Consider the following 262,703-nt stretch of genomic DNA (forward strand, 5'->3'; position numbering starts at 1 on the left):
TCATGCCTATCAACTCTTGCAAACAGAGGCCTAGGAGACCCCAATTCTACTTCTCATCAGCCCTTCTCCTAAGTTGCTTCTATTTCACACATTTAATGTCTAATGCAATTCCATGACCCAAGAAGAAGTTACTGCATAGCTGCATTTTGCAAATCAAGGAAAAGGTATGCATTAGAGTCTTCACTAAATTGTGATGACCCCCTGACCCAATAACCTTCTACAAAAGGTTATTGGTTTTTATGCATCACAGTTTTGTATACTCCCAAATTAACCATTTTGAACACATCTGAGCATCTGTGTTCCTGCCAGGAATGTTCCATGTAAAATCAGTAGTGAATATAATATCTAGTCTAACACACAAGGTCTCCACGATCTGTCCCTTCTTCTTTTTCCAACTCTGGCTTTACCCCTGTATACCCACTCGCCAGTCATACAGAATGACTTTCAGTTTCCCAAACAAGTTTTCCTTTTTCCTGCCTATAACCCTTGCTGCCGATATAACACTTGCTCCCAAAATAACTCAACCTAAAACACGTTCCTCCTCATCTAGTCGCCTTTGAAAACCCAAGTCAAGCATCAGTGCATTAATGAAGACTTTTCTGTCTCCTACCTCCTCCCTCATTCCTCTGAAAGAATTGATCACTTACCCCCTCTGACCCAACACCACACTCCGTATAAAATTCTCCCACAGCACCACAATATTTTATTTTTCAAAACTTGCTAAACTTAAGGGCAGGGTTATTTTATCAACACCCACTCAATATCTAGTGCTCAGTAGAAGTTTGAGAATTAATTTCTTGGAAATAAAATAAAAGATATCAGTACATCTTTGCATATGTAAATAAGAATAAACAAACCATTCTTTTCCCCAAAATGCTTAATTTAACTATATCTAGACTTAGATAACTTTTTGTTTATAGGAAATTCTCCTAAAGAATAACAAAATGAATAATACTACTTGGAGGAAAAATGAGAAAAAAAGTACAGACAAATTTGTATCGTGGGCTCTAGCTCCTGGTGCCCACATCACATCACCTTGGCCCACCTCTGACTGCACTGCAGCTGGAGTGGACAGATGTTAGGTGAGCCTTTCTGTGTTCTTGCCCAGGGCCTTCTCTCATGCTATACAAGCTTTAGGCCTGCACAAGCAGAGCTGGAAGCAGAGGGGAGTTAATGCCCTAAACTAAGCCATGGAATCTTGTCCCGGACAACTAGCCCACTCGAACACATTAGTGCATGGAAAAATGTACCGGGCTAGGTTGAAAAAAACCTAGGAGATACAACAGTTAAAGACAATGTGTGGTTCTGGATTGGATCCTAGTATGGGCAAACCAGATATAAAAGATCTTTTTGAGACAATTATAAAAATGTGAATATGGCCTTGTACTTGATGAGATGAAGATAACACTGAAGTGGAAAAATAGATAGTTAACTAAGAATATGTGTGTGTGTGTATTCCAAAAGACAAAAAAATGATCCAGAAAGATATATACTAAGGTACTGACTGTTCAGTCTCTAGATATTTGCAGTATGATCCTTTTATTCCCTTAGTTTTGCTTACCTGTATTTTCTAATATCCTACCACACACACAAACTGCTCCTATATTTTAAGAAAATATTTTGAAAAAGCTAATGCTGTGTCCAACTTCCAACCTGTTATTTTGTTATTCCAGGACAGTTTCTATACAGTTCAGTGATAAATGAGTCTGAGAAACAAGGAAAAATGTAAATGGACTAAGGGGTGGGGGTCCCATAATGCATTGTGGCAGGATAAGAATATGCAGGCCATGACCCTGCCCCTGGACAGACAGGATCCCATAAATATCAGAGTCTGAGTCTATGTGAGTTATATTCACTCCTCCCTGTAAACTCATTCACATGCACGCATTAAAATACTCAGAGAACACAGACACATTCCTCAGCCCAGACAGAGGGAGATGCTTGTTTAACTAGCACTTCATAATTTATAATTGCAGGGATTAGGAGCCAGCCTTCCTGCTTACTAAATGCACCTGATGTGACTTGGCAGGAAACTTCCACCTCAACACACACATTCTCTGTAAGCTGGTGATCCTCCTATACACTTAATATTTTCCCAATCAATCCCCCCAAAAGAAAATAAATATTTGTAGATTAAAGGAGAACTGCCTTTTCATCCTTTAGAGCTGCTGGCATGCAAGCTGTTAAGTACAGAGTGCTTAATTAATGGAGAGGTACCATTAGAGAGACAGCTGGACCTGCATTCAGATGAGTTTGGATTCAAGGTGCCAGGAGATAAAGATCTGAAATTGGAAAACCTGGACTGCAATTGGGTTTGTTTATAAGAGGCTGTTAAAGGTCAACTGTGTCTTCTTGTGCTCGAGATAAAGAGATGCTATTAAAAACAATTGGAGGGCTTCCCTGGTGGCGCAGTGGTTGAGAGTCCGCCTGCCGATGCAGGGGACACGGGTTTGTGCCCTGGTCCGGGAAGATCCCACATGCCGTGGAGCGGCTGGGCCCGTGAGCCATGGCCGCTGAGCCTGCGTGTCCGGAGCCTGTGCTCCGCAAAGGGAGAGGCCACAGCAGTGAGAGGCCCGCGTACCGCAAAAAAAAAAAATTGGAAAGTAATTCATAAAGGAGCGCTAAGTCACTTAAGTTAATTTGTCTTTCTGATAGCATGGCACTCATGATGGGAAAGTAAATTTACCTAAAAGCAAGATCTTTGGAAAAAAACCATTGATCATGTCTTCCATGCAAAGTCATTGGAATACGCTCCAGGTGCCAGGACTACTTGTTCTGTCTGATCACAGCAGCCCCATAGTTCATTGCAGCCCCTTCCCAGTCTGAGAATTCACTGCTTTTCCCTAAGGATAGTAAGTGCAGTGGCATTTCTGGGGACACGCTGAGATGCCTGAGCCTGCTGACTTCACGTTGCCTTTTGATGAACTAATAGCCAAGCACCAGGACAACCCATCATGCACATGATCCCACTTTCCTGACATTCAGCAACATATTAGAAGAAACTAACCCACTGCACCTGACGTACAACCGCCCCTTCTTCCAATATACCACACATTCTAACGAATGAAGACTGGGATGAAAATTGTTAATTTGTCTGGAGAATATATCTACAATTATGACTGGCAGTTTATTTAACTCCCCATAGAGACAGGATACGTTTTCTTTGTGCATCTCCCCCTCAGGGTGAATCCCTTCATTCAACTACTACAAACTTCCCTTCTCCCCAGCACATCTCCTGACACCAGCCAGAGGTGTGACAAAGGGCAATTGCTCCCCATGCTCAGGAAGGCCAGCCCACTGAGGCTCACCTTCATCTTCCTCTGGGCAAGAAGGAGGTCGCGTCTATTTGCTGCTGGGCTTGGGGGTGAGAAGGGACAAATGAACTCCATCAGATTGTGACCTTGTGGAGTCAACCAGGATCCGATTTGCTTCTCCCCTTCACGTTGCCAGAGGAAAACTGCTTGTTGCTCTTCTTCCTTTCTTGGGCTTGGGAATTAATTGGGGTGTTTCTTTATTTCCTGAAAGCACAAGAATAATGAGCAATTTTCTGCAAAGGTCTATTTGTGAACATGCATTGCCAGGCACACGTTAATTCCAGCCCAGCACAGCAAGCTGCTCACCAGTTCCTGGCGTCAGTCAGGAGTGTCAGCCAAAGAGAGACAAAGAGGGTGAGAGGCAGTTAATATCACACATTTACCACTGCTGATCATTTGCAGGTTTTAATAACAGCTTTGCAATTCAGATTCTGCACACAAAAAAAGGATTTCTAGATCAGATATCACAAGGTTTCTTCTGAGTCCATCACCTTTGAAAAACTAGGGACGGGGACATGTTCATCATTAACTGCACTAGAATGAAGGCAGCTTGCTCACATTGAGACCTCATCATACACATGATCTTAATAGAATGTGCTTTAGGCTGCAGTCAGCAGAGAGAGCCCCAGAAATGAAGGGTCCCCTCCAATCACGGAGGCTAATGAGCAACAGCACGTCATGGAAGGAGCCACTTATGGAGTACCTGCTATATGTCACTTACTTTACCACTTGTTTTACATACATTATCTCCTTTAAGTCCTAAAACCAGGCTGGGGAATGGGAGTTATTCGAAGAACTTAAGTAGAGCTAAGTTAGTAATCCCTAAGATTAAATACCTAGTAAATAGAAGAGACAGCATACACTCGTGCCGCTTGCTCTGTGTAGGGTATCTGAAACCATCTCTTGTGATTCAGAGGTTGCCAATGAGACTGTGATTCTAGAAATAACTACAGTGTACTGGGTGTGTTTTTTCTGTTTTGTCTGTCCCACCTGCCTCCTGTCTTCATGTGAAATCAGCATCTGCATCCTCTGGAGGTTGCTCCTTCCACCACACCCACCGTCTCATTGAATGAGAGCTGCCTGCTTTCTTCTTACAGACCCTCAACCCCTCAGTCCACAGTGGTTGGCCCAGAGCTGGCACCTGCCCAAGCCAGACCAATCCCTAGGACTTCTCCCCACTCCCTGGCTACAATTGTTTGTGGATGAGCATGTGAAACAGTAACAATAATACAAAATATATTAGTGGTTTTTATGTGCCAGACATTTTATACTGTACTTTCTCTCACGACAACTCTACGATATAGATACCATTATTATCTCCATTTTTCAGAGGTGGAGAGTGAAATCCAGATGGTTAGGCATCTTTCCCAGGGCCACATATCTAGAAAGTTGCAAAGCTGAGGCTTGATTTGTATCAATTAACTATTGCCACAAAAATGCTGGGTAAACAACTTAGTGGCTTAAAACAATAATCATGTATTTTCCCTGAGCTGGCGGCCACACGAGTGTTGGCTGGCAGAGGCTGGGCTCAGCTGGGTGTGTCTGATGACCTTTGCTGAGCTGGTTCATACAGCTGGGTCTGCTAGGGTCAGCAGATGTAGCCTGTACCAGGCTGGTGGCTGTGTTCCGTGTGTCTCCAGGCACTTGAGGGCTGGCTTGGGCATGTCCTTCTTAGGGAATAGTCAAAGAGCAAGAGTCCAGACAGAATCAAAAGAGACTTTCTGAGGCCTGGACTAGGAATCAGCACACTGCTGTTTTCACCTCATCCAGATATAGTCAAGAAGTGGGATATGTGGTCTGTCTCTTGTGAGGAGAACTTCACAGTCAAAAGGATAGGATAGGGCTTCCCTGGTGGCTCAATGGTTAAGAATCCGCCTGTCAATGCAGGGGACACGTGTCCGATCCCTGGTCCGGGAAGATCCCACATGCCACAGAGCAACAAAGTCCGTGTGCCACACTACTGAGCACGTATGCCACAACTACTGAAGCCTGCATGCCTATAGCCCGTGCTCTGCAACAAGAGAAGCCACCGCAATGAGAAGCCCGTGCACCGCAACGAAGAGTAGCCCCCGCTCGCCGCAACTAGAGAAAGCCTGCTCGTAGCAATGAAGACCCAACGCAGCCAAAAATAAAATAAATAAATAAATAAATATTTTTTTAAAAAAAGGAAAGGATAAAGATTCAGGGAGAAGTGAAGAATCAGGACCAATGACACAATCCCATACACTTCTCTAGGAATGTTCTATCTCAAGCTGGGGAATTTCAGTTCTTTGTTGGTCAGTAGCATTATGAGACGGGGAGCTTTAGCTCCCACATACCCCAGTGGGAGGAAGAAGCTGGTCACGGTGGTATGTGGGAAGAGATGCAGAGACCAAGGACGGAGAGAAATCTCAAGGATGCCTGTGCCCTGGGACCAGTTGTCTTCAAGCCTCAGCTGTGTTCCTGCTCTTCCTGTCTTTTGGTTGTTCAAGTCTGCTTCTCAGGTCCTCACCCCAAACTCTTTTAATTTAGGTTTACTTTCTGTCAAATGTTACAGAAAAAGTTCTGAGCAATACAATACCCTGTAAGTAAAACATAAAACTGCAGTAATTCATGCTAACATACCTAACATTCAACATGTATTTTATGCATCTACTATTTGCAATGGAGTATGTGAAAAACTGGGCATCAGAAAGAATGGGTCAGGTTGAATCCCTGTCCTCAAAGAACTCAATCTAGAAGGAGACACAACACAAACACAGCTTGTGACCCTGCAAAATGAGTGCAATTTGCCCTGAAGGGAAATGCAGGAGAGGATGGGATTAAAGTCTGATTTGGACAAAAATGGGAATGCCTCACAGAGGAACTGATGTGTGCTGTCAATTTCTAGAAGATTAAGGAGGATTTCTACAGCCAGAGGAGAGAAAGGAGGTGGCTGGCAGTGAGGGGATTGATGTGGCGGAGGGTAGCAAGGGCAACGAGCAAAGTCATAGAACTATTTAAAACTACATGATATCGGATGGAGGAATCAGAATCAGAATCATTTGGTAGTTGATAAGACATTTTAAAGGGAAAATTTAGAAAAGTTTGCCAGTGTGCCTCTCAGAAATTATGCATAGCACCGGGGCCTTGTCCAGCTGGCAGAGTTGCTCTGCCCTACTTAACAGGCATTATGTCCCTAAAGTGCCGTGGGATATAGAAAGTGCCCCTTGAGATTGTTCTACTCCTTTTATCCTGACATTGCACTTACAAAGAAACCTTTGCATCATAATTTGGTTTCCCACATAGGCTGTCCTCTGGGGAAGAGAAGAAGCTAACCAGCCTACAGTAATATTCTAATCCGCTTGGCAGTTATATTTCTTAGCATGAATTTAAAAATTGAAAATCTAGTTTGTAAAACAAACTCTTGGGAGTCTGGTGTTTAGTCAGGACTCTATTTTACAGAAACCCAGCATAAGCTAAACAAAAGGGGTTTCCAGGAAAATTATCCATTTGAATCACAGAGTAGGAACTTCAGGAACCAGGGCTGCTTCAGGGCCTTCAGGATATGGAACTTGGAATTCCATGTTCTGCTCTCATCATTGTTTTGGGATTTTCTACATCTGGGAAGGTACCAGCAGCTCTGAAGTCATATCTTTATGCAGTTCACAAGCAAGAAAGAAGAAAAAAATTATTTTTCTAGTTTCATCAGAGAAAACCCTAAAATACGCCTCCTATTGTTCAGATGTATATTAGCTGCTCATTTGTGAGGGATGCCCCAGGGATGGAATAAGATGATTGATCCAGTTTGGGATTATGTGCTTGAAGATGGGTGAAAACACTGTCCCAGAGTCCGGGGAAGGTGTTTCCTTGGGCAGACAAAATCAGTGTCATCAACTTTGTTTACCATGAGTTATGCTTGATATCCAATGGTCCTCAGACTAATAGATCAAACAAAGTCTAAATCTATAAACTGAAGGACTAGACCTGGACCCACTCCCACTTTCAAGGATAGAGCAACCAAATAACTTTTACTCTGGCCCTGCATCTTTTTAAGTCATGATTTGAGGTGATGCAGATTGAATAAGATTTTGGACAGGTCATGGGTTAAGTCTGCATAGGTCAACCCTGTGGGTAAGATATTAAATTTATACTGAGATGGAAAAATGTGACTGAGCACCAAATGATAACAGAAAATGGGTGTCTTTCTCTCCTTTTCTCCCTTGGGGATACACTCATGTACCCTGGAATACAGACACAGAAGATTCGGAACCAGCAATGTTCCAGATGCTCAGGGGAAAGGTGGGAAGAGAGGAATAGCATGCCCAGAGTACCTGTAGCCATTCTCCAGATCTCAGCCCAGGCAACTGTTCTTCCCTTACCCCTAGCCCTACCCAAGAAGCTTGCCCTTGCATTCAAAATGGCGCAGGGCACTTCAGTCCTCACAGTTGCAAAGGTCAACAATTTTTCATGATTTCTTTCAGCCTTATTTAAACCAAGGACTGCTTAGGCAGATCAAACACAGCCCATTAATATACTTGCTAAATTGAGAGTGGGAAAAATCGTGGCCAATCATACAGTTTTGAAAGCAAGGCATAAAATGTAAAGAGAAAAGCAATGGCCCTCAGAAGACCAAATCTCTGTCACTCATTCTTGTGTGGACTCTTGAGCAAGGTACATCCTCTCTGATGCTGTTTCTTCATCTGTGAAAGGAGTTTGTTGGGCAAGTGAATCTCTAAGGATGTTTCCACACTGAAAAATCTACGGTTTCACTAGAATGCCCAGTTCCTAAACTTTTCCAGGATTGATGCCTTAATGTGTTCTCAGAGTGCTTTGTGATTAATGAGGATGATGAGAACACTAGCGTGGGAACAGCATCTATATACCAAACCATCCTGAGTAACTAACTTATACGACACAGAAAGGCGTTCGGAGCTCAGCATTTGAAATTGCACACATCTCTTCAAATCACACCTCCTGTATATTGCCTAGTGTGAAGGACACTGTGAACAAAGAATCACAAGGACTTGGCTCCTGCCTTTCAGATGTAGGACACTCAACAATGGCTCCTTGACCTTGAGTCTGGGAGGAATAGGAAGGGGAGCCTGCTGCATCTGGTTTTAGACATCCAAGAGAAAGTGCAGGAGGCAGAGAGAGAAGTGAGAAGGGAGGCCAAGAGCTACAGATTTTTTAATTGGAAAAAAATATTGGTATCCTTTTTGTCCTTTCAGCAATGAGAGGTAGAAGCTAAAAGCTTGGCTTTGACTTGTAGATTAATGACGGCCCCCAAATCGGTGTTTCATAAGGAATAGGAGAAGGAGGCCCTTGAAGTACAAATATAGCTCTACTTCTCCGTCGGCACACATAATATGTGGCAGACACTGAATGAGGGCACTGTGCCTTTCTCCTGCCACCTGCTGTGCTGAGGGCAGTTCCATCCTCAGTTTATTCTGGTCATCTGACTCTCCCTGTGTGCATTATGTTGTTGTCTTAGTGAATAAAAGAAAAAATTCTTCCAGAAAACAGTCCTCCTAAAGAAGGTGTGGCAGGGCCTGTGGTCTGCAGTCAAATAGGGCTGGGCTTTAATCCTAAACTGACACTGATTTATTTGAATTATATTATCTACCTTCAGGAAAATGGGTTGACAAGTGTCCATCAATAGATGACTGATGATCCAGTGGAATACTATGCAGCCCTAAAAAGTGCAGAGGTCATCAGGATATTTTGTTCTGTGAAAGAAGCAAGATGTAAGGCAGTTTAAATAGTATGCTACCTTTGGGCTAGGGAGGGAAGAAAAGAATATATTCACATATATTGTTTGTAAGCACTTTTTTAAAAAATTAATTTTATTGGAGTATAGTTGATTTTACAATGTTGTATAGTTTCAGGTGTACAGTAGAGTGATTCAGTTATACATGTACGTGTATTCATTGTTTTTCAGATTATTTTCTCATATAGGTTATCACAGAATATTGAGTAGAGTTCCCTATGCTATACAGTGGGTCCTTGTTGTTTATCTGTCTTATATATAGTAGTGTATGTTAATCCTAAGCTCCTAATTTATCCCTCCCCCACACGTTTCCCGTTTGGTAACCATAAGTTTGTTTTCAATATCTGTAAGTCTGTTTCTGTTTTGTAAATAAGTTCATTGTTATCAATTTTTGAAATTAGAGCCCACATATAAGTGATATCATATGACATTTGTCTTTCTCTGTCTTGCTTACTTCACTTAGAATGATAATATCTAGGTCCATCCATGTTGCTGCAAATGGCATTATTTCGTTCTCTTTTATGGCTGAGTAATATTTCATTGTATATATGTACCACATCTTCTTTATCCATTCCTGTGTTGATGGTCATTTAGGTTGCTTCCATGACCTGGCTATTGCAAATAGTGCTGCAAAGAACATTGGGGTGCATGTATTTTTTTGAATTATGGTTTTCTCCAGATATATGCCCAGTAGTGGGATTGCTGGGTCATATGGTAGTTCTATTTTTAGTTTTTTAAGGAACCTCCATACTGTTCTCCATAGTAGCTGTATCAATTTACGTTCCCACCAACAGTGTAGGAGGGTTCCCTTTTCTCCACACCCTCTCCAGAATTTATTGTTTGTAGATTTTTTGATGATGACCATTCTGACCTGTGTGAGGTGATATCTCATTGTAGTCTTGATTTGCATTCCTCTGATAATTAGTGATGTTGTGCATGTTTTCATGTGCTTTTTGGCCATCTGTATGTCTTCTTTTGAGAAATGTCTGTATTTTTTGTATATATGTATAAAGGAACACTGAAAATATATACAAGAAACTATTAAGGTAGTTTACTAGAGGGCAGAGGTGAGGGGGGCATGGAACAGCATGTACAGAAATGAGGTGGGAGTGAGATTGACGATGTGCACCTTTTATATTGTTTTGATTGTCAAACAGTGTGAATATATTGCCTATTTTTGAAAATTTAAATTCAAAAGAAATTTGGGATGTGTATTTGTTAAAGTAGTACTAGCTTACTAACTGCTATTGCAAATAAATCATAGAACTCAAAGGCTTACTACAGTATATGTTTACTTCTCACTCACAGTAAGTCCAAAAACTCATTCAGGGACCCTGGCTTCTTTCAAAATAGGTCTCCTTCCCTCCTGTGTATCTCAGAGTCCTCTGCGTCCAGCTGGTGGGGTTGGGGTGTGGAGAGGAGCCATGGGCCTGGAAGTGAGGCAGTCATCATTACCCTCATTGCTTTGACAGAATTCAGCCAGATGGCCACCCCCAATTGCAAAGGAAGCTGGGAACACAGCCTAGCTATGGGCCCTAGGGGAGGAGGAGAAGAGTTTGGTGAACAAAAAATGTATTATACCAGTGGAAAAACCTAGCAAAAGAAAAATTCTGATGAATTCTATTTATTTGTTGAGGGCTTAAAATTAGTTTTTACTAGAGCATTGTTTTGAAATTGTGTCATTACATAACTGTTCCTGCAAGACAGATTTGTTGATGTTGATGAGATCTGCGTGTTCACTAATCTCATCCATTTATCGAGTCTTAGGTTAAAAGGAGCTATTGAAAGATCTGTTATTAGGGCAAATATTGAGGGTCCACAGCACAGTAGGACTCTGTTCAGGACCCTCTATTTTGTTTACTTCAAGTAAGATTGAAGGCCACTGTTCTGTTTATGAATCCCAGGAAGTAAGATAAACAGCATCATATGCCTCAAAATGTTCCAAAGTTCAGTACTGCTAGTACCAGTGGGGTGTCCAGGATGGAGGTCATATTCACTTACCAGTGTAAGGAAATTCAGAATAAACAACTAAGATTACTAGGTGTCTCCAGTGGAAAACTGTGCATTATTTAGAGACATCTTTCCAGGGTTTATCTGATTCTAGCTTGTCATTGCCTTTGAGTTATTTCACAATTGATGGCAAAGCAAATCATATGTGTCTACAGACATGCAAGTGAGTTCTGTCTGTTGGAGGCACAGCCTTCCTCTTCATGGAAAAACCTTGTATGGGTTCATTTGAAAATTCATTTCAATATTCCTGATCTGTGAAAGTGTCTGTTCTCTGGATTCTCCTTCGAATCAATTGTAACATTATAATGTTATTCTCTTGCGAATTGTATCCTTTAACACTAGAAACTGTTGAGAACCGAGGGTTTGTGCTTCTGGCTCTTGTCAAGCTTTCTTTTCTTTTTTCTTTTTGGTTTATTTATTTGTTTTGCTTTCTCTTTATGTTACGCCTATCATCGTTGCCGGAGACGCTGTTATGTAGTATAGCATAAAAACCCGGCAATGAAACAATTTTACTATCTTTCTCTTGCACACCCACCCCAACTGCTAGGATGTTATGCCAGCATAACATCATCAGAAAGCCTGTTCTGCTGACATTTCATGCTCCCACAGAAAATGCTGTGAATCTTCTGAGAAGGCCTTATTTGCAAGATTTGTTCAACCAAGAGGTTGGATAAGCATCTTGGATTAAACCTTCAAAGCAGCAGACCCTTGGTTACTTTTCCTGATTAACCTGGGAACTCTTTGAAAGTCTCTTTCTTATCATAATATGTGTTTTGAAACCATCAGTTTTCATAATGAGAAACACTTTGGTAAACACACTTCTTTATGCCTTTTCTTTTAATTAGTAAAACCCTTACTTTCCATAAAATTTCCATATTTAAACTTTATCTGCAAAGAATATTTAGTGTGAAGTATTAAAAAATTAGATGGTAATGGAAAATACTTTTTTCCTACTGATAACATATCAAAATCCGTTAGTACCGTCATTAATTCCTAGCTGCTTTGCCTCTAGGAAGCTCAGAGCCAAATTTGTGACTCGACTTTAATAACTCAGTAGACCCTACCTGCCTGCATTCTACCGTCCTCCAGTCTTGACCTTGGTTCCTAATTTATATTTTTCCTGTTCTTGATTTTACTTATTTATGTTTATTTTCTTCTGTTTTACTGCATGCATTTTAGAAGCCATCTCTTTTTTTTAGGGAATAGGCCAGACATAGGGCAAGAAATTTATACACATAGATTATACATGTCTCTGTGTTTAATCTTGTAACAGAAATTCTCGGGAAAATTACCACTTGCTTTGTCATTGTTCTTTCCTGGTGTGTTTCATTCACAGACACAATGAAGCACTAAGGTGTCTTACTTAACCTGTTCATATGCTCTGTAACTATTAAACACACTTTAGGAACGGATAAGCAAAGTCAAACAAGGTCAAATTGCTATGTTTCAGTTCTGACAATGATTTACATCATGTGAGTGATAACTGTATTTTCAGTTTCTATAAATATTTCTCAGCCACATCATTATTTATTAGAAAAGTACTGTCCAAACACCAGCACCTCATCATTCTCTCTACAGACATTTCATGAGATAAAAAGTGGCCTGCCATCACGCTTACGAGTTCAGAATGCAACTTGAATAGCTTATATCTCTGGGATTTGAGTTGTGTCTAAATCATCCCGAGAGCCCAATGTTCCCAGGATCCCATTACAGAGGTGAAATTTTCATAAAGGAACTAAAGTCTTACCTTAAAGGTGGAAACAAAAGGGTCAGTAGGCTGCCTTCCCTCTGTAGTGAGGAAGACCCACTTAATGGTGTGGTATTAAAAGCACACTGAGGGCTTCCCTGGTGGCGCAGTGGTTGAGAGTCCGCCTGCCGATGCAGGGGGCATGGGTTCGTGCCCCGGTCCAGGAAGATCCCACATGCCGCGGAGCGGCTGGGCCCGTGAGCCATGGCGACTGAGCCCGCGCGTCCGGAGCCTGTGCTCCCCAACGGGAGAGGCTACAACAGTGAGAGGCCCGCGTACCGCAGCAAAAAAAAAAAAAAAGCACACTGAACTTTAGGCCCCAAATCTGGATTCAAGTCCTAGTTTTACAACTCACTAAAGTGTGGTTTCCTGCACCTGTGAAATACAGGTAATAATTCCCCTTACCTTCAAGTGGTTGTGAGGACTTAATGTGAAAATGTTTGGCATTGAACAGGGTTCCATCATTACCCACTCCCTCCTTGACTTGCACTAAGAATTGACTCTGTTTATGTGAAGCCCAGGGCTTTTTTTTTGTTTTTTTAACATGTTTATTGGAGTATAATTGCTTTACAATGTTGTGTTAGTTTCTGCTGTATAACAAAGTGAATCAGCTATACATATACATATGTTCCCATATCTCCTCCCTCTTGCATCTCCCTCCCACCCTCCTTCTCCCACCCCTCTAGGTGGTCACAAAGAACTGAGCTGATCTCCCTGGGCTATGCGGCTGCTTCCCACTATTTTACAATTCGTAGTGTATATATGCAACTCTCTCACTTCATCCCAGCTTACCCTTCCCCCTCCCCGTGTCCTCAAGTCCATTCTCTACATCTGTGTCTTTATTCCTGTCCTGCCCCTAGGTTCTTCAGAACCACTTTTTTTTTTTTTAGATTCCATATATATGTGTTAGCAAATGGTATTTGTTTTTCTCTTTCTGACTTATTTCACTCTGTATGACAGACTCTAGTCCATCCACCTCACTACAAATAACTCAATTTCGTTTCTTTTTATGGCTGAGTAATGTTTCATTGTATATATGTGCCACATCTTCTTTATCCATTCATCTGTCAATGGACACTTAGGTTTCTTCCATGTCCTGGCTATTGTAAATAGTGCTGCAATGAACATTGTGTACATGACACTTTTTGAATTATGGTTTTCTCAGGGTATATGCCCAGTAGTGGGATTGCTGGGTCATATGGTAGTTCTATTTTTAGTTCTTTAAGGAAACCCCATACTTTTCTCCATAGTGGCTATATCAATTTATATTCCCACCAACAGTGTAAGAGGGTTCCCTTTTCTCCATGCCCTTTCCAGCATTTATTGTTTGTAGATTTATTTATGATGGCCATTCTGACTGGTGTGAGGTGATACCTCATTATAGTTTTGATTTGCACTTCTCTAATGATTAGTGATGTTGAGCAGCCTTTCATGTGTTTGTTGGCAATCTGCATATCTTCTTTGGAGAAATGTCTATTTAGGTCTTCTGCCCATCTTTGGATTGGGTTCTTTGTTTTTTTGATATTGAGCTGCATGAGCTGCTTGTATATTTTGGAGATTAATTCTTTGTCAGTTGCTTCATTTGCAAATATTTTCTCCATTCTGAGAGTTGTCTTTTTGTCTTGTTTATGGTTTCCTTTGCTGTGCAAAAACTTTTAAGTTTCATTAGGTCCCATTTGTTTATCTTTGTTTTTATTTCCATTACTCTAGGAGGTGGGTCAAAAAGGATCTTGCTGTGATTTATGTTATAGAGTGCTCTGCCTATGTTTTCCTCTAAGAGTTTGATAGTGTCTGACCTTACATTTAGGTCTTTAATCCATTTTGAGTTTCTTTTTTTGTATGGTGTTCTAATTTCATTTTTTACATGTAGCTGTCCAGTTTTCCCAGCACCACTTATTGAAGAGACTTTCTTTTCTCCATTGTATATCCTTGCCTCCTTTGTCATAGATTAGTTGACCATAGGTGCATGGGTTTATCTCTGGGCTTTCTATCCTGTTCCATTGATCTATATTGCTGTTTTGTACCCATCCCATATTGTCTTGATTACTGTAGCTTTGTAGTATAGTCTGAAGTCAGGGAGCCTGATTCCTCCAGCTCCGTTTTTCTTTCTCAAGATTGCTTTGGCTATTCGGGGTCTTTTGTGTTTCCATACAAATTGTGTGATTTTTTGTTCTAGTTCTGTGAAAAATACCAGTGATAGTTTGATAGGGATTGCATTGAATCTGTAGATTGCTTTGGGTAGTATAGTCATTTTCACAATGTTGATTCTTCCAATCCAAGAACATGGTATATCTCTCCATCTCCATCTGTTTGTATCATCTTTAATTTCTTCCATCAGTGTCTTACAGTTTTCTGCATACAGGTCTTTTGTCTCCTTAGGTAGGTTTATTCCTAGGTATTTTATTCTTTTTGTTGCAATGGTAAATGGGAATGTTTCCTTAATTTCTCCTTCAGATTTTTCATCATTAGTGTGTAGGAATGCCAGAGATTTCTGTGCATTAATTTTGTATCCTGCTACTCTACCATATGCATTGAATGGCTCTAGTAGTTTTCTGGTAGCATCTTTAGGGTTCTCTATGTATAGTATTATGTCATCTGCGAACAGTCACAGTTTTACTTCTTCTTTTCTGATTTGTATTCCTTTTATTTCTTTTTCTTCTCTGATTGCTGTGGCTAGGACTTCCAAAACTATGTTGAACAATAGTGGTGAGAGTGGACAACCTTGCCTTCTTTCTGATCTTAGAGGAAATGGTTTCAGTTTTTCACCTTTGAGAATGATGTTGGCTGTGGGTTTGTCATATATGGCTTTTATTAGGTTGAGGTAGGTTCCCTCTATGACCATTTTCTGGACAGTTTTTATCATAAATAAGTGTTGAATTTTGTCAAAAGCTTCTTCTGTATCTATTGAGATGGTCAAGATGGGTTTTATCCTTCAATTTGTTAACATGGTGTATCCCGTTAATTGATTTGCGTACATTGAAGAATCCTTGCATTCCTGGGGTAAACCCCACTTGATCATGGTGTATGATCCTTTTAATGTGCTGTTGGATTCTGTTTGCTAGTATTTTGTTGAGGATTTTTGCATCTATGTTCATCAGTGATATTGGCCTGTAGTTTTCTTTCTTTGTGACATCTTTGTCTGGTTTTGGTATTCATGTCACTTCTTTTGTGAAGTGGAAAAGGGAAACTTAAAGACCCCTCCCCAGGAGTATTGTCTGGTAGGTGAGTTTGAGAAGAAGAATATAAAGAAGCAAGAGTCTGGAAATGGATTTCTTTAAAATTACCACATGCCAGTACTTATTGCAGGTCTTGATGTACCTCCAAGGAGATGTGTTCTCCAGCTTGTAGGCTATTGCTCTTTGCAGTGACTACTCTGTGGTGAAAACTAGTTTTATAAGATATTACTAGAAGTTAAAATATCAAAATGGGGGTGGGCTCCATAATGGGTAAAAAATAAGGTATCTCTGATTTAACGGTTTCCTCACTGTACTTCTCAGAAAGCACTGTGACCCTCTAAGGGGGTATAGGATATAGAATTCAACATTCCTCAAACTGATTTTCATGTGAAATCTTATTTTAAAATGAGAATAGTGTCCCACTAAACATACTTTGAAATCACTGATTGTATTAACTATCTATTGCTGTGTAACAAATTACCACAAATTTATCTTTGAACAACACACATTTATTATCTGACAGTTTCTGTGGTTCAAGAGTCTGGCTACACTTTTCCACAAGGCTGCAATTAAGGGTTATCCAGGAATGGGTCTCATCTGAATGTTTGACTGAGAAAGGGTTCATTCCAATCAAGTTGCTGGCAGAATTCATTTCCTTGTCCCTCCCAAGCCTGTACCTCCAGCCCAGCTCATCAAAGGGTAAATGTAATTCGTGGATCATGATGCACTAAACTAGAAGGAAAAAGACATTAAACAGGTGTTGAATAAGTACAGAGCAAGAGGGTTTTGTAGGTAGTGGTTTTCTGTTTTCTTTTTTAAGGGAAACTCACAGCTTCTTTTGTGTTTCATGATATAAACTATGGACACCAAGAGCTGAGATCTCTCTTTGACATTTCGTCTGTTCAGTGAACTGCAGAAAATGTAAACCTTTACAAGCCAGAGAACTATATCTTCCCTGTGTATGCTTAGAATACTTAAAGACAAATCTAACTTTTGTTCTCAAAGTTTTGGGAATGACATCCCACTTGATTTTATCCTTTTAAAAAATTAATTGGTTCCAATTCTGTAACAGTGTTTTAAATCAAGTTATTTCCCTAGTTTTGTATTATCTTTCATATTCCAAATTATGTCATTTCTGTCATCAGAATACCCATTATATAGTGTCCTTGAAAATATGACTCTTGGGAAAAGTAACATTATTCCAAAACCACAATAACTCTAAAATGAAATTAAATTCTATATAGATTTTTGCTTCCTCTTTTATATTTCATTTTTGCCCCCACCACCACCCAGAGATTTAGACCTACTTTCCAATTAAACTTTCTTCTCCTACGGACAGCCTCATTTATATTTTTAATCCATTAGTAGTTTGGTTCAGGAGACTTCGCTTTAACTGTGCTCTGGCCACGTTAAGAAGTTTCAGGTCTTGATCTGAGTGTTTGTCGACGAGTTGTAGATTCTGGCCTGGGACCTTGCACATCAACTACCTTCTCATTCAGGGCCTCTGTAGACAGTCATTTTCTTCCTGCTTTACGTTTTCAACACCATGTGTAGTTTCTCTGAGCCACTTTGACACTATAACTAGCATTCATTTTCTTTTCTTACTAGATTATAATACCCTTTAAGCTTATTTGGAAGTAAAATGTTTTAATGAAATTATAAAGGATGTGATAGAGAAGATAGTCCATAAATTTGGAACTATTTGAGGAAAAGAAGTTATTTAATATTTTTCATGACCAGAACACTGTCATGTCTATTACTACAGAACACTGTCATGTCTACTACTTATTTAATGTTCATGTGGTAGATAACTCTTAGTGACCCTGGTCTGGGAGAAATGACTCCTTCCAATGGTCCTAGCTGTTGCTATGTTTTTAGCCTACCACTCCCTGCCCTCAGCTGATTGGATATAGGAAAACATGTGACTCGAGAACTAAGCCAATCAGATCACCTCATTGGACAATTTAGACTTCGTTAGTAGAAATTCCTGGTGTTAGAAGATCAGGGGCCTGTTAAGGTTAATTTAGAACCTATGTTGATGAGTAATCAGAAAGAGTTTTTATATATAAGAGAGAAAAGGGAACCAATTTCAGGTAAGAAAAATAGGTAGAAGACTACAGAGAGGAATGCTGCCAATTGGCTACTCTGTTTCTTGAAGACTTTCCAGTTCCCTGTTCCAGAATGTCTGAGGTTTTCCAGCACTTGGATTCTGTGAGACATCCCTGTACTCCCACATAATATCTCCCTTTACATAAATAGTCTCGTGTGGATTTTTATTCTTTACAAACTATATCTAAGAAATTTCACAACCCTGTAAAAAATTATATTTAAAAATTAGAGCTTTTTTGATTCAAAAATAGTTGACTGAATCCATGTTTCTCTCTGCTGCCTCCCCAAGATCCAGTAAAAATGCAGTAAAGAAATAAAAGTATTTGAAATCATAGGGACAAGGAGAAAAATAAAGTCAAATTTAGAACAATGGAAAGAGCATGATGAATGACAACTGTCTTAGCTAGGCGGAAAAGGTGAGGCCCAGGTGCCTGTAAAGGGGGATGGGAATCAGTCCAGTATGTGTCTCAAACCCCATTAAAAACTCAAGAAATGGAACTACCAGGCGTAAATGGGAGGCTGGAGTGAAGAATGAAGCTGAAAAAAAAAACCCATGAATAAGGAACAGATGTCTGGGTGACTTCCCCAACCTGCATAGTCAGGTGATTGTTCCTCCAGCTAAAGTAAAACTAGAGACCCCAAAGTAAACCAGTGAGTCTCCAGATGGAGGGACAGCAGGTTCTCCTAAGGACAGAGGGAGGCTCCCTACTGACCTCAGGAGGTTGAGTGAGTATACATGTGGTGCCATGAGACTCTCTAGCCCCACGAGAGCCTTGGCTCCCTGACCCTGCACACTGTCTCAAGACATACAGTTCCAAGACGGAGGTGATAGCATTCTTCCCAGAGGAAATGGCCAGCCTCACAGAAAAGAATCAGAGGTGGTGACATTTGGAGGATTCTCTCATCAAAACCTCCTCGGGTGGAGCTCACCAGCCTACAATCTGCCCTATGTACATAGTGCCCACTTTTTAAGTATGTGCTTCAGTAAAGGATTTCTAGACATTTCAGGAAAGCCTTCAATATGAAAAGGGAGAAAAAGGATATTTGGGGTAACAGAGAGGGAAAAAAAGACAATGCACAACAACCTTGGCTAAATGCAGGTTGAGAGCTATGGGTATCAATGAGGAAGTCTGAATTATCCAGAGTAGGATGTAGAACAGAGGCAGCAACTTCATTAGATGAAGAGGGGAGTTCAGAGACATGAGGTTTGTGAGAGAAGGGCCTCAAATGAGGAAAGATAGGTGGCTGAATCTAACAAGAGGATACTACTAGTTCCTGAAAGCAGGACCTAGAAGGATATTTAATGATAGAAAAAGAAAATCTGATTATTGTAATGGAGGAACAACTGACTGCCTTAGTCATAGCTAGAGAAAGGCAATCAGGGACATTAAAAAATGACTTTGCAGACAACCCAATAGAAAAATGGGCCAAAGATTTAAACAGACACTTCAGCAGATTATAGACAGATGGCAAATAGGCACATGAAAAAATGTTCAACATCGTCAGTCATTAGGGAATTGCCAATTAAAACCACAATGAGATGCCCACTTGAATGGCTAATGCCAAATCAAAACAAAGCAAAAAATACCAAGTACTGATGAGAATGTGATGTGGAGCAATTGCAGCCATCACATACCGCTGGTGGGATTGTAAAATGTTACAGTTACTTTGACAAACACTCTGGTAGCACTTATAAAGTTAAATATACACTTACCACATGACCCAGCAATCCCACTCTTAGGCATTTACCCAAGAAAACTGAAAATCATGTCCTCACAAATATCTGTATAAAAATGTTTATAGCAACTTTATTCATAATCGTCAAAACGAAGAAACCACTCAGATATCTCCAACTAAGGAGTAGATAAGCAAACTGTGGTCCATCCCTACAAAGAACACTACTCAGCAATAAAAAGGAATGAAATGATGCATGAAGCCACACGGATGAACTATTTTTTTTAACGTTTTATTTATTTATTTATTTTATTATTTATTTTTGGCTGTGTTGGGTCTTCATTGCTGTGCGTGGGCTTTCCCTAATTGTGACAAGCGGTGGCTACTCTTCCTTGTGGTGCGTGGGCTTCTCATTGTGGTGGCTTCTCGTTGCGGAGCATGGGCTCTAGGCGCGCAGGCTTCATTAGTTGTGGCTTGCAGGCTCTAGAGCGTGGGCTCTAGATTGTTGGTTCAGTAGTTGTGGCACACAGGCTTAGTTGCTCCGCGGCATGTGGGATCTTCCCGGACCAGGGCTCGAACCCATGTCCCCTGCATTGGCAGGTGGATTCTTAACCACTGAGCCACCAGGGAAGTCCCGGATGAACTATTTGAAGTGAAAGAATCTCCACTCAGAAAGCTACATACTATATTATTTCATGTATATGATATACTGAAAAAGGCAAAACTAAAGGAACAGAAAGCAGAAGAGTGCCTGCCAGAGGCTGGATGTGGGGAGGAGACATTGACAGTTGGCTATGAAGGGGCACAAGGGACTTTTGGGCTGCGATGGAACTGTTCTCTGACTTAATTGTAGTGGTGGTTACACAAGTGTATGGTTTGTCAAAACACTCAGGACTGTACATTAAAAGTGTGAATTTTACTATATGTACATCATAACTCCTAAAAATGAAGGCAAAATGAAAGAGGTCTCTGGCTTGAGTGACAATCAGAGAGTGACATTGCTGAGGTTAATAGGAAAGCTTGGCTGGGCAGCAGACAAGCCCAAAAGGAACTAAGCGCAGATTCTGCCTTGGCCAATAGAGTTTGAGGCATCAGAAATACAGTTAATATGGTCAAGATGGTGGGGTTTTTTTTTTCCTTTTTAATTGCTAACTGGTATTCTGTTATATGAATATACCAGAGTTTACTTATCCATTTGCCAGTTGAGGGACATCTGAGTTGTTTCCAGGTTTGTTCATTTATGAATAAAGTCTCTATACACATGTATGTGGCTACTGAAAGATGTGAGCTAGGGATCTGTGTTCCTCAAATGCAAATCTGATCATGTTATTCCCCTGATTAAAATTCTTCACTGGTTTCTTATTGCCTACAGCAGTGATTCTGTACCGTACATTGGAATCACCTGGAGCACTTTTCAAGCTGCTGTATGCTTGGCCCACCCTGAGAGATTCTGATTTAATTGATCATTGGATAGGGCTCAAATGTCAATTTTCTTAAAAGCTCCTCATACGATTTTATTATTTTTTAGGCTTAACTCTTTTAAAAAAAGAAAGTATTATTGAGATATAATACACCTACCACAAAATTCATCTATTTAAACTGTACAATTCAATGGTTTTTGGTATATTCTATTATTAACTTTTTAAGTTGAGGCAAAAAAATATGTATATAACATAAAACTTGCCATTTTAAAGTGTGTAACTCAGTGGCATTAGTTACATTCACAATATTGTACAGCCATTACCACTAGTTCCTCATTACCATTTGATATTAATATATGTCCAATTCTATAGAGCTAAATCCAAGTGCCTTAGCAAAGACCCAAAGGCCTTCACAGGAAAACGTCATCCTATCTTCCCAGACTCAGCTCCTCTCACTTCCTGACCTGCATTCTCCTGGATCCAGACACTGAGTTGTCTTTAACGTTTGCAAACTCTGCACCTTTGCATACTGCTCTTTCACCTCTCTGAAACACTCTTCCCACTACTATTTCTGATAAAATCCCAGGTCTTCAAAGTCAAACTCAAGTATTATTTTTATGGAGTGCTCTTTCCACCTCTGGGCTTATTTAGCTGTGATCTATATCACCCTTTCTCAACCTCTATTGGAGCACTTAATCATGACAATTTTCTGTGTCCCTTTTTGTCTCCCCAACCAGAACCAGAATCTGTCTCTGTCTCTGTCTCTCTTCCCCCCTCACTCACAGTGAACACTGAAATGGAGACTTTGCAATGTCAACAGTAGAGAAGAACTGCCAAGAAGAGCCACCTAACTCATATCACATAGTGACGAGAGTGGGAAGTAAACTTTTGTTGATTTAAGGCATTGAGGTTTCAGGGATTGTTTGGTTCCACAGCATAGCCTAGCCTAGCCTAATAGGTTCACGAAGAATTCATTCACCATATTTGTCAGCTATTCTCTTGTGATATAACTAAATGGAGTATGTGGAACCCCATGGAAAATAGATCATGGATTGGAGGGGAGGCAGAAGGAGAGCTTGATTTCAGAGGAGTCTAGGAAAAATGTAAGTGTGAAGGAAAGGTCTTGAGCACAAGTTGTTCCTCAGGGAAGATAGACCTAGGCTGGGGTGAAGGAAGAAGGAACTCACAGATTGGGTATGTCTAAGGGCAATGAAGACAAACAGCCTACTAAAACCTTTTTCATAAGACTATTCCTGACTTAGAGAATTAGATACAATCAAGTGTAAAATTTCAAATCTCAAATCAATACTTGCCAAAAAGTCTTAAAAAAAAGAGAGAACCCTGAACCAATGTTCAATTGTTAATTTGATTTTTACTGACAAAATACATTTTTGAAGGCATTGCTGAATGTGCCAGTTTTGGCCCTTATTAGTATAATCAGAAAGATGTCTTGGTCCAGCAGTGCTCTGGAGGTTGAAACGTGTTCTCCTTTATGATTTGCAGCTCTGACTAGATCTATTTTTCTGCCTAAGGTGCAGAAACGCAAATGTGAACTGTGATGCTGTGTAATTCCTGCTTCTTAGACCATCACCATTATAAAAAATACAAAAACACAAAACAAAATTTTTTTGAATTTCACTAAAACTGTGGACTGACGTGCATGTGGCAAAATATGCTGTTGTCCAATCTTCCATTACCATATTAACCTATTGATTGTCTCACATTATTAAAAAACAAAACAAAATGTGCATCTGTCATAGAAAAGCATGTATAAATGAAATATACCTCAATCAGCAATGAATTGTTTAAAGGAGAGAAACATAAGCTAAAAAGTATTGCAGTCTGGGATCTGTTTTAAGACAATTTGGTGAGAGAGAGGAAAAAGTACATAGATAAAGCAGACATGGCAAAATCTTAATAATTGTTGAATCTCAGTTATGAGTACATGGGGATTCATTGTACTCTGCTCTCCACTCTCTTGCATATATATGAAATTGTTGATGATAATAAATGATACAGGGACCATAAGCTTACAGATAAAATACTTTCAAACATTCGCACAAATTTAAGAGTACAACTTAAATGATTAGTTTCCTTAATCATAGAATTTTATTGTATAATGTCAAAAAATAATGATATTTTGCAAATAGTAGGATTGATTCTTCAGAGCTCTTTCATACGTGTTATTTCATAATGGAACATAAAATGAAATATTTCTACAGTGGTTATTACCTCTTTCTGATACTGTTTAATAAGTTGCCTTTCTCATTGCCCTGAAATCTGAATATCCTGAAAGAGTTCATCTATCTTTAAAAGCAACAATAATCTTTTATCACATTTAGAATTAGACTCAGTGTTAAAAATGATAATGGTTGGAACTGCATGCATCAGGGCAGTCCACATTTTCTGCTCCTTATGTATCAAAAGTAAGGGTATCATATTCAGACTTACACACACAACATCTCATTCAATTATCTGTTGTTTCCTGGAAACCATATCTATTGACTGTGGCTTGAAACATGGATATGAAAATAGCAATTTTTTTACTCCATTGACAATATTGATAAATGTAGAGTATATCTTTTATTCTAGAGTGATATTTAGCATGCTATAGGTGTAAATGAAAGACATAGACTAAGAGACAAAAGTGAACCTTTCAAACGTTAATGTGATGTTGGCTGTGTTATGATGAGCCTAATGATATCAAGTACACAGAACATATAGGTGTCATGCTGAGAAACCAATGATCTAGCTCTCATCTTGACTGCAGGCAAAGAATATCTCATTAAAGCCATAAATTTCATGAGTGTTCCTAAATTTAAAACCCTTAAGGAAAATGGCTTTCATGGTTCAACAGTTTTAAATGGTTGTACTTAGTTGGCTTTGTAACAAGGAAATGAATCGTTTTTTTTAAACAAATCAGAATTATGCCATAGTTGCACGTGTTTCCATGCAGTTGCTGTTAGCACTTAACTTCCTCTCTAGATAACAAAACCCCAGACTCCACATTGAATTCACCATGGGGAGACAATTATTACTTGCTATGATTGTTCAGGATAGTCTGGGACAGGGATGAAATTTGCTCATTCATGGCTGTATAAAAACTGTTTTCTTGAGGTAATGTGAAAAGGAGGGGGTTTCTAATCAACCTTCAGTATTCAGAGTAAACATTATTTAGCCTACTCTTAGGAGGAGTAAGTTGCTCCAGTTCCATGTGGTGCTAGCACCCAACCAAAAGAAATGTGTGCAGGCCTCAGGGATCCAAGGCATTGGAAAATGTCATAGCAATGAACTGAACTTATTTCTTCTTTCTCAGTGGATTTTGGAATAAATCTTACATAGCCACGGGGGAGATGCACTTATAGGAAACATCTTCTGTTTTTTGTTTTATACACGTCCAACTTAAAGAGCAACAATTTGTTGCATCTGGGAAAAACAAGACAAATTCCAAGAGTACAGATATTTCAAATGCCTCCAAATGTTTAATCTTAGAGGAGAGTCTTAGTGATTGTTTTACAGAAAGAATATATCCATACAGAAGAATATAGACCTACACACAATAAGAATATAATTATTGCTTTCCAAAAAATATTAGAGAAGCAAATCTACCTAGACTCACTTCATTTCATCTGGATGATCAGAAAGTTACAAATGAGAAATATTAAACCTTGGAAAGAGCATGTCTTATTTGATGTGTGTGGAAATAAAACTCAAAGAAGTTCATAGACAGTTGAAACTCAAAGCAGTTTATAGTCATTTAAAGTTGGAGCAACTGGGCATACATCTTGCTTTCCCTCTCAGTTAAGCTTTCTAATCCCAATGGAAATGGATAGAATTATCCAGAAGATAAAGTTAAGGTTTAAACATTTTAAATTGTGTTTCAATGTATTTTCAAGTGCAAAGTCATTCAAAAAATCATTAAAACAGAACATGAAATCATTAAAAATCTTTAACTACATTAAATATTTTCAAGAAGGCATCACACTATTTTTTGAATGTTGAATTTTTACAATTTTTTGTATGTTGTTTAATTCCTTTTTAAACTTTCATTAGCATCTTTTGTAGATAGTTATTACTTTTAAAGTTTTGTTACAAACACTATTGCAGAACACCCTAACACCATACACAAAAATAAACTCAAAATGGATTAAAGACCTAAATGTAAGGCCAGACACTATCAAACTCTTAGAGGAAAACATAGGCAGAACACTCTATGACATAAATCACAGCAAGATCCTTTTTGACCCACCTCCTAGAGAAATGGAAATAAAAACAAAAATAAACAAATGGGACCTAACAAAACTTAAAAGCTTTTGCACAGCAAAGGAAACCATAAACAAGAACAAAAGACAACCCTCAGAATGGGAGAAAATATTTGCAAATGAAGCAACTGACAAAGGATTAATCTCCAAAATTTACAAGCAGCTCAATATCAAAAAAACAAACAACCCAATCCAAAAATGGGCAGAAGACCTAAATAGACATTTCTCCAAAGAAGATATAGATTGCTAACAAACACATGAAAGAATGCTCAACATCATTAATCATTAGAGAAATGCAAATCAAAACTACAATGAGATATCATCTCACACCGGTCAGAATGGCCATCATCAAAAAATCTAGAAATAATAAATGCTGGAGAGAGTGTGGAGAAAAGGGAACACTCTTGCACTGTTGGTGGAAATGTAAATTGATACAGCCACTATGGAGTATAGTATGGAGGTTCCTTAAAAAACTGAAAATAGAACTACCATATGACCTAGCAATCCCACTACTGGGCATATACTCTGAGAAGATCATAATTCAAAAAGAGTCATGTACCAAAATCCTCATTGCAGCTCTATTTACAATAGCCAGAATGTGGAAGCAACCGAATTGTCCATCAATAGATGAATGGATAAAGAAGTTGTGGCACATATGTACAATGGAATATTACTCAGCCATAAAAAGAAACGAAATTGAGTTATTTGTCGTGAGCTGGATGGACCTAGAGTCTGTCATACAGAGTGAAGTAAGTCAGAGGGAGAAGAACAAATACCATATGCTAACACATATATATGGAATCTAAGAAAAAAAAATAAAGGTCATTAAGAACCTAGGGGCAAGACGGGAATAAAGACACAGACCTACTAGAGAATGGACTTGAGGATATGGGGAGGGGGAAGGGTAAGCTGTGACAAAGTGAGGGAGTGGCATGGACATATATACACTACCAAACGTAAAATAGATAGCTAGTGGGAAGCAGCCGCATAGCACAGGGAGATCAGCTCGGTGCTTTGTGACCACCTAGCCTCCAGTTTTTGGCTATTAAGAATATTATGAATAAAGTTGTTTAAAATATTCATATATAAATCTTTTTGTGGGCATATCTTTTCATTGCTCATGTGCAAAAATCTATAGCAGAGTAACTGGGTCATATATTAAGGGCATGTTTAACTTCATGTGAAACTTCCAAACTCTTTTCCAAAGTGGTGCACCATTTTACACTTGGACCAGCAATCACGTGGACAAGATGACAATTCCCTTAGCTCTCAGTCTGCCTGTTTCCATCACTGCTTTCTTAATAGGCTCATGAATAAAATGGACATTCTGGAGGGATGAAGGCTGTGTATAGAAAATAATATGTGTTTACTCTTGATTTGGTTACCATTGCTGAATGCCTAACTTGCCAGCATTAGCAACCTATCCCTAACCTTTTATGTAATACCTCCATTAGAGTTCTACTGGTGCATAAAAATTATCACAAAATTTACAGCTTATAACAACACAATTATTATTTCTGCGTTTCTATAGGCATGAGCCTGATATGGCTTAGCTGAGTTCTTTGTAAGAATTCCAGTTGTGTTATAACCTCACCAACATTTCATTATCAGAGTTGAAAGGATCACCTATGACTGTCCAGTAGAAATACAATGGAATTTACAAATCCAAGTTTCCTAGGAACCACATTAAAAAAGTGAAAATAGTTGAAGTTTCTTTTAGTAATATATGTTATTTAACCAAATCTATCCAAATATTACCATTTAAGCATGTAATCAAAAGATATTTTACATTTTTTTTCATATTAACTCACCAAAATTGGTTATGTATTTTATTCTTACAGCACATCTCAATTCAGACTAGTTGTATTTCAAGTGCTTAATAGCTGTATGTGGCTAGTGGCTGCTGTATTGGACAACACAGACATTTCCATGGGTATACAGTAGTCACTCACTGTGGTTTTAACTTGTATTTTTTCCTGATAACTAAATGATGTCGAGCATGTTTTCATACACTTATTGGCCATTTGTAAATCTTCTTTTGTATAATGTCTGTTCAAATGTCCAGCAACAGGTGGTATATTCACACAATGGTGATTCACAAATTGTGGTATATTCATACAATGAAAAAGTACTCAGTTAATAAAAAGGAATAAACTATTGATTCATGAAATAACCTGGATGAATCTCAAAATATTATGTTGAGTGAAGAAAGCCAGGCACAAAAGAATACATATGAAATGATTCCATTTGCATGAAATTTTAAAACAGGCAAACTAATCAAGAAAAAAAAAAAAAGCAAATCCATTGCTATAGTAGGGGTGTGTGAATGATTGCAAAACTGCAAAAGAGAACTTTCTGGAGTGATGGAAATGCTTTATGTCTTGAAATGCTATAAATGTACCTATGTAGATATGTACATTTATCAAACTTTATTGAACTGCTAATTCAAAATAGGTGCATGTTGTTGTATGTAAATTATACTCCAATAAAACTGATTTAAAGAGTAAAAGCAACATATGTTAGTACCTGCTATGTAATTTGCAGGCCCAGTGCAATGTAAAACTGTGGCATCCCTTATTCAAAAAGTATTAAGAATTTTAAGACAGTGACAGCAGAGGGAGTTTGTTATGATTCCCCGGTGATAGACAGTGCATGGTATATAGTAGGTTCCAATACAATTTTGTTGGATGAATTTAAGAATGTGGACATTTTAGTGCACAGCAACTTCCTTTCAAGGACGGCATTAACACCTCTTCCTACTTCTGCTGTGTGCTCCACAGACCTGAGGAGAGAGTAGAATTTTGTATAGTTTTTTTTTTTAATGATGTATGTAAGCATGATAGAGACAAATACTGATTAAAAGTTGTTTTACTTTTAAATTCTTTGAAAATGTGAAGAAGTATAGCTCAATAACTAACATGAAGAAAATACAATTCAGTTGAGTGGGTGGAAATTATACAGGCATCATGAAGTATAAAGAAGTTTTGTCTTTCAGGTATTCTATATTGTTAGTTACAGGCTGACTTAGCTGTAACTAACTAAGCTAGTTACTTAGCTAACTTACCCAGTATGGGTCAGGAAACAAGCTAGGTAATGGGGATGTAGAGATAAAACACGTATATATAACTGTGTAGTGGTTTGTCTTCTTTAGAAATCAACTGTTAGATCATATTCTAATTGTTAATGTTTCTAAGGATCCTAAATATATATAATCCACATTGCCATAAACATTTCATTGGGAGTTCACTCGTTCCTTAACATAATTGGAATTGTTATAACAGAGGCATTTGGACTTATTTAAATAAGTTATGGACTGAATGTGCCCCTCCCCCCCCATCCCCACCTCTGCCAATTCTCACATGTTGAAGCTCTGGCCCCCAGTATGGCTGTATTTGGAGTAAGGAAGTACTTAAGGTTAAATGAGGTCATGAAGTTGGGAGTCCTGATCCGATAGGATTAGTGTCTTTATTAAAAGAGACCAGAGAGCTCACCTGCCCTCTGTGTGTACTCACCTAGGAAAGACCATGTGAGGATGAAGCAAGGCCACCATCTGCAAGCCAGGAAGAGAGTCCTCACCAGAACCCAGAACCTGCTGAATCCTGATCTGGGACTTCCAGCCTCCAGAACTGTGAAAAAATACATTTCTGCTTTTGAAGCCAACCATCCTGAGGTATTTTGTTATGGCAACCGGAGCTAATACAATATGTTATACTCTATAAAAAAAACTACATAATATGCAAAATTTGATTCAAATAAAGTGGCCAGCATAGTCATATAATGTGGGCAATCTTTTAGCATTATAACAAGATTTATGTGTATATACTTAGACATAAGTATATAAACCCTAAAAATTTGATAAATTCATACCGCAGATTTTCCCTAAAGGAAATTTACAGTGATTTACTTTATTACTCATTGTCCATAAGCCAAGGGATACATAAATATTTAAAAATATTTCTAAAAAGGAAAACTAGAGTTTTAAATGATTAAAGGTATCACAAATATAAATACTTAAAATGCCTGTTGGGTGGCTGAGTGTCCCTGTTCTTCTCATACTCAGCAATTTATTTTAGAAATGAAAGTATTAAGAGGTGAGATGACAGCACACTAGTAACTAAATCAACAGTCTACTGAAAAATATGGCCAAAAAGTTACTGAAAAATTGTAGAGAAGCAGTAAGATGCTTTTACACTTGTTCCATCATAACTCAACGTAGAAAAGATAAAGCAGTATTTTCATGCTTTAGGGGAGCTGGAATAGTAGTTAATTATTTCACTTAAGCCAAAGTTTTCAAATTAAGCATGGCTAAGAATTTAGGGAAGAAAAATAATTAAAGGGGAGGTAGCAGGTGGTAAATAAGGTGCTAACAAGAAAGACTATGTTTTTGGGGAAGATAGTGAATTGAAAGAGGTATGACATTAATAGGTAGTTCACAATAATTAAATGTGTTATTCTGGGGTGACACTGCTTGGGTTTGAAGTTTTGCTCTGCCAATTACACGCTACATAACCTTGGTTAATTTATTTTCCCTAAGTCTCAGATTGATCATTGGTAACGTGAAGAAAAGTAATAACTATCTTATATGTTAATAGGGATGATTAGTGGTATAAAGCATACTGTTTAGCACAGTACCTACAACATAGTATATGTAATAGATTTTAATGATGATATGAATCATGTATTATTGTTTCTTTTCAAATGTGACACCGCTAATGTAACTCCAATCTAAGTGAATATGGGTATTTTGAAATAGAGTAATATCTATTCCAAAAAATAGAAAAAAAAGGGGAAAAAGTCAGATTAATCTTTGTATTTGCTTATTGCACAGGCCCTCCTCAGACTCTGACATGCTACTCAGGCTTTTCTTTGGCTCAAACTCTGCTTCAAAATTCATCCAGGGAGTCTAATCTGTGGGATATAGCCGTCTTCCTGATATCCATAGTTACATTATTTGAGGCTATATACATCAATGAATTTTCTATCTTGCCTACTTGCAGTTTTCCCCATTTCAGCCTACTGTATCATAGCTACCAGCCTGTCCCACTGTCACACCTTTACTGAGCTCCTCAGATGCTTGTGATAAAACTATGGCTCCAGGCTAAGTATACAGATTTCATTCGCACAGGGAAGAAGTGTATGCTGGCATTCTCTTATAAGCCTTCCAAAGTTCTGTTTCTCATTTTAAGAAATTCTGCTTCTCATTTTAAGAAACTCTGCTTTAAATAACCAAAGACATCTGCCAAAAACATTGGCAGAAATCAGAAAATGGTATTTAATCTTGTGGCAGTAGTTGGTTTTCAGTGTTTTCACATGCAAGCATTTCCTGTTCATTTTTGAACTATGTTGGACTTTTATATTAATTGGAATTCTGTTAAGGTCCTTGAAGAAGACAACAGAGGCTTGTAAGGCGAAAAGACTTTCAGTTTTGTTTTTTTTTTAAGTCATCCACATGTGTTAACACTTGGGTAACAGATAAAATTCTGTCTCTTATTCTCAAATTTCAGTAAAGAATCTAAAAAAATATATTCTAACGGTCTAACTTTTATATAAAAGTTTAAATCACTCTTAAAAAATACAAATTCCAAACGCATGTTCCTATTTCATTTTCAATGACTTTATTGAGAACATTTTGCAAATTAGATTTTACAATTTAACATTTTACAATTAGAAATTTCATCTGCTACTACATAAGTTGCAAACTTTTCAAAACACTACAGAAAATCCTTTATTTCTTTGGATTTTTCTGTTCCATGTTGAGCTCCTGAGATGTATGTTTTCTTTCAGCTTCATTTTCATCTTCCTGTGAAATAAATTTTAGAAAACATTAAAATATAAACTTCAGGGCATTTTATCACCTATACTTAATACACTTTAACTTCATTTCTCTGAAGAATTAACTATCATGACTCCAGTAATCGTAGGGGAAAGGCTATAAACAAAATGGCACAATTATGCAACATTTAAACATTAATATTCACAGTGGGTGCTGTTTTATACTACACAGTGACTAAAAATTTCTGTATGTTTTTAAAAACAACTTATTTTATCAATGACCTAAGAATTACTTTTGAAAACACCTGCTACTAAAAAGTATCCTTTTTAGGGGGTCAATCAGATATTTTTACTTCACTATTTGATAAAAAACAGTAAATTTAACTTCTGAGACATTTTATGTATCCAGCATGGCATTTTGGTCTCATCCAGAATACTTTCTTGACAGGTCTGCCAATTTTCCAATTACTTGTGCCACCATGTTATCTGAAGACCAGTCAGTTCTAAAATAGGAAACTCTAAAATGGGCACGTGAGGCGACAAAATGCTTATATTCTTCTACAGTTTCGATTCTAAGTGGTGGCCTCATAATTCATAGCAGGTTCCTGTGGAACATGGTGAATAAATAAAGTGACATCATAATGTCTGCTTCCATAGGAATGAAGTGTATCTTGTGTTCAATATTAAATGGTGACCTCCAAAGTATAAATAATGAGAATCTGGAAAAATATTTCATCTTACATTTTATAACCCATCTCATCATATATGTTGCTTCAACAACACCTAAGTACAAAGCAGTCTTGCTTTCCTAATATTTCTGATAGGCCTTTCATTTTTATTAATGGAAGTAAAAAACACTGTCTAACTCTTTACTGAGTTAATTAAAGTATGAGTAAATTAATTTCTTAAGTATCTCTGGACAGCAGTAATAACATCAATATCACTACACATCACCCTGCATCTCTGTATAAAACCCAAATTCAATTAAATTATTATTAAGCTTTACTTAGTAAACTGACTTTATTAAGTAAATGCAAATCAAGGTATATATATATATAACAAATATATATTTGTTATATATATGTTAACATTATATATATAACATATATATATACTTATATATATTATGTTTATACATAATATATATATGTTAAATGTTATATATATATATATATATATATATAACAAATATATATATATTTGTTTTCCATGAAAAACCACACCCTTGCCCATAAACATTAAGGTGGAGGAAGCTTCCTTTATATACACTGTCTCTAAATTTCAACAGCACCTGTGATTTAGCCTTTGTCAACACCAGGAAAGCAGAGAAATTATCAATATTATCAATCAACCTGAATCATTACAGATATGTTGGCTGCAAGGAATGGGGTTTCTGACTATCAATTTTGGCAATGTAATTTTAATATATTTATCTAAGCATAATAGCCACTGTGTGCTGTTTAATTTTTTTTCCAATTTGTCTCTACTGAATAGAGATATTATGTTCAGTTGACTCTTGAAAATCTATTAATGAACAGGTAGTTTCCACTTTAAGAGTCTAAGATAAGAGTCTCTAGAGATTACACTTTAATTACAACCCAATAAAAAGCAAATCCTATTCCACACTTTCCACTGTCGTCTTCTGTCAGTGAAACACTGACAGAAGTGTTAAAACAGCAGGTAAAGGTGGCAAGAAATTTTTGTTAGGTAGCACTGAATTTGTTTATATGTTGTTCAAGGCAGGGCTTTATCTTCTTTATCTTATATTCCTACCACCTAACAGGGCACACTTAGTATATGGGGGGGGTCCAATAAATGTTTCCTGAACTATGCGAAACAGTGGAATAAAAAATGAGTAAAAGAGAGGTCTATATTTTGGAAAAGCATAATATCCTTCCTTATCCAGTAGTTACACTTCTGAATTTACTAAAACATTATTGAAAACAGAAATAAGCAAAAATATTTGAAACATCATAAGCCAAAATCACCCTTATCAAATTCATATTCTTTAATTTTTGAAAAAAAGTGGAGGCTTTATCATGTGGACAGTCTGCTAAGTTCCCACAGCAATATGACTTACTGGTTTAACAAGCTTGGTTACCCTGATGATCCTGAGGACTAGGAATTATCTATAATGTTTACTTTCATAATTAACTAACATTCTTCATATAATGTCAGTCTTTTTGTTGTTGAATTTTTTCTTAGTAATAAAGTATAGTTAATAAATGCATGTCTAATACTGCCTCCTGTTCAGGACAGGTACAAAAGTTTCTTTATGCAGAGAAAATGTCTTAAAATATCTTGCCTTTCTATGCCTTTAAACTATTTGTGTAAGTTAACAAGATACAATCTTTTTCTTCCTTTGTATAAGAATAGCTGTGATCTGGATACAGAAAAGGATTATGGAGGGGCAGAGAAGGCATTTAATCCACTGCTAGAGTTCAACACATCGTAATTGCTATGGTATAATATCATCAAAATAATAACAGCCAAAGACTTTAATCATTGTAAATAAAACACTGGAATTAGATATATTAAAGCTCCAGAAAGGATTTTAGAAGTTGCTTTGTTTTTTTCTTTTTGTTTTTTTGGAAGTGCTAATTTGTGTTTCTAAGTTTACTCATCAATTTTTTTTAACATCGTTATTGGAGTATAATTGCTTTACAATGGTGTGTTAGTTTCTGCTTTATAACAAAGTGAATCAGCTATACATATACATATATCCCCATATCCATTCCCTCTTGCGTCTCCCTCCCACCCCTCTAGGTGGTCACAAAGCACCGAGCTGATCTCCCTGTGCTATGCGGCTGCTTCCCACTAGCTATCTATATTACATTTGGTAGTGTATATATGTCCATGCCACTCTCTCACTTCGTCCCAGCTTACCCTTCCCCATCCCCGTGTCCTCAAGCCCATTCTCTATAGACATCAATTTTTTTTTTTTTTTTTTTTTTTTTTTGCGGTACGCGGGCCTCTCACTGTTGTGGCTTCTCCCGTTGCGGAGAACAGGCTCCAGACGCACAGGCTCAGTGTCCATGGCTCACGGGCCCAGCCGCTCCACGGCATGTGGGATCCTCCTGGACCGGGGCACGAACCCGTGTCCCCTGCACTGGCAGGCGGACTCTCAACCACTGCGCCACCAGGGAAGCCCTAGACATCAATTTTTATAAGAACTTTATAACAGTTCAAGATTAATAAAATCATTAAAATAGCTCAGGCAGCAAATCAAATACCATTCACAAGTGAATGCATAATGAATGAAACTGCAAAGAAAGGAAATTTTTTTACCAAAGTATTTCTTCACTACTGGATATTAAAGGCAGGCAAAATTTTCTTCTGATAGATGGTAGGTTTTTGTCACTCTTTGCTAAGATAAGACATCTGTTTTTTTCCCAGTGAAAGAAGACCCTTGCTACACGGATCATTTTCTTAGTGACAGCCCTGACAAGTTTGACATTTGTTTCATGAAGTGTTCTGAAGCAGCCAACAAGAAAATGTACCCTTTGGGGCTGCTGGAAAGCAGACAGGTTTACCTCTTAATGTTTAAGCTTGTTAATTTATACTCCAGAAAACATGTTGATTATAGCACCCTTGCAGATGCTCGTTACATGTGGAATTTCAGGAATACGCACATAACAATAACGCTCATAATGCCAAATAGTTAAATGTGGTTCCTTGGCCTTCCTGCTCTTTGTACACTGACAGCATTGTTGTAGTGAGGAGAATGAAAATTTCTAAGGACACATGGACCATGTAATTATGGGCTAATGCTCCAGGTGGCAACATGAGACTAAAAGAGTTATTATAACAGAGAAGTAAGTAAAAATACTGCCATTTTTATCTAAATTAGATTCCTTTTACCACCAAATAAAACCCACAAGAGTCTGTTTAAATACTACTCAGCTTGCAGCATCAATCTGTAAGAGAAGGCCCTCTATTTTTCCTTATTTACAAATTTGACTCATAACAGTTCAAAGAATTGATGTCAATTAATAAAACCTATCCACTCCTGCTTTCCCTTCTCTTGAGGTAACCAATTCCAAACAAAGAGCAATTATTTTAGCAGCTGGAATTTCTACTGCTCGGGTAATATTTGGACTCAAATTAGTCTATGAATACAGATGACTCTGTATTTACCCTACAGACTGTCAAGTTTTAAATTATTTCTTTTAAAGGTTGGATTATACAAAGGGACAAACTTTCCCCATTATTTCATTATATCTTTAAAGATGACTTTATGAGTACCTTTAGAGTGGAGAAATCTGTCAAACACTACCTTAACCAAACGATGAAGGTTAACATTACCAGTAATACATATTAACATTAACTCTTCAGTAAGATGCACTAAAAAGGGCACATTAATCCTGGTCTGTGGTATCCTTCCCAATAATGCATGAACCTAAATCTAGTAAGGAGAAAACATCAGATAAACACTCTATAAAATAATTGAACAGTAGAAGATAATAACACTACAGGAAGCTGGATGAAGGGCAAATGGGAATTATCTGTGCTATTTTTGTAGCTTTTTGTAAGTTTAAAATTATTTCAAAATAAGATTTAAAAAAACAAAATAGAAATGACTACTTAATGAAAGTTTTCTAAATTCAAAGTAAGTGTGATGTATGCACAAAGATTTTATGTGGAAGAAAATTCAAGGTAACTGTCGCCTCTACATTAAAAATACACAGCTAAAATAAACTGCTTTCCATTTTTCTATTTAAAATTCCTTAAGTACCTCAAATGTTTATAATGGTGATGCTATTAATTTTTATTTTCTTGTCTGTGCTTCCATGCATTTATCTTACATCTCTACTCTGAGCACAGATTACTTTCACAATTAGAAAACATAAGCTTTATTTCCAGAAATAAGTAAGCATAATGGGAGTCTGTTTTCAAAGAGAATGATGTCAGTTTTTACTTTACAGAATTTGCTATTCACAGCAGACAAACACACATGGTGGTACAAACAGTAAAATAAAGTAAGAAGGTACAACTAAGTACTAACTTAAAATATTTCTATTTTCTTATGATATTTTCTTTAGATTTTAAATATTCCTTTAATCAGAGAAAAGTTACTGTAATTGGATTCAAATTAATAGTTGAAATTATCTGTATGCTTTAATAATGGTCCTTTTAAAACTGTAGTATATACACAGCTTTTGGTGAAAAATATGAAGACACACTTAACCTGTTCTGTTAGTTGTAGACTAAGTATAGAAAAGCAATATATAATATATTGTTCTGATCTGAGGTCAAAAACTACTCTCTTTTATTCATTTAAAACATATATCAGAGGGACTTCCCTGGTGGCACAGCGGTTAGGAATCCACCTGCCAACGCAGGGGACACAGGTTCGAGCCCTGGTCCAGGAAGATCCCACATGCCACGAAGCAACTAAGCCCATCAGCCACAACTCCTGAGCCTGCGTGCTACAACTACTGAAGCCTGTGCGCCTAGAGCCCGTGCTCCACAACAAGAGAAGCCACCGCAATGAGAAGCACGCGTACCGCAACGAAGAGTAGCCCCCGTTCGCCGCAATTAGAGAAAGCCCACGCACAGCAACGAAGACCCAACGCAGCCAAAAATAAATAAATAAAATAAACTTTAAAAAAAAGTATACCAGATATAACTCTCAATAGCATTTAAGATTGTGCTTTTAATACAGAAAATATGCTAGTGCTGCAAAATAAGGAAAAATTTTTTCTTAGTAACTGAAAAAACACGATAATGAAAATGTTTTAGGCAAAGATGAGCATGTTGCATGCTTCAGACTAAAATTAATTAGAGTTTTTAACATTTTACAATTCCACTCTAATTCTTTAAATGGTGCATTTACTTCATAGTAATAAACACTTGGATCATTAAGTAAAGTGCAAAATGTGTGTGATGTGCTACATTTAACAACCTTTGGCCCTTTTTTCTGTACTTCTGTATTCAGTTTTCCAATGCACTGAATAAGCAATTGAAGACCACAATTAAATTTCCTGATGCTGCATATTTGAGATTCTTATCTCATTTACTACAAAAGGCAATTAATCTGCCATTTTACAACTGAATCTCAACTTCAGTGGGCCATGAGAGATGCTGAAATGAACTTACAAGAAATGCTTAATTAAATTCACAGTAAAAAGCATAAGAGGTTCTTTCCTTATGACAGAAGTTGCATATTTAATTAGAAAGTCTAGGACTTCCCTGGTGGTGCAGTGGTTAAGAATCCACTTGCCAATGCAGGGGACAAGAGTTCGAGGGTTGACCCCACAAGAGCAACTAAGCTCGTGTGCCACAACTACTGAGCCTGAGCTCTAGAACCTGCGAGCCACAGCTACTGAGCCCACGTGCCACAACTACTGAAGCCCGCGCTCCTAGAGCCTGTGCTCCACAACAAGAGAAGCCACTGCAATGAGAAGCCTGAGTACCTCAACGAATAGTAGTCCCCAATCGCTGCAACTAGAGAAAGCCCGTGCGCAGCAATGAAGACCCAACACAGCCAAAAATAAATAAATAAAAGATACATTTTTAAAAAAAGTCTAGGGCTACATTGTAAAATTAAAGTAACCTGGGATGTTCTTAGTAAACCTAGCTCAAACACATAAGTCATTAAACAAAATGGAGCTATTTTGTAAATTTCTACCTTTTTTCTCTACTTAGTGACTCAAACGATAGTTAATCAAAGAAATATCCCATTACCTAATATTACAGAATCATGGCCTTTTATTTTAATAGCAAGTAGATAGATAAAAGGACAGTAATATATTTCTAATTTCACGTATGAGTATATATGAATAATTCTATTTCATTTGTTGAGCAATCATCTCTCAATTTGTGATTCTGGAGCAGATCTAGTAAAGTAGGTTTGCTTTTCTAAGTCTTTAGTTCCTCCTGTTACTTTTTACTTCTTTGTGGTGGCTTTTGGTGGCATGGAAATGGGACAGTTAAAAATAAGACTTTGGATTTCCCATGTATGATTTCAGATCACAGAGAATCTCTATGACCTGGGAAGGAAGGCCCTAAGGATTGGTACAGTCATCTAGGGAGGGCATATTTATAGGAAAGGAAAGGAAGAACAGTGAGTGCAAGGTAAGAGTCTGGCAAAATAGGATTAGAAAAAAGAAAATGAATGATGGATGGTAAGTGTGAGTTAGGTTAGACACTTAATGAGCATAAACCTAATTCTGTAAGCTTATATCTTCTCATAAACATGAAGAAAAGCGTAACTTCCATAATATGAATTTTTAGGTATTTAAGATACATTTAAGATGGTGCTAACCTGCTGGGGCTAAGAATACCATCACACTCTTTTCTTCTCTGACAGCTGAGTTCCTGTATAAGGCTTATGTTTGATAACCCCTGCGGAACTTATGATCTTAAAGATAAAGATATTTTCCTTCTCTGGCAGACTATCTAATATCTAGGAAATAAGAATAGAGGTGTATGCTGGAAATGAACATTAGAGGCCCCTAACTTTCCTTCATCTGTAACACTTTGGTTTAAAAGATATTACCTGCTTTTGATGAAATGTACAGTGTGGGGAATATAGTCAATAACTATGTAATATCTTTGTATGCTAACATACGTAACCAGGCTTATCATGGTGATCACCTTGAAATATATAGAAATACTGAATGTTATGTAACAGGAACTAACAGTATTGGATGTCAATTAAATTTCAAAAACAAATAAACTCATAGAAAAAGAGATCAGATTTGGGTTAGGGGGTGGGATGAGGAGAAGTGAATGGGGAGGAAACTGGATGAAGGTAGTCAAAAGGTACAAACTTCCACTTATAAGATAAATAAGCACTAGGGATGTAATGTACAACATGATAACTATAATTAACACTGTATGTTATATATGCAAGCTGTTAAGAGAGTAAATCATAAGAGTTCTCATCACAAGAAAAAAATTTTTTCTCTATTTCTTTAATTTTGTGCGTATATGAGATGATAGACGTTCACTTAAACTTGTGATAATCACTTCACGATGTATATAAATCAAATCATTTTGCTGTATACCTTAAACATATAGAGTGCTGTATGTCAATTATATTTCAATTAAACTGGAAGAAAAAATGCTACCTGCTTTTGAAGTTGGTGGGTAGTCAGTACTGACTATAGAGAAAAATAAACAAAACCCCTCAAATTCTATAAGGGGGCAATATAAGTATATTTTCAAATGAGAATAGCACAAGTCCAACGTATATGAATTAAAAGATTATGGTATATTAAGAAATAACATTTAAAGAGGCTCTTTAGAAAATATTTTTGCATAAATCATCTATTGTTCACTAAATGTAACATTTCAAAAATCCTAAATGTACTAATATTTGAAGACAATACATATGAACCTCTACTTTTCCCACAGGTACTCAAGGAGAATAGACATTTCTAAATTTATGTTGTTTTATTTTTTGTTCTAAACATACACATACAGGTTTAAATTCCCAGGAGTTAAAAAAATTCCATCAAGGAAAAATGAGGCAAAAATAAACTCTAAAAATGTTTAAGATATGCAAGCTCACCAGTCAAATTATAGTTCCATAGCTAAGAAATTTCTAGGTTGTATAAAAATCAGTGATTGGCTCATTAAAATTTCCAGTCATACATGCACTGTTTTATGACTAGAAATTATTCAGCAATAACTGAGTTCATTATACAAGCTGGAAAATACTTATATGTAGCATATTTTATTTATTTATTAATATAAGCAATAGCCATTGATACTGGAACTGGCCATTGTGGAAGAAGTGCCTTCTTCAATAGGATGTGATAGCATTTTGTTTATCCTTCACAATACAATGAGGAGTTTAGTGCAACATAGATTTAAAAGGCATTTTATATATATTAAAAGAATTTGGGTGGAGGAGATCAAGATGGCGGAGTAGAGAGATGTGGAGCTCACCTCCTCTAACACATACATCAAAAATACACCTATATGTGGAATAATTCTCACAGAATACGTACTGCAAGCTTGCAGAAGATCTCATACAACCAGAGCTGCTGGAAAGATCCCTACATAACCAGTAAGATGGAGGGAAAAGGGAGAAGAGGAGGAATAGGGACAGGACCTGCACCCCTGGGAACCTCCTTCACCCGCTGGGAAATGTGCTGAAACACACAGGGAGCTTCAGAGGCTGGAGAGTGTGGGAACTGGCCTGCAGCCCCCCAGGGTAGAGAGACCAGCACAGCTGGAGACATGCACCTCCTGGTGTGTGCAGTGGCTAGGTGCTGAAACTTGGGCTTCAGCAGACAGACCTAGGGAGAGGAACCAGTGTGGCTGTGGGGAGACAGCCCGAAGGTCCTGGAGTGGGCCTGGGCCACAACAGGGGGCACGCACAGGATGGAGGGAAGATCTTTCATCGGAGTCACACTATCAACTCAGTAAGGGAGAGGTGTGGATCTACCATAACAGCCTCATTATCAGTGTGCTCACAGCAGGGCATAGCTTCTGCCACCATGGGTTTTGCAAATTTCGCAGGTGCTCACGTGGAGGCAGGGCTGAAATCTGGACTGATTAATTACTAGCGCTCCTGTAGTGGAGGTGGCCCCTGAGTGCAGCAGCAGCAACAGTGATTTCTGTGGACACACACACCAGGTGACAGGCAGCATCACAGAGTCACACATCCTGGCAGACAGCTCCTGGGGAAGAACACGCAGTGGCTCCTTTCCCAGAGGGAGCACTCCAGTCCCACCTATCTCACACCACAGCTCAGAATTGGATCTGGGGCCTCTACTCCAACAATGGGGGAGTAGACCCTAACCCCAACAGGGCTGTGAGAACCACAGGGCAAAGAGGAGGCCCTGCCCAACATCCAGCACAGGCTCTGGTCACCAAAACACCAAACACACCATCTATCAAGGAGACAAGGGCCAGCACACCCCAAGGAAAGACTTGGCAAGCATCCATACCAAAAACAACCTTGGCACCAACGATACTGGTCTCACATGGTCTACACAGGGTCACTCACACATAAAAACAGCCCTTTAAAACTACAGTAGATAACTGTTTCTCCTAAATTCATAGAGTCAGAGAAATATAAGTAAAATGAAAAAGTAGAGGAACTACTGCCAATTTAAAAAACAATAGAATCCCCCTAAATGAACAAACAATGATACAGACCTCACCAGTCTACCAGACCCTGATTTCAAAAAGGAGGTAATAAAAATGCTGAAGGAATTAAGAAAGACTATCAATAGAAATGTAGATCATTGTAACAAGGAACTAGAAACCATAAAGAGGAGCCAATCAAAATTAGACAACTCAATTTCTGAGGTGAAAACTGAGCTAAAGGCAATAAATAGCAAACTAAAGAATGTAGAAGAATGAAATAAGTGATCTGGAAGACAGAATAACAGAAATCACCCAATCAGAACAGCAGACAGACAAATTTAAAAAATAAAAGCAATATATGAGATCTATGGGATAATACAAAGCATGCCAATCTACACATAACAGGAATTCCAGAAGGAGAAGAAAGAGAAAAGGGGATCAAAAATATATTTGAAAAAATTATGGCTGACAACTTCCAAAACCTAAAGAAGGAAACACATATCCAGGTACAGGAAGCACAGAAGGTCCCAAACAAGATGAACCCAAACAGCCCTACTGTAAGACATATCATAATTAAAGTGGCAAAAGTTAAAGAGAGGATTATAAAGGCATCAAGAGAAAAAGAGTGAGTTACAGTGGAACTTCCATAAGGCAATCAGCTGATTTCTCTACAGAACTTTGCAGGCCCGGAGGGAGTGACGAGATATATTCAAAGTCCTGAAAGGGAAAAGCATGCAACCTAGGATACCAGGCAAGATTATCATTTAGAACAGAAGGAGAGAGAAAGAATTTCTCAGACAAGCAAAAACTAAAAGAATATAGCAATGGTAAACCAATCCTAAAAGAAATATTGAAAGGTCTTCTCTAAATAGAAAAGAAGTAAGAATCTACAGGAAAGGGAAAATCACAACAGGAAAGGCAAATATATAAAAGGACTGAAGATCCCTTAAATAAGCCAGTACATAGAATAAAAAACAATGAAAAAAATTCAGTGAAGGCGATTATAACTACAATGAACAGCAAAAGGATAAACATGAAGACGTAAAATAGGACATCGAAATCACAAAATGTCAGGGAGGGAAGTAAGAAAAGGTAGACTTTTAGAATGTGTTTGAGTTTATATGACTACCAGTCTAAAGCAAGTAGGTATAGTTATGGGTTAGCATACTTGAAAACCAGGATAACAAATCAAAAACATACAACAGCTTCACAAAAACCAAAAAGAAAGGAACTCTAGCATAATACAAAAGAAAACCATCAAACCACAAAAGGAAAATCAAAAGTAAAACAGGGACAAAGAAAAAATACAAAATCAACTGGAAAACAAGGTTTAAAATGACAAATACATAATCATCAATAAGCACTTTAAATGTCAACTGACTAAATGCTCCAATCAAGAGAGAGAGTGGCAGATTGGATAATAGAACAAGAACCTACAATATGCTGCCTGCAAGAGATATACTTTAGGGAAAAAGACACATATAGATTGAAAGTGAGGGGATGGAAAAAAGTATTTCATGCAAATGGAAATGACAAGAAAGCTAAGGTAGCAATAGTCATATCAGACAAAAGAGACTTTAAAATAAAGACCAGGGACTTCCCTGGTGGTGCAGTGGTTAAGAATCTGTCTGCCAATGCAGGGGACATGGGTTTGAGCCCTGGTCCAGGAAGATCCCACATGCCGTGGAGCAACTAAGTCTGTGAGCCACAACTACTGAGCCTGCGCTCTAGAGCCCGTGATCCACAACTACCGAGCCTGTGCACCACAACTACTGAAGCCCGCACACCCCAGAGCCCATGTGCCACAACTACTGAGCCCCACGCAACAACTACTGAAGCCCGCGTGCTCTAGGGCCTGCATGCCGCAACTACTGTGCCCGCGTGCCTAGACCCCGTGCTCTCCAACAAGAGAAGCCACCACAGAGAGAAGCCTGTGCACCACAAGAAAGAGTAGAACCCACTCAACATAGCTAGAGAAAGCCTGTGCACAGCAACAAAGACCCAATGCAGCCCAAAATAAATAAATTAAAAATAAATAAATAAAACAAAGGCCATAAAGAAAGACAAAGAATGACACTATATAATGATAAAAGATCAATACAAGAAGAGGATATCACACTTGTTAACATATATGCACCCAACAGAGAAGTACCTAAATACATAAAATAAATACTAACAGACATAAAGGGAGAAATTGATGGGAATACAATAATAGTAGGAGACTTTAACACTCTGCTGACATCAATGGACAGATCTTCCAGACAGAAAATCAATAAGGCAACAGAGATCCTAAATGACACAATAAAACAGTTAGACTTAGTTGATATCTACAGGACATTACATCCAAAAAAACCAGAATACACATTCTTTTCAAGTGCATATGGAACATTCTCTAGGATACACCACATACTAGGCCACAAAACAAACCTCCACAAATTTAAAAGGATAGAAATTATTTCAAGCATCTTTTCTGACCATAGTGGAATGAAAATAGAAATCAATCACAGAAAGAGAAATGAGAACAAAAAATGATTACATGGAGACCAAACAACACGCTGCTAAAAAACCAGTGGGCCAATGATGAAATTTAAAAAATACCTCAAGATAAATGACAATAAAAACACAACCGTACAAAATCAATGGGACACAGCAAAAGAAGTTCTAAGAGGGAAGTTCATAGAAATACAGGTCTTTCTCAGAAAATAAGAAAAATCCCAAATAAACAACCTAAACTACTACCTAAAAGAATTAGAAAAAGAAGAACAAACAAAATCTACAGTCAGCGGAAGGAAGGAAATAATAAAGATGAGAGGAAATAAATAAAATAGAGATTAAAAAAATAGAAATCAATAAAACCAAGAACTGGTTCTTTGAAAGGATAAATAAAATCAACAAACCTCTGGCTAGGCTCACCAAGAAGAAAAGAGAGAAGACCCAAATTAATAATTGAAGGAAGAGAAATAACAATAATGCATAAATATTGATAAAAGTCATAAGAAAATATTATAAACAGTTACATGCCAACAAAATGGACAACCCAGAAGGAATGGACAAGTTTCTAGAAACATACAGTCTTACAAAACTGAATCAAGGAGAAACATAATTTGAACAGACCAATCACTAGAAGTAAAATACAATCTGTAAATTTTTTTTGAAGTCCCTGCAAATAAAAGTCCAGGACTGGATGGCTTCACTGGGGAATTCTACCAAACATACAAAGAAGAACTTACACTTCTTAAACTTCTTTAACTCCTTCTTAAACTCTTCCAAAAGACTGAAGAGGAGGGAACACTCCCAAAGTCATTCTATGAAGCCACCATCAGCCTGATACCAAAAAGACAGACACTAAGTAAAGAAAATTACAGGCCAATATCTTTGATGAATATAGATGCAAAAATCCTCAACAAAATATTAGCAAACTGAATCCAACAATTCATAAAAAGAATCATACACCACGATCAAGTTGGATTCATTCTAGGGTCACAAAGATGGTTCAACATACACAAATCAGTCAATGTGATACACCACATCAACAAAAGACACAAACCACACGATCATCTCAATAGATGGCAGAAAAAGCATACGATAAAATTCAACATCCATTCATGATAAAAACTCTTGCCAAACTGGGTATAGAGGGAACATATCTCAACACAATAAAAGCCATTTGTGACAAACCCACAGCCAACATAATACTCAATGGTGAAAAGCTGAATGCCTTCCCACTAAATTCTGGGACAAGACAAGGACACCCACTCTCACCACTTCTATTCAACATAGTATTGGAAGTCCTAGCCACAACAATCAGACAAGAAAAAGAAATAAAAGGTATCTAGATCAAAAGGGAAGAGGTAAAATTGTCATTATATGCAGATGGTATGATACTCTATGTAGAAAACCCTAAAGACTCCACACAAAAACTATTAGAAGTGATAGATGAATTCAACAAGGTAGCAGGATACAAGATTAGTATACAGAAATCTGTTGCATTTCTTTGCATTAACAATGAAATATCAGAAAGAGAAAGTAAAAAAAAAAAAAAGTCCTGTTCAAAATTGCATTAAAAACAAACAAAGAAAACCTAGGGATAAACCTGACCAAGCTGGTGAAAGACTTATACTCTGAGAACTATAAAACATTGATAAAAGAAATCAAAGATGATTCAAGGAAATGGAAAGATATCCCATGCTCTTGGATTGGAAGAATTAATATAGTTAAAATGGCCATATTACCCAAAGCAATCTACAGGTTTAATGTTATCCCTATCAATTTACCCATGACATTTTTCACAGAACTAAACAAATAATTGTAATATTTATATGCAATCACTAAAGACCCAGAATTGCCAAAGCAATTCTGAGAGAAAAGAACAAAGCTGGAGGTATAACCCTTCCAGACTTCAGATAATACTATAGAGCTACGGTAATCAAAACAGCATGGTACTGGCACAAAAACAGACATGGATCAATGGAGCAAATTAGAGAGCCCAGAAATAAATGAATGGTCAATTAATCTTCAACAAAGGAGGCAAAATATATAATGGAAAAAAGACAATTTCTTCAGCAAGTGGTGTTGGGAAAGCTAGACAACCACATGTTAATCAATGAAGTTAGAACACTCCCTCACACCATGCACAAAATTAAACTCAAAGTGGCTTAAAGACTTAAATATAAGACATGATACCATAAAACTAGAAGAGAACAAAGGCAAAATATTCTCTGACATAAATGGTAGCAATAAATCAGTCTCCCAAGGCAAAATAAATAAAAGCAAAGATAAACAAATGGGCCCTAATCAAACTTATAAGCTTTTGCACAGCAAAGCAAACCATAAACAAAATGAAAAGACAACCTATGGACTGGGAGAAAATATTTGCAAAAGATGTGACCGACAAGGGCTTAATTTCCAAAATATACAAACAGCTCATACAACTCAATAAAAAAAAACAAACCACAAACAACCCAATCAAAAAATGGGCAGAAGACATAAACAGACATTTCTCCAAAGAAGATATACAGATGACCAACAGGCACATGAAAAGATGCTCAACATCGCTAATTATTAGAGAAATGCAAATCAAAACTACAATGAGGTATCATCTTACACTGCTCAGAATGGCCGTCATGAAAAAGTCTACAAATAACAAATGCTGTACAGAGTTTGGAGAAAAGGGAACACTCCTACGCTGTTGGTGGGAATATAAATTGGTGCAGCCACTAAGGAAAATGGTATGTGTCCCTTAAAAAACTAAAAATAGAGTTACTGTATGATCCAGCAATCCCACTCCTGTGCACATATCCAGAAAAGACAAAAACTCTAATTTGAAAAGATATATGCACCCCAGTGTTCACTGCAGCAGTATTTACAATAGCCAAGACACGGAAGCAACCTTAGTGTCCAACAGATGAATGCATAAAGAAGAAGTGTATATATATATATATATATATATATACACAATGAAATATTACTCATCCACAAAAAAAGAATAAATAATGCCCTTTGCAGCAACAGGGGTGGACCTAGAGATTATCATACTAAGTGAAGGCAGACTGAGAAAGACAAATACCATATGATATCACTTATATGTAGAATCTAAAAAATAAAACAAATGAACTTATTTACAAAACAGAAGCAGACTCTTAGAGAAAACAAACTTATGGTTACCAAAAGGGAAGGGGGCATGGGGAGGATAAATTAGGAGTATGGGATTAACAGATACACACTATCATATGTAAAATAAACAATAAGGATTTACTGTATACCATAGGGAACTATATTCAGTATCTTTTAATAACCTATAATGGAAAAGTTTTAAAAAAAGAATATATTGTATGTATGTGTGTGTGTGTGTGTGTGTGTATAAACAAATCACTTTGCTGTACACCTGAAACTAACACAATATTGTAAATCAATTATATTTCAATTAAACAAAAATTTTTTTTGGCTTAGTCAAGCCCTACAGTTAAATTTTACCCAAACTAACTTCTATATTGCCATTAGAAAAAGCATAATCTTTGGCCATTTTAATTAATGCCATAATAAAAAATATGAGAAAATGCGGAAATTTTATATTTCCTTTGCTGAGTTTTGACATTCTAAACAAAGGACAGTTATAGCTCATATGTATCAAATCACTGTCAAAGAAATAAACAGAATTTACATAAATGGTAATATCACAATCTTAGTGCTACTTTAGAGAAGAGGTAGAAGACATTCAAAACTTGAAAGGTAACACAAACTCCCTTAATGAAAATGATGTTATTTATGTAACTTGATGTTTAGGTTTGATAACTGTCCTATTACATAAGATGTTACTATAAGGAGAAGCTGGGTGCTTCATACTCTCCATACAATTTTTGCAATGCTTTTAAAATCAAAGTTATCTCAACACAAAAAGTAAAACCAGACAAGCAAACAATGAGCTTTGTTAGATGATTCAGAAATAAGTATACTTATGTTTTAAATACTATAAAGTTTCCCACCAAAATAGTATGCAGAGGTAATCAGAGATATGAATGGCAGAGTTTTGGCATTTCTGTGATATGGACAGCTCATTACAGATTCCACAATATAAATCAGTATTTACTGCTCACTAGTAAAATCACAGTCATTCAGTAATACTGAGTGATGTTTCACACATGAAACTCATTGCCGTGTTTTGTGGATTCATGAGGTTTAAGAACCATTAGAACCAGATTCAACTGTTATGGTAAATAATTTCCTCATTTTAGAAGAGTCTGGAATACATTTCATCCCTTGACTCATATTAAACATTTTATCTTTTTAAGATAATCTTAACTCTTGGAATAAATTCTATTCCTAGAATCTTTCCTTTCTTCCTCCTGCAAAAATTTATTGAACAATGATTGTGTGTCGGACACTGGGAAAGGTATTGGAAATAACAAAGATGAATGAAATGTCTTGCTGCCTAGAGGAGCCCGTGTTCCAATGTGGAAGACAGGGAGGCACAGAATTACAGTGCAATGGAGGAAGTATATTATAAAGTCTATCAGGCATAAAATGTTAAGAGAAAAAAACTAAACCATGACAATACATAAGGAGAGTTTTTTTTTTTTAATGATTGATATTCTAGAGTTCGGGTATGGCATCGACATAATATACCGTCCTTCATTCTCAAAGAGTGGTATTGTGAATCTTTAAAACAAATACCTCTCAATGTAACTTATACTGACTGCTCTTTTATTAAGATTAACTTAACATCAAAGGACTATATCTTTGAGAAGTAAACTTATGTTTAGAAAGTGAATTTTTAAAACTTTACTCACAAGTGAACAGATTAAGTTGCCTCAAATATCTCTATTTCAAGTTGAATGCTATTTTCCCTAGAGTGAATCCATTAATCTTCACAGTTTTATTGGAAATTAATAGCTCATTAGACATCCAAGTAACACACTTCTTATGGCACATTAATTTTTCATGGGTGACAAAAAGTAGATTTTGCTTCAAGAAAAATTAAAAATAGTATTTTAGAAAATTCCACACAAGAAAATTTCTCTAATAGTTGTATTTCATGATCAGTGTCAAACCTAACAGCACACATTTCCACATCTTGAATTCACAGATAACCATATAAACACTATTTTGCTTTTTAAAGAAAAACATTAAATGTTTTAAACTCCTTGTTTTAAACTGTTACCATAATGAAAACCATGAACTGCCATGTTCTTAAATGATTCCAAAAAGTAGACCATGTGGCAAGTACCAAATCACTTATAAAGCCTGCCTGAAAATGTACTTAGTTAACTAATGTTTTCTATGACCAGTGAGTTATTCTGTAAGTATAAAGTGTTTCTCAATAGTCCATGATCTAGGCTATACAACATTAGAAAAAATGTTTCATACAATGACATTTTAAAACCCTATTTGAAAAGAGCATTCAGAGAGCTACAGAAGCCATTTACATTCTTCCCTGACTATAAACTATGTGTCAGGTATTGTGATAGGTGCTAAACAGAAAAAAAGCTGATATATAAGAGACAGACTCCCAGCATTATGGAGCTTGTAATCTGTGTCCAAAACAATGGGTTACTCGAGCAGCTATGTAACTGCAATTATGATATGTTCAGTGAAAGTATAGTGCTATGAGGGTTTTACTAGAAGGACCTAAGAATTTCATAGAAGCTCCTCCCCCTCCAGAAAATGACAGATACATTGAGACCTGAAGAATAAGAAGGAGCGGCAAACCTAAAGTCAACACACAGATAACATCAGAAGACAAAGAAAATGTCCTTATTCACCTTATAACCATCTAATATTCTCAATTCTGAATCTACAAAGTATGAAATATTTAAAAAGTAGTTGTGCTTTCTATTACTTGCAGTTAAAGCATTCTTACCAATACAACATTGGCATCTTTCTTAATTTTCTTCTCCTAGTTCTCTGAATTTTCCCCGCATCTTTTATTTCTTTTAACTTCTTTTCATCCCTGTCTTTAGAACTCTGTTACTGTTATCTGGAGATGGCTCTAAAGGGCTTCAAATGCCTCTATTTTATGATGACTCTCCAATTTATATCTTCAGCCTGGTGTATATTCCATGCTTTAAACTCGTATGTCCACTGCTACTTGATGTCTTCACTGAACTTTAAATAGGCACCTCAAACATACCATGTACAAAGCCAAACTTGATTCCTCTTCCTAACCACTGCCAACCTCCCCAAACAGCCTTATACCTCTCTTGGTCTATAATTTACCCAACTGCTCAAATGCAAACTCTAGGAGTCATTCCTTGATTCTTTTCTTTCTCTCACACCCCACAGCCAACTCCTGTTGTCTCTATCACCACAGAGTATCTAAAATCTGTCTAGTGCTTTCCATCTCCATTGTTACCATCTTAGTCCATGCTATCATATTTCTTGCCTGGATCACTTTAGTAGCTTCCTAATCAGCCTTCTTGCTTCCATTTCATAGTTGTACAACCTATTGTCCATATAGTAGGCAGCAATTTTTGTAACACACAGAGAAAATCACATCCCACCTTTGCTTGGAACCCTCCAATAGCACTGTGTTTAAAGTAGAATCCAAACTCCTGCCATGGCCTATAAAGTCCTATTATCATCTGGCCCCTTCCACGTTTCTGGCTTCATCTTGGACAGTTCTCCAACTTGCTTAAGCAGCTCCAAACATGCTGGTCTTCCTTCTGATTCCTGAACAAATAGCACTAGCTCTTTCCTCTGCCTTTAATTTTATATGTCTAGGTTTTTTTTTTGTTTTTTGTTTTTGTTATACGGTCTTAATCAGTGAGTTCTCTGACTTCATGCATGGAACCTGCCCTTCCTCCACCAACCAGATCATTCCTCATAACATTTATCACAATGAAATGATCATTTACTTACTTATATATCATCTGTCTTCCTTCACTAGAGTGGAAGCTCCATGATAGCAGATTTTCTCTGTCTTGTGTATTCTTACCCAAAGTATGTATGTGAGCACAGTGGAGAGTGTATATACATTAGGCCTCAGACAAATCTATCTGAATCCTGTTTTGGCACTTACTATTGGTGTGACCTTGGGAAAGTCACATGACCTCTCAGTCTCAGTTTCCTTACCTGTAAAATGTAAAAAAAATTAAAAACTAACCTCAAAAAACAGCCTTTGGGGATTAGAAGTACGATTATGCATGCAAATTATACTAGCAAAATGTTTACATTTACTAGTAAAACGTGTTACACAGTAGGTGCTCAAAACAATGGTAGCTATTATAGAATTTAAAATACATTTCCAAAAACCAGGGTCGAAAGTTGAGCTCAGATGTACATGGTTGGAAAAAGTGCTTTTTCTTTTTACCAGGATAAAAATGATCAGTTTTGTTTCCTTTTCTAACTACAGTTTTAGTATTTCAATACAAATGGTAATTATAATGCTAAGAATTACTTAAACTTATAGGGAGACACAAGAGGGAAGAGATATGGGAACATATGTATAACTGATTCACTTTGTTATAAAGCAGAAATTAACACACCATTGTAAAGCAATTATACTCCAATAAAGATGTTAAAAAAAGAATTACTTAAACTTATAATATAGAAATGTTTTCTACTGTTTATTAACCTACAAATATGTGAATGTCTACTATGTGCCAGGTTCTGTTCTAGGAGACGGAGAAACAAGTGGTAAACAACAGCATGTCTTTGTCCTCAGAGATCTTAAACTTCAACAGGAAAGAGACAATAAACTGTTAACAGATCAATAATTTCATATTTTGATGTAGTAGAAAAAACAACGGAAAGGAATACAATGTGTGGGAGCACAGTTTTCCTTAGACAAGGTAGTGAGGGAAGTTCCTCTACTAGAGAGGTGACATTCAGGCTGAGACGTGAATGATTTGAAAGAGCCAGTCAGGTACTAATCTGTGAGAAGAGACTGTCCAGGCATAGGAAACAAGGGCAAAGGGCCCTATAGTACAAATGAGCTCAGTATGTATGACCACCAGTATATCTGGCAGGAGGCAATGTTAGGTTGCCTTTGTAAGCCACACTGATTATTCCACTTACAGTGAGGAGCCACTGAAGGGTTTAATACTACTAATATGATTTTGAGCTTTAAGCTTATTTTAGTTGCTATACAGAAAAGGAAGGGTAGAGGTTATAGGTAAGAATGAAAATAGGGAAATAAGGCAGAAGACAACTGCAACAGTATAAATCAGAAATGACAGTGGTGTGGAGCACTGCAGTAGTGGTGGGAATGGAAAGATGTATGACATGGTTCTGAGTCAGGACAGGCTGCGAGGTAGAAATTGGGGGATAAAAAAAAGAGTAATTAGGAATTATTCCTGTTTGGGGCACACAAAAATGGTAGTAGTGAGTTAGGAAAGACTAAGAGAGAAGCAAGTTGTGATGGGAGTGGGAGGGAGGAAGGATCAGGAAAAAAAATTCTAGTTCAGCAACATTAAGCTTGAGACAATCTTTAGCTATCCAATGGGAATGTCAGGCAAACATCAGGATACATGAATTTAGATATTGAGGGAAGAGTTCAGGGCTACTAATAGAAATCTGGAAGTCCCCAACTTATAGATGAGACTATATGCATTCATCTAGGGAATGGCATACAGAGAAGAAAAAGGTCCAAGGACTACGCCATGATAATAAAACTTGGGTACAGGTGGAGAATTCAGCTAAGAAGACTGAGAAAGAGTTCCCATTTATGTAGGAAGAATATTAGGGGACTCTGAGGGTCATAGAAACCAAGATAAGAAAATGTTTCAAGGAAGAGGGAGTGGTCAACATTGTCAAATGATGTTGAGAGGTCAGATGAGATTCAGGACAGGCATGACTACTGAGAAAGAGATAGCAAGTGATCTTAACAAGAGCTATTTTAATGGAGTAGTAGGGATCAAAGGCTGGCTGAAATAGTTAAAGAGGGAGATGCCATTTTGCACTTTGTTCTTCTTTAATTTCAAGAACAAAGATGTAATGACTGGGGCTATAGCAGCCATCTTTGAACTATGATGGAAAAACCAGAAGAATCATGATAAAATTACTCCTGGTAGCCTGGGCTGCTGACAGTACTATTTCTTTGGGCTTTCTATTATGTGTTATATTTTATATCTCTACATTAATCAAACCTTTCCTGCAGCATAAAAATATCCCTTCCCTAAAAATAATATATGATATGTTTTCTCTCCTGGTCTCTAAGACTTTCAGTCTGAATAAAAAACAAAAAACAACTGCAGCACTGATTTGCACTAACAGTGAGTCTACTGCATTTACTGTAAAAAGAATACCTTTTCAGTATCTCCTTTTAGGTTTGCATGTCCTAGTTATGCTGGAAATGAACATATGGAGCTGAATGTAGGTATGAAAGGAAAACTTTCACACGTAGCAGAGTTCTATAAATGCTTTTAAAAACAAGTGCAGATGTATTCCTTTATACCTTCAACCATAAACAGTCAAATCAGAATGATCTTTCCAACTTCAACTGAGTACTTTGAAAATTAACTACATGACTGTAATCAGGAGGTATATAATATTTTTGTACTCTTTCACTTATTTTTTAATAAACATTTCCAATTTTAGAGGAAAAAAGAGAAAATGGAGGTACTGAGTATAGACAACTATTTAGAGGCTTTGCTGTAGTACAGAAATGGGCAATAACTGGAGAAGGGACGAGGTGAAGTTCTCCAAAAGATTGGGAAATGTTAAAACATGTCAAAGGAAATTAAGAAATTCTTCTTGAAGGAACTAAGATATTTTCTATCTGATATTCCTCTGGTACTAGTTTCAAATATAAAGTCTTAGATCATACCAAAATTATTTGCTTTCAAAATATAATTCTGTAACATGTAAATAAATATTCTGTTATAGGAATTCTCATATTTTAATTGGTAAGTACTAGAAACTGTGTCATAAACATACTGTCATAAGCCTAGATTTTCCAATGAAACATTCTAAATTAACACTAGAATTGATTTAATATAGTTAATAATAATTCATAATAAAGAATTTAGTCTCAACACATGCAAGAGCCTATTTGCCATTGGTTTTTAAAAAAATTTTTCTTATGAAATATGCTTTTATATTTTCCCTAGTGGTACTATCACATATATCTATAACACATTAGTTTTCACTTTCATTAGACTATTTCATGATGATAAAACAAAGCACATGATTATTTGATTAGAAAAACAGTCCTTTAATTGTTTGATTAAATTAATTATATTAATACAAAATTTTCTTTACAAAATGCTACAAAACTGTGCTGCTTTAGGCAAATGGCAGTGTTAAAACTGGATAAAATACTTCCATAAATTATAACAAGTGAATCAGCAACTTTTTATAGTATTATATATTTCATATATAATACAAATTATAAGTTTATATATTTATATAAATATTTATAAAATATACTTATTATACTATGTTATTTTACAATATATATTATATACTATGTATATTTTATATATTTGTATCATAAAAATAATTTAGAAATGCTAAATTCTTTTCTGCTCATAGTGAAGTAATTGCCTTGTAGACATTTTGGAAGTTAGCTCATTTTCAGTTTATTTAAGTTTGTAGAAATGACAATGATGCACAGTGGTTTTAAAACAATATGCATTTTTCAGATATGAAGGTATATGCACATAAGAATTGTTTTTCCTTCTAGATCCTCACTGAAATGGCCAATGGAATTTTAAAAACATGAGACACAGAGAGAGAGGGAAGGAGGGAAGGAAGGAGGGAAAGAGGGAAGAAGGGGATGTAAGTAAGAACATACACCTATAATAGTAGTGGAACTGAGGGAAGATTCCTACCACTTTCTAAAAATTATCAAGAATATTTGCTGGGACCCATCAAACCAGGTTATTTCCACTGCTCCTGGTTTTAACAGTATCTTGAGTTCTTCCATAGTTTTCATCTCATTTGTCTATATTCTCTTTTAGACTATAAGCATCAAGAGGAAGGGGTTATGTCCTTTCATGGATACCACGGTACTCCCAACAACTATTACTGGGCCCTACACTTACAAGAGGCTCAGTAAATATTTGTAAAATGAAGGCAAGAAGAAACGCTAAAAAGAAATACATCAATATGCCAACAGTGGTAATCCCTGGGAAGTAGATTATGACTTTTGTTTTCTTTATCCATTTCTCTGCATTTTTCAAATTATCTATAATGAACATGTATTAGTTGCATAATGTGAACAAAATAATTAATACATTTAAAAACACAGTTCAAAGTAATTTTTCACTTAATTCCTTACACAATAGATAAGCAATATGAAAAAAGTAATTAAAATAAATTAATGCTACAGTTATTTATAGAAAACATTTATGCTAAATGAAGTTTATATATTTTATTTGTAAATTACTGTAACACACAGTCTTCAAAAAATTATCTAAGGATGTATTTTAGTATGTAGACCCTAGTTCAATAAAATTTTGTTCTTCATTAGGAAAAGGCAATACCAAGTCAAAGTCAGGAAATGTAATCTGAAGCCACAAAGGATGTGAAATATTTCTAATGTAACTAACACCTTTTAATGTCTAATTTTTAAGTAATGCAGATTAAGTGTTATATAGCTTCTTCCTATCCTAAACAAATATTTAACTACAAAAAAACAGATAAGCAGCAATAGATAAGCAGCTAGCAGTACTAAATTACAGGGCTACATCGTGTGTATGAGCAGAAAAGAAAATTCTAGATTTTTCAAACTGATAACTTTTTTGACATTAGCCCACTAGCCATTAAGTCATTAATGTCTTATCACTGTATATCTATGAAGAATAATAATTTGGTTTTGAGAACTTAAAAGTAGAAAACTATTAACATAAGAACTATTTCACTTTTTTGTAGTTTTTGCATTTTAGGAATTTTTTGATGATCTTGTATAGTGAACATGTGACTAAAACAAAACCTTACCATTATTTTTTCCCTATCAAACATAACAGGACCTTCTTTAAGCTAGGTTTGTGATGACAGGTTGAGCTTCTCATACTATTTTTAATAAAATACTGCTTCCTTACTTTAATATAGAGAAGATACATTTTCAAGAAGGAAAATGCTGATGTTATCTTGGTTATAAGCTTGCTGCTGAAATGATTTAGATAGTTTTCTCTTCCATACAATATCAGTATAAGGCCTTACTTTTCAAGAAATGAATTATAGCTGATACTTCAAATCTCTTTTATCTGTATCTCTTAGTTGAGAAAAATGAGAAAACATAAATATTTATTCTATATAAACAGAATAGATGCAAGATGTAGATAAAAATGATCCATTATGGAACAGTGAATAATTGCTATTTGTATCACCATTCGAAGAGAAAAGGGCATCAAGTATTTCTACCAGGTTTAAATCTGAGGATACCTAAAGTTACTGAGAAAATAAAAAATCTGTAATTTTACGTGTTTGGGATAATGTGTTTGTGGTTCATGATTTTGCATTGATAATAAATTTAACATTGTTCTCTATAGCATACTTCGGAGGAAACTCAATAAAACTTTGCTTTAATTGAGAAGCATCTGTAGCGGCAAACGACCCACAACCCGCAAGAAAAACAAGTTTAAGAAATCCTAATGTAAAAATAATAAACAGTGAAGCTATTTAAGTAAATTATTCCTTTACTTTGCCATTTCTGATATCTAGATATTCAAAAGGTAACCACCAAAAAATGTGCAGGCAAATTCTCATACTCTGATAATTTGAGGAAAATATGCTAGCATTTTTTTTCTTTCATGAAGCAGTAGTTTTACACATTTGGAGAGACTACATGGAAAGGAGAAGGCACTATTAAGTAGAAACAGCAATACCATTAATAAAGTGACATAAGCATAAAAACTTGTAGGTGCTAGAAATAATTTTAAACTAGGTTTTAAAGAATGAAACACAAAAATACCTATAATCAGAGATTCACATACTACACTGATGCAAAATGAAGCTGATAATTTCAAAGAATGAAATCTGTACCTTGATTAAACCTCCTGGAAAAACTGTGTATCAAATTATGCTCTTGATGAAATTCAGACTATTATATAACACAATGCATGGAAAATATTTTAAAAACTTATTTTATATCAAAGTGATAATATTTTTATTTTGTCTACATATGCCAAACATTATAAGCTCAATTAGATAATTATGGAAGGTACATAATACTTAAGAATTATATAGGCGCTGTAAGATATTTAACCACAAACGTACATAAACAAGCACTGGACATTAGTACTATATAGGAGAAAGACCAAAGGACTTGGAGACAGAAAGTCAAAGTCCTCATTGGTGGCCCTGCCACTTATCATGGGTCTTCGACAATTCATTCACAAACCTCTTGGAACTCTAGATTTTTTTTTTAACATGTTTATTGGAGTAAAATTGCTTTACAATGGTGTGTTAGTTTCTGCTTTATAACAAAGTGAATCAGTTATACATATACATATGTTCCCATATCTCTTCCGTCTTGCGTCTCCCTCCCTCGCACCGTCCTACCACCCATCAAGGTGGTCACAAAGCACCGCACTGATCTCCCTGTGCTATGCGGCTGCTTCCCATTAGCTATCTGTTTTACGTTTGGTAGTGTATATATGTCCATGCCACTCTCTCACTTTGTAACCGCTTACCCTTCCCCCTCCCCATATCCTCAATTCCATTCTCTAGTAAGTCTGTGTCTTTACTCCCATCTTATACCTAGGTTCTTCATGACCTTTTTTTTTTTCTCTTAGATTCCATATATATGTGTTAGCATACGGTATTTCTATTTCTCTTTCTGACTTACTTCACTCTGTATGACAGACTCTAGGTCCATCCATCACACTACAAATATCTCAATTTTGTTTCTTTTTATGGCTAATATCCCATTGTATATATGTGCCACATCTTCTTTATCCATTCCTCTGATGATGGACACTTTGGTTGCTTCCATGTCCTGGCTATTGTAAATAGAGCTGCAATGAACATTTTGGTACATGATTCTTTTTGAATTATGATTTTCTCAGAGTATATGCCAAGTAGTGGGATTGCTGGGTCGTATGGTAGTTCTATTTTTAGTTTTTTAAGGAAACACCATACTGTTCTCGATAGTGGCTGTATCAATTTACATTCCCACCAACAGTGCAAGGGTGTTCCCTTTTCTCCACACCCTCTCCAGCATTTATTGTTTCTAGATTTTTTGATGATGGCCATTCTGACCAGTGTGAGATGATATCTCATTGTAGTTTTGATTTGCATTTCTCTAATGACTAATGATGTTGAGCATTCTTTCATGTGTTTGTTGGCAATCTGTATATCTTCTTTGGAGAAATGTCTATTTAAGTCTTCTGCCCATTTTTGGACTGCGTTCTTTTGTTTTTTTGTTATTGAGCTGCATGAGCTGCTTTTAAGTCTTGGAGATTTTGTCAGCCTTTGTCAGTTGCTTCATTTACAAATATTTTCTCCCATTCTGAGGGCTGTCTTTTGGTCTTGTTTATGGTTTCCTTTGCTGTGCAAAAGCTTTTAAGTTTCATTAGGTCCCATTTATTTTTCATTTCCGTTTCTCTAGGAGATGGGTCAAAAAGGATCTTGCTGTGATTAATGTCATAGAGTGTTCTGCCTATGTTTTCCTCTAAGAGTTTGATAGTGTCTGGACTTACATTTAGGTCCTTAATCCAGTTTGGGTTTATTTTTTGTGTATGGTGTTACGGAGTGTTCTAATTCCATACTTTTACATGTAGCTGTCCAGTTTTCCCAGCACCACTTATTAAAGCGGCTGTCTTTTCTCCACTGTATATTCTTGCCTCCTTTATCAAAGATAAGGTGACCATATGTGCGTGGGTTTATCTCAGGGCTTTCTATCCTGTTCCATTGATCTATATTTCTGTTTTTGTGCCAGTACCATACTGTCTTGATTACTGTAGGTTTGTAGTATAGTCTGAAGTCAGGGAGCCTGATTCCTCCTGCTCCATTTTTCTTTCTCAAGATTACTTTGGCTATTCGGGGTCTGTTGTGTTTCCATACAAATTGTGAAATTTTTTGTTCTAGTTCTGTGAAAAATGCCAGTGGTAGTTTGACAGGGATTGCATTGAATCTGTAGATTGCTTTGGGTAGTAGAGTCATTTTCAGAATGTTGATTCTTCCAATCCAAGAACATGGTATATCTCTCCATCTATTTGTATCTTTTTTTTTTTTTTTTTTTGCGGTAGGCAGGCCTCTCACTGTTGGGGCCTCTCCTGTTGCGGAGCACAGGCTCCGGACGCGCAGGCTCCGCAGCATGTGGGATCTTCCCAGACCAGGGCACAAACCTCTGTCCCCTGCATCGGCATGTGGACTCTCAACCTCTGCACCACCAGGGAAGCCCTATTTGTGTCATCTTTAACTTCTTTCATCAGTGTCTTATAATTTTCTGCTTATAGCTCTTTTGTCTCCTTCGGTAGGTTTATTCCTAGATATTTTCTTCTTTTTGTTGCAATGGTAAATGGGAGTGTTTTCTTAATTTCACTTTCAGATTTTTCATCATTAGTGTATAGGAATGCCAGAGATTTCTGTGCATTAATTTTGTATCCTGCTACTTTACCGAATTCATTGATTAGCTCTAGTAGTTTTCTGGTAGCATCTTTAGGATTCTCTATGTATAGTATCATGTCATCTGCAAACAATGACAGCTTTACTTCTTCTTTTCCAATTTGGATTCCTTTTATTTCTTTTTCTTCTCTGATTGCTGTGGCTAAAACTTCCAAAACTATGTTGAATAATAGTGGTGAGAGTGGGCAACTTTGTCTTGTTCCTGATCTTAGTGGAAATGGTTTCAGTTTTTCACCATTGAGGACGATGTAGGCTGTGGGTTTGACATATATGGCCTTTATTATGTTGAGGAAAGTGCCCTCTATGCCTACTTTCTGCAGGGTTTTTATCATAAATGGGTGTTGAATTTTGTCGAAAGCTTTCTCTGCATCTATTGAGATGATCATATGGTTTTTCTCCTTCAATTTGTTAATACAGTGTATCATGTTGATTGATTTGCATATATTGAAGAATCCTTGCATTCCTGGAATAAACCCCACTTGATCATGGTGTATGATCCTTTTAATCTGCTGTTGGATTCTGTTTGCTAGTATTTTGTTGAGGATTTTTGCATCTATGTTCATCAGTGATATTGGCCTGTAGTTTTCTTTCTTTGTGACCTCTTTGTCTGGTTTTCGCATCAGGGTGATGGTGGCCTCGTAGAATGAGTTTGGGAGAGTTCCTCCCTCTGCTATATTTTGGAAGAGTTTGAGAAGGATAGGTGTTGGCTCTTCTCTAAATGTTTGATAGAATTCGCCTGTGAATCCGTCTGGTCCTGGGCTTTTGTTTGTTGGAAGATTTTTAATCACAGTTTCAATTTCAGTGCTTGTGACTGGTCTGTTCATATTTTCTATTTCTTCTTGGTTCAGTCTCGGCAGGTTGTGCATTTCTAAGAATTTGTCCATTTCTTCCAGGTTGTCCATTTTATTGGCATAGAGTTGCTTGTAGTAATCTCTCATGATCCTTTGTACTTCTGCAGTGTCAGTTGTTACTTCTCCTGTTTCATTTCTAATTCTATTGATTTGAATCTTCCACTTTTTCTTGATGAGTCTGGCTAATGGTTTATCAATTTTGTTTATCTTCTCAAAAAACCAGTCTAGTTTTATTGATCTTTGCTATCGTTTCCTTCATTTCATTTATTTCTGATCTGATCTTTATGATTTCTTTCCTTCTGCTAACTTTAGGGGATTTTTGTTCTTCTTTCTCTAATTGCTTTAGGTGCCAGGTTAGGTTGTTTATTTCAGATGTTTCCTGTTTCTTAAGGTAGGATTGTATTGCTACATACTTCCCTCTTAGAACTGCTTTTGTTGCATCCCATAGCTTTTGGGTTGTCGTGTCTCCACTGTCACTTGTTTCTAGGTATTTTTTGATTTCCTCTTTGATTTCTTCAGTGGTCACTTCGTTATTAAGTAGTGTATTGTTTAGCCTCCATGTGTTTGTATTTTTTACAAATCTTTTCCTGTAATTGATATCTAGTGTCATAGCGGTATGGTCAGAAAAGATACTTGGTACGATTTCAATTTTCTTAAATTTACCAAGGCTTGATTTGTGACCCAAGATATGATCCATCCTGGAGAATGTTCCATAAGCACTTGAGAAAAATGTGTATTCTGTTGTTTTTGGATGGAATGTCCTATAAATATCAATTAAATCCATCTTGTTTAATGTATCATTTAATGCTTGTGTTTCCTTATTTATTTTCATTTTAGATGATCTGTCCATTGGTGAAAGTGGGGTGTTAAAGTCCCCTACTATGATTGTGTTACTGTCAGTTTCCCCTTTTATGGCTTTAGCATTTGCCTTATGTATTGAGGTGCTGCTATGTTGGGTGCATAAATATCTACAATTGTTATATCTTCTTGGATTAATCCCTTGATCATCATGTAGTGTCCTTTCTGTCTATTGTAATAGTCTTTATTTTAAAGTCTATTTTGTCTGATATGAGAATTGCTACTCCAGCTTTCTTCTGATTTCCATTTGCATGGAATATCTTTTTCCATCCCCTCACTTTCAGTCTGTATGTGTCCCTAGGTCTGAAGTGGGTCTCTTGTAGACAGCATATATATGGGTCTTGTTTTTGTATCCATTCAGCCAATCTGTGTCTTTTGGTGGGAGCATTTAATCCATTTACATTTAAGTTAATTATCGATATGTATGTTCCTATTCCCATTTTCTTAATTGTTTAGGGTTTGTTATTGTAGGTCTTTTTCTTCTCTTGTGTTTCTTGCCTAGAGAAGTCCCTTTAGCATCTGTTGTAAAGCTGGTTTGGTGGCACTGAACTCTCTCAGCTTTTGCTTGTCTGTAAAGGTTTTAATTTCTCCATCAAATCTGAATGAGATCCTTGCTGGGTACAGTAATCTTGGTTGTAGGTTTTTCTCCTTCATCACTTTAAATATGTCCTGCCACTCCCTTCTGGCTTGCAGAGTTTCTGCTGAAAGATCAGCTGTTAACCTTATCGGGATTCCCTTGTGTGTTATTTGTTGGTTTTCCCTTGCTGGTTTTAATATGTTTTCTTTGTATTTAATTTTTGATAGTTTGATTAATATGTGTCTTGGCATGTTTCTCCTTGGATTTATCCTGTATGGGACACTCTGTGCTTCCTGGACTTGATTAACTATTTCCTTTCCCATATTAGGGAAGTTTTCAACTATAATCTCTTCAACTATTTTCTCAGTCCCTTTCTTTTTCTCTTCTTCTTGTGGGACCCCTATAATTCGAATGTTGGTGCGTTTAATGTTGTCCCAGAGGTCTCTGAGACTGTCCTTAGTTCTTTTCATTCTTTTTTCTTTATTCTGCTCTGCAGTAGTTACTTCCACTATTTTATCTTCCAGGTCACTTATCCGTTCTCCTGCCTCAGTTATTCTGCTATTGATCCCTTCTGGAGTATTTTTTTTTTTTTTTTTTTTTTTTTTTTTTTGTGGTACGCGGGCCTCTCACTGTTGTGGCCTCTCCCGTTGCGGAGCACAGGCTCCGGACGCACAGGCTCAGCAGCCATGGCTCACGGGCCCAGCCGCTCCGCGGCATATGGGATCCTCCCAGACCGGGGCACGAACCCGTATCCCCTGCATCGGCAGGCGGACTCTCAACCACTGCGCCACCAGGGAGGCCCTGGAGTATTTTTAATTTCATTTATTCTGTTGTTCATCGTTGCTTGTTTCCTCTGTAGTTCTTCTAGTTCCTTGTTAAATGTTTCTTGCATTTTCTCTATTCCATTTCCAAGATTTTGGATCATCTTTACTATCATTATTCTGAATTCTTTTTCAGGTAGGTTGCCTATTTCCTCTTCATTTGTTAGGTCTGGTGGGTTTTTACATTGCTCCTTCTCCTGCTGTGTGTTTTTCTCTCTTCTCATTTTGCTTATCTTACTGTGTTTGGGGTCTCCTTTTCGCAGGCTGCATGTTTGTAGTTCCTGTTGTTTTTTATGTCTGTCCTCAGTGGCTAATGTTGGTTCAGTGGGTTTTGTAGGTTTCCTGGTGGAGGGAACTACTGCCTGTGTTCTGGTGGATGAGGCTGGATCTTGTCTTTCTTGTAGGCAGGTCCACGTCAGGTGGTGTGTCTGGGGTGTCTGTGGCCTTATTATGATTTTAGGCAGCCTCTCTGCTAATGGGTGGCGTTGTGTTCCTGTCTTGCTAGTTGTTTGGCATAGGGTGTCCAGCACTGTAGCTTGCTGGTCATTGAGTGAGGCTGGGTGTTGGTGTTGTGATGGAGATCTCTGGGAGATTTTCGCCATTTGGTATTACGTGGACGTGAGAGGTCTCTTGTGGACTAGTGTCCTCGAGTTGGCTCTCCCACCTTAGTGGCACAGCCCTCATGCCTGGCTGGAGCACCAAGATCCTGTCCTCCACATGGCTCAGATTAAAAGGGAGAAAAGAAAGAAAAGAAAAGAAAAGAAAGAAGATAAAATAAAGATAAAATATAATAAAGTTATTAAAATAAAAAAAATATTATTAAGAAAAAAAATTTTTAAGTAAAAAAAAAAAAAAACGGACGGACAGAACCCTAGAACAAATGGTGAAAGCAAAGCTATACAGACAAAATCTCACACAGAGGCATACACATACACACTCACAAAAAGAAGAAAAGGGGAAAAAATAGTCTATCTTGTTCCCAAAGTCCACCTCCTCAATTTGGGATGATTTGTTGTCTATTCAAGTATTCCACAGATGCAGGGTACATCAAGTTGATTGCGGAGATTTAATCCGCTGCTCCTAAGGCTGCTGGGAGAAACTTCCCTTTCTCCTCTGTTTGCACAGCTCCTGGTGTTCAGCTTTGGATTTGGCCCTGCCTCTGCGTGTAGGTCGCCTGAGGGCGTCTGTTCTTCGCTCAGACAGGATGGGGTTAAAGGAGCAGCTGCTTTGGGGGCTGTGGCTCACTCAGGCTGGGGGGAGGGAGGGGTACGGATGCAGGGCGAGCCTGCAGTGGCAGAGGCCACCGTGACGTTGCACCAGCCTGAGGCGCGCCGTGCGTTCTCCCGGGGAAGTTGTCCCTGGATCAGGGGACCCTGGCAGTGTCGGGCTGCACAGGCTCGCAGGAGTGGAGGTGGGGATAGTGACCTGTGCTCGCACACAGGCTTCTTGGTGGCTGCAACAGCAGGCTTAGCATCTCATGCCCATCTCTGGGGTCCGCGCTGATAGACGCGGCTCACACCCGTCTCTGGAGCTCCTTTAAGCAGCGCTCTTAATCCCCTCTGCTTGTGCACCAGGAAACAAAGAGGGAAGAAAAAGTCTCTTGCCTCTTCGGCAAGTCCAGACTTCTTCCCGCGCTCCCTCCTGGCTAGCCGTGGTGCACTAACCCCTTCAGGCTGTGTTCACACTGCCAACCCCAGTCCTCTCCCTGCAATCCAACCGAAGCCCAAGCCTCAGCTCCCAGCCCCCGCCCACCCCGACGTGTGAGCAGACAAGCCTCTCGGGCTAGTGAGTGCAGGTCGGCACCGATCCTCTGTGCGGGAATGTCTCCGCTTTGCCCTCCGCACCCCTGTTGCTGCACTCTTCTCCGCAGCTCCGAAGCTTTCCCCCTCTGCCACCCGCAGTCTCTGCCCGCAAAGGGGCTTCCTAGTGTGTGGAAACCTTTCCTCCTTCACAGCTCCCTCCCACTGGTGCAGGTCCCATCCCTATTCTTTTGTCTCTGTTTTTTCTTTTGCCCTACCCAGGTACGTGGGGAGTTTCTTGCCTTTTGGGAGGTCTGAGGTCTCCTGCCAGCGTTCAGTAGGTGTTCTATAGGAGCAGTTCCACCTGTAGATGTATTTCTGATGTATCTGTGGGAAGGAAGCTGATCTCCACGTCTTACTCTTGAGCCATCTTCCTAAAACCTGTCTAGATTTCTTAAGTAGTGATAACCTTGAGGGAAAAAAGGTCTAAGGGAATTTGACCAGTTGAGCTGTAACTTTACAAAGTCACTTCTAGATTTAAATTCTAAGATTCCACTATTTTAAATGAATGAGAAGTAAACCATTATGAATAAGACTCAAGGTGAAACTCGTATTTTCCTCAAATAACCTTGGGGAACCAATTCTCTCCCTCGGTAAATGCTTTATAATTCTAACAAACTGAATTTTTAAGGCAGACGTTACTTTTTTAGGTAAGCCTGAGCACATCTGCAGTAATCTACTGACCTCTTTTATTAGCAATAATTTAATATCATATGAAATTCAACACTAAGAGCCTGAGTTAAAATTTGAGATGCTAGAAAATAAGTATTCACATAATCCTCTGTTGAAAAAACCATCAAATAGTACTATTTCCATATATGATTCCATCTTAATCTAGAAACCATAGGCTATAAGTCTATAATCAAATTTATACATGATCCTATTTTTCTCAATCTTTTTTGACAACTATTATATAAAGAGCTTCTCTAAGTTCTTAGGCATCTCTTATCCTTTGGGTTATGAAAAATCAAACACACATGCAACAAAATAGTTTGGTTTTGCTCACAAATCTGGATAAAAATAACAGGGGATTAATAACAATAGTAATGATTACAATAATAATAATCACGATGGTATTTGTGACAATTTATAGAGAATTTAATGGGCCAGTAATTATGCTAGGCATTCTACATATGCTATTCTCTGATGTTCAGAACTTGCCTACACAGTATTACCTTTACTTTACTGATGAGTAAATACAAACTCAGAAGGCTTAAGGAATTTGCCCCAGAGTGGCAAAGCTACTAAGTGGAGGAGCAGATATTCAAATCCGGGTCTATCTAATTATAAACCTGATGTTCCACAGGCATATTTTACTTAAGTTCAATTTTACAAAAACTGACATATAAAAAAAGAGGTTTAACTCACATAATAAACATAAAAGAAAACAATATTGGCTTCTTGACATTTATATGAGAAGACTGACTGTATACAAGAGATGTTTCCCAGGAATTGAACATTTCTCAGTGTCAGTAAGTACTTGGGAACAATTTCAGATAATGCCAAAATCTGCAGTGTACTGCCATTTTACCAGCACGAAGCCTTTCATTTTATCATAAAGTACAGAAATATCAATCCTATTATATGAAGCTCTTTCAAATCATATAATTTAAAGCTTTTTGCTTTAACTCTTAGTTTCTTTAAATACTTCTACGTAGAATATTCTTGTAGTTTGTCCACTGCATGGTTAAAAAAAAAAAGGAAATTTACTAATCTATAGCTCATCCTTGCTGAACAATGAAAGATCACAACATAAAAGCTTGAAAAATATCTACACAAAATTAAGAATGTAAGCAAAATATTACTTCCTCCTAGATTGTATTTTCTTCTGTATCTGTATTCATATACATAGACACCTAGCAAAAATATAGGCCTGTATATGTCAGGATCTACTGTAACAGCTCTAGTCTAGATGAAATGTGGGTTTAGTGAGTTTAGTGAGTTGTTTTAAAAGTGAAATTTAATTAAAAAGAATAAAATCAGGTACATCACACATAGTAAGGATAACAAGGTAAGTTTTGTTTTAGTGTAGAGTGTGTATATATATATACAGGGTGTGTGTATGATAGAGTCTTGTAAAGAGTAGGGGGTGTGTGAAGGGCTATGTGTAGAGCTGTACGTAGGAACATCTGTAGGAATGTGTGTGGGGGTGTGTACAGGGGTATGAGAAGGTTGATGTATGTGTATAATCATGTATATGAATGTGTGTAGGGTCCTCATAAGCCAGGTTATCCCCACACACAGACAGGTATCTAGAAGTCAATGTGTGGACTTGCTGATCACAATGATGCATTAGTATATTATTAGGAATAGTACATTAAGTTATATCCTATGGAAAATGTTACTCAATTCTCATCAATTCTCTTTTGATTTACTATACCTTTTGTACCTTAAAACGTTCAAAAAATTATTTGTCATATATTTCATTTTTTGTAATTCATTTTTCATTTCTTTTGGAAACAAAGCTAAATGCCTGGCATGCTCCAGACATTTGTGTTTTAACATTTTAAATTACCTATATTTAGGGTTAGTTTAAAATAGATACATTCTTCATTTAAATTTACTACAACCTTTTAAAATCCTTTAAATTTGATTTCAAGCCAAAGGCTGATGATTTCTCTTTGTCTTTAATTTCCTCTGAATGTGAAGTTCATAAGAGGGCGACAATTAGTTAACTTCATTAGGCTAAGTTGATCATGTTCTCCCCTAGGTCAATATGTAAAGTTACTCAAATACAGAGCAGAGCTTAAAAAATTAATCTTCCTATACAATGAAAATAATACTAAATCATTATTAAATACCTCAATATCAGAAGAAATAAGTGAGTATACATTGAAATAAATACAGTGACTAAAAGGTTAAATATGGGTAAATGCTCAATTTTTAATAACAGTAACAACACAAATTACTTAAACATTTTCTCTTAGTATGACTCATTAATAAATCTGTAATTTTAAAATAAATGAATTCTTTGCTAGGGACAAATTTTGCTTTAAATTACTCAAAACTAAAAAATACTTAGAAATGAATGACAACGAAAATATGATGACCCAAAACCTATGGGACAGAGCAAAAGCAGTTCAAAGAGGGAAGTTTAAGCAATTCAAACTCACCCCAAGAAACAAGAAAAATATCAAACAAACAATCTAACCTTTCACCTAAAGCAACTAGAGAAAGAAGAACAAAGAAAACCCAAAGTCAGTAGAAGGAAAGAAATCATAAATATCAGAGCAGAAATAAATGAAACAGAAATGAAGAAAACAATAGCAAAGATCAATAAAACTAAAAGTTGGTTATTTGAGAAGATAAACAAAATTGATAAACCCTTAGCCAGTCTCATCAAGAAAAAAAGGGAGAGGACGCAAATCAATAAAATTAGAAATGAAAAAGGAGAAATCACAACTGACACCACAGAAATACAAAGGATTATAAGAGACGACTACAAACAACTATATGCCAATAAAATGGACAAGCATGAAGAAATGGAAAAATTCTTGGAAAGGTACAATTTTCCAAGACAGAACCAGTGAGAATTAGAAAATATAAACAGACCTATCACAAGTAATGAAATTGAAACTGTAATTAAAAATCTTCCAACAAACAAAAGTCCAGGACCAGATGGCTTCACAGGTGAATTCTATCAAACATTTAGAGAAAAGCTAATACTGATCCTTCTCAAACTCTTCCAAAAATTGCAGAGGGAGGAACACTCCAAATTCGTTCTATGAAGCCACCATCACCCTGATGCCAAAACCAGAAAAAGATATCACAAGAAAAGAAAATTATAGACCAATATCACTGATGAACATAGATGCAAAAATCCTGAATAAAATACTAGCTAACAGAATCCAACAACATATTAAAAGGATCATACACCATGATCAAGTGGGATTTATCCCAGGAATGCAAGGATTCTTCAATATACGCAAATCAATCAATGTGATACACCATATTAACAAATTACAGAATGAAAACCACATGATTGGGCTTCCCTGGTGGTGCAGAGGTTGAGAGTCCGCCTGCCGATGCAGGAGACACGGGTTCGTGCCCTGGTCCGGGAAGATCCCACGTGCCACGGAGCGGCTGGGCCCGTGAGCCATGGCCACTGGACCTGCGCGTCCGGAGCCTGTGCTCTGCAGCGGGAGAGGCCACAACAGTGAGAGGCCCGCGTACCGCAAAAAAAAAAAAAAACCACATGATTATCTCAATAGATGCAGAAAAAGCTTTTGACAAAATTCAACAGCCATTTATGGTAAAAACTCTCCAAAAAATGGGCACAGAGGGAACCTACCTCAACATAATAAAGTCCATATAGGACAAACCTGCAGCAAACATCACAGTCAATGGTGAAAAACTGAAAGCATTTCCACTAAGATCAGGAATAAGACAGGGATGTCCACTCTCACCACTCCTATCCAACATAGTTTTGGAAGTCTTAGCCATGGCAAGCAGAGAAAAAAAGGAAATAAAAGGCGTACAAATTGGAAAAGAAGAAGTAAAACTGTGACTGTCTGCAGATGACATAATACTACACATAGAAAATCCTAAAGATGCCACCAGAAAACTACTAGAACTAATGAATGAATTTGGTAAGGTTGCAGGATACAAAATTAATGCACAGAAATCTCTGGCATTCCTATATACTAACAACGAAAAATCAGAAAGAGAAATTAAACAATCCCATTTACCACTGCAACAAAAAGAATGAAATACCTAGGAATAAACCTAACTACGGAGGTGAAAGACCTGTACCCAGAAAACTATAAAACACTGATGAAGGAAATCAAAGATGACATAAACAGATGGAGAGTATACCATGTTCTTGGATTGGAAGAATCAATATTGTGAAAATGACTATACTACCCAAAGCAATCTACAGATTCCATGCAATCCCTATCAAATTACTAATGGCATTCTTCACAGAATTAGAACCAAAAATTTTGCAATTTGTATGGAAACACAAAAGACCCTGAATAGCCAAAGCAATCTTGAGAAAGAAAAATGGAGCTAAAGGAATCAGGCTCCCTGACTTCAAACTATACTACAAAGCTACAGTAATCCAGACAGTATGGTCCTGGCACAAAAACAGAAATATAGATCAATGGAACAGGATAGAAAGCCCAGAGATAAACCCATGCACATATGGTCACATAATTTATGACAAAGGAGGCAAGAACATACAATGGAAAAGACAGCCTTTTGATAAGTGGTGCTGGGAAACTAGACAGTTATGTGTAAAGAATGAAATTAGAACACTACCTGACACCATACACAAAAATAAACTCCAAATGGATTAAAGACCTAAATGTAAGACCAGACACTATAAAACTTTTAGAGGAAAACACAGGAAGAACACTCTTTGACATAAACCACAGCAAGATCTTTTTTGATCCACCTCCTAGAGTAATGGAAATAAAAACAAAAATAAACAAATGGGACCTAATGAAACTTAAAAGCTTTTGCACAGCAAAGGAAACCATAAACAAGACGAAAAGACAACCCTCAGAATGGGAGAAAATATTTGCAAATGAAACAACTGACAAAGGATTAATCTCCAAAATATGCAAACAGCTCATGGAGCTCAATATCAAAAAACAAACAACCTAATTAAAAAATGGGTGGAAGACCTGAACAGACATTTCACCAAGGAAGACACACAGATGGCCAAGAGGAACATGAAAAGATGCTCAACATCATTAATTATCAGAGAAATGCAAATCAAGTACAATGAGATATCACTTCAGAGCAGTCAGAATGGCCATTATCAAAAAATCTAGAAACAATAAATGCTGGAAAGGGTGTGGTGAAAAGGTAACCCTCTTGCACTGTTGGTGTGAATGTAAATTGATACATCCACTATGGAAAACAGTATGGAGATTCCTTAAAAAACTAAAACTAAAAATAGAACTACCATATGATGCAGCAATCCCACTACTGGGCATATACCCTGAGAAAACCATAATTCAAAAAGAGATATGTACCACAATGTTCACTGCAGTACTATTTACAATAGCCAGGACGGGGAAGCAACCTAAATGTGCATCGACAGATGAACAGATTAAGAAGATGTGGCACATATATACAATGGAATATTACTCAGCCATAAAAAAACGAAATTGAGTTATTTGTAGTGAGGTGGATGGACCTAGAGTCTGTCATACAGAGTGAAGTCAGAAAGAGAAAAACAAATACCATATGCTAAAGGATACATATGGCATCTAAAATAAATGGTACTGATGAACGCAGTGGCAGGGCAGGAATAAAGACAGACATAGAGAAAGGAGTAGGACACAGGGGTATGGGGAAGGGGAAGCTGGGGCAAAGTGAGAGTAGCATCGACATATATACACTATCAAATGCAAAATAGATAGCTAGTGGGAAGCAGCCACATAGCACAGGGAGATCAGCTTGGTGCTTTGCAACGCCCTAGAGGGGTGGGATAGGGAGGGTGGGAGGGACGCTCAAGAGGTAGGGGATATTGTGATATATGTATGCATATGGCTGATTCAGTTTGTTGTACAACAGAAACTAACACAGCATTATGAAGCAATTATACTCCAATAAAGATGTATAAAAAAATAAATGAAATAAACCAATTCTTTGCCAGGGACAAAATTTGCTTTAAATTAACTCAAAACTAATGGCTTTCTATTGTTAATTCCAGTGAGGCTGAAAGAACCTATCTAAAAAAACTTTCTGCTGTAAAACAAAATTTTTCTTATATATAAATATTTTGAATATAAAAGCAACAATAATACTTTTTCACAGATATTCCTGCTCCCTGAATTTTTTGTAATAAGAATATCTTCAAGCCTTTGGCTTCATTAGATTTTTTAAACTCATATGTGGGAAAAATAAAATATTTGTTCTAAAAACAACGTTCTCCTCAGGCTATAAAAGCAGGAAAAATATTACAACCATATGTTTCTGTTTGGATTACCAGGGCTCCAAAATCACTTGTTACATGGGCTCCAAATTCACTTAAAAAGGAGTACAATTTTTGAAAAGAAAGTTTTTATATTTTATGGCTCAAGTCAAGGAGTTAACGTTTTAGTGACAGTGAACCAAATGAAAATGGAGCTTGTATCTAAAAAATAGAAATCTTCAAGTTGTAAAAATAACAAAATATTAGTAGTGGTTATTCCCTGAATGATTTTTATTTTCATCTTTATATATTATTCTATAATAAGCACATATGCTTATAACTTTCAAAAAAGTAATTAAAATTATGACCATTTACTATAGACAATATAATTAGACTAAACAAAATCTTTTCATTTTAATACCTAAATATCTAGACAAGTTAAACTGAAGAAACAAAAAATTTCTCAGTCTCATATATCTAACCTTACATTTATATCTATTCATTGACTTTTTTAGCTTTGATATATAAAACATTTGCAATATACAGTGTGATTCACATGGTTACTAATGGTAAATGCACTTCAACACTTTCTAGGATCCTATAATAATGGAATATAGCAAAAGATATGCCCATCCTCCACTGTTGTCTTGTTTTTTAAGGAAAAAATAACCATGCAAAAGATTTAAACATTAAAAAGGAAAATGTAATCCGTGTTTCACTTGTGAATGCTGACATGAAATTTCTGAGAATCAGGCTTCATACATAGTGCAGAATACTTTACTATCGTAGTTGTATTATTTGTGGGTCAAAAGTGAATAAATATGCTAGAATAAGGAGAGCAAAAACAGCCCACAAAGGCAAAAGGACTAATCCTGATTTTTCAACCCAAATAAAAATGAAGAGCCCTCACTCCTTCCAGCTTGCACCTTGAAAAGGATTATTTGTATTTAAAATGCCGACAGAGAACTATTTAGCAGCAGCATTGCCACTGCGGAATACAATATATTTGACGCTATGGAAGTCACAACAGCTGCTAACTGTACTCAGCCTCACACTGACCTTAATATGTCATGAAAAATGAAGGACTTTACAATATAAGAAACGCAAATAGAACTGATTTTACAAAGAAAGGACAAGAAGCTAGGTTTGAAATAAGACGGTGGGCAATTTAAACTGTTGTCAACAATGTTACTTATGTGAAGCAAAAGATTACCAATTATTTTTTCCACCATCCCCCCACCTCTGTTTTTTTAATACCCGTTGACTTTAACAAGACAGGTCTGAATGTATCATAAGTTAATTCTTTATCAGTTTTCATATATCATCCTTTACCTTGGCCAGCTGAAAATTATGCAAGCTATAAATTAGCTTTAAACAAGCTCTGAATCAGGCTAGAACTGGTTTTTGAATTAAAGAGCCTTCAGTATATTACAAGGTGCTGTCATTTTATTACCTCAATCAATTCGGTGTGGCCTGAGGTGGAAGGAAATGAATACTGTCTTCATTTGCAATGGGTTTATCTCTTACAGCAGGCTCTGGAAACGTAACTGCAGCAATGAATTGAAAGCTAAAGTTACACTTAACATTACCAATGCAGGAAATTGTTGCTCCTTAACAAAACTGGAGTTTCAAAGGAAAAAAGATGTCTCTATACTGTGAAAAATATACAAAAAAATAACACTTGATTAAAATTAAATTTTAGAGAATACTGAAGAAATATAGTTAAAGCCAACATTCTATTAAAATAACTTTAAATGGTCCTCAGATAAAGAAAAAAAAACAATGGATGTGCTATTCTCAGTGTTTCAGAAATACTAGACATAAATGTATATTTCATCTTTATCTTAGTGAAAACTATTTCATTTCTTTTTCCTGTGCAACTAAATAGAAAAGTGAATTAGGTATTAGTCAGGTTCACTGTCATTGTTACTAGACTCTAAACCACTGATAAAAGAGCCAAAAAAAAAAAAAGTCCTAACGAGTAGGTATTATTTATTGCTGTCTCCATTTTAAAGTGAGCAAATGTACAGAGACATTAAGTCACTTGCCCATATTTACAGTTACCTAGACAATTTGATTCCAAGCCTATTCTTTTTTTTTTATTAGTTTCTGCTTTATAACAAAGTGAATCAGTCATACATATACATCTGTTCCCACATCCCTTCCCTCATGCATCTCCCTCCCTCCCACCCTCCCCATCCCACCCCTATTCTTAAAGAAGACTATTTGACTATGAGTACAGGGACACCAAGTACATCTAAGAGACAAATTTTTCAGGAAACTGTTTGTACCAGAAGTAGTAATGAGGGACATTGATGAGGGAAGGAATAAAATCAAGTTCAGAGACTTAGAAGAGTATGTCAAGTGAAGACAGAGGTGGGTTCCAGTGACAGTAGACAAACCAGCACGTTTATGTGCAAGTACTCATATAACATGCATATAACACAAGAATGCGTTCAGTCTTTGACAAAGTTTAATCAGAGGACTATGTGTTGCTCTACCTAATCAATCACTGTGTACCCTTCCATAGTTTGAGTTTACTGATGATTTGCAAAATGATTTTAGACATCTATATTTTAGCACTAAACTTGTTTGAAATTACTGAACAGATTTAATGACAATATAAAATAATTTCTGAAGTGCTCAGTGATAGATTAATGAATGACTGTAAAAAGAGCACTAACTGGCACTAACCTAGTCATTGCTCTGACATTAACTAGCTGTGTAAACCTGAGATTAACAAGGGGTTACTTCTGTGAGTCTTACTTCCCTTAACTGTAAAATAAAGCACTTTGACCAGATAATATTTTTCAAATTATTTAATGCTACAAGTGGTAGTAAAATCAATTTAGTGGAGACTGATCAGCATTTTTTAATGTAAAAAGAAAAGAACAAAAATTATCAGCATGCTTTTTATTCTGTAAAATCTTTAGGTTATATGTAGCAAACTATATAAAATAAATCTCTGACTGAAAAAGCTTATGAATCATTGGTCTAAATAATGTCTCCTCTCCTAACCCCTAACATCCTCTAAAGGGCAAACAGAACTTCAGTGGTTACAAATTCATGGTATAATATTTGTAACCCTTTATGATATGGTCTCCATCTACCCTCCCAACCACTTGCTTTGCATTAAAAACATATTAGCTGAAAAGACTACATTTTCTCCATTGAATTGCCTTTACTCCTTTGCCAAAGATTGGGTTATTACATATACATGGGTCTGTTTCTGGGCTGTCTATTCTGTTCCACTGATCTATGTCTATTCTTTGCCTATACCACACTGCCTTGGTTACTGTAGCTTTATAGTAAGTCTTGAAGTCAGATAGTTTCAGTCCTCCAACTTTGTTCTTCTTCAATACTGTCTTAGCTATTCAAGGACTTACATCCTTCCATATAAACTTTAGATCTGTTTGTCAATATCAACAAAATAACTTGCTAGGAATCTGACTGGGTTTGCACTGAATCTATTGTTGAAGTTGGGAAGAACTGTCATCTTGAGAGTATCAAGTAAAGTCTTTCTATCTATGTACATGGAATATTTCTCCATTTGATTTTGATTTCTTTCTCCATTTGACATTGATTTATTTCTTTGCAGTTTTCCTCATATGGATCTTGTACATGTTTTGTTAGATTTATATATAAGTATATGATTTTTTTTTTGGTGCTAAGGAAATTGGTATTGTGCTTTTAATTTCAAATTCCAATTGTTCATTGCTGGATATAAAAAAGTAATTGACTTTTGAATATTAAAAATTGTATGTATATGTATAGCTGATTCACTTTGTTATACAGCAGAAACTAACACACCATTGTAAAGCAATTATACTCCAATAAACATGTTAAGAAAAAAAACTGGCATTGGTACACTTGGACATCCATGTGAAAAAAAGAAAAAAAAAGAGTCTACATACTGATCTTATACTTTTCACAAAAATTAACTCAAAATGGTTCAGAAACCTAAATGTAAAATGCAAAACTATAAAGTTCCTAGAAGAAACAAGAGAAGATCTAGCTGACCATGGATTTGACCATGACTTTTTAGATACAACAAAAGAACCACCCATGAGAGGAAAAAAAATTAAGTTGAACTTCATTAAAATTAAAAACTTCTGAAACAGAAGCAACCTAAATATCTATCAATGGATGAAGGGATAAAGAAGATGTGGCACATATATATATATGTGCCACATCTTCTTTACATACATATATATATACACACACATACTTGGCCATAAAAAAGAATGAAACCCTGGGGCTTCCCTGGCGGTCCAGTGGTTAGGACTCTGTGCTTCCAATGTAGAGGGCACGGGTTCAACCCCTTGTTGGGGAAAACTAGGATCCCACATACCATGCATGGCGCAGCCAAAAAAAAAAAGAATGAGATCCTGCCATTTGTGACAATATGGACAGACCTTGAAGGTATTACTCTAGATGGAGAAAGACAAAAACTCTATCATTTCACTCATATGTGTAATCTTAAAAAAAAACAAAAACAAATGAACAAACAAAATAAAACAAATTCACAGATACAGAGATCTGTATCAGATATGACAAAGGACAGGCATCCAAAATATACAAAGAACTCTTAAAATTCAACAATAAGAAAACCAAATTAAGAAATTGGCAAAAGATCTGAGGAGACAGCTCACCAAAAAAGATATATAAATAGAAAATGAGCATATGAAAAGATGCTCAACATCATACGTTGCAAGGGAACTGCAAATTAAAACAATAATGAGCTATCACTGCACATCTATTAGAATTGCTAAAAGCCAAAACACTGACAACACTAAATGCTGACAAGGATGTGGAGTAACAGGAACTCTCACTTATTGCTGGTGGGAATGCAGAATGGTACAGTTACTTTGGAAGACAGTTTGGCAGCTTCTTACAAAACATACTTTTACCATATGATCCAATAACCATGCTCCTTGGTTCTTCCCAAATGAGTTTATGTCCACATAGAAACCTGTACATGTATGTTTACAGCAGCTTTATTCAGAATTGCCAAAACTTGGAAGCAACCAAGATTGTTGTATTATACAACAAACTAATTGTACTCATACATTTTCTCTCTCACCTTCAATAGGTGAATGGATAAATCAACTGTGGTGCATCCAAACATACTGTATGGTTCCAACTATATGACATTCTGGAAAAAGCAAAACTAAGAAAACAGTAAAAAGATCTGTGGTTGCCAGGGGTTTGGGAAAGGGAGGGAGGAGTAAATAGGTGGAGCATAGTGGATTTTTAGGGCAATAAAACTATTCTGCATGATACTGTAATGATGGATATAATTATACATACGTCAACACCTACAGAATGTACAACACCAAGAGTTAACCCTAAAGTAAACTATGGACTTGGGGTGGTAATGATGTGTCAGTGCAGGTTCATCAATGGTAACAAATGTAACACTGAGGTGCGGGATGTCACAAGTGGGGGAGGTTGGCTGTGCATCTGTGGGAACAGGTGATACATGGAAACTCTCTGTACGGTCCACTCAATTTTGCTGTGAACCTAAAATGTAAAGGAAAAAAAAAATGAAAGAAAGAAAGAAATGAGCTATCAAGCCATGAAAAAACATGGAGAAAAATGTATATTACTAAGTAAAAGAAGCCAATGTGAAAAGGCTACGTACTATGTAATTCCAACTATATGACATTCTGGAAAAGGCAAAAGTATGGAGACAATAAAAAGATCTGTGACTGCCAGGAGTTTAGGGGGGAGGGAAGGAAGGGCAAATAGGTGGAACACAGGGGATTTTTAGGCAGTGAAACTATCCTCTATGATTCTGTAATGGTAGATATATGCTGTCACACATTTTTCAAAACCCACAGAATATACAACAGAAAGAGTGAATCCTAATGTAAACTGTGGACATTAGTTAGTAATAATGTATTAATTGTCTCATTAATTGTAACAAATGTACCACACTAACGCAAGATGTTACTAACAGGGGAAACTATTACTATAGCTTCATATATTACAGGGGTGGGCGCAGGAATGAGGGGGCATATGGGGAACTCTGTACTTTCCACTCAATTTTTCTGTAAACCTAAAACTGCTCCAAAAAAGTCTATTAAAAGAAACAAAAAGAAAAAAATTAAACATATTAGCATTTATTATTAGTATAATCACTGCTTTTCAAATTATTATGCAGTTTCCCCAATACAAATTGTACACATACTCCTCTTCAAGGATTCCCCCTATGCTGCTTCAAACACCGGAAAGGCCTCTAAAATATGGTAGCACATGGTAGCATTATACTTTCCTGGCCTCTGAACATTAGGTGTAACTATATAATTTGTATGGAGTTAAATGTGTCAATTTCCAGATACTATTTTAAAAGCCATTTTATAATTTGCCTTATTTCCTGCTACAGTGCCTTGGACCACAGATGTTGAAATAAAACTGCCATCAGCTTTGGTCCTCAAGTGACTGTGATGTACAGAGTTGCTCTGTCAACCTGTATTGACATGTTACTTGCGTGAGAAATCAACTTGTGTTAGTTCACTGAAAATCTTGGATTTTTTGTGTGTGCTGCTTAACCTAGCCTATCCTGACTTACATTTCTATCAAATCTAACCTAATTTTCATAATTCCATTCAGATGTCACATTATCCACAATCTTTTTGATTCTTGGATCTGAAAGCAATGTTTCTAGTCTTCTAATTCCCAGTAGTTTATCTGTACCTTCTAATGGCATTTAACACTTTAAATCTTGTATTAACACTTTAAATCCTATAATTATATCCATACATGCCTTATCTATCCTATAGAACATAATTTTTTAAGGGTCAGATTTATGTCTGATTATTTTAGTACATCTCAAGCACCTAGTAGAGTATGTGGCATACCTTTTGAATACTACACAGATTTTTTGCAGTAAAATGAGGTTCCTACTGCAGATTATATTGGTAGGTCCATCAAGAAAAAGAAAATATCTGTATAAATAAAAGTTACTGTTTCTTATCAAATATTGTTTCTCATCAAATGTGCACAAAATATGAAATAGACATTTTATTTCAGATTAGTTTTAAACTCTTAGACAACCACAGTGTTCTTCATTCTGGAGGAGACAGTTTCTTTTTAATTTAAAACTATATTTCTATTCCAAGGAAATTTACTATAATCAATAGGTACTTTTAAATGTTAACAGAAATTCTGACTGATCTAGACAGAAACAATTCTAAGAAAGGATATTATTTTAAACTTGCTGAATAGATATTCTCTTATGTCTCTTATTGTAGGTCTTTTCTGCATATTTGGGTCATGGCTGGCAGAAATTTATGTTTCAGACATCCATCTGTTGTTCACCAAACAGCCTTGGGCATCTAAGGCAAAAACTAGAAGCTGTACCACTTCTACTGCCATTCAGCGAAATGAAAGTTTAAAAAATAATTTCAGGGCTTCCCTGGTGGCACAGTGGTTGAGAGTCCGCCTGCCAATGCAGGGGACATGGGTTCGTGCCCCGGTCCGGGAAGATCCCACATGCCGCAGAGCGGCTGGGCCCGTGAGCCATGCCCGCTGAGCCTGTGCGTACGGAGCCTGTGCTCCGCAACGGGAGAGGCCACAACAGTGAGAGGCCCGTGTACCGCAAAAAATATATATATATATATAATAATAATAATAATAATTTCAATCACAACAAATAGGAAACAGGCTAGCAGTGAAGAACTACCAGGAGCAATTTTAAATCTATCTCTGAAAAAATTACGTGCAACATTGTTTTCTTGTCTTCAAGGAATTATGAAAAATATTCTTCTGCCATAAGAGTTTGCAATCTAGTTGGTAAAAAGAGCCTAGACATAAAAAGATGAACAACAATACAAAGAAACATCTACCAAATGTCAAATAACAGTCTAGCAAAATGCAAAGGAATTTTAGTGTAGTCCTATGGATTGCTGGGAAAACTAGGTTTTAAGCTGAGCATTCAATTAAACAAACAAACAAGCATGACACCCTGATGATGTCTGTAAAAGGGAGAGGAAAGGAAGGAGGGAGGCAGGGAGAGAGACAGAGACAGAGGAAGACCTATCTGGAATATTAGCATGGGGCCAGATTATAGCTGGCCTTGAAAGTCAGTGATAAAACTCTGATGTCTGTCTTATAGTAGTGGACAATGAAGAGCTCCTTCTTTGAGTTTTCTAACCTGGAAGGACATGTGAAAAGTGATCTTTCAAAAAGACTGATTTGGAAAACTCTGTAGGAGGGCTTAATGAGAATAGAAACTTAGATTCTGAAGAGAAAGATTTTGGGAATAAAGAACAAAAGTAAGTGGTATATTTTTTTCTTCTGAGAAAAGAAATGAGATGGAGGTATTTTGAAAGTAACAAAGGTTGAAGTAGGAAAAGTAACAAGGACTATTTCTAAGGTTGGGAGGAGATAAGATAAGGGTATGGCCCCTTTTTTCTCAGTGGAGACAGTCATCTAGAAAAAACGAGGATGCTGTAAATACAACTGAGACTTGAGGTATGTGGCAAATATCTGAAGTAACTGCTCTAAGAAATCCGATCCAGGAGCTCATAAAAGACAGCAATGAGCCTTGGTTTAACTTAGGAGGCATAAAATTTGTAGTGAACCTAAGTCCATGAATTCCTCCAGTTGTTTCTAGTCAGAAGGAAAAAAAAAAAATTGAGATGAAACAACACAGTGGATCCAGAGAAAGTTGAGGAATTATAATAGAGGGCTGTAATGTTTTTTAAAAGTATCCATTAAAATGCCAAATCATAGCTTAAAAAGGGGGAGGGAGGTAAAATCAGAAAGAAGATGATGTCCTGGCATCTTGAGGAAGTGGTGGAAAGTATCTGAAAAGTGGAAGAACTAAGAAAAAAGATGATCTGAGTCACGATGATTGGGTATTTGACATTTTCACAGTAAAGGACTATTGGGTAGGTGACATTCTACCTCTCATAAACAGTCTAAAATTTCTTTTTTAAAAGATATACACTGATAAAATACTTCAGAAAATATTTTCTTCAAAGCCTCACACACACAAAGATTGGTCTGGTAATTCATCAAAGGAGAAAGAAGCCTGAAGAATGAGGAAAGGTGAGACTGAAGAGGATTTCTTTAAAAGAGGTACTCTAGAGGAAGTCCCTATATAAGAGAGTCTTTCTGAAAAGTATTCAAAGTGTTTGTCCCCTAGGAGTTTCAGGGACACAGAGACTGGTTGGAGAGGCTTCTGAAGAGTACTCAGAGAACTTGTCCTCTAGGAGTTTTGAGGGACACAGAGTTGAGCTCGTGATGCATGTATATAGTTGAGCAGCAAAGATACAGGGGGACTGACTGCTCTTCTGAGCTTACAGGGCAAGGGGTTGCATGTGCTTATGTTAAGACCAATGAGAAAGACACATGAAAGAGAGCAAGACTCTGTTGTCTAGAAAGGAATCTGGGCCAAAGAGGACAGCCTAGTGGGAGTGGGTTGATGCCAATCAGAGAGGAGCCAAAAGGGACTTACGTTCAAAAAATGAGTTACAGGCAACCCACAATAGAACACATCTCTCACTTCAAGGGAACAGCAGGTAGGAAAGCCCTAGCATTGAGAAATCACTAAAAACCTACAGAAGGAAGCAGGGACAAGAGTCAAACTGCAGTATGTGCCCCTTGCAAACTATAGATTTCCCAGTTTGAAGCAGGTCTGAGCTGGTGAGAGGAGAAGCTTTGAACTGGTTGAGAGACTGAAACCTTGATATTAAATTGGACTAGATTTTTGATATTGAAAAAGAAGACTATTAATACCTCAGAAGACTGGAAAACCCATGAGTCACTCAAAAAAAGAAAATCCATCAGAGCTTGTTTAAAGGCACAGGGATGAAAGAATTAAGTTGCTTTCTATGTGCATCTTGTCTTGAATTCAGGAACAAAATTTACTTAGATTGGAATAAAAAAGGAAAATTAGTCTTTTTAAAATAGTAGTCTGGGACTTCCCTGGTGGTCCAGCAGTTAAGACTCCGTGCTCCCAATGCAGGGGGCCCAGGTTAGATCCCTGGTCAGGGAAGTAGATCTGGCATGTGGTCTCTTCCACAATTAAGAGCCCGCGTGCCACAACTAAAAGAGCCCGCGTGCCGCAACTAAGGATCTGTGTCCGTGTGCAACTAAGACCCGGCACAGTGAAAGAAAGGAAAGAAAGAAAGAAAGAAAGAAAGAAAGAAAGAAAGAAAGAAAGAAAGAAAGAAAGAAAGAAAGAAAGAAAGAAAGAAAGAAAGAAAGAGAGAGAGAGAGAGAGAGAGAGAGAGAGAGAGAGAGAGAGAAAGAAAGAAAGAAAGGAAGGAAGGAAGGAAGGAAGGAAGGAAGGAAGGAAGGAAGGAAGAAAGAAAGAAAGAAAGAAATTTTAAAAACAGTAATCTGGATAGTCCTTAAAGCATTTAATATAGAGAACAGATAAGACCATTTCTATTGTCTCCTTTTATTTAAATTAATTTTGTTTAAAGGTGTCAGTTTCAGACTGCAGGATTTTTTTTTTCCCCTCAAATTGCCGTGGTGAGTTTTTTAAAAAGGCAACTAATTGTATTTGGCCCTATTAGGAAGGTTCCTATCTTAGGGAAGCTTTTTACTGATGAAGGAACACAAATACACTTGATAAATATACACAATGTCATGTTTCCAAATGCTGCTTTCATTAAGTCTGGGAAAAATGAGGAGGGGAGAAAGATTAGGAAAGGAGAAAATGTGGGGATTTGGGAACAGCTAAATCATGAAGAAAGAAAGTTTATCTCATAGAAAAAATTAGATTCATGAGTAGTAGAACTCAAAAAGAAGCACTCAAAAAGAAATGGAGGATAAGATGGTAGCTAATATAGTATTTATGCTGTAAACAGGTTAAAGCTTCTACATTGTCATTAAATGTCACAGGGAAAGGGTAGGAAAATGTCAAAATTATATACCTTTGCTTTCTTTAAAAGAAAAAAGAAAGTTTTCTAAAAATATCTACTTCATTCACAATCCTAAGATGACATGAAGTGGGGAAAAACTGATTAATGATAACTAAACTAATGACTGGATGCTGGAATAAAGTTTGAATTGAGGTATTAAGTAATGATTTTTTGTTGGTGTGTGTATGTTGAAACCACTGCATTAAAATAAGAAAATAATGCTGAAACATCCCATGTTCATGACTTGCTTTAGACTATATATCTATGCTTTGGATCTGGTTCACAAATATCTGCTAATCTACATTTAAAAAACTGATTTTAGAAAGAGAATTTACAGAATACCATTTGTCTTTAGAAGCTGAGAAAATAGTCCAGTCCCTCAGGAACACAAAAGTGAACTGATAAAATGCTTTCATGAAGTTTGAACTTTTCAAAGTGATTCTTAAAAAATTTAACCTCTATAAGCATACTCTAAAGAGTTTTCAAACCAGCGAAGCAGATAATCATTTGTAGCCATTACTGAAGATACATTTAACAAAAAACCAACTTAACTTCAATGACGATATAACACTACAACATAAACCTTTAAGAAACCTTCAGAGAAAATATTAAAATAGATTGCATCTTAGGTGACCAGAGTTTAAATTTAGCATATGAATATGGTCCAGAGGAAAAAAGAGAACAATATATTAAAGCTAGCTAAAATAATTTGTAGAAGTCTGAAATCACAAAAGAACGTAGATGGCTGAGCTAGGTCACAGGTGGAAATACGGTAGAATAAAAACAGTTACATATATGGATCTTTATCTGTCAAGGAGGAGGGACACATTTTTTTAACTTTTTTACAGGTGAGGTAATAATTTCATACTCTTTGGTTAACAAACAAAAGAATTAACAAAAGAACTAACCCAAATGAATCTAAACTGCATGATAATTAGTATCTGATCCATTGACAGAAAAGGTATTATTTTTGAATAAGAGGATTTTTTACTGCAAAATAATGCTAATACTGAAAAAATATACAAAATCTTCCAGCTTATACATAAAGTGGCTGACACTGCACAAATCAGAATATTCCTAAACTATCTTTGCAAAGAGATTGAATATGGTTGGTTTTAGTTTCTTTTTACAGTACAGGTTTTCAAAGCTTCACAACTCATCACAAACATTAGACAGTAATATTTGACTCAGCTAAAATACAATGCTTAATACCTAATTAAAAAAAAATTCACTTCTAGATCCCTTTCCCTCACCTCCCTCCAAGTGCAACAGATTAGATTCTGCTGGGTCCACATAAATCATCTATGTTGTCAAGCAGCAGCTCCCTAAGCACAGACACATACTTCACTGAATTTTATAAAGAAAGGGCCTTGAGGAGTTATAGTCTATCTTTTAATACCTTACAGTAGGATCATCCTTAATCGATTCATTTAAGAATTACCTCCAGACTTTAGTCTCCTATTCATTAAAAAGACCAAAATAGATCCCACTTAACAATAAAAGTATTTTTCCTTTTCCTATTACTTGTAGTGTTTATTTATAATAGAAAAATTATCTACATGAGTTTCTACATGATGAAAATCTAAAATGGCTTCAGGACAAAAACTAATTTGAGAAGTTCTTGCAACAAGGAATAGAGAATACCTATTTTGATATATGAAAAGTTTCTAAAATATAGGCTCTTGAATCAGGCAGATATGGGTTTGCATCACTGTTGTAACACTTACTAGCTGTGTAATGTTGAACTTCTTTGAACCTCATTTTATTTAATCCACAGAGAGGAGATGAAAAATAGTAACTACCATAAAGACTATGGTGAGGATTAAATGAGATTATACATTTTAAGTGCTTAGATAATGCTAGGCACATAGAGGTACTCAATAAATGTTAATTACTAATATTATTACTAGTAGTGAGGCAGGAGACAGATGGGCCCCAGGCTGAACAGCTGGAGTTTCTCCCCTGTGGACAGATACTCCAAAACAGCAGGAGCGAGAGAAGAGCTGAGCCCTGCCCAGATAACAGATAAAAGACCACATATTCCTCATTCTCGAAGTCAAGGAGACATTCCCAACTACACATGCACAGAAAGGCTCCTCAAAGGTCTAAAGGGATGGGGGCGTCACCTCATAGTAAGTGATGTCAGGCTACCCATAGGCCTCTTCACTGGAATCCATCTTGGCTAAGAGATGCGCATGCACACATGGGAGGTTCCTGACATATACCAAATACAGACTCAGAACCAGGCAAATCAAGATGATTGGCCAAAGGAAACCCAGAAGAAATGCCCCATAAAAGTGATTCAAACTACCATGAGGGTGCGACTCACCCCCTCTGAGCCCACCCATGTGTCTATCCACACGTACCCTTTTTCCTCCTAATAAACACTTTACTTGCTTCACTACTTTCCAACTCTGTGTGGAAATTCATTTCTACACAGCTGATGCGCCAGGGCCTGGTCCGTGGCCACTGGTCTAGTGGCTAGGATTCAGCGCTCTCACTGCCGTGGCTTGACTTCAATCTCTGTCAGGGAACGAAAATCCTGCTTCAAGCCGCTGCTGCAGGCCAAGGCCAACTGAGATCAGTAGGGTACTTTCTTATTTTTAAAATGTTCATTTTTTTGACCCAGAAATTACACTGAGAGTATATCTGAGCAAAAGAATATTGTATAGTACTTAAAAATCTCATTAGAAAAGAGTATTTAACACAATGGAAAATTGTCATATAATGCAGTTATATGAAAAAAAGGTATGTAACAGAATGTGTAATATAATTGCAATTTTTAGAGAGTAGGTTGAGATAGAATATACCACTAAAATATGAGCAGAAATATAAATACATTTAGGTGCTATAATTGCAGGTAATTTTAAATATTTTTCTTTATGTTTTTAAAATTTTCCAAATATTCTACAATAACCATGTATTCCATTTCTAAGAAATTAAAAAACATGTAATTTCTAAGAAATTAAAAACATGTAATGTATGTAATTTTTTTCTGACTTCAAATTTCTCCAGAAAAGTAGAGTCAGAGAAAAGAAAAAAGGAGAAAAAAAAGAGTAAGAAGCATTTTTTAAAGCAATATTTTATATAAAGGATATTAGTTTTATTACACTAAAAATTTGCTATTCTGAATTATTACTCTCTAGCTTTAAACAAAGCTCAAATAGAGTCTGACACCTCAGTTATATCAATTTAATCATATCTCCACACGAATATCTCCCTTGGAGATCACGTTGTAATGTATTTTCCTAGTTAAGCAAATACTATTTAAGTTTTATAATAAAAGAATGCTATTAGATAGTGGAAAGGGCCAACTAAAACTTATTAGTAAATTTATCACTACATTATGTCTTAATTATTAGACTAAAGGATAATATTTTAAAAGGCAGAAAGTCTCTCTCTTGATGAACATGAACTCATAGAAAGTAGATGGATCATTTAATCTTAAGTCCCAGGTTTTCCTGTAGCAAAACTGGTAGGGTAGTGAGCAGGTATGGATGCTGTCACCTGCAGAGTGAGAAGAGACTGAAAACAGGCCAAAGAAGCTTATCAAAAAAACCAAAAAAAAAAAAAACCAAAAAAAAAAACCCGGTCTGCTAAGAAGGGAGAAAACCAGGAAGAGAACAGGTTCAATGAAGGCAAGGAAGGAGTTTATAAGAAGGAAGACGTTACCAACAGTATCAACAGCCACACCGAAGTAGAAAAAAAGATGAAGCTGAGTAACTGAAGAAGATTGATGGGGACAAACTGAATCTATAGCTCAGAGAAGATCCTTGAGCTGTTGCTGGACAATTCCAGAACTTGGAAAGAAGAAAGGGAATATAGGATATCAGCAATCCAGAAATGCTATGGTACTGAACCTGAATCACAGGTCACCGACCTACCTTGAACCTGCCTGTGGGGTTGAAAGAAAGTCCTATTAGAGAAGAGTAAAGTCTGAGAGTGAATGATATTCTGTAGTTACAATAAGTGAATACTTCAGTTAGAGACAAAACTATATGTAAGGAATTTAACAGAGATTAGGGTCACAGAAGTGGTTCTTTAATGTTAATAAGCATAATTGTCACCTGTGGTGCTTATAATAATGCTGATTCCTGGGAACCATTCCAGAGATACTAATTTAGCAGATCTTCATGGGCCTTCCAAACTGCCTACTTAACAGAACTACTCTGGACGATCCTAGTGCAGGTGGTATGTAGACTATACTTTGAGGAGAAATCACAGAAATTTGGGCTATGTAGATTGACAAGTGATGAAAATCTCAAACTATGATGTAAATCAGAAGATCAAAAAAATTATTTTGATAAATAAAGCACAAGAAGAAATAAAGTGGTGTTCACCTAACCTATTAAAGTTAGTTACAGGTAGTTCATACGGTCCTGTCAAAATAAGAACTGAAGCTAACAATTTAACATAGAACAGAACTGGACTAAGCTGGGGCTATGGGGCAGTGGGAGGATAGTGTGAACCACAGTCTTATAATCTGCCTTACTTAGCATTTTACCAGCAGAAAATATGTTAAGAACAGCATATCTGATATTCCCAGAAAGGGATATTCCACTTTTAAAGTAACATAAAGATAAACAAATAGAGAAATTTATATGTTATGATTAAGGAAGTACATTATTAATGGTTTCTTCCACTGGGAATCAAGGGAGCAGGTGGCAGACGGAGAGAGGTATGGGGTGTAAAGATAGGGTTCTAAAGAATTTACATGTATAAATCACTACCTTTTAACTCTTACATATAAAGCACATATTGAGATTCTACATTTTTAAAAGAAAGACATTAGTAGCATCTGAGAATGAGTACAGATTTCCTTATTTACTTAAGAATGAGGATTTCTCTTGGCACAAATGCTTGTAAGACATACTGAAGGCACATAATCATTTTATGACATTCTGAATGTATTTATACAGTATGCCCTAAGAGCTAATTACCTTAATTTCCAGATTCCACAGGAATGTAAAAGTGCTAACCCGTAACTTCCCACATTTCCATCCTTAAAAGTATTCAAACGTTTATACAATAAAAGGATGTATTGCTTATATATATGCCTGTTCTCTAAAAGCTATTCATTAGGCTTGATGAATCTTCTGTTATCAAAAACTGTATACAGGTTGACAAAGTGAATTCATAAGTTATCTCAAAGCTGTCTTTCGTGGTTCATTACTTTTAAATTTTATTAACTTTTTATTTTCATTTCAGTTTCAAGTTTATAGTTTTCATGACCTTGACACAGAAATAATACCCCTCCTGTCTATGGGAAATTTCTTTGGTATTTCTTCACCTATTAAAATATATCTGCAGTTAAAAACAAGTTTCCCTAAAAGGGAACTTTTGCCTGTATCAGTTATGTCTTTTCCTATTAGTCAATACTTGGTAGAGCCAGTGGTTTAAATATAATAGTAAACCTTTACTTTCTAAATATCATTCCTTCTACTTACAAAATAAACACATTAGTATATGATGAGTGCGATTCACAGAGCACCATAATTCTATATTTAATGCGAAATAGACATTGTCCTCAATATAAAAAATACCAACTATTTGCTAATGTTATACAATAAATTTAGAAGAAATACCTTATAGAATAGTATATAATTTTAAAAGTTTGGAGAGCTATAAGTGCCTTAGTTTAAAAATAGATTAAATATAAAAATAGCTTTCAATGCCTCTTAAACTCTAGCAAGAAATTAAAACAAATGGACCTTTTCATGAATGAAAAAGTTAGACATGACCTTACTCTATTTAGTGTGAAACTCTGAAAGAGATAAGAACGATTTTTACTTGGTATGTGTGAAGATAAAAAATAAAACACAGAAAACTGTTCTTCAGATTCCTTTTAAAAAACATTTTTTACATTTGAAAAATCAGAACATTATCACTGATTTTGAACTCTCCTCTCTGTGGCTAAAATTACTGCTTATTTATTTTTTTAATTAATTAATTTGTTTTTTAATTTTTTTGTCTGTGTTGTGTCTTAGTTGTTGCGCGTGGGCTTTCTCTAGTTGTGGTGAATGGGGGCTACTCTTTGTTGCACTGTGCGGGCTTCTCATGGTCATGGCTTCTCTTGTTGTGGAGCACGGGCTCTAGGCGCGCAGGCTTCAGTGGTTGTTGCTCGCTGGCTCAGTTGCTCTGCCGCCGCATGTGGGATCTTCCCGGGCCAGGGCTCGAACCCGTGTCCCCTGCACTGGCAGGCAGATTCTTAACCACTGCGCCACCAGGGAAGCCCAATGATTGCTTATTTTTAAGAATAAGAAGATGTGTCATTTACTGAGTGCCTCTATTATTCTAAATATTGCCATTAAACCTTTCACAAATGAGCAACCTGAAACTCACTGAAGTGAAGCAACTTGCTGAAAGTCACAAACATTGTAAATGATTAATATCTGAACTCAGTTTGCTTCTTTTTCAAAGCTCATAAAGCTCTTTCCTCTACATCACACTGCATACTTTGACTTTCTGTGCATTTAAAATTACTCAATATTCTTACTCAACAATGCCTCAGATTATAACTCCATAAATTTAATGGCAAATTTTTATGGAAAAAATAAATATTATTACAAAGAAATGAACTACTTATAGATACACATCCTAATTTGAGAGATGTCAAAAAATGAGTGTCTTAAAATGTAACATAGGGCTTCCCTGGTGGTGCAGTGGTTGAGAGTCCGCCTGCCGATGCAGCGGACACGAGTTCGTGCCCCGGTCCGGGAGGATCCCACATGCCGCGGAGCGGCTGCGCCCGTGAGCCATGGCCGCTGAGCCTGCACGTCCAGAGCCTGTGCTCCGCAACGGGAGAGGCCACAACGGTGAGAGGCCCGCATACCGCAAAAAATAAAAAATGAAAAATAACATAGCATAACACACTAACTCCTAATCTGTAGTTTCTTATTAACCTTGATAAGATTCTATCAGAAAATCAAGACTAGAATGCTTAAATATATTTGATTTCCGAACTCAATTTCATTAACTGAGTTCATACTTCTAATTTTCTTAGCTTAGATTTAAAGAAGTCTAAGTTTTAGCAAAAGGGTACTTCTTAAACCACAATACATTGGTCAGAAAGACAATTTTTTAAGAGATAAGTAATTCTACAAAATGATGAAATAGTAAAACTAAATGTTAAAATTAGAAGTAACTATCTAACTGTATCTACATCTAGAATACATGAACTCTCACTCTGTTTTTTGAAGCTAGGATTTAAGTCATTCCTATCATTCAGGTGTTACTTTCACAACTCTGGGAATGGGCTCGCTTAATTCAACTAAGACCATCTCTGCAGTGAACAATGTCTCTCACACTCACATTACATATGAATACTAAAAATATGTTTACATAAATAATATATTCTACATTCCTTCTTGGTATATTATATAACCCAAAATTAGTATGTCAAATGTTGGGTTAATAAGGTAAAAATGTTCTTATTAACTTTTTAAAAGCTGTAATGAAACATCCTTCAGCTTAGCCATCAGGTTTTTAGTAGGTAACTTTTTCTCCAAAATAAAAGTAAAAAGATAAATTTTTTAAACCAAAGGATAGTATGAAGTTAGTGAGCTCTAAAAGGTAGTCCTATATATGGCACCCTACGGTACTTTGATTATTTATCTCAGTTATGATTCAGTTTCTCATCATATGGTATTCCACAGCATGGTTTACAGCACGCTATGTAAACACATCAAGCCCACATGCCATCTGAATTAGAAAATGGCTTTGTTTTCCCAGTTTGTAGAAAGTGTAACTTAAAAGATGATGTAGTCTTTCCAATTTTTCAAAATATTAATACAGAAAACATCTGTATAATTTTAGAGGTTCTAATCATTTTCTTTCTCTATAATTATGCTGAGATATATAAAAATGGACGTCATAAACACTAACAAATTTTATCTGGAGGAAAGAAATCTTGTTTTTGAAAAGATTCTTAAGGAATACCTGACCATGACTTATTGCAGTATACCAGTGTGCTTAATGTGTATTGCACAGTTCCCATGAAAATTACCCTAGGTTAAAGAACTAACAGATCAGTGTAGATTCCAATTCTGTTATAAAGAATAACCATAAACAATCTGTTTTGTTGAAAATGGCGACTTGGTGAAAATATTACCTAGAGACAGGGTTCAGAAACATGACTAGGACAATCAAGTAAACAACTTTTTTGAGCAGGCAATAATGACAAATAAAAAGTTCAGTTCAGTACATAAACGTTCAATTTAAACAAATAACACTATTTTTTTTTAAAGCACAGTAGCATCTATAGTTAGTAGAACTGTTAATGGCTATTACTTTTTACTGAATTCACAAAATACTGTGACTAGTCTCAAAGTACAGCACTCTATTAGAAATTAAGACTTAAAAGACATTTATACAAACAATTTTGCCTGCCAGGAAAAATGCTAGAGTAACCAGCAACAGCCAGACTTGGCCTAGAATAAGGTACAAGATCACGTGGAAGTGTTTGGGCCTTATACCACACACTAGCAAAGATGAAATCTAGAGTTTAAATATTTAACTATAGCCATCATCAAGGATAACCACACCATAGTTTTAATTCTCAGACTTTTCATAAGTCTACAAACTACCAAAGATTTTCCTATGGGATTCTAATTTAGGATACTGTATAAACAACTTTTCTCCAGACTTTACATAACTGTATCAGTCAAAAGGCAAATCAAAAAACTCAGTAAAGCTTGATAAAACATATTGTTATAACCTCTAATGTCACACAAGTCCTAGAAGAATACTGAATTAAGACAGTTAAGTGGTATAAGTTTTACCTGGAAATGACTTATCTGTCAACTGTGCTAAATTAGAAACTTAAAATCTAACCTAGGGCCTCCCTGGTGGCGCAGTGGTTGAGAGTCCGCCTGCCGATGCAGGGGATACGGGTTCGTGCCCCGGTCTGGGAGGATCCCATATGCCGCGGAGCGGCTGGGCCCGTGAGCCATGGCTGCTGAGCCTGCGCATCCGGAGCCTGTGCTCCGCAACGGGAGAGGCCACAACAGTGAGAGGCCCGCGTACCACAAAAAAAAAAAAAAAAAAAAAAAAAAAAAAAAAAAAAAAAAATCTAACCTAATGCCAGATAAAATCCCAGAGGTCAAATGAATAGTTAAAATATTAAAAAGTCCTTTTTTATGGGTCAGATATATGATTCAAATTTAAAAGAACTTTAAAGGATAATTCATTTTATATTTTTCATAAATCTTCATAATACATAAAACTCACACATTTAATTTCCAGTATCACCAGGTTCAATTAAATGTGCTTGTTTAATGTATTGTGGCAAGATACTCCTTGGAGAGATTGTTCTGTTCAGTTTTTAAAGAGGCAAATTCTCAATGACTATTTTGCTCGATAGTAAATATTTATATATGTCATTTGACACAAGCATTTCAGTTACAGAATTCTAGTTGCTCAATGCAAAAAAAAATTGGAAAAATAGAACAAAAATTAAAAAAAATCATACTTCCCTACTCAGGGATTTCTAATACAAATGATTATCAAAAAGTACCACACTTGCCTGATCTGGTGTGTCATGCATTTGTAGTGCCAGAAAATCTTCCGTAAGAATTTAGATGAGATTTTCATGCATATGAAGTCAACTTATTACCACTCAAAAAGAGTACTATACTAGAAAGATCAAATAAGAGTGAACCAAATGAAGGTCCCCAAGCTAAGACAGCTCATCTTGTAGTATTCAGACAATGACCTGTCATGTACACCTTTTGGCTTTTCACAAAACAGAACGTGAACAGGGATGAAAAGCTAGAATCATAACTGGCACAGTCACTGTAAAATATATGATGTGTATTTAGATTCTCAGTGGCACCTGTGAATATATATCACTTGGATGATGTCCTTTTAAAAGAAATATTTATAGTAATACCTGTTCATTTAACCATGCCCAAAGAAGTTATCTTCATTTGGGGTGTTTCAGTACACAGAAGATGCTGAGATCTATATCAAGTATACCCTAGAAAAAAGAGAATAGTGAACTGTGCCCTATATTAATACAGAAAAAGAGGGAGAGGGCTCAGGTCAATAAAATTAGAAACAAAAAAGAAGTTACAACGGACAACAGAGAAAGATAAAGGATCATAAAAGACTACTACAAGCAACTATATGCTAATAAAATGGACAAATTCTTAGAAAGGTACAATCTCCCAAGACTGAACCAGGAAGAAATAGAAAATATGAACAGACCAATCACAAGTACTGAAATTGAAACCAGGATTAAAAAACTCCCAACAAACAAAAGTCCAGGACTAGATGGTTTCACTGACAAATTCTATCAAACATTTAGAGAAGAGTTAATGCCTATGCTTCTCAAACTATTCCAAAAAAATCTCAGAGGAAGGAACACTCCCAAACTAATTCTATGAGGCCACCACCACCCTGATACCAAAACCAGAAAAAGATACCACACACACAAAAAAAGAAAATTACAGGCCAATATCACTGATGAACGTAGATGCAAAAATCCTCAACAAAATACTAGCAAACCAAATCCAACGATACATTAAAAGGATCATACACCATAATCAAGTGGGATTTATCCCAGGGATGCAATGATTTGTCAATGTCTGCAAATCAATCAGTGTGATATACCACATCAACAAACTTAAGAATAAAAACCACATGACCATCTCAATAAATGCAGAAAAATCTGACAAAATTCAACACCGATTTAGGATAAAAACTCTCCAGGAAGTGGGCATAGAGGAAACATACCTCAACGTAATAAAGGCCATATATGACAAACTACAGCTAACATCATACTCAACAGTGAGAAGTTGAAAGCAGTTTCTCTAAGATCAGGAACAAGACAAGGATTTCCACTCTTGCCACTTTTATTCAACATAGTTTTGGAAGTCCTAGCTATGGCAATCAGAGAAGAAAAAGAAATAAAGGGAATCCAAATTGGAAAAGAAGAAGTAAAACTGTCACTGACTGCAGATGACATGACACTATACACAGAAAATCCTAAAGATGCTACCAGAAAACTACTAGAGCTCATCAATGAATTTGGTACAGTTGCAGGATACAAAATTAACACACAGAAATCTGTTGCATTTCTACACACTAACAACAAAAGATCAGAAAGAGTAATTAAAGAAACAATCCCATTTACAGTCACATCAAAAAATAAAATAGCTAGGAATAAACCTACCAAAGGAAGCAAAAGATCTGTACTACGAAAACTATAAGATGCTGATGAAAGAAATCAAAGATGACACAAACAGATGGAAAGATATACTGTGTTCTTGGATTGGAAGAATCATTACTACCAAAATGGCTATACTACCCAAGGCAATCTACAGATTCAGTGCAACCCCTATCAAATTACCAATGGCATTTTTCACAGAACTAGAACAAAAAAAATTTTACAATTTGTATGGAAACACAAAAGACCCCAAAGAGACAAGGCAATCTTCAGAAAGAAAAATGGAGCTAGTGGAATCTGGCTACCTGACTGCAGACTATACTACAAAGCTACAGTCATCAAAACAGTATGGTACTGGCACAAAAACAGAAATATAGGTCAATGGAACAGGATAGAAAGCCCAGAAGTAAACCCATGCACCTATGGTCAGTTAATCTAAGACAAAGGAGGCAAGACTATACAATGGAGAAAAAACAGCCTTTTCAATAAGTGGTGCTGGGAAAATTGGAGAGCTACATGTAAAAAAATGAAATTATAATATTCTTTAATACCATACACAAAAATAAACTCCAAATTCATTAAAGACCTAAATGTAAGACCAGATGCTACAAAACTCTTAGAGGATAATATAGGCAGACACTCTTTGACATAAATCACAGCAATATCTTTTTTGATCTGTCTCTCCTAGAGTAAGGGAAATAAAAATGAAAATAAACAAATAGAACCTAATCAAACTCAAATCTTTTGCACATCAGGAAACCATAAACAAAACAAAAAGACAACCCACAGAATGGGAGAAAATATTTGCAAACAATGAGACTGACAAGGGATTAATCTCCAAAATTTACAAACAGTTCATGCAGCTGAATATCAAAAAAACAACCCAATCGAAATAACAGGCAGAATACGTAAATAGACACTTCTCCAAGAAAACATACACATGGCCACTAGGCACATGAAGAGATGCTCAACATCACTAATTATTAGAGAAATGCACATCAAAACTACAATGAGGTACCAACGCACACTAGTCAGAATGGCCATCATTTAAAGTCTACAAATAACAGGGACTTCCCTGGTGGCGAAGTGGTTAAGAATCACCTGCCAATGCAGGGGACACGGGTTCAAGCCTTGGTCTGGGAAGATCTCACATGCCACGGAGCAACTAAGCCCGTGTGCCACAACTACTGAGGCTGCACTCTAGAGCCCATGAGCCACAACTACTGAGCCCACATGCCACAACTACTGAAGCCCGCACGCCTACAGCCCATGGTCTGCAACAAGAGAAGCCACTGCAATGAGAAGCTTGCTCACCGCAACAAAGAGTAGCCCCCACCTGCCACAACTAGAGAAAGCCCACATACAGAAATGAAGACCCAATGCAGCCAAAAACAAACAAATAAATAAATTTATTTTTAAAAAAGTCTACAAATAACGAATGCTGGAGTAGGTGTGGAGAAAAGGGAACCCTCCTACACTGTTGGTAGGAATGTAAATTGGTACAACCTCTATGGAAAACAGTACGGAGGTTCCTCAGAAAACTAAAAATAGAATTGCCGTATGATCCAGAAATCTCACTCCTGGGCATATATCCAGACAAAACTATAATTCAAAAAGATACATGCGCCCCAATGTTCATTGCTGCACTATTTACGATAGCCAAGAAATGGAAGCAACCTAAATGTCCATCAACAGAGGAATGGATAAAGAAGATGTGGTGCATATATATAATGGAATATTACTAAGCCATTAAAAAGAATGAAATAATGCCACTTGCAGCAACATGGATGGACCTGGAGATTATCGTACTAAGTGAAGTAAGTCAGACAGAGAAAGACAAATATCATATGATATCACTTATATGCAAAATCTAAAAAAAAATGATACAAACAAACTTATTTACAAAATAGAAACAGACTCAGAGAATGGACTTATGGTTACCAGGGGGGAAGGGCTGGGGGAAGGGATAGTTAGGGACTTTGGAATTGACATGTACACACTGCTATATTTAAAATAGGCAACCAACAAGGACCTACTGTATAGCACAGGGAACTCTGCTGAATACTCTGTAATAACCTAAATGGACAAAGAATTTTTAAAAGAATAAATACATGTATATGAATAACTGAATTACTTTGTCCTACACCTGAAACTAACACAACATTGTTTATCAACTCTATTCCAAAATAAAATAAAAATTTAAAACAAATACAATATTAAGTCTATATCTTATATATAAGTATACAACATAATTTTTTTTTTTTTTTTTTTTTTTTTTTCTTTGGTACGCAGGCCTCTCACTGTTGTGGCCTCTCCCGTTGCGGAGCACAGGCTCTGGACGCGCAGGCTCAGCGGCCATGGCTCACGGGCCCGGGCGCTTCGCGGCATGTGGGATCTTCCCGGACCGCGGCACGAACCCACATCCCCTGCATCGGCAGGCGGACTCTCAACCACTGCGCCACCAGGGAAGCCCACAACATAATTTTAAAGTATCAGTTTGTTGAAATTTGCCTTGGGTTATATGCCTTGTGTATATTTGTTTTAAAACTGCAAAAACATTAATTTTTAGCTTAAAAACTTTTTAAATAACTGAACAATTTGTAAAATACATAAAACAATGGTTCTTATTCCTGATCGCTCATTAAAATAATTTTAGAAGCTTGTAAAAAATAAAAATGTCTGTCTTCGATCCCTCTCTCTCCCCTCCTTCCTGAACAATTCAATCTAAAAGCCATCAGGTTATGGCAAGCAAAGAAGGTGTCCATGCAGCAGGGGAATGGAGGGTGATAGGAGGTTAGTTTTACATCAGGGGATTAATCTTATAATATATATCAAGGATAATGGGAGCCAGTTTTCAGTGAGGGAGTTATAAACATGAAAAGGGAAAAAACCAGAATGGTTTCCAATATCTATGAAGACAAAGAAAAGTAAATGTGTATGTCTATGAATGTACATACGTACATCTAGTCCTTGGCTATGTCTACTGAGAAGACCTAAGAGAAGCAACATCCCAGTAACAATGAGCACATCTAGTACCATGATCTTAGTTTCTAAATACCATTTTCCACTAAAAGGGAAGCAGAGCTCCTTGGAGAAATCACTGGTTCCGGGAGTAGGGGAAGGGAAAGAACAAGTTGAGCCTAGAACACCTTTAGTAAGGAAGCACTCAAAGATTTCTGGGATCATATGAAAAGAACACAGAAGCCAGCCTGAAGTGGCTCTCACTAGCCAAATTTGAGACAATTCAAACATCAAAATAAATAATGATAATAACCAATATAACCCACTGAAAACAGAAAATGAAAGTCTGATAAGGAATAGGATATTTACACAGTCTCAAGGTTCTTCCCTACAAATTACTTATTAATTAGAAAGGGGAAGAGAATGGAGAAGACTTGCAGAGAACTCCTCAGTCAAGTGATTAAAGTTAACATCACCATTTATGGTTCATATTGAAATCATGTGTCACCTGATAGAATGCATACTGCATCACATCTGTGGTATTTTTATCAGAGATGCACAAAATAAATCTAACCACAAGAAAAGATCATAAAAATGCAAAGTAAAAGACATTCTACAAAATAACTGCCCTGTAATCTTCAAAAGTGGCAATGAAATGACAGTCAAGGAAAGCCTAAGGGACTTTCCAGATTAAAGACTGAAGAAACATAAAACTTAAATGCAATGAATGATTCTGTATTGGATCATTTTGCTATTAAGGACGTTACTGGGTCAAATAGCAAAACGTGAATGAGGTCTGAGGATTAGACGGTAACAGTGTATCAATGTTAATTTCCTGATTTTGTCAGTTATATTCTGGATATGTAGGAGGATGAGAAAACACTGACAGATGTAAAGCAGTAGTGTGTCAAAAAGACTTTCAGGAAAATTACTCTAGTAGCAGTGTGGGACTATGATCTCCAAACACTGTTGTTGATGTACCCCAATACTAAAATATTTTAAATACATACCTTAATAAGTATATATGTGTGAAGTTATATACTTATTCTACAGCAGTAACCTGTTACATTAGAAAACACACTCAGACATAGAAATTAAAATGGGATGCTGTATAGAATTAGTTTAATTAGTCATCTTGTCTATCTCCTGAGGTACAAACTTCATTTTGAAGAAACCTAGTGAAGAGAATGGATAAAAGAGGAGATGAGTCTGGTAGACTTATTTAGATAGCCTCTAAAATAGGAGGAACTGATAGAATGAGGAAAAGGTGAGGCACCGAATCAAGGCAGTAACGGTGGAGAAAAGGAGCAAAGAGTAAACCGGAGAAATATTTAAGGAAGAACACTTTTACAGGACTCAGCAAGTGATTTTCTATTTGGGACAGGATGAAGAAGACTTGAAGATGATTCCAGGTATTTGGCTTGAGAGAATGGATGAAAGTAAAGATGAAAGAAAAAATAAAAGATGGGTGAGGTAGAGGAGAAAGAATAAAATACATTGCTTTTCCAGGCATACTGCATTCATTTGTAACAGTATTTTCACAACACAGTAAAGAGCAAGAGAAAAAAACCTAATGCATGGTGATCAGTAGCAATGAACTAGCCCCACTGAATAAAAACATAGCACACTGTCTTGGATAGCTGCTGCCTTAGTCAAGTATCTTTGAAGCATAGCCTATGGGAGAAAGTATATTTTGTGCATGTGTTTGTATGTGTGTAGATTTGTGTCTCCGTGTGTGTATATATCTGAATCCATGTAGCTGGTCATTTTTCATGAAACCTAAAGTGACTACCTAGGTTTATGAAGGATTGATAAGGCAGAGAAAGTCTTATCATGCCATACTTTGTGGGTCTGGGTAGAATAAATGTCATTCTATATACAAATATTGAATCATTATGTTGTATATCTGAAACTAACATAAGAAGTCAATTATATCTCAATTAAAAAATCATTCTACTGTTAGCTAAATTGTTATGAAATAAATATCATTCATTATCATTAATTATATATTATTAATTTAATATAGTATATTTTATCTTTCATGAGCTAAAGCTTAATATGGACTGAGATATGATGAATCTTGTTAGACTTTTGTGGAATTTCTATACTTTCTATAATTAAAAGCAACAGGCAGGATTAGCGACAGAAGATTTTTGCTCTCATAAAGGTTACAGCAAAAAAACCCATTACTTGAAAGACAAAGTCATATATCAATACATTATGCTGCTCAGAGTATACATGGCAATATTTTAGAGTTTCCCCTGATATGCAAAATTTGGAGACAATGTCAACACTTAAATAATATTTAAAGTGCAATGCATTTTCAAGTACATTTTCAACTACACACCTATACCATATATAATCTAAAATTCTAAGCAAAATAAATAATTTATTACTTGGGAATCAAATTTTTATAATAAAAGTTAAGACTTCTTGGACTTAATAATCCTGACTACCATAAAGAAAGAAAGTTGGATACATATTTTATGGCTATAACGATTTTATATTCACTTTTCCCCACCTAAATTTATTGGCAACTGATTCCTTTCTCCTGGCAATAACTATTTCAACCTTAGCTTTCCATACTATTAAAATAAATAAACATGGCAAATATACTTAGTATTACCTAAAAAATACCATTCCACCAAAACAAACAGAGCAGAATGAAGGACAAGCAAAATATATGAACTTTTATTGTGGATTTCTTTTAGGCCCCAAAATGATACTAATTTTCTTGACTCAGGTATTAATAATATACTGTTTTCTGAATTTAAAAGCTTCTGCAGCAATTTACTGAATTATAAAGCATGACATTATCTACCAATGTTTTCTTCTTGGGACCCAATACTAGCAAACACCTTACAAGAGAAAATGTAAACAGAAATTTACTTGTCAGGTATAAAGTTTTCAAAGTGAGCAAAACAGAATTGATGTAACACAAGTATTCAAGGGAATGAATTAATTTTCCTTAACTTTCAGATTAACTATTATATTAAGCTTAATTTTTCATTGGAAAAAAGTAGAAGTATGTAATATTCATCTTGATATGATAAAAATACAAATCCATTTCACTGCTGTAATCCTTACAATAAACTGCTGTGACATTCGTCAGTTAGATACCATATTTGGATATTTTAAAAGTCTTGGCTGTTTATATCTGGGATTCATTCAATCACAAGTCAAACAGAGTACAGCTAATACAATGCAACTTTTCTAGCAATGTGCCTTCCTAATGGATTTCCATTCTGAGTCCAAAGATCTTATTCTCTGGTAGACAGGGAAAAGCAAAATACAAGAACATCTCAATGGCTACTGGCATGCACCTACTGAACTTACAAAATATTCATTTTGTATATTCGCAACATATGTGAAATGTCCTCTTGCATTTTCAATGTTCATTAACAAAATTACTATATAACTTAACAAAGGCACTCTGAAGTTAATACAATGCTACATATTTACAGTAGTATAAAACCTTTTCAAAACAATGTACACAAAAAGGCTTATTTATAAAATGCAATAAATCTTTTTTCAAAAATTGCTTTCCTAATTGCTTTTTGAGGGTAGAAGAAAAACCCAAACAAAAAACACACTTAGAAAAATTATATTATACCATAAAGAGTCCCATAAAACAACTATTTAAAATCTATAGTACACCATTATTTTTTTCTTATTTAAATACAGTTTCTGGAAAACATTTTTTAATTATGTAATAAAACTTTTTGATATTAAATACGCTCCCTCTTAAATCTGGGTCTTAATAAAATAACTGTAAAATAATTCTTGATATTGTGTAGTTTAAAACCTTGAGCAAAAATGCTTGATTATTAATAAAATGCATAAGATTCTATATTAATCATTATACAAATTTGTAAAATTTTTAATAAATTTGGTTATTTAAAAAAACCTTTAAATAGCTTTTTTTTTTCCTATAGCCAAATGCTTTTCTGCAGCTTTTAATAAATAAACGTTTACAGATGGCTTCTGTGGTAAGCTGGAATAAATCATTTTAACTGATAAAAAGAATTTTTTTGATTCCATGATCAGACAGGAATTCAGTATCAATTTTAATTCACTCTAGGAAAAACAAATGCACTTAAGTGGCATTTAGGAGAGATGGCTTGAGGTCCATAATACAATAGACAGTTAACTTCTGTTGTCTATTTAAAGAAGAATAATTTGATTAACCCACAGGTGATCATATTATCTTAGTTCAAATATATTTAATATTTCTGTCAAATAAGTCAAAGCATCAGGGGTCCAGCTATTTACTCACACACTTAAAAAAAGCATATAATAATCTTAAAATGTCGATTGTCACAATTTAAGGTTATAATATTGATATTCAAAAGATTTCAATAGTTTATTATTGAAGATTAACTACGAAACAACCTTATTAGATATTTCATCCTTTCTACTTATCTAAAATAATTACCAGAAAAAGTTTTTAGGATATAAAAACTAGTTTTCTCAAAGAGCAAACCTTATAGAACATTCACAATATACCTACTATATCTTAAGATGAGTCGTCTGTAAAATTAAATTGGATTTTATTGGTTATTCCCTAGGGGTGGTAAATTAGCAGAGGGTGACTTCTTTGACTACTAGAGAACTATTTAACATGCTACAGTAATATAGAGAATACACAAAACAGCTAAAATATTTCATAGAGAAAATTTATATAATTCAGTAGAGCTCTTTACTCCTTAATTTAAGGGCAATAAAATCATCAAGGCAATATATTCTTAATATATTGCATAGAATAAATTGTTGGTCCTTCATATTCCAATTCTCTTTAAAGTTAGGAAGCTGTTGGTGAGATACAGAAAAGCTATCAAAATAAAGAGAAATAACACTTTTTCTTATAAGTTTCTCCCCTTACCTTAGAAGATGAAGAATCACACTCCTGACATATCCATCCATAGCCTGTTTGTTTAGGAGACTTTTTCAAAGGAGGATCCAAACAACCAAAATGGTAGCACAGTCTACATTCATCACACCTGCAGGGTAAACAGATTTATACTATATTTAAATAATATTAAAAAACACTTTTTTCAGAGAAAAACAGCAAACTACTGTATATTTCAACTGTAACACTGTTAATTCTATCCTTAGCTGACAAGATTATTAAATTAACGTTTATGAAAAAGACAATCTAAACCTGAAATAAATGCTTTAAGAAAAACAAAATACCAAAACAATAAAATAAACAAAACAAATATCATTCAGAACATTTTGATAGTAGAAATGTTAACAGCATAGGAATAAATTTATGTGTATAACCCTATGTGTTCAAAACTAACAAACATTAACATTTTCAATTTTGAACTTCAATAATAATCACTTGCCCATTAGATGGTTTTAAAACTAATATAAGATACATATAACTCAAGATTATGAATTCAATCTAATATATTGTGATTATTTTTAAAAAGTTTTAAATCTAATGAATTCTACTAGGCTACACTAAGCTTAATTCTGTACAATTGATATGCCTCATCACTCTCTTTCTCTAAGTTAAGGTAGATTGTAAATAAAATTTCTAATGTGTATAGCATGCTAACATAATCTACAGCAAATAAAAACCATTCTAATAAGTTTATTTTCTAAAATATAAATTTTCTCAAAAATTTACCTGTCACTTTCAGTGCAATTGGTTTTTCAAAGTACCTCCTAGTACATTATAAAGCTTATTAACAAATGTTTTGATAGTGTCTTTGCCACCTATGATGTACAAAATCTAAGAAAACTATCATACCTATTCTTCGTTTCAGACAATCTCATCCTGCTGACAATGAAGAAAGATCTGTATTATTTCAATGTTTTTTAAAAAGAATTTTGCATCAGTTGGAATAACAAGACCAAAATTTAACAACAAATAACAAAGATGTATACATTTTATAGAAAGGGTTATATTCCTCTTATTCTTTGTGCTCTGTTTTTGTAAGTTAAAAAAAAATACTTTCTCCAAACCAGTCTGTCACATTCTCTTTATATATAGTTACTCTTACTGATTTAAACCTAAAAAGTTGAGGAATCCATAACTAAGAAAGCAAGGAGGGTATTTTATAGGACATATATTACTTAAAGTACAAAATTACTCTTAAATAACTTTTATTAGAAAAAAGGAGAAGGAATTATTGTGATAAACAACATGCAAAGAAAAGCAATTTATTTTCACAATAAAGGGAACTATGAATCTACATTTATAGTAAAAATTTCATGTCATTCTATAAAACCCAATCTCCCAAAGACCCATTTCAGAAATCAAAAGTTTCAGAAAGTTTAGCAACTTAGCTAAGTTATTCAGGTATAAAGAAGTTTAAAACACAATTATATGTCTTAAGTTTAGGCACTCCTTCCTCTACAACTTCCTTCTCATAAACCAAATAAACTTATGTACTTTTCCAAAAACCTTCACTTAGACTCAAGAGATGGACTTGAATAAAAATGTTTACTATAATAATTCTAGCTATACAAAAAAATCAAATCAAATAGTAATAACAAACAGTACTGTGCCAATATTATAAATAAACCATCCAAAAATATATTTAAAAGCACTTAAAATGTTTAAATACCTGTTGTTCTAGTATTAAGAAAAAATAATAGATAATATATAGCTAACATCAAACATTACATAAAACTAAATGGCAAGCCCACAAAATTTTGTTCTTCTCAATTCAACTTATTTACCCTTCAATAGTTAAAATTCCAATTACATTAAACACATAGAGGACCCTTCAGCATATAAGCATTTATGAGTTATGAGAAGGTTGAGATTTCTAGTTAGCTGAGGGCGTATTCCTTCAAGCATGGAAAATAGTATTTCAGTCATCTTTAATGGGAAATTTAAAGAGAATCACATTCTTTGCTTCATCAAGAAAATCCATTAAATATAATTTACTCTATCTTTATCATTCCAGGGTCACAAGTATGAGTAATAGGTGCTGCTACATGTCTAACAGTGTGACAGCCTTTTGTGTTTGGACATAAGTATCATCAGTCTGCTGTTCTGTTTGAATTCTTGTATTCAACTTTTATAGGTCCTCCTCACTTGCTTAAAAAATATCAGTCACTACTTTCTGATATTGTCAGTGTCATCTGTCTAAGCAGCATTTCTCTGACAATAATTCACTGTGGATGCAGAAACCAGATCACTGGACTTAAGACTATGCAAATTGACAGTTTATAAAAACATGAAAATGAGGACTACTAAGTACATGGACTCAATTTGGGTTAACTATAGTCTTTTTAACTTAGGGTTTTTAAGCAAGTTTAGATTGCCAATAATCTGGGCTTTTGGTGAGTGAAGAGTTATAGTATTAATGCTTTCCTAGTTCATATCAAATTACACCCTAATTACTGCATATTTACAAGTCTGTGCCATAATAACTTGCAAATTATGGTTTCTAGTGTACAACTAGAGTCAAACACTATGATGAATATAAAGGTAGATCATAATTCATTACCTTTTACCTTCATGTACTAAGGTGGTTCTTGCTGGTGTGTGTGTGTGTGTGTGTGTGTGTGTATTATGTATATGTACATATATATATTTCAAGCTAATAAATTAAGAACAAGTTTGCTACATTGATATAGTTCAAATTTGTAGCTGATTTCAATTAATTGTAAACTCAAGTTATCTTTCAGCTCAATAATAAATGCAAAAGGGAAAAGAAAGACTTTATATGCTAGATTTGTCAGAAGGTAATGTTGAAGTATACGCCATTTGGAAGTGACTTAATCCTTACTGATTCCTTCATTAGTGACACTTTTTAGAATGACTTAGTCTACACATGGAACTCATGTATTAGTGATGGGTTCCAGAGAAAAGGAAGAATCTGCTTGTTAGAATCTGGGGTGATATGGGAGTTCTCTCAAGTTATAGCTCACTCAGTGGTAAATAAAAACTGTAATTCCCAGACTAAGTAGCAAAAAGGAGTAGTTAATACACTTAGGAACTGCCAAAATCCAGGAGAGGAAAAAACAAAAACAAAAAGAAATAACCCAATCTTGAAATCAATAACTGTTAATAAACAAACATATAAATATTAGCCTTTTCTAAAAATGACTAAAATTATTTCCATGTGGAAAAAATATAGTTATTTCTACACTAAAATATTTAATTGAATAAATCTATAGCTTCATATGCTGGTAACAAAAATATCCTGAGTGATACAAGGGAAATCCAGCAGAATTTGCAAGAATTAATTCACCATAGACAAATGTAAGGGATGCCATTAAGAACCCTAGAGATCAAAGAACAATTTAGATGGTAAAAACAGTGAATTATTTATTTCATGCACACACACACCATTTTGTAAACTTTAGCAAATTTTGTCAGCCAACATATTATGGCTAAGTTACAAATATAGATCATTTTAAAACTCAAAAATCAGAAGCTCATAAGGATCTGCAATCATTCTGCTACCTAAAAGCTGAAATAGAGTTGAAGTAGTTATTGATCAAATTATTATTTATGACCTCTACCATCTACTTCTTACATATACTTGGAAACACATAATTACAACACATAATATAGTACATATTTAATGTATCAAAATAATAAATCTTGTGCAAAAGCAGTCATTGACCCACAAAAGCAGTGATATAACACAATATACTTTATTAAATAACACAAATGTCTACGTAACAAAAACAGACTATTATACCAATAGCACATATATTAAATAGGAAGACAATGTCTTAAAATATTAAAAGATAATATAAAACTAACCTATAAAGATACACTATGCTTTTTAATAAAATGCAAACTGGATGCTTAAAGAGTATCCTCTAAACATCTATAAAACTGTACACATTAACATATTATGGGACATTCTAAAATTACAATTGTAAGTGAGATAAGATAAATCCCATTTATAAGAAAAGGAAACCTCATTGTTTAATTAGATTCTTACTAAATACAACTTCCTAGGCATCAGATTCATAATGGATACAGATGTCAATAATAAAGCAGCTATATGTATATGGTCTTTTACACATTCATTTAACAAAATGCAGTGACCAAATAAACATAGTTCTATATGTATTTAAAATACTTACTTCGATATGGTTAAGTATAGCACCCTAGACATAGAATAGGAAGAAAATGATTTATGTTCATATGTCCTATGATCCATGGGAGCAATCAGTCACGTGTTTATCTGATTACTGAGAATATGCACACAAGTAAAAAGAAACAACTTATTTATTTCTGTCTACACCTAAGAGACAGGCCAGTGTTCCAAAGGGTTTCTTAAATTCCCTTAATTTCCAATTAATAATTTCACTAGAAGAGTACACTAAATAACTACTTTTCAAAACTAACCAAAAAAAGTACACCTCCTATATATATAATTTATAGCCAGATGATCAGCTAAATTTCAGGAAGAAGAGAAATCCACTAACATGAGACTTGAAAAGTAATGTACATGTTTTATGACCAGGTTGATCCATAATCATAGCTATTTTTTATGTCAATGAACATTTGATTTAGGTCCCTTCCAAGTCTATATAGAGTAAAATAAAGAACCAACCTTGAAAATACATACTGTTACATCCATTCGATTAAAAAAAAACTCACAAATAAATATCAAGAGAATTGATGGGTTGGATTTTCTTACTTTTTCATCATTTCTACGCAAAAATTCCATAGAAGAATGACCAAAAGAATTGGTCTTAATATTACTTACATAAAATCTTACTAGCAACTGAAACACCCACACAAATGTATTAACCAGTAGTGACAGACTCTTTCATTGAACAGTAGCCAATTATTTCAATTATTCCTTTTAACAGATGGAGAAAATGCAGGTTTGTGGCCCATGAGTTAAATCACTTTTAAAATAATACAAGCTTGCACAAAATTCTGCATTCTACCAATATTAGAATAACATTTAATATCAATAAAGGCAAACTTTATTCCTTTTTACAACACTTTTAGTGCAAATCACCTATATGAGCATTTTCTAAAAAATTAGAAAATGTCTTTTATATGATATTTCACAAATAAAGGCTAATGTGGAGGTCTTGAACATATTTTCATTAATGTCACTAAAGACTTTCATCACATGCAATAATGAATGAATGAGTGGTAGGAAAGACAAAAATATTCTTTAAAGTGTATTAACTGGAAAAAATATTTGGATAATTATTGAAATCCAAATTCATGTTTAATGATCACTTAAATAATGGGATCAATACAGTTAGCTACATCTGCAGTAGTCAAGTTACAAGATTAAAAGTGAAAGGCAGGGCCTCCCTGGTGGCGCAGTGGTTGAGAGTCCGCCTGCCGATGCAGGGGATACGGGTTCGTGCCCCAGTCTGGGAGGATCCCATATGCCGCGGAGCGGCTGGGCCCGTGAGCCATGGCTGCTGAGCCTGCGCATCCGGAGCCTGTGCTCCGCAACGGGAGAGGCCACAACAGTGAGAGGCCCGCATACCACAAAAAAAAAAAAAAAAAAAAAAAAAAAAAGTGAAAGGCAAAACTAAAACATGAAATAAAAGAATTCATACAAAAATACACAATAAGGTCAAGTACCTCTTCACAGCATGAGAGAATGATTAGACATTTTCATACCTGAAACACATCTGCTTTGTTCTTTAATAAACTGATCTCCATCTGCTCATGCCCTTGGAAATTTTTCAGCAGTACAACCTGCTGTGCTCAAGCCCCACATAACTTTGTATTTCCCTGCTCATAATTAACTAATTATTCTCTAATCAATAGTGTAGATCTTGATTTTACAATGTAAATCAGAAAAATGAGATAATGGCTGGGGGTCAGTCTCATTTTATTCACAAAGCCCAGCATGAACATCCAGTTTCATTATATCTTATGTACCTGAACAGCAGTGAATCTTACAGCAGGCCTGCAGAAAGTCTTAAGACTGTGTACTGGGAGAAAGAGGTCTATATGTTTATTAAAAAAAAAAAAAGTATTTGCAAAGCATGTCTATCTCAGAAATATTTTTAATTGCAATCCTTAGTATTATGTAAATTGATAAAGTGTTGACTGGGTAGGAAAAAATTTCTGCCTTCATATGCCATGCAACTCTAAAGCTGAGTCTCTTAAACAAGTTTTAATTGTCAAAATGATTTCAGAAAATTTAAAGAAAAATTAGTAATGTTAGTATTCCATTCTGCTACAGAGTCCTTCTGAATTCCTTGAATAGATTTTGGTGAAATATTAATAAAATAATAAAATATTCCCATACTGAGAATCAAGTAAAACAGTGGTAAGTTTTGTCAAATAAAAAACATTAAGTGTTTAAAAAGAGTGATCTATTAAGTAATAGGATGTAAAAACAGGGAAATAGGATAATGAGTATGAATATTCTTATTATTTATTGGTCAGTGATCTATTTTTAACATTATAATTGTAAAATCAGATAAACACTCAAGAAACATACGAATAACAATGATATATAAATGATAAATAAATTTCATTTACAAACAAAATGGATAAAGGTTAAGGCTAAATTTTTGTTTTCATGTTAAACATAATCCTAATTTCAAATCTTTTCCTAACAAAGGAATTAGTGAATTATGGACAAAGGCTATGTTCCTTGATTAATTTCTGTGCCTAAAATAGTGCTGTCTCCAAAATAGGTATAAAATAAACACCTGTTTTACTAAATTTATGTATAATAAAGAAGTTATACTCTATGTGCTATAAACTACTATAATCTCTTTTACCTAGAAACAAATATTTTTGAAAATTTAAGGGCCCTTTTAACAAGATTAAAGCCACATTCAATCAATCAGTGTCATCCACAACACCATGATTCTTTTAAAAATATTATATACAAATGGTTCTCAAAGGATGTCCCTGGCCAGCTTCAGCATCACTTGGGAACTTTTAGAGATGCAGATTTTCAGGACTTATCCCAGACCCACTTAATCAGAAACTGCAGGGAGAAGTAAAGGGAGTCAAATGAGGAGGAAAATAAGGAGGGGAGTAGGTGAGCGATCTGCTTTTAAACAAATCCTTGATTCTGATGTACTATAAAGTTTGAGAACCACTGCTATATACTGCCATGTCGTTCCTCTTGTAGTTCAGAGTTATTTAGTTTACTTCTTGATATTTCAGTGTTTTTTTTTCTTTCCCTATCATGTGACAAATAACCATCATTTACCTGTCGGACTGTTTTCTCTTATACATGTATGTAAAATATGAACTATTTAGTGTATATTCTCTTGATATACACATTAGTATCTCCTTTGAATAACAATTGGACCAATTACAGAAAAGGGTTAATTTTGTACCATGGAAATATGAGAGTGTCTACGAGATTATTAGGAGAAAGTGTTTCATTCTACTCTCTTCAAAAGTTCTACTCCAAATACACATCTGCAGGACCAATGATCTTATGAATATTATGTGGTTTATATTCGTGATGTGTGACAAAGATTCTTAGGGCTAGCACCAAATATGGAACCATATATCCACAACTGAAGAGTAAGATGGAGAATGATGATAATATGGTATTCTAAATAGAACCAGGTGGAAAGGACTTAGATTAATAGTGTCACCAAAACCACAAGGTTTAATGATTTTTCAAAAAAAATCTAAAATAAAATGACCACTAGTAATATCTTACCATATATCAAAGGAGAGTCAGGTCCAAATGCACTAGCATATTCTTTTTTAAGGAAATGGCAATCTGACATTTTTCTTAAAATCAGCTGGAGTTCAGCAATAGTAATAACTACCAACTTTTTCTTAAGCTTATGCAGTGATAAATAATGAGTTCTTTTTCTAAAAAAAAAAAAGCCTACTGGTTTTGCTACAGGTTATTAATATTTTTCCTCCAATGTTATAAGGTCTTTCAATAAGTTAATAATCTCAGTTTATACATATTTTATATACATACTGCTTTTATTAAATATCCAATAATATGGTTCCTTAGTATAACTAAAGATTACTAGCATACAGCAACTTTATATTTACACTTGCTTTTAATTATCTAGAACATTTCCTACTCTATTCCTAATGTTTGAACTATTTTCAATGCCACTATACCTGAAAAGATGTCCCAAACCACATTTATAAATCAGGAAATTCCAAGAGACATGTTGACAATTTACATGTATATATGTATTTCAATTTCAGCAAAGAGTCTCTTCTAAATCAGTTCAAGATGAAGTGATGAAATATTCAACATATTTCTGTCGTTGATTTAAAACTGGTTCATTAAAGCTTGAAGACCAAATTTTAATTCTGTAAACCTTTGGAAAGATACAAATGTTGATGAAGATCTTTCAGTTGGCAGGTTGTATAGTCAAAAGCTTTGTACCTCTCTCCTTATTTTGTAACCTCATACTTAAGGTTGAGAAAAATAAAATTATACTGAACAGAGAAAGTTCGTATTAAATCAATAAAGAGTGAATATATTTGGTTATTACTAAAAAATATCTAGAGATCAACACAGATATATTCTTATTTACAAGCTTAAAATCTGAAGTTGTAAAAACTGCATGCTACTAATATTAGTGCTTTCACACTAGAACTAATGAGTCAAAACTAGAATGGCATACGCTTTCACAAGTCTTTCACTTTTGCTGAATATTATAAATAGAAGTAACATTTAATATAGTCTACAGTTGTTTCCCAATGCAGCATTTCATATATGAATATATGTATTAAGTTGGATGAAACAGAATAGCAGACTAATGGAATGCATTGTCTTTCTTGTTTGTTACTAGATTTGTTCAACAACGAGTAGCACATTGCATAAGTCCCACAGGCTTCTGTAACTCTTAAGTAAGTCCAAATACTGTATATCATTTGCCAAAGAAGCAAGAGGGGAAGACATTACTTAATAGGACAATTTTGACAAGACATTATCTAGTATTTTTCAACAATGCACATATCAAATGTTTCTGATTAGTGCAAAAAAAAAAAAGTTGAAGAAGAAAAAAAGGAGAAAAAAATCCACACAGGCAAATTAACTGCCTTGTCAGTCCAAGTAACAAACCAATCAATTACATTCTATCCAAACCTGACAAGCAAAGGCAACTTTTTGCAGTGATAAGCTTATGGGAAAGACAAGATAGCTGTTCTCCTTTACTTTATATACTCTATTGAGAGTGTTATCCACATTTTTAAAATCACACTTATAAAAGAGGTTTCCAGGATTGCCTCCGAGGATGAGCTGTGGCAGAGTTGGGTCTCATGAAGGGTATCTACACAGTAAAGTGATAAGAAAAGAACATTAACATTTAAAGATCACAGCAGCTCTGCACTATGTCTTATGAAACACACTAACAATACCATAGTAGGTTCAAATAACATATGATCTGGTCCAAAGAGACAGGTGCCCTAAACCTAAATGCCATGATCTTGTAAAGGTTCTTACTAGTTGAAATGGAACTATTTCATCATTTGAAACACTGAGTTGCCTCTTCTATTATTATTACTTTTAGTTGTCACAATAAATCTATCTTAGTAAAACAAAAAATATAAAAATGATGAGGGGTTTGTATTTATATAAGCAAACATGTAATTTGATTAATAGATGTTTTAAATAATAGCAGTTTGCTATTTTTTCATCAAATATGGCAATTTAAAATGCTTGAGAAAGCATGCAATATACTGAAAACAAGCACACCTAATCAGTACATTACAGGAGTGGTTCTACTCAAGTACAGAGTCTCAGGGAGGAAATGTTCAGATGATTCTTATTCCCTGGGCCTATACTGCCTTCCTTTTTTTAAAGACTATATTGGAAACGTTTGGTTACAATTATGAAAAGTATATCCCTAGCTAGCTATTTTAGTAGATTTGTGCAACAAAAGTGACAGAGAATACACCTCACTGTAAAGACCTGGTCATTGATTATAAAACACTAATTTTGGCCAAATTTTCAAGTCATTCACTTGCATTTATTTTTCAAATCTTTCTTTAGTGTTTCTTGTATTTATTTCCCTACCGACGCATTTTCAGAGGAGAAATTTTAGATGCCTAGTGATGAGCAGTAACTTTCTTTTTGATTGTGGAAAACAAAATTTTATCATTTCCTTCAGATATTTACATCTGTGTAGATGAGGTTAAATTACCAACTAGTCACACATCATAGAAAAAGTTCATTTCAATATTTAAGTATTAGAGAGATGTGTTTAATGCTTCTAAGTTCTACTGAGAAAAAGAAAGTGAAAAGTGGCACAATCACAGATAAATAAAGCACTACTATGCCATCGATGAGCTACCATGCCAAACTGAATAACCTCCAAAGAAAGGAAAAATAAAATTGTACAAGAAAAAAAGAATATAACATGAAACATAGTTTTCAGAGAAATGTACTTATCAACATATGAGAAGTAAACAGAAAGAACAGAATTCCCTCGTTGAGTAACAAGGAAATAGATAGGAAGAGCTGAATTCCCTTGTTAAATAGTCACATGTGCTAACTTTTCTCAGTGCTTCAGGCTCCAAGTGATGAAATTTAAGCACATTCTAAATCTGATATTCTGAGAAGTGCTTTGCCTGCAGGTTAAGCACTACTAGATAAGCAAAATGAAAGAGGAAGCAACCACATCATTTACCACAGAAGTACATTTAAGTTTTAATTACATGCACAAACGATAGAGAGTAGCAGACAACCCAAAGATTTATTTGTAGTTAACACTGATAGGAATTTAAATATATATTGGGTTGGCCAAAAAATTCGTTCGGTTTTAAGTAAATATAAAAGGCATTTTTCATTTTCACCAAGAATTTTTATCGAACGATTCACTAACTGAATGAACTTTTTGGCCAACCCAATAGATACATTAGATGTCACAGAAATCTGCTTTAAATTCTAATTAAATCTAAATTTAACTTTGAAAAAAAACTAAAAAGCTATAACTAGTATTCTTCCATCCTAAAATTTCACTTAATATTCAGAGTAAGCATGACTTGTCTTGGCTGCTACCTTCTTAGGACAAAAGACTATTATGTGGTCTTTTATATCAGAGTTCAAGTCTTGGCTTTGTATTTATTCCATATGCTTCTAATAAGCTTACTTACAAATTAATGTAGAAAAAAGGGAATTAACTATTTTTAAAGGGCTTCCCTGATGCAAGCACCAATGGTCTGTTATCCTGTATAGTTGGATGCCTACCAAGAAGAAGCACCTACTTTTGCCCCAATGAAGTCAAATATGCTAAAGGAGCATAGTTTGGTGAGCAGTATGCCTAATGATTAGAGCATCAGCAACACAGTCAAGACTGCCTAGACTCAAAACTCTAATTCTACCACTTCCTAGTTGTATGATCTTGAACAAGTAATACTTCTCAATTTCCTCACTCATAAGATAGGGATAAAATCAATATCTGTGTAATGGAGTTTCCTTGAGGATTACATGAGATCAACTACAGAAAGCATTAGCACATTGGCCCTTAATAAGCACTCTATAAATCTCAGCAACTAATATGAACAACAGTAAATTTATCCAACACTAGTAGTATTTACTGGAAGGAAAAAACTGTATTCTAATATATAACAATTTATATAACACAATTTCAATATTTCAATATATATTTTGATTTCAATGTTTCAATATTTCAATATTTCAATTTCAATATATAATTGGAATAATTTCTATTTCATGATGCTTAGTGCCTCTGTACCTCAGTTACCTAATCTCCAAAATGGAGATGGCCATACCTCAGAGGACTGTTGTTAAAAACTGAATGAGATAATACACTTAGAAAGCAGAGAATAGAGCCTGGGATATAGTAAGCATCTAACACTAGCATTATTTTAATTTCCAGTTCATACAGACTTTTAACATGTCTATGGGGTTCAATTAAAATGTTAAAAATATGAGATTCTTATACATTATTACCTAGATATCAAAATCCATCATCAGCTCCAAAATTTATATCCAATCTTATCTACAAATTCTAATTCCATTAATATGTCTATTTTATATGTCTGAAACTATAAAAAACCAACACAAATCAAAACCTTGTTATAGGAGGAACAGATGAAACAGGATGTTTCAAAAAAAAAAAAAAGAAAAAAAACCCAGAAAACAATATAGTTGGTTTCTAATACTAGAAGCTGGATTATGCTTGTTTTATATGATTCCAAGGATTGAAATTATTAAGAAGAGATATGTTAGCTCACTTGGAGAAAGAAATTGCCAGTGGTCAGAGCTGCCTCAAGAGGGAATGGGTTACTTATACACTTCTATCCTATACACTTCTATCCCTGGCAGTAGCTTTTCCCCTATGGCTTAGTAGTGATACTGAGCAGATGATTCAAGTGTCAAAGAATAGTGAGATCTTTTTCAGAACTGTATAGTGTTAATACTTGTTTTGAAATTGCTTTGAGTTACAAAAGTTACAAAATCTGGGAAAAAATTGAGGTTGATGACTTCATTTTATAGATGAGAAAATGACTATAATGGTAACTTAATTCAAGGTCATTCATCTAGCCAATAGCAGAACTATGGGTGGAGTCCCAGTCTTTCTTAACAATAGATAATCCCTTTTGTGTAAGTTAACAAGTTAACAATATTACCACATTGCAATAGAAAATGAGTTTGAAATTACAAAAAATAAATTTTACTGAAAAATAAATGAGTGAAATGAGAAATATTTCATTGCTATATATGCTAGAAATTATGATGTTTACTACTCTAAAACTGCATACTCCAGAAATACCACACTTCACTATGTAATTAATGGTTACCATGTTCAGGCTTCTGTTTTCTTTAAATACAATTTACTTGTCTATAATGCACTTATTTAAAAAAAAAAATTAAAAAATTCAAACACTGATAAGGTAACATAAAAATATTTATAAATCACACTAAGTTACTTAAAGGTTTAATGTTTTAATATAGATATGAAAATCAAAGAATGTCATACATTGAATATTAAATGTGTGAGGCAGGTTAGCTATTCCACATGTCTAACAAATCATCAAATCAACTTAATTATAAAGGAAAAAAATATACTGAATAAACATTTTCTTTTCAATCCAAATTTTATCAGAATACCACCTTAATAAGAAAGATTCAGTGGCAGCTTGTCTACTTTCATTATCCAAATATAAATATTTTGAATATTAAACATCTCTTTTCCAATTTTTACTAATAGAAAAGCATTCTTACAATGTAACTTTTAAGTTGTTTTCTTCACAAGACCCAGTTTATTTTCTAATTTCCTCTTTAGAATCTAATCTCTTCATGATGTACAGCATCAATTTAGTTCTAAAGACATTAACTAAAATCATTGATCACTGCTTTTTATAAAGCCAGGTCTAGGGCATAAAGGGAACACTCTTAGTGTTAGGGATGGCCAATAACTCCTAAGAACAGTGGTATAAAGCATTTAATTTTAAATTTTAGACTCTTTTACCCTGAATGGTTCAGTAAATATTCAAGACAGCCTTGGAATAATTGTATTTGGAGAATAAAGAACAGCTAGGCTCAATGGAAAATGAAGAAGCAGGAGAATGCATGGCCTGCTCTGAAAGTTAGGGAGGATTCTGGTAGAATTTCTTCAATGACTGGAGTTCGGGTTTAGGCCATTTAATCAGGCATGAGAAAAACCCAGAAGGTTGGAGGAATCAAGACACATTAGAGCTACAGAAAGCAGTTATACTCTAGCAATAAAAAATGTGGACAGCCAAGGCAAACAGAGTGGGATCCGAGGAGGCCTAATCAGAAGTGAGAAACATAGAAAGAAGGCAAGAGGAAACATTGAAGCAGCTAAGGTGTACAGAATAACATCATAGAGAACAGTGTAGACACTGAGAAAGGTCTTAAGTAAGCTGAAAAAATGGGAAAAAAAGAAATGGAGATCAAGAAATGTTATGATGGAAAATGGTTCCCCAATTACTCTGATATTTTTAGTTTTCAAATAATGCACAGCAGGTATATTTTTTTAAATTTTTGAACAAAATTATTTAAATTATATGAATAAAAGTAAATATACTAAGATGCTATAAGATCATAGCAATTCAAACTTTTTTTATATTTTTGATTTTTTGTAAGCATATTTTTACAACAAAATTTTTTAAATATACATGAAAATTTCACTTACCTGCCTTTAAATTTTAATTGACTTTATTTTTTAGAAGTTTTAGATTTACAGAAAAATTGAGCAGCTATAAAAAGATTCACATACACTCCCCTACCCCCTACCCCCAACACATCTCCCTTTAAATTTAAAGTCTTCATTTTCACATCATGGTGCCTTTGATAGATCAGGGGTACAGAAAATTTAAGGCAAAGAATGCCAGAAAGACAGAAATAGAGGAAGAGACAAATATGCCAAGATCTGGGAGTGTTCACTTTACTGATTCTTATTCAGTGTGATGATATTGAAAAAGTTGCTGAGTTAGATGCAATGGGGATAAACAATGAACTTGAGAATGTGAAAGAAAGGGAGACTTTCAGATGAGGACTAAGCTAGCCTTAACTCTGCCTCTGCCAAACTCTACTCCACAGATTTAGAACCTACTGATTCAGAATCTCCAAGAATAGTTTTATGATTGTTGTTGTGTGTAATTCTTCCTATGGGTAACTTGCATCTCTAGCCAAGCTGAGAACCACTATCTTAAAGCTTCAGCTAAAGGGCTTCTGGAAGGGCTTCTGGAACAAAGCAGTGGTTCTCAGAGTATGGTCCCCGAATCATCAGAATGAGCAACAGTTGAGAATTTATTACAAATATAAATTCTTGGGCACCACCCCAGAGCGTCCAAAGCAGAAATTCTGTGGTTTAATAAGCCTTTCAGGTGATTTCAATGTACCCTAAAGATTAAGAGCCTTAAAGTAGACTAAATTCAGCTGGTGTGAAGAAATCGCAAAGAAAGAGGCATAGAAACAAAAGCTAAAAAAAATAAAGGGAGGTAGGAGACAAATTACAAATATTCCACAACTTTACTTAAGGTGGACCAGTTGACATTCAACTAAGCAGAGACAAGTATTATTTATACACATAGATACTTTGGTCACCAAAACAAAGCTTTAAAAAAACCCACAGAATATTAAACAATCTCATCTTGAGGACCTCCTATGAGATAATTCAATTTCTCTGGACTCAGCCTGTGGTCCAACTAAACCAAGGACATCTACCCAATTCTTTCAGTTCCTCTGTTCTTATGGAACATGATTCCTTACCAGACCTTCAGAGACACAGAGACACAGTCATTTACTTAAAGTAAAGGTAGGAAACTTAGGATTGGATACTTGAGTTGTACAGAACAGATCTGTAACAGTTACTAGATTTCCAGGGTTTGGATTCCTCTCTGTATTTATAAACACGTAACTTTAAATGCATTCTGAAAATTTCTAATTCAACAACTCCTAAAAAGAAACCTCACAATTCCCTATGATCTCATTTACCTATTGTATTTCTCTCCAAAAAATAAATATAGCCACTAATCTTTCTGTTATTGGTATCACCATTCTTTCAAATTAGTTATCTTAAAGTCGGATAGTTTGGTTTAACACTCCCCTTTCTTCCTTGCCTCCTCATTTTCGCTAATTATATGCTGTAACTTCTAGTGTGAACTTACGTCTCCTGAATCTATTGAATCCTTTCCATTTATTTTTCCATCAGTCTAAGATCTAGGTCCCCAAACTGGTCTATCTCCAGCTGCCCATTCATTCGTCACACAGGCCACCACAATATCAATCTCCTAAAGGACTATTCTCCCTATTATCTTTTACCTTCAGTGAATCCCCATACTCCAAGGATCCCATGCTATTTCTTTATTCATATTCATTCATTCTCTTGAAGGATTTGGTACCTCCCATCTCAATCTTCTGAAACCTGCTCATACATACTTCAAGATGCAACTCAAATGTCTCCTTGGTTTACATAAGATTTCTCCCTCATCCTTTTAGGAATATTCCCATCATCCTCTAAATTCTTATGTCTCTTATATACCTCCCATATAACAGTTTGATGGATGAATAAATAAATGAATTTTAATATCCTTAATAAATATTAAATAATTTAGAAAATAAATTTGATGAGAATAAACATAGGAATCTTATTTTTAAAAAAATAGAAGGAAAATAGATTCCGTACTTTCTTTACAAATGAAAGCGTCAAAAGCACAATCAAATAAATTTTTGGTCAGAGTGCTCAAGGCTCTCACTACATGAAACTCAACTTTCCTTTTAAAAAGATCTACATTTACAGGTCATGTCACAACAAGGTTCTTGATATAATCAGGCAATTTTTCAAGTCTTTAATAATTGACACCAATGAGTAAACTGACAAAAGAAATGGGTCTGGAAGATTCCAGTCACTTAAAAAGAAAGTCATTGACTGATATAATTTCACTTGGATGTGACTGAACCCCACTTATTTAGTCTTTCCTAGGCCTATCTTCCTTGTGCAGCTGTCTGTGTCCATCTGATTTACTGAGCGCTTACAGGGAGTGCCTAACAATTTCACTCAAAGCAGAAGTCCTCCTCCACTTGCTATTATTTGGAGAGAAAGTACTTAAAGAGTTACTTTTATGTAGTTCAATGTATCAAAACTGGCTAAATCACACTTAGGGCCCTTCATGTATTATCATTGTACCAAAAAATGACATATACACACACAGAATACATGAACAATATTATACTAAAGTCAAATCATACAGTTGTTTAATAGTATAGTCATGAGGTAATTTTTCTCAAACTTGCCTAAGTATTTTAGGAATTAGACATACATTAAGTACCTCATTAAAAAATGTTTCCAGAGTTCTGAATTTCAACTTTTAAAGAAACTATGGAGTATTCAGATAAGGTTCAGAGGAAAACTATAAAGAATTATGTAACTGATAGAGTATCTATGAAAGAAAGGCTGTAGAAACTGGGTTATTCACTTCTTTTTTCCAAATTTCTTTCTTTACTTTCATTCACCAAAGAAGTAAAGGAAGGGTGTAATAAAACAAACTTTGGTTAAATGACAACATACCCTTGCCTAGCATAGAATTAAATTATCATAATAACCAATTTGGGTAAATGAGAAAAGGTATTGTTTTGGCAAGGGAACAAAGATCACAAGAACCTTTTCTCTTTCTTTTAAATATGCAGGGTTTTAAAATGAAACAAAAATCCTATTTAACAGTAAATGAATCTTTTGAAAATTCTGGCAATTTTCAGAAGATTCTGGTAATTATTTCACTTACTGTGTTCTAGTTTCTAACTCTAGTTCTATTAACTAATAAAGTCAGTGTAAATCAAAATTGTAGTTGATAAAGATAAAAAAACAAGATGAAAACAATCTAATTCCTTTTTTTTTTTTTTTTTTTTTGGCCGCACTGCACGGCTTGAGGGATCTTAGTTCCCCAACCATGGATTGAACTCTGGCCACGGCAGTGAAAGCACCAAGTCCTAACCACTGCACTGCCAGGAAATTCCCCCAAATCTAATTCGTATCTTCAAGTACTACACGTTAAGAAGTGAAGTATAAAGAGAGCAATGTTATGTATATTTTATGTATATATATGTGTGTGTGTATATATATTTATATATAAAAGAAGAGTTATTCTTATTTACCAGTATAAAAAGAGGCTTAATGAGACTGAAAAGTTTGCCCACAGATAACATGTCTGTCTGATATCAATAAACCACACATGGTTACCAAAAATTATTTTCAGGGATTTAAGACAGACAAACAACATCAGAACAAGAAGAAATAGGAAATTTATAAAGTGAGCAATTTTATATATGGGATATACTACTACTACTATAATGGGTGCAGAATTTAAAAAGATGTGACTGTGAAGATTAAAGGTCAAGCAATGTATGAAGAATTAAGTTTTTTGTACCATTTCCACTCAAGTGACCAGACTAAATGTCACAGAATAAAAGTAGCTACTGTCACAAAAGGGAAATGTGGAAACCCAATGACATACAGTGACATGACACTGCAGAAGGTTTAGTTATTTCCAGTATTTAAACAATGAAAAGACTTGTGCAGTTAATCCAGAGGAGCTATATTCTCTAAAACTAAAATGACAATTAAAATGATGAACAGTCCAGATACTAGAGTAAAAGTGTTAAAAAGTATAAACATTTCATTAAAACTAATAACACTGTTAATAGGGCATGTAAGGACACAATTGTGCACTATAATACTCTAAAGAGAGTAGGATTATTGTAAGGACTTAATAACACAGAACCTATAGAAACAGTATGATAATGAATGCTGAAGTCAAGAGGTCTGGGTTCTAAACCTAATTCACACTAACCAAGTGATCTTCTACAAACTATATCCAAAGAATTATGGAAAGTTTTTAGTATGCCAAATTTTATCCCAGCACTTGAGGTATAAAGTATAACTCTTCATTAAATTCACAGTCTGATAGAGGGGTCAAGTGAACAAAAGTATAAGACTCTGAATAGGAGAGATTCAATAGAGTGGCAAGTATTATTAGCATAGAGGCCTATATAAACTGCCAATGAAGCATATCAGGTAGACAGACTATCTTGCTTGATGAGTAGGAGAGAGCAGGTTAAGGAAAGGATTAACAAAACAAAACAAAAAAGATTAACAGAGAATTAAAGCAAGTGTTAAAAGGTAAGTAGGATTTTATCAGGGAGAGAACATGTGGGGTAAAATTTGAGGCAGAAGGAAAGTACAGAGGAATTTTTAAAAAGAGTATGTCAGAAAATCCACATAGTTTGGTAGGTTGGAGTAAAGAGTACTTATTGGATAAAAGTGACAGGGAACACCTCTTCTACTATACTGTTATGAAAAGAGGAGAGGGAAGGGTGGTGGAAGAGAGACGCCTATGGATATCAATAAGGTTATATGTAAGTTACAGGTTCCATGTCAGAAAGTTTAGGCATTTCTGTCTGATGGCTTCTGTTTTCTATTGTGAAGCAGGAGACGAGGTCATTTGTTAAATATGAAGAAGAGAAAAGGTGATGAAATAAGGAGCATGAGAAGAATGGAAATAGGTGCTGTCAGGAATGAAAGTTCAAGTTTCACATCAAAAACAAAGCAAACAAATCAAAAAACAAAAACAAACAAACAAAAAAAGGTAAAGAAAGAACCACAGTGTCTTTTATTGCTATAGAGTTACCCCAGAAGCCAAATTAGAAATTCTCAACCTGTTAATAATTTTCTTTCAGATTAAAATGGAAAGGAGATCCAGACTGTTAAAATTATAAAACAAAGTACAGTCTTATTTCCTCTACTCTGACTAAAATTAGATCATGACCTAGTCAGATCTAACTTAACTGACTCTGCATTGCCCAAGCAGTTAAAATTAGCAAAAACTAATGGTAAACATACATATTTTCAGATTAAAGATAATTCAGATTTCAATGAGGTAGGTACTATCCTTAGAAACACAAGAGGAATGTTAAGGTTAATAAAACTCATTTAAGAGTTTAAATATATCTTAAACAATACAGCCATGAAGAAAAAAATGAACTGAATTACTACACAAATTATAATAAAACAAAGTATGACAAAAACTACCATCCCAATCTATTGGGTGGGCCAAAAGTTTCATTTGTTTTTTTCCATAAGATGGCTCTAGTAGCACTTAGTTGTTTTTAACTTCATTCAAAACAATTTTGTTAGTGTATGTGGCCGCTGTCATATCAGCGTGCATTTAAAAAAAAGACATCAAAATTGGTGAATTTTTGTGTAGCCATTTTAACGTTGAAGATGGAAGGAAAAAAACAACATTTTCAGTATATTATGCTTTATTATTTCAAGAAAGGTAAAAATGCAACTAAAACACAAAACAAGATTTGTGCATTGTAGGGAGAAGGTGCTGTGACTGATTGAATGTGTCAAAAGTAGTTTGTGAAGTTTCGTGCTGGAGATTTCTCGCTGGACGATGCTCCATGGTCAGGAAGATCAGTTGAAGTTGACAGTGTTCAAATTGAGACATTAATTGAGAACAATCAACGTTATACCATGCAGGAGATAGCAGACACACTCAAAATATCCAAATCAAGCACTGAAAATCATTTGTACCAGCTTGGTTATGTTCATCACTTTGATGTTTGGGCTGCACATAAGTTAAGCGAAAAAAACCTTCTTGACCGTATTTCCACATGCGATTCTCTACTTAAACGTAATGAAAACGTTCCGTTTTTAAAACAAATTGTGATGAGCAATGAAAAGTGGATACTGTACGATAAAGTGGAATGGAAGAGATCGTGGGGCAAGCAAAATGAACCACCACCAACCACAACAAAGGCCGGTCTTCATCCAAAGAAGGTGATGTTGTGTATATATGCTGGGAGTGGAAGGGAATCCTCTATTATGAGCTCCTTCTGGAAAACCAAAGGATTAATTCCAAAAAGTACCACTCCCAATCAGACCAACTGAAAGCAGCACTTGACGAAAAGCGTCCAGAATTAGTCAACAGAAAATGCATAATCTTCCAGCAGGATAACACAAGACCACATGCTTCTTTGATGACCAGGCAAAAACTGTTACAGCTTGGCTGGGAAGTTCTGATTCATCCACCATATTCACCAGACATTGCACCTTCAGATTTCCATTTATTTAGGTCTGTACAAAATTCTCTTAATGGAAAATTTTCGATTCCCTGGAAGACTGTAAAAGGCACCTGGAACAGTTCTTTGCTCAAAAAGATAAAAAGTTTGGGGAAGATGGAATTATGAAGTTGCCTGAAAAATGGCAGAAGGTAGTGGAACAAAAGGGTGAATATGCTGGTCAATGAAGTTCCTGGCGAAAATGAAAAATGTGTCTTTTATTTTTACTTAAAAAACCGAAGGCACTTTTTGGCCAACCCAATAAATAAGGCTTTGATATTTTGTACATAAAAATAACGTAACTAAGCCAAGTTACCACTAATATCTGATGACTGTTACTCTAAAATATTAAATACGAATGACTTTAATTAAAATCTGTAGATTCTCTATTCTCTACAGTTACGTAAAGGGCATACTATGTCATAAGCATGGAGCCTGGAACTGGGAATATTAAAATTAACTTAATTAAGATATGGTACTTATACATTAAGAATCATGGGTGGAACAAGAAATATAGACTAAATATAAATGGCTGAGAAGCCCTCATTCCAGAGAAAAACAGGCGATCATTTTAGATAAGAGCAAGTTAAAGTTAAAGCAAGATGGCATGAAACTAATAGGAAAGTTTTAGGAAGGAGAACTAGGTTATCTGGAGCTGTGAATAACTGAAATGAAGATAAAAAGACTGAGGTCAGGTTTGGAGGGCCTTAGAAGCCATGTTTTAAACTCTGGATTTACCTTGTAAGAAATGAGGAGCTTCTGGACAAATTTAAGTACAACATGAACAAATTCTTTATACAACTAGATGGAGACTGGTGACATTCAAACTAGTAAAGATGCTGGTTACTGTAACAGACTAAGAGGGAGTTAATGAAGGCACATAACTTCTATTTCTATTCATTTAATCCTCACAGCAATTCTATGAGATAGGAGCGATTACTATTCCCAGTTTATAAATGAGGAAACTAAGGCACAGAGAGAATATAACTAACTCAAAGTCAAAACTAATAACTTTTGGCTGAGGATTTGAACCCAAATAATTTGGTTCCCAAATACAACTATTTGAACCACAGTTTTGCCACTGATAAGAACTAGAATAAAACACTGAAACTATGAAAACCAAAAGTTTTAAGAAGGAACGTTGGTCACCAATGTTAAATGCTGAAATGAGACCAAATATGAAGAGTACATAGAAAATTAAAGGGTCATTGAATTTAGCAATTCAGAGTTTGCCAGTGACTTCTTCAATGAAAACAGTAATTTTTGCCTCTGTAATCAACCACCAAACATATATTCAACTTCCTCAAGGTCCAATCACCAAACATGTATTCAACTTCCTCAAGGTCTGAAACACCATATAAAAGGTTACAACATTGACAAGTAGCTTCAACATGCTTGAAAATTTGCATTCTCAATACTTAAAAATTAAGAAAATACAGTCTCTGTAAAACAAATTATGTTTTTAAATCAACAGAAGAATTTGACATATACTAGTAAAGCAAAATAACAGTTTTATATTATGCTAATGCAAAAATGTAAAATAAAAAATTATTTTTAAATGACATAGTAACTCAGATCTTTAAAAATATTTCAAGCAAAACTGCATAAAGATCATCTAAAGGGCAAAGACAAATAATGCACTGCCTGCCTAAATAACGTATGAGATATTAGTTGGTTATGTCATAATAACACATTGTATTAGTTTTTTTAGACATAAATATCATAACAAATAAAAATTAAAATTTCAATTTTGCAAAAAGTACCATTAGCAAGCAAAGTACACATACAAACACACACACAAAATACCTGAAAGAAAAGATCTGAACTTATACAAAGATATGTGATAAACTCATTTTTAAAAAAGAGAAAACATCTCAATAAATAAAGAGGCACAGGATGTGGAAAGACAACACATGGATGAGAAATTCCAGATGGCTAGTCAATATATGAATAAACACTCAACCTCACAGGCAGTCACAAAGTAAAATCAAAATGTCAATTTCTACCCACCAGACTGTCAAAAACTTATGCAATAACATCCTCACACAATCATGTCTATTGGGAAATGAAATAACAGTATCCATTAAAATGTAAAACATGCATATACTTTGGTCTAGCAAACTCAGTTTGGGATAGAAATCAAACAGAAAAAAACCCCATGAATTTCCACTTATAGGGAAATACTACAATTAATTATGGTACATCCACATTATTTTGTAGCTATTTAAAAGACTGGCTTAATTCTATATTTACTGAAAAAGTCCATTATGTGTGCTCAAGTTAAAAAAAAGAACAAAACAAATTTCAGAGTAAAGCCTACAAAAGCTATAAAAGGGAGAGAGGGAGGAGGCCAGCCAATGCGCCCTGAATTTTTTGTTTGCACATAGAAGGAAGAAGTATGGATGATTATACACTAAACTATGTCTGTTATCCCAAATGGACAGGGTTTTGAGTAAGCAGGGTGAAAATAACATTCCTCTATACACTTATTATTTGATTACAAACAACACATATTGCTTTGGTACTTAAAAAACAATCTGATAAATTAATAAGTGCATTCTAAATCCAGTATGACAGTATCTCTGAAATAAAAGTCTATCTGTATATGCAAAACATTTGTTTTACTAATGGTTTTTATTTTTTCCAGAATATATGTGTATTGTATGTGTGTATATATTTTCTTCCTGAACATGTTGAAGTTTTGTAATTATTTTGAACTACATTTTTAGCAAATAGTAATAGCTATGTAAATAGCATCTTATAAAGTATCTTTTTATATCTTACTTATGTAATGTTACAATCCCCCAAAACAACCATAAATTGTGCTATTTTAGGCCAAATAATTCTGCACAGATCTCTGCTTGAATCTACCTACTGCCATAAAAGGACTTCCCATCTTACTGAGTATGCTTACAAAGTCTCTTTTCTCTTCTGGAATGTCTTGCTCCATTCTTCCCTACTTGCTTAAACCTACCCATTATTTTACAACTTCATTGGTTTTATTGCTTACCACTGTTTTGTTTTTTTTGTTTTTTTTTTTTTCCCCAATTATCTTTCCGGGTAATCCTATACTGAGTTCCCATTACGTGAGAATTTTCAGAAAATACATTATTTCTATGTAACAAATATCTGTGGCTTTCTGGTCCTGATGATGGAGAGAGTGGGTGGGTGGTGGGACAGGGGGAGGAAGTGAAGGAGGAGAAAGGAAGAAGGAAGAGGGAAGGAGGGTGAGAGGGAGGGGAAGAAAGGAAAAAAGGGAGAAAGAGAAAAAGGAAAGGAAAGAAAAATAAAGGTATTTGTTCAGTAAGGTATACTTTAATTATATCACTAACAAGCCCCTAAGTCACTTTTAGTTGAAAACATATATCCACACTGCATATTGTTCTGATTAGTTCTTTTGATCTAGGTAACAGTTTGAAGATAAAGAATTGTTGAACTCAATGTAAACCCTTCCATTTTGTGACATTTGGAAGAAAGAGCAGCAGAATTAAAGCACGTCAGGAAACTAAATATAATGGACGCTTATATTAAATATAATGGACGCTTAACAGAGTTCATAAAGAGCGACAGTCTCCTGTTTAAAAAGTTGGTCAGCTGGGAAAAAGGGCATACTGAGTGAGAAATTCCAAGTCAAATTTCCATTTCTTTGGTTGAAATTGCACCTTTTATGAATATTCTTATAATCCTGGGGGTTGGGGGGGAGCAAAGTAGTGTTTAGTCAAACACTATCTGATGTATCTTTTTTTCAAAAGTGAGATTTTAAGAAATATGTATTTGCAAAATAAATTCCCAAGTTTTTGTTTTTGTTTTTTAAATAATTGTATGGCTAGGTCCATATCCAGGCACTCCATATTAACATTAAAACAGAAAGTCCAATGCTGCAAGTTTTACAAAATATATTTTGGCAAGTTTCTTTCTCTTTCTCAGCATGTTTTCATAGGTGCAAAAAAGCTTTGTACTACTTTTATGTGGGACAACTTTATGACTTCATTCCCAATAGAAATGTGTCCTCTCAAAGTTAATAGGCATTGATCTTTTAGACCAGTGATATCCGTACTTTGTTTCTCTGTAAAATCAGCTCTAGTAATATACATCTAAAGTGACAATAAAAAGTAGGACACTTTCTGGGTTACATGAAATACGTGCAGTCTATGTAATTACTGAACAAAGCTTTCCTATTTATTGACATGTCATTTCTGATCAAGAGTTACTAGGAAGACAAAAGAAGAGGGGAGAACAATGGAGGAAAAAAATTAACTTTAAAGAACAAACAACGTTGTTTTAAAGATATAATAAAGATAAATGATTTGTCTATCACAGTTAACATAAAATGTTAAGGGGTAAAAGCCATGTTCCTAAAACAAATTTAACTTATTTATTTTGAAAACAGATTCCTGTAATAGAATTCAGTGCTTGGTCACTCTTCCCCTACATTCCTATCCTAAACTTTGGTTTCTTTTTAATGAAAAAAAGGAGTCAGCAAAACAAAATGCCACCATTAAATCATTCTGCAACATTTTGTGTCAAAAATGTAATGGGAAATGCACACATCAAGGGAAAGGTTACTTTTCTGCCAGAACATCTTTTCACTTGGTTCATAGCTCATCCTTCTACATAACCGTGCAGGCACTACTGATGGTTTTCTCTCTCAGTTTAATGTGGCATTTGAAGGATTATGGCATTTTCAGAAAACCACAGTGCAGTGATTTTAGTGGTTATCTGACTGAAAGTGATACTGTGACTTAGAATAACTGTGCTGTTTATGTGCAATGATAAAAGTCAGCTACCAAGTCATTTCACAATGTCAACCTAATTCTTGATTGTGTATTTTCTTACAGGAGGTCAGTCTAGAAAGTGAGGCCAGAATTGGAGAAAACTCTTCTTAAATGGGAGCCTGCTGTATACAGGTATACTATATTTAACTTTAAATCCTATTAACTGCATTGTAATAGGAAGAGCTAATTCAGAAACTGATAATATTAATTCCTTCCAGTTTAGGACAAATGTAATTGCTTCTTGAAACTGTTTCACAAAAAGAATTAAAATGAAGAATTAAAAGAAAAATTATTAAAATGAAAAGGAACCATACATCATACATGTAAACCTATTAGGAGCTATAAAGCTACAGTAAATATGAGATATGCTATAAATATCCAGATAGCATGTTATTTTTATCTACAAATATGTTTTAGTCTATTTAAAAGCTTAATCTATAATATTTTGCTTTACAGAGTTAAGAAGAAAACAAAAAACTTTTCAGATTGAAAGAAAATATTTTCTACTATAAACCATTCTTCACAAACCTACATCTCAATTAGTAAAAAAATGAAAAGTGGCTGCCTTATAATTAACTCATATGTTTCTGGTAGGCTATGACCTATAAAGTATATAACTGAATTAAAATAAAAAAATATATTATGGGTTAATACAATAAAAAATAGCACTGTTGGTGGGAGGTTTATGCTGTAAATTATTCAGAATCCCAGAATTTCTTTCTCTTTTCTTCATTCCAATGGTATAATAAAATCATAGAATGTGAAAATTAAAAAGGATTTTCAAATCAATCTAATACACTGCTCATTTTATGAATGAGACAACTGGTTCCCAGAAAAGTTATCTGCATCCTCATGGTTGACACAGTCTTCAACCTCCCAATTTTAGCCCTATACCTTCCCCACCATTTTTCCTAGTTAGTTACCTAATTAAGTTGTCAAGTGAGGTTTATTTTTTGAGGCTATTAAGATAAATACTAAATGCACTACCACAAAAAAAAAAAAAAGAGAGAGAGAGAGAGAAACTGTCCTTAATAAGAAAATTATATTCTTGGTTTTCCTAATTAACAACCTCTCCATATAGGTCAACAACATTAAGTAGAAAAGTAGAGTTATACTAACGACACATACCACATCTAAAGAATAAGTGAATCAGGTGAAATGAGGGAAAAAATGAGGCTTGAAATCTTCTCATTTTTATCTTGAATCGTAAAAGAGATAGAAATATGAAAGCATTGTTCAAATACAACAATGTTGTAACACACACACACACACACACACACGTTTTAAAACCTGAACAAGATCACCCTAAGGTTATATAATTCTGAGGTTATGTATTTCTTGAGATTTAAGTCTCTGTTTCACGTATGCTGAAGAAGGAATCGACTTGATGCAAAACTTCTCAACTAAGGAACCAACTGACATTTATTTTATGAAGATTCTGAAATAACAATGTTCTTATTTGCTAATAAGCTCACTAAATTTCAAAGGACTGCAATTCTTTGTCTATTATCTTGTATTGTTCTACTCATTTAAATTACCTCTCTTCTCAAAACAAAACAAAACCCTCAGATCACAAGTAATCAAGAGGCTGACTATCTGTGAGGTATATCTATTCTCCAAATTTAATCTACCAAACGTAATTACACTGTGCTGTCATCTTTTTTTCCCCCCCAACAACTGCTGGTTAATGCAAATACTCACCTCTCTAAAATTTCACATCATTGTGCCTATATACTCAGATTTCTTCACCTATAATTAGGGCGATGTGTGTTGTTCTTCAAGACAGAGGGACTACAAAAGCATTCAGTAAATAGATGATCACAATTAAAATTACTTGTGACCAAAAAGGTAAAAATATAGATGGCATCACAGATCTTCACAAACAGCAACTTCAGTTAATATATATGGTATTATGCATGTATCATATGTGTGAATTAAGTATGTACATATATGCCATTTAATATGTGTGTATATATAACATAAATACAATGTAAATATATTATATTCATTCATATACATGAATGAATATAATATTCATATACCCTTCAATCTTCAAGTTATTTGTAAAAGATGTAACTTGCACCTAAAAAAGGACAGAGTATATTTTGTTAAAAGCAGATGTCCCAGGGACTTCCCTGGTGGTCCGGTGGTAAAGAATCTGCCTTCCAATGTAGGGGACTTGGGTTCGATCCCTGGTCAGGGAACTAAGATCCCACATGCCGCGGGGCAACTAAACCCGTGTGCCACAAACTACAGAGCCCACGCACTCTGTAGCCCACGCACCACAACTAGAGAGAAGCCCATCCACGCACCACAACTAGTGAGAAGCCCGCGCGCCGCAATGAACAGCCCGCGCTGCAGTGAAAGATCCTGCATGCCTCAACTAAGACCCAACACAGCCGAAAACAAAATAAAGAAAAAAACCCCAAAAAAACAAAAAACACAAATGTCCCAGAGATAAACATCTACAAAGGTCAGATTTATTATGAGTGCTATGATCCTCATTTAATATAAATACAAATAAAGGATAATTTAATAACATCTAAAGTTAAAAAGGAAAAGTAGTTATTTAAATAAGTCATTTTAATATCAAAGAAAATCAAATAGCATAGTTAGAAGAATAAAGATTATAGCACTGCAATCTCAACGAACATCAAATAGTCTTGAAAACCATAATAAAAACAGAACATTAGATATGATCTTGAAAAAGATGTCATCATTTAGCCTGAAACAAATACATTTAACAAAGGCAAGTTTTATTCTACCAGGGAGCTGAAATGTAAATTTATGTTGAGACTGTATAGGTTAAGAGCATAGGCTCTGGAGCCAGACTACCTGAATTTGAGTATCAGTTTCACTACTTTCTTTTGGGAAGTTATTTAAGCTCTCTATGCCTTAGTTTCCCCAACCATTCAAAGGAGATAATACTACTGCTCACCTAACAGGGAAGCTGTAAGGATTAAATGATTCAAAATGTATACATGAGGTACCTGACCCACAGTAAGCATTATATAAATGGTTTATTACAGCTGTCATTTGCATATATAGGGCATTTACAATTCCCTAACACTTGTGCCAAGCCACTTACTTGTATTTATCTCAATTAATCCTCCACCAATCCATGGGTTAGGTACTACTGATTATGGTTATTTTACAGATAAAGAAACTAAGCCACAGGGAACATAAAGGCAGAGTTCACAAATAACAGAAACAGGTTTCAAACCCAGCGGAGTGGCTATAAATCCCCAATTAATCATTCATTATATAAAACTCTCTCCCAAAATGTAGAAAGACTTTAAAGTTTAATAACATTTAGGCTCTTCACATAAATTTAGCAGGCTTGTTTTAAAAACATCCAATGTAAAATATCAAGCTGAAGAAGGAATAAAATGGAATAATTTGTTCACATTTCAAGACTCACTTTAATTAGAAATATCTCTTTAATTAGAAATTCCTTTGTTAAAGAAAAAACATATTCAGTGACAGCTGTTCAAGATGGTATGGCAGGCTTTATTTAGGACCATCATGATAGATTTAAGAACCACTGCAATGGGATTTTATATTGGGGGAGAAAGATTGGGCTCAACTCTGAATACAGTACGGGCAAGTGGGAATTTATAGCCAAAGAACACAGTGGGGATCAGTGGATAGAAAATTAGTAAGCGGAAACATCAGGGCTAAGGGGGGTTCTGGCTAAACTGACCTAAAAGGATTTTTGCTTAAGATAGGGCAAGGTATCAGAATGGTAGAGGATGTGGAACCTGATCAGATATCTAGGGTGATCAGATATCAAGGGTGGGGGGTTCTGGTTAAAGTAACTTAGCAGGGTTCTCACTAACACTGGACTTTATAAGGAAATATACAGATGAGCTTAGGAGAAAGTTCAGTAACGTGACTAAAGTTTCGTCTAGAAAAGAATCTTTGTTGCCTTTAGTGCATTAAAATTTTTTTGAAAAAAACCCCCCCAAAACCAGAAACATGTATAAGAGTAATGTTAAGATGAAAAAAAAAAAAAAAAAGGATCAGGAAAGGAATAGGCTATGAGGAACCAGAGACAAGAGAACATTTGCCATGGTTGTCTGGGGCTGGGGTGGAAGCTAGGATTGAAAGTGTAGAGGCACAGCCCTTTTTGAGGTGATGGAATTGCTCTAAAATAGGATTGTAGTGATAGCTGAACACTTCTATAAATTTATTAAAAATTACTACAGTCTACACTTAAAATGGCTGAATTTGTATGGTATGAAAATGAGATCTCAATACAGTTATTTGCTCTTTATCAAAGGAAGTACGCTTTATCAAAGGAAATGACTTCCACTCCTCTCTAGCTAAATGAGAGAAAGGACAACAAGAATGGCTTCCACTCTAAGAGACTTGATCATTAATCATATTCTACACAGTTACAGAATACTCTAGCAAGATTCTGAAAGTAGGTGTTTACAGGAGAGCTGTGACGGAATGTAAACACATAGGCAGTATTTATTTGGGAATTTGGAACATCACATAACCTTTGAATATCAGAGCTAGTGTGTTAGACCTCAGAGATGATATAGTCTGGTATCTTCTCCAGTAAAATAAGAAAACTGAGATCCATAGAGATTAAGTGACTTGCCAGCACTGGCAAGTGACAAGCTTGGACTAACTGAGATCTCCTACTCTGAGTGAAGTAATCGCAGTCAATCAGAAACCATTATTTACCACTCTTTTTTGCTGTTGTTTGCAATATATATATACTATTTTTAAGTTTGTTTTAAATAATTAAAAATGAAAAACCCAATCAATTTGGACTTAAAGAAATGTCTCTGCCCTCAAAGAGATTACATACTATTTCAGTGTATAAAGCTGCAATGCATACAGATTTAGCAATGCATCAGTAAATAATTTAATAAGCATTTATTCTGAATTACCTTCTTGTGCCATATTGTGTAAGACTATGAAAATCATCATGACTGAATAGAAGGCCTGACCTAATCTAGTGAAAAAAGTAAAAATTCATAGACAATTTGCAAGCAAGTGGATAACAGCATGATGTGCGATTTTATGTGGGTCCCAAGGGCAATCAAAGTAAGAAAAAGATCATTATGGGATCATGTAAGTCTGGAAGGATACATGAAAGAAGTAAATATTGACCTAGTCTTAGAAGGAAGAAGAGAATACGATCCGAAATATTACAGGAAGCTGGAAAGTCTCAAGCAAATAGTTGTAGTGCACATTCAAAATAAAATCAAGACTAAAGAAAAGAAGCAACTTCCAACTGAAATGAAATGAATAAATTGCTTGAAAAAACACAGCTTACCAAAACTAACATAAGACAAAAGAAAAAATTTCAATAGCTCTATTACCTATTTTAAAAATTGAATTAATTACCAAAAACGTCCCAACAAAGAAACTCTGGTCCAGATGGTTTCATTGAGGAATTCAATGAAAACTCAATGAAGAAATAAAATCAATCAATAAATGCTTTTAAAAAAACCAGAATACTTCGTAACACCTTTTAGAAGGCCAATATAACCTGATAACAAAACCTGATAAAGACTTAAGAAATTAAAAGAATAATACTTTCGTGAATAGAGACACAAAACCCTTATCAAAATATTAGCAAATGAAATCCCCCCCAAAAAATACACATATAAAAGAGGCAATACCTCACGACCTGGAGGGGTTTATCCCAGGACTGTAAGGCTGATCCAACTTTTGGGGCCTCTTTCCGTGGGGGATGGAAAAGCCAGACTGAAAGACTGCTTGTGCACCTATGCCAAGATCTCCTCATTGAGGGGTCTTAAAGACACTTTGCTCCACTGACTCAGTACTGTTCTACTGCCTACCACTTCTCCTTTTCCTCCCCTCCAGCCCCTGGGTCCATTAAACAGCAAGGACCTTCTGTCCAGGCTGCCTCAGTAGTGACCTTAATGCCCCAACCCCTCCCCATTTCGGCACCGATCCACTAGACCCTTATCAGTGGGGGGAAATAGAACATTCCGGGAACCAGCAACCTTTCCTGTTTGGCCTCTTGCTTATACTACTGCAACAAATTAATAATTTTAATTGTAACTTTCAGCTTGGCTTGTGATCCTAATTGACTATCTCAACTCCTGGTAGCTCTCAACACTTGCATAAACAGTTAAAAGAAATCGTATTTTATTCTTATACAATAGCATCAAAAAACATTAAATACTTAGGAATACATACAATAACAGACATACAAGACTTCTACAATGAAAACTACAAAAACATCCAATGAGAAAAAATAATGGATATTTGAAAATCTGAATAAATGTAGAGATATACCTAGTTCATGGATGAGAAAACAATACTGCTAAGATGTTAATGTTCCCCCAAATTCATCCATGTATTCAACACAAAGCTAATCAAAATCCCAGTAGGCTTCTTTTGAAAAATTTTGGTTAAATATACATAAAATTTACCATTTTAACCATTTTTAAGTGTATATTTCTGAAGCATTAAGTATTTTCACACTGTTGTGCAACCATCACCACCAACCATCTCCAGAACTTTTTCATTTTACCCAACTGAAACTCTGTACCCATTAAACACTAACTCCCCAGTCACCCTGCTCCTGGCAACCACCATTCTATTTTCTTTCTCTATGAACTTGACTAAGTATCCCATATTAAGTAGAATCATACAATATTTGTTCTTTTGTGACTGGCTTATTTCACTCAGCATAAGGTCTCCAATGTTCATCCATGTTATAGCATGTGTCAGAATTTCCTTCCTTTTTATGGTTGAATAATACCCCACTGTACGCATATACCACATTTTGTTTATCCATCCATCCATCGATGGACACTTGGGTTGCTTCCACCATTCGGCTACTGCCAATAATGCTGCCATGAATATGAATGTACAGTATCTCTTTAAGTCTCTGCTTTCAATTCTTTTGGGTACACACTCAGAAATGAAATTCCTTCTTCTCCACATCCTCCCCAAAACTTGTTATTTTTCTATTTTTGTTTGTTTGTTTGTTTAATAACAGCCATTCTAATGGGTCTGAAGCAGTATCTCATCGTGGTTTTGATTTGAGTTACACTAATGATTAACGTTTAGCATCTTTTCATGTGCTTATTACTAGTTTGTATATCTTCTTTGGAGAAATGTCTATTCAAGTCCTTTGCTCATTTTTAATCAGGTTTTTTCGTTATAGCTGTGGATGATTTCTTGTGCTTTTTATACTCTTGATATCAATACCTCATCAGATATATGATTTGCAAATATCTCTCCCATTTTATGGGTTGCCTTTTCACTCTGTTGATAGATTCTTTTGATACACAAACATTTTTAATTTTGAATGAAGTCCAACTTATATATTTTTGTTGTTGCTGTTGCTGCCTGTGCTTTTTTGGTATTATACACAGACTTTCTTCTTTTTAATGAAAATAAAAAGCTCTAACACTCATATGAAAATGCAAAGGATCCAGAAAAACAAAAGAGCTTACCATAAGGCCTCAAGAATCAAGACAACTGGTACTGGCACAGAAATAAGTACATACCTTGATGAAACACAACACAAAGTCTAGAAATCGACCCTCATTTAAAAAGTCGATTGATATTTAACAGTGGAACCAAAGCAACTTAATGTGGAAAGGCAAGCATTTTCAACAAATGGTGCTGGAAAACTGGAAACCCACATGGGATAATAAACAAACCTTCCTTAACTCTACCTGAGACCATAAAAATTAATTTCAGATGAATCACGTATCTCGATATAAAAGATAAATCATAAAGCTTCTAGAAGAAAACAAAGGAGATAATTTTTGTGACCTGGACCTAGGCCAAGACTTCTTAGATAGGAAACAAGAGCAATAATCATAAACTGGACTTAGTAAAATTAGTAACTTCTGCTCTTTAACACCATTAAGAAAATGAATAGGCAGGCCATAGATAAGGAGCATATGTTTGAAAAACATGCATTTGTAAAAAGCTTAAATCCAGAACATATTAAAAGCTCCTATAACTCAATACTAAACATACAACCCAATTTTTTTTTAAATGAGCAGAAGAATTAGTTCACAAAGGAAGACATACAAATAGCCAGTGAGCATATGAAAATGTGCTCAACATCATTATACATCAGGGTAATGCAAACTAAAACCACAGTGGGATTCCCTCACACACTCAATAAAATGGCAGACATCAAATAAATACTAAACATGCCATTTATATGAAACTCTACAGGAGTCAACTTGTAAGGGAAAAAAATACAAAAGTGGTTGCCTTTGAGAAGAGGGACTGACCAGGAAAGGGCACAGCTTTTGGGGAGTGATGAAAATGTTCTATATTTTGATAGAAATGGGGGTTACATGAGTGCATGCTTTTGTTAAAATTCACTAATTTATTCACTTAACATTTAGGCATTTCATTGTATGTAACTTTTACCACACACACACACACAAACAACTACTGAACTTAGATTTACTTTTTTGCTGTGGTTTGGGTTGGCAATTCTGAAACTACTTCCTATATATTCTAAGCTTGAGCAAATAGGAAAATATTTTGTCCTGAGACCTAAATCGGACAAGACAATTTATAAATACATTTTAATAATTGAAAAAAATATTTCCATGAAACTGTTTAAGCTTGTTTCATCATTAATTCAGAATTTACAACTTTTGGGAAGTTGAATTATTGTTTCTCTAAGTAGTTTACACAGTCTGGATTTAAAAACACTGAAACAAAGCACATGTAATTACGTTTCTAAGTAGATACAGCCATTTTTGTTACTTGATTTTTAATATTTTGTCTATACCGAAATTACTAAGATATTTCGTCAAAATACCTATTTAAAAAAACATATCAGGAAGGGTGATACATTATGAAACTTTAAATAGTTGTAATATTTGTATTTTTTTCCTACTTATCTTTGACAAAAAAAAAAAGAAAACTATCTTTTGTTTATTAATGCTCAGGCTGATTTCTTCACACATTCTAACATTACTCATATATTAAATATTGGCATTCTTAGAGAGTTTTACTTCTGGTATTAAGCTGATTCAATTAACTAGTTTTTTTTTTTAAGTTAATACAATTAAATGACCTGGTTTTCAAAAACTATAATAAACTTTCAAAACTAAAGTAGACCTGATAATTTATTGTTTTTAAATCAAAAATCTTAAAAATAAACTGTTAAACAAAATGAAAATTTAGAAATATTGTCTCAAAATAGGGACATAATTATGTTAAACCCTCCAGAATGTGACAGAAATAGGTGTTTGAATTTTATTGAATTTCAATTTTACTTAAGCATTAGATGATGTTATTGTTTGGTATTCATATCAGAATTTCCTTGAAAAGCTGTTTCTATAAACTATTTCTTATAATGCTTATTTAAAAAATAACGTAAATGTGGGTTTCCCTGGTGGCGCAGTGGTTGAGAGTCTGCCTGCCGATGCAGGGGACGCGGGTTTGAGCCCTTGTCTTGGAAGATCCCACATGCCGCGGAGCAACTAGCCCCGTGAGCCACAGCTACTGAGCCTGCGTGTCGGGAGCCTGTGCTCCGCAATAAGAGAGACCACGATAGTGAGAGGCCCGCGCATCGCGATGAGGAGTGGCCCCCGCTTGCCGCAACTAGAGAAAGCCCTCGCACAGAAACGAAGACCCAACACTGCCAAAAGTAAATAAATAAATAAAATTAAAAAAAAAATAACGTAAATGTAAAAGTTTTTTAAACAGTTAAAAAACTAAGAAAACAAAGTTTCAGGTCATAATTATATTCCTTTGTTTAAATTTTCAAATAATTCCTAATGCTTCATCAGCTTGTATTTAGAACGCTACACTTATCTTCCCTTTATTTTATTTTTTTTTTTGCGGTACGCGGGCCTCTCACTGCTGTGGCCTCTCCCGTTGTGGAGCACAGGCTCCAGACGCGCAGGCTCAGCGGCCATGGCTCATGGGCCCAGCCGCTCCGCGGCATGTGGGATCTTCCCGGACCGGGGCACGAACGCGTGTCCCCTGCATCGGCAGGCAGACTGTCAACCACTGCGCCACCAGGGAAGCCCTATCTTCCCTTTTGATGTGAACCCTGTTAAAAGAATTAGGCAGCATATTTCCTCAGGCTATGGGTTACAAGAAGTCTATATGCTTTCTGAGACATTTTGATATGCTACTTTATCTTTGCCTTGTATATTAAATCTATTTTTAGATTAGATTTTTATTTTAAATCTATTTTATATTAAAAATAAAAATTAGGAAGATTTAATATCTGGCCAATGATTCCTTAACGCAACCTCCTATGATGTATGTAAGTCACTAACCACCATGGGGAGACGCCCCTTGCTCAGTGACTTGGAGTAAGAACATGGGAGCTGTAAAGATAAGTAAAACAGAGACCTTGCCTTTAAGATGGTCATACTTTCAAGAGAGAAAAGCCAAGTGAAACATATTCCAGAGCTAACAGCAGTGAAACGTGAAGAAAGGCATATCACAGAGGACATCAGGGTGACAGGAGGGGATATATTTTACCACACATAATTGAAAGAAATATTAGAAATCTAGGCTTTGGAAACAATCCTTTAGAATACAGTAATTTGTACTATACCAATCACTGACTCAGGGTTACAAGACAAAACAAAACAAAAACCTAAAACCTATCCTTGAAATTGTTGGTAGAAGTAAGGAAAAGAAACAGAAGATTAGCCAGAAATGTCTTTGTGCAGGAAATGTTTTTAATAATTTGAAATTTATTAGATGGCAAATCATTTTTAAATTTCTATTTGTTTCTAAGTTCTAATTTATAAGTATCCAAATAATATACATTTGCACCATCACTTTACAATCATTTGATATTCCTACATGAATAAGCAAATTTTACCATTTAGAGTGATTATTATGTGATAAACTGCATAAGAAACAGTAAGCTGGTAAGTGTATAATCAAAATAAAATAAACCATTCTATTTGTTTTAAGCAACCTATCAAATGCAATCTTAATTGTTTTAAAAGAAATGAAACTAGGTTTCATTTTTTTAAAGTAATTTAAAACAATCTATTTAAAGCGATCTTATGTTCTGTAAACATAGTAACTAAAGTTACAACTAAACCTTGCTCTGTTGATCTAATCAAATCTCTGGGGGAAAACACCCCTTACTATGACCCAGGCAATCTATAAGCGTCCATACCAGTGAGAACAGGAAACATAATTAAAAATTTAAAAATCTGATTTATCAAAGAGACTAATATTTGAAATAAAAATCTGATAAATATGAATCTGTGCTGGTGCTCCTAATAACTTATGATACCATCAAATTTGGTTTTCGGGAAGGCACTCAGAAGCTAGATGTTTAAATTGTGAAATAAATAAAAGTGCTAACAACATTGTTAACAGACCAAACAAACATCCTAACCTTGTAACCAAAATGGTTCAATATCTATATAACTTGCCATATCTTCAAATAAGGAAGAGAATACAGCAAACATTTAATGGTGTAGACTTAGCTATAAAAGTAAAATAGCTTCATAGATCATTTCCTACCTTCACTGCTTCTAAGTAATGGCCACAATACAAGATAAAAATTAAAGATGCTATTTAAGAGGACCAATGGATTTTAAGGTTCTTAGTTTTAGGAGACCTTTTTGCTCCCTCCTATCTCCCATTAAGTAATAAAATGTGTCACAATGAGTTTACACAGTTAAGATAAAATTTGAGGCCTAAAAGTTTGGTCTTATTCCTAATTTGATAGTTTAATAAAAACTTATAGAGAAGAAAAGCCTACCTACCTCTAAAATCTATCTTTTGAAAATTAAATATGTTCAAAAAGAAGAATCATTTCTATTGTCACGAGTGTATCAACTAATCTCAACTCTGTGATTCCTAGTTCTTTACCTAATACACAGAAAAAACTCATCCGCTATTCTTTAGTGACATGAAAGTAATCCTCCTTTATTAAGCCTTTTAAACGTCTTCATCAAATAGTTACACTGAGTGACCAGTTTGTTCTAGGAATAAATTATAATAGTAAAAGTTTTTTTTTTATTAATTCAGCAAATAATAATCAGTCACTACTTATGTGGCATAGTCATTCATTTACCAAGCATTTACTGAGCATTAAATGTCCCAGGAACTGTGGAAGCAAAACCAAGTAAGATATCACTAAGGGCTCAAAACTATCTCCAACAATGAACATCCACAGCAAGGAGATAAATACCCCAAAAGACCTCAAAATTCCAATACAGTTTCAATTTGGCCTTCAGCATTTAATTGCACTAAATAACATAAAGGAATATATTTTCAACTGGAAACTTTGCAGACAAATTTTAATTAAGTTTAAAAAGTAGATGGCAAAAAAAGGAAGTGCTATTTTTTTTTTTAAATCCATATGATACTGTAAACCATCTTTCTCTTTAACACCTTGTGGTAATTTTCATATTTCCCATGTTAAGCGGAAATAGTTTATTAGTCTAATCATTTTAGGGAACGTGTTTCAACAAATTCAAATTTTTTGTCCTCCATATTGCAGGAATAATTAAATACAAAACCATGCACATTCTCTGAAAAGTAAAAAATATGCACTTATATTATTACTGTATCATATTTACCAACTGGAACCCTTATTTCAGAGCCCACATATACGTATTCTTTTTTTTTTTTTTTTTTTGCTGTACGGGGGCCTCTCACTGTTGTGGCCTCTCCCGTTGCGGAGCACAGGCTCCGGACGCGCAGGCTCAACGGCCATGGCTCACAGGCCCAGCCGCTCCACGGCATGTGGGATCTTCCTGAACCGGGGCACGAACCCGTGTCCCCCGCATCGGCAGGCAGACTCTCAACCACTGCACCACGAGGGAAGCCCCGTATTCTTTAAATTACTAAGTAATACCACTGCCCTACTATTTCATACAGAATTACTCACAAAGCCTGTAATGGAGCATAGTACAATTCTGATCATGTACAACAGAGGGAAAAACTAAGACCCAGAAATACTAAATTACTTGCCAAAGGCCTGAGAAAAACTTAAAGACAAAACAGAAATAACATTTGGAACCTATTTTTACAGTTAACTGATAAATTGAATGCAATTTCCTAGTGATATTAAAAAATTATACATGTAAATTAGCGTATACATATATACAAATAACTGAAAAAGAAAGGAAAAAAATGGAAAGAACTTTTTTATACAGCCTGAATTACATAGAGAAGTGTGGTTTCAAAATCAAAACTGCTAAACTGCTGATTCTAAAGAGTCATGTACATTAGTTCAAAGGAACTTGAGAGAATACAGTAAATTCAATAAAAGATTAAGTAAATTAACTTATGATCCAAGAAGTTTAATTTTATAAGAGAACTTAATAGACATACATAGTAAGTATAATGATCAAGCACTGAAATATATCTTTAGGGAAAACAAAGTGTAATTTAAAATGTCTTAAAATAAAGTTAAAAATAGCGTGTATTTAACATAATATTTAAGATGCAACTTAATCATAAAAGTGTGGGCTTTTGGGGCAGATTTGCAAAAATGATGGTGCCAATTACTAAATAAAAGAGATGTTAAGGGAAATGGCAGATATTAGCTTATAAGAGTACCTTTTTAAACACATGAAATTCTACATAAAATTCTTCTTTATCCCAAGAGCAATGTGCTTAAACTGAATGTGTATATGTGTGTGTGTGTGTGTGTGTGTGTGTGTGTATATTTAAAGAACAGTCATATTATAACCATAAAACACTTGATGGCACTGCTTTATATCCAGCTTGTTTTATCCTCAGAAACGTTATTAATATATAATATTTATAAAACATTTAATTCCCTCTTCATAACCTCTTTAAAACCTTTGCATAAAATCTGTGATGTTATCTTCTTAACAAGGCAAAACCAAGGAAAAAGACTTTGTATATCCATCATTTCTAGAGTAACAAAAGTATCTTTACCTTTCACGAGACTTTCACAAAAATCCCAGACACTGGAATGTTATAATAATGCAATTAAGGATGAAAATTTTATAACAGGAACTAATTAAATGAGGAAAGGCTAATATTAATTAAAAATCTTATCAAGAATCAAAGAAAGATGATACCTATTTTTTTTTAAAACAACTATATAATACAATGTCTTGGAGATGCTCTTGTATTAAGTGGCTTTTAAAATAAAATTGTATTTATTTCCTAGGTTCTTTCTTTCAAATACATGACCAAAAAAATAAAATAAAAACCTGGCAAATACATATAGGGCCTATAGCAACAAGGCCTGAATCAAGCTACTATCTTAAAAAAATAAATTAGAGGTAGATATTTACATAGGTTTAAGTAATTAAAGAGTATAACCAGGTCTCTTAAGTTTTTAACTAGTGTTTCAAAATGATCATGCCCTATAATGCCACCCTCAACCTCCATGGGAATTTTCTTCTAGACTGAATTTTTGTTCATTACCTAAGATTGTTTTTATAATTTTTTCTTTTGTTTATTTTTGTTGTTTTATGTACTCCACTCTGTTATGCTTATGCTTTCTTTTTTTACATAAATCAGAAAATTATGTTGCAGTCAGAATTATTCATGTGTATCTTCTGACATTAGAACTAATTTACCTTAAACTTAAAATTTGAGTTTAACCTCCAGGAGAGCTCTCATGATATTCTACATAAACTACTTCAAAAACCAGTGGCCTAATATGATAGACTTTCTCAACTTTGTTGAAGCACTTTGTATTTCTTTACTGGAATTTTTACTTTCTCATTACCTTTCTCAGTGACGTTATAAAAACCTCATGAAATTTAAAACCAGGTGCCTTTACTTGAGGAATTAAAGCAAACAAATTATACTTTTAATGACAAATAAATGACATCATTTTGGAAGCAAATATTTAAAATCCTGTAACAGTACTAATACGCATTTTATCAACTTACTCTTTTTGAAACATTTAATTTCTGTGCCATGAGTTAGTTTAATAGGGCTTTATCAAAAGACAATTTTTGAAGGAATTCAGAAAGCGTTCCTGTAACATACTAAAAGATTCTTTGTGTCACTGTCCTTTGAAAGAGGATACCTCTTTTATTTAGATGAGGTCTCCTTTTGATCACCCCCCCACTCCTTCATCTCACCCAGGGCTTTGAGCAATTTCTTCATCTCAGCAAGAGAGGCAAATGGCTAAAATTAGCAGTCTCTGGACCCTCAGGAATAGCCACTGCGCCATATCAGCTGAGATTCCTGATTAGAATTATGTCTGATTTAAAAAAAAAAAAAAAGTAACAAAACAAAACCAAGAAGCAAAGAAGAAAACCAAACAAAAAACAAAAAATGTCTATCTAGGCCATCTTTTCACCTTTCTTTATTTCATAAGAGAGAAGCATTTAACACATTGTTTTGAAAAATGATAAGGAAGTGCTAACAAAGTTTTTGTCAAGAAAAAGTATCTGTCATCATTCTCTCTAATAAACTTCAACTTTTATAATATGCTAACAGAACTTAGTAATTTTATTGTTTTATGAGATAAAACATAATAATCTTAGCACAAAGGGTTTGGATCAAATTATATATTTTTGTGGCCTCTATATGTAGAGCATGGTCAACTTCTCTTGTCAATGGGAAATTAATTCTCTTTTGTTCAAAATCCAGATAATCACTCTTAGTTACATCTAAATCCAGAGAATAACCATGTGTGGCAGGTTACTAAGTGGATGAAATCTGTTTCTGAAGTACTGTTTCCACTAAATAAGACTTTAAGAAAGGCCCTATGCTGTTATTTGTTTTCCCCATTATATCTGTGATGAGAAAATGATGAAGATGGAGCCTTAATCCCCCAAAGACAAGGTCTCAGCATCTAGCTTACCTGACAAGGTTTTCATTGTCTCCAGTTCCCTTGCAAGTTGCACATTCAGTTCGCAAATCCTCAGCCTTGGGCTTCTTTTGTAACACAGACTGCCTTTGTCTCCTCTCTCTAGGAACTCTCTCCTGCCACACAAGGGAGGATGAAACAAAACATAAAATCAGTATATGAGGAAAACAGAAATAATTTTAAGCCAGAAAGTTTCTCAAATTTAGATTGTGTAAAATATGCTTAACTTATTCCAACCTCATGTTTTTCTTCCTCAGGAATGAAGCTTCGTTTTCGTCCTCTGGTTCTCTAAAAAAAACAAAAAAGAAAGAAAAAAAAAAGAAAAATCCACAAAAATATCTAATGTTTAATTAATAATAAAAATAAATTTTCTCTGTTAAATGTTACTGCTTCAGTTAAGCACTTGGAAAATCAGCATTTCTAATTAATGCTGTACTGCTCTATTGCACTTTATTACAATTTATGTCAGAGGAAATAAACACAAGACAAATTAAATACACTCTACAGTTACAGTGTTTTACTGTTAAATAACACAGGTATCTGATAAGAAAAATAAGTTCTACAAAATTAGCTTGAAGATTTCTGAACACCTCATACACATCACAAAATGATGATTTATGCAGAACATTTAAATTTTCATAACTTACACGACTTCTAGAGCTAAAATGCTAAACCTGGACTCACATCTATTGTATGCATCTGTGTGTGTGCATGCGTGCACAAACATGTTTGAAATAACATAAACAATCTTTAACAGCTGTAAAAAAGTGGGAGGCAAAGGTATCAGATGTCTCCCAATCCTAGTTAAAATAAAACTAACTAAAAAAATCATGGTATAAGTGACTCAAGCTTATTTACTTAAAATTATGTCCTGTATTTCAGAACACATTTCCCATTTGAAAGATGACATCCATATGTTTGAAAGTAATATAAGTACAATAGGATTTGCAGCCAATATGTTAAAAATCTCCACCCATGTAGCACAGCCTCTGGAGGTTTATAATCCCCATTTGAATATCACTGCTCTTTAGAGAGACTGGAAGAAAAAGGAGGCACCATTCCCCAAAATTACTTTACCTGACTGTTGAGATCAAAGATCATTCCCACGTTAGAGTAGGTACCAAATAATTCTAAAGAGAATTGCTGTCCAATATAAAAAACATTAATGTTTTTCTAAGTTACTCTCATTTCAATTCTCTACAATACCGAGTCACTTGTTATTCAGTACCCAGGCTAACTGCACTCTGTTTAATCTGCCCCTAGATAACCAAGAGTTGACTAAATAAATTAGCCTTTCAAAATAAGTAAATTTATAGACTACATATTCATTTACATTTATATTGCCAATCAGTATGTTTTAATTACATTATGGAAGAAATAAGAAAAAGTAAAACTATACCTAGGAAAAGGTTTTAAATGCAGGCCCTACATCTGTTCTTACTTCCAAAGAATTAGTACTAAGCCTTGCTCCTCAAAATATCAATCATGGTTCATAAGCACTGGCATCCCCAGGGAGTTAGAAATGAAGAATTTCATGCCCAGAACAACATACTGAATTAGAACCTGCCATTTAAAAAGATCCCCAAGTAAGTCATACACACATTAAAGTTTGAAAACAGCCCTTAATATTGACAACACTTCTCCAAGTCCTAATTAAAACCTTATGGCTAGCCCTTTGTATAATCATCTTTCCCCTCTGTGACGCTCCTTTCCTCGTGCTTCAATTTCTGTCCTCCAGTGCAATTTATCCCAAAACTGGTAAGGACCATATCATATTCATCTTTCTAGACTCAAACTTAATACAATACATATTACATAAAAGTTCAATAAATTTGTTTTAATAAAATAAATAATAAGTGTTTCGATTGAAACTCACAGGTGAACACACTAGATAATACAAATGATAAAACAACTGACAAAAAGGGTAAATTATTGTTCCTTTCTCTGGTAATCTATTTTCAATTTGCATAATTTACGCATATAGCCATCCATTTCAAAAAGGTGATCAAAATTAATAACCAATATCAAAGGGAAAATATTGAAATTACTTATCTTAATTCTATAAACATCTAAAGAATGCTCAAAAGGCCTTCACACATTTCCATATTTCTCTTCATTCAACCCATCTTTTGTTGAGTCATCGTTTTTGAATCATCTAATCACTGAATTAATTTTTGAAGTATATGTGTGAATGCTCCAAGTTCATGTTTTCAATTCTTTTGAAGATATATAATTATTTACCATTTCTGATTAATACTTTAAATCTCTGAACATCTGGTTTGATTCCATCAATTGGAAGTTCTTCAAACCCATACTGCAGTTAGCATCAAAAAGCATAATGCCACAGAATGATCCTATCACACAATGACATAGTTACATACCTCTGCATTTATAAATTCCTTTTTATTATATTTTATTAAAGTAATATTTTCAAATGAATAAACATATAATTATCTAAAACAGTCATTTTTAAATGTATGTATCAATATTACAAAAAGGTAATCATTGATGTATTCCTGCAGTAATTTTAAATAACTAAACATAAGCAACATAAACAAATTCTAGCCAGAAAACCAGAGTTGTTACAAGCAATATGAAATTACAGCATCTTAGAGCTCTGAGATAAGCAGGCCAGGGAAATGACTTGATGATCACACAGCTGATAACTGACAGAGGTAAACTTCAACCCAGGTCTCTCAACTCTCAATTCAGTGATTTTTCTTGCATGACAAATCCAAGATTAATAATTTAATCCCAAGTAGAGATGAGCAAATTATCATAAGAAAGCAAATCTCTTATTCTCACTTGAATATGTAAATAAACTGTAACACCGTGAGGCGTAAATGAAGAGTTTTTATATTTTGAAACAATGAGACAATTTACCCAATGGAGAGGAGACCTCAATACCTCAAACTGACACTATATTCTATCCAATTTGGTACCTTATACATACAATGACTAACATGATCCATTACCGAAATAACTTGCAGCAAGCCTTAGCATTTATCACACAACTAGTATTTCCATAAATTGAAAATAAGAGGATTTAATCCAAACACAGTGTTTCACAATATCAAGTTCCCCAACCAAGAAAATGCTGAGAGTTTGGGGTTTTTTTTCTAGTTTTAATGAAGTGGCAGCAACTGTAACTGTTATACCTGCCTACAATCATAACAGATAAGATATCTTAAACATGGTATCCCTGAATGAATCAGAAAATATAAGGGGAGTTAAAAAGAGGGAGAAACGATGGAAAAAAGAAAAAAAAACATGCTTGGCTCATCCAACAAATTTCAATAATCAAATAATAATTTCAATAATAAAAGAGCTTGCCCCATCTTAGATGTACAGAAGTATTTGTAACCAGGTTGTCATTTCATGGTATACATTGAGGCTGACACTATTTTAGAAACAAGATAAATAAAGCAGAAGGGAGAACACAGGGTGTAGAAGAAGGAAAAACATTATTTAACAAGTATGTGCTTTAGAACTTAACACAGATAAATTATCTAGACATTCCAAATGATTGAAGGTATATTTCCAAATTGTGCTTCCTTTTGCAATTATTAAACTGTTAAAAGTAAATGAAAGTTTGAAAATCATTCCAAATCTTGACACATTCCTATTTTTTTCTTCTTTGTTAGTTTTTAAGAACTTTATTTTCTTAGGGAACACTGACATTCTGAGCTGCTTAGATCATCTGGCTCTTTATCTGTCTTTGGTACATTTACTTGAAAACAGGATGTGATAAAATCATCCACAAAGAGTGGCATGATATTAGAGACAATGTATCTAAGTTAGGAAAGAATAAAACATTTTTAACTATAGGCATCATTTTAATAGCTTATTCATCTGAAACAAATAAATGTTTCAATAACTTCACTCATTTGGACTAGAAAACATGCAACAAATTTTAATTAATTGTTTAGAGCTGGGTTGTTTTCATTTACAATTAAGTCAGATGCATGATGATTTTTCCAAGGTTAGAATGATTCATTTCACAAATGAACTAAACTTAAACTAAAAGACAGTGTCTCAGCATCTTTGACAGCACTAAGATGGATTTCACATATTCATTTGTACACTGATTTCTCTAAATTCAACACTTATTTTTTTGATGACAAATCAATATTTATACAAATGACAATAAATAAGCCATACATGGTTAGATGAAACATAAAGATACCCTCCTACGTAATTTATATATAAAAAGAGAAAATGCTATTTATGAGAAAATTCCAAATTCAGTGTTAATTAGGACAATAGTCAAACCTTGAAAACCTGTCAAGCTAAAATATCTTCAGATTTATGCTGAGGAATAAATGTCGGGGCTGTCTGGCAGCTGTTCAAAATGCTTCAATGAAATATATACAGTATATATATTTCCTTAAAATATAAGTATTTGTTTTCCAATTATAAAACTATATTGAAAACAATCATATATTAAAGCTAATAAAATATTCAAAAGAAAAATGTTATATATATAAACAAAGTGTGAACAAAAGCACCACCTGTTTCCGTTGGGCTATCGGCATACAACAGATGGAATGGTAATCCCCCAAAATGAATGTTTTCCCTTCTTGTCAGTTGGCTGTAGAGTTTATTTTTATCTAATCTAATTTATATTAACAGGGTTAGGAAAACAGGTGGAAAATAAAAAGAATATCATGATCTAATTGGATTAACACTATAAATTAAAATAACCACAAGCCTAAAAATATAAAAGATACATCCTACGTAATAAATGTTTCTATAAAACTCTTCTCATAGATAACGGTATATTCAAAATAAGTAAAATCCTGAAGCTCTGCCTCGTCCTTGTTCCCTTTATTCCATGCTCCTGGAAATAAATAAAAATGATGAATTTCCAAGAGGCAAAAAGCATAGGAGCCTTTGGGTTCTGAATACGATTACTTGACCTAAGGATACCCACAGTGGATCTCTTCCAAGTGAGCCAAAGTGACTTAGGTATGGTTTAGTTCACCACAAAAATTTTTGCTAGGGTTTCTTCTAAGGTTCTGTGACAGACACAGGTTATATAATTTGTTTAGTACTTCAGATCTCACCTTGGGTCTGATAATAAGCTCAATAATAACTCTGATATCTAAAGCCCCCATGTATAACCCTTTCTTCCCAGAACTGCATTAATTTAATCAAAACAATTAGTATAAAGATAACAAGTAAATTAAGACATGGGCATCATGAATGCCTAGTACACTTTAGCATTTCAATAGGGCTGAATCTAAATGTTTCTATATTTCTACTGAACTAGCATCTAAAAAATATTTTTAAAACAAACATAATGAGGGCTTCCCTGGTGGCGCAGTGATTGAGAGTCCGCCTGCCGATGCAGGGGACACAGGTTTGTGCCCCGGTCCGGGAGGATCCCACATGCCACGGAGCGGCTGGGCCCGTGAGCCATGGCCGCTGAGCCTGCGCGTCCGGAGAGTGTGCTCCGCAACGGGAGAGGCCACAACAGTGAGAGGCCCGCGTACCGCAAAAAAAAAAAAAAAAAAAACCATAATGAAAGCAGACTCTAGGATATTTGATTATCTCTCAAATGAAGACTGAACTTTAACAGGCTGTTGATTTATACTGTTAAATAAAATGGAAAACAGATTAACGATGTGTTTAAGTCTATTTCCAAAATAATGATCTATAAGAAAAGGTGCATCCTGAAAAACAATATGGTTTCAGACAAAGCTGCTAAAAAGTACTTTGACTTTTTACCGCATTTATCTTCCCAAAAAAGGAGAGATACAAAACAATATAAAAATGCATGAGACAGGAAGAAAGATCTGACAACTTCAAAGAGAGTAGAAGATGATACACTGTGTAAAAGACTATGGAAAGATAGGCTCAACAAGTCCCTTTGGCACTTGTATAAAAGATGAAAAGTCACTAGATGACATACAGTGAAAAGAAAACGAAAAGAAAATCTGAAAGCTTTCAAGTTACATTAAAGTTATTAGAAAATATGCCAAAAAGTACAAAGGTCAATTTTAAAGTAACTTCAAAGGGAACATTAAGCTAATTTATATTTTCTTCAAAAGTAATTTCCTTCTCTAAAAGCAAGTGAAAAGTTTCCACATTTAAAAAAAAATGTAGAGAAAATGTCTAACAAGGTACTTAAAGAGAAGTATCCCAGGCTACCTTTAGAGTAATTCTATAGTTTCACCAATGAAATATGATTAATATACAAGGAGAAAGGGACTAATTCCCTTCCTAACTATAAAGGGCCAGAAAAAAAGACTCTTTCAAAGTACACTGTCTTCAGATGCATAGCCACAGTGGAAGAGAAAAGAACTCATTTGTGAAATACAAACTAAGTATCTCCTGTGGTAGGTAATGAACATATAGTGGTGAACAGGACAGCTCCTGTCCACCTGGGTTCAGGTCCATGAGTCTACAGATACCAAACAAATAATTAAATGGATAATGATTTATAAATATAGTAAGTGCAACTAAAGTGAAGGATAAAAACAGTCACGTACTGCTCAAATCTTTCAAAATCTCACTATAATCAAAACTGTTCTTAAATTTAAGAACCAGACAAAATTTTAATGCCCTTAATAATGCTATAAAACTACATTCACCTTAAAGATGCGTATGGAGAAAATGCCTAACAAATTGGAAAAAAAATTCTCAAAGGAACACACTTATGTGTGACTCTGGCAACCCTCAGGCAGGAATGGAAAAAGAAAGAGTTCAGATTGGTAAGAGGATAAAAGAATCAAGGACAGTAGCAAAAGCATTACTAAAATAACTGAACATAGGATCCAGAAAAGATACTGGAACTCTAAGTGAAGGCATGAGGTACCTAGATAACCAGGCTGCTGAGTAACTGTGAGAATAAAGATGGCTATTGGACTAGAAATGTAAAGAAGAAACCCACAACATACTGAGGTCAAATGAATTTAATCATGGTTATTTCACACGCATCTTAAAATTAAAATCAAATATTATTTCATATAATACTCTCTACCCAATGCAGAAAATTCTTCCAAAAATATCCCTGATAGTCACATAGCCTCAATTATTCTGGATAACAAGGAAGCATGTTCCATATGACACAGTTCTAATTGTTGGTCCCAGTTTTACTATCTGAACTTATCCTAGCATTCATGTAACAGAAGTTTAAGTATTTAAAGATAAATGACCAGGTCTTTATTATGTAAAGAGTCTCTGTTTATTCATTTATTAAACTAATAAACATACCAAAAAACATAATTACACTGTGACAAGGGCAGCAAAATAAAATAGTGCTATGTGTACAATGTTTCAATTAATTACTCCTCAGAGTGCTTTTCTAGAACTTCATCATAGTATCACATTAGGTTTTGCTTTCTTAGTTCATATGAGCTAAAATTGAGGGATGATGGCAATAATGACAGAGGATTAATTAACGCTTTACAACAGATCTACAATCTCTGTCATTTTTCATTTGTTAAAGAGTCCAATTAGAACATCATTTTTGCACTATGTAACATAGCATAGATAGCAGAAAGGGAAAAGGGCCTGCACCATTTTTTTTTTTTTTTTACAATATCAACAGTACCATTAGCCAACAAAGAAATGCATATCAAAACCACAGTGAGGGCTTCCCTGGTGGCTCAGTGGTTGAGAGTCCACCTGCCAATGAAGGGGACACGGGTTTGTGCCCCGGTCCGGGAAGATCCCACATGCCGCGGAGCAGCTGGGCCCATGAGCCATGGCCGCTGAGCCTGCGCGTCTGGAGCCTGTGTTCCGCAACGGGAGAGGCCACAACAGTGAGAGCCCCGCGTACCGCAAAAAAAAAAAAAAACCCCACAGTGATACAACACAAGTGTTGCTGGGCTAAAATCAAGGTGTTGGCAGGCTGCATTCCTTTCTGGAGGCTCTAGGAAGAGAATCCGTTTGCTTGGTTATTCCATCTCCTAGAGATTGCCAACATTCCGTGGTCCAAGACCCCCTTCTTCTATCTTTAAAGGCAGGGATGCTGTATATCTCAGACCCATTGTTTGTAGTCACATCTCCCTCTTACTTACCAGTCAGGGAAGGTCCTCGCCTTTTAGGTCCGCATGTAATTAGATTGAGCCCACATAATACTGCTTAATCTTCCCATCTCAAGGTCCATAACTTTACTCATACCTGCAAAGCCCCTTTTGCCATGTAAGGTAACACATAAACAGGTTCTGGGGATTAGGACATGGATATCTTTGCGGAGGGGCATTATTCTGCCTACAATACTCAACACTGTGGAAATCAAATGTATACACTAAATGAATTTATTAAAGCTATCATCCTATAGATGGAAATGGGGCATTTAATAGTAGTAACACTTGAAAAACAAAATCCCTAAGTATATTACAATCACACAAACTTGCATAGGTAAGAAATAAAATGCTACTTTGGGTTAAACTTCAATAACATAAAAGTATAAGGAAAGAGCCGGAGGAAGATGGCGGAAGAGTAAGACGCGGAGATCACCTTCCTCCCCACAGATACATCAGAAATTCATCTACACGTGGAACAACTCCAACAGAACACCTACTGAACGCTGACAGAAGACCTCAGACCCCCCAAAAGGCAAGAAACTCCCCACATACCTGGGTGGATGAAAGGCTCTTGGTGCTGCACCCAGGAGTCAGTGCTGTGCCTCTGAAGTGGGAGAGCCAACCTCAGGACACGGGTCCACAAGAGACCTCCCAGCTCCACATAATATCAAGCAGCGAAAATCTCCCAGGGATCTCCATCTCAACACCAGCACCCAGCTTCAGTCAACGACCAGCAAGCTACAGTGCTGGTCACCCTATGCCAAGCAACTAGCAAGGCAGGAACACAACCCCACCCATTAGCAGAGAGGCTACCTAAAAACATAATAAGGCTACAGGCACCCCAAAACACACCACCAGACGTGGACCTGTCCACCAGAAAGACAAGATCGAGCCTCAACCACCAGAACACAGGCATTAGTCCCCCCCACCAGGAAGCCTACACAACCTACTGAAACAACCTTAGCCACGGGGGACAGATACCAAAAACAACGGGAACTACGAATCTGCAGCCTGCAAAAAGGAGACCCCAAACACAGTAACATAAGCAAAATGAGAAAGCAGAAAAACACACAGCAGGTGAAGGAGCAAAATAAAAACCTACCAGACCTAACAAATGAAGAGGTAATAGGCAGTCTACCTGAAAAAGAATTCAGAATAATGATAGTAAAGATGATCCAAAATCTTGGAAATAGGATAGACAAAATGCAAGAAACAGTTAACAAGGACCTAGAAGAACTAAAGATGAATCAAGCATCGATTAAAAACACAATAAATGAAATGAAAAATACTCTAGATGGGATCAATAGCAGAATAACTGAGGCAGAAGAACGGATAAGTGAGGTGGAAGATAAAATAGTGGAAATAACTGATGCAGAGCAAAATAAAGAAAAAAGAATGAAAAGAATAGAGGACAGTCTCAGAGACCTCTGGGACAACATTAAACGCACCAACATTCGAATTATAGGGGTTCCAGAAGAAGAAGAGAAAAAGAAAGGGACTGAGAAAATATTCGAAGAGATTATAGTTGAAAACTTCCCTAATATGGGAAAGGAAATAGTTAATCAAGTCCAGGAGGCACAGAGAGTCCCATACAGAATAAATCCAAGGAGAAATATGCCAAGACACATATTAATCAAACTGTCAAAAATTAAACACAAAGAAATCATATTAAAAGCAGCAAGGGAAAAACAACAAATAACACACAAGGGAATCCCCATCAGGATAACAGCTGATCTCTCAGCAGAAACTCTACAAGCCAGAAGGGAGTGGCAGGACATAATTAAAGTGATGAAGGAGAGAAACCTGCAACCAAGATTACTCTACCCAGCAAGGATCTCATTCAGATTTGATGGAGAAATTAAAACGTTTACAGACAAGCAAAAGCTGAGAGAGTTCAGCACCACCAAACCAGCTTTACAACAAATGCTAAAGGAACTTCTCTAGGCAAGAAACACAACAGAAGGAATATACCTACAATAACGAACCCAAAGCAATTAAGGAAATGGGAATAGAAACATACATATCAATAATTACCTTAAATGTAAATGGACTAAATGCTCCCACCAAAAGACACAGAGTGGCTGAATGGATACAAAAACAAGACCCATATATATGCTGTCTACAAGAGACCCACTTCAGACCTAGAGACACATACAGATTGAAAGTAAGGGGATGGAAAAAGATATTCCATGCAAATGGAAATCAAAAGAAAGCTGGAGTAGCAATTCTTATATCAGACAAAATAGACTTTAAAATAAAGACTATTAGAAGAGACAAAGAAGGACACTACATAACGATAAAGGGATCGATCCAAGAAGAAGATATAACAATTGTAAATATTTATGCACCCAACATAGGAGCACCTCAATACATAAGGCAAATACTAACAGCCATAAAAGGGGAAATCGACAGTAACACAATCATAGTAGGGGACTTTAACACCCCACTTTCACCAATGGACAGATCATCCAAAATGAAAATAAATAAGGAAACACAAGCTTTAAATGATACATTAAACAAGATGGACTTAGTTGATATTTATAGGACATTCCATCCAAAAACAACAGAATACACATTTTTCTCAAGTGCTCATGGAACATTCTCCAGGATAGATCATATCTTGGGTCACAAATCAAGCCTTGGTAAATTTAAGAAAATTGAAATTGTATCAAGTATCTTTTCTGACCACAATGCTATGAGACTAGACATCAATTACAGGAAAAGAGCTGTAAAAAATACAAACACATGGAGGCTAAACAATACACTACTCAATAACGAAGTGATCACTGAAGAAATCAAAGAGGAAATTAAAAAATACCTAGAAACAAATGACAATGGAGACACGACGACCCAAAACCTATGGGACGCAGCAAAAGCAGTTCTAAGGGGGAAGTTTATAGCAATACAATCCCACCTTAAGAAACAGGAAACATTTCGAGTAAACAACCTTACCCTGCACCTAAAGCAATTAGAGAAAGAAGAACAAAAAACCCCCAAAGTTAGCAGAAGGAAAGAAATCATAAAAATCAGATCAGAAATAAATGAAAAAGAAATGAAGGAAACAATAGCAAAGATCAACCAAACTAAAAGCTGGTTCTTTGAGAAGATAAACAAAATTGACAAACCATTAGCCAGACTCATCAAGAAAAGAAGGGAGAAGACTCAAATCAACAGAATTAGAAATGAAAAAGGAGAAGTAACAACTGACACTGCAGAAATACAAAAGATCATGAGAGATTACTACAAGCAACTCTATGCCAATAAAATGGACAACCTGGAAGAAATGGACAAATTCTTAGAAATGCACAACCTACCAAGACTGACACAGGAAGAAATAGAAAATATGAATAGACCAATCACAAGCACTGAAATTGAAACTGTGATTAAAAATCTTCCATCAAACAAAAGCCCAGGACCAGATGGCTTCACAGGCGAATTCTATCAAACATTTAGAGAAGAGCTAACACCCATCCTTCTCAAACTCTTCCAAAGAATATCAGAGGACGGAACACTCCCAAACTCATTCTATGAGGCCACCATCACCTTGATACCAAACCCAGGCAAGGATGTCACAAAGAAAGAAAACTACAGGCCAATATCACTGATGAACATAGATGCAAAAATCCTCAACAAAATACTAGCAAACAGAATCCAACAGCACATTAAAAGGATCATACACCATGATCAAGTGGGGTTTATTCCAGGAATGCAAGGATTCTTCAATATACGCAAATCAATCAATGTGATACACCATATTAACAAGTTGAAGGAGAAAAACCATATGATCATCTCAATAGATGCAGAGAAAGCTTTCGACAAAATTCAACACCCATTTATGATAAAAACCCTGCAGAAAGTAGGCATAGAGGGAACTTTCCTCAACATAATAAAGGCCATATATGACAAACCCACAGCCAACATTGTCCTCAATGGTGAAAAACTGAAACCATTTCCACTAAGATCAGGAACAAGACAAGGCTGCCCACTCTCACCACTCTTATTCAACCTAGTTTTGGAAGTTTTAGCCACAGCAATCAGAGAAGAAAAGGAAATAAAAGGAATCCAAATTGGAAAAGAAGAAGTAAAGCTGTCACTGTTTGCAGATGACATGATACTATACATAGAGAATCCTAAAGATGCTACCAGAAAACTACTAGAGCTAATCAATGAATTTGGTAAAGTAGCAGGATACAAAATTAATGCACAGAAATCTCTGGCATTCCTGTACACTAATGATGAAAAATCTGAAAATGAAATCAAGAAAACGCTCCCATTTACCATTGCAACAAAAAGAATAAAATATCTAGGAATAAACCTACCTAAGGAGACAAAAGACCTTTATGCAGAAAATTATAAGACACTGATGAAAGAAATTAAAGAGGATACAAATAGATGGAGAGATATACCATGCTCCTGGATTGGAAGAATCAATATTGTGAAAATGACTCTACTACCCAAAGCAATATACAGATTTAATGCAATCCCTATCAAACTACCACTGGCATTTTTCACAGAACTAGAACAAAAAATTTCAAAATTTGTTTGGAAAAACAAAAGACCCCGAATAGCCAAAGCAATCTTAAGAACGAAAAATGGAGCTGGAGGAATCAGGCTCCCTGACTTCAGACTATACTACAAAGCTACAGTAATTAAGACAGTGTGGTACTGGCATAAAAACAGAAATATAGATCAGTGGATCAGGATAGAAAGCCCAGAGATAAACCCACGCACATATGGCCAACTTATCTTTGATAAAGGAGGCAGGAATGTACAGTGGAGAAAGGACAGCCTCTTCAATAAGTGGTGCTGGGAAAACTGGACAGGGACATGTAAAAGTATGAGATTAGATCATTCCCTAACACCATACACAAAAATAAGCTCAAAATGGATTAAAGACCTAAATGTAAGGCCAGAAACTATCAAACTCTTAGAGGAAAACATAAGTAGAACACTCTATGACATAAATCACAGCAAGATCCTTTTGGACCCACCTCCTAGAGAAATGGAACTAAAAACAAAGATAAACAAATGGGACCTAATGAAACTTCAAAGCTTTTGCACAGCAAAGGAAACCATAAACAAGACCAAAAGACAACCCTCAGAATGGGAGAAAATATTTGCAAATGAAGCAACTGACAAAGGATTAATCTGCAAAATTTATAAACAGCTCATGCAGCTCAATAGCAAAAAAACAAACAACCCAATCCAAAAATGGGCAGAAGACTTAAATAGGCATTTCTCCAAAGAAGATATACAGACTGCCAACAAACACATGAAAGAATGCTCAACATCATTAATCATTAGAGAAATGCAAATCAAAACTACAATGAGATATCACCTCACACCAGTCAGAATGGCCATCATCAAGAAATCTACAAACAATAAATGCTGGAGAGGGTGTGGAGAAAAGGGAACACTCTTGCACTGCTGGTGGGAATGTGAATTGGTACAGCCACTATGGAGAACAGTATGGAGGTTCCTTAAAAAACTAAAAATAGAACTACCATATGACCCAGCAATCCCACTACTAGGCATATACCCTGAGAAGACCATAATTCAAAAAGAGACATGTACCAAAATGTTCATTGCAGCTCTATTCACAATAGCCCAGAGCTGGAAACAACCTAAGTGTCCATCATCGGATGAATGGATAAAGAAGATGTGGCACATATATACAATGGAATATTACTCAGCCATAAAAAGGAACGAAACTGAGCTATTTGTAATGAGGTGGATAGACCTAGAGTCTGTCATACAGAGTGAAGTAAGTCAGAAAGAGAAAGACAAATACCGTATGCTAACACATATATATGGAATTAAAAAAAAAAATGTCATAAAGAACCTAGGGGTAAAACGGGAATAAAGACACAGACCTACTTGAGAACGGACTTGAGGATATGGGGAGGGTGAAGGGTAAGCTGTGACAAAGTGAGAGAGAGGCATGGACATATATACACTACCAAACGTAAGGTGGATAGATAGTGGGAAGCAGCCGCAGAGCACAGGGAGATCAGCTCGGTGCTTTGTGACCGCCTGGAGGGGTGGGATAGGGAGGGTGGGAGGGAGGGAGACGCAATAGGGAAGGGATGTGGGAACGGATGTGTATGTATGACTGGTTCACTTTGTTATAAAGCAGAAACTAATAAAAAATAAATAAATAAATTTAAAAAAAAAGTAAAAGATTTAAAGAAACTAAAAAAAAAAAAAAAAAAAAAGTATAAGGATTTCACTCCCTCCCTATGCAGTCAAGAGATTACCCTTTTCCCACAGTACACAGGAGGCATATCCTCTGGAGAAAAAGAACCGGACAGACTCTGTACAAGGGTTTAAAAGGCACAGAGAAGGGAGCAATGAGGTAGCAAACAGAAACCAGGAAGCTTAAATGCAATTCTGCTTTCTAAACCATGAGACCTTTAGCCCCTTTCTTCTCACCTGTCCAGGAGTCTGACAGTCAAAATTATACCTATCAGTTAGGAGACGAGAGAATACTTCTACTGAATTATTGTGGAAAAAACCTACAGATACTGACATTAAGGAGGTTCCCAAAGAAAAAGCCCCCTGATCATAAAATCACCCTACAGGGAAAACAATGGGTTTATCAGCCCTACACAAACTTAATTACCTTTTTTAGAACAAAATAGGAGTGGACATCCAAAGATCCTCAGGCATCTGATAGCATCAACATGAAAGAGATGAACGTGAATAGAAATAATGAAACCACAGGAAACACAGGTGATGCACGATACAGAAAAAAAATTTGAAAATATAATATTCATAAAGATATAAAAGAAGTCTTTGCAATCATGAAATAAGAACATCTGTTATTAAAAGAAACAGTGGAAGTACATACTCATCCTAACTCAGAAAGAGAAAATCCTAAGAGTTTCAATAGAAGGGGAATAAAAAGTTAGAAATGCAGAAAGCAATACTGGAAGCCAGGAGTCAGTCAAGTGATGCTTTAAAAAAATATGTAGTACTTTATACACAGCCAAATAACTAATAAAATATAAGAAATTAAAAAATTTTTAGACATGTAACATCTCAAAAAATGTACCTCTCATTAATCTTTACTCAATAAGTCATTGAAAGCATTGCCCCGTCAAGATCAGGGACTAAATGAAAAAAGAAACTGAAACGCAAGCAACAGGAAATTCCACCTACCAAAGATTAAAAGGAATTCCCTGGATGATGATGAAATAAAGTTCAAGGATAACATAAAAAACCCAATCCACATTAGAGCTGGAGGAGAGAGGGCTCAGAGAAATTATCTAAGAAATTATCTGACATGTCTGACCATATGGTAAACTGTCTATCAGAGATATTTTACAAGGTAGTTGAAGGCTATGAGAAGACTCAGTCTTAGATTCAAAGAAGCTAAACAAATTGAAAATACAATGAAGGGCAAATGGTTTATTTTTAAAACTATTCATTCCTTTCTTTAAAAATAAACTGAATGAATGAGGATCCTCAAAACTTAATTAGTGAGACAGTCTGACTGTATTCTTTCCTTCAGAATCCGCCTCACTCCTGCCTACCCAGCCTTAGACCAGTAACAGAGTAAAAAGTGTGCTATTGTTTAAAAGTTCATAAAGTGTCCAGAGAGCACGGCTCTGTTATTCTTAAACAATATTTTATCTTTGGGAAGTTTCTATCATGAAAACAATGGGCTAAGCCAATCAAATGTCACTTGTAAATGAAGCAAAAGGAAAATTTCAAAAAAATAAAATCTTGAATATAGGGTGCCCTGCAGTATATACATCTGGTGGCTCACTTGATCACAAGTGTTTCTTGTAATCATTCATATGATTTTTTCAGAAGACTATGATTATAATAAAGGCAAATGCCAAAAAGGGAAAAAATAAAGGTTACCAACCAACGTGATCTTTAAAAATAAAACAAAACTAAAAACCCTAAAGTAAAGTAAAATAAAATCACAAAGTATTACCATTTCACGTTGCATGCGGGATCTTAGTTCCCCAACCGGGGACCGAACCCACGCCCCCTACAACGGAAGTGCGGAGTCTTAAACCACTGGACTGCCAGGGAAGCCCCTATACCTCACATTTGTAACAGATTTTCCACAAGAATGCCAAGACAAACTACTATATCAAAAAATGGGAAAGGACTTGAATAAGCTTTTCTCCAAAGGAAATATACAAATGGCCAATAAACACATGAAAAGATGCTCAACATTATTAGTCATTAGGGAAATGCAAACCAAAACTAAGAGATACAACATCACACCCATTAGGATACCTATTATCAACAAATTAAAATTTTTTTAAAAAGTGTTGGCAAGAATATGGAGAAGGCTTCCCTGGTGGCGCAGTGGTTGACAGTCTGCCTGCCGATGCAGGGGACAAGGGTTCGTGCCCCGGTCCGGGAAGATCCCACATGACGCGGAGTGGCTGGGCCCGTGAGCCATGGCCGCTGAGCCTGTGAGTCCGGAGCCTGTGCTCCGCAACGGGAGAGGCCACAACAGTGAGAGGCCCGCGTACCGCAAAAAAAAAAAAAGAATATGGAGAAATTAGAACCCTTGTGTAGTGCTGGTGATACTGGAAAATGGTGTAGCTGCTGTGGAAAACAGTTTGGTAGTCACTCAAAGAGTATAACATAGAATTACCATATGATCCAGCAATTATACTCTTATGTTTATAGCCAAAAGAACTGAAAGCAGGAACTCAAACAGGTGTTTGTATACCCCATGCTCATAGAAGCATTACTGACAAAAGTCAAGAGGTGGAAGCAACCCAAGTGTTCACCAACAGATGAATGGACAAACAAAATGTGGTATAGACATACAAAGAAATATAATTCAGCCTTAAAAAGGAATGAAATTCTGACACATGCTACAACATGGATGAAGCTTGAGAATATTATGCTAAGTGAAATAAGCCAGTCAGTTACATGAGGTATGCAGAAAAGGCAAACTGACAGAGATAGAAAGTAGAACGGTGGTTGCAAGAGGCTGGGCATAAGAAGGAATAGGGAACTATTGTTTAATGGGTATGGTGTTTCTGTTTGGGATGATGAAAAAGTTCTGGAAGTGGATGGTGGTGATGGTTGCACAACCCTGTGAATGTACATAATGCCTCTGAACTGTACATTTTAAATGATTAAAGTGATAAAATAAATACATAAATAAATTAAAACCCTGAAGTGTAATTACAAAGTATTACCGTTTCCAGATTATTTGAATGTCGATGTGTATATTTTAACCCTCCCATAAACAGTCTTAGGGATAAAAAATGAATACAAATGTGAAATTTAGAAAGAGACTTTCAGTTCTAGAAAAGATTGCAGATCATCTAATTTATTTTATAAATGAGGATACTGAGCGCAAACAGGGTAAGTTAAATTACTTATCCAAGGCCACATACAGGGTTATTGCCAGAGTATGGACTAGAATTCTAATTTATCATGTGCTAGTCCAGGTACTTTCCACCACACACTAGGCTATCTTACAGGTTTTGATGCTGTCTAAAACACTCAAGAATTTGATTTTGTACCATTTATCTTTTACAGGGAATAATGCTACAAAAAAATTGTCCTAGAGAGGAAAATACCATTACATTTTAAATGGTTGATTATTTTCTCAAGCATAATTAGAAGTCATATCCATATATATTTCTAATTAAATAAATATGAGAAAGTTATTTAAGTTTAAAAAAACCACTTCAATCAATCAATATACTAATGATCAAAATTTCCTTAACACAGGAAAAATTTAAAGAGAAATGAGCTATCCTAAAAATTGTTCACACCTATTTATCGGAAAAAACTGAATGAATGAAATGTTAAGTGATTTTTTGCTGAAGGTGCTCTAAGTCATTAATCATCAATAACCTTAATTGATAAGTGAATCTGTACTAACACTAAGCTATTAAGATTTGATCCAATTAACTTCTTTAAAATTTTGCCAAGTTACTAATGTAAGAAGCTGTTGCCAGCCATCAAGATGCCTATCATAAAAACATATTGTAAGAAAGACAAATACGGGTGCTAGATGATATCTAAATGTTGTTCAAAATTTTTACACTAAATTTTATGCTAAAGGCTCCAATGCTTTTACAGGTGTTCAGCTTGCTGTTATTTTAAAAATTTCAACTTCTTAATCCAAAGGTTTGGGGCAGTGGAAAATAAAGACTTTCTCAGCCAGTAGAATACTTTTCTACTAGTATTAATAGTCAACTTCTAGTTTTGTTGCTCACCTCAGTCTTCTGTCTTTCCTCTTCCATTTCAGTTATGTTACCTCTAGGGTAATTTAATGTACCTCTCATATGGACACTCTACCTTCTAGTTTATATTACATTATTTGAGGGTCAACTTTCTATCACCATAATTCTTTGAGGACATAGACCATGTCTTCATTTTAGTGTTCTATTCAGCATCTACTGCCCAGTGCCTTACCTCGTTAGTTGCTCAATAGGTGTACACTGAAAAAATTAACCTGATCCATGGTTCAAGAGTAGGACAAGGAGTCACAAAAGACCAGAGGGTATGGAAAGACGTGGATTCCCATGCAGGCAATTTTTACTGCTCAACTATTAAACTCAGGAATAAATATAAAGCACTCACACAAAAGATAATTACCTACAATTTTGACAATTGTGAAGAAAATATAACATCAATTCATGCTTCTATACATTATAAACAGAAGTTCATCTTAAAGTACTGTCTTCCCTTCACTGGACTCTGAAGGTTTACCCAAGAGGACAAAATAAAGATCAAACCACTGAGGCTGAGAATTGTGTTGTATGCATTACAAGTCACTACCCTCTAAGTGATGTGAGATAAAGCTGAAAATTAGCAAAATCAGGGGAGATGAAATAAATACAGAATTACTGGGATCCGTAAAGGTGTAAAAAACAAAGCAATTAAGTCTTAAAACTAGAATACTATAACATCATAAAACAGACTGTGTGATACTATACAGTGAATACATCACATATCACTAAAACAGCAACCTACAAGGTCAGTGGTATTACAAGTTGTTCTGGCTTGATGCCAGAGAAACTGGAAAAGTGGAAGGAAAAAGATACTATTTTAAACTAGTAGAAAGTACTATAATAAAAATTCATAGTTGAAAGATTAGAACCACATAACATTTTAAGAAGTTCGAGAAAAAATATTTTATCTAATATAGGAATCAAAGGAAAACACTATATATGAAGTATGGTCATTTTACATTTAAAGGTGGGCTAGGTATATAAAACTAATACCTATAAAAAGGCTTTCATGTAGGAGAAGTAAAGCATTCTTCCAGAGCAGAAGAAGCTGAATTATATTATGATAAATGAGATCCCAGTTCCCAAAACAAAACATTTTCATTCCTACAATAAATGAAAACTATATTTAAAAATTATCCCCAATTATTATTATTGGCTAATGCAGAAGTTAAAACTATTAAAGAAAACTGCTAGCTTTCTCTAGAATGTATAATTAGACATATGACAGGTATTATTTTATAAAGTGGTATTATACTATTTATACTGAATATATGGATCCAAAGCATTGGCTCAACCACTAAAAAATAAATAAATTACATCAAAGCCGACTTCTGAAATATACATTGGCAATGGATAGTATAAATTGTAGGAATTCTGGAAGAAAGAAGTGCTTAATGTAATCAAAATAAAAGGGGCTCTCTTTGTCAAAATCTCTAATGAGAAAAGCCCTATATTCATTTGTGTAGCTTTTATAAATAAGAGGAACAGAGGAAGAGAGTCATTGGGTTAACAAGGCTGACATCTATCACAAGAACCTTTATCTTTTAAGATTCTCTACTTCTCTCATGCTTCCTTTTAATTAACTAAAAAAAGAAAGAAATGAAAAGAAATACAAGGGTGAGAAAAAACCTGTGACTCACCTGTAAATCAACGGCAAACACTTTGAGGGCTCCACTGGATATTCAGCAAGCTAGGGAAGGACTTAAACTTCTCTCTCTTTTAAATACTGCTAAGCCTGTAAAAAGCCCATGTTCACCCTCTTTGGCCTACACTGAGGCTATCCTCTTGGTACTTTATAACTCTTCAGGTCACTGTCTGTATTTATGCTGTCAGTGATTCATATAACCGTTTTATTAAGAACTTCATGCTTGCCTTGCAGAGGGCTCAGAGCTGGGAGAATATGGATGAAGAAGACGGTATCACAGTCCTCTAAGAGGAAAGGAAAGGGGGCAGGAGTGGAGGTGGGGAAAGGAGTCTGGAAATGTTGCTTTTTAGGGCACCCACCGTGTGCCAAGTAAGCACTACATTAAAAGCACTTTTTAAGCTGCAGTTAGTTACTATGCTAGATTGTCTGTGGTCAATCTGGCACACACCCCCACCCCCACCAACCTTGCTTCCTCTGTCTAAGGGTGGAAACCACATTCCCCACAGTCCCCCTTCCCTGGAGAGTTCCAAGTCTGTAACCTCATATTTGAAGCAGATAAGTAAAGTGAAGGCCATTTTTTCTCAGGAGGTCATGGGAGTCAGATGCTTGGCTTTCTCAGATGCTGTAGCCTTGCTGACCTTTCCATCAGCTCCGACTTCACAGTCCTGGCAGGCTTTGCAGACCTCCCCACAAACTCTCACTTTTCTACCCACTCACCAGTGATGTTCAGGCTGAGGTCTTCACTGTCAAGTTCTCTGACCTAATATCAGCTCCTACCACCTGCTCGGTGCTTCAGGATAGATATTTCATTGACAGTTTCTCTGATGTTCAGTAGAGCTCCTCTGACCTATGGTGACAGCTTTCTTGATATCCACGCCCTCAGCTATGCCAACAATAGTATAAGGCCATAATTTTCCATAGAGTGACTTCCGTTTTCCTGACCAAACCCTTAGTCACTAAGCTGCTGGAAGCATGAAGATACTGTGACTCTAGCCCAAGAAATACCAGGAACAACTACCAGTAATCTTGTCTAGAAAGGCAGCCTAAAAAGGTAGTTAAAGTATAGGCTCAGGAGCTAGCTAAATTTGATTCCTGTCTCTACCACTTCGAAGCTGTATGTCCTTATTAGATAGGTTACTTAAACTCTCTGCCTCAGTTTCTCATTTGTAAATGGCAATGATATTAGTTACTGCTTCATAGGGTAGCTAGGACAATTGAATAAATATAAAATACACAGTAAATAACAGGTAAAGGTTAAATAGAAATATGCTTTTCAACACTTTTTCTTCTTTAGACTTAGTCCTCCTATTTGTACCCAGTAATAAAAGAGAATAATGGCTACTGAGATGCTTAAATACTGGAGATGGGATATTTGTGAGCCAATCTAAGAAGATGTTACAAAGTCTTATCTCTGGAGCAAGAAACAACATGTGAAGAATTTTCTAAAACCAGGTCGTTCCTCTTTTATTTATTAATACTTGAATATTTCTATGTGTTTTGAACTGTCTCCATACTACTTTTCCATATGGCTCATTCTTTAATTTTTTTTTAATTTTTTTTTGACAGATATACCTATAGAAATGTCAGATAATCAAAGTTCAAAATATGGGCCTTCATAATAAAGATAGATTCAAGGCATGTGAATTGGGTTGGAGAAGGGGAATGTTGGGAGAAAAGTTAAAGAAAACTTTAATTCTATTTTTAATTTATTAGAACAAAAAGTATTCACATATTACTTTTATAGTTAAAACTTAATTTAAAAATAATTCTAACATTCAGGATGATAAATTTCAAAAACATTGATAACTAACAATTAAATATGATAACATTAAAATTTGAAACAGAGAGAATCTCCATGTTTGTTTAAGAAGGGTATTTTCTGAAAGTATACTATTTTCATTCTTACACAGATAAATAGCTCTTTTAACCCATTTAAAAAAAACACTAAATCTTTAGTGCTATAATTGTTTTCAAACAACTTTTCTGGCTAATCTTTTTATGATCTTTGGGTAAAAATAATGTAGGCGAAAAAAGTAACACCAAGACTATTCACTTTGAAAAGCATCTATATCTTATTAAATCAACTGTCTCAAAATATGCTGTATTCCTTCAGATATCTATAAATCCTTATTAAGGAAATCAGAGTAGAATGAAATAAAAAATGACTTTCCTCAGTATCCAAATAATAAAAATATAGTAAGGTTTAACAAAGTGTTCTACTCCCGTTGCACACTTTGGCCATGATAAATGGCAACTGCCTCTCAGCAGGAAAAAGTGGATGCCATTTTTCTAACAGCAGCCTTGTTTGGCACAGAAGCGGCACTGGAGCACAGAGACTGAGTCTATGGGCTCATCTCTCTTAACACTGATCAAACCAAGTGAAACAATCAAAAAGATATTTGTTGCTTAATCAAAAAACCCTGAGATGCGGTAAGCCAAATGTTTTAGGTAGATTTGGAGAGACTAGTTAGGAAAAAAAAAAAATAGTAAAGAAAACCACTATGTACTTCTCCAACTTCACTCTCAATGCAGAGCATACACTCTTTTTTCCCACAGCAGGTTTCATAGTACTCAATTTAGTGGGGAAAAAAGCAAACCAAAATAGAGAACAGCAAAACAAACATATACTGGCAGTTCATACATACACATGATGTCAGTGTACTTATTGATTTGCTGCTTCTAATTTTTTTCTTTTCTTTTTGTTTGATCTTTTTAAATACCAATTTCCTCAAGGTAAAATAACCTTCAAACATTTTATTAACTTCTACACTATTACTCTGTAACTGACAAGATTAATGCCAATGCACTTGCACAAGCTTGAAAAGGAAAATTGTTCACACCTAAATGAAAGTACAAAGAAAAGGAGTGTTAAATGTAATATTTAATGTGAATGAACTCAGTTACATGAGTTAGTAAGTGGATATATGCCTGGCTTCCCACAGATAACACTATGGTATGGAACGACACATGACCATTTTGGTATCAGGTTAGAATATCACATTCCCAACTATGCTATCTAATGATCAAATGGGTTTTTTTTGTTTTTTTGTGGGTTTTTTTGCGGTACATGGGCCTCTCCCTGTTGTGGCCTCTCCCGTTGCGGAGCGCAGGCTCCGGACGTGCAGGCTCAGCGGCCATGGCTCACGGGCCCAGCCGCTCTGCGGCATGTGGGATCTTCCGGGACCGGGGCACGAACCTGTGTCACCTGCATCGTCAGGCGGACTCTCAACCACTGCGCCACCAGGGAAGCCCCTGATCAAATGTTTTTATAACTACTCCATTTGTACCTCAACTAAATGCTCTTCTACAGACCTCAGAAAAGACACTAGTTCTTAATTCAGGCTGTCTGGGTTCAATTCCTATTCCACTTACTATCTGTAAGATCACAGGTAAATTACTTAAGGTTTCTGTGCCTCAGATTCATTTGAGTAATATAGGAGTTATCATAGTTAAAAGTAACTTATTTTTTTTTTTTTTTTTGCGGTAGGCGGGCCTCTCACTGTTGTGGCCTCTCCCCTTGCGGAGCACAGGCTCCGGAGCACAGGCTCAGTGGCCATGGCTCACGGGCCCAGCCGCTCCGCGGCATGTGGGATCTTCCCAGACCGGGGCACGAATCCGTGTCCCCTGCATCGGCAGGCGGACTCTCAACCACTGCGCCACCAGGGAAGCCCTAACTTATTTTTTTAAAGAGGGAGTAGGGTGGAGGATTACTACAGTATCTGATATATGATCAATCCTCAGCAAATGTTAGGTATTATTATTATTAAACCATCATATATAAAAGTAAACTAATTCCCCACATCCACTTCTGACTTACCTACCTTTGAAAAATGTAATGAAGTAAAATACACAAAGGTCAAATAATAGGAAGAAATACAGAATAATAAAATGGTTGGATTTATCAGCAATATAGATTAAAAAGATGTTAAATTAATAGTAGTAATATACCAGGATTTACTCAAATATTCCAACACGTGAATCCCTTCCTTCTCCCTTTCACTCCCTTACTACCACCATGATGTTAACTTTAAACATAAAGATATAAAGTATAAAAGGAGAGAAAGTAATAACAGATGGTAAGAAAAGATATTCAATAAAAATGGAACTTCAATCTATAGTAGCTCTGATCATTTTTTGTTTTTGATGATTCTTGGACAATCCCACAGAGACAGACTTCAAAAAAACAGATTAAAGTGCTATATATACTTAATTATACTCCAAAGTCTGAATTTTTAAAAATAAAATTATTCTAACAGAATATCAATTCATATATCGCACAAGGTGGATTTCTGAAACAAGATGAAATCATTTTTACTAGCATGAAATAACCCCAAACTACTTTTCTAAAAACTGTGCTATCACTATAACCCAAGGGAACATAACAAACTTAACAGAAATAGAAAGTTTTAGAACAGATGATCATTTCAACAGTTTTACTGAGTGAGATATTACTTTGAAATGAGAACCTGAAGTTTAAGTTCTGTCATGAATCCCCTATGTCACAAGGGTAAAATTTTCTTGAGAATTCTGATAGAATACTATGACTACTGTGAAATGAACTATATTTTGATGAATAATGGCAGGAAAAACAAAAAACTAACAAAAGCAAAAATACTATTAGAAAGAATTTAAGGATGAAATATCCCAAAATGTAACATATGTACTAAAATAAAAGGTGTAAGTAGGAAGATACTAGGAACAACAATTAAAAACTTAACAAAGGGAGAGATAAATCAGTTATTTATTGTGAAAGGTACTTGGTTAGACAAATTATTATTAGGCAGTAATATACTTGAATTCCCATAATTAACAGAGTGCTAAGAAAAGAAACTTTAAAATGTTAATACAACTCAAACAAAAATGACCAATAAAAAATTAAGGTAGGGGCTTTCCTGGTGGCACAGTGGTAGACAGTCTGCCTGCCGATGCAGGGGACACGGGTTTGTGCCCTGGTCTGGGAAGATCCCATATGCCGCGGAGCGGCTGGGCCCGTGAGCCATGGCTGCTGAGCCTGCGCGTCTGGAAACCTGTGCTCCGCAACGGGAGAGGCCACAACAGTGAGAGGCCCGCGTACCGCAAAAAAAAAAAAAAAAAAAATTAAGGTAGGGACTTCCCTCATGGTGCAGTGGTTAAGAATCCACCTGCCAATGCAAGGGACACGGGTTTGAGCTCTGGTCCGGGAAGATCCCACATGCCGCGGAGCAACTAAGCCTGTGTGCCACAACTACTGAGCCTGCGCTCTGGAGCCTGCGAGCCACAACTACTGAGCCTGCGAGCCACAATTACTGAAGCCCACACGCCTAGAGCCTGTGCTCTGCAAAAAGAAAAGGCACTGCAGTGAGAAGCCTGTGCACTGCAACGAAGAGTAAACCCCGCTCACTGCAACTAGAGAAAGCCCGCGGGCAGCAATGAAGACCCAATGCACCCAAAACAAAAAATAAATAAATAAATAAATTTAATAAAATAAGGTAACAATAGAAACTCAGCCAAGATCAAGATCAAGAGACTGATCATTCTCTTCTACATCTTTCAATTCTTAAGTTCCTCGATCTGTTACCTGACCAACTGAATATGCTCATCACAAGTTTTCTGAACTGCTGTACAGACTGACGGAGCAAAGGCAGAGAAGAATGAAAAGAGTAAGAGTAATAATCATAAATGTTATCCAGAGGGTTACTTTCAGACTTTAGTCTGCATAAGACTAACACCTAAGATATCTGCTTAGGTCAACCCCCTAATTCTAATTCATTAGCTCTAGGATGAATCCAAAGTCTACATTTCAACAAACACCCCAGGTGATCCTGATGCAAGGAATCTGTGGCCTCTAGAATACCATTTCCAAAGATGGTACCTCATGGTGATCTATGCCACAATAAAATATTGTCTTGAAAAAAAGTGCTCTTTGATAAAATAAGTTAGGAAAAAGGATAAATAAGGAAAAGTAATCATTTTTCTAAACATTAGTATTTCTCAAAGCTTCAATATGCATTTGAATTCCCCCCAAAGAAAAAATAACCATACTATATTTCCTAAAATTACTGCATATATAATCCTTTCTCATCTTTTACCTACCAACATCTACAAGAAGACTAAAACTTTAACACAAAAAAACAAGAGACAAAGAATAAGATGAGAGGAATTGCACTAAATTAGAAAATTTAACAGCTTCCTTGTAATTCTAGGCTGGAAAAGCAGACAGGTAAATTAGAAAAAAAAAAAAAAAACCAGAATCCTCATTTATCTTAAGTAATACTAAACTATGGGCACATAAATATCACTATAATATGTACAAAATTCCCCTCTATATGATAACTCCAAAGTTAAAAATGATAATACTGTTCCTAAGGATTTCTTTAAACAATAAAGAAACTAGAAAAAAATGCTTCATAAGAGGATAATTTTGTAGACATAGACATAAGAAGTTTTTCTCTAAGATTTTAAGAATAGCTTCAGATAGTAGCAACAAACAGTTATAGAAAATATTTTAGAAATAGAAACAAACAGGCTTACTTAAAGAAGGAAAATTCTCTCTAGTTCATCTGTAAACAAAATATATTTGTGAAGTCTAAAAAATGTTTTAAACTAGTGGAAACTATAGATAAAACTATTTCAAGTTGATCAATTTAGAGCACTCAAAATTAACTACTTCAATTATCTAAAAGATAAAAATTCCCAGATTTGCCTCTTTGATTTCAAATGAGTCCGTAACACAAAACTGAATGAAATAATCTAAGTGATTTCTCTTAAACAAAATCTTTTAAGTGATTATATTGTAATATAGACGGTTACTACAGATTAAAAAAAACTTTTGAGAAAACTGTTAGTTTAAGGAAAAAAAAATTAAGACTCTCTAAAACCAAACAGATAAAACAAATGAATGATGATAACTAACCCTAAAAACATATTTACATCTCCCTCAGGGGAAGGCAGATTTTTTAATTGTGCCTGCCTTGGCTCAAGGTAAGAAGGTGAAAAATGTCTCCCCTTAGAATTCATAACTGCAAGCCACCCCTCATGGGTTTGGAGTAGAAATTAACACTACTCATGTAATGGAAGAGACACACATGCTAAACTTTTATTTAAAATGGTCTTAGGTTGGTAGAGCTCCCAGGCACCTGGTAATAACTCTGACCTCAAAGAATTTTCAATGAGAAATAGGCTAACAACCTGATGGAAAAGCTGAATAAGACTTGCACATACATATCCTAGAAGAGGAAATACAACCGACCAAAAATATACAAATACATGCTCTAAGTCATCTAAGTGTTGAGGGAAATGCAAAATAAAATGTCCATGTACTATTTTACATGTATCACACTGGAAAGCATTAAAACATTGGACAAAACATGTTTGGGAGCAAAACTTATACCACTTATTCATTACTGGTGTAAGTGTAAAGTGGTTTGGAAAATATTGGAATTACCTAGCAAAACTGAAGATGCAGATATCCTATAACTAAGCAAATCCATGCCTTGCTATATACCCTAACTCCCTGTTACCATGCTGCAGGAGACATTCAGAAAGATATTTAAAAATGAGTTGTTTATAAAAGTAAAAAGATGGAGACAACAAAACTGCCAAACTATAGAACAAACGATAAATTAATAATGATCTATTGTTTCAATAAAAAACTACATATTAGTGAAAATAAATGAACTACAGTTACACAGATCAGCATGTGTGAATCAAATCAAGATAATGTTGGTCAAAGTATCAAATAACAGGAAAAAAAGTCTGACTCCATTTATACAAAGTTCAAACTCTGAAAAACTATGCATTATTTATGAATACATATATACATACATATCAATATGTATAAAAAAGGAGTGAATGAGAAATACAAAGTTGAGGAATGTGGTGACCTCTGGGCTAGATGGATGGTGAAGTGAGTACTGAGGGATTCAAAGGTGACTTCAAAGGCCTTGGTAATATTCTATTTTTGAAGTGGGTTTGAGAACACAATGGGCCTTCATTATTATTATGCTTTATGTTGAATATAAAAACTGTACATTCTCATGTATGATTGGTATATTTCATAATATGAAATAAACTTTTAAGAATAACCAATAGCAATATACATGTTACTTTCATTGGCTACTGAGTATATGTTTACCCTTTGTCTTTCTCACCCCTTAAATTTTGACCTCAGAATTTTGTAATGGCTATGATAACTAGGGAATAAATTACCGTGTTTCTTATTGGAATCTTCTTGGGCTCTGGAGGCATATCCTGTGGAACAAATTTCACTGGTTCCTTAATCTGCCTCCTTGATCGTTTGGTCCCATCTGGTAAGGTTTCCATGGCCATGTCCGCTTCCATGTCACTGCTCCCTGCCTGGTCACATTCTGAACACTGCCTACATAAAGAAAAAAATATAAGTTCATACATTTATTTTTACCTTCCAGCATTAGCTATGTTTTCTATAAATACAAAATTCAGATATATGTTTAGAATATATGAAAATATACACAGGAACATGTGACCATAGGGTATACAATGACTATACATACAGAAAAGCACATACATTCTTGTAAGAGAAACAACAATAAGTATAATGCATCAAGCAATTCCATGTATCCCATAAGTATAATAAAAACACATGTAATACTGCTACATGTTTAAGTGAACCAACAAAAGAGGCTCAGTACTGATTAAAAAGACAGTTTCCATTAGGAAATCATGATTTTTCCTTAAGTGACATACACTGTGACACCAGAAAATCAAAGTATTCATTGACCCTGACTCTACGTCTTGTCACAGCTATAATATCCTTGAATCTTAATTAATGGCAAGCTGTGCTGAATATACCAACTAAGGAAGTTCTGTAAAACAGACTCTAAGAAGTGCTGAACAAAAATAAATGGATCATTTTGGTTGGTGGCCTATACTAAGTATAAAAGAAAAAATATAAATTTATTTATGAAAAGAATGTATTAAAGTAGCATTTTTAGGGCTTCCCTGGTGGCACAGTGGTTAAGAATCTGCCTGTCAATGCAGGGGACACGGGTTCGTGCCCTGGTCCGGGAAGATGCCACATGCCACAGAGCAGCTAGGCCTGTGAGCTACAACTATGGAGCCTGCAAGCCACAGCTACCGAGCCCATGTGCCACGACTACCAAAGCCCGCACACCTCAAGCCCGTGCTCCACAACAAGAGAAGCCACCGCAATGAGAAGCCCGCACACCACAACTAAGAGCAGCCCCTGCTCGCCGCAACTAGAGAAAGCCCGTGCAGCAACGAAGACCCAACACAGCCAAAAATAAATAAATAAGTTAATTAATTAATTAACTTTAAAAAGTAGCGTTTTTAAAAATATGGTGGGGGGGAAGATGGCAGGATAGAAAGCGATAGAAATCTGAATCTCAACCTAGACAACAATTACATTAGCAGAATCTGTCTGACTTATCTATTTTGGAACTCTGGAGTCTACTAAAGGCTTGCAACTTCCAGGGAAAGGCTGGCACAGGTAAATTACAGTTAATTTTGGTCAATTTCAGCTCTTAGTACAGTAGCAGCTACCTATCCCCCATCCTAAGCCACATGGCAGGCAGCTGTGCACATGTTCCTGCGGCAGCATGTCACAGCTTTCAGGAGCCAGGTTGGACAAAATGAACCCTGTCCTCCAAACACTGGGGATATGTGCTCTGATCACTAATTGCTGCTTCTCATCACGTGATGGCAGACAAAAAGGTGGGTGACCCCTCCTATTATTCCAAACCCCACCCGTTGGTCCAAAGTGACTTCCAGGACTTAGCAGACTGGTACCCTTTACCCCCCCACCTTCATTTTTCTTTTTCCCCTTTTGGGAACCAGACATTAAAGACTAGGACCTTCCAAAGAAAATGCATATATGGGAAAAAATTTTAAATGACCACACTTGCCCAGGGAAAGGCTCAGAAAAGACATGAGAAAACCGTAAGTTTACACTTCAGGCTGTTACCCAGAACAAAGACAGCCCGCTACAATAAAAAGAAACAAGCAAAAAAATAAATAACAAAACACAGCAAGCCCTGCGGATGGAGGAGAACCTCATTTCCAGGAAAATGGACATCTCATTTCCATTATTTCCATTGTTTCCCCTCTGTTTCTCATTTTGTAACTATAATCTTTGTCAGTACATTCTCCAACTTCTCATGCTCATTCTCACCCCCACCAAAAGTAATACATTTAGGTGACAAAGAAACTTGCTTTAGAGCACTCAGATAATAGAAATGTTATGCTCTGAAAACCACAAAACACTGAACTCAGAAAAATCTAAACAAAATGTAACTGCCAAAGCAGAACTTTATCTATTCCTATTTCAAGACAACTGCCACATGATACTTGCAGTACAAAAAGCCAACACAGATGAAAACACTACCTGCAACTCTTTCAGCAATCTTTTAAACTCTATAGTCCTCATCTTTTTTTTTTTTTTTGGTTTTTTTGACATGGACCATTTCTAAAGTCTTTATTGAATTTGTTACAATATTGTTTCTGGGGGGGGTTTGTTTTTTGTTTTTTTGACATGGACCATTTCTAAAGTCTTTATTGAATTTGTTACAATATTGTTTCTGGGGGGGGTTTGTTTTTTGTTTTTTTGACATGGACCATTTCTAAAGTCTTTATTGAATTTGTTACAATATTGTTTCTGTTTTTTGTTTTGGTTTTTTGGCCACAAGGTATATAGGATCTTAGCTCCCTGACCAGGGATCGAACCCGCCCCTGCATTGGAAGGTGAAGTCTTAACCACTAGACTGCCAGGGAAGTCCCTATAGTCCTAATCTTATAAATAGCCTTTAAGATATGAAAAAGCATCTCTGCTACATTAACCGGTACACAAGATGCTAAGAAATAATAACTGAGGATAAAGCCATGGCCTGTCCAATTCCATGGAATTACATATATTTGGGGTAAAGTCATAATTATCTTTCATAATATCAAAACACATACCTGGCTTCTTTTAGTAATCCACTAAAAAATAAATTAATTAAAAAAATAGAAAAAAAAAACAATCCACTAAGCTGCTATTATCTATGAATTAAGCTAAACTCACCTTAATCCTGTATATTTTTACTTAATATATTCTATTAGGGAAGAGAATCTATAAAATCTATAATTCCTATGCATAGTACTAAAGATAACCTTAAGTAATCAAAAAATTCCATTAATTAAAAATGGATTTTTAAAGTATAAATAATGAAAATTCAGGTAAGGAATTTATGCCAAAGCACTACCTTCATACTGAAATACTAAGAGATTTTCCTCAATTTGCTGTACCTTCTTGATCCCCAGCACCCTACACTACAACTTATGTTCAGAATAATTACGTAAGGAGGTTTTTAAAATCTTAATTACTAAAGAAAAATAATTTTTATTGTATAATGCTAAAACAAGGAAGAATACTAATTTAATCTATAGAAAATTTAATTTGCATAAGGCAAAGACTTTATGAATTTTTAAACATAATAAATCCAGTAACACTGTATTTCCCAAATATTATAAATAATTTATGATTTACTTTTTTTCCTTTATAAATTACCTCTTCCGGTCTTCAAAGATTTCACACCATAGTTTTTTTTTTTCTTATTTCTAAGCCTTTTCCCATGCTTTCCCCACTTTTTAGAGGGAAATCTTCAAAGGTGCCTATAGAAAACTACATCAGGGAAATACAAATCAAAACTACAATGAGATATCACCTCAAACCTGTTAGAATGACTGTCATAAAAAAGACAAGGGATAACAAGTGCTGCTGAGGATATGGAAAAAAGGGAAACCTCATGCACTGTTGGGAATGTAAACTGGTACAGCCACTCTGAAAAGCAGTGTGGAGATTCCTCAAAAAATTAAAAATGGAACTATCGTATGAGCAATTCCACTTCTGGGTATTTATCCAAAGCAAATGAAATCACTATCTTGAAAAGATATCTGCACTCCCATGTTCACTGCATCATTATTTACATTAGCCAAGGCATGGAAACAACCTGTGTCCATCAACAGATAAACGGATAAAGAAAATGTGGTCTATATATACAATAGAGTATTATTCAGCCATAATAAAGAAGAAAATCCTGGCATTTGCAACAACATGGATGGACCTTGAGGACATTATGTTAAATGAAATAAGTCAAAGGCAAATACTGTATAATCTCACTTATATGTGAAATATTAAAAACAAAAACAAACTCACAGAGAATGGACAGGTGGTTGCCAGAGGCAAGTGGAGGGGGTGGGCAAAATGGGTAAAGGTGGGCAAAAGGGACAGACTTCCAGTTACAAAATAAATAAGTCCTGAGATGTAATGTACAGCACGGTGACTACAGTTAATAATACTACACTGTATGTTTGAAAGTTGCTAAGAAAGTAGATCTTAAAAGTTCTCATCACAAGAAAAAAAAATTTGGTGATGGATGTCAACTAAACTTATTGTGGTAATTACTTCACAATATATCTATATCAAATCATTATGCTGTACACCTAAAACTAATAAAATGTTAAATGTCAATTATATCTCAATTTAAAAAAAAGAGTTAATGGGAGAAAGGGAAGACAAATTATGAAGACAAACATGGGAAAAAACTACTTGCAAAATCCTTCATAGAAAGGTTTGTGCTACATATTTTCTTTTTGTCTTAAAAGAATAAATAAAAGTATATCCAGAGAATAAAAGGATAAAAGAAAAAACGATTTTATGAATTTTTAAACGTAATAAATCTAGTAACGCTCTATTTCCCAAATATTATAAATACTTTATGATTTATTTTTTTCCTTTACAAATTACCTCTTTCAGTCTTCAAAGATTTCACACCACAGTTTTTTTCATGGATGGACCTTGAGGACATTATGCTGAGTAATATTTTTTAAGTAATATTACTCAATTCTGTCAAGTAATACTCTTCATAATATTCTTTCAATAATTAGAAAACGCAAGACAAATTCTGATCAGATGGGTGGTGGAAACATAAGATTAGTACCCCAAAATTAAAATAAGTATTTACTATTTGAACTACTCTAACGAATCAAACCCTTACTATTTATTTATACCTTACCAGGCTTGTCTTAGAAAGAATGTAAGGTAGTGCTCAAAATTATATATTTAAAAAAACAAAACAAGATAACATAAACTAAAAGTGAAACAAAATACATCTCAAACACTGGGAGTAAGTACAAACAAAACAGAGCCTAGATTACACCTTTACTAGTCCCTCTACCCCCTGCCAAATGCCTCACCCACCTAATATTCTTCTTCATCTGATTTGCCCACCTCTAATCTAACCTAAGAAGTCCTTGGGTCTTCCCCTCTCCTCCTCCTGGTCAGCTCAGCATTACTGGAGAAAAATCAATTAATCACACTTACTAAACAAATTCACTGAACATTCTTGCTATATAGCTTCAGCAAGTCAGTTATCTCTGATTTTTTTTTTCCCACAGTACCTGGTGCAAACTATTTCCTCTCTTCTCAAGCCCCTATTATCATCCCAGGTCCTTTCCCTCTCAACAGACTACTTCTATTTCACTGAAAAGTCTATCTAACATGCACTCACTCAAGTTCCCTATTCTCCACCAATAAATTACTTCTGTAGCTTTAACCATCTCTTCTTTCCTGTCACATGTCTTAACTCAGTCCAGCATAGCGCTGTGAACTATTGTGGAATGGACCAAACAGAAAGCATCCAGATCTAGAACTAGTGTCTTCAGGAAAGCAGTGCTGATATTGGAAGAAAGACCTAGATAGAATAGTCCAGCTTAGACTGGACTATTTGCTTAGAATAGTTGACTGGACTATTGACTGGATTAGTTGCTTAGAATAGTCTATCAAGAAGAATATGGTATTTGAGAAGTAAAGCAACATACTGCATAGTAATTCTAGCTGGCAGCAAACATAAGGGGGATATAGCAGTAAGGGTGTTAACACAGGCTTGTATAGCATAAAGACAGCAAGAGCAGAAACTGGTGACATCAGAAATGTATACCAGTGGGCTCTGTAGAAATTTAAGCCCCAAACTAGGGTTTAGTCATGAAATAAGGATCCAGTAACAGGACCTCTTTCCCTAAGTAAAAGACTGAAAACTAAGGTAGAGATTAAAGCAGAAATTAGGCAACGGTGTGATGGTAAATATGGGCAAAAATCCTAATTTGTAGCTTTTGCCAATTTCTGTGGTAGGAATACTCCTACCTGTGGTCAATTTCAAGCTATCATGCACAGAATGGGGAAAAGATGTAGTAGCACACCATTACACAGTTTTTCTAACATATATATACAATAGATTTAAATAAACTAAAAAGCATAGTTAATGGTAAAGTATGTAGGAGGTGAAGTGTTTTTTTAGTATTTATTATTTTTAATATAATTTCAAAAATAAACTGGAAATGTTAAAAAGCAAAAAGTAAAAACTGCCTCCCACATTTGAGAGCACTGAAGAAAAAATATTCTCCAAAAATTATTCCAAAAGTAATACATCCAATTAATTGCTAAGCAAAGCTAAGTTGATTTTAGAGGCCAAAGGAAATTTGATCACTAGAAGCTACAAGATAGTGAAGACTTCACTTTGCTGCAATATTAGCTTCTACTTTTACTTTAAGACATTGCAACTAATGCATAGAACCCTAAGTAATTTAGGTTCTCTGGGGGGAGCTTTCACTAAAACATCCTAGGCTATGCACTTTCATCTAATATTGTTCCAGAAACTCTTACACACTGGAAAACAAAGCTCTGCAAGCACAGTGGGATTAGACAAATTAATAACCTCATTTAAGAAGAGAAATGCATATCTACACTTCCAAGATCATGACAAAGCTTCCTGGCCCTGGAGACTACCAAACTGGCTTTCAATTTAGAAACCCACATAGGATGTTTATTAACACTGCTGGCATTCTAATAAGTGACAGCAAGTTTCCCTTAAATTCTGGTTTCAAAAGCACACACATATCAAAAGTAATACATTCCACTATATTTGAAAAAGAGTTGATCAGTATGACTGGCTCAAGACAAACTGATAAAAGAACACTATGAAAAATCAATCATGTGAAAATGGTGAAAGAATGTGTGAGCTTCTTAATAAAATGAACAGAGGTAGGTTTATGAAATAAAACAATGAGGTCAGAAAACTTGCTTTAATGTGTTTGAAGAATACACACCTTTTTGTACAGATTACCATTTAAAACTCTGGGGTCCAGTCTTTTCTAAAACTAGAATTTGTATAAAGTTTGTATAAAAAGAATAGTCATGTTCATTCCAAAGCTTTCTGTGGCCTATATTCTTCCTGTATGGAATCAATCTATTAGAATTTGCACATCTGTCTCTTCCTTGGACTAAAATTAAGAATAAAACTTATAAATATCATAAGCTTTTATCAAACATCTGTAGTGATTCAACATGCCTAAGTTAATGAAAAAAATAATTCAGAAACATATGTCAAATGTTTCTAGATTTGCAAAGAATGGCTGAACTTAAATATACAACTAGCACAAGTGACATGTACCAGAAGTAAAGCCTTCGGTGACACTAATTTAGAAATAAAATACTAAATTACAAATAAAAGCATGAATATGGAGGCAAATTCTTGATAAATTCATTCAATTTCAAAACAAAATTAAAGCATCTAAAAAAATTTATAATAAAGAGAATTATAAGCAGAATTCATCCTTTAAGAAACCATTGCTAAGATACCAAAATAGCCTCAATTCATTTATCAAAAAACTGCTACATCTTTATTCATATAATGCTATAATAAATATTTATGTCTGAAATGTTCTCACCACAAAAAAATGGTAACTATGTGAGGTGATGACTATGCTAATTAGCTTGATTGTGGTGATTATTTCATAAGGTATACATATATATATCAAATCATTAAGTTGTAAACCTTAAAACTACACAATTTTTTTAACATCTTTATTGGAATATAATTGCTTTACAATGGTATGTTAGTTTCTGCTTTATAACAAAGTGAATCAGTTATATATATACATATGTTCCCATATCTCTTCCCTCTTGCGTCTCCCTCCCTGCCACCCTTCCCATCCCACCCCTCTAGGTGGTCACAAGGCACCAAGCTGATCTCCCTGTGCTATGCGGCTCCTTCCCACTAGCTATCTATTTTACGTTTGGTAGTGTATATATGTCCATGCCACTCTCTCACTTTGTCCCAGCTTACCCCTCCCCCTCCCCATATCCTCAAGTCTATTCTCTAGTAGGTCTGCATCTATATTCCCATCTTGTCCCTAGGTTCTTCATGACCATTTTTTTTTTAGATTCCACATATATGTGTTAGCATACAGTATTTGTTTTTCTCTTTCTGACTTACTTCACTCTGTATCACAGACTCTAGGTCCATCCACCTCACTACAAATAACTCAATTTCGTTTCTTTTTATGGCTGAGTAATCTCCCATTGTATATATGTGCCACATCTTCTTTATCCATTCATCTGTTGATGGACACTTAGGTTGCTTCCATGTCCTGGCTATTGTAAAAAGAGCTGCAATGAACATTGTGGTGCATGACTCTTTTTGAATTATGGTTTTCTCAGGATATATACCCAGTAGTGGGATTGCTGGGTCATATGGTAGTTCTATTTTTAGTTTTCTAAGGAACCTCCATACTGTTCTCCATAGTGGCTGTACCAATTCACATTCCCACCAACAGGGCAAGAGGGTCCCCTTTTCTCCACACCCTCTCCAGCATTTATTGTTTCTAGATTTTTTGATGATGGCCATTCTGACCGGTGTGAGATGATATCTCATTGTAGCTTTCATTTGCATTTCTCTAATGATTAATGATGTTGAGCATTCTTTTTTTTTTTTTTTTTTTTTTTTGCGTTACACAGGCCTCTCACTGTTGTGGCCTCTCCCGTTGCGGAGCACAGGCTCCGGACGCGCAGGGTCAGCGGCCATGGCTCACGGGCCCAGCCGCTCCGCGGCATGTGGGATCTTCCCGGACCGGGGGACGAACCCGTGTCCCCTGCATCGGCAGGCGGACTCTCAACCACTGCGCCACCAGGGAAGCCCGTTGAGCATTCTTTCATGTGTTTGTTGGCAATCTCTATATCTTCTTTGGAGAAATGTCTGTTTAGGTCTTCTGCCCATTTTTTGATTGGGTTCTTTGTTTTTTTGATATTGAGCTGCATGAGCTGCTTGTATATTTTGGAGATTAATCCTTTGTCAATTGATTCATTTGCAAATGTTTTCTCCATTCTGAGGGTTGTCTTTTGGTCTTGTTTATGGTCTCCTTTGCTGTGCAAAAGCTTTTAAGTTTCATTAGGTCCCATTTGTTTATTTTTAAAACTACACAATTTTTAACTGTCAATTATATTTCAATAAAATTGGAAAAAATTATAAAAATATCAATTAAAAACTTACTGAAAACTTTATATGAAGCAATATGATATAACACTTACACTGTTGAAACTAAGAGCAAAGCAGTTCTGACATCTAAATCCTCTCCATTTTACTTACCAATAACTGTTTTTGGTCTTTCTTGGCATCCTTGTAAGAGGAGGGTCCAGACATCCAAGATGGTAATGGAGTTTACAGGTATCACACAATAAAAGAAGATGCTGATCATGGTTCTTCTTACAAATTCCACAACTTTGAATAAAGGCAGCAAATAAAGGATTAGAATAATAATCATCATAGTGAACAGTTAACTTATAGCGTATTTTTAAAATTTCAAAATTTCACCATATTAACTTTTCTTTTATTGAAATCAAATATTTTTTCATAACATGTCTTTTTATAATGTCAATAACTATTAGTTCTATATACTTTTGAGAATGTAGAAAAATAGCCTGGATCTAGTATAAATTTAAATATTGCTGGTGTCATACTTTTCAGAAGGTCATATGTTAGATACTTATGTTAACGTTGTCTTTATCTTAATTTTAATTATCACTTTAAAACCCATTTAACATTAGACCAATTTTTTTCTAGAAACAAATTATTAAACAAAAAAATCTTTCAATTTTCTACGTCTCTAAAACTACAAAAGAAGTTACTTTACAAACAAAATTCTGTTTATTTTCTACCATTAATTATAAATCTTTCAAAGAAACTTCAACATGTAAATAAGCTACATATATAAGTCTCTTTACAGAATCAGACTTTGAGTCTTAAAAATATATCAATTGATTATTTATTATAAAGAATGGGAAGTTTTACTATTGTTGTTACTGTTATGTTACATTATGTTATGTTATTTGTTTACTATATGGACCATTTTTAAAGTCTTTATTGAATTTGTTACAATATTGCTTCCAGTTTTTTTTGTTTGTTTGTTTTGTTTTTATGTTTTGGTTTTTTGGCCACGAGATATGTGGGATCTTAGCTCCCCAACAAGGGATCGAACCCACACCCTCTGTGCTGGAAGGCGAAGTCTTAACCACTGGACCACCAGGAAAGTCCCTGTTACTGTTATTTTACATTTTTGTTTGTTCTTAAGAAATCCAACTTTTCTTGTGCAGAAGGACAAGTTAACTACTCCTGACAGCACAAACATCATGACCTAAAAATCTAGGGTATATTTATATTAAGAATGTGAAGGTTGAGGAAAAAGTTTTTGAGAACCTAAAAGAGCCATATATATACAGAAACAGCAATGATGTTTGAATTTTTAAATAATCCTAGAAAAAAAGATTACATACACACATATACAACAATGACAACAACGACCCGTACTGGGTCTCAAAGTTGCTCAGAGTAAAAATGGACAATTACTTAAAGTATATTCTGAAATAAAAATGAACTGTAGTGATAAAAAGTCAGGAGCATAAGTGATATGCCTGATGGTTCCAAATGAAGCAATTTTATTTGGAAAAGCTAGACTGAGAATGTGCTAGTCTTCATAAAGTACACTAAAACACTGGTGGGCTTCCACAGTTCAAGGAAGTTATCTGCTATTACCTATGGAAAGAGCCTCCAACCAAGAAGAGAAAATAATTATAGAGATTGATATTGTTGCTATTGCTGCTATTTCTGAGAAAGGAAGAGGTTGTGGGGAGAATATTTATAAATTTACATAAGCATATATACTTGTGTATGTAAATAGATAGATTTGTGTATGTACACACACACACAAACATATACTAGCATCTTCTAGACTTTTCTCAATATCATCAGTTACATGGAAAAAATAGTGAGATCCAAACCTACTGAAGTATGGAAAGAAGTCTTAATAACTATGTAAAATTGCTATAATGGTGAATACTGTAAAATACTGAGCCAAGAACAAAAATATTTGGGAGAATGAAATTATTATAACTGAGCCAAGAGAGAAAAAAATGTAGACAGATTCAAATCTAAAACTTATCTTCATTATCCACCACTGTGCAAAGGCAGTAGTTCAAGCTATATTATAATACCCATCACTACCTAAAAACACATGTAAACCTCTAAAACTCATTCAAGTAAAATAAAATATAAATGTCCACTTATCTAACATATCATTTTAACTATTTAAGAAAATAATCATCTACATTATTTAAAGTCACTTTCCAATTCCCCAGAGGACAGTTCATTTCCATGGAGCATATGCACACATAGCCCCAGTTACTTAAAGGATACAAAAAGTGATTTAGCTTGCTATTAAAAGAGGAGCAAAATCTATTCTATCATCATTCAATCTGGAAAGCATATCTGATGGTTTTAATAAAATGAACTTCAAATGCATTTAACTTAAATTCCAATATAAACATAATTCATTCGCAAATATCTGACGCATCTTGTTACTAAAAAGTATTAGTTTAAAAACACACAAGGGCTTCCCTGGTGGCACAGTGGTTAAGAACCCGCCTGCCAATGCAGGGGACATGGGTTCAAGCCCTGGTCAGGGAGGACCCCACATGCTGCAGAGCAGCTACGCCTGGGGACCACAACTACTGAGCCTGCGCTCTAGAGCCCGCGAGCCACAACTACTGAGCCCGTGTGCCACAACTACTGAAGCCCACGCACCTAGAGCCCGTGCTCAACAAGAGAGGCCACCGCAATGAGAGGCCCATGCACAGCAGCCAAGACCCAATGCAGCCAAAAATAAATAATATTTTTAAAAATGAAAAAAAAATACACAATATTAATCTATCATAATTTCATTACTTGCCTATAAAGTACTGCAGGAAGAGTAGATGTCTTTTGTGTGCCTCCTTCTTTTTTACTTGGTTTTCTCTCCTTGGGTGCTCGCAAAATTGCCGGTATGTTCAACTTCTATTGATTTGAACAAACGCAGTTTATTTTGTTTTAAAGAAAAAATATAAAGCAACTTTCCTCTATGCACCGCTCAAGTCAACTAATATGCTAGGACTGTAAGGGGGAAATCTTTTACAAGCTTTTACATTGGCCAAAAGGGACTAAAATGAGTTTTTGTCTCAGTCACTGCCGTTAGAAGCCTATAATAACATACTTTCATCGATTTTCAGTGGACCACTAAAACATTATGAAAATTAAACTTTTACTTTAGCTTTAAAAATGAAAGACAAGGACAAGAATTTAAGAACTTAAAAAAAAAAGTACACTTGACAAAAAGAATATTGAGGCCGTTTATTTTCCTCAACATCCCAGCTACACTGGTGCTCCAAAGGTTAATTAGAAAAATTATCTTATTGGACCAAACTCTCCACAAAGCGAAGTAGATTCTCTTTGGGTTTCTACTAATCAGTAGTATGCTGGCTTCCCAGACAGCAACCATCTATCAAAGTCATTTCTCAGTGGCCCGGTGGGCTGGCATCTGTTTAACCAACTGGAAAAAAGTGTCCTGCAAGTGGTACAAATGAATTCTACTTCTGCTGTGTATTTTACATTTGCACAAGGAAATGCATGCACTTCTGTTACAAGTGATTTAATAAGTGAAAATGCTCTCTTATTGTAGATAATGTTTTATACTAAATAGGAAATTCTTATGAGACAAACTTGCAAACCAAGTCAAAAGATAATGCTAGCTTGCCAAATAAACTAATAATAGGCTTGCATTCAATATTAACTTATCTAAATATAAAACACCATAATCTTCCAAAAATTCATCAACCTATCAATAGAAACAAAGGTCAATTATCCATACGTGACTATTCATTCTCACCTTTTATATTATGTTATTCATTATAATATAAGCCATATACACCTTGTTCACAAAAGCAGCATCTTCAAAGCCAGCATGGCACAATACATATCAGTATGCATTACCTTCTAAAATAATATGTCTACACAAATTGTTTAATGAATTTGCCTCTTTGTAAACCTTTAAAACAAGTACAATGAAAGATATCTGTTTTTTGAAAACCTTCCTTCACAAACAAAACTATTTTCATAGTGAAAGGACCACAGTGAGTCTCCATCATCCTTAAAAAAATAACTGAAATTATTCAAATGAATTCTTAATTTAAGAATTATATACACAGTACCAAAAAAAAGCATTCAAAGAAATCCATTTGGCAATGATTCTTCTTTTCAATACCAAAAACTATAAAAAGCTAAATATGTTCAAGGATAAAGTTAATTTTTTTCATAACTACAATAATAGTTACTGAAGGAGAAAAACTACACTTTAACATTAAAGTTTCAAAAACCATTTCTTACGCAGTTCAAAACCAAATCAACATGAAAATAAATCTCTCTAGTCTTCTGTTTAAATTTTACACACTCCCCCGGTCCAAAAAAAAAAACTAATTATAGCACAAGAACAGGACAGAAGAAATGTGGCAAGGAATCTAAAACTGCTACATTAGAGACAGAAGAATATGGTAGAAGTAACTCATGCTTCAAATCTTAGCTTCATCACAAACAACAGGTCAATCAGTTAGAGCAAATGAAAAAATCTGCAAACCAGATAGCTGTTAAAACAACCAAATTAAGCTACAAGTTCTCAGAAGGCAGCTTCCAAAGCTCTAGATGTACTTCAGGCAGGAATCATTATCCCAGAGGATTAGTTGGCCCTGATTAAACTGAATTCTTTAGTTAGTGAAGCGACAGTTGTATTAGAGTTCTGATCTTTGAAATCATATAGAGAGCAAGAAGAGAAAGAGATAGCAACTGGAAAGAAACTAACCTGCCCTGTGATTCTGCCTAGTAAGGCCCATATTCCTTGTCCTTCACTTCGAAGTTTTCCATTCAGGTTTTGTAGTTCTTCTAAAGATTCACACAGCTACAATGTAAATAATTCAAATTAGTAAACCAGTAAAATATACAGTAAAATATGCTAAAATGTAAATAATTTATTAATAAATGCCCCAAAATATCTATATTTATAGTCCATATATTTTTAACACATTCAAGTACAATACACTGAAAAATGAGGGTCTCCAATTATCTAAGCAGCACCAACAAAATGTAAGCATTTTGTTTTATGTTACCATTTTTACTAATGATAATAATGATGCCTACATTTATATATTCTATTATAGTTTACTATATAATTTCAGAAACATTCTGCTAATTAATCCTTATGAGTCTATCAAGATGCACTCCCACCATTTTCCCAATGAGAAAACTAAGGATCACAAGGTTTTTGTGACTTAGCCAAAATCATAAAACTAGCAAGAATCCTTAGGTCTTTTGAATTGAATCCCAGTACTCTTTTCAATACAGTACGGCTGATTATTGGAAATTTACTTCCTACAAATTTTTTTTTTTTTTTTTTGGCGGTACGCAGGCCTCTCACTTTTGTGGCCTCTCCCGTTGCGGAGCACAAGCTCCGGACGCGCAGGCTCAGCAGCCATGGCTCACAGGCCCAGCCGCTCTGTGGCATGTGGGATCTTCCCGGACCGGGGCATGAACCCGTGTCCCCTGCAACGGCAGGCAGACTATAAACAACTGCGCCACCAGGGAAGCCCCCTACAAATTTTTTTATCACTTAAAACATTATTTATCAATAAGTCAATCCTGGTTTTATATGCTCATGTTACTTATTACCTAAAATTTAGTCGCAACTTGCTTTTACATATTTCTTTTTGATCTTCCTCATCTTTAGAATGAAGGGGTAGAGGGAAATTTAAATTAGGAGTTGCTTTTTTTTTTAATCAAAAGTAACAAAACAATTCAAGAAAAAAAACAGTAATTTCAAAATAAGTTTTAAAGTTTTCTACAACTCAGAAAGAGAAGTTCCATAGTACAGTGGTTAGGAATAAGGAATGGAGTCAGACTGCTGGGCCTCAAACCCCAACTCTATGACTTGACTACCTATGTGAGCCTGGGCAAATTACTTCCCCTGTTCAGGACTCAGTTTACTCCTCTGAAAATGGGAGCAGTAATCCTAAGCCATATTATAAAGCTGAAATGAGAATTAAATGAGTTAATACAAGTAAAAGTGCTCAAAATTGTGCCTGGCACATAGAAAGTACTCAGTAAGTGTTAATGATGGTAATGAAAATAATGAGGGGTCGGAATTGTAGGCAAGTTGTAAGAACTCCAGAGGAATTTCAAAATAAAACATAAATAAAAATGTTATAAAATCAGAAAAGAAATCATCAATAAGATGTAATATATTATGTTGTTTGTTTTATAGCCAACTTACCTTATTATATTCCACATGAAGCTTTTCTTGTTCATTCTCTAATTTATCCTTTATATTCTTTTGTTCAGCCATATTTTCTTGAATTTGAATCATGCGCATATTTCTCTCTATTTAAATTAAATATCCAATTTTACTTTAGTAGAAAATAAAAGGTGATATACAAAATACACAAAGGAAGAAGCTAACCATAGGGATGATCACATGGATAAATCTACATTATTCAAAACACTTTTAACTCTATTCACAAATTAACTTAGCATTTTACAGCAACCCACAACTTATTAGGAAAATTAACATGCTTTTACTTGATATATGTAACATTGCTAGTAAATTTCTAAAAATTGACAGCATATCAAAATCTCCATTGGCAAATTGTCATCAATGAAAACATGCATGCATCACTGTCTATACTGACCAAAATAATAATTCACAAAATCAGCAGTGAGAGCAGGTTGCTTATGTTTTCTCCTTCCATCCACACTAGAACTAGTATCTGAATTGTCCACTGGGAAGATATCTGTACTGATCCCCATCAGTTCTGCTTTCCGCATAAGTTTACGAATGGCCGAAGCACTGCTAGTGAGTGGTCTGGGCAATTTTTCCCTTGGAACCCAGGCCTGGGGTCTGGTGGATCGAGCTAGTTCTGCTTTGGCACGATATTGCTGAAGCCGGGCATTGATCCTTGCCTATAAAAGAAATGTATACAAATTTTAAAAGATATTAAAATCGAACATACTCCTTATGATTTTTATGTCCACATTTAGAAAAAGTAAAGATAACCAGAATTTCACATATCAAGGCAAATTATATCTATCCACAGTCCTTAAGGTATACTGTATAATTCTTGGGCAATAATAAACCAGGTCTACCCCTAGTAACAACTGTCCTAGTCTATGATCAGAATTGTCAAAAACTAATATGATTAAGCTGAAGTTTCTCTTCTCAACTAGCCTTGCACTAGTCTCCATAAATGTACTTAATTTACATAAAAATACATTTTATATGATGGGCAAACTAATCAAATTCTTTGCATAAAAGAACATTAGAACAGACTGAAAAAAGATGTGGTCAACATATTGCACTGATAGAATAATTTCCTCTAAGCCACATTCTTTAATGTACTGGAAGCATGCTTTACAAATGACTGCTTTGTTGACTAGGTGACGAGTAATATATTCAACCACAAACTATACTCACCATTTATCTTAATGACAATCCACTTCCTAGGTAACTAACTAAATTTCACAATTATACTTCACATGTCATTGGCAAACACATGAGATCTGAAATTTATAACCTTGATTTTTTTTTTTCTTTGGCCATGCTGCGTGGCTTGTGGGATCTTAGTTCCCTGACCAGGGATCAAACCCAGGCCCTCAGCAGTGAGAGCGCGGAGTCCTAACCACTGGACCGCCAGGGAATTCCCTGAAATCTATAACCTTGAAAGAAAAAAACATGAGTTTTGGCATGAATCCCATCCATACCTGTGCTTCTGGTGACAGTTGCTTCTCTCTTTCTTGTAAAGACATTTTACAATAGGATTGTAGAGCCAAGTAGTTTTTTCTCTTCCACTTTCTGTCTAACCTATCTGCATGTTGCTTACAATAAGCAAAAAATGGATCTGCTATATCCTATATCAAAAAACAGGGGAGAAAAAGTAAACATTTTTACTTCAAAGGGTCATAAAAAAACGATAATAGATAATATTTCCTTTTTGAAGAATATCCCACAGTGTTGGTTATTCCTAAAATAAATTACAAAAGTAATATTTATACATAATGATAAAAATTGCTGCTTTAGAAACTTAATCCTATATATCAAGTTCAAATTAGCAATTTTTTTTTAAAGGGCCTTGTGGATTTAAAAATACTGAAATCAAATCTTAGGTATTACCATTTATTTATATTTGTTACCTAAAAAATAATTACGGTTTAAAACAAATAAGATTTCAATAATCTTAGGTAGAAACAATCATTAAATATTAAAGTTATGCATATAGATTAATATTATAAAACAACAGTATATCTAGAAAATACAGGACTAGCCAACACAAATAAGTAGGGCACTTCTAATTGACTAGAAATGCACAGGCAGATTCCACTTGGGACAAAAATGGATTAAGAAGGTCAGGCCTTGTCAATAAAACATTTTAGATATTCCCTTTAACTCTTCATGAAACCCTAAAATCTCAGATGGAAACGCAGCTCTCTCACAGTCGTATTTCATGATACTACCTTAATGGGTACATTTTTTATTCATAAATAGTAGGGTACCAAAAATAAAAGAAATCTACTATCAAAAATAGAAATAAATTGTAAATATGTAGCCAAAAAAAGTAATGTGCAATGTGATTGCCAGCAAAGTAACAGGCAGTTCATTCTTTAGGTCTGTCCCAAAGAGAAAAATAAAGATAAGCTATCCATATAGGTTTTTATCTAAGTTATGTTAAAGGGTCTCTTAGTAAGGTGGGGTTTTACAGCCCAAAGAGAAATGATGACACTAAAAAAAGAAGAAACAAATGAGAAAGTACAAAAAGAGAAATCATCGTAATAAAACTAAAGTGTCCTTGACATTAAAAAAAAAAAAAGCATATGATGCAGTTCTGTAGTGTGATATCCAAAGATGTCACAATATAGCACCGTGAACACTGTGATCACAGAATTTTGAAATATAAAAACCTGGAGATAAATCCTGGCTCCACCACTTACTGATTTTTGTGGCTTCAAACAAGTTGCGAAACATCTCTGGGTCTCTGTTAACTCATTAGTAAAACAGATTTAATAATAACTACTTCATATAGGTACACAATACAAAAACATGGGCAGAAGATTGCATTAAAACGTGCACACACACACACACACACACAGTTGCTTTCTCATAACATACTCTATATCCTGGTCACAGAATAGGCTAATGGAAATAAAGAACACATTGAAGCGCAATCAAAATGATCTGGAGAACTATTCTACTGTTTTAAAGTAGTAGGTAAGGTTGAAATTGACTTATCAGAGATAGGATTCATGCTTCCATAGATGAGTTAAGCATTAGGACCTAGACTCTGACTCGCTAATAGACCAGTCATCTCTGGTCAAAAAGGGGACTAGGTAGCCCAAGTAATTTTTTTGTTTGTTTTCATTATTTGGGATTGGGGGACAATAAACCCTAAGTCTAAGGGTAGAATGACCAAGGGATTAACCTTGTTTAGACAGTGGGACAGATATACCAAGCAAATATTAACTGTGACAGAAACCACTGTCTTCTAATATCTATCCTCCCCTTCTTCTCCTTAGTACTAGAATCTTCTGAGTTTCTACTGGGTACTTGATGACCTTGCCAGAAAATCTCTGCTCCAGACTCTCAGCATCTGGATATGGGCATGTGATAAGTTCCAGCCAATGAGGTTTGTGAAATTTCCTAACCATACCTTTGAAAGGAAACTGCCTACTCTTAACCTTTTCTTCCTTCCTTCCAATGGGGTGGAACCCAGTCAAGGTGTGATAAACCATCTCTGACCATGTAAGAAAGTGCAACAGACTAAGGGAAGATGAAGCAACAAGTAAGAAGGCACCTGGTCCCTGGAACCAAACTCCCCCAATATCAAATCAGTCTGGAATGTAGAAAGAATTCAACTTCTTCTTTGTTTAAGTCACTGGCTATTTGGTTTTGTTAAACCATTCAAAATAGTGTCCTAATTAATGCATTGGTTGACTTGGAATATCCCTTCAACTTGCCTAGAGAAACTTTCAAGATCCTACTCCCAATGGAAAATAGAAAGGGAAAAACATTTTTCTGAATATCTACCATGTACCAGGCACAGGTGCCTTTTTTCATACTATCTCATTTATCCTTTAACACTACCACATGAGGTGGGTTCTATTATTTTAATATCAATTTTATGGATAGAAAACTGAAAACAAGAGAGGTTAAGTTGCTGACCCAAGATCCACTGCTAGAAAGTTAAGATCTGTCTTTTTCAACCACTACCTGTCATCAGATTTACTTATGGACGTTTCCAAACAGAAATGACAAAAGCCCAACTCTGGAGATTGTGATTCAGTAGGTCTAAGGCAAAGAGTTTTAAACGTGAATGCCTTGAGAAAAGTACCAGTAAACGTGAATGTGCAAAGGGGCCTAAAAGACGCTGGAAGATTATAAGACAAAAGTAATGATGGGGGTGGGGAGGTGGGGGGATGCAGGGTAAAGGTGGGGACTATGAGCAATGTGACAAAGTGGAATGCCCCTCAAGGTTGTCTTTTTTTTTTTTTTTTTTTTTTTTTTGCGGTACGCGGGCCTCTCACCGTTGCGGAGCACAGGCTCCGGACGCGCAGGCTCAGCGGCCATGGCTCACGGGCCCAGCCGCTCCGCGGCATGTGGGATCCTCCCGGACCGGGGCACGAACCCGTGTCCCCTGCATCGGCAGGTGGACTCTCAACCACTGTGCCACCAGGGAAGCCCCAAGGTTGTCTTTTTATAGCACTATTCTTATCAAAAGAATGTATCCACAGGCCTAGTTTAGGCTGTGGACCTCTGGATTGCATGATTTGTTCTAGAATCTTAAAAGAAAAACTTTTTTTAAACGAAGCTCCCTGAGTAATACTGATACAGCAGATCAAAGGAGTATAAACTGAAAGAAACTACTGGGAGTCTTGTACACTGAGAACCAACTGGCACTTGTAAAAAGTGTATTTTTAAGAAAGTAGGGATGCTTTATTGGTACCTTAATAAAACTGAAGTGTTTACTGAAATCCTATAATGAGTTAGGAGCATATCGTATTTACCTTCTCAGTTACAACACCATCAATGTTCTTATCCACCCCACCTCAGCCATTTAATTGCCATGACTGGACCTAGATTCTGTACTCTTTCCATAATTCAATGCCTAAAATATCATTCTCTGAGCATCATCTTTTTAGAGGCCTCTCCCGCTGTGGAGCACAGGCTCCGGACGCACAGGCCCAGTAGCCATGGCCCATGGGCCCAGCCGCTCCGCGGCATGTGGGTTCCTCCCGGACCGGGGCACGAACCCGCGTCCCCTGCATCTGCAAGCGGACTCTCAACCACTGCGCCACCAGGGAAGCCCTCTGAGCATCATCTTTTATCCTTCCTGATCACTCTCTCTAAGACTCAAACAAGTTTCTAACACCTTTCAGGTCTCCAATGTACGGACTTTCTGTCTTCTGACTGTCCTAGAGCCCATGCACATGACTGCCCTCTTTACCTGATTATTTCATGGTCCATCAATTAATTACTTCTTTGCATGGCGCATCGATTCGCTTGTTCCTCTCTTCCTCAACTAGCTTCGCCTGACAAGCCTAAGGCACAGGTAAATCCAACTCTTCCCCTATTTTGTACCTGTACCTGAGCATCTGAACACATTCTCAAATTAATCTGTATTCCATTTTTGTAGATAATTATTGAATAGCTTTATCTCTCTGTCAAACCTGCAATATCTCCTCCCTATTCCTAACTTGCAGATGATGACCTTATTTGTTTATTTCACTGGAGAGGGTCTCAAAGAGAAGAGAAAAGCAACAAAACAAAAACTTCCACAACCTCGAATCACCACATACCTCAACCTATCTGCATGTCTACACATATCCTCTGACTAATCTCCTGTTACTATGGATAAACTGCCCAATGTTCCTCTCTAAGGTTAACCTTCAGTTGTGATAATATCCCACCCTGTCTTCCCTCCAGGAATTTTCTCTCTCTTACACATTTTCTTCTCTCCACTGGCATGCTAAACATACTGTAATATCCTTTAAAAATACTTAAAAGAACTTCCTTGGGCTCCCATTTGTTGTTCCACTTCTAAGCTCCTCTTAAAAGGAAAAATCTAAAGCCCTGTCCATATTAGCTATCTTCAATTCTATTCCATTCCTAAGTTTTCATTGTCTACTCCCAACCACTCCAATAGCTCCTGTCGAGTGAAAAATGACCTTCATTTTGCCAATTCCAATGGTCATTTCTCAGTCTTAATCTTACTCCTTTGACACAATTTGCTCACTCCCTCTTTGAAACACTTCTTTGAAATGCCTCTCTTAGTTCTATTTTTTACCTCACTGATCACTCCTCCTCAGTCTCCTTAGTAGATTCCTCCTTATTTTCCCAAATTTGAGTGCTGTTGAATGCTGAGGTAGCCCTATGACTGCCATCAGACCTCTTCCCATCTCCTTCTACTCTTATAACCTAGATAATTTCATCTAGTCATCCCACCATAAATACTATCTATACCCTGACAGCTCCCAAATTTATATCTGTAGCCTTGACTGCTTCCCTAAACTTCAGACTCTGATAGCCAACAACCTACCTGATCTCTCCACTTACATGTCTAATAGGCATTTTGAACTCAACATGTCCAAAACTGTCCTCAGTTTCCTTTTCTCCTTCAACAGATCTGCTCTTCCTTCAGTCTTCTCCACCTCAGTAAACCACAACTCCATTCTGCTAGAAGCTCAGGCCAGAAAGAAGTCACCCTTTTTACCCTCTCTTTCTGTTACATTCCACAATCCTTCAGCAAATACCTATAAAATTTGTCATTTCTCATTACCTCCATCCTAAAACCTGTTACAGTAAAAGTTCTAACAGGTCTCCCTGCTTTCACTCTTGCCTCCCTACTGCCTGTACTCAATACAGTTATCAGGGCAGTCCTTTTAAACATCAGTTGGTTCATTATGTACTCTATGCAACGCTATGGCCTTCCATCTCACTCAGAGTGTAAATCCAAAGTCATTCCCATATCTTTCCAGGCCCCACATGAAGTAGCTCCCTGCTACCCCTATGACCTCCTCCTCTCCTCTTACCAAACCCCAGCCCCTAACTCTGTACCAGGCTTACCAGTCTTCTTCTTGGTCCTCAAACCAAGCATGTTCCTACCTCAGAGCCTCTATTTCTGTTCCCCCTGCCTGTAATGCTCTCCTCTCAAATAAACATATGCTCCCTACAATTTTCCTTACATATTTCCATAAAATGTCACCTTATTAGAGAGCCCTTCTCTGATCTCCCCATATAAAGCATTGCCCTACCTCCCTTACTCCCTAAATACTTTATCCTGCTTTATATTTCTCCACAATACTTATCACAATATTTTTTTTGCTAACTTTTTCACTCTCTGTCAGAGGAGAGCCCACCTGCCACTAAAATGTAAGCTACCTTAAGAGCACAGTTTGTTTTGTTCACTGTTATCTCTACAGGGTCTATAGCAGCAGTCCCCAACCTTTTTGGCACCAGGGGCCGGTTTCATGGAAGACAATTTTTCCACAGACCGGGGGTGGGGTGGGGTGGGGTGAGGGGTGTGATGGCTCAGGCGGTAACACAAGCGATGGGGAGCAGCAGATGAAGCTTCACTCGCTCGCTGTTCACCTCCTGCTGGGCGGCCCAGGTCCTAACAGGCCACGGACCAGTACTGGTCTGCGGCCTGGGGGTTGGGGACCCCTGGTCCATAGCAATGCCTAATACACAGTAGGTCAATATATCTGTTGAATAAATACACTGAATGAATGACAGTAAAAACATTAATTTGTAATCCTTAGATAGTTCAAAGGTAAGAGACAGATAGGTCAAGAATGTCCAGCTGAAGTTTCTGATTCTTCCAGGGAACCTTCTTTCTGTATTTACACCACTTCTTGTCCATACTAGGCACCTGTGACATCTTTTACTGCCATCTTGTAAGACTGTTGAACATTTTATTGTGTTTACTATCTATTCCCACCTAGGTTGATACTGTGACTTAAAGCTATTTTTATGCTCCCTGACAAACTCCTCCACCTCATACTAGAGTTTAGTGTCTTGCACATATGCATATGCCCTCAATCATGGTTGACTGATTTCACAGAGTACTATGAAGCTTTGTTTGAATATAAATCTCACTGTTTGCTAAACAAAGTTTAGGTCACCCCTTAACACAACTTAACTGAGTTTCAGAACGTGAATCCAATAAGGACTTACTCCTTATGGTCATGTTCTACAAATACTTGCTGAGTTACAATTCTGTCAGCCCTCAGCTGCAGTGCCTTTGCAGACATTATATGATTAACTTGTTTAACATACAGCTGTAATTTATTTTTTAAAGAGTCTTGTACTCAAATCTGAAACTCCCAGATGATGAAGACCAAAGAATAAAAACAATAAATCTGAGCAAGATTTCTTAATTTCTTATTCTAGTGCTTGAAATTTCTAAGACTTTTTACAGATGAAAATTTTAAATGCAAATTCAATGCCCAAATGCCTAGTGTCTAGATACCAAGAGAGAAAAACTAATTTGACAATGTACATATTTTGTCCTTTATATATTTCTGAACCATAAACAAAACTATGTCTATAGCTGTTTAGTATTTCTTCCTATAAAAACTGAAAGTAACCAACTTAGCTTTATTGATATCTTGTATTTGGGTTCTATCTAAGAATCTGTATTCAACTTGATCTCATTTTTGAAGGTATATTTTTCCAATTTGGCATTTATCACTTTTTCATTTTCCACTTTTATGACTTAAGTATTTTATCAATTCTTAAAACACTCATACAAACTGTATGCAAAATATGGCTGTCTAAAACCAAGGTGAACTAAGTTTACATTAAGTCTTTTTATGTATTTAAATTATATTTATTTTAAAATATATAGCAGTTTCTTTATCCATCATTAAAATATTATCTTTACCTTTACCTTTTATATAAAAAATTAATACTAATCTAGCTAACAGAAAAATAGGCTTTGTACAGGAAAGCAAAATTATCCTTTGGCATCAGATTCCACAAAAGCATTAAAAGGTATTAACTATTTATACTAAGCTGATTAAAATCTGACATTATTTCTTTCTAGCATGAAAATATATATAATTTAATGATTATATAATACTTCAAAGTATCCAAATCTACTCTTCATTTTTTAACCATATGTGTTAAAACACAGAGAGTAAACCTATGTTAATTTATTCTGCAGCTAAAGCTCAACTTATCCAATATCAGTTTATCTAGGAAAGTCCTAATACTCTGCTCTGCCCATATTTAAGAATTACCCATATGCATTTTTATTATATTTTATATTTCCTTACACTTAGTTGGACCATTCCAAATTCACTATTTTCAACTGTGGTTTATAATACAGATAAAAATATGGTCTTATGGTAGATATTCAATTTAGACACTGATACAAAACTCATAAAGTTAATTCAAAAATAATGATATAAACTCTTTATTAAAAACAAGACTGGTGTGTTTTTATCCTATATGTTATTTATCATTTATATTATTCAAAAAGGATTTGAGGTGGCTCGTTAAAATATTCAAAGTATAAGATAATTTTAATTAAGTTTTAATTATTAATTTTAAAAACTAAGTAAGGAGTGTGTGTGTATGTGTGTGTGTGGAAGGTGAGAGTGAATAATGGAATGAGGGGAAAAAAGAGGTAGGAAAAAATAAGAGGAAGCCCAGACATACAGAGTATCCCTCAAAGCTCTGTGTAAGATTATAGAACTAACTTGGGGCTGTGATGATAAAAGATAAAGCCAGTACTATTCAGTCTATGGAATTATTTTTTCAGTGTAGAATGTTGTTTTCTTTCCTTGAGTAACAGATGCTAAAGCCATACTAATGTTTGGAGTTTAGACAGGTGATCTCTTTTGACATAAAATGTACCATAAATGAAAAACAACAATAATCTTGACTAAACAATGTTCTGATTTATTAAACTGAATTCCCTTAAAAAACACAAAGTAATTGAGCCAGTATTAACTTGACCCCCCCTCTGATTGGGGTAAAAAGCCAATGAGAACAAAAAAGCCTTGGAAAGGAAGGACTACTGAGAAGCCAATTCCACTGTGATGAGGGAGGCTGGAAGGAGAGGGTATGACACTATTAAAAGGCAAAGACCAGGAAATAGATCAGATCCAGAGAAAAGAAGGCCCAGAATATTAGAATTCTTCTACTCTGAAGCAAAGAAGGGAAAAACGGGAAAGGTGACATTTTTACTTGTTTTTTTTTAATTCAAAACACCTGATTCTTCTTTTCCTTCTTTTAATAGCTGATATAAAGATGTCTTCATTTGTTCTAGGTATGAGCTACAGTGAATGGAAATAAACTGACAACTTCTTAGGCTAGTTGTAGCAAACTGTTAGTTGCTGACCCCACCCCCCACCCCCCCGAGTCATCCCTTTCCAACATATTCCTTTTTTGTAAAATCCATTTTCTTTGACAGAAACTAAAAATGTCAGGTTTCACCTTCCCAACTTATCTCATTGCTAACGATGGCCATAATGACTGTTTCAATACATGACATGATGGGAAAATCTAGTGGCATGAACATATGAGAAAATTTTTCATTCCTAATAATAAGAGAACCCTTTCCCTTCCCTTTGGCTTTGAATTCTATAATGAAAGAACACAGTGCTAAGAGCTATTCCAGCAATGTTGAGACCATGAGACAACAAGGTTAGGAACTAAAAAGAAAAACATGTTGATGCTGGTGGGAGAGAAGGATAAAATAAGACTTCATCATTTAGCTGCTGAAACAACCCCAGAACTACTTATGTTTATGCCTCCTGTCATATGAGATAGTTAATAACTACTTAGGCTATTGCATTTAAGTATTCTATTACTTGCTGCCAAAAGCCTAGGTAAGATACAACATCAAGAAGATGAACAACCACAGCATTTATCTTTTGTGTGTGTGTGTGTGATATGCGGGCCTCTCACTGTTGTGGCCTCTCCCGTTGGGGAGCATAGGCTCCCGACGTGCAGGCTCAGCAGCCATGGCTCACGGGCCCAGCCGCTCCGCGGCATGTGGGATCTTCCTGGACCGGGGCACGAACCCGTGTCCCCTGCATCGGCAGGCGGACTCTCAACCACTGCGCCACCAGGGAAGCCCAACACAGCATTTATCTTAAAAGGCCACATGCACATTGGTAATAGACTCCAAATGTGGCTCTGAAACTTCCAGAAAATTAAAGAAGTTATTAATACAATCAGTTACATAATTCACAATATCACAAACCAATTAGTTACATAATTCACAATATCACAAACCAATTAGTAAGCAAACACACTGCTATACCTACTATTGAGAACTGAGAGAACGAATACTGTGCTGAGAAATAGGCTCATCAACATTCCCAGTTAATACAAAAGAAAAAAATCAGTAAGGCTTTCAACAACAACAACAATGTAAAAAGCACACATCAGCAAAAGGAATAATAGTAAGAATCAAAATAATTTTGTCCAGGTATGTAAGCATCTAATAATATGGCTTACATAGAATGTTTAGAGGAGCTGATATTCTGTATATATTCCAAATAAATCATATTTCTTACAAACTTCAAATAAAGGTTAAATAAGATTCTTAGAGAAGTACCAAAGTGAAAGTGATCTATTTGCTAACACACGCTTTAACAGGTAACTGAGCTGGGGTAGCAGTGAACATCAACTTATGCAAACCAAAGAGATCAAGAGACACGTGTATGTAAGAGATAAAGTTATTCCAATACCACAAGAAAATGTGCCAAGGAAATATTCTCAGTCCATGCCCGTAGATAAATAGGAAATCAAAACAAGGAAAAATGGTAAATCAAATATGCAAGGCACTATACTTAAAATGATGGCTTGAAAACTAATTTTACCCTAGAATTCATTTTTAAATAAAATCTTAAAAAAAAAAAAAAGACCTTAAATGCTAAAAAGCTGACCAAATAAAAGCTGAATGACAGAAGAGATCTTGTCCCTCAACTTGTATTCTAAGCACTGAGGATACAGTGAAAAATAAAAAAGAACAAAAAATCCTGTCCTCATGAATCTATATCCTAATGAAAGTGACAGACAATAAACAAGATAAAGAAGAACCATATATATTATCACACACCATGATCAACTGGGACTCATTCCAAAGATGCAAGGATTTTTCAATATCTGCAAATCAATCAATGTGACACACCACATTAACAAATTGAAAAATAAAAACCATATGACCAGGACTTCCCTGGTGGTGCAGTGGTTAAGAATCGGCTTGCCAAAGCAGGGGACACAGGTTCAAGCCCCGGTCTGGGAAGATCCCACATGCCGTGAAGTAACTAAACCCGTGCGCCACAGCTACTGAGCCTGTGCTCTAGAGCCCGCGAGCCACAACTGCTGAGCCTGCATGCTACAACTACTGAAGCCTGCGTGCTTAGAGCCCATGCTCCGCAACAAGAGAAGCCACCGCAATGAGAAGCCTGTGCACCGCAACCAATGAAGAGCAGCCCCCGTTCACTGCAACTAGAAAAAGCCCAGGTGCAGCAACATAGACCCAACGCAGCCAAAAATAAATAATAAATAAATTTATTTTTAAAAACCTATATGATCATCTAAATAGATGCAGAAAAGGCTTTTGACAAAATTCAACATCTATTTATGATAAAAACTCCTCAGAAAGTGGGCATAGAAGGAACGTACCTCAACATAATAAAGGCCATATATGACAAATCCACGGCTAACATCATACTCAGTGGTGAAAAGCTGAAAGCATCTCCTCTGAGATCAGAAACAAGATAAGATGTCCACTCTTAGCACTTTTTTTTTTTTTTTTTTGCGGTACGCGGGCCTGTCACTATTGTGGCCTCTCCCGTTGCAAAGCACAGGCTCCGGATGCGCAGGCTCAGCGGCCATGGCTCACGGGCCCAGCCGCTCCGCGGCATGTGGGATCTTCCCGGACCAGGGCATGAACCCATGTCCCCTGCATCGACAGGCGGACTCTCAACCACTGCGCCACCAAGGAAGCCCCACTCTTAGCACTTTTATTCTACATGGTTTTGGAAGTTTTAGCCACAGCAATCACAGAAGAAAGAGAAATAAAGGGAATCCAAATTGGAAAAGAAGAAGTAAAACTGTCACTGTCTGCAGATGACATGATGTGATACATAGAAAATCCAAAAGACACTACCAGAAAACTACTAGAGCTATATTAGATAGTGGTTAGGTATTTTTAAAAGGGAAGAATAAAGCAGGAAAGGAGAATAGAAAGTGTCATGGGAGGGAGAGGGTTGTAACTTTAGACCAGTGCGTAGTAGACATGGAATGAGCACCCAAAAAAAGTGAGGGAATGAGCCATGTGAGGGAAGAGCAGCCCATGCAGAGAAACAAGTACAGAGGCCCAGAGTAGGGGCTCACCTGGTCATTCATTAAAGGAGCAGCAAGTAGGCCAATGAGGCTGAATGAAGGGAAATGATGAAGTCAGAGAGGTAATGTGAAGCCAGATCACACAGAATCTTATAAATCAGCAGAAGAAACTGGCCTCTAGTCTGAATCAGAAAGAAAGCCACTGAAGGGTTTTGAGCAAAGGAGTGACCCGACCTGACTTAGATTTTAATGGGATAATACTAGCTGCTACTGAAAATGTCCCCTATTCTCTGGAAAAGGATGGGCAAACTATGACCTGAAAGCCAAATCTGGTGCTGCCTGTTTTTGGAAATACAGTTTTATTTGAACACAGCCATGTTCATTTGTTTATGTATTGTCTATGGCTGTTTTCATAATCAATGGCAAAGTTAAATAGTTACACACAAGCCATAGGCCCACAAAGCCCAACATATTTACATCTGGCTCTTTGTAGTAAAAAATTGCCACCCTCTGCTCTAGCAAGGCAAGGGTAGAAAGAGTTAGGAGGTTGTTATATTAATCCAGGTGACAAAAGACGACAGACTAGGATAGCAGCAATGAATGTGGTAAGAAGAATTTGGACATATACTAGATATACTTTGAAGACAGGATATGCTAATGGATTAGACATGGAGTGAGAGAGAAAGTGATCTCAGTAACTCTCATAGAGTTCATCCAGAATAATTTTTAAAATAATGCCTAACACAGCCACATAAAGGTATCACTGAAGATCTGATATAAAATGTCTAACTTCAAGTAACATAACTTCTTGATGAATTCATTTAAAAAGTTTTTGATCTACCACGAGCCATTCCTATCCATCCTGGTTCTTCTAGCAATATTAAGGCATCAGTTCAACAGCTAAAGATCTAATTTGAGCCTTTGAAATTTAATCCATGAATGATTTCAATGCATTATCAAAGGCTGTGGGAAAAAATTGATAAATTATCTTACATGTTTCAAACAGAATTTTCTACATGGTAACAAATTATAACAATGTTCACAGTACCAAAATCATACTTTATCATACTACCATACTACCATATGGTTTAAATGAAATACAAGTAGCCTTAAGTCTAACTATATGATGTGAACCATAATAATATAAGTTTCAGTCATAACTGAGCCTGTGCTATAGTTCAGTTTTAATAATAAGATATGTTATAACATGGTTAAATATTCTAAATAATCTAGAATTTTCACAAAGTGGATCAAAAAGAATAGAAACTTCAAATGCATTCTCACCAGTAAGACAAAGTACTATGTCAGAAGACTATAAGAAAACATGAAAATATGCTATGGTATATGATGTCTTTGGATGAAACTGAGGTACTTATTCTCTTTTTCAACCTTTATTTTACTGCCTATATAAAACAGCCATTAAGAAGTAAGAAATCTGGGCTTCCCTAGTGGCATAGTAGTTGAGAGTCCACCTGCTGATGCAGGGGACACGGGCTCGTGCCCTGGTCCGGGAGGATCCCACATGCCGTGGAGCGGCTGGGCCTGTGAGCCATGGCCACTGGGCCTGCGCATCCGGAGCCTGTGCTCCGCAGCGAGAGAGGCCACAACAGTGAGAGGCCCACGTACCGCAAAAAAAAAAAAAAAAAAAAAAAAAAAGAAGAAGAAATCCAACTTAATAAACCAGTCTTTAAAAAAGAAATAAAAAATGCTTTCTAGAATGTCATAAAACTGAAACAGAAGACAAGGTGTACCCACACAGAGTAGATCTATTTTAGCTTAAAATTTGTTTTTTAATCAAATATACATTACATAAATCTTAATCTACAGAAGTACAACCATGAGAAGTAGCCAAGAACTTCATTTTAACAGAATGCTTACTGTCAAGAGCAAACCTCACTGATACTGATTCATGCAAAGTCTTGGGTTTTAAAACACTGTTCAGAAATCTTTATGATTTTCCAATTCTATAAACTGTTTATAAGAGGAAACCATAAACATATGTAAATATGCTTTAAATCATTTCCCCAAAAAGAGTTCATTTAACAAGACAGCAAATGGGAAGAAAAGTCATTATTCCAGAATCCAGGATTCCTACCTAATCAATCAAGGGAGGGAGCAAGGTAAGGAAAAAACCTCAGGCCTACTTTCCACATCCAGATTTATTTAACTTTCCCTGTAAATTTCTCCAGATTAGCCCACAGATATAGACATAGAGACCACAGACTGCAAACTATTTATTTAGTGTAATATTGTGTTTTGTTTGTTTCAATTCAATTTGAATGCCTTTAGATGTGGGGATACACTCTCTAAATCACTATAGACCCCATTATACTCCACTGTCCCATACATGGCTACTTCACACATTTTCATTAATTAAATGGCTACTGTCTACCAAAAATAATGATGGATGGTGCTATACAAAGAGATCCAAACTACCATAGCATAAAAGGCAAAGCTCTCTCTACAAGTTCTAAAAAAAATGGCTACAAAGGAACCCTTCTGGTGGCAAAACTCAAAGTTTGCCAGAAGTAGAGTAATACCTTAACCTATGGATTCCCTGATCCAGCTGTTCACTGAGATTTATCTGATCTTGAGTCTTACTTGTATTGTCTCTCTGAACTTTTGCCCACCATCTTGAGTTATAGCCATGACTAATCCACACAACCCTATTTTATAATTGTACCTCTATGACTACCACACAGCTGTGAAAATGCTCAGTGTTCATTTAGTGCCCTTCTTCAATTAAAGTACAACTCATCAGAATCAGAGACTGACACAAAAACAGATTTATGTACCCAAAATATAATTTCAATAGGATCCCTATATTGATAAAATATATCCTTCAAAATTTGCTCAACAAATTTTCTTCATCAGATTATCTTTTTTACTTGTTTCCTGTCTATGAAATAAATGGAATAAGATGAAAGCCCAACATAAAAAACCTATTTTTACATGACACTGAAAATTTACCCAATAAAAGCTGGAACATAACATATATACATAACAATATATCCCAAATATAAAGTAAGAATTACAGAATACTCAATTACCTGCCTATATAAAGTGCTTAAAGAATCAACAAAATTTGCTCTCAGGACTCCTTACAGTATTAAAATATTCTGAAGACACCAAAGAGCTTATGTGAGTTATATTTATAGATAGCATATTAGAAGTTAAAATTGAGTAATTTTTAAAATAACAATAAGGCCATTACATGTTAACAAAAATAACATTTTTATGAAAAATACTATGATTTACACACAAAATAATTTAGTGAGAAGAGTGGCACTGTTTTACAATTTTTTTTTTTTTTTTTTGTGGTACGCGGGCCTCTCACTGTTGTGGCCTCTCCCGTTGCGGAGCACAGGCTCCGGACGCGCAGGCCCAGCGGCCATGGCTCACGGGCCCAGCCACTCCACGGCATGTGGGATCTTCCCGGACTGGGGCATGAACCCGTGTTTCCTGCATCGGCAAGCAGACTCTCAACCACTGCGCCACCAGGGAAGCCCACTGTTTTACATTTTTACAAACCTCTTTAATATCTCGATAGTGGACATTAAAAGAAGATAGCTATATAATCTCTAGAAATCTCCACTATTACATGTGAGAATATTAGGAGCAAAGAAAGTATATACTATTTTAATACTGTTATGAAGACAGTTTTAACCTCAAAGACCTTGAAAGAATATTAAAGAGTCCCAAATACATACTATGAAAGCAACTGATTGCTTAATCTAAATTTCTGGTAGGAAAATTTTAGAATTAAAAATAATTGTAAAGAAATAGAAATGCAAATACTGAAGACTGAAGACAGGGTAATGATTTTATTTAAAGAGTAACAGAGCAAGGTTATTACTCAAATATAATTTCAGATTCTCATATAAAATATGCTGACATTATAATGCTTTAAAACACCTTGAATTATGTTTCATTTTATCTGTCAGATTTCACTATAAGATTTTTAACATGTTTTCTAAATGTCTGGCTAGGTTTAAGACTGAAGAAACTCATATATATTGTTTATTCTTCTTAAAGTTTTAGATCTGTGATCTAGACAAAGATTTTAAGAATAAACTCGTAAATTTATTTTATGATGCATACCTGTTTGTAGGAAAAAATGGCGTCATGAGAAGTCTCATGAACATATTCACCAACTATGGATTTAAATCAACCTACCTCCTCTGCTGCTGCCTCTGAAAGCAGACCTTCCTTCTGAGCGCAGGTCACATGGAAATAGGCTCTGCACATCCCTGCATCACAGCTAATGCAAACTCCAGTTCTAGCAAAACGAGGGTCTTCACAGAAGCTACACTCCTACAACGGAATAACAGGAAAAGTCTCAGAGCAAAAATATTTCCAGAACAGAAACTGCATTCTCATACAAAGCATCTACAAAATACAAATAGTGAACCAACAGTATATCAATACAAACAATAACTATAGGCAAGTATTTATATGAAAAAAGTAATTCTCTATATAGTTCTAAAAAAACAAAATTCCACTGATATAGTAATGAGGATAATAATAATTAATATCATTTGAGGGCTTACCGTGTGCTAGGCACTATTCTAAGCACTTTATAAATATTAATAAATATAATCATTTGACATTGCATTCCACAATAATATGTGGAAGAGGTACTATATTTCCATTTTACATATGAGAAAATTTTACACATGAGAAAACTGAGATAAAGACAGTTTTCAAACCAGGATAATCTTACTTTAAGTTCATGCTCTTAACCATTAAGCTACACTGATTTGAACAATGTAATACTACTTGGAAAAATTAAGGAAAATAAATAAGAAGCCAGAGAAAATTCACTGAAAGATCTAGGCATTGCAACCAAAGATATAATGCATTTTAAAAATATATTTAAGAGAATTAAAAGTAATCTTAAGTAAACAATTTTGTGAAATTGGTAGTAATACACAATATAGCCAATTATTTACATTCTTTCTGTATACAAAGGGAAAACCTGAAAAACTAAAGGCATAAACTGTTGAAATTACCCCAAATGCCACCACTCCGATTTATTTTTTTATACTTTTAACTAAGCCACAGAGAGAGAAAAAGAAAAACCTAGTCTCAAAATATACACTACTCTGGTAATAGGAACCTTCACAAAAAAACCTGCTAAATTGTGAAAGACTGCCAGTAGACAATTAAGGAAGAACTGCTTAATAAATGTATTCTACGTAAATTAAATGAGAGAAATATTTTTTTTAAAAACTAAAAAGTTTCAATAGACACTAAAAACATCATATTAATACTGTAACAGTTAGTGAGTACCTACTTGGTATACAGCACCAAACTGATACATCAGCAATGAATAAAAATAGCAGGAACAGGACTCTGGGTACAGATGTGAAAACATTCCCAACACCTGACACTCTACTGCCTAATTATGGGTCTTTTTCCACCAACAGCAGTATATGTATGGTAAAAATTCCAGCAAATAGTAATCTAAACATGAAACCAAAAAATTGAGAGAGAGAAAGAAAAGAGGTAGAAGGAGAGGGGGTCAGAGAGGGAGAAATGGAGAAATTAAACTATTTAAAGGATGTCAATACTATGAACAGAATCAAATTGTTTAGGATAGTCCCCTGAGTAATTTAATGTAGTATGATGAAATTGGGCAAGGGATTTCAGAGTGAACACAAAGAAAAAATTTCCAACAACGAAGTCTCATAAGACAATACAACAATCTAATAAAGAAAATAGAATCTTCCTCAATTGCTCGAATCATTTAAAATGCAAGGGAACGGGCTTCCCTGGTGGCACAGTGGCTGAGAATCAGCCTGCCAATGCAGGGGACACGGGTTCAAGCCCTGGTCTGGGAAGATCCCACATGCCACGGATCAATTAAGCCCATGTGCCACAACTACTGAGCCTGTGCTCTAGAGCTTGGGAGCCACAACTACTGAAGCCCGCGTGCAAGAGAAGCCACCACAATGAGAAGCCTGTGCGCCCAATGAAGAGTAGCCCATGCTCGCCGCAACTAGAGAAAGCCCACGCACAGCAACGAAGACCCAACGCAGCCAAAAATAAATAAATAAATTTAAAAATAGGTAAATAAATAAAATGCTAGGGAACTAAGCAACTGAGAACACAGGGGAGAAAGTAACCAGGAGGAGGAAATGGATAGACAATGTGATCTAGAGAGCTATCCCAGATATAATTCACAGCACTGGGTTTGATTTTGCAGATGAGCTAGAGAGTATGTAATTTTTTGACTCCATGTCCCAGTAATACTTCAAAACAAAAGCAGGTGATAATGAAAATAATCAGCTGATAATTATACATTTAATGACTCTCCTTTTCAGTCCAGAGGTCACTGCTGGTCTCAGTTATATGAAGTAATATCTGGTTACTGTTCTTTAATTGCTTCTAGATTTATATTTATGGTAAAAACATGTGCTTATTGAAAAAGATGGAAGCTACTCCCTTCTAGGCTCTGTGCTTATGAATTATGAAACTGCCCTCAAAAGGTAGTAACTTCCATTTCCAACACTGGTGGACCTGGTAATTTGTATTACTCCTACTCAACTAGAAAATGTGGACAAATTATTTTGTTAATTATAGTTTAAAGGCATTTAAGAGAGGTAACAAGACAGTGTACAATTACTTGAGCACCAGAAAAGTAAGTTCAATACTCGGGCCTGGAAGATTTATCTAATTCTGGAGAGGGAAGCTGCAACCTCCCAAACTAAAGCACAGATTATTCGAGGGTAGAAGGTGACGGGTGGGGATAGTGTTTAAAGCCCAAATAGGATATTCTGGATATAACAGCAGAAACTGTGAAATTTTAAAAATTTCAAATCAGAATTTTCCAACAATCTGTAAGTTTCCCACCCCACCTTTAATATGTTACTAATGCTCTTCAAGAGTCTTCCTTCCCAATTGCCCAATACATAGTAATGGAAAGAGAATGTATCATTGCCTAATTAGTTCTAGTATTCCGAAGATGTTTTCAATAATTATATACTTAAGTTTAAATTCATAAGTGGGTAATCTTAGCACTTATAATCCTAAAACTCAGTCATAATTAAAAATCTATTTATAAACTATGGAGGCTGAGAATCATTTGCTAGTAAAAAAAAAAAAATTTGTTGGCCTTCTGCAGTGGAAGCAAAATAATGGGTGCTTCTTGTACTCTTTTCATAATTTTAATAAATTCCACTTCAAAAGTAAAGTCAGAAATTAAGCTTGTATTTGATCCAACTGATTAAAAATAAAGATGCAGTCTGAGAATTCATTATGCACTAAGCAGTGTGCTAAATACGAGGAAAACAGCAGTAGCATTAACTACCATTTTACCCCACAAGTTATACAAATATATAGAAGAATTTATATATTATTGGCTCTCTGGGAAAATTACTATCAATACTAAATGATTTAGTGCTAACTGCTCTCCAATAGCACAATTAGTAATAAGCATTTCTGTAGTCAACAATGATATTAGTAAAAAGTCATGTAAACTAACAAGTAAAAACTTTCTCTTAGACAATCAAAAAACACTTTGTCTTACCTTGGCACCATATTTGGAATAGTTCATTTCTGTTAGTGTTACTGGTCGCAATTTGTCGATATCTCCAAAGGCTACACCAGGAACATACAGGGCACAAACAATGTGAACCCATCTATAAGGAGAAAAGATATGATTTTGCTATCAGACCTTTGGAAAAAATGCCCACAGGAAAATAAATGTAAAATTATGTGTCATCTCAAATAACTACTCCAAGAATTTTATGATCAGATTTCAAAATCTCAGACACACAACTAAAGAATATGGAACACCTATACAATGATATCATTTATAGAAAAAGGCACTGCAATAAGCACTACTTTTCCAGCAGCTTAGCCAAAGGTGAGAGTTAACATCTATAATTGCCTTTCACTTAAAATTCATCGCACTTTGCACTTAACTGTTATTCTTAAATATTTGCACAAAACCACTATTCAAATGAAACATCATCTTCATATGTATAAAAAGGTATTCACATTCATTATTTTAAGCACTCTGAGAATTAAGGATCCTAATTTAAGACTTATGAAGTTACTCTGCATAAATCACATAAAATTGCTCTTTCCTGTTACTTTTTTCTAAAAGCTACTAGATAATCCTTAAGGACATATTTTAAAACAATTTTTGGTGTGCATCTTAACTTTCTTTCTTCCCAGGTTGAAACTGATTGCTAGAAGACTGTACAGAACAGTTGTAATAATATAAGAAAGTCATATTTTATTCAACTTATCTGTTCACCATACAACCTATGTACTAAAACGTATGTGCCCCACATATATTTTTTGAAGTCTGAATGATGTTACAACACTAAACAAAGAATGTACAGTTTCAGTATACTAAACAGAAGAAATAAATAGGAGTTGATTCTAATTCCATTTTTTAAAAACTGCTCTGAACATTTTTAAAATATATTAGGCACCCTGTTTGCTTACAAAGAAAACACAGGATCACTAGATTTTGAAATGTAAACAGATCTATATCACTTCTGCAAGACACAGGGTAAAAATGAGAAGGCAAATATCTCTTAACCTTGTGAAAATATTAACAACAAATTTTGCTTTATCACAGCTTGAGAGGCTATCATTGCTACATGGTTCTGTTTTGTGATGCATTATGAGTTTTAAAGAAATAAGACTAAGAATCACTTTATAGATGTACTGGGGAAAATAGTTACAAATCTTTAAAAATTATCTTTTTTATGGGAAGAAACTCCAAGGTTTTGAGATTTTCTTGATAAAATGTTTTAATCCAACCTCCCAAATGCATCCTGTGGAGTTCAATACAAAGAAACACATCTTCAACAAGCAGCTGCTTTCTCAATTTAATTTGCGCAGTTTTCTCATGCTCCACTGGTGTGTTAAATGCTGCTGTACTCTGTACAAGTTCATCTTTGATAAACCCAACAGCTGGCTGCTTGCTTCCTACTGACCTTCTTAAAAGGTTTTAGTACAAGTCACACAAGTACTACAGATTTAAACTGCCACTTCAGTGTGATTGGCACACAAGTGTATTATTTCCCCCAACCACTCATGTGAGGATGCCAACTTGACTCTTTTTTAAAATACATATCAAACAGCTGAGACAATTTTGGTCCTTTTTAATATATGTTGTATATAGTTTTTTGTTCATTTGTTTAGCCGCACATACTTTAGAACCTTGTAATTAAGACAAACTGAGAAATCAAAAAGGAATAATTTTCAATTTTCCTTGTTACTTTACCATCCATTCTGCTTGGAGCTATGAAGACAGATGTTGATTAGGGACAGGAGCAGAAAACAAGCATCCCATAAATCCACCAAAAAACAAAGAGTCAGAATTGTCATTCTAGCATAGAAGCTATTAATAGATTCTTTTAAATTTACATATTTTAATAAAGCAAACTAAGTAGAAAGCTACTTCTCAAAAAACTCATTTCAGAATGGGAACGATATTCATCAATCAAATTTGATTTTGAAATGTCTTGTATTTGTAGTACCTTTATAATATATTAAAAAATTCACTTCCAGGATGTTATTTTCATTCCTTCATTTACTCATTCAGTAATTAATTACTAAGTGTCTACTAGGAACGGAGCACCATGTAGGCAGTTTAGAAGTTACAATGATGTATGTGAAATGTTTGCAGCATAGGGTGTGGTACCCTATTATATTAAAGTATGTCTAATACTTCCTATAATCAGGTTTTTAATACCATTAACACAGGATAAAACACTCTCCCTAAGAAAAAAAATAAAAATTTAATGATAAGAAGGTGCTGATGGTCTTCTCACATTAAACCACATCATCTTCTATTGTAGAATTTGTGGCTCCCGTCAGAAACAGAGGGGGGAAAAACTAATTAGACTACATAATCGAAGTCAATTTCAAAATCTTTTTCATTCTTTCCATGCATTGTTCTTTCTTTTCATCTGTTTTGCATCTTAGCTAGAATACTAAATAGCTTGTCAAATTTCTTGGCTTTTTTTGCCTTGATTCAAGCTAGTACTACATCCTTCAAACTATATCAAGACCTGTAATTTCCACAGTAGCCTGCAGGTGAGTGTGAACATCAACACAAATAAAATGTTCAAACAGTATAAAAAAAACTTGCCAGGCTGCACCATGAAGGGAGGTGTCTACATACATGTAAGATCCACAGAAGTCAATACAAATATCTCTCAGTAAAACTAAATGGTTAAAGAGGCCTCCCTTTTCTTCATTCAGAAAAACTTTCCAAGTTATTCTGTGGACTATGTATTAGTACATATTATATATTAGTGTGATAAGAGAGCTACTTTATAGTTGCTTTTCAATAGAAATTTCAAATTATTGATGAGAAAAAAGGTAAAATAAATGCTCTTTCCTAAAACGAAGCTCTGTGTTTTCCAAAGCTGCCATACTTATTCACAACAATTTATCACCATAAATTTCAAATCTCAGGACTAAAGAGTTACTAAAAAAGAATTTATGCAGTTGGTATTCTATGATTACCTTAAGTAAGTAGAATAATATTGGTAATAAAAATCACTAGTAGTAGCAGTAGCAGAACTAAGGAGATATTTATTAAACACTTACTACACTCCAGAAACTACACTGTTTACAGAAATCATCTCATTTAATTCTCTCAAAAGTGCTAGGAAACTGAGGCATAAAATGGTTAAATCTAAAATCACAGTTAGTAAGAAAAGACTAGAATTCAAATATAGGCGGTCCAACCTGAAAGTACACATTTTTAATGTTGTATTAAATTCCCTAATTCTAGGCCAAAGTCACGCCAAACGTAAAATAATGCTCATGTCCATGATACAGACCACAGTCTCAAGTCAATACATCAAATAATTTGTTACATATTTATTTTATTTTGGGGATGGGCAATGACAGACAAGAGGTAAGATTTTTAGTCATTTTTCCTAAACATCAACACAGGGTTCTCTAAGATTCCATGGTAGACCCTATGCAATCCCAACAATCTTGTATGGCAATACTTCTCAAGGGCCTGTCTGCCAATTGAGGTAAAAATGAGAAAAATAAGAAAAATATTTTTTACTTTACTAAAAAAAATTTATTAAATTTAAAAGACTGTCCTTTATTTTGGGATAAAATGTATCCTATCCTTTTCAAGATGTTAAAATATGAAAAATAATGGTGATAATTTGTACAAGTTACTTTGTTATTCTTGTTAAAATATTAAATGTTTAGTAAAAATACTGAAATATAAGTATGTGGCAAAATAAAAAATTGAGCACCCCCTCTTACATGGGGGAGGAGGGTAAGTAGTGATCCATAAAATATAAAAGGTTAGGAACTACTCTTATATATCAGTCACCCATCCCAGTTGGTAGTCTCCTTAGAAAAAAACCATGAAAGGTGCCAACACTATGATGATGACAACTGCTCAAATGTGGTAATAAAGATGAGTGTGAGTATAGTGAAAAGAACATAGGTCTTTGTGCCAGTTATCAATTTACTGCCTCTCAGCTCAAATCCACCCTTCAATATCTGCTTAGCAACAATGGACAGAATCCCTTCAGCATTTCTCCTTTACAGTGAGCATCATATCATACTAAGCTGTCTCAGTAGGGAGAGGTAGAAGGCACTGCAAGAGGAAGGGGCTTCTCTGCAGGATGGGAAGAGGACATCCGCCAGTGCTCTGCCCCACCACATGCATCGTCCCTCAGTGACCCTGCAGGCCCAGGCTGGAGATCACTTTTCTGTGGGCCTCTCAACACAGACACCATACACTCCAGGCTTCGAATCACTGCCCAGCCACCCACTTGCCAAGGACTGTAGACTCGGTAGTGACCCAGGCAAACCAGCCAACTTCTCTGCCATCCAGTAGGCTGGAACTACACTTTCTCTAACAAGGCCTGAACCCCAGCCTTGGGGAAGGGGTCTTCATTCCAAGTTTGTCATTCCCTGGATACTCTCCCTCAGCCCTACGGTATTATTCTTTAGAGTTCTTTTACATCTTATGGTTACTGTTTATCATAGCTTAGTAATTCTTTACAGTAAACATCCCCTTTTAAAATCACTGTATGGGTTCCATTTCCTGATTTACGCTTGAAGTCAAACAGATCTGAGTTCAAATTTAACTATGGACTTGTTCAAATTAAAACTATGTAATGATCTGAGCCTCAGGTACTACCTATAAAATAGGAAACTTTACCATCTCTCTTATCATATGGTCATTACTAAGATTAAATGGGATTATGGGTTATAAAGGCAAATGCAGATCCTCAATAAATGATCTTTTCTCCTCCCTGCCCTGATCTGTAGCCTCCTGTCCATTTACTCTATGCCAAAAAGACACAAAGAAGCAATCAAATGAAAGTGTGTAACTCAGAAAATCATAAATAGAAAAATAGTCAGAAGCATACTCATTATAAAGCAGGCATATTAACCCAACAGAATTATGACATCAACCTTCCAGCATCTGTCTCCTTGAAAATTCCATCCTGATTGGGACATAGTTCACAGCTAGGGGAAACACCACATTTACAGGCATCACAAAACCAAGGTTCAGTGGAGTTTTCAGAAGCTGAACTCATAATAGAGTCACTCTCTCCATCAACTCCATAACAACCTAAAAGAAAAAAAGAGTATGATTAAATAGAGTTTATTTGTTAAACTCACATTTATAAAGTTACAAAAGAAAAAGGGAAAGGAAGTAGAGAAAAATTCTCAAAAATTAATGATTTATAAGAATGATATTAAAGTCAAAACACAGAAGTGAAATCATTTTATAAAAATATTTTTTCACCTACCATAGTATATGCAATGAAATAAATGACTCTTTAAGATAGTTTTAGACCTACTGGAAAGCATTACAGAAGGGGGAAATTTTATGGTTCTTTAAAAATTTTTTTAATTAAAAAAATACATTAAAATATGCGTTTTCATTAAAAAGAAATCAGAACTATTTAGTCTAGGAACTATTAATTAGTAAATATTTTTGAGCTCCCTTTGTACTGAACACTTATATAAAGACCACGATCGTGCAGAACATACGAACAAAAAGCCTCTGATCTAATTTTGGAGGTGGCAGATTAAAACACAAATTCACACAACCACAAATGCAAAGTTAGTATTAGTAAAAGGAAAATAATACAGAAACACGCACACACATAAATTAAGGCTATAGAACAATTTGAATATTTCAGACTAGAGTTAGACAAGTGAGTTCTATTCACAGCTGAGCCAACCTAGAGCTATACAAGGTATCTGATCTTTTTAAACATTTATAATTCTTCTATCTTCTGTAAAAATGTACCCATAACTGAAATGAATGAAAGAAGAGAATACTCTTTTTCCTCTTTTCATTCACTGGTAACTCGATATTCTGAGGGTTAAATTATTTAAGCAGCTAATGTGATTTAAAAAATTTTAAATATCCTCATGAACATACCAAACAAAGAAGATAATGTAGCATAGTTCTTTACATTTTAGAGTAGGACATCAACTATTATTGATGGCTTGTAATAAAGAGTACCTCCCTGGTGACTACAATAGTCATGACTCCTAAATTGTTTTCTTTTACCTAAATAGTGCTGGATACACCACAAACTTCATATTATCTAACTCTCTTTTTCCAGAAAGGAAGACACTGCCCTAATGACAAAACATACTTAAGAAAAATAATTTAATGTATATGTAATAATTAAATAGATTACAACCTTATTCTAGTTCCAATGTATGCCCCATCATCTTTAGGCTTGGGCATTTCTCTGATATCCTAAGACACATTTATTTCCTGTCAAGATAGGTCACTTCTACATATAGCCTATAATCAACCTTCCCAGGATACTTTTCACCAGGTTTATTCTAAGAAGGTAGTCTTAGTGCCAAATTCGAAAGGGCACTAAGTACCCAAAGTACCCTTCAATAAACTGAAGTCATTAAAAAAACCACTATGAGAAACATATATAAGTAATAAGCATCTCTCAAAAGAATTCACCACGTAGGTAAGTTTATATGCATCCAATGTAAGATCATGTGATTACTGAAACTGGTTATACACTACACAGACAACAGGAGCCTGTTGAAAAGCATCTTCTCATAACCACTAAAGACATCCAAGTTAAAACAAATAAATAAGTATGTAAATAAATACTGAGTTGAACAAATCACCCAGAAAGAAAAAGAACCATACACATTAATAAATAATTTTAAACTACCAAAATTAATTTACTAGATGTCGTTAATAGGTCAACAGTCATGCATAAGTATTTTATTCACACAGTAGTACCACTCCATATAGATTATAATTAAAATATCCTAGTAGGCAGAAAACTAAAAAGTTGTTTGCAACTATGACTTACATAAGCTGCCTCATGCAAATCCCTTAATTATTGTCAAGCTTATGTTATTCAAAGGTTTTATAATGGTGAACCTTAACATAATCTGAAAAGTCCTATGAAAGAATGCCAGAGAAAAGATTTTAAAGGAGCTAGACTATCATGTACAAGATCAGAAAAGGAATCAAAATATTAATTTCTTTAATATCATTAAATTGTGCTTGGTAATAATTATCAACTTCATCACTTCTGTTTAGATATACATTTTTAATATGATAAATTATAAAATGAAAAAGGAATAAAATTTTCTTCTGGGAGTAGTTATTATTAACCATCACCAATAGAAGAATATTCTTCAGTAAAGGCAACAGTAAACAAAACATTATATTCAAAAAAATCATAAAACAATAAAAACAGTCAATTTGATTTCTCAAAAGGTTATGCAATACTACAAAGAGAAAAGTCTATTTTCTTTACAAAATAATATTCCTTTGAGGCAAATTCTTTCATTTGTATTCACACAAAGTCCCAAGATAATAAAATCCCCAAGTGACTATCCATTTTATTCATCTCATTCACCAATATCAAGGTAAATCACAGCAGTTCACTCTTTTAGAATAAAGCAGTTTCAATTCTGATTTTTAAAGAATATACCACACACCTGACAAACACCTGCATAATGATTAAACCACCTACAATCAACCTGAGAAGTGATTTCTGAGGGTCTCTCCTAGGAAATTCCTACTTTGTAACCTAGAAGACTGGTATTATATAAGCACAAAGAACAATCAGCAAGTGGATAAGTATTTCTTCTTCAGCTTCACTGCCCTTGAAAAATAATCCACACTGTGTTATTACCTTTACAGAGTTCTTTACTTGCCACTTTCCCCTGCCACTTTTCCCCTATTTCTCTGCCATACCTGTTGGGTTTACTGAGCTCTAGACCAAAGTTCTAGCATTTATATCCACTCTAATCCATTTTAATGACTAAATACATTTTTAAATATTTTTTTCTTCCATAGATAAAATAATTTAAACTACCATAAAACAAGGTTTATTCTCTTCTACCTATCTAATTTTGAGTAAAAGATGCAAAAAGTACACTTTCAATATGATTACAGAAAAAAAGTCTTTTTTTATATGGGTAAACATATAAAATAAAAAATTTATAGATATATAAAACCTATTTCATATAGGTTTTTCATGTTTTTAAATGGGTAAACAGAGAAAACATTGTTCTATGGCTGTCTAACAATCAACCCCTGGGTAGTACATGCAACTTATAAAATCATATTTAATGCAAAATAATATAAAATGTGCTTACAATTGTTTTGAGTTATACAAGAATATGTATAATCCAAATCAGTGGAAATATTCCCATTCAGCCTGGCATGGGAGACCAAAAGACCTACAGTCTTCTACTTTCTAGCTATGTAACTGTAGACAAACCACATCCCTGAGGCTGAGTTACCTCATCTGCAGTAAGTATTTAACATCTATTCTAACTATCTCTCAGTATAGAAAACAAAAAAACAGGACAAAAAATTTTCCATTTTAAAATTTAAAACATTTTTCTGTACTTAACATCCTATCACTAGACCTCTGATTACAAAACCCACTAAAATAAAATATTTTAAATTGAGTAATATTGTTGTTTACGAGAAAAGAACTTATAACATGCATGATACCTGTCACAAATATATCCTAAAGCATAAAAAAGCAGAAGTGCCTGCTCACATATAAAGTCCAAATGGTTATAACTTGAACATACTTACTACCCAGTAAATACTCATAAGGATATATTTTTGCATATGCTAAGAAATTAAAATAGTCTAGGGCTAGGCTAACAGCAGACTGAAAAATAAACAAATGGGGAAAAACATCTTAGTAGACCTTATTTAATGCATTGCTGGCAAGTGTGCTACCTAATGCTCTGTCATGTACTATGACATGTAGGTGACAATTTTCTTCAGACACAGTACAATCAAAACATCAGGATAACTGACATCACAGTCAGGGGTACCCTACTATTACAAGTCAGTTACAAGATCTTGTCACAAAGGTGCTTATACTAAGTGACAAGCTGCAACCCAAAAAGAAAAGAAATTCATCTACATTTAGATGAAATAAGTACTCTGAAAAACAGACAGTTATACATTCAATAAACACATTTGGAAAACTATCTTTTAGCAAAATCTCAACTTAAAAACTTACCTAGGGCTTCCCTGGTGGCTCAGTGGTTAAGAATCCGCCTGCCAATGCAGGGGACAAGGGTTCGAACCCTGGTGCAGTAAGATTCCACATGCCGTGGAGCAAATAAGCCTGTGTGCCGCAACTACTGAGCCTGCGCTCTAGAGCCCGAGCCACAACTACGGAGACTGCATGCTGCAACTACTGAAACCTGCGCACCTAGAGCCCGTGCTCCGCAACAAGAGAAGCCACTGCAGTGAGAAGCCTGTGCACCGCAATGAAGAGTAGCCCCCGCTCGCCACAACTAGAGAAAGCCCGCGCACAGCAAGAAAGACACAACACAGCCAAATATAAAATTAATTAATTAATTAATTAAAGAAAAAACTTACCTCAATTATAATTACTTAAGTCATAAGTATATTTTTTTTAAAAGGGAAAAAAGAAAAATAAATGATAAAGGAAATACACAAAAGCACTAACTATGGTTGTCTGGATATTAGGACTGTTAGAAATGTTTTATCTTCTCTCTGTTCTATAGTTCCCACATTTTATTTACTATTCGTGCAATATATTATAAAGGAGAATTAGCTTTCTCTAAAATAAAACATTTAATAAGTTCATGTTTAACCATGAAATGTTTAAGGAAAAGTTGTATGGCCGACTTACAATATGAAAGTCTGTCACTTAGGTACCTGATTTAAAACCAAAACCAAAAACATAAAACCTAGAAACACTAGTTTCCTATTATGCCTTAGAAAATTTCACTTCTTCTGAATTCATTAATTTTAGAAAAAAATTCATTTTGGAACTTTAAAAGTATCAGAGAAATATCTACATATGTGCATAAAAATGAACATTCTGAACAGTGAAAAATATTACAAAGTTAAAAGGTACAGGACAGGGTGGAAAAAGTATTCGAAAGGATGAAAACTATTTGTAACACATATAGCTAACAAAGGAATAACATTAAAAAAAAAAAATTCCAAGAAGTCAATGAGAAAAAGACAAGAAATGACAAGAGAAATATATAGAAAGTAACAGAAAAAAGGAAAAAAGAAAAAAGAAAATAGCCAGATACCAAACTTAAATACAAATAAAGTGAACACATAATTAAGAGATAGTCTCCAAAATATTTTTTTAAATTTATTAATATGCAGTGTTGCAGAGTTACCAAGTAGTTTGTACACTGTTGGTAAGAACACAAATAAATAGTCTTTTTGAAGGGCAATCTGGCAAAGTTTGTTAAAAGTTTAAATGCACTTACTTTTGATTCATTCTAGGAATCTATCCCACAGAAATTATTATATGTATATGACATATTTGTTAGCACTATATGTACGCGAAAAACTACAAACAAAAAAAGTAAATACATTATAGTTGAACCATTCTGTAGCTAACTACATACCATTAAAAAATAATAATAAAATATCCATATGTACTCATATGAAAAGAATCTCAAGATTAAGAGATGAGTGAGTGAAATAAAGAGATGAGTGAAATAAAGTGAGTTATAGGGGAGGAAAATTCCATGGAATTTATCATATTTATTTACTTATTGCAGAGCAGGGACTGTGCAAATATGCATATGCATATGTGCACACATGCATGTAAGTAAGAATCTGACGAAAGGGGCTTTTCACTGGTCAAATCTGGACAATCTAAGCAACACAAAGAGTAATGAGGTTATAGATGATAATGTGTGAGACCACAGCAATACTGAAAAGGATAAAAGGGGAGAAGTTCTCTACAAAATAAACTCTGCCTGATAAATGTAGAAGGAATGATAGAATTAGAAAATCCCCACCCTTCTGAGACTGAACCAGGAAGAAATAGAAAATATAAACAGACCAATCACAAGCACTGAAATTGAACTGTGATTAAAAATCTTCCAACAAACAAAAGTCCACGACCAGATGGCTTCACAGGTGAATTCTACCAAACATTTAGAGAAGAGCTAACACCTATCCTTCTCAAACTCTTCCAAAATATAGCAGAGGGAGGAACACTCCTAAACTCATTCTGTGAGGCCACCATCACCCTGATACCAAAACCAGACAAAGATGTTACAAAGAAAACTACAAGCCAGTATCACTGATGAACGTAGATGCAAAAATCCTCAACAAAATACTAGCAAACTGAAACCAACAGCACATTAAAAGCATCATACAGCAAGGTCAAGTGGGGTTTATCTCAGGAATGCAAGGATTCCTCAATATACGCAAATCAATCAATGTGATACACCATATTAACAAACTAAAGGAGAAAAACCATATGATCATCTCAATAGACGCAGAAAAAGTTTTTGACAAAATTCAACACCCATTTATGATAAAAACCCTCCAGAAAGTAGGCACAGAGGGAACTTACCTCCACATAATAAAGGCCATATATGATAAACCCACAGCCAATATCATCCTCAATGGTGAAAAACTGAAACCATTTCCACTAACATCAGGAACAAGACAAGGCTGCCCACTCTCACCACTATTATTCAACATTGTTTTGGAAATTTTAGCCACAGCAATCAGAGAAGAAAAAGAAATAAAAGGAATCCAACTTGGAAAAGAAGAAGTGAAGCTGTCACTGTTTGCAGATGACATGATACTATACATAGAGAATCCTAAAGATGCTACCAGAAATCTACTAGAGCTAATCAATGAATTTGGTGAAGTAGCAGGATACAAAATTAATGCACAGAAATCTCTTGCATTCCTATACACTAATGTTGAAAAATCTGAAACTGAAATTTATGAAACACTCCCATTTACCATTGCAAGAAAAAGAATAAAATATCTAGGAATAAACCTACCTAAGGAGAGAAAAGACCTGTATGCAGAACACTAGAAGACACTGATGAAAGAAATTAAAGATGATACAAACAGATGGAGAGATATACCACATTCTTGGATTGGAAGAATCAACATTGTGAAAATGACTCTACTACCCAAAGCAATCTACAGATTCAATGCAATGCCTGTCAAACTACCACTGGCATTTTTCACAGAACTAGAACAAAAAATTTCACAATTTGTATGGAAACACAAAGGACCCCGAAGAGCCAGAGCAATCTTGAGAAAGAAAAACAGTGCTGGAGGGATCAGGCTCCCTGACTTCAGACTGTACTACAAAGCTACAGTAATCAAGACAGTATGGTACTGACACAAAAACAGAAATATAGAGCAATGGAATAGGATAGAAAGCCCAGAGATAAATCAACACACATACGGTCACCTTATTTTTGATAAAGGAGGCAAGAATATACAATGGAGAAAAGATAGCCTCTTCAATAAATGCTACTGGGAAAACTGGACAGCTACATGTAAAAGAATGAAATTAGAACACTCCCTAACACCATACACAAAAATAAACTCAAAATGTAAGGCCAGACACTATAAAACTCTTAGAGGAAAACACAGGCAGACATAAATCACAGCAAGATCCTTTTTGACCTACCTCCTAGAGAAATGGAAATAAAAACAAAAATAAACAAATGGGACCTAATGAAACTTAAAAAGCTTTTGCACAGAAAAGGAAACCATAAACAAGATGAAAAGACAACCCTCAGAATGGGAGAAAATATTTGCAAATGAAGCAACTGACAAAGTATTAATCTCCAAAATTTACAAGCAGCTCATGCAGTTCAATATAAAAAAAAAAACAACCAATCCAAAAATGGGCAGAAGACCTAAACAGACATTTCTCCAAAGAAGATATAGAGATTGACAACAAACACATGAAAGAACGCTCAACATCATTAATCATTAGAGAAATGCAAATGAAAACTACAATGAGATATCATCTCACACCGGTCAGAATGGCCATCATCAAAAAATCTTGGAGAAAAGGGAACCCTCTTGCACTGTTGGTGGGAATGTAAATTGATACAGCCACTATGGAGAACAGTATGGAAGTTCCTTAAAAAACTAAAAGTAGAACTACCATACAACCCAACAATGCCACTACTGGGCATATACCCTGAGAAAACCATAATTCAAAAAGAGTCACGTACCACAATGTTCATTGCAGCTCTATTTAGAATAGCCAGGACATGGAAGCAACCTAAGTGTCCATCGACAGATGAATGGATAAAGAAGATGGGGCACATATGTACAATGGAATATTACTCAGCCATAAAAAGAAACGAAATTGAGTTATTTGTAGTGAGGTGGATGGACCTAGAGTCTGTCATACAGAGTGAAGTAAGTCAGAAAGAGAAAAACAAATACCGTATGCTAACACATATATATGGAATCTAAAAAAAAAAAAAGGGGTCATGAAGAACCTAGGGGCAGGATGGGAATAAAGACACAGAACTACTTGAGAATGGACTTGAGGACATGGGGGCGGGGGAAGGGTAAGCTGGGAAGTGAGAGAGTGGTATGGACATATATACACTACCAAATGTAAAACCGACAGCTAGTGGAAAGCAGCCACATAGCACAGGGAGATCAGCTCGGTGCCTTGTGACCATCTAGAGGGGTGGGTTAGGGAGGGTGGGAGGGAGGTAGACGCAAGAGGGAAGAGATATGGGGACATATGTATATGTATAACTGATTCACTTTGTTGTAAAGCAGAAACTAACACACCATTGTAAAGCAATTATACTCCAATAAAGATGTTTAAAAAATAAAATAAAACAGAAAATAAGATGATATCATGGAGGTAAGTAATAAATAAATAAATAAATAATTTTTTTAAACTAAAATAATTAAGTAGTGATAAAAGCTCCTATTTGGATAAACAACTGAAGGATTGAAACTACTTCTGAGAGGCTGCTGACCGTGTTTTAGAGAAGGAAGACAAAATTAAAAGCTAAAAAGGAGTAAGAACATGGTCCACCTAGAAAAAAGACAAAAAACAAAAAAATCTACGTTATTTGGACCAGGTCATACATCATTACTTATCTTTTCAACCCAGGTTCCAATTAATATGGGGTGGCAACAGTGCATAACAGTATCAGTAAGACTTGACCCAAAACTGCTCCAGGATATATATATGCTGATCAGGCTGCACATTACTGTACTGAGGATTATTGTTACTTTTCCTCAAAAGAGAAATTCAACCATGTAACCAAAGATTATTAAGCAGGGTTTGATGTGTTTTTTTTTTTCTTTTTCTATTTAGTAGACAAGACTGCTAGTTTAAGATGAAAAAGTCTTCACAGATCTACTAATCAACACAATTTCTTAGTGATGCCATCCAAATGCTACTAAAAAAACTTAAATGGAAAAGTCAGGAGTATATCCATATCAAAACAACCCCTTCTCAAACAAGTAGTGATATCTGGTAAGGAATCTTTTGGACTAGTAGTCAAATAAAAATGAACTACAGGAAATTACATTAAAAAGGATCCCAAATACCATATTTGGTATGTTTACTAACAAACAGGGAATAACAATTTTATTAGAATACCATATTAATCATAACTTTAATTCATTGGATTTATGAAAATATACATTGATGTTTAATAACACTTCTCTCTTAAACCAAAACAGATCATTTAAAATCTCCAAAACTAGGAATCTTTCAAGATATTAGCTCTAATACTACTACTAAGAAAGAAAGAAAAGCTACTAAGAAAGTGAGAAAGAGAATTATATAATCACAATCATACAACAGAAACCCCAAAATTAATGAGAAAGGGAAAATTATTTATACTAAAGGAAGAAAGTAGTAACGATAAAATAAAAAACTCAAGATTTATTTTTTACTTTGATTTACAATTTGCATGTTTAACTTTGAACGTACCTGAAGTTCACAGAATTAACAATACTCCCAACAAAGCAATTATACTACAACATAAAGATTCAGTTTCTGAATAGAGGAACTACTTAGTTTCTCTATTTACTGTTTTACCTATTTATTTTTTCCACATATTAGCTTGCTCTCAAAAACCTTATAAAGCATCACACTCAGGAGTATTAATTTCCCTTTCTGTGTCTTCCCTTCTTCCTTCTCTCATAATAAAAATAGTTCCCCTATTCTAATGAGTTAGCCTTGGGAGAAAAATGAGCAATCATTAGCAAATGCCCAAATGCCATCAGAGCCACTTAAATGAATAACACAAGAAAAAATGCTACATGACTTTATAAACACAACTTGCTTTTGACCTAAATGAAATTACCACTCAGTTTGATAATCTTCTTTGTCTGCCTTGACTCAGAAAGATTTTTTGGTTGTTTCTAAAAAATCAAAGCTTCCTTAGAAAGAAAGTAGATTTGCCATTATTGAGACTATTCATCTGAAGCACAAGTATCATTATGAACTTTTAATAGCTCTAGACACATCAGGAGAACTAATGGGGTGTCCTTCCAGAAATCTACATTCATTTAAACAAGAATCTATTGGGAAAGAACTCATACTAAGAATCCAAGAGGTACAAGACTAAATCAAAGACACAGACAATGTTGGTGAGGATACAGAGAAAAGGGAACCCTCATACACTGTTGGTGGGATTGTAAATTGATGCAGCCACTATGGAAAACAGTATGGACGTTCCTTAAAAAACTAAAAATAGAACTACCATACGAACCAGAAATTCCACTGCCGGGTATATATGCAAAGAAAACAGAAACACTAATTCGAAAAGATACATGCACCCCAATGTTCATAGCACCATTATTTACAATAGCCAAGATATGGAAGCAACCTAAGTGTACATCAACAGAAGAATGGATAAAGAAGATCTGGTATACACAATTGAATATTACTCAGCCATTAAAAAGAATGAAATTCTGCCACTTGCAACAATGTGGATGGACCTAGAGAGTAAATATTATGCTTAGGCGAATAAGTCAGCCAGAAAAGGACAAATACCTATGTTATCACTTATATGTGCAATCTAAAAAAATAAAACAGCAAACATATGGAACAAAACAGACTCAATATATAGAAAACAAACTAGCAGTTACCAGTGGGGAGAGGGAAGGGAGGAGGAGCAAGATAAGGGTAGGAGATGAAGAGATACAAACTACTATGTATGAAATAAATAAGTAACAAGGATACATTGTACAGCACATGGAAATACAGCCATTATTTTGTAATAACTCTAAATGGAGTAAAATCTATAAAAATACTGAATCACTACTTCATACATCTTAAATTAATATAATATTATAAATCCACTATACTTCAATAAATAAATAAATAAGACAAGAGGTCAGAGGGGAGGGTTCATTCTGATTTGTACATGGTACTAGTCCCCAGGAGACTCAGGCCTGAGTCCAAAATGAAGGACCTATAGTACAATAAAACAGTTGCTTTACTATCATAGCTGTTGGACACTGAGACCGCATGGCCGTAGCAGCCTGCCTACCAGCAGCAAGACACAGTCAAACACTTCTAGGGACCAGGCAACTATCAAAAATGAGCAAGGGATTTGAGAGAAGACAGTGGTAAGCTGAAGACTGTAGGCTTCACCAGCAGGAGGCAGCCCTATTCAGCTCCAGAGGATTGTTGCCATAAGCGCGTGAAAACCTACTGCTGTTAGAACTTCAAGAGAACGAATTCCAGAATGTGCAAAATAAAATCTCCCAGTTTTTAAATGTTAGCAATCAATTCAATTTCTTAAAACCATTGTGCAAGCCTTAAAAATCACATCCATGGTCAAACCTATGACCTATGAAGTAGAGATAGTGCCCTCAGCATGATGAAAAGTCAACAACACTAATAGTACTGGTCATGCCTGCATCACACATCAGCAATGACAGTCATGAATACAAGCAATGGTAACATACTTGTGACCATCAGTGGTGATCAATACAACAATGGCAGCACAGCTGCTGCTTTTGATGTTCAACTATTCTGCAACTCCTCCAAGAAATCTGAACCACTCCTGGAGGAAAAAAAAAAGCATACATACAACCATGTTGACTGGTCTCAATTCATATTCATTACTAATCTAAAGTGGTCCCTTATTGCTATCTGGTAATGATATATACACATAATATACACATGTGAATACATGTATGTATGTATACACACACACACAATATTAAGTATTGTGTTATTTCCCCAAATAACTATTTTACACCAACGTCTCACTCCTCAAATCTCCAACACTCTGCTAATGACTGCTTCCTACTTCACTGAAAAAATAAGAAGCATTCAAAAAATAACTTCCACGTGCTCTGACCACCACATCTAACATCCTACCTACATCTGTATCCATATATTTTCTTTTCCCTCCAGTTACTATGGTACCTTTATCTATTAAATCTCTCCACTTGGTACTGGATCCCATCCTCTCTAGCCTTGTACTCAAAGCCCTTGCTCCACCAACTGTTCCCCTTTCTCTCCTTACATCATCAACTGTCAACTTTCTCTTTCCACTGGTCACTTCCATCAGCACACTAACATGCCAGATAATCTCTGCATCTGTGGTAGGCAGCCTCTAAGATGGCCCACAGTGTTAACATTCTTGGAATGTCCCCTCCTACATTTGACTAGCATTGTTCTGTGTGAACAACAGAATATCGCAGAAATGATAGTACATAGTCTGTTAACTAATTTCATATCTTTCCCCTTGCTTTTATGTGTTTTATATTTATTTAATAAACCATGTGATATAAACATTTTGTCTGTAACCCTTTTTTTCCCATGACCTTTGGAATGGCTTGCCTGCTAGTGTACTGGGGGTCTATGGTTGCATTAGAGTAATTTCCCACAAGACAGGTTTTCATCTTACTCTAAAAACAGTATTTGAGAGCTACCTTCTCTTTTGAAACATCTTCCTTACTTAACCTCCAGGTCACTACTTAAGGTTCCTCTCCTATCTCACTGGCAATGTGTTCCCCATCTCCTCTGACGTGCTAGGACCACTTTACTACTCCCTAGATAGCACATCCAGGCTCACAGTTTTAAATAACATCTGCAGACTGATGAGTCCCAAATTTATCTCGCCAGCCCCTATATGTTACCTAAAAACCTATTCCTCTCTTGGATCATTGCTATGGTCTCCTAAATGGTCTCCCTGATTCCCACTTTAGACCCACTTCAGTCTACTCTCAACCCAGCAGTCAGAGTGATCCTTCCAAAACATAAATCAAATCATATTAATCCTCTGCTCAAAACTCATGTCGGTCTTCCCAGATTCATCACAGTAAAATCTGAAACCTATGACTTCCAAGGCCTCATCTGGCTTGCCCCCAGCTCTGCCTCCACCACTAATCAGCTCACTCACTCAGTTCTAGCCACACTAACCTTCATGTCATTATACAAACACCCCGAACACGTTTCCACTTCAACATCTTTACTCACTACTCCCTCATTCTGGAGTGCTCTTTCCCCAAATATTCACACGGTTTGCTCACTCACATCCTTCAGGTCACTGCCCAAACATCACCGTAACAGAGAGGATTTTCTGCGTAAGCTTTTATAAATACAAACTTCCACCGACCCACTCAAGCACCCCCATTCGTAGCACTCCCAATATTCCTTTTCCTGATTTATTTTTCTCCATAGTCCAGACCACCACCTGATACATATTTATTGTTTTATGTTTTCATTCCTGTCTCTCTTACTATACTTTAAGCTCCATGAGGTCAGCAATGTCTATATTGTTTATTTTACATGCCTAAAACCAACAGAATGCCTAGCACACAGAAGGTACTAAACAAACATTACTGAAAAAAATAAATGAATGAATAACAGTAATAGGAGACATTCCCACAGTGAGTCTTAGCAGCAAGGGAGGGGAGCTTCACATGAAGGCAAGAGGACTGGTTAAAGAAGCACAGGCCCCACAGGTCTCACAAGTCCAGCAGACACCCAGAACTATTTGGGAGAAGGGCTATAATACCAGAAAGGCCAGTAAGAAAAGGCCATAGAAACACTGTTTTTCAGTAGTCATGGCCCTGATAAGAAAAAATTAACTGATAGGAAAAAAGAATAACTTTACCACAGAGAAACCTGGAAGATACCCTCTCAACCAAGTGATCAAAATAACATCACCAGTAACTGGACAAATAAACATACATGCATGCTTCCTAATATAATACATTGCCAGCACAACATAACTTCTGTGGCACCCCTGCCAAAAGCACATAACCTGAACCTAATCATGAGAAAACATAAGAAAACCCCAATATTGAGGCCATTCTATAAAAGAACTGGCCTGTATTCTTCAAAAATGCCAATGGCATGAAACACAAAAGACTCAAAATATGTTCTAGATTAAAGGAAACTACACAGACATGACAACTGAATGCAATTCATAATCCTGGATTTTATTTTGCTAGAATCAACATTATTGGGATGATTGGCAAAATGTGAATATAATCGGTAGATTATAGTATTCTATCAATGCTGATTGCCTGACTTTGATAATTATGTGATTGTGTAAAAGAATGCCCTTGTTCTTTGTTCTTAAGAAATATACATTGAAGTATTAAGGGTACAGCTGAACATTCTGTCTACAATTTACCCTCAGAGAGGTGAGGAAAAAATTATTATATGAGAGAAGATAAAACAAATATAGCAAAATGTCACCATCCTGGAAATCTGAGTGACAAGTATATGGAAATTCTATTACTCATAACTTTTCTATAAGTCATAAATTATGTCAAAATAAAAAATTTTAAATAAAGTACAACAAAAAAGTTACATAAAAAAAGGTTCAAAATTCATAATCAGGAAAAATATTTTCAACATATTACAACATATTATATGTAATATGTAATTACACATTACATATAAAAATATGTTCAACATATTTCAACATATTCAGATTTTAACAGATGAACTCTACAAATTCTCCTTTCAAGTTCAAAATTTTAAAGTGTAACTATTAAAGAAGAAACTATAATACCACTAGACTTTAACAATAACTTTTTAAATAATACATTCTACTAGACTAACATACTAGACGTTTTCCTATATCTAAATTTCAGTTAAAAACTAGAAATAACGCCATGATGGAAAATATCATAACAATGACCTTCAAAGAAATACTGATTTCCATACAGTAATAATCTATTTTAATTTTTTAAAACACATTTTAAATGAACATAATCTGAAAAATAACACCCATTATACTTTGAAAATTCAGTATGTCTTATTTCAGTTCAAATATCATAAAATATTACAGGAAAACCTTAGTATAGTACATATGTAAAGTAGCTGATATTACTTATATAAATGCAGTATAAACCAGCCATTTCTAAAAGGAAACAAAACAAAGCAAAATTACCTTCATGGACTGTAATGCCACAATTGTCACACTGAATTATTTCATCAGCATCCTCACTATTATCTCCAAGACAAACACAGCAAATCAGAATATGGTCCATTTTTTGAGAACTCCAGTTTTGACTCTTCTCAAGAATCAGCGAGTCCTAATATTAAAATATCAGAAAATCACATATTTAAAAGGTAATTTTAATAAATAAAATTCACACCTTAAATCATTTTATGCATTTCCAAAATTATGCTGCATACTCCATTATTTTAGTAATTTCAAAGTATGCTACGTTTGAGAAGTGAATCTCTTTGTCAAAGGACCCTCTAAGCACCCTCTCTCTAATTTTTCACTTCTCTGCAAGTCCCATATTCTCTCTCCTCTAGGAAATATAAAACCAAGCTTATAACCAACAACCCTTCATCTGCTTTGCCATTCTGGATATAGTCTGACCCCTGAAGCTACAAGAAAGGAAAAATTAACCCACAAGTAATTACTAACCCTATATATGGGTTTTAAAAGTATAAGACATGTTTCCTACACTTAGGAAGCTTATAATCTTATCTTGGGGAGACAAGACACACACATATTAAACAGTAAAAAAAATCAAGATAACGTATAAGCAAATATGTATGTGATGGCATATTACAGACTATACTCCTTTAGTGCTGGGGAATCCAGAATTTCCAGGGTCATCAAACAACTGGATGACAGATCCATGAAAGCCTGCATAGGAAATCTGTGTATACAGGTACAGAAAACCATCTTAAAAAAAATCCAGATTGACTGATTGCTAGAAGAGTCAAAGTACTCTATTAGGTTTATGTCAAGAAATATCTAGTGAAAACTGGTAATAAAGACACCTAGTTAATTGTAATATAAAAGGAGAAAGGAAGATGTATTAATGAATATAAAAAAATAAAGGGAAGAGTGTGCTGCATTTAATTTATAAACCTTTGGCATTATGAATTTAAACTTTAAATGACAAATTAACATGATGATGATTCCTGTCATATTTAACACACTGGGCTCAACATTACATATAATAAAAGATGGTACTTGAGTCTATATATTTTCATTTAAGAACCTAACCATATTCAGAAACAAATTAGTTCCATATCACACATTAACTATATTGTTTCATATTAACATTTTTATATTTCTATATTCTTTTAAACTGACCAATATTCAAAAGTAACCTTTAGAGTCATTTCAATAGCAATTTGTAAATAACATTTGAAAGACACGTGACTGTCACAATAACATGCTTTCAATATATTTTCTGTGTAATAAATCTAAACTTGCAGTTGATCTAAAAAACAAATCAAAAAAGAATGCAAAAGTTAACAAGGAGGCATCATTTCTCTTGAGAATTCTAGTACTTTAAAATTTTGTATTTTGCTCCTTTTTGTTATAAAACCAAAGTATCAATAGTTTGGGGCTTTGGACATGGCTAGCAAATAAAGATTAAAACTTCCTAAAAAGAAAACTTATATTTTAAAGTACTTTAGTACAGTGAGCAAAACAAAAAAATCTGCCCAGATTTTCATCCCATTAGCAATGCTTCAAATGTAACAGCATTTGCCTTAAAGTCAAATGTTCTTGGGTTTCATTCTCAGCTCTCACTTAATAGCTATCGAACCTCAAAGCTGTAGTTTTCTCATCTGTAAAATGGGATGATAAAAATAATACCTACCTCATCAGGTTGTTGTGAGACTTAACAAGATAATGTATGGCAAGAATGTTCCTGAGACATACTAGGTACTCAATAAATGTTCATTCCCATTCTCCTTTCCTCTGTACTTCTTTGTAGGTGGTCCAAAAAGAGAAACATGAGCTGACCATTTATTACACTGGGGAATCTCCCTTGGAACCCCAAAAGAAAGGTCATAAGCCTCAATGAACACTGGTACTTTAAATATTTTCCCATGGTAAGTCCAAAAAATTTTTTTCTTAAAGTACCGCATCTAGGTTAAAAAAAAAAATCACAGACCAGAAAAAGATCTAGCAAACAACCAGAGTTTGATGACTGAGAGGCTACTCATGTTTATGGGCTCTGCCAATATTTTCCTGGTGGAACTACAACTATTAATCAGCCCTTGAAAAAAAAGGTTTACCCATGTGGGAAACAAGTAAATGTCTATGGATCAGAAAAACTGGCATCAACAGATAGTTCTATTCCATTATTTTCCTATTTGGCCATTTTGCTCAGAAAAACAGTAAATGTCTAAATTATCTCTATTCCATTTTCTCTCTACACATATTATCATTTAGAGGCAGAGAAAACAAAATTAACTGGCAATTTTGACCCTCTGATCCCCATCATTTGAGACTCTTACTAGACATTAAATACAAACAGACAGAAATGGGGATAACTAGAGTCCTACAATATTACCCTAACCAAATGGCTGACAATGTTTCAATGGGAAAATCTAAACAATACATCCTCTTAAAAAGTTATCTAGGTTGTCTTCAATAGATCAAACATGGCTCGAAGTGCACTTCTGCTCAGAATACGAAAGTCAATTTAGTATCAATTTTTAATAGCGTATTTCTGAAGACATATCATTTTTCAAGTTTCTGGAGAAAATATTTAAGCTAAAGTTTTTACCACAAAATACATCATTTGAAAATATGATTTTTACATAAAAATAGAATTTGGGAAAATGGGTTTTGAATGGCACATCTAGGATATAACTTTAATATTATGGAATAATTTAATGGACTCTAACGGGAATTATTAAGATTAAATGGGACACTATAGTAATAAATCAATGACTCCTTATTGTAAATTATTTCATTTTTCTCCTTGGGATTTAAAATTTACACCAAAAATGATTCTGCCCAATGTTTTTTTATCAGCTCTCAAATATGTTTAGTGTTCATTTATATATATATTCCACAAAGATTATTATAAATAACATATACAGCAGGGTAAATTCTAACTAAGCTATATGTGTGTTTAATAGGAGGAAATTCCAGCACCCTTCATATAAAACCAGAATTCAAAGAATCCTATTGCTCTGAAAATGAGAAAAAATTATTATACCAAGTTTGACCCACAGTTCTTCCTAGAAGTTTTTAAAGAAGGTTAAATTTTCAAGAATCTCAAGTAATTTTTGTACAATGTTACAAATTGATTTTTTTTTAGGCTTTAGAGAAGTTTGTTTTATTTTGAAATGTGTAAAAAGACAAATGATTAATAAGTCAGAAGCCCCCAAAAGAAATGGCTATTTAAAAATTTTGGCAAAATGTTTACATTTTAATTAGCAAAATTCAGATGACAATTGCTATTTCTTCACATGGCAAGACGTCTAATCTATTTAACATTATGAAAAAAAAGAACAAAAAACTTCCACCTGAAAATTTATACTGAGATGATTTTCTATCATATACTAATTCTCATTCAAAGCTCTAGTTTCAAAGTCCTGAAAATGGGAACCATTATCTGAAAATACTATACAGCCCTCCCCAAAAAATTTATTTCAGAAAACTAAAGGCAAGATAGCCTTGGTGAATCTCAAAAACTTCAAGATAAAAGTTTGAAAAAGACATGTAACCATATTCCAATGGGATTGTTTTAGATAGCACTAAAATGCCATAATGCCACTGACAAAGGTATATGCCCATGTGAAGAAAATGCAGGCTATCAAATGCCCAAATCTAGAACAGTAGTTCCCAAAGCATTGTCTGAGGAACTCTCTCCCAGGGGATCCAAAAGGTAAATAATAAGGATATTTGCCTTTTCACTCTCTCTCATGGGTGTATGGTGAAGATTTCCAGAAGTTACATGACACGGGACGGTGTCATCAATCTAATAACTTTTGTGTTTCTATACATCTCATTTTTTTAAATTTCTGAGTTTTAATTGGAAATGGCAAATATCAAAAGATATAACCTATATGAATAATAATCGGGGTCCTCAATTTTTAAGACTATAAAGGTGTCCTGAACCAAATAGTTTGAGAACCACTGCTCTAGAACATTTCAAGGCCTACAGCATAGACATGGTAAGATCATTAAGAGCCAATAATTATAAAAGGCCTCCACTCAAGAAAAAAATGTCAAATTCCCCTAAGAAATTTCAAAATTCTGAAAGTTCCTGGGCATCATTTACATGATACCCAACACCATATCCCTACAAAAGCACCTGACATAGCACCCAAGAAAAAATTTCCTGCTTATAGACTAAATACAATTCTATTATGTATTCTAAAACCACATTTTCAGCTATCTCTATTACAAAGTAGTATTTGAAAACAAATTAAAAGCATAGAAAAATAAAACTTCAAATATAATCAAATATATACATATTAACTAATGAACACTTGGCAAGGTATCACTACCTAAAATAACCAGGAAGATTAAAATACAAACATTGGCCAGAAGACAACAAGGATTACCTTTAGTCATCTTTTTTACAAAATCAAGATTATAAGAGCAGGAAATTTAGAAATATAAAATAATTTCGATTAGTTCTTTCTTAAAATTTAATATCTAATTTAAGTGACATTTATATAGGACTAGAATCATCAAAAATTATTGAAAAGTTTGAATAATAGTCTTGGAAAAAAACAGTTATCAAGCTTTCAGGTAGAATATTATTGAGGGGAAATTAACCTTATATAAATTCTTCTACATTTCTGCATAGGGTAGAGCAAAAGGAAAATTAACATAAATTAACACAAAAGGAATTAATTTAGTTACTATAAGAAGAAACTTCTTGACAACTGTACAAGGCACTTATCCAAGAAATGCCCTGGAATCTCATTCCTTTCGGACAATTAACCTAAATAAATAAAGTCCCATTATTTACTAAAATCTCTTCTGTTTAGTAGGAAAAAAACTAAACAGCACATGTGGCCTTTAAATGCATCATAAAGGATAGTCTACAATCTCTTAAGCAATTTGTTATGTATTACAGATTATTAACAAATGGATAATTTGTATACATTTTACATGGCAAATTTCTAGACATATGCAGGTGTTCCCCCACACCTTAGCATAAATCTAATCCATACTGCCTCTATCCTAGCCAGCCTCCTTTTATGAATGTCGGGCTAATAAAAATGAAGAACGTGATACTGCAGAAGGTATACTTAGTCAGTAGATACAGGTTAGTATTAAGTGCTATAAAATAAACTGGATACATGTTTAAATCAAGTATGAACAATTAGATTTTCCATACTTCTGTTTCCTTAAATTGGAAATATGGAACTGTCTGTGCTACATCATTATGAATACTATACTATATTCCAAATGACGATTTTCCTTTACCTAAAGATAGGAATTAGGCAAGCACTGGAATCAGGCAATGTTCTTCTTAAGAAAATGGGCAACCTGGAAGTTAACCAACGTTTACAATGTAAAATATAAACTGCTTCTTCTCTACTGACATATAACACCTCTCAATCTGCTATATATTATTTTGGTAAAGCACCAAATTTTTAAATGAAACTTAAAATAGAAAATCACTGCTATGTAAAATTTGTAAACAGAAGAAATGTTAAAGAATAAAGCATAGAAGGAAAATCTTTCTACCAATTTAACCTATTTCAATAATATGAAAAAACAAAAAAATAAGTGCTTGTTAAAGAAGTGAATTTTTAAGACTATAAACACATTAATGGCATGACAGACTTACTATAGTTCTACATGTGATGTAACAGGTACATCTACATGTAAGACGACAACTCAATCTTTCTTTTGAAGAAAAACATATACATAAACACACAGACAAAGAGACACAAATGTGTTTGACTGAAGAGTCTTGAATGTTGCATCTTGGGCCCAATGGATAAACCTAACTTTCAGTAGTAGAACTTCAAGTGGAAGAACTGAGTCATTACTGTAGTTTTATGATAGTAATGTTTGTTTTAGGATAAGAAATGTTTGTTTGTTTTCATTTCTTTGTAGAGAGAACTTATTCACTAAAAATATGTAAATATATAGTTTGTATTTACTCCCATACATCTAAAGCAAAGATCTGGTGACTATTCAGATGGGTGCTACAACTGAAAAAGGAATTAACCTTTAAAATGAATCTCTAAAAGCCTGAGACAATCATTAAGCTGTTTGTTGCCCTGCTCAAAAGTATTCTAAAAGTCTAAATTTTTATGCGGATATGGATGTAACTAAGTTGAAAGAAAGGTGACCTTTGTTTTCATAATCCACTCAGCACCATTCAGCAGTCCTATGAACAATGGAGTGAGAGGATAGGAAAGGGAAAGGAAAACTCTACTATTTCCCAAGGGTATGGACATATAAATATTTCTCTAAGTATAGAGACTGAGCTCCTTGAGGACGGTGATTGTGAGCTCCTTGAGGACGGTGACAAACAGCAGATACTCAATAAAGGCGGGCTGACCAAATGAATAAATGTTACAGTTAGGGTGCTCACTCACTACCACAGCTGTCTATAACAGGATTTCAAGGAAGCCACTTAATATAACGGGTAGAATGGTTTAGAGAAGAATTCCCTTTTCCCCAGACAAACAGATATCATAAAAATTGGGTTGATCTACCTCATTACTCTTGCTCTGAGATAGTGTCAGGCTATCATTGGTCAGTTCCTCATCATCAGCACTGTTTCTGCTAAGAACTTTACTCTTCTTCTTCTTGCAACCCCCTTCACTGGCAGGGCTGCTATGATCTTCATCATTGCCTTCATCATTCTCATCCTCATCACTCCCACTTCCCTCATCTTCATCATCCTCATTGTCTCCATCACTTCCTTCCTTCTGAGATGCAGATCTTCCCTTTCTTTTTACTGCAGTGGGTCGCCAATCATTGTCATCTTCACTATCATAGTCATCCATGTCATTCAGCTCTTCCATGGATACAAAATCCAAAAGTGGTCGGTTGCGACGAAGGTTCCACTTTTTTGGCTCACTGACTTGTTCCTCTGTAGTTGTTGTAGTGGGGACTGAAGGAGATGTGTTAGCAGCAGGAGGACTTGTGGCTGGTGTGGTGGAAGCAGCAGAAGCAGCCACGTTATCAGATGTTGTTGCTTTTTCTTTATCCTTCTCTCTCTCCTTCTCTTTATCTTTTTCTTTCTCCTTCTCTTTTTCCTTTTTCTTTCTAGGCCTCTCTCCATTCTCTTCTTCCTCCTTCTTTTCCACTTTAATTAACTGTTTTTCTGATGATAGTATTTCTTCCTCTGCAGAATTTTTAAGTTGCTCTTCTTTTACTTTAATATCTTCATTCAGTTCTTCCTCTAAAATATTTTCTTCAGAGTCACTACAGGAACCTTCTCCACTGTCCTTTGAAGGATCTTCACTTCCATTACCACTCCCTTCAGAATCTGTTGAAAATATGAGAAAAAAAAAAACCACACATATGTATATACATACACACACACACACACAACGCTGACACAAATGAAACCACCAAAATTTGTGAATAACTTGCAAAACAATATAAACAAATTTAAGTCAAAGAATGGTAGACGTTCCCAACCTGATTAAATAATAAATCAATGAAGCTGGAATAATGGTTCTAGTTCAATACAGCACTAATGAAGATGAATATATGTAACTCTAAATTAAAATATGCTTTAAAACGAGGACCACTATTTTGTGTCATACATCTCACGCTATACTTGGTACCCTAGAGGCAATTTTTTTCTAAAAGTAAATGTGCTTCTTTTTAAATTGAGCACTTGATTTTAACTTTATGATAATGTAATACATACCAAATTGTTCTTCTCTTACATCTTTCTTTCATAAATTATATGGACTTACATGCATTGAGTCACATTCAGAACAAGAAATACATGACCCAAAAACTTTGTTCCATTTATCTCACTCTTTACTCAGCAAAAATGAACATAGATATTTATGACAGTCAATTTGTACCACATCCCTAATATACCAATCAATTTTAGGATCACCAAATACACAAGTGAAAAACAGACAATAGCAATGGCACAGAAAATGGAAGTTGCAAGATAAGTTATCAATTTTTCTGATTATTAGGATACTGTTCATATCAATAAAAGAGTTACATAAACTTCCAAAAATTCTAGGCAGTAACTACTACAGACCCTAGAATGAAAGAGATTAATGCATTTTTTTAAAACCTAATCCATCTCGGAAATGAGCAAGCACAGTAGTCACTAAAAAGATAGGCTGAGGACATTAAAGAGTTCATGCAGGACCATAAGTTTTCTAGCAAGTGCCTTCCATTCCTGTCTAGGGCAGCTCAGGCCCTCTTAGACCAACACTACTCAGTAACATTCTAATCCTCTTTACACATAATCAAATAAATAAAAATCTAAAATATTTGTGGAGAGGGTTATTGGTGGAAGGGGAGCAGGAGGAAGTGGGAAACAAACCAGTCACAGTCAAGTTGTAGCCAACATCAGTAGTAAAATCTGTAGGGTGATGAATATTTTGCACCTATAACCAAGATAAGGGTAATAATAAAATGGTGAAAAAAATTCATGTTTCCATACCATTTTAATTTCTGTTAACTCAACCAGTGTTAGCCTCTATAATTACCTGGGTATTCAAAGTAAAAAAAAGTTGTCTGTAATTAGTATCTGGTTTCTAAAATATCTCAAAAATCCTTTACAAATGGCTGATGAAAAAAATCCTGCAAGTTAAATCACATAAAAAATAAAGACTAACATTTAGTGGATGTTGATTGAACCTATAAAATCACTGTCAATCTCAAGATTATCAAACAGGTGCCTACATCTTATTCAGGACTGTTGTGACAAAACACTCTCATCCTGAACAATCTTGTAAAGGACACAAGAGCAATATCATGTAGGCCAACCATCCCTTATCTGAATTTTGGAGCCACACATGTTACAGAATTTAGATTTTTTTCAGATTTTAGAAAGGTAGCATGGTGTATGCACAATATATTAAACTAACACCTCCAGTGAGGTCTATGGTACTGTACTGTAATCAAATACATTACATCTGCAGTGAAAAGTATGAATATTTACAAGTATGATAAGTAGACGCTACAAATAAACCCCTATCAGTTCCAGTCTGGTTTTACCGTCAAATAAATTCATGCCAAACTTAGGAAACATCTTTGGATTTGTGAGCTTCTTAAATTTCCAAAAGAGCGTGGACCCAATGTCACTTACAAATAGGGGACTTATTTTCAGTCCAACAGCTCTACAAATTATTAGGAAAAGAAGTGATTTTTTTATACCACTCACAACAATTAAATCCAACCTACCAAGAAAAATACCCCTGGTAAAAAATAATAGTTCCTAGATATTTTTAGATAAGGATATAGTAATAAGCAGAGTTGACCAAATGCTTCTAAGGCAAAGATAGATCCTTGTGCTCACTGACTAAAGCAAGCAATGCTATAATTAACAGCCCTGGGAGATGGAGAAAAGGAACTTTTCTTCTGGATTAACCTTGTAGAATTTTTTCTTAAAAAGTACTCCTAATAATTTTCACCAATAAAAACATAACAGTAGATATAAAAGAATGATCAAGTGGGGCACAAACGTGGGCTCCTGATCAAAACTGAGACCAATCCAACATTGCTATTACTTGTAAATTTTACAGAATGTCAAGAATTTCTGCAATTTTGTTTTGATTGTTGTTGCCAATGCCAATCGATTATTTTAAAAGTACAGGGAAACTGATACTCTTTGATTCTGATTTTGTTTTGTTATCATGCCCAAATAGAAAGCAGAATTTTAAAAAGATTTAAATGCTTTATATTTGTTAACATTATTAGAAGAATGTGAGATTTTTCCACGAATTAAATCCTAGTAGCTTACCCAACCCTTCATTCTCCAAATATATCACATTATCCATACTCCAACTGCTGGGATCAGGAATATATCAAAGTTTATCTTTCTTTGATTTCTGAAAAATAACTTCTTCAACTGATTAGTCATAAGTTCTTTTTGGTACATACGCACTTGAGGGATAGAGATAAACAATATTTAGTTATGGCATTACTTAGTAATAATGACAATGAGAAAATCACTGTCCTTGGCTGTCTATAATTCTATTTTTGTAGGCTGTAATGAAAAATTTCCCATTCCTACCAATTCAAACAACGTTTCAAATCCATCACTCCTACAACCTTAAATAAAAGAAAAAAGTAATAACAGACTAGAGAAATAAACCAGATATTTCAAATACAGCTACCTTAGGCATAAGAACAGAGTTAATTCTAAGTCTACAATAAAAATGTTTACATTAGAAGAAAAATCTTTAAAATGGAAATCCCTACCTCCTATTCAGTTAAATAAAAGGTAATCTTTCTCAAACACAATATATCAGGGCTTCCCTGGTGGCCCAGTGGTTGAGAGTCCACCTGCCAAGGCCACAACAGTGAGGGGTCCCGCGTACAGCAAAAAAAAAAAAAAAAACACAACACAATATATCAAAACCTCTCTAAGCAATAGCTATTTCAGCTAACAGGCAGTTAAATATTTTACAGTTACAGAGAGATTAGAAACCAACCTTCAAGAATCCCTTCACAATATTCAATGCTTAAGTTTCCCCCATGATAAATATTAAATAATAAAATTAATTCAGAGTTTTATGTTAACTTTGCAATATAAAAAATCATCTTTGTTCATCAACCTTAATTATTTAACTATTCTGTTTATTGATCTGGTGCAACAGTAATTAGGATTATAAATATATATAACAGATAACAGACAGATCACCAGTCTACTATTCAGTTATCATCTTGGAAACATTTTTAACTCATCTAGTATATCTCTTTCTAAAAAGCCAATCAGTCAACACAACTCATCTACTTCTGACTCCAGTTCCAGCTGTGTCATTTTACATTTTCTTAGAGATCTAGACCAGTGCTTCTCAAGTGGGTACAATTTTTCCCACAGAAAACACCTGGCAATGTCTAGAGACAGTGGTTGCCACAAAAGGGCAGGATTACGGTAGGGGTTAGGTACAGTAAATGCTACTGGCATTGAGTAGGTAGAAGACAGAGATGCTGCTAAACATCCTCCAATACAAAAGACAAGCTTTCACAACAAAGATTTAACCAACTCAAAATGCCAATATTGCTGAGATTGAGAAACACTGGTCTAGCATGTAAGACCTCAATTTGACCTCATTCTACTTCCCCAGGCTCATCTCTTCTACTATGCTTTTACTCGAAACCTGATCTCCATGTATAAACGATATTTTCCATCCTCCACATTTTTAACACCTAATGTTTCCCCTACCTAGGCTGCTTCTCTTTCAGTTCCTAGTTCAAGTCTCATCTCCTCAAAGAATCATTGTAAATCCAGTCTCAAGTAGCCCCATCTCCTTTGAAAGACTTGAACTACACAAGTGATTGATCATGCCTTATAACATCTATCTGCTATTTCACTTAATTATTCTAACATTATCATTATTTCTTTGTGAATTCACCATACATCCAGCAAAGTGCTTTTAAACAAAGCTACAGTTGGTCAATGAACATATCTTGATCCACTTAGCCAAAGGCAGTTAAGCACAAAATACTACCAAGGCAAACTCTCAGCCTGACTCTTCCAGTTAAATTGTTTTCTGGCAATTTGGACCAACTAAACTATGACTCAAGATCTAAAATTAGCCATCTTACTTTGGCTAGGGGGCTGGGAAGACACAGCACTGCTATTTTGTTTTGTTTAATAAAAGTAATAATATGCACTTATTTTCATAATCATTCATTATGTAGATTACTAAATGTAATCAATCCTATCTTAAATGTCTCCTATCCTATACCCAATCTTAAGTCCAAGTCTCAAATATAACCACTTTAACTAGGCCAAACCATAAAACTGCCAATAATCAACTGTCCTAGACCTATAAAGCTGATAATTTCATATGGTAGCAGCTCACTTTTCTACATACAGTTCTTCTGGTGGTTACCACCATAACTCTAATACACTTACACACTGTTTTAGGACTAATTTGAAAATGTATTTATTGACTGTCCTCAATCAAAAATGAGAAATTTAGCCCTACATTCACATTAAAGATAAAAGAAAAGATGATCAATTTTCAGTTCACAATTTTCTAAAGGTAGAACCTGATAATTATTAACTGTTTATAATCACCTGCCAATCTTATTGGCAGGTCATTTTTGAATAATATTTATCTTTCTCTATGTTATTATCTGAGAAGCACAAAAATAAAATTATGTCTATCAGCAAGGGTGATAACTTTTCAGAAATGTCTATATTTATTCTTATTTATTGATTGATTGATTTACTTTTTGACTGCACTCTGCAGCATGTAGGATCTTAGTTCCCCAACCAGGGATGGAACCCACACCCCCTGTACCGGAAGCTCAGAGTCTTAACCACTGGACCGCCAGGGAAGTCCCTCTATATTTATTCTTAAAGCCAAACAGAAATATGAAGTTTTGTCGTCAGAATTTCAGAATTCAAAATGAAAATCAGAAGAAACTGATGCACAGAATCAGTTAAAAATTGAGGGCCACCAATCTAACCATTTTAACATTAAGTCTGAAGGAAGTCAGTAGTTCATTGAGTTAGTCATGTCTACAGATTGTTCTGAAAGAAGCTATGATCAGAAAGATTATTATTAGCTATCATTAAAGATTATTATTTAGCTATTATTTCTCCACCTCCAGTTTAATCACCTATTACTAAATAGGGTTAGGATCCCACAACTTCAGCATGTTTGGAAAATAGTGATAAGTCTTAATGTCTTATTTCCTGTAAGAGTACAACTGTCTTACGCAGAGACGAGAAAGGATTCAAACAGGAGACACTGGTAATCTAGAGTAAGCCAACATCTCAGCTATGGGAGAAAACAATGCACCTTAACCAAGAGTGTAAAATACGACTCAATTTCTACTAATACCTATTTCAAACAAAATCATTTTCTACTAAACTCTCAGTTATGATAACATATCAAGAACTACACAAATAAATTTGTGACCTTTGGGGCCCAAGAAGTAAATTATAAGTATAGCAGACTAGGTAACAGAAAGTATACATTTTTGAGTGCTTTTAGGAGATTCAAAAAAAAATCATCAACCTAACAAAACTCATTCTACCACTGTCACAAGTAACAGATAATTCCCATCAACCATGATTAAGCTTTAACAAGGTCAGGAGTTTCTAATTTGCTTGATACCAAAAATTATTTTGAGAAAGCAATTTGTATCATTAGATTGTTTTAACCCTTGTAATGGGAAGTGATACATGTCAATAAACAAAAAAAGAAAAATTATATACAAAGTCAGGATTTTCATAAAAATAATTATGGAATACTTAAAGAAATTAAGCTTTGGAGTTTTTCCCTAATGGTATTCAAACTAAGTCATAACTTCTGAAACCTAACTATTTTTGTCAGTTTACAATCTCAACCATGACAAACCAAAGCTACATTCTAGCCAAGAATATTCTTTTCTGCCAAGGTTTTCACCAAGAGCACTAAAATAGGTTTGAATTTTACTTCCTTTACCTTCTCTTTCTTTCCCTTCTTTGGAAGTACCAAACAACAGTAAACGAAATGGGAGATGAAAGAGCTGAGAAATAAAGTTTTAAAAAAATTGATCAAGGTAAACTTAACAACTTTTGATTGCTGGAAGTAACCTCAATTAGTCACCTTGATACAGTAAGTAAGTAGTTTCAATTTAAGATTACACCTATCTACTTTTAGGATCTAAGCAATAAAAAGATTCTAAATGTTGGGAGTCAAAAGAACTGGATTAGATCCATTTAGGCCTAAGTGGCCTCATACAAATTCCTTAAACTCAGTGCCCCTGTTATCTGTCAAATAATATCTCCTCCACGGCGTTACTGTAAAAATTAAATGAGATTGTGGAAACAAAAAGTTCTCGGTAAATCACAACGCAAATTCTGCTTGCTGATGCCATTAAAAGTAAAATAGTAACAAAACACAACCAAACTTCATCCCTTCCTACCATACCGAACAGAAAAAAAAAAAGAAAAGAAAAGAAAGAAAAGAAAAAGAAAAACCAGAGGAAAGGAGGGAGATATGACTAAGCATCAAAAATTCTCTGGAAGAATATTTTAAAACTGTTAAAAAGATAAAACTGAAAGGGCTCTAATTTCTCACTTTATTTAAATTTCTGTCAAAAGGGACAGAATTAAGTAATTTTTATTGTTCATGTATTTGTATTTTTCACATAAAATATTTAAACATAATTTGTATTTCTCAGATTCCTGCAATGAAAACTTTATATGTATATATGTGTGCGTGTGTGTGAGTTACAATGAACAGAAGATAAAAGGAAAACCACACTTTTCTGTTTTTCAATTTTGTACCATGTGAATATACGACTCAAAGAAGTTTATTATTCTTAAAATCACAAAATATAACAAGCAAGCACGCACACTTTGTACCTCATATTTTTAAAAGGCCCAATCCACAAGATCCAGCACCTACCAAAGTACAACTTTTTTTGGTCAATTCTATTCTGGTAAAGGAGCTAACAGACAAAAAGCAAAACTCCCCTCAAGAGGATGCCAAGTGATCTGAAAAGAGAAGAACTCTGTTCCTGGGCTGTTCATGGCTCATGTTATTCTCAGGATGTCACTCCACTTCAGGATATCTCTAGACTTTTTCCCCCTCTGTCCATAAAATAAGCATGAATATATTTTAAAATAAAGAACAGAGAAAACACTTTTGCATCTTTGTATCTTTTTGTTTGTTTTTTAATAAGGTATAATTGATTTACAGTATTACTGCATCTTTGGAATAAGGCCTCTGATAATTATCTGAGTAAATATCAAAAAAACAGAAGCAGTGACAGTATCTAGTGATAGGATCTTAGGGAAAGGTGGGAAATAAACAGACAAAATAAAGTTTATGTGCTTTAACTTTATATTGGCATTTTAATTAAACGGATTCTTTTTAAGAAAAGTCTGAAAATCAGCTCAACTGCAGAAAGCTGGGGAAAGGGAAGCGAGAAGGAAACATTTACCTGAAGCATCTCCAACTTTAAAATCACTGTCATCTGAACTATCATAATCGAGAGCTTCTAGCAGAGAAGCTGCCAAAGGCTTCACCTGCCTCCTCTTGGAGCTGCGATCCACTGTTAAGAGAAAAACATTACACCGTCATTCACAATCACGCCAAGCACGGGGGAGAGCTGTGGTACTGAGGGAAGGTACAGATGACCTCGTGCAGGTGGTGCAAATCTGTCTTAATTCAGTTCTCAGCAAAAGGTGTGGGGGAAGGTTGGGGTGGGAACACTGGCTGGGGAGGGCCGGGCATTTCCACGGGCAGCTCCAGACCCGAGGTGCAGCAAAGACGAACCCAGGCCGACCAAAATCGAAACTGGCCCTCTTGAACATCTTGCTTCTGAAACTCGCTTGTAATCCCTCACTTAGACATCGTTAACAGTCAACAGAAAATGCAAAGCCCAGGGAATATGAAAAGCTATGTTCATTCCCACGGACCGTGGAGGGGGAGCGTCCACGAAGGGTCCAGCTTCCCGCAGGACACTCCCACCCCCGCCCTGCTCCAGCCGGCCCTGACTTCTAGAAGGGCTGAAATGGACCTGTCGCCCCGCGGACGCCTCCGACACACTTACTAAGGAATCCGAGGTGGTCGTTTGGAGTAGACCTAGGTAGAGGCTGCGAGAGCCCAGGCAGCGCCGAGGTCGAGGACTGAGACCAAGGAAACGAGTCCAAAAGATGCTATTAAAAATAGGCGGCGCCGCGGACCAGACCGGGGCGCCCCAGGTGCAGCCCCGCGGTTCCCCTCCCGCCCCCCGGCCCCCGGTCCTCGCAGAACCGACCCCGGCCGCTAGCTCGCCTTCCTTTGGCGCTTCCCCGGCCAAAGGCGCCCTCCGGCCCAGGCAGCGCGGCTAACCCGGCAGCCCTGGGGAGTTAACTTCCCCTGTTAAAACTCTTAGAAAAAAAAATAAACGAAAGAAAAACTTTATTAGCCTGCAACAAAAGCAACAAAAGACTCAGAATTTACACAATCCGAGGCCGGTTGCATAAAACAATAGGGAAAGCAACGACCCGGATACAGCTCTGAAGAGAAGGAAGTGAAAACACCAGGCAGACAGCGGCCCTAACAGCAGCAGGGGCCGAGGGCGCGTGCGCCAGCCTCACCTCCGCTCTCCCTCAGGGAGGAGGAGCCGCACGGAGACGGAAGGAACCGAACGGAAGCCGAGAGGGAGCCAAGAGGAGCCGAGCAGTGCGAGGGCGGAGTAGAGAGTTCTAGACTCTCAGCCAGTAAGTCGCTGAGGCCCGGCCCTCAGTCCAAATCCGTGGAAGGCCAATTTTTGTGTCTGACAAGACGGAGAAGGATGTGTGTCCCCATGAATGTGGAATAGTGCCTTGCATACATTTAGATAATTTATTTTATAAGGTGAATTTTTAAATCCATAAAAATAGGAGAGTATGTACAATCGGATGTCAGTCCTTCAACAGTTTCAAACGCCACGTTTATTCACATACAGGTTAATTATTTTTAAAAACAATGTTAAAGTGTTAGAATCTGAGCAGTATTAATACTTTTTAAATGTTTATATATCAAGGATAGAGGAAGATTTGAATGAAGCCGATTCAATTGATCCATTTATTCCCCAGATATACACTGAGTGGTAATGTTTGTAACATGGGGAAATACCGTGTCACAAAGGACTGTAAATGAAATATATAGGAATCAAATCATACATTGCAGTAGTGGAGCTTATTCTTTAAAGAAAACGTGTTGAATTCTTTTGTAAACTGGAATTAAATTTTATAACATTAAATTTGAAAAATTAGTAAATACCTATGTAGTACAAGTCATGGGATGATTACATACAGGCTGAACCTTCAGCAAGAAAGTTTTTATCTTTTCCCTGCCAGAGTTTAAGGTACAGTTGAGGATACAAAGAAGTCAGTGAGCAATTGCTATCTATTGTGAAAAGGACTGCCAGAGAAAAAGTACACATGCTAAGTCTCCCTGGAGAAAGTTATATTTAGATCCAGACATAGTGTCTGAACTGGCTGGAGAAGGGAGAAAAAGAGACAGAGGTTCCAGACCAAAGAAAGGACATGTGCAAATGACCAGGACGAAAAGAGTATGACTAGTCAGATTCCCTGAAAGCTGGACTACCTCTAATGCCTCAGGATATTCCACCACAATAGTAGTTACCGCAACCTCCTATTTCTGTGTTCTTAATCACTGCTAAAAATGCAGTCTCTCTGACCCTCCAATCTCTCTGAACCTTTAGTTCCTTGACCCAAACTACCACTGCTATGTACCTGCTCAAATCTTTCTATCGTGCTGAGGAAACTTCCATTCCAAAAATTTAAAACCTTAGTAAATCCTTTTCCCTTTCAATGATAGTTCTTGTACCTCCTTGTATAAAGTGGAAAGTTACCCTGCAGCCCCCTCAGATGGAAGCCACTCATTTTCTCAACATCCAAATGTGGCATCTGGTCCTTAATGTTCCCCACTGCCTTTCAGATCTGTTATTTCTCCAGTCAAAAGCCTAGCAACTTAAATATTTAAACAACTCCACTCCAGGAACTTCATTTCCATTCTACATGCTTCAAACATTAACCATACTATGGATTGTTTAATCCCTGAAATTATAAAACCAAACATTCCTCTCTCTGACAACCTTCTACATTCATTGGGAGAAATTATTCTGAATTATTTAAAAGGGAAAAGAGAGATTTCTAAAGCTAGCATTCAAGTTTCTATAAGAGAAAATTTTAGAGGTAGATTTTCTCCATGAAAATACATAAACCATTTAATTTTATAAATACTGCTTAACTGTTCTCTAAAAACAGGCTGTATTAACATATATTACCACCAAGAGTTCATGAGAATTCTCTCCAATTTTCCAAACTCCTCATCATTGACTATTAGCAATCATTCTTTTAACTTTTGAAGTAATTTTAGATTTATTGAAGTACACAAAGATAATACTGAGTTCCTGTATATTCGCCCAGCTTCCACTAATGTCAACATCTTGCATAACCCTGGAACATTTACAAAACTATTAGTTTTTATTTATTAATATTAGTACAATATTATTAAGTAAAATTCTAATTTCACTAGTTTTCCCACTAACGTCCTTTTTCTGTTCCAAGATCCAATTCAGGGGACTATATTGCATTTAGATTGACAACTTTTTTAAACTTTGCAATCCATGTGTTAAAAAGGAAAAAAAAAAAGGAATGGACGAAGGGAAGGAGGAGAGGGAAGGGGAAGGGGAGAGGAAAGGGAAGGAAAGAAGGAAGGAAGGAAAGAAAAAAGGAAGAAAGGATTTTAAAATAGCTAATTGCTTTTTTGAAGTGCATTTAATAAATATGGAAGAGACTGACAGTTGTCTCCCAGTACCTTTTATCCCTTTCTTCTTCAAAAATGAAAGCCCTAAGGCTTCCCTGGTGGCGCAGTGGTTGAGAGTCCGCCTGCCGATGCAAGGCACACGGGTTCGTGCCCCGGTCCGGGAAGATCCCACATGCCACGGAGCAGCTGGGCCCGTGAGCCATGGCCGCTGAGCCTGTGCGTCTGGAGCCTGTGCCATGGCCGCTGAGCCTGCGCGTCTGGAGCCTGTGCTCCGCAACGGGAGACGCCACAACAGTGAGAGGCCCGCGTACCGAAAAAAAAAAAAATCCCTAAATTTTAAATAGGCACAAGCTTTCCAAGAATAAAGACTTCATTTCATAACTTGAAGTTATGTGCAGTTATGTAATTATGTTCTGGCTAATGCAATGTTAACAGAAGAGGTATGTGCAACTTCCAGGAGATGGCATTAAATTTTTCCCCCCTTTTCTAGTTGCCTTTTTTTTTTTTTCTTGCCTAACTCCCCTTGCTAGAACATCCAGTATGCTATTGAACAAAAGTAGGGAGAGTTGACTTCCTTGTTTTGTTCTGATCTTAGGAGGAAAGTTTACAGGTTTTTGAGAAAACTTACATATATAAGAATATGTTATAGGTGTACAGCATTATAATTTGACATCAGTATACACTTCAAAGTGATCGCCACCACAAGCTTAGTTACCATCCATCACCATACAGGTGACCCCCTTCACCCATTTCACCCACTCCCCAACCTCTTCCCCTCTGGTAACAACTAATCTGTTCTCTGTATACATGAGTTTGTTTTTGTTTTATTTTGTTTGGTCATCTGTTTTGTTTTGTTTTTTAGATTCCACATATTAGTGGAATTATATGGTATTTATCTTTCTCTGTCTGGCTCATTTCACTTAGTATAATACCCACAAGGTCCATCTGTGTTGTCTCAAATGGCAGGATTTCATTTTTTTAATGGCTGAGTAGTATTTCTTTGTGTGTGTGTGTGTGTCAACTATATATATATATAGTTGACCCCTGAGCAACTCAGAGGTTAGGGGCACTGACCGCCCTCCCCTTGCAATCAAAATATGAGTACTGCTATCTCTACCTCAAAAACAAAGGAGTGGATAAATGACTCACCCAAGGGCAGGAGGCAGAAACAGTTCGGATAGAATCAGGACTTAAACTTTAGATCTTTTGATTCCACATATGGTGATCTCTAATTGAATGCAAACTTTTCCCCACACTTAAAGATCTCTAAAAAGAAAATATAGGTACTATATTTATTGAAAAAAATCTGAGTAGCAGTAAACCTGTACGGTTCAAACCCGTGTTGTTCAAGGATCAATTGTATACCACAATTTCTTTATCCATTTATCAATAAATGGACACTTAGGTTACTTCCAATCTTGGCTATTGTAAATAATGCTGCAATGAATATAGGGGTACATATATCTTTTGTCAATCAGTATTTTCATGTTCTTTGAATAAATACACAAAAATGGAATAGTTGGGTCATATGATAGTTCTATTTTTAATTTTTTGAGGAATTGCCGTACTGACACTTTCTCTCTCTCTCTTACTTCTGGGACCCCTATAGTGTGAATGTTATTTTGCTTGATGATGTCCCAAAGGCTTCTTAAGATATCTTCACTTTTTAAAATTCTTTTCTCATTTTGCTGCTCTGTCTGGGTGAGTCCATTACTTTGTCTCCAATTCACTGATTCACTCCTCTACCTCATTCAGTCTGCCATTGAACCCCTCTAGTGTATTTTTCAGTTCAATTATAACTTCTGTTTGGTACTTTCTTATATTTTCTATCCTCTCCTTGTTGAAGTTCTTGCTGTGTTCACCCATTCTTCTTATGAGCTTGGTAATCATTTTTATGCCCATTACTTTGAACTCTTTATCAGGTGGATTGCTTACCTCAATTTTGTTGAGTTCATTTTCTGAGGGTTTGTCTTGTGCTTTCAATTGGGACATATTCCTCTGTTTCCTCATTTTGTCTAATTCTCTGCGTTCATTTCTTTGTGTTAGGTAAATCAGCTACCTTTTTCAGTCTTAAGAGAGTGGCCTTATGTAGCAGATGCCCTGTTGGGCTCAGAAGGACAATCCCTCCCGGCCAACAGAGCCAGGTGCTCTAGGGGTGTCTCCTATGTGGGCTGCTTGTGCCATCCTGTTGTGGTGATGCCATGACTGCCACAGAGTGCTGGTGGGCAAAGCTACTGCCAAGCCAAGGAACAGGGCTGGGCAGGGCTCTCAGTGGGGTTTGACCCCTGGTGCTGACAGTTAAAGGGAGAGTAGTTTCAAAATGGTGCCTGCCAGTGCTGGCGAGATTGCAAAAATGGCTCCTGCCAGTGTCTGAGTCCCTGGGGAATGTCCCAACTGGTTCCTCCTTCTCTGGTAGATACTCCAATATTACTAAATGTATCCCCTTTATCTATGGTCCATGCACTTTTTAATCTGGTGTTTTTGTGCTAGTTTTTGGGTCAATTGAGTCTACACATGGGCCCTCTAAGAGCAGGTTTTCCATTCCCTCCATAAAGCCATAAAACTATAAAGTTTTATAGTTTTCCTGGATGTGTTCTCCCCACCCCCTGTTGGCTTTCAAAGCTAGGTGTTTGAGGGCTCATCTCTCCTGTGCAGGATCTAAGGGTTGGGATGCCTGATGTGGAGCTCAAATCCCTTGCTCCTCAGGGAAAAGATTTGTAACTTTATAATCCCTCCTGATTGTGGTTCACCACGGCTCAGGTGTAATTATTTTTTCCCTTGGTGAGACCGTATTTCTGCCTCTCCTATGCATCTTAATGCTGTCCTTTTACCCTTTCTTGTGTGGGTTCTGTTCATCCAGTTTTTAGGTCCCTTTAAGAGGGAATTAGTCCATACGTAGTTCTAGATTTGTTGTGTCCATGGGAGGAGGTGAGTTCAATATCTTCCTATACTGCCATCTTGAATTCTCTCTCTGGAAAGCTTTCAGTCTTTCACTATTTAATCATATTTAGCTGTGGGTTTTCACAGGTGCCCTTTATCAGGTGGAGGAACTTCTTTCCTGTTTCTAGGTTGTTGATTGTTCTTATATGAAACAGTTTTGAGTTTTATTAAGCTCTCTTTCTGTGTCTATTGAGATGATCATGTGTTTTTGCACTTTGTTTTTCAATACGGTACAATAATACAGTGACTGATTTTCATATCTTGAACCAACCTTGCATTACTTGTTTAAATTCCTCTTACTCATGGTGAATATGTTACTGGTTTCAGTTTTGCTAGTATTTTGTTGACTATTTTTGCATCTATATTCATAAGAGATATTGCATTACTTAATATTATTTTTATGTCAGATAAAGAATTTTTATTGTTTATTAACTGCTATTATATCATCTCCTATAAATTTTTTGTACATCTTGAAAGCACACATGATAAATTTGTTCATTCTTAGAAAATTTTGAATCTTGTAATAATCTGCTATCTTCTTAAAATATTTTTATTATATAATCCATCATGTTTCTTTTTTTGTTCTGCATTAAAATTTGAGGTATTCCTGCATTACTCCACATATTATAAGAATAATTACTTCCTAATAGCTACAACCACCAACAGTCTTAATAGAGTGTTTTGCCAAAGAATACTCTTAATATTCGCGATTCTGTTCAACGAAGCAAGCCTAATGTGATTGTACAAGCATCATCAACAATAATTATAAAAAGGAGATTTATATTTAGAAATGGCCCTTCAAGCTACTCCTACAAAAGGTAGTGACATAAACAGCAAACTGTTGTTGTAGACACTTGCTATAGGAAAGAGAAACATAAATAAGAAACAACAAACAAACAGTCTGGTGAACTGAATTTGAGTCAGAGCTTTGCCACTGAATTTCTGTGTCTTTAGAAAGTCAACTTGAATTCTTTGAGCCTCTGATTCTTCATTTAGAATCTGGAGATGATAATAATAGCCTCTCTCGTTAAATAAAATTTTTGAGAAGTAAATGACAAAGTAACTTATCTCCATAATTACTCCAGGAAAATGGAGGAAAAAATCCAAGAAATAGGAGGGCATGCAATGCAAAACATGTTGTAAAAAGGAAAGGAAAATAAAAGTTACAATTAAATGTGAATAATTATTGATAATAAAAGTGTGGGTTTTCATACAATTAATAAGCAAGGGTAAGTAAAATAGAAGAGTCGTAATTCAAAATGATTGTAATCAAATCCAGGATATTTGGAGATAAAGAGATGGGGTGCTTGGTGGAAGTAAAACAAGAGAAATGAAAAAAAATTGAATTGTATTATCTGGTTTGAGTGAGAAGCTGTAGATCCTGATTAGGTTTTTAAGCAGCCAGAAAAGTAGAAATCAGATTGTTATAAACCTAAGGATAATAGGTCTGGCTCACAAAGGGTAACTGAACATGTCAGTTACCTTTCTACCCTCCCCAAATTTCGCTGAAATCACAAAAGAGGTATAAAAATAGAAATAAAGCCATAATAAAAGAAATAAAAGCATAATACTGCTATAAATCTTAGAAGAGTGTCACAAGCAAACTTTTGAGGGCTAGAAAAGAATGTTGACAGTTATGGAGGCAGGCTCAGATTGCCAACAAAACCCACCTGATTAAAAAGTGAATAATCTCATCCAGGTGAAATAGATGAGTTACTGAAATGAGTTTTTTCCAGTAAAGTCTCTGCATAACACTCAGGTGAGAGAGAACGTGGGCTGTGAGAAGAGCTAAGACTTGGATTATAGGCTGGGTGATTCCTAAGAAGGAAAAAAAGCCACATAGCAATCCATTTTCAGAGGAACTGAAAATAGTGTTTCTCCCCAGTATATAATTTGAAGTTCAGTTTTATTAAGTGAGAAGTCTGATTACAGAAATTACCAGAGTGGGCACCAGGTTTATAGGAGAAAGAAGGATAATGGATGCAGTGTCATGAACTGCCATAAGGAATAGGAAGATCCAGCATATAAAACTACTCATAAACCACAAAGTAGAGCCTACTCACATGCTCCCTCCCTACATCACTGATCTTTTCCCCACACACAACAACCATCAGAGCAAGGACATCTACAAACAGAACTTGCATTCATTATCTGCCAGATGAACGGGACTTCTTATTTAGGCAACATATATAAATTCTGTCTACCAAAACCACATTATGTATACAGACATATAGGCAACCAAGAATCAATAAACATTTAAGTAAAACTACCAACATGAGAGGTTTTAAATTTTAAAAAAACCTTTAAGACAATTATATAATTCATCTATATCAGGTCTCTTGTGTACATCATGAGATTTAGAAGGTGAAAAGAAGACAGAGACCACCTTCTTTTAGCTGTAGCAGCAGCAAAACAAGATCCGTCATCTATGAAAATAGAATCTACGTTCTGGCATCTACTCACCAGTTTCAAAGGTATAAATAAGGTCATGGTAGAGAACCAGATCTGGAAAAGGTTAGCAGCAACAGCTGCACTTAGTTTTCTGACTTCTAGATCTCAGCTACAGTTGTATGATCTTGAAACTAAAAGCCTCTTTGGATCACTGACTTTCACTCTTTCAGCCTTTCTAATGATTTTGTATGTACCAAGTTTCTTTTCAGAATAAAGTACTTAGAGTGGTTTCCATTTCTTCTACTAAAATCTTGTTTGACACAGTACTTGCTACAGAAAGGTGTTCAGAAAATAAATCAATTTCTCAACAATGGGAATTAAAGATTTATTAATTGACTTGGTGTGTGTCAAAAATCAGTGACAACTTCATGACCAGTGGAAAATAAGATACAGATGCAGTGGTAGAACAGTTACTTACAGTATGAAATGTGATCACCTGGAATAAGGTGGCTGTTGAAGGCAAGCCTTTGGTAACAAGTGCTTGCTATGACAGAAGGAAAATTATCATTTTATTAGGATTAAAATAAGAAATACTGACTTGGGCTGGAGCAGGCAGCTAGCCAAACAAATGGCTGTCATTTGTGATCTCTTAAGGCAGGGGTCCCCAACCTTTTTGGCACTAGGGACCTGTTTCGTGGAAGACAGTTTTTCCCCAGCTTGGGGGAGGGTATGGTTCAGGCAGCAATGCGAGCAATGGGGGGAATGGTTCAGACAGTAAGGTGAACTATGGGGAGCGATGGGGAGCGGCAGATGAAGCTTTGCTCCCTTGTGCACCGCTCACCTCCTGCTGTGCGGCCTGGTTCCTAAAAGGCCCAAACCGATACTGGTCTGAGGCCTGGGGGTTGGGGACCCCTGCCTTAAGGGTATTCCCTGTAGAGAGTCCATGGATCATTTTATCTTGCGATAATTAATGTTTTCAGAGATATTCAGGAGAAAACACTATTGATGAAGTACAAAAGGATAGTGCTGAAATATCTGATCTTCAAGAGAATCCTAAGTGCCTCCACAGCGAAAAGACAGAATATCTACAAAGGAACAGAAGTCAGGTTTGAATCAGAATTCTCAACTGCAACTTTGGATGACTGGGAACTTCTAAAATTACTTCACTGTTTCCTAATAAAGGGTTCATTGATAATCACTCTTTTCAAATAATAGAAAATATACTGACTACAGAATTTCCCCCAAGGCAGCAAGGATCTGCTCTAGTATTACAGAGTAAAAACTTTTCACATATATAAAAAATGAATAATAATGAAATTTTTAATTAATTAATTTTTCATAGATAATATGTACACACAGTAAAAAAAATTTAATGCACAAAAAATTATGAAAATTATCTTTGTGCCCTAGTCAGTTAGTCATCTCTCTAGACATAATGAGGTTAACTTTTTTTAAAAAGGTGCTTACCTAGAGGGGTGGGATAGGGCGGATGGGAGGGAGGCTCAGGAGGGAGGGGATATGGGGACATATGTATGCATATGGCTGATTCACTTTGGTGTACAACAGAAACTAACACAGTATTGCGAAGCAATTATACTCCAATAAAGACCTATTAAAAAAAAAAAGGTGCTTAGCTCCAGACTGAGTTTTTATAATAGCTTTATTGAGATACAATTCACATACCATAAAATCCACCCTTTCATGGCGTAAAATTCACGGTTTTTAGCACATTCAAAAGTTGTACAATCATCACCACTATCTAACTCTAGAACATTTATAACATCACCACAGAAAGATAGCCCAAACCCATTCTCAGTTACTCCTTGTTTCCTTATTTCTAGACCCTGGCAATCACTAACCTACTTTCTGTCTCTTGGGATTTGCCTATTCCAGACTTTTCATACAAATGATCTTATGTGTCTGGCTTCTTTTACCTAGCATAGTGTTTTCTTGTTGTTCATAGTGTTTTCAGTGTTTCATCCACACTGTAACACAGCTTGTTTTTAAACTAACAATGATACTGTGAAATGTTATCAATATTTGTTCTGCATGGAGAAAAGATGAAAGTGAGAGGTATTTCAATATTTGCTGTAATAGCTGTGTATTAGATCTCTTAGACAAGCCGAGATATTTAATTATGCTTTGGTGCATATGAATGGCAGTCTTAGGGGCTGAGTTTCACAAGGGGCAAGTCCCAAGAAAGCAAAGCAGATGGGCAAAGACAGCATCAGTGACGCAACATCATCAAGTGTACGATATTGTATGTTAGACAAATAAGGTTAGTTAGAGACAGAAGGTTTCATGTCATCAACTCAAAAGGTGGTGAAGCTTTCAAAGAAACAAGAATATGTAAATGATACCTTCTGTTCTTTTTAATCCATCAGGTCTTTAAGTGACAGAACATAAGCAAACTCCCTAACACTGTTCTAAATCTACACAACTCAGTTAAAAAAAACTTTTACTGGAAAATATCGGAGGAAAGCTAAAAATAAACATACAGATGAAAGGATCAAGAAACAAAACGCCCTATAAACACCATCCATGCCAAGATCAAAAAAGCCTCTCTTGAGCCCCCTCAATTAATATCCTTTGCAGCCTATAAATATAGTCCTTTTCTTTGGTCTAACACTATTTTTTCAAATTTTATGTACATGGACTCATACAGTATATATTGTTTTGTTTCTGGTTTCTTTGACTAATATTTTTTGTGAGGATCATCCATGTTGCTGTGTGTATTTGTAGTTCATTTGCATTGTGGAAGCACATGCTTGAATGTACCACAATCTATTTTGCATTTACCCTTGATAAACATTTTGGCTCTTTCCTGTTTATGCTATTATAGATAATGATTCTATACATATTCTTGTTCATGTCTCGGTGCACATAAGCACACATTTCTGTTGGGTTTATATCTCAAAGTGAAATTAGTGGGTCATATAGTATTCAAATATTAAACTTCAGTGAAAAAGTCAAACAGATTTTCGAAGTATAATACCAATTTATACTCTCATCAGCAATGTATTTAGGTGTGGTTTTCTTTTTCTTCTACATGGTACTTTAAGAGAGTCTTAAGTCTTTAGTTTGATATATTATATCAGACTTGGAATAACCTTTGTTATCATAGCTCCAAATATTTTTTCTTCTCTATTCTCCTAGTCTTTTCCAATTTCATACATATTGGGCACTATCTTGCACCGTCTTCATTTTTCTCAGCCTTATCTCTTTCCTCTTGCATTTTACTATAAGTAGCAAGGAGAAACAAGGCTGTACCTTCATCACTTTGCTTGGAAATCTCCTCAGCTAAATATCCAAGTTCACTATTTACAAGGTCTACTTCACACCCAACAATAGAACAGAATTCAGTCAAATTGTCTGCCACTAATAACAAAGATCACCTTTCCACCAATGTACAATAACATGTTCTCTTTCTACAGCCTCACCAGAAGCACCTTTAATGTTCATATTTCTACCAATGTTCTGTTCATGACAATACATGCATTCTCCAAGATGATAGAAACTTTCTCTACTGTGCTCCTCACTTCCATCTGACCTCTTACCAGAACTGCCTTTGATATCCATATTTCTACCAACTTTCTCTTCAACGCATTGTAGGCTTTTTCTATCATGTACTTCAAAATTCTTCCAGCCTCTACCCATTACCCAATTCCAAAGATATTTCCTCATTTTTAGGCATCTGTTACAACAGCAACTCACTTCTGGTACCAAAATCTGTATTAGTTTTCAAGTACTGCAAGTGTAAATTGGGTGGCTTACAATAAAGAGAATTTATTTTCTTACAGTTCTGGAGTTCAGAGGTCTGAAATCGAGGTGTTAACAGGGCCATATTTCCTCTAGAGGCTCTAGGAGAGAAAATTTCCCTGCCTCTTCCATTTCCTAGTGACTCCTGGTGTTCCTGTGCTTATTGGTAGCATAAATCCAATCTGTCTCCATCTTCACATGGCCTTCTTTCTGTGCCTCTATGTCTGTGTGTCCCTTCCTCTACTTATAAGGATACCAATCATTGAACTTAGTGCCCACCCTAATCCAATATGACCTTACTTTAACTAATTACATCTTCAAAGAGCCTATTCCCGAGTAAGTTCACATTCTGAGGTTCCAGGTGTTCACGAATTTTTAGTGGACACTATTCAACCCACTATATTCTTCAATGTTTTTGAACAGAAAAATATAGTCTGCATTGTCTGAATAAACTAATCTGCCAATCTTGGAAGTTCAAGCTGTGAACAGTTTTAAATATATTTATTTATTTATTTTATTTTTGGCTGTGTCAGGTCTTAGTTGTGGTGCACAGGCTTCTCTCTAGTTGTGGTGCATGGGCTCCAGAGCACGTGGGTTCCAGAGCACATGGGCTCTGTTGTTGTGGCACACGGGCTTCTCTCTAGTTCTGGCATGTGGACTCTCTCGTTGTGGTGCATGGGCTTAGTTGCCTCGCATCATGTGGGATCTTAGTTCCCCGACCAGGGATGGAACCCGTGTCCCCTGCATTGGAAGGCGGATTTTTAACCATTGGACCACCAGGGAAGTCCCTGTGAACAGTCTTAAGATCAAGTAATTTTAACCCATAATGTTTTACTAGGGACCCACGTTTTGAGGAATTTGATATTTCTTTAATGAAATTGCTGTAATTAGTCTGGTGGGGGTTAAAGAAAGCATGGGTGGATGATTCTTGTCAAGTTTTATTATGAGGTTAATGCTTTATAAATATGGAAGATTCTTTTTTTCAATGTTATGGTTACATTTAATAGGAATTATCTATCCCTTGAAGGTTCCATAGCTGTTCTGAACAGCTATGCATATGAATGTTTGTGTCTCCTGCAAATTCATATGTTGAAGCTCTGACTCCCAATATGCCAGTATTTGTAAATGCGGCCCTTGGGACATAATTAGGTTTAGAAAGGTAATGAGAGTGGAGTCCCCATGATGGAATTACTGTCGTTATAAGCATAAGAAGAGAGGCCAGAGCTCTCTCTTTTCACTATGTGAGGACACAGTGAAAAGTCCCCCATCTGCAAGCCTAAAAGGTGGTTCTCACCAAAAACACAATCTGCTGGCACCTTGATCTTGGACTGGAGAATGCTTCTGTATCCACTGCTGTTATTAGAGACCATCAAAAGCAGTTTGCTTTCTGTTGATTAGTAGTACACTCTGACTGTCTTACCTCAGGGATATATCAACTTGGCAGCCCTCCTGCAGTGTCCTTGTGTCTTTTTTCCCACAAGAAATCATGCTGGCCAGTTACACTGATGGTATCATATTGAATTGATCTAGTAAAAATGAAATAACACCTACTCTAACATATTGATAATTGTAGGCTAGATTGTAGGAAGTAAACATGATCAAAAAATCATATTTCTGCCACCTCAGTGAAATTTCGAGGGTTCCAGTGGTCTGGGACATGTCAAGATAGCCTCTCAAAGTGAGGGATCTGTTACTGCATTTGCTTCCTCTTATCACACAAATGCATAATACTATGTGGGTCTCTTTAGATTTTGCAGGCAACATTTACCTCATCTGGGTGTTATTCTGACCCATTTACTGAGTAGCCTGAAGAGCTGCTAGTTTTTGGCAGGGCTCTGCAACAGGTCTCAGTTGCCATGCAAATTGCTGTTCAGTTGAGATGTACTGATATAACCTAGTCAATCTACACTAGAAGTGAAACAGAATCTGTAAGAAAAAAAAAAATCCTTGCAAACAAAAGTCTAGGACTCGATGGCTTCTCTGGGCAATTCTACCAAACATACAAAGAAGAAATTATACTGATCCTTCTCAAACTCTTCCAAAAAAGGAGGGGGGCTTCCCTGGTGGCGCAGTGGTTGGGAGTCTGCCTGCCGATGCAGGGGACGCGGGTTCGTGCCCCGGTCCGGGAGGATCCCGCATGCCGCGGAGTGGCTGGGCCCGTGAGCCGTGGCCGCTGAGCCTGCGCGTCCGGAGCCTGTGTTCCGCAACGGGAGAGGCCGCAATAGTGAGAGGCCCGCGTACTGCCAAAAAAAAAAAAAAAAAAAAGATAAAAAAAAAAAAAAGGAGGGAACATTCCCAAAGTCATTCTATGAAGCCACCGTTACCCAGATACAAAAACCAGACAAAGACACTACCAAAAAAAAAATTACAGGACAATGTTTTTGATGAATATAGATGCAAAAATCCTCCACAAAATATTAGCAAACTGAATCCAACAACACATAAAAAGGGGAATACACCATGATCAAGTTGGATTCACCCCAGGGTCAAAAGGATGGTTCAACATACGCAAGTCAATCAATGTGATACACCACATCAACAAAAGAAAAGACAAAAACCACGTGATCATCTCAATAGATGCAGAAAAAGCAGTTGATAAAATTCAACATTGATTCTTGATAAAAACTCTCACCAAAGTGTGTATAGAGGGATCATATCTCAAAGTAATAAAAGCAATTTATGACAAACCCACAGCCAATGTAATACTCAATGGTGAAAAACTGAAAGCCTTCCTGCTAAAATCGGGACCAAGACAAGGACGCCCACTCTCATCACTTCTATGAAACATAGTATTGGAAGTCCTAGCCACAGCAATCAAACAAGAAAAAGAAATAAAATGTATCCAAATCAGGAAGGAAGAGGTAAAACCATCATTATATGCAGATGTCATGATACTCTGTATAGAAAACCCTAAAGACTCCACACAAAAACTATTAGAACAGCTAAATGAATTCAGCAAGGTAGCAGGATAGAAGATTAATATACGGAAATCTGTTGCATTTCTTTATAATTACAATGAAATACCAAAAAGAGAAAGTAAAAAAAAAAAAAAAAAGCCCTTTTAAAATGGTATCAATAAGTGGTGCTGGGAAAACTGGACAGCTACATGTAAAAGAATGAAATTAGAACACTCCCTAACACCATACACAAAAATAAACTCAAATGGATTAAAGACCTAAATGTAAGGCCAGACACTATCGAACTCTTAGAGGAAAACATAGGCAGAACACTTTGACATAAATCACAGCAAGATCCTTTTTGACCCACCTCCTAGAGAAATGGAAATAAAAACAAAAATAAACAAATGGGACCTAATGAAACTTAAAAAGCTTTTGCACAGCAAAGGAAACCATAAACAAGATGAAAAGACAACCCTCAGAATGGGAGAAAATAGTTGCAAATGAAGCAACTGACAAAGGATTAATCTCCAAACTTTACAAGCAGCTCATGCAGCTCAATATCAAAAAAACAAACAACCCAATCCAAAAATGGGCAGAAGACCTAAATAGACATTTCTCCAAAGAAGATATACGGATTGTCAACAAACACATGAAAGAATGCTCAACATCACTAATCATTAGAGAAATGTAAATCAAAACTACAGTGAGGTATCACCTCACACCAGTCAGAATGGCCATCATCAAAAATCTACAAACAATAAATGCTGGAGAGGGTGTGGAGAAAAGGGAACCCTCTTTCACTGTTGGTGGGAATGTAAATTGATACAGCCACTATGGAAACATTATGGAGCTTCCTTAAAAAACTAAAAATAGAAATACCATATGACCCAGCAATCCCACTACTGGGCATATACCCTGAGAAAACCATAATTCAAAAAGTCATTTACACAATGTTCATTGCAGCACTATTTACAATAGCCAGGACATGGAAGCAACCTAATTATCCATCGACAGATGAATGGATAAAGAAGATGTGGCACATATATACAATGGAATATTACTCAGCCATAAAAAGAAATGAACTTGAGTTGTTTGTAGTGAGGTGGATGGACCAAGACTGTCATACAGAGTGAAGTAAGTCAGAAAGAGAAAAACAAATATCATATGCTAACACATATATATGGAATCTAAAAAAAAAAAAGGTTCTAAAGAACCTAGGGGCAGGACAGGAATAAAGACGCAGATATAGAGAATGGACTTGAGGACATGGGAAAGGGAAGGGTAAGCTGGGATGAAGTGAGAGAGTGGCATGGACTTCTATATACTACCAAATGTAAAATAGATAGCTAGTGGGAAGCAGCCACATAGCTCGGGGTGATCAGCTCGGTGCTTTGTGACCACCTAGAGGGGTAGGATAGGGAGGGTGGGAGGGAGGTTCAAGAGGGAGGGGATATGGGGATATATGTATGTGTATAGCTGATTCACTTTGTTATAAAGCAGAAACTAACACACTGTTGTAAAGCAATTATACTCGAATAAAGATGTTAAAAAAAATACTTAGGAGTAAACCTGACGAAGAAGGTGAAAAACTTACATGCAGACTATAAAAGATTAATAAAGGAAACTGAAGATGATTCAAAGAAATGGAAAGATATCCCATGCTTTTGGATGGGAAGAATTAATACAGTTAAAATGGCCATACTACCCAAAGCAATCTACAGATTTAATGTAATCCCTATCAAATTACCCATGACATTTTTCACATAACTAGAACAAATAATCCTAAAATTTATATGGAACCACAAAAGACCCAGAATTACCAAAGCAATCCTGAGGAAAAAGAACAAAGCTGGACAATAACCCTCCCAGACTTTAGAAAATACTGCAAAGCTACAGCAACCAAAACAGCATGGTATTGGCACAAAAACAGACATATAGATGAGTGGAACAGAATAGAGAGCCCAGAAATAAACCCACACATCTATGGTCAATTAATCTTTGAAAAATGAGGCAAGAATATACAATGGAGAAAAGACAGTCTCTTCAGCAGGTGGTGCTGGGAAAGCTGGATAGCTGCATGTAAATCAATGAAGTTAGAACACTCCCTCACACCATACACAAAAATAAACTCAAAGTGGCTTAAAAACTTAAATATAAGACATGACACCATAAAACTCCTAGAAGAGAACATAGGCAAAACATTCTCTGACATAAATCGTAGCAATGTTTTCTTAGGTCAGTCTCCCAAGGCAAAAGAAATAAAAGAAAAATAAACAAATAGGCCCTAATCAAACTTGTAACCTTTTGCACAGCAAAGGAAACCATAAACAAAATGAAAAGACAGCCTACAGACTGGGAGAAAATATTTGCAAATGATGCAACCGACAAGGGCTTAAGTTCAAAATACACAAACAGCTCATACAACTCAATATCAAAAAAGCAAACAACCCTATCAAAAAATGGGCAGAAGAATGGGCTTCCCTGGTGGCTCAGTGGTTAAGAATCCACCTGCCAATGCAGGGGACATGGGTTCGAGCCCTGGTCTGGGAAGATCCCACGTGCCGCAGAGCAACTAAGCCCATGTGTCACAACTACTGAGCCTGCACTCTAAAGCCCACGAGCCACAACTACTGAGCCCGCATGCCACAACTACTGAAGCCCATGCACATAGAGCCCATGCTCTGCAACAAGAGAAGCCACTGCGATGAGAAGCCCGCACACTGCAACGAAGAGCAGCCCCCACTCGCCACAACTAGAGAAAGCCCGCGTGCAGCAACGAAGACCCAACACAGCCAAAAATAAATAAATAAAATAAATAATTTTTTAAAAAATGGGCAGAAGACCTAAATAGACATTTATCCAAAGAAGACATACAATTGGCCAACAAGCACATGAAAAGATGCTCAACATTGCTAATTATTAGAGAAATGCAAATCAAAACTACCATGAGGTATCACCTCACACTGGTCAGAATGGCCATAATGAAAAAGTCTACAAATAACAAATGCTGTACAAGGTTTGCAGAAAAGGGAACGCTCCTGCACTGTTGGTGAGAATGTAAACTGGTATAGCCACTATGCAAAACAGTATGGAAGTTCCTTAAAAAAATTAAAAGTAGAGTTATATTATCCAGCAATCCCACTCCTGGGCATTTATCCAGAGAAAGCTCTAATTTGAAACAATACATGCACCCCAATGTTCACAGCAGCACTATTTACAATAGACAAGACATGGAAGCAACCTAAGTGTCCATCAACAGAAGAATGGATAAAGAGGAAGTGGTATATATATATAGAATAGAATATTACTCAGCCATAAAAAAGAATGATGCCATTTGCAGGAACATGGATGGATCTAGAGATTATCATACTAAGTGAAGTCAGTCAGACAAAGATAAGTATCATATGATATCACTTATATGTGGAATCTAAAAAACTGGTAGAAATTAACTTACTTACAAAACAGAAACAGACTCACAGACATGGAAAACAAACTTATGGTTATCAAAGTGGAAAGAGGGGGAGGGATAAATTAGGAGTTTAGGATTAGCAGATACAAACTTCTATATATAAAATAGATAAATAACAAGGTCCTACTGTATAGCACAGGGAATTATATTCAATATCTTTTAATAAGCTATAATGGAAAAGAATATGAAAAAGAATACATATATATATTTGGTCATACACATATATAACTGAGTCACTGTAAACTGTACACCAGAAACTAACACAACATTGTAAAACAACTATACTTCAATAATAAAAATAACCTAGCAGATCTGTTGGTACTTGAAGCAAATTACCATGTTACCTGAGTTATCCATCATGAACTGGGTTTTGTCTGACCAACAAAGATGTAAGACTGAATATGCAGAGCAGCATTGCATCAACAAATGGAAACTAGATGAGTTTGAGCTGGTCTTGAAGGTATAAGTAAATTGCATGAGTAACTGTTACAGATGCCTACGTTTATCTCCTGCCATAATGCTTCCTCCCCTCTCAACCTGCACTTGTGGTTACATAGAGCACTCTTAGTTAACTGAGGAAGAAATATTTGAGCCTGTTTTACAGGTGTTTCTGTATGAAATGTTGTCAATATCAAATAGAGAGCTGTAGCACTTTAGTTCCACTCTGGATTAACCCTGAAGGACAGTAGTGAAAGATAATATGGGAGTGGCTCTTATTATTTTCCCTAATAATCCACTAGTGAAATTCTGACCACCCCTGCAACTGTAGCTTTGCTGGTCTAGAAGCCTTAGTTTCAAGAAAAGAATGCTTCTGTCAGGGAGTAGGGCAATGATTCCATTAAACTGGAAGTTGAAACTGCCTCCTGGTCACTTGGGGCTCTTCATTCCAGTCAATCAACAGCCATATGGGAGGTTACTCTATTAGCTTGGGTAATTGACTTTGATTAGCAAGGGGAAATTGGGATACTACAACTCAATGAGGGTAAGGAGGAGTAAGTATGTCAGAAATGCAGGAGATCTCCTGGGGTAGCTCTTAGTATTCCAGTTCTTGCCAAATTCCTCCTTCAGTTTCTATACTCCTAAACTAGGTTTATGTCTAGTTCTGTGACAAAGGGCTCTAGTGACTTTGGCAGGATACCCACATCATTGAAGTTGAGAGCCTGGGGGCAATGAGAGACCAATGTGGTCTCTCTGTCCTCATGGGTCCCACCCATCCCCATAGGTTCTAATGTGTCTTTGCTTCTGTGCCTCATGTCCTCCTCCTTTCTTGACTACCTTTCCCGCTAACTTCAAGATGCGATAAGAAACAGTGCTCCCACAATTGCATAATGTCAATTCCTTATAATAAATCCCTCATTATACATGCATATATCCTAGAAGCTCTGTTTCTCTGGTTGAACCCTGGTGGATATATCTGCCTACATTTCTAACTCGTTCTAGCTTTTCTGTTCTGACTTCTCCTTCTTGGCCTGGTCCTCATTTTGTTAGTATTCTCTAGACTTTCATCACTGATCCTCTTCTTTCCTTATACTTTCCTTCTTACACATTCTTTGTAGCCAAGCTCATCAATTCCCATAACTCTCACATACGTGACATTTCCTTTTATATTATACCTCTAGACCAAACTTTTCTCTTGAGCTCAAGAGTGATATTTCTGCCAGGCTTCAGAGCATCTCTGATTGGATATTTCATAGATATCCTAGACCCAACATTTCCAAAACTGAATTCATATTCCTAACCTTGGTTAGGATACTATACACCAAGTAATCTAAGCTGTGTATCAGTGCCTATTGTAGCACTTATCCTAAAGCTTTGTAATAATTATACTCCCAGCCCCGCTAGACTACAAGGTGTTGAAGAAAGACAGCGCTGTGTTATTTTTATCCTAAGCACTTAGCATGATGAACAATACATAGTAGGCACTTAATATGTTTAATGAATGAATATATGAATGAACAAATGACTGAAAGAATGGATTCACAGAAAAGATAGAAATTGCAGAGAGATAATAAATGGCAACACAGAAGAATAGAACATAGTTATTTTCAAAAAGCTATAATTTAAAGATCTACGTGTATGGCATAATTTTCCAAAAATTGTAAATACACAGTTTTCCCAAAATATTATTTAACCAGAAGTTTTCAGTGAAAAGAAGTACAACAATTTTAAATTGCTAGAGTTTCTTTACTTTTTACTATTCATTGAATTTTGTACATAAAATGTTTCAGGTATTTAATTTAAACTGATGACAGTATGTGAGGCTTTGAGATTTATAACAGCGGAAGTAAACTTTCACAGAACAAACTATGTTTTCATTTTTCTTATAGAAATTTTATAATTAAATACAGTTTATACTAAGCAACCACAATACTAGTGGAAGAACATTTTTATTTTTAGATTAAGTATAGCTACAGAATCTTTATTAATAAGCAAAGGTATAATTTGTATTTGTGTTATCAGAAAAACAACTCTGGTTGTCAATTTATCTGCTAGAAAAATAATTAAATGCCTAAATGCAAACAGAGTAAAAAATATAAGATTCTGCTTTCAATTTGCATTAATATAGTCGCACTCCATGGCTCACTTATCAAATTTTTCTTCTCTAAGAATAAAGCTATTTCTTTTCTGTCACACATTAATAACATATAATTACTATACCTTCCAGAATTTTCTGGGCTTGAATCTTCAGAGAAATCATGCAAGAGAAATAATTTTTGGGGGGGTGTTATTGATATACTGCCTAGATTTTTTAGATTTATTCACTGAACAACTTGCGTTTAATTTAAACAATTGATGTTTTGGATTTTTAAATT

The 262,703-nt window shown here is 35.5% G+C and overlaps 1 protein-coding gene across 1 annotated transcript; it reads right to left on the minus strand.

Annotated features, from left to right (window-relative positions):
• Positions 1-31,041: 31,041 nt before the first annotated feature.
• Positions 31,042-241,896, minus strand: PHF14 (PHD finger protein 14). The gene is made up of 18 exons (XM_079711347.1): positions 241,724-241,896; positions 241,112-241,222; positions 232,726-233,504; positions 226,214-226,358; positions 210,965-211,124; positions 206,067-206,178; positions 202,712-202,849; positions 186,940-187,086; positions 185,871-186,141; positions 185,456-185,562; positions 183,992-184,087; positions 182,054-182,157; positions 179,419-179,550; positions 170,171-170,339; positions 142,311-142,361; positions 142,068-142,189; positions 100,931-101,048; positions 31,042-31,241 (listed from the first exon to the last, which is right to left on the minus strand). Coding segments are annotated over exons 1-18 (2,838 nt in total). The 5' UTR covers positions 241,725-241,896; the 3' UTR covers positions 31,042-31,166.
• Between the last annotated feature and the right edge of the window lie 20,807 nt (positions 241,897-262,703).

Source organism: Hyperoodon ampullatus (genome assembly GCF_949752795.1).
Source record: "Hyperoodon ampullatus genome assembly, chromosome: 9".
NCBI classification, from domain to species: Eukaryota; Metazoa; Chordata; class Mammalia; order Artiodactyla; family Ziphiidae; genus Hyperoodon; species Hyperoodon ampullatus.

What these genes read in the sequence shown, in the direction of transcription:
- PHF14 (XM_079711347.1), bottom strand. An exon ending in TGGCATTACAGTCCATGAAG is followed by an intron (nt 211,125 to 226,213) that starts GTAATTTTGCTT and finishes TTTTTCTTTTAG; the next exon opens with GTTGTTATGGAGTTGATGGA. An exon ending in TAGGCAGAATCACAGGGCAG is followed by an intron (nt 182,158 to 183,991) that starts GTTAGTTTCTTT and finishes TCAAATCAATAG; the next exon opens with AAGTTGAACATACCGGCAAT.